General features: G+C 43.1%; 4 protein-coding genes and 1 pseudogene across 13 annotated transcripts in view; 2 read left to right on the top strand and 3 right to left on the bottom strand.

The window, feature by feature from the left end:
• Nucleotides 1-6456: 6456 nt before the first annotated feature.
• ST8SIA5 (ST8 alpha-N-acetyl-neuraminide alpha-2,8-sialyltransferase 5) lies at nucleotides 6457-57774 on the bottom strand. Of its 2 annotated transcripts, XM_040632548.1 has the most exons (8): nucleotides 57644-57774; nucleotides 40986-41093; nucleotides 26261-26353; nucleotides 17591-17677; nucleotides 14028-14172; nucleotides 10332-10444; nucleotides 9435-9527; nucleotides 6457-8321 (listed from the first exon to the last, which is right to left on the bottom strand). In XM_040632548.1, exons 1-8 carry the CDS (start codon nucleotides 57772-57774, stop codon nucleotides 7853-7855), a joined length of 1239 nt encoding a protein of 412 aa, XP_040488482.1. In that variant the 3' UTR covers nucleotides 6457-7852. The 2 variants fall into 2 exon arrangements, with proteins under 2 accessions (XP_040488482.1, XP_008691296.2); XM_008693074.2 differs by lacking the exon at nucleotides 40986-41093.
• A 47989-nt stretch (nucleotides 57775-105763) lies between these two features.
• PIAS2 (protein inhibitor of activated STAT 2) lies at nucleotides 105764-194470 on the bottom strand. 6 transcript variants are annotated; one of them, XM_040632543.1, is made up of 14 exons: nucleotides 194298-194470; nucleotides 167275-167749; nucleotides 155965-156049; nucleotides 148186-148236; nucleotides 147969-148059; nucleotides 142256-142390; nucleotides 139954-140059; nucleotides 138472-138545; nucleotides 131034-131194; nucleotides 129465-129598; nucleotides 127447-127618; nucleotides 120859-120998; nucleotides 115864-115901; nucleotides 105764-113167 (listed from the first exon to the last, which is right to left on the bottom strand). In XM_040632543.1, exons 1-14 carry the CDS (start codon nucleotides 194319-194321, stop codon nucleotides 112985-112987), a joined length of 1869 nt encoding a protein of 622 aa, XP_040488477.1. In that variant the 5' UTR covers nucleotides 194322-194470; the 3' UTR covers nucleotides 105764-112984. The 6 variants fall into 6 exon arrangements, with proteins under 6 accessions (XP_040488477.1, XP_040488478.1, XP_040488480.1 ...); XM_040632544.1 differs by having other exon boundaries at nucleotides 105764-113164; nucleotides 194298-194469; XM_040632546.1 differs by having other exon boundaries at nucleotides 105764-113138; nucleotides 194298-194469.
• Nucleotides 121808-125060, top strand: LOC103663824 (annotated as a pseudogene).
• A 17582-nt stretch (nucleotides 194471-212052) lies between the features above and the next one.
• Nucleotides 212053-276014, top strand: KATNAL2 (katanin catalytic subunit A1 like 2). Its single transcript, XM_008691668.2, has 16 exons — nucleotides 212053-212535; nucleotides 235225-235295; nucleotides 237974-238140; nucleotides 239477-239519; nucleotides 242460-242577; nucleotides 243724-243822; nucleotides 245865-245963; nucleotides 246167-246244; nucleotides 249466-249564; nucleotides 251575-251638; nucleotides 251836-251954; nucleotides 257049-257140; nucleotides 259392-259502; nucleotides 272776-272938; nucleotides 273847-273949; nucleotides 274465-276014. Exons 1-16 carry the CDS (start codon nucleotides 212485-212487, stop codon nucleotides 274602-274604), a joined length of 1617 nt encoding a protein of 538 aa, XP_008689890.1. The 5' UTR covers nucleotides 212053-212484; the 3' UTR covers nucleotides 274605-276014.
• A 5299-nt stretch (nucleotides 276015-281313) lies between these two features.
• Nucleotides 281314-288358, bottom strand: part of HDHD2 (haloacid dehalogenase like hydrolase domain containing 2) — a 34524-nt gene continuing 27479 nt past the window's right edge. For all 4 annotated transcript variants that reach the window (XM_008691677.2, XM_008691680.2, XM_008691686.2 and 1 more), the window contains 3 exons: nucleotides 288344-288358; nucleotides 286054-286117; nucleotides 281314-282159 (listed from right to left, as the gene is read on the bottom strand). The exon at nucleotides 288344-288358 is cut by the window's right edge and continues 202 nt beyond it. In XM_008691677.2, the coding sequence (XP_008689899.1) occupies nucleotides 282056-282159; nucleotides 286054-286117; nucleotides 288344-288358 (183 nt within the window). In that variant the 3' untranslated portion in view covers nucleotides 281314-282055. The remainder of the gene's footprint in view (nucleotides 282160-286053; nucleotides 286118-288343) is intronic.

The following is a 288358-nucleotide window of genomic DNA, read 5'->3' as shown; positions in this document are numbered from 1 at the left end:
GCAGAAAAGCCCCAGAGGCTAGAGCAGGGGCCCCTCCCATGGCTCAGGAAGCTTGGGCACCCAACACCAGAACCCCCGGCCAGTCCCATGTGAGCTGGGGCATGCCACCATCATCTCTCTGGGCCTCAGTCAGGTAGGGACGTCCCTAACTGTCCCAGCCTTCTCATAGGAACCCAGCCAGTCCTGGTGGGAAATCGATGATGAAAGTGTTTGGAAAGTAGAAATGTGGGCAGGATGAGGGTAGGGGAGCCTGCGGGGGGAGAGGGGGGAGTCATATTCTTAAATTCACAGATGAATTCAGGCCCAGGTCACCACAGAGCCTGCCCTGGTCCCAGTGCAACAAAGCCACCTCGAGTGGCAGAGATGCAGAAAGAGAATTCCCTGCCCCCTTCCCCATCCACCACGCTGCAGTTCCCTTCAAGGGGGAGGGGAGGGGGAGGGGTGCATCCCCCCCTTCTCCTCGCCTTTTTTTCTTGGGGGAAGGGGTAGCAAGTGTCAGAGGGAACACGTGAGTCCAAAGGAGTGACGTTGCCCACCTCGTGTATCCCACGTTATCAGATAATGAACTATTGCAACTACCTAAACTTCAAGATACCCGAGGGCTGACCTTTTAAGCACCAAGATCTCTACAATGCTGTTTTAAGTGTTTGGGGATGGACATAATTCCAAAATGCATCAGCGGCTCCTCCGCCCTTCTGAAACACAGTATACTGAACGCGGTTTGTTTCCATGCCTGTGTGGTTGCGGACATCGCAGGGTGAGATCGGAAAATGCTGCGTTGCCCTCTGGTTGTGACAACACGTTTGCCCTTCTGCTAAATGGCTTCAGATCACATGGTGTTTTCTGAAATGTAGAGTTTTGGTCTTTTTAATGCCATTACTGTGAGGCTATTAGCTGCCACTTCTTGCTGGATCCAGCCCCTGTTGTCATTCTCTTCGTTCACTTTGTTATGAGAAACCAGAATCAAGTTCCCTAGAACTGAATTTAAAATTAAAGTGAACGCCATGAGGGATCTGCTGTTAGCAAGATGTTTGGTCTTCAGTACAGAGCTATTTCATCTGTTTCAGGGGCTCAAAATTAATTTTCCTTCATCTGAGTCCCCAGCGACCTGAGGGCTGAGTGAGCTTGCTTGGGTAAGTGGTCCTGGGGAGGGAGGTGTGCTTTGACCATGTTTCTGTAAGCTGGTAACCATATTCTTCCTTAACAAGTCTTCAAGGTGTTCAGGGGGTCTTGTAAACTTTGCGGCTGAATGCGGGATTCTGAGCTGCTGGGCAGATAAAGTTCTCCCGGGGAAAACGCCGTGGGGGGGGGGGTCTGCAGAGGGAAGGGGCAGGGTTCTTGCCTCCCGCTGGAGGGAGGGGAGATGGAGGCAGGCTCCAGATACTAAATAGCTGGTTTCAACGGGAGCCTTTTCCAAGGGAAGGTGGCGAAGGAAGAAGAGTGTGATGCAATGGGGAGGACTCCTAGTCCCTGGGTCACACAGGCCATTTCTGTAGGAAGTCTTCTCCTCACTACCTTCCTGCTTGTTTTCCATGGTTGCTGTGGGGGCGGGGACAGATCACTGCCTCATCTTCCCTGCCCAGGGCCCAGGAACTCTCTGCGCTGGGAGTGCAGTGTGGCGCACGGATCCTACCCACTTTCCAGCACCAGTCATAAAATGACCTTCACCTGGTCACAGGCTGGTGGTCCCCCCTCCAGAGACACCAGCCCCTTAGCTCTGATCACAAATGTATCCTATTCCCAGGCACAAATAAATTCTCAATTCAGGCACACTCTGAGCCTCCTAACCCGGGAGAAGAAATCTGTGTACCTTTGCTTCAAAAATATTTCTCAATGTTTATTCCAATGTTTAAAATGTTCAGAAAAAGAAAAGCTATTTGGTACCTTTAAGAAGCCTCAGGCTTGAATCAGCTTTTCCCACCCCCCAACAGGGGAAAAAGTGCAGGAGAACAGCGTCAAGCTAGTTCGAAGATCCTCTAGACCAAGTGGCCGGGGACCAGCATCACCACCGCTTGGGAGCTTGGCTAAGAAAGGCCCCACACCAGCTCCCCAAATCAGAGACCCCAGGGTGGGGCCCAGGAGCCCCCGAGCTCTCCAGGTGATTCGGACGCTGACGGGGTTCAGGTTGAAGAACCGCGGCTGTATAACAGTGGTTCCCAACCCCGCCGCGTATAGAATCATCAGGAGAGTCTGAAAGGCTAGTACCTTGGTCCTACCTCCGAACAACTGGATCAGAGCCTCTGCGGGCGGGCGGGGCCCAGGCAGGGGTATTTCTCAAAGCTTCTTAGGTGACTCCGGAGCAGCCAGGTGGAGCCCCTCTGCCTTAGGGCCATGAATCTTAACCACTGTGCCCCCCCCGTTGATTCTAATGTGCACACAAGGCTGAGAACCACAATACCAGAGAAAATAAAACTTTTACCCCAAAGCTGAGCAAGTCATTTTGTTGAAGGAAATGAGTTACTTAGTTGCCAAGGGAACCATCCCCCGAATGGAAAGAAAGACAGTCACTGATTTCTGGCTTTTGTGCCAAGAGCTAAATGACTGACTGAAGTGTAGATTTCTCTCTTGCTCTTCCTCTCCCTCATTTTTTGAAATGAAAAAAAAGGGGGGGGGAGGGTGTTCACAGAAGAGTCTAGGCAGGGGAAAATATCTAAAGACTTCAAAATGATGGGCAGAGCTGCTGTGTCTCAGGACACTGTCTGGCCAGGACAGCCGAGCCCAGCCCGCAGAGCAGACCAGGTCCGCTCTGAGCCGCAGCAAAGGTGCCAAGATTATCAGAAGCCGGGGACAGATCAAGAAGCCGGGGACAGACAGACTGGACCAGGACAACTGCTCCAGACAAAAAGGAAAATCAGAATTCTATTACAGAAACACTTAAAACAGTTAATGACATTTGAGAACAGCCTGTACCTACCTAAATGATTCTGTATGAAATAAACCAGCACAAAAGGACAGATGCCGTATGATTCCACTTATACAAAGCACCTAGAATAGCCAAATTCAGAGAGATAGAAAGCAGAGCGGTGGCTGCCAGGGGCTGGGGGAGGGGTAGTAGGAGTCGTCCTCTGGTGGGTATGGAGTTTGTTCTGCGACATGAAAAGTATTCTGGAGATCGGTCGCACAACAACGTGAATGTACTTAACACTACTGAACTGTACACTTAAAAATGGCTAAAATGGTAAATTTTATGTCTTGTGTTTTTTATCACAATCAAAAATAGAAAGACAAAGAAATCTGATTGTGTCAAGGCCAAAAGAGATTTCATAAATGTTTTAGATTCCCAATTATTTTTTGTTGCTAGTGTAATAGTGGGTTATATTTTATATTCATATTTATAGAAAGTGCAGAAGTTGGGTTGTGTGCCAGATTTTTACTTTCACTCTTTTCTCACCCAAGACCCTGGTCTGAATTTCAAGCCAGACCCCTCACCTGGCGGCAACCACTGAACGGCAGGCATCGCGGGGTGCGGTTCTCCAGCAGTTGTGCTGACGTCAAAGGTGAAAGAGAAGGAAGACCCCAGGGTGACCCAGGTTTCTGGGGGGAGAGCAGGAGAGCCATTCACCAAGCAAGGGAAGCTGCACTGGCTGAGTGTCTAGTCTGTGCCGGGCTCCGTGTTAGGCATTGTGCACCCCTATTTCACTTAACCCTCGCCACAGCCGGAGAGGTGTCCCGGCCTCGCTCCTCAGATAAAGAATCAGAGCCTCCAGGGACTTCGGCAGCCCCCTCAAGGCCACCCAGCTAGCACATGGTAAGAGGCAGCCTTGAAGCCAGGTTGTCCTTTCAACTATGCCCGTTAGGACATGATGAGGTTGGAGGTGCAGGGTGGGTAGAGACGGTCAGGAGGCCACGGTGAGCGTGCTGACTGACGCTCGGAGGGAGAACCCGCCTGCGGGTAAGGGGGCTGAGACACACGGAGAGGACGGCCCGGCTGCGTAGAGATGAGATTTCTGCAGGAGCGCTCCTGCTGCGAGAAGCAAGCCCTGAGGAAGCCTCACGGAAGGTGAATCAACAAAAGGGCCTGAGAAGGAACATTCAGAGATAGGAGGACGTCAGGGGAGGGTGGTTGCGTAGGAAATGAAGGAGGGGAGGACTCGAAAGGAAGGCAAAGCCATCCCTGTCACCTGTCACATGAATGTCAGGGATGAGGCCGGAGAAGCAGCCCCTGCTGGGAGGCAAGAACACTGGCATGCCCTGTCCTCTTCCCCTGACAACTGTCCCCGAGCCCAGACTTGCCAACTCCCAGCACAGCTCCCGTGTGGCATGTGGGCTCTCGGTGCAGCTTCTGGACGCGCCCCGGGAGGGCAGGGGCTAAGACGTGATCGTTGGTCCCCGGCACCGAGCACAACGCCCCCGCCTAAAGCGAGTGCTCAATAATTCCTTGTTGAAGGCCCGGCTGAGGCCAGCCCTGCGCCTTCCCTCCACTGGTGGAAGTGCGCCCCCCCCCACTCCGCAGAGTGGGGGGGCCCTGAGGCACTCTGCTCTCTGCAGCACCAGGTGATGAGCGGACGGAGCTGACTCGCGGCACTGCTGAGTCTCCAAGGCTGCGTCTGACCTTGAGCCACCTTCCGTTCTGCTTGGCTAAGCACTGAGTCATTAACTTGTTTTTGCTGCCTTTCAACCCTGGAGCAGTGGGTTTAGCACAAAGGAAGACAGGAGGGTTGTTTTATTTGTGGGGAATCGATTTCCCTTAAATAAGAATTGAACTGGGAGTCTGCGCTGCACCGTGGGATGGTGTCGGGGCTGCGGGGAACACGGTGGGGGCTTCCTGAGTCAATGCCCAGGAAACAGTGAGCCTTTGGAAACAACATTTCTCCCACAAACACCAACTGCTGGAGAACCAGCATGGCCTGGAAGTCAGGAGACTGGGTGAGTCCCAATGGAGGCACCGGGGGGCCATGGGGCCTTGGGCAAGTCACTCAACATGCTGTCACGTACCATGCACTCTTTCGGGGCAGCTCTCATCTGCAAGATGTAGAGATGACCTCAACTCCCTCCAGCGCCAGAATGGCACCCATTCTACCACGGGGCTGTGGGGGTGTGGGGGGTGAGCGCTGCCACGGCACGTGGTGGCAGGGGACACCTCCAAGCAGAGACTGCCTCCTGGACTCACGACAGCCTCCCAGAGCATTTGTCCCTGGAGCAGGGCCCAGTACCGCCCTGCAGTGGCACCTTCTCCAGGATCCCTCTCGTTCCAGCCCCGGTGACACTGGCTGAGAAGCGGCTAAGATGGAGGTCCAGAGCATAGGCTTTGAGGTTCCACAAACCTGGGTCCAGTTTCCTCCGTTGGGTGCCTGACCATGGGCAAGTCACTAAATCACTCTGAGCCTCCTTCTCACCTGCCCCCTGGGAGCCTTCCTACCTAAGGGGGTCTTGGGGTGATCTCAGGAGGTAATTGCAAAGACAGTGCTCCGTGCAGGGCCTGACACAATGAGCGCACACTAGATGTTAGCTATTATAATAGTAATGTGGCTCGGACCCGTACATCAGGAATACCTCCAAAAACAAATTAGAGATTGTAAAGACCCTAGAGATCTTTCCTAAGCCTCTAATTGTAGAGATAAAGAAACAGATCGGTGGGGAGAGAAGAGACTCGCCCTAAGAAAATGGGACCGTGAGTCCTGAATCCTCTACAGGGTGGAGCATTGCCTTCTAACCCCGCCCCACGAGGGCCTTGCGGGGGCAAATGCCAACCTGTGGCGCCCTCAAGTGGTGGGAACCCTGATGTCTGATTGGCCACGGCTCCTGCCCGCCCCACCGCCCTCCCTGGAACAGAAGTGTTACCCAGGGGGCTCTGTCCACAGCAGGCATTCAGTAGAGCCCCAGGCACGATCTGACCCAGGCCACCTCCCCCTTGTAGGCCTGTTTCCTTAAATGGGACAAAATGGTCTTTAGGAGTCTCGCAGTCCTGACATTCCACGGTTTCAAGAACTGGGCTCAATGACCACAAACACGGAGCTGGAAAGCTCAGCTAACTGGAAACTTCCCCGGAAATACCTTCCTTGGGAGGAACGGGCAGAGCCCAAGAAAGCCTAGTCGTCCACTGCCCTTGCACAGTGTTTCCCAGCTTATGGCTCGCTAGGGTCTACGTCGTCTCATTAGCTGCTTCGCTGCTCTACAGACAAGCAGCCCGAGGCTTGCCCAGTCAGGGCCAGGGCTCAGAACGAAGGCAGAAGGTCAGCATCTAGAACAGCGCACTCCGCAGCAGCCCACCAACAGGAAACGCAAGCCCAAACAACGTGGTTTTGCTAAGGAAGGAGCCCTGGACAGGAGCCTGGAGGCCCGGGGCTGAGCCCGCGCTCTCTTGTCTCTCACTGGCTGGGCCTGCTGCTCTGCCTGTAAAAGGAGGTCATCGGATGGCGGGCCCCCCTCCCTGATGAGACCTCGAAGCTTCCCACCCTCCTCAGGGCACCCAGCAGGCTGGGCTGGGTGGTGTCTGTGTACCGTCTACCCTCCATCCCTAGTAGAAAGTGACTCTGCCTTTATTCATCATCCTGTCTTCCCAAGCCCACCCCCAGACCTAAGCAGAATAGGCTTCTGGAAAAAGGGGGGGAGTGGGAGGAAGGGGCCTCAAGTCCCTCCAGAACTAACATTCCACGAGTCCACAAAGCTAGGTTCTAAGGCAAGTCACGGCAGATGTCTTGTGGGTAGGACCACGCTGATGGCGGAAACACCATGGGGGGAGGAAGGGGGATGAACTTCAGAGGTGAAATGCCATGTGAACCTCTTTCGGCCCAGGCCCAGTTAACCTCCCAAAGCACAGGCTCTGTGGTCCGTGTGCGCGAAGGCCGCCAGGCTGTGGGATGTGGGAAGTCCTGCCTTCACAGTGGGGCCCTCAGTGATGCTGGTGTCGGAGGCCATGACGCACTTCCATCTGCAAAGCTCGTCAGTTCCATCTCTGTGCTTTCCAGCCCGGAGCCCACAGTTTCAGTGCGGGAACACAATGTAGCAGGATTCCTCAGGATTCAGGAACAGAACCAGGAAGGGATCTTATAAATAACTCCTGGTTAAAACAGAGCTGAAAATAAGGAGGCAGGAGAGGAAGCAGATTGCGAAGCATGGGTTGAGTCAATACCATTGGCTTGAAAACCTTCGTGCAAATGGCTGGTCCTTCTCATCGGAAGATCACACGCAGGATTGGACCTGGAGGCACTGAGACTCTGTGCGTGCACGAGCTGTGCTCATGAAAGAGCACAGCTCTCAGCTGCCAGTGTCACAGCGAAGAGGCTAAGACACAGGGCTTGCATTAACTCTCATGGTGTCACTTAAGGGACTCAAATCAGTTGGAGTGACCGTGGTTAAGACCCTGGATCTCCCTGAGCCACTCTGTCTTCACAGGAAGTTCTGGCAGCTGGGTTAATCTGTAAGATCCGAGATTCTAGATAGCAATTCCCGGCTTGAGGCCGCAGTATAAAACTCTGGAAGCCAAAATCTGAATTAAATCTTGACCATGCTCACAGGTCTGGTCTCCCCCGTTTCCGTTCTGGAGGGCTTTCCTTCAGCTGCGACAAGGCCACTGCAGTGGGTGCTCTCCCGAATGCTAAAATTGAGTGCAAATGTGCTTTATTCCCTTGCAATCCCCCAAGGCCCCTGATCTTGAGGAGTGGCTCGGCAGCATGCTACCCGCGGGCAGGGTGGGGACACGGGGCCCCGGCCAAGGCCGGGACGCTTAGCACACAGCCGGCTCCCCCCGGGGGCCCCGTCCCTGCCTCCTGGCCCACACCCCCCACGCAGGAAGCTGAACGCCCGAGGTAGTGACAGCCTGACCGCCAGGCCCCCCGCACCGCGCGGCGCAGGCGGGAGAGGGGCAGCGGGGCTCTGCTCTCCAGGGGGCCGCCAGCCCGCGCCGCCGCCCTCAGCAGCAGTTGCAGGTGCCCGTGTGCACGCGCAGGATGCCCCGGCTGTGCAGGTGCAGGAAGTTGAAGATCTCGGAGGGCATGGCGTGGAAGCCGGGGCGGGGCTTGACGTTGTCATAGTAGTGGTGCGTGATGTAGAGGCCCGAGGGGTTCATGGGGAAGGCCCAGAAGCCGAACAGGTGCACCTCCTCGCAGAGCTCGAGCGCCGCCGTGGCCAGGATGAGGCCGGTGCTGATGCGCTTGGCCCGCACCCCCAGGCTGAGCCAGTAGCGCGACACGTTGACTAGGTACTGCGGGTGGAAGTAGTACACGGCCTGCGGCGACTCGAAGTCATCCAGCACGTACTTGACGCGGACGGACACGTCGGTGTTGCGCGCGTTGTAGAAGGCCGGCAGCAGCACCGATGCGTTCTCGTACACCTGCAGCAGCCGGTAGAAGGGCCGCCGCCACTTCTCCAGCTTGTGGAACCTGGGCGGGGCCAGAGCGAGAGGGTCGGCAGCCACTCCCCGGACCTGCGAGCCCACCCGGCACCCCGGGGCCTCTCCGGAGGCCTCAGGGGACTCAGGATGAACGCCCTGCCTTTCTCGGGGACAGCTGTATTTGTGTAAGTGGGACCAAAGGGACAACAGTGTAGGGAGGGAGGTGCTGCACCCCAAGGGACGGGGGCATCCCAGGGTGGACTCGGTGGGGAAGGGGTGAGGAAGTGGAGGCTTTCCCTGGAGTCCTCAGGCCGTTCACCTGTACTTTCTTTCCCAAGACCCCCAATGAAGTCCACCAAAAGAATCTGCCTGCCCTCTGCGCCCCTCCTCGCCCACAGCCCCTCACACACCTTCTTCTTCACATTAAAGGCCCTCCTCCCTCCCCGTGGGCTCATCTCCCTCCTCTCCAGTGCTCCTTCACTTGGCTGACTCTGTGTCTCTGGGCATCTCACCCGATTTACCAACTCCCCAATCTCTGGTCTCTGGCTGTCCTCCCTCTTGCCCTTAGCCTGACCTGGATGGTGTGACTGTGCCCCTCACTGGAGTTTTAACCCAGGAACCCCCTTCCCCAAGGCCTTCCACACAGACAGACCCCAGGAGGGGAACTCAGTGGGGACTGAGATCTTTGAGTGCGGCTTCTCCCCAGAGCCGCCTGGATACACCAGCATCAGAAGCTGCCTGCCCCCATCGCACACTGGGAAGCTTTACGGCCCATCTAGGTGAAGACGGTCTAGACCAGCGCTGTCCAAGGGAAATATCATGTAGGCCACATATGTAATTTTAAATGTTCTAATGATCACAATTTAAATAAGTAGAAAGACATGGGTGAAATTAATTTTTATCATATGCTATCGAATGCTCACAACGTTTTATTTAACTTGATATACCCCAAATACTACTATTTCAACATGTGATCAATATAAACAACTGAGGAGCTGTGGCCCATCGTCTTTTTCATGGTAAGTCTCTGGAATGAGGTGTGTGTCTCACGCTACAGACAGCACGTGTCAATGTGGACGCCACACTCCCCGTGGCTGGTAGCCACCCGCGACACTCACAGCTGCTCTACCGGACAGCACGAGTCCAGAGCAGGCTCACTGACCTCTCTGTGATGATGCTGGGATTCACAGTGACCACATCCGTCTTCACGCCCACATCCATGGTGTACTTCTCCGAGATGGGGGGTAGGTTGCACCTGCGAAAGACACAGGCAGCCTGGCCGCGTGCACTCACTCACCCAGAGCGAGCTGGAGCGCGGGCGGCGTGAGGGGGTGGGGAAGGCAGGGTGGTGCTCCTACAGGCAGAGGGGTGCAGCGGCAGCCAGCGGGGTGGGATCTGGGTAGCCCGCGCACAGAGGGGCAAGTTTAACTCCTTCCCCCTCCCACCCTGAGTGGCACGGTGATTATGGATCCATGACCCGTGAGATCCCACTACAACCTCAACCCCAATCCCTTTGCTCTAAGCTTTTCTTTTCAACCCATCGTCTTGATCCAGGCTAAAGATTGTAAGTGAGGATCACCAAAGAGATGAGAGGGGGCTCTACCTAAGGAAGAAGAAATACAAGGACCAGTCTGCAGCTTAAAGCCAGGGCAAAGCCAACACTGGCGTCAGCCACAAGGCTGCCCGATTCCAAGCACTGCTTCTGGAAGAGCAGAACTCAACCAGGGAGGTGGCCGCCCAGATGGCCTCACCAGCGGATCTGCACAGCCCCTGTGAGTCTTCAGGGTCCTCGGACCTGCCATGCTCTTTAGGGACCTGCCATTCTGCAGACGTGGAGACTGGGGCCCTGACAGGTTCAGCCGCTGACCCCAAGGGACAGGGCTGGCAAAGGGAAGGAACAAGCCAGAGTGTAAAGGTGTGCAGGGGTGGGGAGCATGGACCGATCACCTGAAGGACAGCGTGAGGGCACGGGGCTGGGGCGCCGCCGGAGGGAGGGGCAGGGAGTGGGAGCACCAGGGGGGTAGAAGCCGCAGGTCCTGAGCCGCGGCGGCTCTTTTACCGGAAGACGAAGTCCGCACTGTTGATCTCCCTCCCACAGCGGCTGTTCTTCAGGATGCCTCCGTTGCCCACCACTGCACACTTCTTAAACTGAGACCGGTAGTAGGGCATGTCCTGGGGAGACGGGGGCACAGCTGTTAGAGGCAAGGCCCTCCCTGCCTTCTTCCGCTGCCCTCACCCCTGTACCCCTGGCCACCTCTACAAGCCAGCCTTGCAGGGACTGTGGGGGGAAAGTGGTTATTCCACTTTGCAGATGAGAAGAGAGGTCAGGAGACTTGTTCGCAGTCCCGCTGGCAATTACGAATGAGCTGGAAGAGAAGCCAGGTCTCCACAGACTTTTTCAGCAAGCCCTGGTTTCCAGAAAGAAGAGAGTACAGGTTATGGCCAGTCCTGCTTGCTTTTGCTTTTCTCAGTGTTTGGAAGCTCACCTTCTTTATGACTTCCAAGATGTATATTTTATTGGTTCATGCAGATGTGCTGGGGTATGACAGCAGCAGAGATGGGGACAGGGCCCTAAACCTGGCCTTCACCCCTTTCAGTTCAGGTCAGGGTACACAGGGAGGACACAGGCCTGGGACAAAAAGGTCATATGGACTGGGACAGATGCTGGGACTTGGCAGCAGCAGGGACAAGAGACTAAGGGCTGAGTAAGCAAGGACACCACAGGGGAGCAGTGAGAGCCTGGAACCCCTCAAATCTGTGCAAAGAAAGAGCTCTGAGTGCAGGAGAGCCCGGGTCTCACCCCCACTGACAGTGGCACTCACAGGAGCCCTGGGAATGACCATCTCACAGCACTTTGACCTTTTCGTGTCCTGACTGCTGGGGTTAGCTCAGTCTGGGCACTGCCTGCCCACAAAGTCTCCCTGGGCATGTCCTCCAGGGGACCACAGGCAAGTTGGCAGGAAAAAGCAAACGCTGGCTGGCCTGAGGATTAAGAGTCCTGGTTCTGCCACATCCCTGCTCTAGGTCATAATCCCCTCCTGGGCAACGGGAGGCGGACTGAGCCCAGCAGCCACATGCAGGGCACAGGCAGAAGCACAGACCTGGAGTCAAGGGCAGGGTGACCAACCACCCCAGCGTGCCCAGGACAGGGGAGCTTTGCCTAGGATGCAGGACTTTGCTTGGCTCAAACCAGAAGAGTCTGGGGCCAACCAGATTGGGTGCCCGAGGCAAAAGCCCCAAGGTGAGCCTTGGTTTTGCCCCATCATGAGATGAAGGAACCATGGACAAGTGCTCTGAGTTCTCAGCAACTCTGTTTTTCCATCTGCAGAATTTGGATAGCACCATGTGAGTGTCACGCTTTTCAATGCGATGCCGCAGAGGACAGGTGCTCAGCTTGGCGCTTGCTGACATGTTGGGCCAGATCATTCCTCGTTGTGGGGCGCTGACCCACGCGCTGCAGAACGTTTAGCAGCATCCCTGGCCTCTCCCCACTCGAGGTCGAGGGTGTCTCCCAATCATGACAACCAAATGCCTCCAAACGTTGCCGAAGTTCCCATGGTGAAGAACCACGGGTATAAACAAGAAGCCTACCCAGTGCAGTGCTTGACCCACGGGTATATCTGCAAGGGGACCAAGTTGTTACTACTGTCATGGGGCCCCAGAGCTCCCCCGCCCAGGAGCCTGTGGGGCAGCCCCCCTCCTAGCACACATCGGCGGGCCAGCCCTGGATGACAGTGGCCCTGGCGGCACCCTGGGCTTCTGGTGGGGCCCACTGCCGGGTGGGGCCATGGAAAATCGCGGCGCAGCGGACCCTCAGGAAGGAGGCTAAATCTGCAGGAGAGGCTGCATCTGTCCGTGGGAAGCTGTCCCTCAAGGCCCATTTTCCCTGGAGAGACGGGCCCAAGGACCAGAAGGGGAAACAAGGGTATCTCAGAGCGGTGGGGAAAACTGCACTGTTTGACTTCTATCAGGGAAAGGAAAAAACCGAAAGTTATCTTTGGAGAGATAGAGGCCTTTATGTTCTATGTCAGTGTTTCCCAAACTTCTGTGCATCAGAAACAACCTGGAGTACTTTCTGAAAATAGAAACTCCTGGGCTCTATCCCAGAACCACGGAATCAGAATCTCCAGGGCGGGGGTAGGAGACCGAGAAGCTGTATTTTATACAAACCCAAAGAAAGACTTACCCTGAGGCAATACTTCTATGTCACAGGCTCTGATTCGGGGGGCTGGGGGGGCTCATTACGGCCTGCGGGTCACATCACACCTTCGGCCTGTTTCTGTATGCCCCACAAGCTAAGCGTGGATTTTATCTTTGTAAATGGTTGGGGGGAAAATCAAAAGAAGATGCTGTGACGTGTAAAAATTAGGTGAAGTTCACGTTTCAGTGCCTAATAGGAACTAGAGTGTTGCTGGAGCCCGGCCATTTGCTTACAAAGGTCTGTGGCTGCTTTGTGCGGGTGCCAAAAAGGTGAATAGCTGTGACAGAGACCATATGGCCCTTAAGGCTTAAAATGTTTACTCTCTGGCCCTTTCCAAAGAACATTTGGCAACCGTGCTCGAACTCCCTGGGCCTTGGCAGTCCAAACCCATGGCCCTCCGTGGACCCATATGTCGTAACTGAGCTGTGTGTGACCCACCTGCACGACCCACGTGAGATGCAAACCCACCTGCTGTCCCCAGCCTCCCGTCCCGGGCCTTGCAAGACCCTTGTAAAGGTGGCTTGTATCCATCACCCTCCAGCGTGGTGTCTGTATGACACGTCTCCCGCTCCAGCTCCTCCCCGCCGCCCCCAATGTTACCGGTGCCCTCTGTGCAAGTACCAGAGCGCAGGGAGCCCTGGGCTTTGTTTCACGACCTCTCCCATGGAAGCAGGGCAGCCTGGACCCTCGGATTTCCATCTGGGAAGACCTGAACACACCCCCATTGAGCAGGTCTATACCCTGGACCCACTATGTCCTGTTCTGGACCCAGCACTCTCCAGGAGGTGGTTACGCACACATCCGGTGAAATCTTCCTCCTCTTCAGATGAGAACCATCAGAATGAGCTGAAAATGCAGGTTCCAGGGCCCCTTCTCTGAGAGTCTGATGCCGCGATCAGGCCACAGGTGAGTGCATGTGCCCAGGCTTCAATGACCTGAGCTGTTCACTCAGGGGAATCACTTACCCCGGGGTCCCCCCTGTGACCAGGGAGCCACTGTGCCAGCCCTAAAAAACAGCCTGCGTCCAGACTCCTTTAATGTGGAAGGAGAACAATTAACATCTATCTTGTTTCAGTGAGATTTTCTGTAAGGAGCAGCCACGCCTGTTCCTAGCCCAGACTCCAGGGTTACGGACAGGGAGACTGAGGCCTTGGAAGACATCCTAACCATCCAAGGTCAGCCAACGTGAGGTCAATCTTTCTCACTTTGCTTTCTACTGGTTTGTGATTTCTTGGGCACATGACCTTTGCATGAATGTTTTTGCTCCTGCACCTGTCTCCAGTGGGGGACAAATGCTTAATCCCTCTCCCAGATGGCTTCAGGGTGTCCCCTGCGAGTAACACAATAACCAAACTGTGACAAGCACTCTCACCAAAGTTACTCAGAGAGTAGCCAGTTGGCATCCACCGTGCTCAGTCTACTGCGGCAACCAGAGCCAGGACAGTGGGTGCGGAGGGCACAGCAGAGGGATGTCACACTCCCCGTGCAAGGCCACGTAGGGCCACGTGGGGTCACCCCTGGGCCCCGCCCAGACTGCCCTGCCCAAAGCAGCACCTTTGGAAACATTCGGAAGATCTCCTGGTTGATGTGATAGATGCCGCTGGTGTCCACCTCGTACTTGAGCTTCGTCCCCAGGGGTGTGTTCTTCTGGGTGGTGAAGAGGAAGGAGGGGGCATTGCAGCACCTGGACAGAGTGGACCTGCCAGGCAGGAGACAGAGAGGGAGAGACAGGTGACACGGGGCAGAGCCAAGCCTCTGGAAGAACAGAGGGGTCATGGAACTGAGGCCCCTCCAGATGATCAGGGAGCACCGTGCTCTCCCACCCGCCCCTTCCCACACCCCTTCCCACCCCCACACCTCTGCTCATGCTGTTCCCTTGCCTTCAACACGCCTCCCAATGCCTGGGCCATTCCTCCTCTCCTCACGCTGGCCTTGCTCCCCGTGAGCTCCCAGCTGCCCACCCCATGGACCTCACTGGCCTCCGCAGACCTGGAGCACAGACTGGATACTATCCACTTCATTGCCTACCAACTCCCTCCCCGCCTGAACGGAAGCCCCTTGATGGCAGGGACCCTGCCTCTCCGGATCCTGCTCGGTGTGAGTCACGCGAGCGTCGACAGCCAGCTGCTGGCCAGTCCCGGGACAAGCCATGCCTCATGCGGGCGTTCATCAAGATCCACTAAGCATTCTACGACTCGCTGGAAACGCTATTTCTCCAGCCTTGATGGACATCTGGGGATACAGAGCTCGTCCTTGGGTTCCAGGCCCCGTCAGACTGTAAACAAGGCATTTACCCTGCCTCATGGGGGCAAAAGCCCAAGACCAGACGGTCAACAGAAACGTGCAATTTCAGTCATTGAGGAAGTGCATTAGGAGGGGTGGTCAGAGAGTGGTCTGGTGGGCTGCTGCGGGACCCTTCCTGCGGAAGGAGGAGTCGCGCTGACTTCCAGAATAGGTTCTCAGGAGTTAACTGTTTCTACAAAAAATAAATAAAAAGCCCCATCCCCGTGGCTTTCACTTGTAAAAACCCTCAAACACAAGCTTCTGCAAGCAGGCTTTACAAAAATAAAAAATAAAAATAATAAACCCCTCTAGGCAGAAGGCGGCTGCTGAGGCAGACCCGGGAGCGGACCCGGGAGTCGTCCCTCCGCCTCAGCTGGTGCTCCGCCTGGTCCCTCGCTCTCCGAGGCCTGGCGAGGGGTCAGGCCCCGGGCACCGCCCTCCCCTGCCCTCGGGGCCCAAAGCCATCCACCCTGGCTGCCAGGGGCTGCACCTAACAAAGCAGGCCATCTGCTGCTCTCACATGGGGGCTTTGAGCCCACAAGGCTCCGTTTCCTCCAGAAGCAGCAGTGGGGTGCCGAGTCCACGCCGGCCTCCTCCCCCCAACACTGGCTCCAGGCACGGTCCCATGCAGCACCCAGGTGGCCCCAGGAGGCATGGGACACCATCTCCACGGAGGCAGGATGATGACCACCACCAACATTGGCGGAGGAGCTTTCTGGAAAGTCCCCCTCCCAGGTCTGGGATGGAAACTTGGGGTTGCCACCCTGGTGTCAAGAGGCCTGGGTTCTAGTTTGTGCTCGGCTCCCACCAGCGGTGGGCCCCTGGGCAGGCGTTTTCCCCAGGCTAGACCTCGGCTTTCTTGTCTACAGAATGCAGCCTTGGCTCTTCCACCTCTGACCCTCTGTAATTCCGTGACAGTAGGGTGCCAAAGCTAGGAAGGTTATAAAGTTGTTTTTTAAGACTTTCTCTCTTGCAGGGATTTCACTGGGGAGCTCAGCTGGCTTCTGGTCAGAGAGAGAGGTCTTTCCTGTGGAGTGTTGTTGTTCAGAATATGACTAAGGCCTCCCAGAGTGGGGGCCAGGCCGAGGCCATGGATCAGCACAGGCCCATTTAGCTTTGCTGGTCCAGAAACTCAATCTTGTCAGCCTGCTGGAGAGCACTCCATGGAGGGAGACTGACTCCCATTAACCAAGCTCATGAGTGACTGATATATAAACCAGAATGCCAGTGTGTCTATTTGTAGGCAGTAGGGTGGGGGAAGGCCTCAGTTACAGGACCCCTCTCTTACAACTGGAAAGCTCATGTCCGTCTCCTAGCACACTGCTTCCACCCCGTCCATTTCATAGTGCCAGGCTCTTACAAGCCTGAGTTAAGAATCTCATCACCGTTCAATGAGCAAAGGGAAGCAACCCACTGGCCTTGAAGGTTTTCCCATTTAGAGCCTAGCAGGACCTGATGTCATCTCTCTTTTCCACACCTGAAACTACTCGCCTACCCCCACCCCCAGAACGGTCTCCCCGGGATAGTGCCAGCTGATCCCTGCTGAAGGTCCCCACACTCATCCTTGTTTTTGTCCGGCCGCATCATCTTCCCGTTGCTTCATTGTTTCCTTAGCTATGTGAATCCCACCAAGGAGACTTCTGTGCCGCTCTCAGCTCTCAGCTCGGACAACACCCTTTTGCATCTCACTGCCCTCGTCTAGGCTGGGTGTTCACGAGCCACATGGCCAGGACGCTCAGGTCTCGCCCACCCCTGGGGGTGTCCACCCATGTGGTGCCCACGGTAACACCTCTTGCTAAGCGGCGGATTTGGGGTGGCACCTGCCGCACGGATCCTGGACCTGTTCCCACCTCCCGGCACCGGGCTCAAGTTCATGTTCGACCTTTATGATGGGGGGTAGGGTCTCCGCAGACTCCTGTGGGGCCTTAGCTGGGAATCCGCAGTCTCACAGAGGCCTCTGGTCGTGGCTGCTAGCGCCTGCTCTTCAGGGGTTATCACGTTAAACATCCACATTTCTGAAAATGCGCTGCTTAAAACCACGACTCGGTCTCTGGACAGGGCCCGGGACAAATGACTTAGAAGGAAAAGACAAAATGCTTAGTGTCACTTGCTTTTCGCAGCCTCCCGGGTAGGATGGCTGCATGCTGACGGCGCCTCGGTCCCTGCAAACTACACCCTTACTTGCCCGCATCCGGTTCATGCACATTCCTAGGATCCCACCAACTCCACTCGGTGAGCTCTCTCTGCGCTAAAACAATACTGTGAGCTCGAGGAAGTTCGGCGATGGAGAGAACCCTACAGTTCACATCACTCAAAAGGAACTTCTGACATCTGCCAGCTGCTTAGTTCTCGCAGACAGGAGAAACTTAAGTTACGGCTCTTGCCTGTCTGGGCACTTAGAATCTATCGCTTTGGGTTAGAAAGCAGTTAGAAATGAGTCTGCAGCTGGCCTCACGCATCTGGTGCAGGCTGCCCCACGACGGGGTGGTGACAAGGTGTAGCCAGAGGAGATGCTCAGTGCGCCTTTGCGCTCAAGCCTGCTGGAGACCTGGAGCCCAGCACGGCACTGGGACGGGGCTGTCATGGAGACAATGCCCCTGGCCTGCAGGGCTGCCGTGAGGACGGAGGGCCAGAATGTGGGGGACAGCAGCCAGCAAGGTGCCCACCTCAGCCTGTGCACTGAGTGAGAACCTCCCCATGGCCCAGATCCCAAAGCCCAGCCAAGGGCCAGCTCTGGGGAAGATGAGCCCGGGGCTGGGCCCTGCGGGACGGGGCGGCAGGAAGGAGAACGGCACCAACGGAAGGGCTGGGAAGGGCAGACAAATCACAGATACTTAAACTGGTTGGCTTCCGAGATATTCATCGCCCATCTGCACATCTGCAGGCTCTTCCACCTGTCGAAAAGCTCCGACTGCTTCACCCTGTGGGAGTGAAGGACAGAGAGCACGTGAACACACCAGGTTGGACAGAGTGTTGGCATTCCCAAACCTCCCTTCCTGCTCCCCGGATGCCGGTTCCTGGTGTGGTCCTTTACACGAGCTGTTTTCTTATTCTGGCCATTCTGGATGCTCCAGCATCCGGGGCCTTGCTCACGCCTGGAGACAGCCAACCGCTCTCCTGCAAGCATGCCCTCCACCTGCCGACCAACCAGCCCCGAGCCTGCACGCTCATCAACTTTGTCCACTGAGCCTCCAGCCTTAAGGGAACTCAGGAACACTCCGAATTAGAGGCCAAATCCCCTGTCTGTCTGCCCATGTGCATATCTTGGCAAGAATCGGAAGCTTTCACTGGCTTCCCAAAGAGGTCTTGGATTCCAAAAACAGGGCAAATACTCACTTACCTGTAAGTGAGGTTCATCCTGCAGAGTTGGGCCCCCTGTGTTTATTTGGAAGGGAAACAGCTTGCTCCCAAACGGGGAAGCCTCCCCCCCACAAAGGAACACATACATGACTGGTGGGGGGAGGGGTGACTGCAGAAGTGTGTGGGTTTTGGAGTCAGAAGAGAAGCTGGGCCCCAGACTGAGTTCCGACACCTCCTAACTATGGGACCTCAGACAGGTTTTTTTGGCCTCTTGGAGCTTCATCTATATAATGGGCATAATAATAGATTATCACTCACAGTCCCAGATTTGTTAAGATTATTAAATAAAGTGATACAATAAAGGGCTAGGCATGGGAAGTGCGCATGGAAATTTCCTGAGAGAGGTAAGTTATTTTTATGATTAAACTGCACTGTCTTGATGATGTTTGCTCACAATCCCCTGGACTTTTTCCTTTTGTAAAACCTGTAACCCGTCCCTACTCACTCCTGATCCTTCCCACAAAATAGCAAATACTGTGGGGGCAGGGGGTCAGGCCTGAGTTCACCCCCATAAATCCAGGGCTAAGGCACACGGCTGATGTGTGGGAAATAGGTGCTGAGCATATCAATAAATTAGTGAATGAACCCATAAGTCTGAGTTCAAATAGAGTCTATAATTATTGATTGAACTCCTCTATGTGGCAGGAGCTAGGGATAGAGCAGAAAACAAAACAGCTCACTGCTCCCACGGAGCTTAAATACTAATAAGGAGGCAAAACAGAAAACAGGTATGTATGCATATGACAGCAAAAGCAAAAACAGACAAGCGGGACCACGTCAAACTAAAAAGCTTCTGTATGGCAAAGGACCACAATAGAGAGAAAAGTCAACATACAGAACGGGAGAAAGTATTTGCAGACATAGATCCGATATGGGGTTAATATCCAAAATAGATAAGGAACTCCTCCCACTCAACAGCAGAAGACCAAATAACCGGATTTTAAAATAGGCAGAAGACCTGAACAGACGTTTCTCCAAAGAAGACATCCAGACGGACAACAGGTACATGAAAAGGGGCTCAACATCACTCATCATCAGGGAAAGGCAAATCGAAACCACAACGAGATGTCACCTCCCACCTGTTAGGATGGCTAATGGCAAGGAAACAAGAGATCACAAGCGTTGGCGGGGACGTGGAGAAAAGGGATGCCTGGCTCAGTGCTGGTGGGATTGCACACTGGGGCAGCCAGCATGGAAAACAGTATGGAGGTTCCTCCAAAAATTAAAAATAGAACCACCCTGTGATCCAGCAATTCCACTTCGGGGCATATATCCGAAGGACTTGCCATCAGGATGGGAAAGAACTAGGTGCACTCACTCCCGTGTTCACTGCGGCATTATTCAGTACTAAGCAGGGTATGGAAACAAGCTAAACGTCCCCTGATGAGTGAATGGGTGAAGGAAATGTGCTACGGACATACGTGGAACACTATTCAGCCTTTAACTAGAAGGAAGTCTGTCATAGGTGACAAGCTGGGTGAATCCGGAGGACGTCGTGCTGCGTGAAATAAGGCAGTCACGGAAGGACGTACATGCCATGATTCCACCCACGAGGCATCTAAACCGTCAATCCAGAGGAACGGAGAGTAGCATGGTGGTTGCTCGAGGCTCTGGGAAGGAGAAAGGGTGAGCTGCTTGCTGCTGACGGTCTAAAGTGTCAGGTATGTGAGACGAACAGGTGCTAGAGATCTGCTTACAACATAGCGCGACATTTAATGATACTGAGTTATAGGCTTAAGAATGGGTTCCGAGGGCAGATCTCAGGTCAGGTGTTCTTAGCCCAACTAAGAGAAAGAAAACAGATAACGATGCCACGTCAGGGAGAGGTGAGTGCTGTGAAGTAAAATGAAGCAACGTAAAGGAAGCAAACAGTGACTGTTTCAGAAGGGTTGGTCAGGGAAGACGTCCCTGATGAGAACTTTGCACAAAGAACTGAAATGGTTGGGAGTGAGCCGTGCAAACATCTGGGGAAGGAGTATGCCCGGCAAAGAGGAAAGTGAGTATAAAGGCAGTGGGGCGGGAACTTAGTTGGCACCTTTAAGGAGCTGGAAGGAACCCCCTCCCCTTCCATCCTGATGCCTTCCTCTCGCTTCCCAAAACGGTGGCCCTCACCTCTCAGACTAATGCAACATCACAGGAGAGGCATTACGCAGCAACCCCTGCCTCACCCACTGCTTCCCTTCCTGCTCTCTGCAATCCAGAGGTCCCCAAAGCAGCACCCACATGGCGAGTGCCTCGGACGCCTCCTGGAAACACAGTCCTTGCAGGACTGCAGGCCAGGGTCCCAAGTCCAACTGTTACCAGCACCTGGGTCCCATTCTCTGTGCCTCCAAAACCTCACACTGGACCAAAGCTGGGGCCCTGAACACACAACCTTGAGTCCTGACTCCATCCCCAACTTACAGTGTGACCTTGGACAAGTCATTGAATCTCTCTGAGATTTGGGTGCTTTATCTGTATAATGGATATCATAACCTCTGCCCCGCTCATCTCCAGGGTTATCAGAAAGATCAAATGAGACAATATGCATACAACCATTTTATAAATTGCTTTACAAATGTAGAGATCACCTTTACTTTAAAGATGAGGGGTTGATTTCAGGCTCTTATCTTCTTTCTCCCCAGACACCCCTAACATTCCAGAAGAGGAAAAAAAAGGTATAGACCTACCAGTTGAATAGAATGATGGGGTTGGGGGAGTTCAGTGGAAGAGAGATTTCGACAAGTGTGTGGAAGAAGTAGCGGGGACATAAGGAAGGGTGGCACAGCCCAGAGACAGGGTCCAACCTCACAGGACATTTTTAAAGAGGGTGGAGGGTGGGGATGGGGCATTGTGCTGAAAATGAGCATCCGTTGTAAGTCTGTATCCAGAACCATCAAACCCACCCCCACAGCAGCCAAATAGTCTGTGTCCAGCAGAGGGAGGGGAGGGATTGTCAGTTTCTACCAAAAAAGCAAAAACAAAAACAAATTATCATCCCCAGGGAAAAGATTTCTTCCGATATTCTAGCAGCAAAAGGAGTAGCATCTCCAACAATGACTCTTGAGGAAAGCCTGCTCTCCTACAGAGTTCCTATCTGCTTTTTATTGTTCTAAATTTAAACATGAATAGATAGCCAAGGATCACCTTGTCAACCAGAAGGAAACAGACGAACCGAACCGTCAGTTAAAATATCCAAAGAGAAAAATGCTGGAGGAACAAAATACAACTTTAAAATATTCTACTTAGTGTCTCCAGAGATAGTCTAGAAGACATGACACCCTTAAAGGTAGGAATAGATTGCTCTGAGGACAGAGAAAGAGCTCTGGGGTGGGGAAGAATTTGCTGAAAGAGCTGGAAAATGAAGTCAAGGACTTTTTTCAGAAAGCAAAGCAATGGGCAGAGACAGAAAAGATGACATCAAACAGAGAGCATTACACGAGCATTCCAGAAGGTACGGTGTACAACTCTTAGAAGGACTAGAAAGAGGAAGTAGAGAAGAATGGAGAGAAGGAAATATTTTTAAAAATCCAAAAGAACGTTCAAGACTTTGGACATAAGCCCCGGATGAAGAGGTCCAGACATTTCAGAACCACAGGATCCAGAAACACTCCAGGGAGAAGAAAACAGGTCACCTCTAGTGTCATGCTCCCATAGCCCTGGACTAGAAGGCGATGAGGAAAGTCCTCAACATTCTGGGAGGAAGTGATTTCCTCCTAAAATTCCAACCGCACCAAACCAAAAATCGAGGGAAGAATTAAGTCATTTAGACACAGAACTCAAAACCTGACCTCCTAACATCATTTTTTGGGAAATGACTGGAAGATGGGTAGAAGCAAAATGAAGGAGTAAACAAGAAGCAGCTATGCGTTCTCCGCAAAAGTGAATCCAACCTACGGAGGGAAGGGAAGTTCCCAGGACAAAAGCGTGTGACCCACTAGAGAGCAGCCTGTCCACCCACGGTGGAGCACGAGGATAAAGAGAAACTCTGAGGGGAAGGCCTGGTTGATGGAGACGCAGGCAGAAACCCCAAATAGGGCATAATAGAGACAAAGAGTTCAAGAGGGAAAAGATGAGTAGAAGCTCCAGGAAAAAAAGGAGGGGGAGGATATATAAGACAGGAAGTAGAATCACTATTTTCTGGTCTTTAAATTTTAGAGTCAACCTATAGAGGAAACCTCAAAAAAAGCTCGTTATGGGTATCAACAGAATGTAAATGTTATCAGTCTTGACCTTTTAAAGGTAAACATACGGATGATGGGAACCAAAACATAGGGATGATTTTAATAGCCCCATCTTACAAAGTACAGGCTCAGGAAATACTGCCAGTATTTGGTAGAACCAGAAACAAGTTACTCAGGCAATCCATAGACAGAAGAACTAAAAACAGCAATATCTCCCAACCCAGAAGAGTGCAGAGGGGGTGGGGGTGGTGTAAGGGGGCTGAATCCTCACCCACCGAGGCAGGACGTCCGTGCACGCCACGGTAAGTCGAGAAACAACGGCAGGTGCACGTTACTGAGAGGTGTGGAGGTAATGACCAGAAGAAACAGCCAGAGCCGAAAGGAGCAGGGCTGGGGGGCGAAGGCGTGCGGCAGGGACTGTGCTTATTATTGGCAGCTTCTCTACCCTACTTGATTTTTCCTGCCGTGTGCAAGAGATGGTGACGATAAGGAGGTGATCATGACCATCTTGGTTCTTCTTTCTCCCCCTTTCCTCCGCTGGCCTCCTCTCTTTCCACCCAGCTCTTGTGTACGTGCCCCACCCATTCATTCGTGTGAAGGCCACGTCCTGAGCCCGTGCAGGGTCACACTCGAGGGCTCAGAGATGCCTGGGCACGAAGGGGCCTCCCGGACCAGCCAGCCCTGGCTCCCAGCCTCTGCGCCTGGGTGCAGCGCAGGCCTCCCCGCCCCGTAAGATAGGGAGGGGGCAGCAGGAGAGGCCCCAGGGTGACATCCCAGGCACCACCCCACCTGGCAGTAAATGGCTCAAAAACCAAGAGACTCTAGAATGACTACCTTCAAACAAATAATGTGTACAAGTGTCAGTGAAGATGTGTTTCACAATAAATCCCCATCGAGTAACTGCTCCTGCGTCTGCTGTCGTCAGGGACCGAGGCCGCCTCCGTGTGGGAATGTTCCGGCTGACTGGTTTCTCCCAGTGTTTGGAGCGATTTTGGATCAGAATCATTCCCAGATGAATCACACCCCTCCCTGTCTCCTCAGAATGCCAGCTGACATTCTTATGCCTTGAGGGCCCCACAGCCCAACGGCGCATCCCCCTCCATGCACAGATGGCAACTTAACCCTTCCCCGATGACTCAGAGTCTCCCCTGGGAGCAGCGCTCATGGCCCCCCGGCCAGAGCACAGTGAAGCCCACGGGTGCCCAGGTGATGTGAGGACCATCTGAGTGCGAGGTTGGCCTCCGGGCTCTCTGATGTCAGCCCTGGAGTTCCCACCAGCCTCAGCTTGCAGACCCAGGAAAGGAGACATCAGCCTCACACCCATGCTCTGCAAACAGCATCCGCCTTTCCTCTCCTCTCAGAGCCCCGGGGCCACCAGGGCCCAGATTCCCAGGGTCTGGGGACCACCGCAGGTGAAGGAACAGGGTGGTGCAAGGCCCAGGGGTCACCCGCTGGGATGGCTGCTCAGCTCGGGAGACCAGAGGGGGTGCCCCAAAGCAGAGATGAGAGCTCAAGACTAACACGCAGGGCACCAAACCTACGTCCCTGACCAGGGTCAAAGGTGGGCACCGATCACGGGAAAGCTGAGGTTCCTCACCCCACCCCACACCGTCATGATGCAGGGCCCGGTGGAAGCTGGGATAGGGACTCTTACGGGCTGAATCGCCTCTCCCTCAAAACTCCCATGTTGCAGTCCTAACCCCTGAGATCTCACAATGCAACTCTTTGGAGACAAGGTCTTTAAGGAGGTGGTTAAGTTGAAATGAGGCCATTAGGGTGGGCCCGCATCCAGTATGACTGCTGTCCTTATTAGAAAAGGAAATGAGGACACAGACAGGTACAGAAGGAAGCCCATGTGAAGACAGAGGGAGGACGCGGCCATCTGCAAGCCAAGCAGAGAGGCCTCAGCAGCCACCCCTGCCAGCACCTCGTTCTCAGACTTCTGCCGCCGGAGCTGTGGGATCTAACGTCCTCTAAGGGCCTGAGGTCTTTGAATTCCGGGAAAAGACAAAAGATCTCTGCTCAGGAGCTGATGAATTTGGCTTGTGCCTGAGGTCTGGATGGCCACGTTTCCCACTAAATCCCCGCTCCTCATGGATTACATCACACACACACCACCGGCCACCTGCTTAAAGCCTTCCCATGGGTTCCCGCGGCCTTCAGATAGCACAAGACTCTGAATCCTGGTCCGCACGCAAGGCCTCGCCAGGTCGGGCCCGGTCTGCCCCTCCAGCAACATGGCTCCCGTGTCCCCGCCTCACACTGGCATGCAAGCTGCCCTGACCCTTCAGAGCCGGGACACAGTGGGCTTCCTCTTGGCACAGGGCCTTTGCACAGACTGTTCCCTCAGTCTGGTACCTTCCTGGCCTACTTACTTCCTATCGTCCTTCCAACAAGAGCGCCAGCATCCCTTCCTCAGAGACGCTTTGTCTGACAACCCCCTCTCTGCCCCAGCCCAAGTCCAGTTCCCCGCCATCCCCTTGTCTCCCTAGGGTAATTGGGTATTAATGTCTGCTTCCCTGCTGGGCTGTGAGCTCCATGAGGGCAGGACCATGGTGTGTGCTCGGTCTAGGGTTGCGGGGGGTTGACGGGAGGGTGAGCTGCCTCACACGTTCACCTCTGGAGAGGGTCCAGAGACCTTTGGTTAGTACAGGGACCATAGCGCCCCTAATCCCAGCTGGACGCATCCTGGGAGCTTTCCTATAGCTACTCGATTTATGGATTCTGAATGACGGCCCCAGGAAGCTGCTGCTGTGGCTGGCGGTGGTTCCAGAAGGGGAAGAAAAGGGAGACAGGCACGTGAACGTTTACTGAGCACCTATTACGTGTGCTACTATGGACGTGGACTGCGGGCCTAGCTGCTCTCACATACGTTACTTCTAGTCTCTGTGGTAACCGTTAAAGGCTAGGTAATAGTGCCCTAATTTTTATAGGTAAGGATAGGCTCAGAGAGGTTAAGTAATTTGTATAAAGATGCAGAGCTGGTAAGATCCCAGGTCTGCCAGCCCCCCAGGCCCATGCTCCGTCTATGACCCACACGACATGGGAATCGTCAAACGGCGAAAGGCAGAGTGGCTCCTGCCTGTGGGCCACGGACCGTGATCCCAGGGATCGTGTCAGGGACCCATGAGTCCCCAAGAGCCCCCACACGACCTAAATCTGAATAAACTATAGCCCTTCCACATCCAGATGGAACTGTTTTCAAATACATATGAATTTTCCTTGAAACCAAATATCATGATGAGCATGACATTCCTTTCAGGGGGCTGATGAGTTCGTGGTGGTCCCGTGTGGGAGAGAAGGGTGGCGTAAGCTCACACTCACTGAAATGTGCAGCGTGTGATGGGCTTTTCCTCCCAGAGCTTGTAAAAGAGCCATGGGTGTCGTGATGTTGAGTGACGAGCAGAAAGTACAACTCTTTCATGATTTGTGGGAAAATACAAAATAAAGCATATCCGCGCCCGGGTGCCGGTTTACGCAGACTCTCGGGCGACATGCACAGGACGCCTGGCTTGCCTCGGAGGAGAACCGAGGGGCTGTGAGGGGGGAATTTCCACTATACATCTTTTTGTACCATTTGAATGCTGTATCATTTAAATAATAAAAAAAGTTTAATTTAATGACTATAAAATTTTGAAAAGGCAACAGCACGAGGGCACCGCGGAACCCTCGACTCAGAGTCCTGAATTTCAGGTAAGATGCTCCTGTGGTCTCTTTGGCTTCTGTACAGGAGGCGGCCAGGGACGATATCACGGAGACTGGAAATTGAGACAGGGACTGAATCCCCCGAGTGACCAGAGGTGACCTTGCAAATTTCGCCTTTTTTCATGAAATGCACAATTATCCCTGCTCTCCAAATGCCAGAGGCTGGGAGGAAGAGGATCTCATTCTCAATCTGTGGTGTCCCTGCCCCGCCCTGCCCCCCAGGTCCTGCCCCAACCACATGCACCGTCCCCCACCAGCCACCCCGGCCACACTCACATGGACAGCACCTTCACTTCCAAGATTTCGTGCCTCAGCTCCAGGCATCTTGTGGAGTTATATTCAAATGGGCCCTCGTAAAATTCAAAGTACCTGGGAACCAACAGGGACAGCAGTTACTATGCAAAGAAGCCAGTCAGCCTTTTGGGGGACCTGTGGGGCTCTTGGTGGGAGTGGGTCTCTCCTGGTCAAATAGAGCAGCCCAGCCCCACCCCAGCAGATGACCTGTGGGGTTCTCTGGCGTGATCCCTGGGTGGTTGATTACTCACAGCGCCCCACTACCCCAGGAGTGTAAGCTTTTACAAACCATGAGCTCATCTCAGCAAATCATGACATTCAGAAGCAGGTTTGGTTCCAAATTAATGGCTGCAAAAGAGAAGGGAAGGGGGAGGATGCCCTAGGCACGGGTCTCATTCTTGAGCTTCCGGTGATCAGTCCCTGATGGAGGCAGCACTGGGAGCTGGGGCGGTGAGATCCAGACTTTTGACCAGTCTTGCCCTTCCCTGCCCCTTTCTCCTCCCCTTGGGACACAAGCACAGGTAAGATCTGCGGCTTTTTCTATGCATCAGTAGCTCACTTGACCCTCACGCTCACGTTGTGACGAGGTGAGGCTGACATTTTTTTCTCCCCATTTGGCAGCTGAGAGAGCTGAGGCTAAGGAGATGGAGCTCCAGTCCCACGAGTAGTAGGACAGGACCAGGGTGGGGCTGGGTCCCAGCGCAGGGGAGCCCAAGCCCTTTCCAATGCCGGTTGGCTCCAGGCATGCCAGAGCCCTGTCACGGTCCCTTCTGCAGCTCCACGCAGAATCCAGTTCCAGCCAGTGCTTGCTGAGCCCTTGCCTCGGGCTGAGCACTTGATGTGGATGCACCCACTTTTCATCTTTAAAACTAGCCTATGAGGAGAGTGACCAGCATAAGCCTCTGGAATGAGCTCTGGAGTTCACTCGCTCGCCCAGAGCCACACAGATGGTAGGTGGCAAAGCTGGGACATGAGCCTGCACGTTGACTGGAGGCTGCTCTTGTCACTCACCTATAACGACTGCTGGTGTCCCCCGAAAAGGGCCCTGTGGCCTCCCACAGCTACTGGATGAGGAGAATTTTAAAGCCACCCCTTCTCACACCTGAAGTTCCCACCAGCCCAGAAAAGGAAGAGCACCAGCTTGACGGCGGGTGGGTAGAGGGTTCCTGCAGACACAAAGCACAGTTCACTGCGGAGCTCAGCCATGGAGGCAGGATGGGGCCTGTCTTGTGGCCTCTCTGGAGGTTGCTCAGAAAAGGCTGGGGGAGGGGGTCAGATCCCAGAACAGCTCGACACCAGAGAATCCAGAAGCCCAGAGGGTCGAGCCACTCTAAACGTGGGGTCAGTGGCCCGGCGACAGGTAGCACTGGAGAATCAGAACTGGGAGTAGTTCCCCAGAGCTGCTCCTGGGCCCTGTGGGCCGTGACCGAGGATTAAGGTCATTCCTCGAGCATTTCCCAGAGACCTTCCTGACATGTGGAGGCAGTTGCTTCCCAGGTGTTCTCACACGCCTCATTTCTGTGTCACGGACGTGCTGCTTTACACGCAGAAAGGCATTTTACCCAATAAAGTGGCTTCTTCTTAAAATACCTGTATTTTGGGTATCATATTTAATACTTTAAAATATATATTTAAAAATATTTGTTCTTAATTTTCATATAATTTAATGGTTAAGCGTTAAAGTTATATTTTTAAGTAGTTTTAAGTAATATTTTAAATATTAAAACATTTTATACAACAAATTGGCTCCTGTTGACAAAATGAAATTGACTCTTTGTTCTCATGTCATGAAAGAACTGAGGCGGAGTTCTTAAGAACTAGGCACTGCAGATTCCCAAAAGATCACACTCACCTTTTTCTGTTTCCCTGTGTTTCAGAACTCCTTTGTCTGTCTTTCTCATCTGGAAAACCCAAATGGATCCTTCAATACCCAGCTCAAATGCCCCTACTTCTATAAAGCCTTCTCTGACCCTTACTCCTGGGGTCCCTCTTAGTCTCTTAATTAGAGCAAATAACATTGTATTATAACAGTCTGTTTATGTATCTGTTTCCCCTTCCACGCTGTGTTGTGAATATCTCAAACACAGGGCTCTGTCTTTGTTACCTCTGTACCTTCTGTACGCCAGATGCCAGAAAGCTTAAAACTACATTTTCCAAACTCCCTTGCAGCTATGGGTATGGATGCCGCGTAGGTTCCACCAGTCAGAAGCATTTGCATGAGACTGATTCAGAGCTGTGTTACACGTAGGGAATGACGAGGCTCCAGGCACTGTTTTGCTGGTGCAGAATGTGCCAGAAGAGGCATGGCTCTTGGAAACTGCAGTGGTAGCAGCACCCTCATTATTATATTATATTTATATATAAATATATTATATTTATTATTATTATATATTATTTATTATTATATTTTCTTATATATTATATATTGTATATAAACTGTAGTGGTAGCAGCACCCTCTTAATTATATTTATATATAAATATATTTTTTATTATTATTATTATATATTATACATTATATTCTTTCCCCTAAATAAATCCCTTTTTGCTTTCACTAGCTCAATTGATTCTGTTACTTACAATTAAGAGCATGGGGTCAGCATGAGGCCACCAGAAAAGTCCATGACCTTGGCTGTAACTCACATCATTTTCCAGTCATACAACGGTAAGTGAGGTCTGGTGTCTTATCACAAAGATCATCGTTTGCAGCCACAGCCATTGGCACTAAGTCCTTCGGAATCCACTGGGTCATCTGAAGCCACGATCTCAGGCTGCTACTGAGAAAAGCTCCAGAGTCAAATGGTGCAGGAGTTATTTAGAGAGACTTCCCCCAGGGGTCTCGGGGGGCTGGGAGTCTTGCAGACACATCTTTTGTTATGCCTCTAAACCAGCTGTGTGACTTTGGTCAATCACTTGCCCTCTCTGGGCCTCTTCTTTCTCCTCTTTAAAACAATCTGTTTGAACTAAAGGATAGCCAAGCACTAGGACACGATCCCTCAGTGTCCCCACCCGCGAACCGAGCCAGAATGTGACTGTGGATTGATGATCTACGAAGACGAGGAAGAAACTCGTCAAGACCAGGCAGCACCTCCCTGTCACCAGCCAGCCCCTCCACGGCCTCTGGAAGGCCATCCCCACCTTACCTCTGCCAGGCTCCACTCGGCCTCCCTCTCTCCTGAATCCCCAACCTCGCCCATACAGGGAACTGGCCAGTACAGTGATTCCAAATGGTCTCGTGCCATGTGTTTGGTGGCTATTAGGTGGCCAGGCTTTCAGAACGGGGTCACATGCCTTCCCTGCCCCCCATAAGCCACCCTAGGCCATCACTTTTGTGAGCCTTAGTTTCCTCATCTGTAAAATCCACACACACAAAAAAGTGCAGAACACGTGTGACAGGGTTGAGAGAAGATACTGATGAGAAATTCAGGCAAAGTCCCAGGACAGTACCCAGCACCCAGTAAGTGCCCAAGAAATGTCCGGTCCTTTCTTTCTCCTTTCTCCTGCCATTAAAAGGCAAGAGTTGCCGAGAGTCAGCAACTTGCGTATGGCCCCTCGGCTGGTTGTGGCAGCAGAGAGCTGTCAGGCACAAGTAACCTCAGGAAGTTTCTCTGCCATCTGGACTGGCTGGCATTCTCCTTCGGCTGCTACCAGCAAACCCCTCCCCCACCACCCTGCAGATAGAGCCCATGCTGTGTTCTGCTGAACGCGGGAATGTCCCCGATCGCCCGTCTCTGCTGCAGACTGCATGGATAAACTCTGTGTTTCTGAGGCTTTAACATCTGGGCCTTGCTGACCCTGGGGAGACTGCCCCTCCCAGGGCTAGCCAGTTCCTTGAGACAGTAAGCACCTGTCAGCACACCTTTCGAATGCAAACAAACCAATCCAGAGCTCGAAACCCCCATCCCACCACTTCGCATTGGGGCCCCCTTCCCCCTGCCCTAATTATCCCAGGGTCAGGCGCCAGACAGCTAGGGGCAGCGCCTTATGCCCCAGAGTGACTGAAATTATTCAGACTGACTCCCACGCCTGTGTAGGGGTCTCACTTGTTTCTTCCATAGAAACCACAGTAGAGGGTCTTGCCCACCCCTCCACCCCACCCCCGTGCTCCCCTATGTACGGTGTGGCATGCCTCCTGCCTTTGGGCATCTGTGAGTATAAAACTCTCTTCCTTCCTGGCAGTGACGTCCACGTCTGGGTGTCTCACCGCACACGAGCATAACAAAGCCCCGCCACCCTGAAAACACTCCATGTCGTACCTCAGCCAAGCCATCAAAACCATGCTCTGCCTGGGGCTAAAGCCCGGGCTTCCCATCTGAAAATGGAGCTAAGAGCTCTTGCGGATGTTTCCATCCTACCCGGGCTTTGCTCGGCTGCACTGCTCTGTCTCAGTCTCTAAAGGTAACTAACTTGAGGAAATCAGTTCGTAACAAGCGCTGCCAAGCGTCCCCCTGCATTCTGCTTCTGACGGGACCCCCGAGGACGGCATTCTGGGAAAAGCCGTGGTAACCTTATTTGGCCTGGACACAGATTTTGTGCAGGTGTCAAAAATGAGGCTTCCAGTTTCTTTGTGGAATGACATGGGAAGATGCTCGCATGACAATGCTGAGTGGAAAACGCAAGCTGCAAAACTGTGATCTCCCAGAAGAATGCGACATACATATGTGAATGCATGGGGCAAAGCGAAGAGCCGTAACAAGGCACTAACAGTGGGCTGCTTTGAGTAATGGGACAATGAACGATTTTTAAAATACTTTTCTGTATTTTTATGTTTTCTGTAATGGGGTTATGATTTTTGCGTTATTGGAAATCACCAATAAATGCCCTCTTATTGAAGTCTTAGATCTCCCTCGAAATAGCTCAAGCTTCCCCTTAATCTGCTACAAGATTGAGAAAAGCAGTTTCTCCAACCTTCTCAACTCCATTAGCCTCTCAAGGTGAGTTAGTCACTGTCACTTCTTCCAGTTCTCGAAAGACGATCTCTGCCCAGCTCAGAGGGGAGGGGCCCAGCATCACATTTGGCACCTCGCTGGTATAAATAGTCTCAGCCGGTCAGCCCCGCAGCCCAGCTCATCTCAGATGCCACTTGGCTTCCGGCAGCCACGTCTGATGCTGGCACCAAGCTGTGTCCGTCCTGCCCCTCCTCGGTGCCCTCAGGGACTGTCGGGGGCAGGGCAGCCCCGGCTGCCTGACCAGCAGGTGACAGCCTCCCCTAAGTGAGAAGACTAGGGCAGAGGTGACCACCAAGGTCCTCCTCCTCCCAGACTTGGTCTCCGGCTTTGCAGGCTGAGCAGGCCTCATTTCAGAGAGCCCAGGGGCCCACGTGCATCCCTGCCAGCCTTTCTCCACAAGCCTTCCCCTCGGCGGGCTCTCCTGTTGGCCTGAACCCCCTCCAGAGCTTTGTCGGGGTATGGGGTCTTTCTTGGAGGCCGCTGTACTTTGAGTCCCAGCACCACTGGCAGGTACAAGATAAGGCTCGTGTGTTCAGCTTCCTAGCTAACACTGCCCTTCCTCCCCAGGTGCTGATGGTGTTCAAGAGAACAGGAGCCCATAGAGGTCCCGACGTCCTGAAAGAGCTTCCACCAGCCCAGAGAGCAGGCAAGCAGCCCGAGCTCAGCCATCAGAACCCCTGGGCTCCTCTCAAATGCGGTGCAGAGTCTCAAAGGACCACAGAGTGGTTTATTTATTCCACACTGGGTAGGAACCTGGTGAGGGTATGACACCTCTGTGCAAATTAGGAAAAAGTACCTTTTTCTCCAGGTGAATTAAGCCACATGCCAGTCACATGGTTTATCAAGGGAGAATGAGCTGGATGTCCACCCTGCCTGACCTGTTGGCTGGGTATCTTTGTGCAGTGCCCACCCTGCACAACCGTCTGTGGCAGCCTGATACTGGACTCTTTAACTTTGTCTTGTTTAACCCTCCCAATAGCCCTATGAAGCAGGCATTGTTTCTCCCGTTTTATACCCAAGACTCAGACAGCAAGCGGTAAAGCAACTTGCCCAAAGTCATTCAGCTAGTAAATGAGGGGGCTGGAAAGAGGACCTAGGGCTTTCAAGAGGCCAGAACCATGTTCTTGAGTTGCTGCAGTGCACACACTCTCCCTGATTCTGACAAGCCACAGCTGGGGTTGGGAAGTGGTTCTCAGTGAGCAGCCCCCTCCGCATCAGGGAGTTCAGTGCTATTTCAGAGCCGGAGCACCTGCCATCTCGGGACAGCACACCACCTGTCAGAGCAAATGCAGAGGCCAGAGTCTGCAAACTGCAGCCTGACAATTCGAAGGACTGCAGTGTCTTTCCAAATAGGTACCAAGAGAAGTGAGAAGGGCTTGGCTGTCAGTGACTGAGGTCACAGCTGCCAGGGGGAGACACTGCCCTCCCGGGGGGTGGAGAAACCTGGCTCAGACCCTTGACTAGATGCTGGCTTTCTTTGGGCCACGATTTCCCCCTCCGTCCACAGGAATCTGCAGAGGTATCTGAAGTATTAGAGCCAGAAGCTAAAAAAGCCCATGCTCTGAACACAACCCTGAGAGTCCTGTGATTAATCTGCACCTGGTGGGAACCTCACTGACATGTCATTCCTGGCACGGGGTGGGGGTTGTGGGGCAAAGCCTATTGCCCCTCCTCCCCCCTGCAGCCAGCGGTTCTGCAGGGGCCCCAGATCCAGTGTCTAGACATCCCACGCAAGAGGACATGTGCGGTGGCCTTCCTTTCTGGGCCGGACCAGGGAGCCCGGAAAAACTCCCCTGTGTTAAATCCAGCCCACCTCCAGGTGTCTGAACTAGCTCCGGTCATCTGCGGCTCCTGTCACGCTTCACCAGCCTGCCCCCAGGGACCCATGCCACAAACGGCATCCTCCTGGCCTCCTCGTCCTTCACCTCCCACCCAACTGGTCACTTCTGCTCCCTCGGGGGCCCTTCTCTCCCTCTCAGCACAAGGGGCATGTGTCAGTCCTCTTTCTCCCTGGGGGGTGTCTCCGTCTGGAACACTCTTCCTCACTGTGTCTTGCTAGTTGCCATCTGCGTCAGAGCCTTCCCTACCTTCCCTCTCTGCGCCCCCAGCCCCCAGCACACTCCAGCTCAGCCCTTATTACACTACACTCTGCACAACACCCCCATTGCCAGGCCAGGCCCCTCAATGGATGGCTCTTCTCCTCTTCCACTCACCGAAGATTTGCCGACCCACCACTATATGCCAGGTACTGGTTTAGGCCAGGATGCTGTGATGACCAGGCCAGATAAACCCCCCACTGCATGGACTTCAGCACGGGAGACAAATGAAATACGAATGCAACATAGGGCCAGGAAGGGATGAGCGCTATAAAAGTAAAGCAGGCGAGGGGGCTGGGGGGTACCTGGAAGGGTGGTAGGAGGTCAAGGAAGTCCTCTCTGGACTAAGAGAGGTGGAGCCTTCAGCAGGGGTGCAAGAAGAGCATTCTAGAGAGGGAAGGGCAAGTAAGTACAAACACTCTGAGGCCGGACAAAGCCAACGGGCGGCAGGGACAGGGCTGTGGGCGTGGTGGGCGGTGAGAGGAATTGAGGCCCCGGGGGCGAGCGGCACTGGGTCGAGCTGGGCTTGGGTTCCGCTCGATACAGCAGCACGCTGAAGCAGAGGAACAGCATGGCCTGATGTGAAAGTTCCCTCTGGCCGCTGTAGGGAGGCCGCGCTGTCCAGCCAGAGCAGACAGGCCGACGGGACCGCTGCAGTGTGAGAGGGTGGATTGTGCCAAGTGGCGGCAAAGAGGTGCGAGAAGGAGACAGAGCAGGACACGGGTTAAGGATAGAACCAGCAGGATGTGCTGATGGCAAGACTGCATAGGTGAGATGAGCAGTGTGGGTCTGATTCAAAGATTCTCGAGCCACATGAAGCTTGCTGGGACTCTTGGACATTCAAGAGGAGATCACAGGTAGGCAGTCAGAGTCACACGTCTGCAGCCCAGTGCAGAGGTCAGGGCCAGACGTATATGTTCCAGAGTCAAGGGACAAAGGGCGTAGCGAGACCTCAGGAGAGGGCGGAGGGCAGAGGGCAAGCCTGTGGTCAGCTCTGACAGTCACTCGGATGGTGGCAGGGGAGACGGGCCACCAAAGGAGTCTGAGAAGGAGAGTCGTGGGAACGAGGAAAATCCAGAGAGCCCAAAGCCAGGAGCAGAGAGCATTTCCAGGACGGAGGGTCAGCTCTGTCCAGAGCTAATAGATGCCAAGGAAGAGGAGAGAAGAGAAGGTCCCCCTGACCTAGCAACTAGGCGGTCACCGGCGACCCTGACGAGCAGATTCAGGGGAGAGGGGAGGCACGAGCCCCACTGGCATGGGTTGAGGTGAGAACAGAAGTGGGAGGTGCTGGGGATGGAGACGGCGGAGGTCTGTGTGGTGAGTGCTGGGTGCCGTGGACTGAATCTGTGTGTCCCCCCGAAATTCGCATGCTGAAATCCTAACCCCCAAGAGATGGTATTCGGAGGTGAGGACTTTGGGAGGTAATTAGGTCATGAGGGTACAGCTTTCATGAATGGGACAAGGGTCTTTATAAAAGGGACCGCAGCGAGCTCCCCCGCCCTCTTCCCACCGCATGAGGGCACCACAAGACGAGGACATGTGCACACCAGAGCGGGCTCCCACCAGAACCCAACCGTGCTGGCACCGATCTCCAGCATGCAGCCTCCAGAACTGTCAGAGACAGGCCGTTGCTTATAGCCCCCCGGACCTGTGCTCCTTTGTGGCCGTGCGCGCCCGTACCAGGACAGGGAGCGCGTGAAGACTCGGTTCCGGCTGAGGTGGGAGGAATGGCGTTTCCCCCAGCGTGGGAAGAACGTTAGAAGGAGTTAGAAGGAACACACCCAGTGTTCTCTGAGGCTCTGGAGGCCCCAGTGGAGGGTGAGGGAGGGAAGGTCTACACTCCACGTGAGGAGGCCTGCGTGGGGAGGACAGCCTCTGTGCACCCCATCGCCCCCTTCCCAGCACAATCTTTATGGCTCTCGATGTAGGGGGTACAGGCTATGCATGGCTACACAGAGAGGAAAACTGGGGCAGCCGCGTGTACCTCACCCTCTGGGCGCCCCCTAAACTGCTTATCAGGTGGATGCTGGGTCCTCTGGCCTGACCCCAGCCCCCTTTTTCTTTCCATTCTGGGAGCTGACCTGCGGCGAGGCCCTGGCAGGCACCCTTGGTCACCTGATCTGGAAATGAGGCCTAGAGAGGAAAGTCCTCATACCCAGCCGTGAGTCGGGGCAAAGCTGGGCCTGGCTCTACCTAGAAGGTCCTCTCCGGGGACCCCACTAGTGACCGAGCAAGGCAGGCGCTTGCCAGATGGGAAACGGGGGCACAGAACCATTCAGCTAAGTGGTTATTTGTCCAAGAGATTCAATCAGACTCAACCAAGGGCCGCAAAGCTCGTGGGCCAGGGGGACTCATGGGATAAGACCACTGGACCAGCCTCCACAGACAGCCTCCTGCCTGTTGGCCACCAGAGGCCCCCGTCAGGTACGTGGGAGGAGATGGGGAAGCTGCAGCATCTTTGTTTTGCTTTCCCAGCATGCAGCCCAGAACACTCTGCCAAACCTGATCCTCCAAATTCTGCCCCGTTGGATGGAGCCCGAGATCTCCACCCCTTTTTTTATTTATTTATTTTTATCCTTGCCCACAGACTTAAAAATTGACCACAGAGGCTCATCTCAGCCAGCTCGCACCCATAAGTCAGATGCACAGGGGCCAGCCCTCAACAGTTACCACACCTGCAAGCCCAGCATGGACAATTCTTTCCCCTGCGGTAGCCTTGCCCCCAACGGCTCCTCGCTGAAATGTGGAACATCCAGGAGCAGGTAGAAGGAAGCACTTGTCAGGGACAACAATCAAGAAAGCACTAAGCACGGTGGGGGGTGGGGTAGGAGAATGACACAGAAGATGGAGGGGTGTGGAAATGAGAGACCCTAAAGATGGAGCAGGACACCCAACCCTCCCCAGGCGGACCTGCCCACAGCCCAGGAAGAAGAAGTCCTCTGCCTAGCACGGCCTCTCAGTCCCGAGACTCTGGAACGGAGGATGTGGTGTGTGCCAGCTCCGTCGCCCACCACCCCTAAGCGGTGACTCAGTTTCCTCATCTGGAAAATGAGGGCAATGACAAGACCCATCTCAAACACTGGAGGATGAGGATTGAGTGCAGGAACAGGTGCAGGCGCCCAGCACAGCGCCTGGCACACAGTCATGACACCCTTACAGCACTTGGCCGTGGCCATCGCCTGCCGAGATCCCAGCCGAGTCCTGCCCCTGCACGGAAGCACCTCTGACCTCCATGCTGAGCTCTCAGCACACTCACCGTCTGTGCCACGCAACTTATTACCTAATTATACACCATCTTGAAACAATTAGGGAACAACAGAATACAGCAAAATAAAATGCTGAATTGAATCGCAGCTCTGAACTAGGACCATCCCAAAGCCCACATTGCACAGGCCCTGCTAGACACACACGCAGATTGCAGCCCGGAGTGAAGGGCTCCGGCCCGGGCCCTGGACCCTCGCCCAGCTCACTCTTCTGTGTCCCAGAGTCTCCCGAGTCATCAGTTTGGGGCTGGCCCTTTTCTCCCACAGCTGGTGCTATCTCCCCCCCAAGAAGTCCCCTGCACCCCAGCCTGGAAGCCCAGCAACACGGGCAGAATGCTATCCCAGGAGCGGGCAGCTTGGATGGACAGCAGCCTGGGCCAGCTCTGCCCCAGACATCAGAGACGATTGTCTGCCCACCGCCTCTTGCTGTCCCATCGCAGTCCAGGAGGGCCGAGGCTGTACAGAATCCGGGAGAGGGGCTCATGAGACCGACCAGCCAGGCCGCCTGGGGGCTGTGTCTGGAGCTGGAGGGTCTGCAGGGCCCTGGAGATGCCTGCACGGGTGGCCCAGGCCAGTCCCCGGGGTCTGGGGAATGCCTCAGCGAACACGGGGCAGTTCATGTGCGCTTGCTGGAGAGCTGACCGTGTGTGAAATGACAGAAACAGCCCTCCGTGCAGACACTTCTCACAGAATGTACAGCTGAGGGGGCTGCCCAGGAAGGCTTCAAGGAGGAGGTGGAGTGGGAGGTGATACTGGCAGGATGATAAGAACTTGATGTGGAGCAGGGTCCAGGTGGCAGAAGCTGAGTGAAGCCCTTTGTGCTGTGGCTACAGGCCTGGCTCAGAGTCAGCACCCGGGGGGACTCCTGGAGCACCTGCCCTCAGCCCCTCTGACTCGGACCTATCCCCGGGACATGCTCAGGCCGTGAATACAACACTGCCCAGCCTGCAGGACCATGACCGCCAGGGGCGCTACTGCCTCCCCCTGCCCTCTGGGCCGTCCCTGCGAAGGCAGACAGTGGGGCCCAGACAGAGGGCTGGAGGCACTGAGCTGGCCGAGGAGGACACCGGCTCTCCCCACCTGCTCATCTACCCTTCCAGAACTGCACTGATGCTCTGTGGGCGGCGTCTGGGAGCGCTTCTCAGTCCGTTATTACAGGAGTGTATAGTCTGCCTTCACTGCCTTCCCTCTCCTTCTGAGCCAGCCCCCTCCCCCTCCCATAGGCTTCCTTTCCCCACCCAGCTGCCCAGAAGGCTCGCATGGTCCTACTACCTGCTCTTCTCCAGAGAATGTTCTCTGATCATTCCGAACCACGAAGGAGTTTATGATTCAAAGTGTTTCCCCTCTGGGGATTAATTTCCAAAGACAGTGCCAGAGACGGATTTATTCAAAGGAATACATCTCTAAGGGAGAATTTGGGAACCCTGAAATGTAAGTTTGCTTTTTTTTTTTTTTTAACCAACAGCCTTTACTATGTGCCTGCTTAATTCATTCTTTTATTCCATTAACATGTACCGAGCTCCTTCCACATGCTAGGTGCCAGAGCGGGCGCTGAGGGTTCGAAGGGGAAGGAGCACAGTCACTGCCTCCTGCGGGAGACAGAAACACAAACAGAACCCGACCACGATGAGCACTGTCTTCAAAGCCCTTCCCGCTCGTTCAAGCCGCCCGCTTAAACAGCAGCATTTGCTGCTTCAGAATGATTCCTACCTGCTCCCTAAAACAACTAGTTCCCCCGAGGACTCTCACGGGACACTTTTAGACCCGCACTTGAAATTCATAAAGCTATATACCGACGTATATTTTATAACTCACACACTTTCGAATTCGGCCTGGACTTCCCCTAGCTCGTGTCCAATGGGAAGACCTGACCGCAGCCATTCTGAGCACCCTCTGGCCTGGATTTTCTTTGTGGTCTTATTTGGAGTTTTCCAGACCGATCGCTTGGACCTGTTCCTTCTCCCGTGGCTCCTGTTTAAATATACAATTTATGAGTCATTTGCTTTTTCTGCCTCTCTTTATCCTCTGGTTATATACGGTACCTGACTTCCCTTCCAACCGTGTTAATAATAAATAACACGCTTTACCACACCACGACACACCACGCAACTATAGAGAGCAAAATACGGCACGCACTGAATTAGTCAGCAGGGGAGTAATGCCACAAAGTGTGCCACATATTCCAGACGGGGAGAGCTGTTTACCGGGACGATGTGCTTTCACCCCAAAGAGCAGTCTCCACAGTGGCATGGAACCCGCCCCCACCCCCAGGCCCGGCAAATCTGCTGCCAGGAGCTGACCTACCCGTGATGAAGAGGACAGAAGCTAGTCCTACGCCGGGGTAAAAACCATCTCCAACATACGGTTCGGTTCTGATTACATTGACCATTATTTCCCACACATGGGAACTATACATATTATGGTTTCTCACATATGTAATAGCACTTTGGGGGGCCAACCAGAAATTGCCATCTCACATTGGAATTGTCCCAGAAGAAGCTGGGCTATGTGCTCCTCACATGTATTCCATGACTAAGGGGGCTCTGGGTCAAATGGCAGCTCTCCAGAAGGAAGTCAACTCAACTGGGGAGCAGGCTGAAGAAGGGGCGCCTTAGTTCTAAAACCAAATGGTTAGAAGCCAGCGGTGGCTCCGACCCTGGAGGATCCTGGGTGACAGGCAAGGGGGAGGGCTGTCCAGAGTCACTGGGGAGGGGAGAAAATAAAAGGGAGGGGAGGTGAAGCAGGGAGTAGTGAAGAACGGAGGTGGGAGGGAAGTAGGAACTAGGGAGCAATAAAGGGTAGCAGGAAGAAAGAGGGGAGAAGAGGTCGGGCAGAGAGGCAGAGAAATCAGCAACAAAATCCTCCAGAGAGAGGAGGAGAGGGAAAGGCTGCCGGCAACAGGGAAAGGTGCAAGTAGAGCCCTTGCTGGGGTCTCCCCCTAGAGATGGCTCCCAGGGGCCTGTCCCATCTTGCTCAGTTGACTGGCATCTTCTAACTAAACCTCTCAGCGAGTTCTTCAAAGAGCCCTTCCCAGGAAGGCAGACAGCTGCGGACTTACCTAGACCACCCCCATCTGAGTGGGCGAGTCACGCGGCAGAAAGGCCAACTCTGGAGGTTCAATACCTAGAAGGGACAGCTCTGGGCGCCCCGCTCCCACTGGGTAACATCCCAGGGGCCCAGCGGCTGGCCGGAGCACTACCACACGTACATGGAAAGAACTAGCCAGAAGAAGACCCAGGTCCCTGAGGCTGGCCACACCCTAAGACCTGTCTGTGAACACTGCCCCCGCTCATATTCTTCTGACATTGGAACCACATCTTTACTTTTTCAAAGCCATCAACAGAATCATACATATCAGGGGTGGGGAGAGTCCCTGAAAAAACCCATTACTTCTCCTCTGTGGGGTCAATTTAATGTTTTGGTGTCAAAACTAACAACAGCAAAAAACTCAGGGCTCTTTCCCAGGGAAACAGACCTGAGAGCGCGTACTTAGAAACGCAAAAATTAAGGGACCAAGCAACTTAATTGGCCCCTGGAAACCCTTAGCTGGCAAGTTCCAGGAACACCCAGAGAAAGCACTCTGCCTTGTCTGCAGGACTTCCCCATGACGCCCTCCCTGCCATGAGTGCCCCCCACCAGAGTGTCCTGCATTTCATGCATTCAACGAGTGCCCGGCTCCTGAGTGTACAGAGTGCCCCTCGTTACTGATTTCACACCCAACACGACAGCAGAGCGGGAAGGAAGAACCACGTGATGGTATGAATGTCAAATCTTAGCACCATCTTGATGGGAATGGTCCTTCCTCAGCCAAGGTCAGCCCTGCCTAGCGGCAGAATAGGAACTGCCCATACCGTGGGACGTCCGAGGAGCAGAGCCCGTGCCCGACGCCCACCCGATCTCCGCACCGCTTCCGGCTGACACCCGAAAGCCCTGCAGCTGGGACGGAGCGAAAGCCCCCAAGGGAAAGCTTGAGACCCAGACTCCGCACCCCTTCCGGCTGACACCCGAAAGCCTTGCAGCAGGGACGGAGCGAAAGCCCCCAAGGGAAAGCTTGAGACCCAGACTCCGCACCCCTTCCGGCTGACACCCGAAAGCCCTGCAGCTGGGACGGAGCGAAAGCCCCCAAGGGAAAGCTTGAGACCCAGACTCCGCACCCCTTCCAGCTCCCCCTCCCTGACCGAGAGGGCCCAGTGAGTGCCTGCTTTGCTGGGGTTGTTCCCAGCCCTTACCCCTCGTGTCAGAGGAGACAAGGCGGGATGCCAAAACGCAGTGAGCTTTGAGCTACTGTGCCGAGCCTGCTTCTTCTCCGAGGGTAGCTCTGGGGGTGGGCCACGGGGCAGGGGTATGAGGCCGCCTCAGGATGGGCTCCCCCCTCCCTGGTCATTCGCCGGGGGTCTGTACCTGGAGCTGGAGTCACTGCCGCTCTGCACTGCTGGGTCGTCCGTGACATTAAAGAGCCCCGTCCAATTGGCCAGCTGGTCGCCACTCTGCCAACCAAACTGGAGGCCTCTGGCAAGAAAACGAGGCAGTCGGTACTCAACACTCACATGCTGGCTTAAACCCACCTAACCACAGAGCCTCTTTCAGTTGTTGTGCCGAGTGACATGTCGGTGATGCCCACCCATGAGGATGGCGATACTAAACCACAGCCCGGTACCGTGTTCCCTGCTCACTTACATCCATCGCCTCCTGCCACCTCTACCAGCAGAGCTGAGGCTGCGCACTATAAATGCAGGGAAACTGAGGCTTAGCGAGGTCAAGGTCATAGAGCTCGGCCACCTCCTATGTGGCGCGTTCCTCCACCCCCACCTCCAGAGACTTAAACCAGCACGTTGTCATCCTCAGAGGCCACACTGCAAAGCTTTTAATGAAATCCAGCTCTCCAGAGCATAAGGATACACCTCCTGGTTTAAGATGAGGGACTCAACACCCATGGTCATCTCTGCTCCCTCCCCACCCCTGACCAAAATGATAGCAAAGGAATAAATAAGGATGTGAGCATGGAGACGAGGAGATGGAGGGGGGCCAGCGACAACGCCGTGGAAGATGACAAGCAGATGGGTAATTAATTCCCCTAGACCGGAAAGAGTGGAGCCCCAACTGTCTATGGGGAGCCAATCTATTCCCTGTGCACAGCTCAAGAAGGCTCTGAAATTGGGGGTCCAGGGCCACTGAGGGCAGGAGCTGAAAGAGTGGGGCTGAAAGTGGGAGGACTGGCTCGGGTTTGTATGAGGGGCAGCTGGACACACACCCCCCCCCCCAACACCGGCTCCCCTCCTTAAGCCCCTGCAGTGTGGACATGCAACCTGCCTGCCCCACAGATGGCAGGAGGCTGTGCTCTGGGGAGCTGACCCACAGGAGTTCTGCAGTTTTCCTCGTACACAGAGACACCAATCTGCAACCCACCTACCCCACACCCTGCCTCACAGGGGCCGAAGGTGGATTGGAGGGAACCAGACCAGTTCAAGAAAAACAAAGCACGTAGGGGGTTATGGAGGAACTGGGCTGTGTCACCTGATCACGCTAGCACAGGGGTTCTCCACCTGGCACTGCTGACATTTGGGGCTGGGTCATTCTGTGTGGTCGGGCTGTCCTGTGCCTTGCTGGGTGCTGAGCTGCACCCCTCAGTCTCTACCCTCTAGATGCCAGGAGCACCTCATCCCCCACCCTCCCACTGGGATGACTGAAAATGTCTCCAGAGCTTGCCAAGCATCCCCTGGGGGGGCCAAATCCCCCCAGCTGAGAACCCCTGTCCTAAGACCATGCCCACCTGGCAGAGCTCCAGTGAACCTTCTGGAGACTGGCTTGCCCTGAGATATGAACAGGCAATGAAAGGCCACCAAACAGCATGCGAGAAAAGCTTTAACTTCAAAGTCAGAGAACAAACAGCAAAAAAGGGGGAAAACTCAGGGGAATACAAACAAATGAAAGGAGAAACAAATTTTTAATAAAACCCTTGATAATAAATAGCCTCTAAGCTGAGGAGACGGGACAGTGATGGTTGTCGGAGCTGCTGTCTGGCCAACCTGGATCCGCTACTAATAAGCCAAGGGACCTTAGGCAAATCCTCATGACTCTCTGTTCCCATCTTTCAGGCGAGGAGAGCTGTCTCGGATGTCTCCAGAGTCCTTGACCAAAGTACCACGGAGTTGAGCTGTCTCCCTGATACCCACCCAGCTCCCTCCGTGGGAGGCTAGGTTGCCCCAGTGTTTAAGTGCTGTCCAAGTGGAAACACCGTGCAGACCAAAATACGCCATGTTGCATGCTGGATGCAATCTGGGGACCCCCTCCACCCCTGGAGGCCCCTGTCCACGGAGGGAGACAGCGTGCATCATCTGTCACAGCTCAGGACACCGAGGCACAGTGTGAGAAGTGACCTCTCAGCCAGCTGGTGACAAAGCTCGACCCGGAGCTCAGAGGAGTCGTGACTCCCACTTCAGTCCTCGTGCCACCGATGTCCTGGGTCCCGTCCCAGGAGTCTGCTGCCTGCAGCGCACCCGAGGGTCTTCCGTCCTGGAGGCTGGCTCAGCCACCCTGTCTCTGGCCTCATGCACAACAGCCAAGCTCACCACCACGAGGGGCACCCATGGAGGAAGCCCAGGGTAGTGTGGTTCCCAGAGCCCGTGACTACCCCTTCCCCCCCCCACACTGGCAAAGCAAGCAGCAGGAATGTAAATGCCTGACCTGCTAACCGTGAGTTAACTCCATGTAGAAAAAATAATAAAAGAAGAAAGTCATTCAGAAAACATCAGTACTTAATTTTCGTGGGAGGATTATCTTGAATTATTTATTCCCTCTCCCATTCCAAGAAGGGAGCTGGGCTTTTTATCCTCTTACTTTAGGGCCCTGTGGGTTGTGGGGGCTGAAAGCTTCCCAGCTCCCTGGAGAAACTGTGCGAGGCGGCCAGGAGGGGAGGGCACGGCCTTCTGGTCTAGGAGGGGTGGCTGGAAGAAGACGCCTCAAGTCCAGGAAGCCTGCTTCCTGGCTTTGGGGTTCCCCCACCACATCCCCCTCTAAACAGACGGCGGGGCCTCAGAAAGACCACAGCTCGAGGCACCCCCCAGAGGCTGGACCCAGGGCTCCAGGAGCCTCCAGAGAGCAGTGAGCAGACTGACCAAGGCCAGGGTGGTCCTGGGAGCCCCCAACTGCTTTGTTCCACACAAACCTGGCGTGGGGGTGGGTGGAGGGTGGATGGAAGGCCCCTCAAGGATGACAGACTCAGTTTCCCACCAGGTGGTGGAAAAGGCTCAATTAAAAGAAGAAAAGGAAATGAACTCTTCCTTTCACACCAAGTTCATAAAATAAAAGTTACAACCACTTTTCCATCATTCATCAGCAAGTTGCGTGTGTCGTACCCCACAGCTGACTGAGGATATTTTTCCTTCATCTTCAAGCTATTTTTATTTTATATGTAGATATATTTCAAATATTTATTATATTATTCTATATTTATCGAACAGTCCTGCCAGGCTGGGTGGCTGGGGTACAATAATGAACCAACTTTAAAAAGCTCTGCCCTAATGACACTGAATCGCTACCAGAGAGAGACGGATACGATGACAATAAACTAACAGGCGACACAATGTGTAGTGTGTCAGATGCTGACAAGAGCTGTGAGTGGCGAGGGGGATAAGGAGTTTGGGGTGGTGAGGGGTGCTAGTCTACACTGGGTGGCCGGGCGGCCTCTCCAAGAAGGTGACATGGAGCAGGACAGGAAGTGGGTGATGAGGCAGCAGGTGGCTCCTGAGGAAGAATGTTCCAGGAGAGCACTGGCACCTGTGGGGGGTGTGATGGCTTCTTCTGGGGCTGGCAAGAGGGTCTGTGCCATTGGGGCTGACTGAGCCTGGGCAGGTGACAGGTGACAGGGCATGGGCTCAGAGGAGCTGCGCCATCAAAGCCATCTAAGAGGGAGGTGGGACCATGTCATCTTCTAAGTCAAGAACTCCGCTGGGGCACCGGGGAGTCTGCGAGTGCTAGGCCCTCCCCCACCTCCCACCCCTCTGGGTCTACAAGAAGGAGCTGGTCAGAAAAGGCCTCTCCGAGAAGGTGCCAGGACTTTCCCACCCAGATCCAAGCGGAAGTGCCTGCCAGCTGGGAAGCCTTTTCAGTGGGATTAATGGGCATAATTACCAGGTTTCACATGCTCCTTTACCCGTCCCCACTCCTGACTCACTAGTGACTCACAGTATTTCTCTGTGAAGAGCCGGATGGTAACATTCGCCCCAGAAGAACCTCAGGGGGAAAGGGAAGTGGATTCATCCCCAGGGTTCACCTGTGGGGACTCTCATTTGAGGCAACAGAAAAGCTGCTGGAGGTGGGGGCTTCCTGAGGGAAGGGGGGGCTGTCCTCCCCAGAGGCACTGCCCAGAGGTGGCAGAGGGTTGGTCTCCTTGAGAGCCCCCAGGCCTGGAACCTATGGCCCCTGGGAGCAGATAGAGGCTCCTGGATTCAAAGACCATCCATGGCTCTTCAGAGGCCTCTGGCTAAGGAGCCACTGGGCCAGGGCCCAGGGGTCTCAGTATTGACAGTGCTAGGGCAGGGACGGCGGTTGGGGGTGTACACGGGGACACCCAGCCGTGGGAGGGGTCCACAGAGAGAAACCAGACAAGCTCCAGGTACAATTCTGAGACCACCTTGCCACCCCCAGTCTATGCAGCACAGAGGAGCTGGGCCCCCCAGGGCCCCATCCAAACGTCGCACTCTCTGGGCTGGTGCTCCAGACCTCCCCTTCCAAGAGGGGCTGCTGCAGGAGGAGCACAGGCCGAGGAGGGGCTGGGGGTACACACGCAGCCTTCCAGCTGTCCTCCAGCACTAAGGCCCTCAGTGAGGACCCCCGTCCCCACAGTGAGCAGAGTGGGGACCCCCTGTCTCCTTGCAGGGCAGTGGAGTGATGTGGACGGGGGGTCCCCCCAAACACTCACGCATGCATTCACTCCACTCTCTTTTAAGAGCTCCCACTAATTCTATCTTCTCCGTCTTATGACATGTCCCAGATTCTCCGAGGTCAGCAGCTCACACTCTCCCCCAGACCTGGGGAACCCCGTCCAGCTGAACTTCTCCAATCATTTCATTCCTGCACCCACCTTTGCTCCTGCTCGTTCCTATGATTCCTATGGATTGAACTGTGTTCCTCCGAAATTCCTATGTTGAAGTCCTTACCCCCAGTACCTGTGATATAGGGTCACTGCAGATGTAATTAGTTAAATTAGGATGAGGTCATGCCGAAGTAAGGTGGGCCCCTAATCCAATATGCGTGCATCCTTATAAAAAGGGGGAGTTTGGACAAAGGCATGTACACGGGGAGAATGCCATGTGCAGATGAAGGGAGAGATCAGTGAGCCAAGGAAGGCCAAAGATTACAGGCAAGCCAGCAGAAGTGACGGGACAGGCATGGAACAGAGCCTCCCTCACAGCCCTCACAAGGCACCGACCCTGCTGACACCTTCATCTTAGACGTCCAGGCTCCAGAACTGTGTGACAGCAACCTTCAGCTGAAGCACCCAGCTCCTGGTACTGTTACAGCTGCCCTACCAGACAACACACTGGGTCCCTCTCTAATCCTCCAGGGCAAGACCTTCCTCCTCCTTCGAGACTCCATTCAGATGCTCAGCCAGCCGTGGCCCGCAGTTCCCCAGCTTGGCTCTGCGGCACCGGGGTACCCTCTGTGACTGCAGAGGACGGAGGGGACATGGCAGAGGGCGGGGTTGAGGAAGAGAGAGCCGGGTGGGCGGGATTGAAGCCCCCACTCTGTGTCAAATGAGGACCCTCCTTTCTCCATTTAAGACACAGGCTTCTGCACAGTCCAAGGTCCTAGGAGTGTCTCTATCCCGGAACCCCAGCCCGCTTGGCACTTAGTACGTAGCAGAGTTTGTGAACTTCTCACGAGTGCTTGGTCCTTCTCTCCTAAGAGCTCCTTGAGAGGAAACCCGTTTCATACATCTGGGCAACCAGAGACTACAGCAGAACTATCCAACAGAAATACACCAAGAGCCACAGATGTAATCTAGAATGTTCTGGTAGCCACATTATAAAAAAATAAAAATAAAATACATCAAACACATCATAAAATTCCATAGAACGAGCTACACACAGACACACAAATGAGTGCATGTAAAACTAGTGATCTCAGTAAGCTTGATGGATTAGATCAATGTGAATTTCCTGGTTGTAACATTATACTATAATTTTGCAAGATGTTACCATCCAGGGAAACAGGAGTAGGGAATGCGGATTCTCTCTATATTATTTCTTACATGTGAATCTACAACTCTCAAAATAAAAAGGTTTCTAAGAAGTAAAAAAAAAAAAAAGGTGAAATTAAGTTTAATAATATATTTTATTTAACCTAACACATCTAAAATATTGTCATTTCAACATATAATCAATTTAAAAATTAATGGGATAGGTTCCATCTTTTTTCATATTATATCTTTGAAATCTCGTATGTATTTTATACTTACAGCACATCTTAGTTTAGACTAGTCATGTTCCCAGTGTTCCATAGCCACGCGTGGCGAGTGGCTATTACACTGGACACCAAAGGGCTGGCACAGAAAGGGCATGAGAATTATGCCTGCTGGATGAACAAACAGATGAAGGAATGAAGGAATGAATGAATGAACCAATGAATCAACCTTAACCAAGATGAGGCTGGGACTGGACGTGCAGAATGGCACCTCCACCAGCTGGAGGGCACTGGGCGGGCGTCCACAGGGGTGGGAACTCAGCTCTGCAAGCACTGGTGGTGGGAAGAGGACCCAGAGTAATGAACTTGTGTCAGGACAGCACCCCAGCCTGACACTGTAAGAAAGAGAAAACACTGGGGGAGCTTGAGTCCTGTAAGCTTTCTTCTGGGGGGTTGTAATTTATACCTGGGGAAAGAGCAGTGTTGGTCCCAGAAATACTGATCCTCGGCCCGATGGGCTGAGGAAGAGTGGAGAACTGGCGTACTGGGGGAGGCGGGGAAGGCTTGGGTTCCTTTGCTCAGAGGCTCAACAGGAACAACAGAATCGGGTACAATCTCAGGCTGGAGTGAGCACAAACGCATTTTATTCTCCCAATAACCTTGGCACCCCCGATGCATGGTGCCCCACCCACATCTCCTGGCTTCCCAGCCTCACTCCCGTCTCCCATCTCTGCAGGACCTGTGGGCCCCTCACAGACAGGACTGGCAAAGCCTGGCCCAAGCCTTTGTGCTGAAGGGCCGGCCCCCCTCATCAGAGCTGGGAAAGAGAACAGCCTTCCTGGTCATCCTCTCACACTGCAGAATACGAAACTGAGACCAGAGAGGCCATCCACCTCACAGAACACCAGGGAATAAAAAGAAATTCAAAAGCCTTCTGTGACTTTCATCCCTGAACCTGCAGCCTCAACGCCCCAGGCTGTCCCCCAGAATCATCCCCTGAAATGCACTAGCTCTCCAAAGCCCACATCAGGTCCCGCCAGGCTACTCATCATCAGCCAATTGCTGTCTCCTTTGAAACCTACGAGCCTCGTCACCTATGCCACACAACTGCAAGTCTATTTATACAGTTTTACGTATTTTTCACATTTGTCTCTTTATGTGTGCTCTAAGTTCCTTAAGAACATGTGTCATATCTAATAATTCTTTAGTAACACCCCCTCTCCCCCCAGTACAAAGCTGAGTGCCTGTTTAATTGATGTTTGACAATTATTAGGAAAAGTTTAGGGGTTCTTTTTTTTTTCAAGATATTTATTTATTTGTTTGTTTGTTTAGAGAGCTGGGGGGAGGGGCAGAGGGAGAGGGACAAGCAGACTCATGGAGCCTGAAGTGGGTCTCGATCTCACGACCTTGAGATCATGACCTGAGCCAAAATCAAGTGTCAGATGCTTAATCACCTGAGCCACCCAGGCACCCCTAGAGGTTCCCTTGGTATTCATCCATTGGTTCAGCAATTAATGGCAGGCACCGTGCTGAGTCCTGGGAATTCAGAGATGGATAAAACACATCTCTCTCTCTCTCTCTCTCTCTCTCTTTTTTTTGTATGTGTTCCTTTTTTTTTTTTTTATGATACGTTAGTCACCATACAGTACATCATTAGTTTTTGATGTAGTGTTCCATGATTCATTGTTTGGGTATAACACCCAGTGCTCCATGCAATACGTGCCCTCCTTAATACCCATCACTGGGCTAGCCCATCCTCCCACCCCCCCCCGCTAAAACCCTCAGTTTGTTTCCCGGACTCCATAGTCTCTTGTGGTTCACTTAAGGGTCTTGCAAGCTATGTGACCTTATACAAGTTACCCACCTCTCTGAGTAAGTATTAAATGAGGATGATTGTATCTGTTTAACAGGACTATTGTAAGGATTAAATGAAATAATCCTCATTTAGGATTATCTCCTTAGGTCAGAGCCTGGCTCATGAACCCTTAAGAAATGTTAATAATTAATATCATTACTGATGAATCCTTCACTGTGTGTGGTAGGGTGGGAGCAGGGGTCCCTACACATAGGGTTAAGGGCTAAACTTGAGAAATTCTGGATGAGAGGGTATTAGAGAAGAAGCAAGTGGGTCCAGATAAATCACAGAAGAGATGTTAATCCTCTAAGAGGTACAATTTCCCTGAAAAGTACAAATGTCAAAAAGAAAAGAATGGGACCAGGAGAGGGGTAGGGAGAAGAGTGAGAGGACAGCACTGGGAACATCTGGGGAACATCTGGGGAAGGGACAGGCAGCTGACACAGAGACCAAGTGCAGCCTGGGCACACAGCAGGTCAGGGTCGGGATTGGAGTGAGCAATCAAGGCTCCCAGGGCCCAAAATTGAAGGCGGGTGCAGGGTGGACCCCTGAGAGGGAGGCCTCCTCGAGACCTGTCCCCTGGGTTCCAGGCTTCCCTCACCATAATCCCAGCCCTGCATCAGGCACTCAAGACAAGCTTGCTCTGAGCAGCAATACAAGAAGGTCATCCTGCCGGCCCAGCACACACCCTGGTGCCGGTCAGCTCAACATCCCTTCTCCTCTCTGGAAGGCCATCCGTTTCCACCAGGTCCCTGCAAGTCGCCTGCCCCTTCCAGAACCAGCCCCTGGATTGACCCTCCTACCCCTGTGGTCCCATCTCCTAGGCTGTGTCTGTTTCTCAGGGCGGTCGAACAGAAGGAGGGGTGGTTGCACGAGGAGAGCCTTCGAATGCACACTTCAGATACAGCTCGGAGTCAGGCTGTGCTTTTCCTTGACCCAGTTTCATATCCTCAGGTCTCAGGTCTGCACCAGCCACGTGCAGGCAGCCCAGATCTGCACCCTCCAAGCGCAGGAGAGAGCAAGGCTGGAGGAGAGTCTTCTCCACAAGAGGCAGGACAAAATAGCCCAGCCTCCGCTCCTGTGTGGTCGAAGAAATCATCTTTAACCAGTAAGGAAATGGAATTAGTAACCTACAGTCTTCCCACAAGGAAAACGTTAGGTGTGGATGGCCGTACGGGCGAGTTCTACCAAACTGTCAAAGAATAGTTGAACTCAAACCTGCATAAATCATCCCTCAGAATAAAGAGGGAATATTCCCAACTCCTTTTACAAGACTGGTTTTAAGACCAGAGACAGCATTCTATAAGAAAATGACATGCCAGTATCATTCACTAACATGAGATATAATATCTTAAATAAAAATACTGGCCAACAAAATCTCACATCATAGAAAATAAATAATACACCAAGAACAAACTGGGTTTATCCCCCAAATTAGAAGTTTAACATCTATTAATGTAATTTATCACATCAAAAGATGAAAGGCCAAAACTGCATATCACCCAATAGAGGTAGAAAAAGCATCTGATAAAATGAATGTCCAAACATGGTAAGACAAGTAAACAAAACTTGTTAGCATACTCCACATGGGAGTCTTAATCTCTTAGAGGTTGTCTACAAAAAACCAAAAACAAAAATTTAAGCAGATATACTCAATGGGGACACTTGTACCATAATTCTTCTTAAAATCAGGTTTAACCAGACAATACACAAAAAAATAACTCAAAATGGAGCAAAGACCTCAACATAAGAGCTAAAATTATAAAACTCTTAGAAGAAAACACAGGGGTAAATCTTTGTGACACTGGACAGTGTACGTAGGCAGTGATTTAATAGATAACAACACCTAAAGTACAAGAAACCAACAACAACAACAACAACAAAATACATATGAATTAAAATACATCAAAACTAAAAAGTTTCAAAGGATATCATCAAGAAAGTAAAAAGACAACCACTAGAATAAGAGAAACATTTTGCAAATCATATATCTGATAAGGGACTTATATTTAGAAGCTATAAAGAACCCTCACAACTCAATCATAAAAAGACAAATCCTCCAATTTAAATGGGCAAAGGATGTGAACAGACATTTCTCCAAAGAAAACATACAAATGGCCAGTAAGCACATGAAAGTATGTTCCACATCATTAGTCATCAGAGAAATATAAAATCAAACCCACAATGGAATATCACTTCAAAACCACAAAGATGGCTATGACCAAAAGGACAGATAATAATGAATGTTTTTAAAAATATGGAAAAATTGGAACCCTCATGAACTGCTTGGAGGGAGTATAAAATGGCATAACCACTTTGGAAAAGAGTCTGGCAATTTCTCAAATGGTAAAACATAGAGTTACCATATGACCCAGCAATTCCACTCATAGGTATATACCCAATAAAAATGAAAATGCATGTCCACACAAAAACCTGGACACAAATACTCATCACAGCATTATTCATAATAGCAAAAACAAGAACCCGGTTTCCACCGCTGAAGAACGGACAGACAAAATTTGGTATATTTATAAATGGAATATTATTCATCAACAAAAAGAAACGAAGTATTGGGGCATCTGGGTGGCTCAGTCGGTTAGGTGGCCAACTCTTGATTTTGGCTCAGGTCATGACCTCAGGGTCTTGAGATCAAGCCCCAAGTCACGCTCCACACTTAGCACGGAGTCTGCTAGAGATTCTCTCCCCCTCTGCCCCTCCCCTGGCTCGTGTTCACGTGCTCACTCTTTCTCTCAAATAATCTTAAAAAGAAAGAAAGAAAGAAAGAAAGAAAGAAAGAAAGAAAGAAAGAAAAAGTACCGACACATGCCATAACATGGATGAACCTTGAAAACGTTATGCTTAATGAAAGATGACAGTCATATTGGACCACATATCATATGATTCCATCTGTATGAAATGTCCAGAACAGACAAACCTATGAAGACAGAAGATACACTAGTGTGTGTGTGCACCCCTACAGCTAGGAGAAATGGGAGTACTGGGGGATGATGGTTAAGGACTACAGTTTCTTTTTGGGGTAATGAAAATGTTCTAAAATCAATTGTGGTGATGGATGCACAATGGTATGAATATACCAAAAGTGATTTAACTGTACACTTTAAATGGGCATATTATATTTGGATAAAGCTATTTAAAAAGAAAGTTAAAAAAGAAAAGAAAATCAGGATTAAGGCCAGGATATTCACTATGACATTTTTATTGAACCTTATATCAAAGGTCCTAGCCAGCTCAATAAGACAAGAAAAATAATTAAGGTACAGGGTTGTGATAAAAAAAATAAATGTGTAGAAATCCCAGAAGACTCTACAGATAAATTATTGTCATTATATACATATTATCTGGGTTGCTGGTTATAAAATTAATACACAATAAAATCAAATTTATTTCTATATACCAGCTATAAATGCTATACAAATACTGTATATACTATATATAGATATACTATATACAAATGCTTAGAAAATATAATTTTTAAAAATAAATTTTTACAAAGCAGTAAAAACTATGTAGCTAGAAATAGGCCTACCAATGTTCAAATTCTTTATGAAGAATTTCAAAGCTTCATTGAAAGTCGCAAAAGGAGGACACGTAAAGCCCATGCCTATCTGGTCTTCCTCTGAGATTAAGCTTAAAAGGCAGGTTGAGACCGAATTGTAAAAAAAAAAAATCTACAATGACCTTTCCTTCTAACTAAAAGAGAAACAACAACAACAACAAAACTACTGCCCTTTCCCTGTCCCTCTGTTAAAGTGTAAGTACTTTTAGTCTTCAGCACTCTAGGGACGCAAGTTTATGTGAAGATTTTAGCACAAGCGAAGGAGCAGTGGAGGGGCAGTGGAGGGCTTAAAGGAAGAGGGTACAATTTCCATGCTCCTGATTCTAGAAAATCCTTCTTTTGACCCATCGCCCCCAGAACTGTCCTTGCCCATATAGCCAAATCTGGTAGGTCTTATCCTACCTGATCCCTCTGCAGTGTGTGTCACAGGCGACCGCTCTCTGCCTGGCACCATTACCCCCTTGGTTTCCTTAACACCTGTTCCCCTCTACCTCTCTGCAGCCTCAGCTTCCAGAGCCAGCTCTCCTCTCTGGACCCTTAGATGCAGGCATTCCTCAAGGCTCTCCTTTGTGCCCTGACCTTCACCACCCTTCACTCTGCAATCTCCTAGGTGATTTCATTCAACCTCATCACGGGGACCATTGTTTTTCTAAGGGTTTCAAACCAACAAGTTATAAAATCAACTTGGTAGTTTACGCCTAGAATTTTTAAAACTTTTGTACTGTGGCAAAATACACATAACAGAAATTTACCATTTTAACTATTTTTAAGTCTACAGTTCAGTGGCATTAAGTGTACCTTTTATGCACCCATCACTACTATCCATCTCCAAAACCTTTTCATCTTCCCCAACTGAAACTCTGTACCCATTAAACGCTAACTCCCACCCCACCTCCAGCCTCTGGCAACCACCATTCTATTTTCTGTGTCTATGAATTGACTAATCTAGTTACCTCATATAAGTAGAACCATACAATATCTGTCATTTTGTGCCTGGTTTATTTTAGCAAAACGTCTTCAAGATTCATCCATGTTGAGAAAAAAAAGATTCATCCATATTATGTATCAGATTTCCCTCCCTTTTTAAGGCTGAATTTATTTTTTAAATGAAGTGGAATAGAAAATATTAAAGCACATTTCTTATAATAAGGCCAAATACTGTTTCGCAAAATGGCTGTTTCAGACGGAAGTGCATGCGAGCACGTTCTAGATCCCTGGGTCTAACACAGTTCTTCCTGTGGCTAACAATTACAAAAGTTGGGAAAACACTGATTTTGATGGTGACTAAATGAGCTCCATTACTCGCCTGGCTCTTCTCCAACCACAGTTTGGAGCTCATTTCCAAGGAGCTGCCAGATAGCTCCATGTGGATCTCCTTGCAGCGAGTGTCCTAACAGATCCACCCTCAAATTTGTTACCCTCTTTCCTCCAGACCTGCTTCTTCTCGCACATTTCCTACTTGATTCTCCATAATCAGGCCTTGCCTGCTCACGTTGCCCCCAGGTACACAGCTGTGATATCTGAGTTATGCAGAATTACTTAGCTCTCCCCTGCAGTTTGCTATCCTTATTCAAGCTGCTTTCATCCCACCCCACCCCCGTCTCCTTCCCCATACCTACGGATCATTTTCCTTTCTTTAAGACCCCCTTCAAATGCCTCCATGCACCTTGAAGCCATCCTGATCCACTATGGCTCCCTCCTCATTTTTGGAGTCCGTTGCTCACACCTCCGATTTGGCTTATGTATGTATTACGTGCCTGTCTGTCTTCCTAATAGACTGCAAGCTCCCCGGAGACCCTGGACTGTGTCTGTCTGGCACACCATTGTCCTCAGCACTTAGCGTGGTGTTCAGCATATAGCAAATCTTCATTAAGTATGTGTTCAATCAAGTCAGAGAGGAGGAAGCCAAGAACATCAATGGCAAACTTCGCAACTCTGTCTCATGCTCTTTCTTCTCAATGCACAGAGCGTGCACTTCCTCCACAGAGACACTAGGCCCCCTGAGCCATCTGCACTGCCCACCTTCTCCCCTCCTGAGCACTGCAAGTGTTTGCAAGATGGGCCCCCAGAGTCCCGATCTCGCTCCCGTGGGCACCCCCGGAGGTGGCCACTGCACAGCATAAGCAGAGGCCAGGGGTCCAAGGAAAGAACACATACCGCCTCACATCCCCCACTCCCTTCTGGCAAAGTCCGTCCCTAATTCTCACCGAAACATCCTGTCATCTCTGTGCCCCTGAACTCCTTGCAAGGTGGCAAACAATGGAGGCTTTGCTGAACATATCATCAACCCAGCTCGGCACAGAAGCAAAAAATGGCGGCCTTCAGGAACCCTCCAAGGTCTAACGTGGCTCTGCCTCCTGCGCCAGATTCTCCTCTCTGTGGACCAGGCTGTAGCAAGAGCCTCCCAGCCTCTCCCCATTGCCAACCTCTCCTTACAAAGCCCAAATAACCTTCCTTCCTGGTGGCTTTTATCATATCATTACCCTACTCAAAGCCCACATGCGGCTCCCAATGACTGAATGAACCCAGTTCAACCGTCCTTCCCAATCCACACAGCACCTCACTGAAGCTACTTGCCCAACATTACAACTGCCCCCATTCTCCACATTCTCCCTTATACCAGTCAGATCCATTTCCCCACTGTGTCTTCCAGTTCCCCTGGGCACATGTGGGCCAACAGGTGCACAGACACATGCGCATTCACACACACGCATGCACACACACACATACACACACACACCACTCTCAATCATTTCTTCATTATCCGGTATTTATAGAGCTTCCTATGTGCCAGCACCAGATCTGGTGCTAAGGGCGCAGGTGGGACCAAAACAGAGTGACTGCCTGCCTCCTGGAGCTTTCAGTCCAGAGCAGGGTTTCTCCACTTCGGCCCTACTGATATTTGGGGCTGGGTGACGCTTTCTGTGGGAGGCAGACGACACAGTGCAGGAGCGCTAGCAGCATCCCCAGCCTCTACCCATAAGACACCAGCAGCACTCTCCTCTCTCACTGTGACAACCAGAAATGTTTCCAAATATCGCCTGGGGTTACATTGTTCCCCCTTGAGAACTGCGGGTCTAGAGCAGGAGGGGGAGCTTGTTAGGAACCATGTAGGGTCCTGGTAACAAGCACGTCCTGGATCCATCCCCAGAGAGTCCGATTCTGAGCCCAAGCATCCGCAGATCAGTGGCCCTGCAGGTGATTCTCATGAGGCTGTCCCAAGACCTCTGTCTGGGGAACACTCGAGTGTTTCTAGACAGGACCCAGACCAATAATCGCATCAGGTCAGTTCACTATGATTGTATGTATAGGAAATAAGATAGGTGAATGCACGAGTGGGCAGTCCCGGCACAGGAGAGGGGAAAGGATGTGGTGCCCCATCTCTGCACACACGCATCTTTGCTCACACACTCTTCAGGTCTGGATGTGCACATTCCCCCCCCCCCTGAATCTCACCCTTCCTTCAAGGGCCCACTCAGGTTCTACCTCCTCCAGGCAGTCTCCCCTAACTACTCCAGCCCATTGGTACCTCCTTCCCTAGACAAGTTAACACTGACTACTTAACTATCTCATCTGTAGTCATTTGTTTCCCCCAAGAGATTTCCAGCTTCCTGAACACCAGGACCACACCATCTGCTTCTTCACAGACCCCACAGCATTCTTCCAGGATGAAGTAGAGGCCAGTTTTGCTTGTGTGACTAGATTAACCCACATCCCTGGAGTGAGGCCCGAGAGGTGGCATCTGAGGTTCAGGGAGTCAGGATCTCTGTATGAGGGAGGGTGGGGGGGCAACTGGCATGCCTGCTGAACTCTGGACGGCTTGCACATCTACCCAAGACCAGGGAGGGCCTGCCAGGGCAAGCAGTCAGTAGCTGCGCTGGCGTTCAGCATGAGCACTGATATTTTCCCACTGTTGACAAGACAGCAGGGCAGCGGGGATCCCAGCAGCCCCAGCAGCGTTGAGTAGGTGCCAACAGGGGGCAGGAACCTAGAGTCGGCCTGCTGAGGAGGGAGAAGTGCAGCGGGTGGAGGCCAACAGGGCTGTCGCAGGCCATCTGGGGCCCAGCAGTCCTGGAATGGGGTTATCTTGGAGGGGCAGAAGGAGCCAGAAGGGGAGGCAGACCCAAGCAAGCCAGGAGACTCTGAAAATGTCCTTTAAAGCCACCAGCGCCATGCAAAGCTCATCAGCTGCCTTCCACCAGGGAAGAATGCTGTCTGGGGAGGTCAGGGGCCACGGCAGGCTAAAAACAAATGTCCCCAGTAAGGGGCCTCATACTCCCCAGCTCTGGGAGTGGAAGGGGAAGTAGCCTAACTGCCACAAAGAACAAACCTCCAGGCAAAAGGAGAGATCGGCTAAGATCGGCTATTTCCAGAAGAGGCTCTGATGTGGGAGTATACTAGGGTGAGCGTTATCCCCAAGCTCTGCACCTAGGCAGAGTACCCCGAAGCCTTTCTTCTCGCCAGCAAAAGGAAACGGCCAGCATTTTTGCACACACAGGGACCCGGGCTGCGACACCTCCTACTGCTCTCTTAAAAGAGCTGGCGCGTGGATAGGGTGGGGTGGGAAGAGCGCCCAACGAGGGGACAGTTAACTTCTGCTGCAGCTCTGACCTTCTCTGTAAGGATGAGAAAGAACCATCTGTTTCAGGAGGGATCAGGTTGTGGGTTTCAAACACCCAGTGGTTACTGGTTTATGAAAACTGACGATCCATGTCGCAGTCCCAGCCTACTACCACTCCCCACATAACCTGGCGCTCAGGGCGGGGGTCACTCCGCCCCCGAAGAGCCCCCACAAAAGTTCTGGACTCACAGGGTAATCCTATTCGGTTTTGAGCCCTCCACTCCCAGGAGCATCCCCTCCAACCAAATGGCCATGGCACTGTAGATTTGGGGGACACCGATCTGACCGCTGTGGCCCCTCGGGGTTATGCAGATGGATTTGTCATCAGCGTGGCCGCTCGGAATTCCAACCCGTCCCCCATTTTCACAAGAGAACAAAGTTGTCGGGCCCCTCCGGCCCACTCAGGGCAGGCGCTCCCCTGCCGCTGGGAGGAGAGATGCGCTTCGGAACGCCATGACCCAAACCTAACGCGGCCGTCCTCGCGGCTAAGTGCCGATCCCGGGGTCACTCACCCCCGGGACGCCCGGGCCGACGCTGCGGCCACCAGCAGGGGGCTCGCCCGCGAGCTCCGTGCACCCCCACCTGAGCTCGGACTTTCTTACCTCTTGATGTAGTTTCTGCCGTACAAGATCTGTTGCAGCAAGGTCACCAAGGCAAAGGCGCAGATGAAAATGAAGAGTAAAGTTCGGTTCCCCAACAAATCCCGGTTCGCCGAGGGGTCCGCGTAGCGCATTCTGGGGGCCGCTCGCGCACGGCGGGGCGCGGCGGGCGCCGGACGCCGGTGGACCCCTGCAATCACGCGCGGGTTTTCGGGGCCCCGGCGGGGCGCGCGGTCGATACCAGGCGCCTCTCTGCGCTGTTAGGCGGGCGGGGGACTTGGCGGGGCAAAGTTTCCGCCTGGCGGGCCGGGCGCAGGGGGCATCCGAGCGTGGCCGGCGCCGGGGCGGCGGACAGGGCAGAGCCGGTCGCAGAGAGCTCGGCCGCGGCCCCGGGCCTTTCCTCCGGACGCCTTTACCTCTGGGCGCCCGTGCCCGCCAGCCGCCGATTTCCCTGCGGAGAGGCGACTCCAGGTGCCCCGGGCCCGGGGCGGCCCCTCCCCGCCGAGGTGACGACCAATGGGGAGCGGGGCCCGGGCGCCGTCCGCCTGTGCACCCGAGAGCGCGGCGCACCGCCCCCTCCGGTCGGGCTCCGGATCGCGGTCGCCCAGAGCGGTGCCCTGCCCCGGCGGGCTACGTCCGATTCCCGGGCCCGGAGCAAGGCAGCGCGAAGGTTGGCCTTCAGTTCTGTGGATGGGAGGTGGGGGACCAAACACCCGGACAGGCTGGCGAATGACAGGCGGGCGGTGGAGAGGGGGAGGGGTGGAGCGGAAAACGCCGGGTTTGAATCGTGGAATTAAAAAAGGGGGCAGGAAGGGGAAGGCGCTGCTGCGGAGCTGGAAATGCTGGAAGGGAGCGTTTGCTTGCGGCGCGCAGGGCACTGAGTCACCGCGGTGGCCGCGTCCTCGCGCTCGGGAGATTTCTCCGGAGAAAGCGGAGCAAGGTCAGCGGGCAACCCTTCAAGGACAGCGCGCGCGGCTCTTGCATGCTGATGGCCTGCGGGGCTGCCCGCCCGCTCCGGACACCCAACTCCTGCGGAGAGAAAATTCGGAGGCTCTACACCCCGACCACAGGCCTCCTCCCTCTCCCCAGCTGCAGCCCGCGGCTGTTCGTCAAAGACCTTGTTGTCACCGAGACACTAGGACTTTGTCTCATCCTTGGAGCCGCTCATAAATCTCAGGTCAGGCAGCCGGCCGCCTTAGGGTTCCACGGTCCCCAAAAGCTTTAGCAAGTCAGTAAGTCTGGAAAGGTTTGTGCTTCAGAGGGCACGCCAGGGAAAATAAACACGGAAACGCAATGCCAAAGTCGTGCCTCTTCAGAAATCCAAGCCCCTAAATGCGTTGCCCTTTTCCTAATCCCCCGCCCCGCAAGCCAGGTGCCAGCCCTGTCATCCTGAGACCGCAGTCTCCCGAGGCCTGGAGAGTCACGTGCCCGCGGCGTTCCCCACTGAGCCTTCGCTGGATGATTTCAGGGCGCCGCTTCCAAGGGCCCCACAGCCACTTGGGGAGGTTCTGGAGTCAGGGCAAGGATTCAGCTCCCAACTAGACTGAAACTCCAATCGCAGCAAGAAAAAATGACTTTGATGAGGTAGCGTCCAGACTCCAATGCTCCAGCCTTACCCTTTCCTAGTTTGCTCTTCGAGCTGGAGAGACCAAGGAAGGCAGAGGCAAATCTCATGATTAGGGATTCACCAATAAGCTTGGAACTGGTGTTAATGCACAAGGGGGCAGCGGACCCTGTCCTGTCTGTACAGAGTTTACGTACCAAAATATCTATGAGGTCAATTAAAGAAAGAACACATAAACATTTAGATGGTCCGTTATTATAATAATCCCTATATTTATTTGGTGTTTTAGCATCAAAAAGTGCTTGATCTTGCAAATACTAATTGAATTAGGGCCTGCTAGCCTCTAGCTAATCCACTTTACAATCAAAAGGATCAAAGCTCTAGTTGCCCAAAGTAACTCACCCAACAAGAAGTCTTTGGAATGGGAGATGTGGCATTTTCTCCCACAGAGGTAGGGCTGGCTTCACAGGTGGGGGGACCCGTGCCCTGCCCCCACCCCACTCTTGTTGTCTTTAACTTCTTAATAATTTTTGAACTAGGAGGCCCTGCACTTTGCACTGAGCCACACAGATTACGTGGTGGGTCCTGTACAGCGGTCCAAGTTGATAGAGTCTAATTTTTCACTTAGCTGGCCCTCCCCTGCAGAGTTCATGAGGTACCATCACCATCACTGCCACTTCTTCCTGCTGACTCCCCACCCCATCAAGTACCCTCTCTGATAGTTGTCTTTGAAGGCATAGTGCCTTGGAAAAACAAAACGGATCTATTTTAAAATAAGAAATCTAAATTATTCTAAAAATGCACAGCGTGCTGAGTTTCCATAAGCTGAACACACTCGTGTATCCAGCACACAGATCAAGAAACAAAAACATTACCAGTCCCGCCCCCAAGACCCTTCACCTGCTCCTTTCCAGTTACTTTGTACTCAAGAGTAACCATTATTCTGACTTTTAACACAAAGATCGGTGCTTCCCATTCTTGAATTTTATACAAACAGAATCATACCTTATACATTCTTTCATGTCTGACTTCTTTTGCTCACCATCGGCTGGAAGTTTCCTCCATGTCGTTGTGCATGGTAGGAAGAAAAGACGCCCCCGAGATTCCTCATCCTCTCTGGTACTCGCACTTTCTCCCAGTCATTCAATCGAACACCAATCTAGGTGCTGCTATAAAGGGATTTTGTGATGTAATGAAGGCCCAAGTCAGTTGGCTTGAAGATAAGGAGACTATTCTCAGTGGGCCTGATCACATGAGCCCTTAAAAGGGACTAAGCCCTTCCTGGTGAAAGAGATTTTGAAGCATGAGACAGATGGAGTCAAGGGAAGCTCTTCATTGTTGGCTTTGGTGACAGAGGAGTCCACACGGCAAGGGCTATCGATGGCCTCCGAGAGCTGAGACTGGTTCCTGGCTCACAGGCCATAAAGAAATGGGGGACCTCAGTCCTCTACTCACAAGAAAGACCCTGAATTCCGCCAACAACCTGAATGAACCGGGAAGACGGTCCTGAGCTCCCAGCCTGTGAGGCCCTCCGAGGGGAAGCCAGATTTAAGACCTACACACTGTGAGCTGGTAAGAGTGTGTTGTTTTCAGCCACTAAGTTGGTGCTCATTTGTTTCCCAGGGCCAGAAAACGAACACTTCGCATGCTATGGTTTAGAGAGTTTACGGATACGGTTCTAGTGTGTTCGATCTCATTCCTGTATAGTATGTCCTGGCTGGACTGTAGCACAACCTGCTTATCCAGTCTACTGTTGACGGACTCCGTGAGCCTCCCCGTGTATGTCTTTTGGTGTATATACGCATGCTTCTCTGCGGGGTAGCGGTGTTTAGAGGTGCACCTGCTGGATCACAGAAGTTTCAGCTTTAGTGATTCCTGCCAAACAGTTTTCCAAAAGGCCAGGTTATTCTTTTCATAGGTATTTGATTCAAACTTGCCATGACCTAGTGGGAATTGGTCCCCACCCTAGCTGACACTTCACATTAACCAGCTAATCTCATAACGAAAAACCCACCAAGCTAAGAGCCAGAATAGTCCAGAGAAAGGAATTACTTAACGCTGGGTTCCAGAGAACCTCCTCAGTGGCCAGGTGGCCTGCAGGAATCAGCAGCGAGGGCCAATGCTTGGCCACAGCTGGAACTCCAGGGTAGTCTTCTACGTGCAGTGTGTTTGGGTCCCTTGATATTCTGCAAATGATCAGCAATAGCCCAGCGCACCTCTGCTGACAGGGCTGTCCTAACAGTGTCTTAAATCTGACCATCTTCGCATCCGGTCGGGAGGTACCTTTCACATACACACAGACACAAGCATCGTCAGTGGAGTCAGAGACCAAAGATCTCGAAACGCAGAGGTCTGCAGTCCCTGTTGTTGCTATTAATATATGGATCTAGGTTCCATTTTAAGCCGAATCTATATTCTGATTGTGGAATTGCAGCAAACACTCGGAAGGCCTTGCAAACAAAAGAGTAAACACATGGATAGCTGATCACTATGCCAGATTCAGTGAACACCATTTTTATATCCTAATTGCCAGCAATGGGGACAGCTGCATCATTGTTTAAAACACACACGCACGCACAATTAAGCCAAGAACAAATGTCAACACTTGGCACAATCTGCTAAATTACTGATAACTGATGGGTATTACTCATGCTGTGAGCATTGTCTCCAACAGAAAACGGAAAGACTCCTTTTTTTAAAAAGACCTTAGAGATTTCTACTGGTTTAAGAAAGCCGGGGTTTGTAACATTACGGCACAACTGCAACCTGCCAGATTATGTAAGTGACATTCCACCCATGTGTTCACGGAGTTTGTGATAAGTACATGCTGTTCTTGTGCCTCTTTATATTTGTGTTAACAAGGCAGGCTCCAAGAGACTGATTCCTGGTTTGGGGACACTTTGTCTGTGCCGAGCGTGTCTCGCAGCCACTGAGCAGAAATGCCCAGTGATAACCTCGGGATCTAGAGAGCCAGGGCTCGCCATTGCTTGGTCATCTGCAGACACTGGATTCTACTGGTTTTCAATAAGTTATTATTATTATTGTAGAATAAAACTAGAATTTAAACCCCTGGTTTCGTTCCCTTATAATGTACGAGGTGTGTTAGAAATAACTTATTAAATAATCCTGAACAAGGCTATGAAGTCACATTGTAGCCTTCGCATCTCCAACCTGAGAGACAACTTCCTTTTGTCCTAGCACCACCCCTGGGGATTCTTCAGCTGTCTCTGCCCCCAGTGGATCCAGTTTGTTTCCAAAGGCAGAGACACGCTCCTTGTTATTAATCCACAATGGTTCCTGCGTCGCAGAGAAGGCTCAGTTCCCCCTCAGGGATGTCACACTCTCATGGGGAGCCAGAAACAGCTACACTCTTTATAACGAGGTCACTCAGGACACATTTAGATGACATGGTATCTTCTTTGCTCACCTTCAAGGCCAAGCCCTGGGGTAGAAACCCTGGGATCAGGTTCTGCCCTTTGAGGAGGTGCTCTGACAAATTCGGCAGAGAGAATATTTTGCATTTCCAGTCTAGTGCAGGCTCCTTGACACGTTTAGTTGGTGGTCTGTATAATGCTAAAACTTCAAGAGAATGCCCTGGGCATACAGCTGCTTAGAAATGTCTAATGTTCCTTGGGTACCTGAAAAGACAAAAGGGATGCGTGTCCCACTATGATCTTCCATTTCTAGAACACCAGAGGAGACTCCCATGGTCACAGCAAAGTATGTGTCACTTAACCTCTGTCCTAGGTTCTAAAAGTTCCAGGCTTTCAGTGCCTGTGGTGGGAGTGTCTACTATGTGGCAGATACTGCGTGACGAGCCAGGCAAATGAGAATCTGTAAGTCATAGTCTGTGCCCTTAAAGGAATTTATGTGGCAGTGAAGAAGACAGACAGTACCCTCTAGTAGGAGACGTAAGCCTCTAACCCAAATGGGGGGTGGCAGGATGGGGAGGTGGGGAGGGCGTGGAATGGCAAGGAAGGAGTCTAGACAAGGTGGGATTTTTGACCTGAATTGTGCTGGGGAAGGATGATTAGGCAGGTCAAGGAGTGGGGCAGGGGGCAACGCGGACAAAGCCTGGCAGGAGGAGATGTGGTCCAGTTGGCTGAGGGTGGCTGGAGAGAAGAGGCTGGAGGAGTGGGCAGGAGCCAGAGCACAGGAGTTGGGATTTTATTCATGGAACTACTGCAAGATTTTAAGTAGGAGAATAATATGATCAGATTTGCATTTTGGTTAAATCAATCTCTGGGTTGGTAGAGAGCAGTTGGAGGGAGAAATGCCTGAAAAGGCATGGACAAGACAGCCTCTTCTCTTTTCGCTGACAGCACCAGGCTCCTCCCCACCGCTGCAGCCTCACCCACCCCCACCCCCAGGGGCTGGCAGTCCCCCCCCCCCACCGCCAACTCCTCTCCTTGCTGTGCCAACTAGAGAAGGAATTCTCTGCCCTTCCAGGGGAGCGGGCAGGGAGTAGAGGCACAGGCTTGCTGCCTCATATACGAATGCTGTCGCTGTATGAAGTGCTTCATCAGCCCTCTTATTTGGTGCTCATGGAAACTGGTGAAGCGTGGTTGGGGCCGGTCCACTACACACTGGTACATTCGCAGAGCGTGTTGCCAGGACACCCTTTTTGCCACTTTCTGGGGTTCCCTCTGCTCCACAAGTTCCTGGGGGCAAAAACACTCTCTTCCTCCTCCTTTTGAAAACCCTGCCCTTGGGAAAGACTCTGATAGCTTTCATTTATATCCTTATGTTCCTGATGGGGAGAAACGTAACCCGAAGTATCTTCTGTGCCTGTAATAAAGCTGATGTCCTATTAGAACTGCACTCAGAGCCCTATGAAGAGACCTACGGGTGACCATCACCATAACCACATCCTCAGACATTCCCAGTGCAGTCTACCGGGGAGGGGTTTTCTAGAGGACTACATACCTGGTATTATAAATAGGGATTAGTGGAAATAGGATTTGTTTCTGAAGGAAATTTCTTGTCATCTAACCACATGAGTACTTATGTTGGAAGAACAACAGGATTGATGTATTCTGCCCGATCACCCTAAAAACAGATCATTGTTCATAGGTGTGGTCACCGGTATGACAGCCCTCGCCCAGCTGTGTTGTGGATTTGCCTAGATGGCCACTACTTACAGGCCAAGTGGACAGTGCTGTATATCAGGGGTCAGCAAACTGAAAGGGCTTTGTGGCCCACCCAGTTTTTGCACACAATTCTGCTGTTGTAGTGTGAAAGAATAAACGATACAGAAACACACGAATGTGACCAGAGTTGGTCCACAGGTTACGGTTTGCTGCCCTGCCCGGGGCCACACCATGTGATTTGTGGAGCTCCATGCAAAAGTCCCACCCCACTGAACTAGAGAATCACTGTGGAAGGCATTCCCCCATGTTCAGGCACTACGTCTACAAAGGCCTGATAAATTATAACATGTTAATACCTTATCCACCGCCGACATGTTTGCACAGATTCAATTACCCTTGAAGTACAGCCTGGAGATCATGGGATGACATTTCCATGCAGAAAGTGCTCCCTAACTTGGACCATCTGTTTCATAAACATATGTCCCTGGTCACCGGGGCCTCCTGAGCACAAATATGGGTTGCTTGGTCAGACTCAATCTCACTTCTGGAAACAATACATTCTTGCGTCCTAAAGGCCAGTTAGGATCTTTTGGCTAAAGTAACAAAGACCATAGAGAAATGTATTATCTCACATATCAGAAAAACTGGAGGTGGGGTGGGCTCCACAATTGGCTAATCAATCTTTCTAGAACCCAGGTTCTTCCCATCCTCCGCTCCACTGTCTAAATTACAGGCTTCTTCTTAAAAGTGGCTGTCCTCATGGTTATATGAGAGCTTATTAGTAATTGGGAGGATAGCAGGGGAGAGAGAGAGAGAGAGAGAGATTCCTCCAACCTAGGACCAGTAATAATCACCAGAGGGATGCCATGCACTGAATGAGTTACACTGGGTCCCTGAACCAATCACTGACAAGGGGAGGATATTATCCTAGTTGGTTTCGTCTACTAAAGAACGCTCCGCAGGAGCCAGGGTCAACTCCAGAAACCACATGGCTGCTTACACAGATGGAGATGGAACGGATGTTGGAGAGTCAACCCAACATCGTCAAGAGCAGCAATTTTTTCCACTTACGTTTCCTTTCTTCCTTTTGATGCAGCACTATTGCTGTCATTGATTAGTGTTGATGACAGACAGACGAGAGAGTGAGATAAGGTGTCCCTCCAATGTCCCAGAAATGTTGTTTCAGAACCATGAAGAACATCGCCTGTGGCGATGTCATGGGCGCCTGTCTCCTGCCCATTTCCCCAAACACAGACATGTTCCTGGTTCCCTGACGGTAGCACCTACGACTATACTCACCAAGCTCGTAGCAAAAGAAGGAAGCCAGGCAACAGGTCAGCCAAATTACAAGTGTGGAAACAGATTATGTTTATGTCTGAATGCCTTGGTGTTTGGCTGCAAAGACAGTGACAGGCTGGGGAAAGTAGCTGCCAATGTGGGGGTGGGGAGGTGTTACAGGATGGTGGGAAGGAGCTCAGGAGGGGGAGTCAGAGGAGACATGCTTCAGGTCACAGCTCCAGAAGCTCAAGAGAGACACCTGCCTTCTCTAACCTACTGGTGTCCTCATATGGAAACTGGAAAATATAATATCTATTGCTCAAAGTAGGAGTTTTTGAAGATCAAATATAAAACTAGAAAAGCATTTTGTAAACTATAAAGCTATACAACTCTAAGATAAACAGCATTATTTGCAATGACCCGAGATAGAGAGATTTCACAAATGTTGAGCCTCAACAGATTTGTGAAGGGGGTCAGATGTCCTCAGCGGCCTCCCTCCTCCCCATCAGCACTGACCACTCCAAGTGCCCAGCACTGTCTACTGCCCATAACTCCGCAGCATCCCCGCTGAAGCCCAAACTGGATCTGCCCCCTTCGCTCTCCTCCCACCAGAACTTACCCGTCTCGGCTCTCACTATTCCATCTCCTTAACACATATCTGCAACTCACCTAAGGAAGTATGGAGTGGTGGAGAGCACCGTCCTAAGAGTCAGAATCCAGAATTCTAGGCCCGGCTCTGCCACCAACTAGCCCTCTGAATTCAGGCTACATTAACCTAGTGGCAACCTTGGACTTCGAGCCTATAAAATAAAAGAGAGTTGTCGTTTTTAAAACTTTCTCCAGCATGGAAATGTGGCTTCGAAGCACAACGGTGCTCCGTGCCCTCCACCCTCCCCTCCTGCCCTTCTCAGCCTGAATGGCAGCCCAGAGCTACCATCATAAAAATGCAAGGGCTTTGCTGAAGCGTATTTTGAAAACCGCTGAGCTAAATGATCCCTCAAGGGCCCATTCATCTCTACAACTTTCTAACTCAGTTTCTACTTCTAAGATAAATGACTTCATGCTAATGTGAGACGTAATATTATATGGTTCCCACACCTAGAATCATTTGTATTTAAGTAGGAATTCTCAAAGATGCATACTCTTATGAATTAACAAATATAGAATTTCAGGCACCATGTAGGTGAGAAGGTAGTGGAGAGACTCCCTGGGTCCCCTAAAATCACTCAACCTGGGTTATCCATTCAGCTTTCAGGCAGGGCCTAATTTTGAAGCAATTAATGGCATTTTTCAGGGTGGTGAGTGAACTGTTGGCTTCCCGATTTGGGACCTGACAAAGGATGGGCTCCCATCAGCTCTATGGTTAACCACGAAGCCCAGGGAGGACAAGGAAAGTCATCATGTCTTTCATGGGGCAGGGCGGGGAGGAGGATGAGTTACAATCAGGTTCAGCTCTGGGTACAGAAATCCCCCAAATGACAAGACTTAATAACACATATTTTTTTTCCTGTGACATAATAGACATTCAGAGGTGAGCAATCCAAGGCTCAGAGAGTGGGTCGATTCAAAAAAGTTTTTGGAGATCCAGGCTCCCTCTAGCTCATTACTCTATTATTCCAAGGAAGGAGAACCCATGACCAATGGTGGGTTCCATGTCAGGAGTTAGCCACAAGGCAGGGGTCAACAATTCCCAGAATTTCAGTTCTGGGATCTATGCATTGGCCCAGACACTTGAGAATTTTGCTGGAATATCGTCAGATTCTTCAACATAACTTTTAATGTCACTTGACTAGATGCAGATTAGAGCTGCATAAGTAATAGAGTGTATGAACTTTAAAATACATGTGTACTCAAACTATATGCTACAAAGTTCTTATTTTCTTTTTCACCTTTTTAAGAAGTATAATGTATGTACTGAAAAGTACTCAGATTGGACTTTGTGTGTATGGCCCCACGAATTACCATAAAGAGAAGACACCCATCAAGCCACCACTAAGATAAAAGAAAGGAAACCACCAGCCTCCGGAACCTGTCCTGTGCTCCTCCCAATCCAATGTGCCCTGTCCTCTTCTCTTCTTTTCTTCTCATCCTCTTTCCTATCCTTGCATTCCCTTCTGCTCCCCTCACGTCCCAGGCCTCTCAGAAACCCCAGGGGCAAGGGGGGGTGGTGGTGGTGGGAATATTTTGAGGCTGTTTTGCCTTCTGGCACATAGCACGTGGCCACAGCATGACCCGTGGAGCCAGACTTGCCAAGATCCAGATCTTAGCTCCTCTGCTCACTAGCTTTGTGAATCTGAGCAAGAGACATAATCTCTCTAATACCCAAGCACTGTGCTGTGGGGCAGAGCACCGTCCAGCCGCATGCTGGCCACTCCGTGCATGGTGGCCCACACGTGATGGTCACTGCATTTTCATTGTTATTCCTTTGGGTGGGCCTTTTAAAAGCCCTGTGAAGCACTCAGTATTTCTATTTCACAGATAGGTCCTGAGACGTCCACTGAGGCAAAATGACCTGCCCAACCCTGCATGGTGGGTCAGCAGCCGAGGAAAGGCCGGCCTCTGAGCTCTGAGGCTGCGCCGGTGTGTGACCTGGAGCCCGGAGGGGCTGAGACCAGGCAGGCAATTTGGACCTGCCCACGGGCCCCTGGCCGTCCAGACGCTTGTTTGGCCTGGGGTGCCTGGTTCTTAAACCAATTCACTGTCACCTTCATACTTGTCTCCACCCTGCCAGAATGTTTCCTCAACAGACGCACAAATGCCAACCTTACAACACTTGCTAATAAAACCTTCCTCGGCAGGATTGGGTTCCGGTGGTGTCTAATAATAACTGCAGACACGAAGGAGTAAATAGCCGGCCGTGCAAAGAGTGTGTGGGACCCTCCAGGAACAGACAGAATGTGGAGCGGTCAGGGTCAAGGCAGCGTCTGCGCCCAGGACAGGGGCAGGGCCAGGAGCTGGCAAGCAGGGCAGCTGGAGGGAGGAGGAGGACAGTGAACCAAAGTCAGGCCCCTGGCCTGGCTATGTTGGCAGCGCTGGGGCCGTTCCTGCCATTATCCAACAGCTACTCCTGGATAATGCCCCGGGACAGGTGCTGGGCGACATGTGCATCTGTGTGGTTTGGGGCTCAGAGGAAACCTCCTCACCCCTCCCGAAGGTGTTCAGACATTCATTTAGAAAGGGCCAGATCTTTCCTTCTATGAGAGACAGAAGACTGACAAGCAAGTAACCCTAGGAGGGGAAGCCTAGGGATGTGTCCCAAGTGATGTACGGAGCACAAGAATGAGAGCCAAGCCTTGTGGTTTCTCCTTGTCCACTCTAGAAGCCTGCCCTCGGCTTGCTCACTGTGTCACAGCTCCTTCCCTTCTCCACGGCAGGGGCAGCACTGAGTGCTCACTGTGTGCTAGGCACTCTTCAGCGCGCTTCCTTGCTCTGAAAGCATGTAATCTCCCTTGAATGAAGATTGATGAAGGGGAGGAACTGTTACCAAAGCGGCACAAAAGGTTCGGTAACTGTCCAAGGTGCCGCCGGAGCTAGGAAGAGGTGGGAGTGGGATCTGCACCCAGGCCACCAGGTTCTGGAGCCCACCCTTCCACTTCCGACTGCAGGGTGCACGTTCCCCTAGACTCCTGTGGTCTCTCCCAAGCCGCAGGACCCTAGGGCCCGTGACAGGGTCAGTTTGCTCCTGGGTGGCCAGATCTGAGCCCTTCACATGCTTCTCAGGCTCCCATCACCGATGGCCCACCCTCTCCTCAGCCTGTTCTGTAAACACAGTGTTTGGTACTGAAGCTGGCTGCCTTCCCCTTCCCCTGGCCTCCCACCTCCAGGCTGGGGGGTTGGGATGGCCATCCAGAAGATGCAACCAGGAGCCAGCCTCACAAGCCTCCACCTCCCCGCACCTGCACGGTTCTGTTCCCTCCCCCGGGGAGCCCCCAGAGCTGGTGGAGGAGTAGCCTGGCCAAGCACCTGGGCTCTGGAGTCGGGCTGCCTGGGTTCTAATGGCGACCCAGCCAGTTGCGTTTTGTCCCCCTGGAAAAGTTTCTTGACCTCTCTGAGCCTCAGTTTCTTTATGAAATAGTTTAATAAAAGAAATTACCTTCTGGACTTATGCTGGGGACTGAGATCGAGCACATCCTTACCCACTTAAATGGCAGCCAGCTGCAGGGGAAGCATCCTGGCCATGTTAGCGCGTACTGGGACCGCATCTTGTCAAACACATTCTGAAACCATAAAGTCAGAAATTCTACTTTCTAACCATGACTTCCCAGTTTCCATTCTTAAAGATCTTCGGCCCCCACTAGCCTACTCCGCTGTGTTAGTGCACTAAGGGCTGCAGTCCCCATTCTCTGGTGCATGGGCCACCTCCTGGCTTCCTGTCCTTTCCTGCTTCATTAAATAAAACCCCATGGTCAATCACTTTACTGACATTCTTATAATTACCCACAATTTCCTCATGCTTGGTCTGTTTCTATCAGGATCAGGTTCAGTGGTATATAATAGAAAACCCAAAATAGCTGTCCTTAAAATCGTTAAGAGTCTATTTCTCTCTCACATAAAAGAAATCCAGAGGTAGTTAGCTCAGAGGTGGGATGGCAGCTCTGAGTGACAATTCTCCTCTTCTCTTGCCGTTTGCTTATGTTTTAGCACATTGTCTCGGAGTCCAAAATGGCTGTTGGAGCTCCAGCCATGGTGTCTACATTCCAGAAAGCACAATGGAGGAAGAGAGCCTCTCCATCCAACACGTTCCTCTTACATCCCAACAGCCAGAACCCAGTCACATAGCCTCATCCAGTCACATAGCCTCATCCAGTCACTGCTTACTTCCTGCCCCAAATAAGAGGGAGGAGGAGGGAGGACCGTTGTCCCGCTGTATCCCTCTGGCCCAATCCCCAGCCGGTGATAATTTCACCACCCACTCCCGCTTTGAGGCTGGCCTGCTGCTGGAGAATAACACAGTCATGCTCACAGGTACCTCTGGAGGCGGTGGCTTCCAGCCCCACTGAGCCCCCCACACTCCTGGATGAGGCCTTTCCCCTCTCTTTTGCCTGTCTTCTGGCAGTCATTCCAAGTATCCCGCCACTCTCCTGAAATGCTCCCTCCCTTCTTCCCTCTCCTCTGTCTTTAGATGTCCTTTTCATTGCTCTGAAGCTGCTCCAGCTCTCCTCAGGGGTGACTGCCACCCAGGTAGGAGTGGACCTGCTCTTTCCCTTGAATCCTACAACCAGCAGAAAGGCACTGATGAGAGCTGAGGCCCTAATGCCTAACGGCTTCACCTAGGTGCTCTCCCAGGGTGATTTGTTTTCAACCGCAGCATCGATGCTTCACTCCAAAGGAGGCTCCCAGGGGAAGTCGGAGGCCCCAAGCAGGCTGACTTGGCTTGTTTCAGGGGCCCTGCTCCCCCCAGCAGCCCTTCCATCCTTCCTCACAGTGGCTGACGGGCCTTGGAACAGAGAAAAGTGCCCCCTGAAGAAAGCTCAGCATCCTCTGGCTCCGTGGGCCTCAGCCTCTATGACACCCATGCTGGTCCGGCACGGGGGCACCGGGCACACCATCCACCTCTAAAAAGTGACTTGAGAGGGAGAGTGTCAGTAGTTCCCCATGCTAAGGGAACCGTGTCTATATTCTTATGAAATCGTCCCCCTTGCGTTCCCAGCTGCTTGTAAGGAGCAGTCTGGAGCAGATGTCCCTGGGTTTAGGGACTGGCTGAGGGAGCCACCCCATCCTTCAATAAATGGAGGGGAAGCCACCAACCCGCTCCCTTACAAACCCTTGGTTTCTGCCGCGCTGGGAGGGCCTGGAGTGGGGGTGCCGCTCTGGGGTCTCATGCTGGTTTTCGGGGCTCTGGCAGCAACCACTCTCTTCTGCTGCTCCCGCTGGGGCTAATGAGGGCTGGGGCCAGGAGACTGCTCAGGAGCTAAGGGGTTCCTACTTAGTGTGAAAAGTCTGCCTTACAGGTTGCTATAAAAAGGAGCAAAAATAACAGATGTGCCTCTTCGTCTGTCTTTATGTTCCCTGTTTCATTTATCACACACATCTTGCAATAGCTACTCATTTTCACATTTCCCTCACTTCCTCCCTCCAACGTGAATTACTTAAAATAACAGCCGCCACTCAGGGTCAGCCTCAGCCATGACGAGGGAGGTGCTCGGGGATGAGGACTGTGCCCAGAAGAAGCCTCAGGTGACCCCTGCCCCCATCACCATCCCCCACACTCCCCAGCTTCCCAACAGCACCATGGCCTTTTCTGCCACAGCCAGAGGCAGTGCTGAGTGAGGCCGCCTGGGGACTCACCTCCCACTGCGGAGGCTCCGATGACACTGGAAACTTCCCTGAGGACAAGGTTCACTAGGAGAGCAAGAGAGAGCAGGACACGGTCCATCCAGCATGGAAGGAGCACCTGACCAGAGACAGGACCTGGGTTCTGGTCTAATACATTCTCTCGGCATGCTGTGTGGCCATGGGCAAGTTGCATCCCCTCTCTGGGTCTCAGACTCCTCATCTGTAAAATAAGGGTGTGTGAGGGCCCGTCCTGTGCTGGGTTTCTGCCCAGAGCCTCTCCAGCATTCAGTCCTGGCCCCTAAATCTCTCTTTTCCATCCCCCACCAATTAGGTTTGCCAATGCCTTAGTTAGCTGCCTACCCATGTCGTGCATGGTCTAATGTAGTACACTCTGGACTGTTCTTCCAACCTCCCTGCCAGCCTCCAGAGTCTGTTCTCCACACTGCCACCAGACTTCTCAACGCTGCTCTCACGCACTGTTTAAAACCCATCTGATGCTCTCCACTGCATTCGACTCCTTAGCCAGGCATGCAAGGATTATCACTGTCCCACTCTATTCTCTTTCCATAGCTTCTGACCTCATTCACAAATATTTATTGAGCACCTGCTCTGTGCCAAGCCTGTTCTAGGAGCTCAGATAACAGCAATAAACCTTCAAGAGTCAGTTTAAATGTCATCTCCCTTGAAAAGCTTTCCCGCACTCCACTCCTTCATGCCCACTGGCAGGGTGAGTTCATTGCCTCTCCCTGTGTGTGTGCAAGCTGCTAAACCCACCAGACTGGGAGAGAGCAGAGAACAGCAGCCTCTCCTTCATTGCTATATTGCCAATGGGCATACCTAGGGAAGCTGTGTTTGCTCAGGGTGATGGTCACTTTTATGTATCCACTTGGCTAGGGCCAGTACCCAACATTTGGTCCAACGCTAGTCTACATGCTTCAGTGAAGGCATTTTTAGATGAGATTAACATTTAAATCAGAAGACTCTGAATTAAGCAGATTGCTCTTCATAATGTGGGTGGGCCTCATCCAATCAGGTGAAGGTGCTGGAAGAGAAAAGATCAACCTCCCCTCAAGGGAGCGGAAATTCTACATTTGGACTGCCTTGAGACTAGAGTTGCAACATCAGCTCTTCCCTGGGTCTCCAGCCTGCCAGCCTGCCCTGCAGATTTAGGATTTACCAACTCCCACAATCATGAGAGACAATTTCTTATACATTCTCTCTCTCTCTACACACACACACACACACACACACACACACACACACACCCTATTGGCTCTGTTTCTCTGGAGAGCCCTAATACACAGAGTGAATGATTCCATCCCCTCCCCCCGCTGCCGCCATCTCCACTTATCTGATACCTGTGGCTAAAGAAGGTGTAGGAGGAGGAAGAAAAATGGGTAGCTTTTTCATATGCTTATTAGCCATATTTATATCTTTCCTTATGAAGAACCTGCATAGGTCTTTTGTCCTTTTCATAATGCTGCTGTCTTTTATTATTGATTTGTAGGACGTTTTCAAAATATATTCTGGATACAGGTTCTTTGTCAAATATAAGTGGCTTATAAGCATTTCCTCCTGGAATGTGGTCTGTGTTTTTATTTCTTTTTTTTTTTTAAGATTTTATTTTTATTTATTTGACAGAGATAGAGACAGCCAGCAAGAGAGGGAACACAAGCAGGGGGAGTGGGAGAGGAAGAAGCAGGCTCACAATAGAGGAGCCTGACGTGGGGCTCGATCCCGTAACGCCGGGATCACGCCCTGAGCCGAAGGCAGACGCTCAACCGCTGTGCCACCCAGGCGCCCCTGTGTTTTTATTTCTTAAGTGATTAGTAGAAATTTTTTTTTGATTAGTAGAAATTTTTAATTCTGATGAAGTCAAATCTACCCTTTTTCTGCTATGATTAGGGACTTATGTGTTCCAAGAATGTTTTCTCTAGGAGCTTTATAGATTTACCTTAAATTTATTATTTATTTCAAATTAATCTTTGTATGGTGTGAGGTAGAGGTCAAGGTTCATTTATGTTCCATAAGGACATTCAGTGCTCCGATCCCATTTTTGGAAAAGACATTCCTTTCCCCCATTAAATTCATTTAGCGCTTTTGTTAAAAATCAAGTTATACTCTATGGTTTACGTCTAGATTTGATATTCTATTCCATTGATCTATTTAGTTATCCATATGTCAATACCATATCGTCCTAGCTATTATAATTTCATAGTGCGTCTTGAAATCTGGCAATATAAATTCTCCAACTTCAATCTTTAAGACAGTTTTGCTTATTCTAGGTCCTTTTGCAATTTCGTGTACATTTTAGAATAAGCTTTTCGATTTCTGCAGAAAGTCTAATGGGATTATAATTGGGCTAGCATCTTAACAATATGACATCTGGACCAAATTAAGTCTTCAAATCTATGAACGCAGAATACATCTCCATTTATTCATATCTTATGGAGTTTCTCTCAGCTCCATTCTGTAGTTTTCAGCACACAGGCCTCCCACATCTTTTGTTAAATCTCTTCCTAAGAATTTTATGGTTTTTGATGTTATTGTAAATAGCATTTTAAAAATAAACTATTTTTTAGAACTGTTTTAGATTTGGGGCATCTGGGTGGCTCAGTCAGTTAAGCATTTGACTGTTGATCTCAGCTCAGATCTTGATCTCAGCGTTGTGAGTTCAAGCCCCACACTGGGCTCCACACTGGGCATGGAGCCTACTTAAAAAAAAAAACAAAACAGTTTTTAGATTTAAAGAAACATTGTAAAGGTAGTACAGAGAGTTCCTAAAAATCCCACACTTAGTTTGTCCTATTGTCAACAAATTACATTACTGTGGTGCATTTGTTGCAATTTATGAGTACTGGTATGATGTTATTAACCAGAGTCCAGCATCTATTATTTCCTTAGTTTTTACCTAAACTCCCTTTTCTGTTCCAAGATCCCATCCTGAACACCACATTACATTTAGTCGTCATGTGTCTTTAGGCTCCTGTGGACTGTAACAGTTTCTCAGAGTTTCCTTGTCTGTGATGACAGTTTTGAGGAAGTATTTTGTAGAATGCCCTTCAGTGGGGTTCATCTGAGGTTTCTCTTGTGATTAGACTGAGCTTTGGTTTTTGGCAAGAAGACCACAGAGGTAAAGTGCCATTGTCCTCATATCATGTCAAGAGCACAACTAATCACTGCTGATTTTCACCTTGATCATCCGGCTGAGGCGGTGTTTGTCAGCCTTCTCCACTGCAAAGTTACTTTTCTCCCCTCTCCATCCTATACCCTTTGGAAAGAAGTCATCACTATTTGTAGTCCCACTTAAGGAGTGGAGAGTTATGTGCCACATCTTTTAGGGTAGAGTATAAATTATTTGGAATTCATCTCCATGGGCAATCTATCTGTTCCCCCCCATTGATTCATTCCGCCTCTACAGCTCTGCTAATGTGTACATCATTTGCCATCCATGTCTATTCTTTGGTGAAATTTCTGTTCAAATGTTTGCCCATTTAATAATTGGGTTGTTTGTTTTCTTATTCTTGATTAAATTTTTACACATACATATTTTTTTCCAGATACAGACGTGTCTTTTGCGAGGATTTTCTCCCAGTCGGCAACTCTTCTTTTAAATTTTTCAACAGTGTGCTTTGAAAAAACAGAACTTTATTTTAGTGAAGTTCAGAGTATCTTTGTTCCTAGTGAGTGTCTATGGTGTTGACTAAGAAGTCACTGCCTAACACAAGATCATAAAGATGCTCTCCCTGTTTCCTTCTGTAAGTTTCACAGCTTCAGGAATTACATTTAGGTCTGGGACTCATTTTTTCTTTTCTTTTCTTTTCTTTTTTTCTTTTTTTCCTTTTCTTTCTTTCTTTTCTTTTCTTTCTTTCTTTCCTTCTTTCTTTCTCTCCCCCCCTCTTTCTTTTTGAGAGAGAGAGAGAGTACAAGGTGGCAGGGAGAGAAAGAATCTTCAGACCTAACTTGAGGCTCAATCTCACAACCCTGAGATCATAACATAAGCTGAAATCAAGAGTTGGACACTCAGCCGACTAAGCCACCCAGGCGCCCCTGGGACTCACTTTTTCTTAACCAAGAATTCCTTTGTTTAGAGGCAACTATTGGTAGTTGGCATTGCTATGCAGTTTTTTTTTTTTTTAAAGATTTTATTTATTTATTCGACAGAGAGAGACAGCCAGCGAGAGAGGGAACACAAGCAGGGGGAGTGGGAGAGGAAGAAGCAGGCTCATAGCGGAAGAGCCCGATGTGGGACTCGATCCCGGAACGCCGGGATCACGCCCTGAGCTGAAGGCAGACGATTAACCGCTGTGCCACCCAGGCGCCCCGCTATGCAGTTTTTTTAAGCTGAGGAAGTTCACAGTGTTTGTGTAGACTGCCTTTAAACAAACACACACAACTTTATTTTTCAGAGCAGTTTTAGGTTCACAGCAAAACTGAGCAGAAAGTACAGTGGTCCCATGTACCCCCAGCCCACTCCCTCCTCACATGCACAGCCTCCCCATCCCCTACCAGAGCAGGAAATGTGTCACAATCAATGAACCTGCATGGGCACATCATTATCATGTGGAGTCCACGGTTCATATTACGCTTCACTTGGTGTTGTACATTAGATGGGTTTGGACAAACGTGTAATGACATGTATCTACCCTTACAGTATTTTACAGAGTAGTTTCACTGCCCTAAAATTCCTCTGTGCTCTGCCTATTTATCTCTCCTCCTCCACCCCCACCTGTATCAACCCCTGAGCTTTTTACTGTCTCCATACTTTTGCCTATTCCAGAATGTCATATAGTTGGAAGCACACATTATGTAGCCTTTTCAGATTGTTGGTGGTTGGTTTTTTTTCACTTAGTAACATGCGTCTAAGATTCCTCCATGTCTTTCCATGGCTTGATAGCTCATTTCTTATCAGTGCTGAGTAACCATTCCATTATGTGGATGTGCACGGTTTATCCATTCCCCTAGTGAAGGACATCTTTATTGATTCCAAGTTTGGGCTATCATGACTAAAGCTGCTATAAACATCAATGTGCAGGTCTGTGTGCAGACACAAGCTTTCAACTCCTCTGGGTAAAGACCAAGGAGCATGATTGCTGGATCATATGGTAAGAGGATGTTTAATTTTGTAAGAAGTTGTCAAACTGGCTTCCAATGTGGCCGCACCAGCAGTGAATGAGAGCTCCTGTTGCTCCACATCCTGGCCACCCTTTGGTGTCACCAGTGTTTTGGATTTGGGCCATTCTAATAGGTTGTTTTAATTTGCACTTCCATAATGACCTCTCATTTGAGCATTTTTTCGTATACTTACTTGCCATCTGTATAGCTTCTTTGGTAAGGTGTCTGGCTTTTTGCCTGTTTTTTTTTTTCTTTTGCCCATTTTTAAATGGAGTTGTTTGTTTTCTTGTTAAGTTTTAAGAGGTCTTTGTATATTTAGAATAATGATCCTTTATCAGAAATGTCTTCTGCTTGGGGGCGCCTGGGTGGCTCAGTCATTAAGCGTCTGCCTTCGGCCCAGGGCGTGATCCCGGGGTCCTGGGATCGAGTCCCACATCAGGCTCCTCTGCTAGGAGTCTGCTTCTTCCTCTCCCACTTCCCCTGCTTGTGTTCCTTCTCTCGCTGGCTGCCTCTCTCTCTGTCAAATAAATAAATAAAATCTTAAAAAAAAAAAAAAAGAAATGTCTTCTGCAAATATTTTCTCCTTGTGTCTCGTCTTGTTTTCTTTACAATGTCTTCCACAGAGCAGGAGTTTTTAGTTTTTCAAAATTTTATTTAAATTCTAATTAATTAACATATAGTGTAATATTGATTTCAGGAGTAGAATTCCGTGATTCATCACTTACATATTAACACTCAGTGCTCATCATAACAAGTGTCCTCCTTAGTGCCCACTACCCTCCATCAACCCTCAGTTTGTTCTCTATAGTTAAGAGTCCCTTATGGTTTGCCTCTCTTTTTTCCTTTCTATATGTCCATCTGTTTTGTTTCTTAAATTCTACATATGAGTAAAATCATATAGTATATTTCTTTCTTGGACTTATTTCACTTAGAGTAATACACCCTAGCTCCATCCATGTCATGGCAAATGGCAAAATTTCATTCTTTTTGATGGCTAACATTCCATTGTGTGTGTGTGTGTGTGTGTGTGTGTGTGTGTACCACATCTTCTTTATCCATTAATCAGATGATGGACATTTGGGCTCTTTCCATAGTTTGGCTATTGTTGATAATGCTGCTATAAACACCGGGGTGCGTGTGCCCCTTCGAATCTGTATTTTTGTATCCTTTGGGTAAATATCTAGTAGTGCAATTGCTAGATCATAGGGTAGTTCTATTGTTAACTTTTTTTTGAGGAACCTCCATACTGTTTTTCAGAGTGGCTGCACCAGCTTGCATTCCCACCAACAGTGTAAGAGGGTTCCCCCTTCTCCACATCCTCGCCAACATCTGTTGTTTCCTGTGTTGTTAATTTTAGCCATTCTGACAGGTGTGAGGTGGTATCTCATCGTGGTTTTGATTTGCATTTCCCTGATGATGCGTGATGCTGAGCATCTTTTCATGTGCCTGTTGGCCGTTTGGATGTCTTCTTTGGAAAATGTCTATTCATGTCTTCTGCCCATTTCTTAACTAGATTATTTGTTTTTGGGGGTGTTGAGTTTGATAAGTTCTTTATAGATTTAGGATACTAACCCTTTATCAGATATGTCATTTGCAAATATCTCCTCCCATTCTGTAGGCTTTTAGTTTTGTTGTTTCCTTCGCTGTGCAGAAGCTTTTTATCTTGATGAAGTCCCAATCCATTTTTGCTTTTGTTTCCCTTGCCTCCAGAGATGTGTCTAGTAAGAAGTTGCTATAGCCGAGGTCAAAGTGGTTGCTGCCTGTGTTCTCCTCTAAGATTTTGATGTTTTCCTGTCTCACATTTAGGTCTTTCATCCATTTTGGACTTATTTTTGTGTATGGTGTAAGAAAGTGGTCCAGCTTCATTCTTCTGCATGTGGCTGTCCAGTTTTCCCAACACCCTTTGTTGAAGAGACTTTTTTCCATTGGATATCCTTTCCTGCTTTGTCAAAGATTAGTTGACCATAAAGTTGTGGGTCCATTTCTGGGTTTTCTATTCTGTTCCACTGATCTATCTGTGTTTTTGTGCCAGTACTATACTCGCTTGATGACTACAGCTTTGGAATATAGCTTAAAGTCCAGAATCATGCCTCCAGCTTTGTTTTTCTTTTTCAGGATTGCTTTGGCTATTTGAGGTCTTTCGTGGTTCCATATAAATTTTAGGATTGTTTGTTCTTGCTCTGTGAAAAATGCTCATGGTATTTTGATGGGGATTGCATTAAATGTGTAGACTGCTTTGGGGTAGTACAGACAGTTGAACAATGTTCTTCCAATCCATGATCACAGAACGTTTTTCCATTTCTGTGTCATCTTCAATTTCTTTCACAAGTGTTCTATAGTTTTCAGAGTAGGAGTTTTTAGTTTTAATTAAGTGCAGTTTATCAATTATTTCTTTTGTGGATTTTACCTTCAATGTTGTATGTAAAAAGTCATCATCATACCCAAGATCATGCAGATTTTCACCCATGTTATCATCCAGCAAATCTGTCACTTGCTTCTATTTCTGTGAGGTTGTGTTGCCTGTTTCCCCAAGAAATCATAAAAACCTTGAGGTTTTAAATCTCTGTATTCTCCACAGCACCTTGCACACAGTAGACACTCAACAGAACGATGGCTGAACAGGCTGGTTTACCAATAAGGAAAAAATGAAGGATCCATAATTAGAGGCTACACTATCTTTCTGGCCCCAGCTCTCATGGGCCCACCGTTCTCACTGTACACATGCAGGTAGAAAGATAATGACTAGCAGCCACAACAAAACTGTGAAGTCCCGGGAGCCTTCTGTAGACCCACCCTCCCTTTCCTATGACCTTGACACACAGTGGCCTCCATGGTTTCCTCATCTTTTTGCTTGGTAGCTGTCCAAAAAAGAAAAAAAATTCATATGTGCTTGGAATAGAGCTTTTTTACAATAATGATTGCCAGTTTCTTTTATGTCATGAAAGGATTTTTCTCTTACAAAGGAAATGAGGGGCATTAATAAGTAGACGAAGAAGGATGTTAAGAGAATGTTGCTCTGAAATCATGCCATGCCTAACACTAGTCCTGGGGATATGGGGCAAGGTCTGGGTCTATCCCCTGAGATGTGTGTGTGTGTGTGTGTGTGTGTGTGTGCGCACATGCGCAAGAAAGAGAGACAGAGACATCAGCTAAGAGAATACTATTAATAGTTAAAAGATTGGAGTGTTTACACAGTGAGAAGAGAAAAAAAATTTAATGAGCTGTCAATATAAAAATGATACTAATTACAGTTACTTAGTAGAACTGCTTGCCATTTCTAGCAGATTATCATGCAGCACCATAAGTACATAAGTCAGTGATTTTTAGACCCTTCTTCAAAACATGGGTTTCTGTGGCAATGCTTCCAGGGCCCCACCACCCCCATTCTACCTGAGGCACTCCTCCTCATCTACTTACAAGATTTAATTAGAAAGAAAGTTTCACCGAAGATGAAGAAAAGAGAAGAGGGACCAGAGGCAAGGAGGGAAGGAATCTGTAAATCACTGACATGAAAGATTAAATCTAGGCTAGATAAGCGTGTGACTTGGATCAAACTTTTTTCTCCAGCTCTGAAACAAAAGCAGCACAATAAGAGGGAGATGGTTTGACCAGACACTAAATGCACTACAAAGCCTTGATAATTAAAACAGTATGGCAGTGATTCTTGAGGGGACAGATTACTAAAAGAACAGAATCGAAAGTACAGAAATGGACCAAAACATGCACAGCCATTTGGTAAGAAACGAAGATGGCTTATGAAAGAAAAACTGCTGCTCTGAGTTACGAAATGATCCTTGACAGGGAGACAAATGAGAAATCTCCTGAATTCTTGGAAGAATTACGCTCTGAGTGGGGCCTTTATTTTTTCTCCTTCTACCCATGGTGTCGGGTTTGCCTGCACTAAACTAAAATAGAGCATTTGCCGTAACCGTGTCTTCCTTTCCCAAGTCAGATGATTTGGGGCAGCTGGACAGCAGGCTGAGTTCCTGCTTCATTAAATCTCCGTTCACCCAAAAGTCCTTCCAAGCTGCCCCATTCTGGCCCTCCCGCCTCAGGCTCCACGTCCCTCCCACTGTGGGGACAGCTGTTCTGGGCAGTGAAGCGGAGCATCTTCAGAGGCCAGAGGCCCTTCCCAACCCTCACGCAGGCCAAGGCCCAGATACGCGTTAAAGCAGAAAGCAGCTCTCCTGTGCGGCGACCGCTCTGCCCAGCTCCCAGCCTCTGACTTCTGGTTGGCCTGGAGTGCCCTGGGGTCACCACAGATTTTTAAAACTCCCCAGGTGTTTCAAGTGTTTGGCCAGAGTTGAGAATGACCGCTTTAAATTGTAAGGTTATCTTTCTTTCCATAAAGCGTGGTAAATCATTCTCGGATGATGCGTGATTAAATAAGATGATGTATGTGGAAGCACTTGGAAGCTACGTCACTACCTAACTGGCATCCACTGGTGGCATCAGAACCTTCAGGGTGGGGCCCACGGGCTGAAGGAGAGGAGGCTCGCAGCCTCTTGAATGCTCACATTGTCGCTGCTGTTCAGGGACCCGTTGTGCTGGGTGAGACGTGCGCAGGACCGGCCTTTGGTTACCTACGTTGGTTTCAGGTGGATCGACCTCGGCCGTGTTTTTTTTCTAACAACTCCATTGCGGCCAATGGCAGAGGCTGCCGCCGATCCCCAGTGGGAGCTCAGGTGAGCGGGCTTCGTGAGCCAAGCAGGCGTCCCTGCTGCCCAGCCTGCGTCTGAGGGTTGTCACTGCCTCTTTCCTCCTCCAGGACTGTCCCTCCCCGCAGAGCACAAGTGGACACTGTCTGTGACTAGCCACCCGCCCCACCCCTGTGTCTTACTGCCGGAAACACCACTTAGCTGTTCACACTGCCTTGTGAGGCACCTCTTAAAATTTTCTTTGCAGCCAACTTGGTAATATGTTGTAGTTTTCCACACTCTCTGCTCTCCTCTCTCTCTCAAATAAAATCTATAAAAATGCATACATATATAAGCACTTTAATGCACCCTATGTTCATAGCAGTGTTATTTACAATGGCCAGGGTATGGAAGCAGCCCAAGCGTCCATTGATAGATGAATGGATAAAGAAGACGTGGCATATATACAATGGAATATTACTCAGCCATAAAAAAGAATGAAATCTCGCCATTTACAATGACATGGATGGAGCTAGAGAGTATAACGCCAAGTGAAATAAGTCAGTCAGAGAAAGACAAATACCATTTGATTTCACTCATATGTGGAATTAAAAAACAAAACAAATGAGCAAGGGGAAAAAGAGAGAAAGAGAGACAAGGAAACAGAGTCTTAACTATTGAGAACAAACTGCTGGTTACCAGAGGGGAGGGAGTGGGGGGATGGGTGAAAGAGGTGATGGGGGATTAAGGAGGGCACTTGTGATGAGCACTGGGTGCTGTATGGAAGTGCTGAATCACTATTTGTACACCTGAAACTAATACTACACTGTACGTTCACTGGAATTAAAAACTTTTAAAAATATATAAGACCTTTATTTTTATTCACTAGTTCATATGTCAGTTTTTTGGTTTTGTTGTTATTGTTGAAAGCTTTATCATAATAGTCGACTTTGGTATCCATAATTTGTTTCATTTACCCGTTAAATACAAATAAACCAGTGGTCAATTATACACTGAATTTTCTAAGTTTCAATCTTACTTATAAAATAATTTTGGTTAAAAACTACCACATATGCTAAATGAAGGAGGCGATTAGATTTGAATCTCTTAGAAAACTCACTGTTAGTAATAAAGCAGTTTCCCAATTCGTCACTTCATTCAATTATCCCCAGTCTGCCCTTTGGTCCTCCATGGTCCTGGGTCAGAGCTAAATCTGAAGATTGGGACCCCAGGGCAGGGGCCCTCAAGGAGAAAGCTTCCCAGACCTCCTGCTCTAGACTGAATGTTTGTGTCCCCCCAGAATTCCAATGTTGAAACCTACCCCCCCCATGTGATGGTATTGGGACGTGGGGCCTTCGGGAGGCGATGAGGTCATGAGGCTGAAGCCCTCAAGAATGGGATTAGGGTCCTTATAAGGGGACGAAGAGACCAGAGCTCTCTCTTTGCACCGCAAGCTACAATGAAAAGTCAACGGTCTGCAAGACCGAAGTGTCCCCTCACCAGAACCCAGCCGTGCTGGCGCCCTGATCTCAGACTTCCTGCCTCTAAAACGGTGAGAAATGCACATTGTTGTCTGTAAGCCACCCAGTCATTGCTACTTTGTTCATTCAGCCCAAACTAAGACACTGCCTAAGTTCTCTTAGGCCCGGATGTCAATTTTGAGACTGTATCCATGTTCTTCATTTGTGCAGTTTTACACCTTACTCTCCCTAACAGGCCTGTGCACGCTCGTGAGCAGGGACCAGGGCAGCCCCTTCTCAGGTGCCCCCGTGAAACTCAATACCTTGTTGGGTACAGGCGAGGCTGCCAGTGACTAATTCTCTAACCCAGAGGCGGCTTTATTACGAAGCTGAAGACACATAAGCTCCCAGGACCCCTTTAAAGGCCCTACGAGGGCCCTAGTCGTGTGTTCACCCATCACAGGTATTTGAAAGATTTGCAGATAATGCAACCTATGCAATTATAAATGCATGATACGTTTTTAAATGGGAATTGTGAGAAATAGTGTTTTTCAAACACAAACCTGTAGTGAGCAATATTACAGTGGGTATGTTCGTGAAGCTGAATCTTTTTGCATCCTATCAGCAATAAATTCTGACCAACTACTAGAAAACCGAACTTTCTGTTCTCTCTATAGAAAATCTTACAGGGGCGCCTGGGTGGCACAGCGGTTAAGCGTCTGCCTTCGGCTCAGGGCGTGATCCTGGCGTTATGGGATCGAGCCCCACATCAGGCTCCTCCGCTATGAGCCTGCTTCTTCCTCTCCCACTCCCCCTGCTTGTGTTCCCTCTCTCGCTGGCTGTCTCTATCTCTGTTAAATAAATAAAATCTTAAAAAAAAAAAAAAGAAAGAAAATCTTACAAACTATGAAAAGACGAGCATATGCAATAATGTAGGAACAATGTTTTATAGAGGCATGTCAAGCAGTTAATAAAAAAAGAATTTCTTCTGGACTTTTTATGGTATTTATCAGTGTGCAGTAAAGGGTTAACTCAACAGATTGAGATTGTTCAAACCCTGCACATTCCAAAGAAAGACTGGCCTTTTAAGCGCTCCTAGGAGAGAATTCTAAGCCTTGGAATATCCTGAGAAGAGGTTGTTTTTAAATACCTGAGGCCTTGGGCCACATTCTGTCAGTGTGAACAGATAGTTTAGGCTAATAGTGAGACTGATGGTGAATGCCTGCTTTTGTGTGTCTGAAGCCCAGGGCCATACCCTATCAGTGTGACCTCTAGGGGGCTGGAGACTGAGTAGCTAAGGTCAGCTGCATGGGAGCTGCTTGCCCGTGTGACTGATACGAACCCTGGACACAAGTCTTAAGTGGGCTCACTTGGGTGGTGACACTTCGCAGACGCTGATGTGCATCTTGCATGGGAGAATTCGGTGCTGTCCGTGCAACCCCACTGGGGGAGGACGAATAGGAGCCTGCACCTGGTCTCTCCCGGACCCCACCCTCCGTGCCTTTCCCCTTTGCTGATTTTCATCTGCATCCTCTCACTGTAATAAACCACAAACAGGAGTGTAACTGCTTTTCTGAGTCCTTTTAGCTTATCACGGAGCCCGAGGGGTGGTCCTGCAGACCCCCAACAATCAGCTTTTCGAATTTGCAACTGCTATGATCTTTTTCATTCTCCATGGTTATTTTCCTATCTAATCTTATATTCCTGGTATTGTATTTCCCCAAAGAGGGACCCCAAAATTGCATAATGTTCGAACTCTACAAAATGTGGGTCTACCCTTAAGTCCTCGTTCTCGCCTCTCTTGGGCCTTTTCTCATGCGAACACCTTCACTTGGGGAGGAGTCAGCTGAGCCAAGGCACCTGGAAATTTCCTACTTCCTTTAGTTCTGGGCCAGAACCTTGCCCTCCCTCTGCCATGCCCCTAACACCTCACACACAACTCTGTTTTAGTACACATCCCATCATACCATCATTACTTACATTACAGACGCGTGTGTGTCTGCCTCACTAGGCCGGGCAAGGCCTGGCTCTGTCGTTATTCCCTCTGGAAGGGAGGGGAGACAGAATGAGTCGAGGCATCTGGCAGAGGTAACGTGGTGAGTTAGAATTTGTGTTTATCACCAGATAAATGGGGGTTGGGGGGGCTCAAGATCTATCAGCTGTGAGGGGTCAGGCAAGTTTACCTCTCTCAGCGTCCCACTCTCCTTGATGGAAAATGGGTGACGTGCCATTTGCCTGAAAGGCCATCTTGAACACTGAGTAAGAAGATGCAGATGAAAACGTAGCCAGCAATCTGAGTACGAGGCTGGAACGAGGTGCCCTGAACTCGAATGTCAGTTTCCCCACCTACTGGCTCGGGACTCTGGCTACCTCCTCAATGTCTCCATTGTGTAATGGAGACAACAGTGCCTTCCTCACAGGGTCATTGTGCTGATTAAGCGATCTAACCAGTGCCTGGCTCGTAGTAAGGGGTCAGTAAATGTTGAGCTACTGTTAGACGCTCAAGGAAGGCTAATTCCTTTCTCTTTAGTGGCATGCACAGCAAGGAATAAATCTGTTCATAAACTCCGGCATTTGTGGTTATTTCCTCTAAATAAATATGATCCTGTTTGTGCCTCCATCCCACTCCCACTCACGGAACAGATAGGAAATTCAGCCTCAGACATGTGGAGAGCTTCTCCCACACCCATACCCAGAGGTGCTGGGTCAGAAGAGGTTCCAGGTACCAGTGACTGGCTCCTGTGGGTACTCCAGAGTGCAAGCTCTTTGGACACGCTTGGGAAGAGTTCCTGACATGCCTTTGGTGGTCCCTGGCAGTCCCACCTGACCCTTTGGGCAGCAGCCATGAAGGGGTACTGGGTCACCATCAGAAACCCACTGTCCTCTCTCCCTGGCTTGGAAGGCTGTCTTAAGTCTGGGTGGGAAAACCATCCTGACCACCCCAAGAACCTGCAGCAACAGTCCCTACAAAGGGCTGCAGGCTAGGTAGCTTCCTAACTTAGCACGAACACCCAGAGGCTGGCACCTGCTGCAGTGTGAGGGAAAGATGGAGTAAAGGGAGAAGGAAAAGGAACCGGAGCTTCAGTGTGGACTCCTCCTGCTCCCCCCATTCCTGATGGCAGCAGGCTTTCCACCGCAGCTAGGGCTCTCTCGTGGACACGGGGGTCCCGGGACTCATCAACCTTCCCTACAGCAGGTGACTGGGCCTCGGTGAGCTGCAACTTCCTACAACCCTGCAGGTCCACTCACCTACTCACTCATTCCAGACGCTTATCCTACTTCCAGGCACTACAGTTCTTAGCCCCGGCTGCCCCCTTGGGATCCCCTCTCTACCTGCTGCCCCCCCACCTGGAGCTTTTAAAAAGTGCCCATGCTGGACCCCCATTCCCCAGAAATTGACTTAATCAATCGGTCAGAGGTGGAGGCCCAGTCACAGGTTAATTCTTAAACGCTGCCCAAGACTTCGATGTGCAGCCGGGGTTGGGAACCACAGGGTTGGAGCTGGTGGATGAAAAGGGTGAACTTGCACTGTCCTTCGGCACCCACCTGCCACTACCTCCTCCCGAGTGCTATGTAGGATGGTTACTGCTCCTCCCAGGACAGCAGGGCCTGATGGGAAAGGTCTTGGGTTGGAAGTCAGTTTGGAGTCCTGTCTGACCTTTGGTGAATTGTCTGTAGTTTAGTTTCCCTTTGGAAAATGAGAGAGAGGAAAAAAAAAAAAAAAGATTTTTACCCTGTATGCCTCATGGGATTATGAGATATAGCCCTTTGGGGATAAAAAAGTTATAGAAAAGGGGGCGCCTGGGTGACACAGCAGTTAAGCGTCTGCCTTCGGCTCAGGGCGTGATCCCAGCGTTCTGGGATCGAGTCCCACATCGGGCTCCTCCGCTATGAGCCTGCTTCTTCCTCTCCCACTCCCCCTGCTTGTGTTCCCTCTCTCGCTGGCTGTCTCTATCTCTGTCGAATAAATAAATAAAATCTTTAAAAAAAAAAGTTATAGAAAAGGCTATTTTTTTATATATCTCCAATAAAGTCAGTACCTTAACACAGGAAATATGTTTTAATATCTTTACCTCTCCCCAAAGCTTATAGCAATCTTACCTGTAAGCTGTGAGAATTGCAAAGAAAAGAAACTGGTGGTGGTTTTGCCAGATTAATAGAAGCAACAAAACGTAAGCCTGGTCCTAGTTACAAAATAAGAAAAATGTAATACCTTAGTATATCCAAATATATCCAATTAAAAATATGCTAAAGAGCATTTGGTTGAAAACCAAACTGATTTTAAATTAGGGACTCAAACTGAAATATAGGAGCTCATGCTAGCAAATACTTTCAATGGCTTTGGTTTCATAATTTTATCAGCTTTTGTTGCTTCACTACTGTTACTTATTTTGCTTACATTTGTGGTCCTCTTTAGGAGAAAAAAAACGTGACTATTTGGCCTTAATTAGGGGCCTGGCAAATGAGAACCATTTATTCTAACCTGAGATTAAAATAATCAGGTAATTCTGCTCCCCTCCATAAACTGAAAGGGAGTGATAATAGTTCTTAATGGGTGCTGGGTATTTGCTCTGAGGCTTTCCCTGTATTTCAATCCTCCAAAATGACAAACTCAAAGGTAAAGTACTCGAGTCCTCCTCGTTTCGCACAGGATGAAGTTGGGATAGACAGTACTTCAGTAACTTTGCCAAGATCACACAAGTAGTGAGTGGTGGAGAGGGACACAGAATTTGAACCCAGGCGAGCCTCAGAGCCGACGCTCTTCACCACCACCACTACCTGAGGGTCTGGCCAGACTCTGCTCAGTTCCAAGTGACAGGAAGCAGCTCATGCAGCTCCCATTCTGCAGAGACCTCATCGCAAACCACAAGCCTTTCTTTGTGTTTCTACTGATGTCAAAGGACAGCATCGTTCCACATGCTGGCGAGCACTACTAACAGAGGTATTTTGTGTTAATTATTCAACAAACATTTACTGAGTGCCTTTCAAAGCACTGAGGGTAAAAGAGCAAAGGAGGCAAGGTCCTTGCCTGCAAGAGGTTTACCTTCTGGTGAGAGAACAGGTAAGTAGATAGTTGTCTGTCCTTGGCAGCAGGATAATGGCTCCAGGGGAGGGAAGCACAGGGTGCCAGGAGAGCTCCTGAGAGAGAGTTGGACCCAAAGCTTGGAAGGGCAGGGATTGTTGGGGTTTTCCTGGAGAAGTGACCCTTCACCTTGGCTGCATATTAGAAACACCAGGAAGATTTTAAAAGATTGCCAAGTCCAAACCACAGGCCAGACTAATCCATCAGAATCTCTTGGGAATTTTTAAAAAGCCCCTAAAAGAGCAGCCTCTAAAAGAACAGCATTCCTATCCCCTGGGAACTTGTTAGACATCCCATCCCAGATCTACTAAACCAGCTTTCCAGGGGATTCTAACACAAACTCGAGTTTGAGCAGTGGGTTGAACAGTGGTTCTCAAACTTAAACAGGCATCAGAATTGTCTGGAGGACTCCTTTAAATACATTTTGGTTTGCAGAGCCCCAGAGGCCTCACCCCCAGAGTCTTGGTTCAGTCCCAGTTCTGACCGATTCCCAGAGTGCACACTTAGAGAACCACTGCCCTAGACAAAGGGATGGCCAAACTGGAATCTGAAGGGTAAGCCAGCAAAGTGAAGAGGGTGAAGGGATGGAATGAAAACATGCTGATCACTCCATTGCATTTTTCTATTTTATTTCTACTCTTAGTTTTTTCCTTTTTTTTTTTTTTTTTTTTTGACTTAGGATGCTAGTCTTATTCTAACTTTATATGGATGTTTGTCTCATTTTCAGCTTAGCTTTTTTTTTTTTTAAGATTTTATTTATTTATTGGACAGAGAGACACAGCGAGAGAGGGAACACCAGCAGAGGGACTGGGAGAGGGAGAAGCAGGCTTCCCGCTGAGCAGGGAGCCTGATGCGGGGCTCGATCCCAGGACCCTGGGATCATGACCTGAGCAGAAGGCATACGCTTAATGACTGAGCCACCCAGACACCCTTAGCTTTTCTAATATACATCTTTGAAGCTACAAACCTTCAAGTATTACTCTAGCTGCATCCCAAAAGTTTTGATACACCGTGTTTTGTCATTCAACTCTAAATACTTCCTAATGTCTAATATGATTTCTTCTTGAACTCAGGAGTTATTCACAAGTAGGTTTCTTAATTTCCAGACATAGAATTTTTTTTGCATTGACTTCTCGCTTGATTGCATTGTGGTCAGAGAACATACTTCTGGTATTTCAACCCTTTGAGATTTGAAATTTATGGCCTAGTCTTTGGTCAGTTTTTATGACCTGTCCCACCTGTGCTCCAAAGGAATGTGTATTCTGCAGTTGTTTGAAAGAGCATTCTATAGTTCACTAAACCATGTTTTTCATGTTATTTAATTCTGTGCATTTCTAATTTTTTAATATGCTTGTTCTATTCATTACAAAGACAGTTGTGTTATTATCCCCAGCAACTGGATTCTTTTATTCTCTATGCAGTTCTGACATTTTCTGCAATATATATTTTGGCTATGTTACTAAGTGCATGTAACTTTAAAATTGTTTTATCTTGATAATTTTGTGGCTGTTCTGATATTAATACAGCTACATCAATGTTCTCTGGGTTAGAATTTGCCTAGTGTATATTTTGCTATCTTTTTAAGTATTTCTGCACACTTGTGTTCCAGATTTTTTTTGTAAACAGCATATTCTCTCATATCTGACTGTCTTTGTCACCTAAGTAGAGATTCAGTCCATACTGACTTCATGTAGTTTTTGAGACATAGGCTTTCCATTTATCACACAATTTTGATGTTTCTATTTCTCTCCTTTATTTCTATCATTTGAATTATTAGTAGTAGTAGTAGTAGTAGTACTATTTTACATCCTGCTTATCCCCCTACACGTCTGGAAGCTGCTTGTTTTAGCAGGAGGCACTAACCTGGCCAGCCACCTGTCTGCACCCAGCCAGGTGGACAACATCCAGTGTTGTCAGGCAATGCTTTTTAAACTGCTGGTTGACACAGTTTCATGTGTCAGGAAATCGATGCAGTGGGTCACAATCAGCAATTTTTTTAAAAATAGAAATATCAGAAATACCTACTGAAATGGATATTAGAATAGAAAGTACCTAAGGGAGAGAGCCCAGGAATGAGACCTGTCTCAATAAACACCATGGCCGAGACAAACAATATAGGAAAAATAGTGAGGGGCAGGTGATGAACAGATGAAATGGAAGGAATAGGTCACTTCCTCTTTTTGTAGAATGGCACTCCATTTGATTTTCTGGCACAGGCGGGGTCATTCCAGTATTATTTAAGTTTTATATTAACACATTCCACTCTTGGTATTATAATCCACTGTTGGTAAACACGTCAATACTCTGACAGTTGTTCAATTATGGTGAGTTCGTTTTTTAGAAAGAATACTATCAAGGATGTAGCATTTTTCATATGGAAAACAAGAATTAAAAGTTATCACTCTATTATATTTCCTAACATTCTTAAGAATGTGAATGTTTTAATGACAATGGTCTGAAAGAAATAAAAATAGAGGTGGTATTAGATTTCATTTTTCTGTCACAAACTCTTACTCATTACATTCCAGGAGAGAAATCTGAAACACTAAAAAAAAAAAAAATTTAGTGACTTCCCTTCTGCCCAAGAAGGGACTAGATTTATCCTTATGCCTGCAACAATCAAAATATCCAAAAAATATGTAAAACAATTGCTTCTAAGATATTGGGCATCAGGCAGCAAAGGACAGTGATCCCCAAGAGCGAGGAAACAAATGGGGTGCGCCCTACTGTCTAGAGAGATTCTAAGCTGCAGCACAGAGAACCCAGACAGAGCCCAATGGAGCCCCGGATTAAGGAAATGGAGCCAAGAGCCCAGAGAGACCAAGGTGGTGAGAATTTGCAAGACACACTACCAGAGACAAAGAGCTAAACAGAGAGGCACTCCCTAAGAAATTCACCCCGATGGTTATCAGTAAGTGCATGTAAGGAAATGATCTGAGATTGGTGGAAGAATCACCTGGAAGAATTAGGGGGAACAATGCTTAGCACTCACACAGAGTCAGGATATAGGTACTATTCCTATATAGGAGTGCAAAACTTCATAATTCAAGAGGCGCTGGGTGCAAAAACCAGGAAGATCTTGCCTCAGTAGTGGGGAATAGTTAGCTCTAGAAAGAGCACCGTTCTGGAGGAATCTAACAAATCATAAAAGCAAGACCTGAAAGGATCAAATGTGCCCAAGTAACAAAACTGTATCCCAGAGCAATGCTCAACTACATTCACAGGAATACAAATACATTCAGCACTTGACAAGGTCAAATTTACAATCTCTGGCATATAAACAAAGACTACCGGGCATACAATGAAGCAGGGAAACATGACCGATAATGAGGAGAATTATCAATCAATCAAAACCAAACCAGAACCGACCCAGATGTTAGAGTTTGCTGATAAGGACAGTAAGACAGGTATTGTAACTTTATTCTATATGCTCAAAAATCGAATAGCAACTTGGAAGAGACTAAAACTAGATTCCAAATGAACTTTCAGAGATGAAAAATATACTGAATGAAATTACCAGATGATCAGTCATGCTGTATTTAAATGTTAATGAAGTCATATATGCTTCTTAGCTACCTAAGGACCAATAACGTTTCTCAAAACTTGTCTTTAAAAAAATATGTGTAAGGGGCTCCTGGGTGTGGCTCAGTCGGTTGAGCATCTGACTCTTGATCTCAGCTCAGGTCTTAATCTCAGGGTCATGAGTTCAAGTCCCTCATAGGGCTCCATGCTGGGCATGGAACCTACTTAAAAAAAAATAAAATAAAATAATATGTGTACATACAAAGTGTGTATATTAAGACATAATGTAAAATATATTTCTTACTGTGGTCACAAGTGAAAGTTTAGAATCACTAATGGAGGGCCTTGTAAGTCATGGTAAAAACGGTTGTATTTTACCCTGAGTGAGCCGGGGAAACACTGAAGGGTTGTAAGCTGAGCGGTAACAGGATTTAATTTGTATTTTAAGAAGACAAATTTGTTGCTATGAGAAATAGCTGTAGGAAGGCCAGGAGGAAAGCAACAAGACATGCTTCCTACAATTACAATAGTCCAGGTAAGAAAAAGACATATATGCAGCATGACCGCCCCCTCCACCCCGCCATGCAGCCAGACTGTGTAATTACCCGCTGAGACAGAAGGAAGTTTTCCTCAAGAATTAAAAACCTAGGCTTCTGTCTCCCTCATACACAGCTGTTACGAATGACAGACAACGTATCAGATCTGAAAATATGTAGCTTCTCCAAATCATTGTATAAATCACCGAGAAACCAGTATTGATTCATGTTCACATTTTTTATATCAAAGTTGTCTTTTATCTTTTAAAATGAGTAATACGTGCACATAGTCCAAACTGTTGAATCTGCAGTACAAAGTTATTATGAGGTTCAGATGAAATAACAATGTGGGAGATACAACTCTACATTATGTTTAAGTTAGAATGCTATTACTACCATGTCTTCCCCCATTAAAATAAAATGGCTTTAAGGACCTAATCCTACTGCTAGAGCTTTACTTCTTTAACTGAAGACATGAGTGGGGATGCTCTGAATCAAGCTATCATCGATGGCATGAAAGAAAAGGGCTGACTCAGAGGTTAGGGTGTGGGGGAGAAAAGGCTGTGGGCTCTCACATCCTGGGCAAGAAGAGGTACAACCAGTGAGGAAAAGAGTTTAGAACAGCTGGGAAGCTGGCATGACCAAGGGAAATGCTGCCAAATTTGGCTTAGCCACAGCTCTACTGGGGAGGGAAAGTGGTACTTCCTTTACCCCTCATCTTATTCACTTAAAGTAGTAGACATGCCCAAGAAATAAAGCTATAAATAGAGCATGTTTGGGAGGAAAATTGGCATTAAGTATTATTATTGAAAATAAAACCTGCCGCTTCTGCTTGAGGCCAAGATGGAATAGCCGGAGTCAGAGTTACCCCCTTACCTGAAACAATGAAAAAATGTGTGAAAAAATAGTTCTCCAAGGTACTGGATGTATGGCAATGAAGGAAAGCAATCGGAGAGATGGGGAATCAAGCCAGATGAGCCCTATGTTTCAGGCCACAGGGCAAGCAGTGGGAATGCAGGAGGAAGCCAAGAGTCCCCTTCAAAAGTTGAAGAGTCCAGTCCAGCATGAAAGGAGCTTGGAAGTTGTCACTCCCACCCTAGCAACAGGAAGAAAGCTCAAACTGAAAACCAACAACGCTTCTGGATCCAGCAGAGAACTAGTATCACAGTGTAAACTGCTGCCCCCAAACTGGAGAGATGGGCAGGCAGACACAGAGAGTCACAAGCAACCAGAGGAGAAACCATCACTGGAACCAACAGTGGGCCCCTGATACCCAGCATATCATGTTTGACTTCCAACAAAAAAATTATAAGGCATACTAAAAAACCAAAAACACAGTTTGAAGAGATAGAACAAGCACCAGAACCAGACTCACATATGGCAGAGACAGTGAAATTACCAGATCGGGGTTTAAAACAACTTAAGATTAATAAGGTAAGGACTCCAATGAAAAAAAATAGGACACCATCAAGAACAGATAGATAACACAGAAAGATAAAAACTCTAAGAAAGAATCAAAAATAAAAGTTAGAAATAAAAAATGGTGTCACAAAAATAATGCCTTTGATGGGCTCATCAACAGATTGGACACGGCTGAGTAAAGAATCAGTGAGCTTGAAGAAGTGTTAATAAAAACCTCCAAAATGGAAATGGAAAGGAAAAATAAAAATTAAAAAAAGAGAGAGAACAGGATATCCAAGAACTGTGGGACAGTTGTAAAGGCGTAAGTTACACTTGGTAGGAATACCAGAGGGTAAAGAAAAAGAGAAAGGAACCAAAGAAGTATTTGAAACAATCACAGAGAATTTCCCAAAATTAATGAGACACCAAACCACAGACTCAGGAAGCTCTGAGAACACCAAGGAGGATAAATATTTTAAAAGCCCATACCACACATATCATATTCAAACTGCAGAAAATCAAAGAGACAGAAAATCTCACAAGAAGCCAAAGAAAGAAAACATCTTACCTACAGAGGATCCATGATAAGAATTACATTGGACTTCTCTTCAAAAATCATATAAGCAAAAAGAGAGTGGAGTGAAATATTTAAAGTGGTGGGGAAAGAAGACCTACCAACCTAGAATTATGTCACTAGCCAAATTAACCTTCAAAAGTGAAGGCAAAATAAAGACTCTCTCAGATAAACAAACATAAGGGGAATTTGTTAACCGCAGACTTACCTAGCAAGAAATGTTAAAAGAGATTCTTCTGAAAGAAGGAAAATGACATAGGTCAGGAACTCGGATCTGCTTAGAAGAGGAATACACAAAGGTAAAATAAAATCATTTATTCTTCTTATTTGAACACTTTGTTCAGAATAACAGAAGCAAAATATTCCATGAGTATAGCTATGGATAAGTTCACTGAAGGACAGCAGTATCATAAGAGATGGAGGGAGGAACTGGGAATACTCAGTATAAGACACTTACATTACCCCTGCAGCAGTACAGTGTATTGTACCCTGACAGATGACAGGGATTAGCTGTAAATGTATATTGCAAAGTCAAGGGCAACCACTAAAAAAAAGTTTTTTGAAAAAGGTAGAATTGACATACTGCAAAGAAAAAATGGAATATAAAATGCAGAAAAAGAGGAAAAAAGCCCAAATAACATGGGCAACAAACAAAAAGTAGGAAAAAATATGGAACATATTGACCCACCTATATAAAAAATCACTTTAAATGTCAATGGTCTAAATGCACCAATTAAAAGACAGACTGCCAGAATGAATTAAAAAAACAAGACCAAACTATGTTGTCTACCAGAAACCCACTTTAAACATAAAGACACAGATAATAAAAAGTAATGGAGAAAGATGTACCATGCTAACACTAATCAAGGAAAGCTAGAATAGCTCTATTAATTTCAGGCAAAGCAGACTTCAGAAGGAGGAAAGCTATCAGGGATAAAGACGGGCAATACATGATAATGGGGTTGATTCTTCAAGAAGACAGGGCAGTCCTTAATGTGTCTGCACCTACTAGTAAGTCAAAATATTTGAGGCAGAACCGGATAGAACCTCAAGGAGACATGGATACATCCACCACACAGCTGAAAATTTCAACACCTACCAGTAACGGGCAGACCCAGCAGGCACAAAATCAGGACGTAAGGAACAGCGAGCTCTGTCCACCAGACCTAAGAGGCATCTATAGAACACCTCATCCTGCAACACTCTTCTCAAGCCCACACAGACACTCATCAAGAGTGACCACATTCTGGGCCATACAACACATCCTAGCAAGTTTAAAAGAACAGAAAACATATAGTATGCTCTCAGACCACAACAGAATTAAATCAGAAAGCAGTGAGAGAGGACGCAGAAACCCCCCAAACGCTTGGAGATTAGACAGCATACTTCTAAGTAACGTGTGAGCCAAAAAGGGAAATTTTCAAGGGAAATTTTTAAATACTGTTAACTAAATGAAAATGAAAATACCACTTATCAAAATTTATGGGATATAGCCAATAGCACTGCTTGGAGGAAAATTTATACCACTGAATGTACATATTAGAAAAGAAGAAATATTTAAAATCAATCATCTAAGCTTCCACTTTAGAAAACTAGAAAAAGAGGAACGAATTAAATCCAAAGCGAGTAGAAGAAAAGAAATAATAAAAATTAAAGAAGAATTCAATGCAATTGAAAACAGGAAATCAGAGGAGAAAAACCAATGAACACAGCCCCCCTGCCAATCAGTTAAATTGATAAACCTGAAGCCAAACTAATTAAGAAAAAAGGAGAGAGGATATAAATAACTAATATCATAAATGAAAGAGGGACATTTCTGATACCATGGACGTTAAAAGGATAATAAAGGAGCTCCATGCACAATTCCATGCCCACAAAGGTGATAACCTAAATGAAAGGAGCCAATTCCTGAACTACCAAAATTCACACAAGGAGAAATAACTAACCTGGATGAGCCTGTATCTACTAAAAAAAAAAAAAGAGAGAGATGATAATTATTCAGCTTTCAAAACAGAAACGACCAGGCCCAGAGGGGTTCACTGAATTCTACCAAACATTTAAGTGTGAAATGATACCAATTCTCTATCAAGTCTTCCAAAAAAACAGAAGCAGAGGGAGTACTTCCTAGCTAATTCTATGAGCTAGGATCACCCTAATACCAAAACCAGAAACATTACAAGAAAACTACAGACCAATATCTCTCATGAACACAGCTGCAAAAATACTCAACAAAATATTAGCAAATCAAATCCAACAATGTATAAAAAGAATTGTACACGATGACCAGGTACAATTCATTGAGGTACGCAAGACTGTCTCAACATTCAAAAATCAATTAACATAATCCATCACATCAACAGGCCAAAGAAGAAAAACAATCACATCCATAGATGCAGACAAAGTATTTCACTAAATCCAAGACCCATTCATGATGAAATGCTCAGAAAACTAGGAAGAGAGAACTTCCTCAACTTGATAAAGAACACTGACTAAAAACATACAGTTAACATTGTACTTAGTGATGAGAAACTCAATCTTTCCACTAAGATCAGGAACAGCAAGGCAAGAATATCACCTCTTAGACTCCAATTCAGTATCATACTGGAAGTCCCAGTTAATGCAGTAAGACAGTTAGAGGTGTACAGATTGGGAAGAAGAAATACAACTGTCTTTGTTTGCAGATGACATGATTTTGTAGAAAATCCGAAATAGCGGACAAAAAACCTCCTGGAACTAATAAGTGATTAAGGAAGGTTGCAGGCTATGAGGCTGAAGTCCATTGCTTTCTTATACAGCAACAATGAATAATTGGAATTTGAAATAAAAAAATACAAGACCATTAACACCAAAGGAAAACAAATATTTAGGTATAAATTTAACAAATTATGTATAAAATCTATGTAAGGAAAACTGCAAAACCCTGATGAAAGAAATCAAAGAAGATAAATAAATGGATAGATAGTCCATGTTTATGGGTATGAACACTTTACATTGTTAAGACGTCAGGTTTTTTTCCAACATGATCTATACATACATATAATGACTCATATAAATCCAAGTTATTTGTAGATGTCGACAAACTGATTCTAAAGTTTACATACAGAGGAAGAAGTCCCAGAATAACCAACACAATACTGAAGAACAAAGACAGATACTACCTGACTTCAACACCTAACATAAATCTACAGTACTCAAGATAGTGTGGTATTGGCAAAAGAATAGGCAAATAGATCAATGGAAAAAATAAGGAGCCTACATGTACACTGACACGAATATAGTCAACTGATCTTTGGCAAAGGAGCAAAGGCAATTCAATGGAGGAAGGAGAATCTTTTCAATAGATGGTACTAAAATAGACATCCACAAGAAAAAAAAACATCCAGACAGAAGTTAACTCAAAATGAATCATAGACCTAAATGTGAAATGCAAGGTATAAAACTTGTAGAAGGTAACATAGGAGAAAATCTAGATGACGTTGGGTTGGGCAAGGACTTTTTAGATAACAACATAAAAACCACAATTTGGGGCAGCTGGGTGGCTCAGTCGCGTCTGCCTTCAGCTTAGGGCGTGATCCCAGCGTTCTGGGATCGAGCCCCGCATCGGGCTCCCTGCTCTGCTGGGAGCCTGCTTCTCCCTCTCCCACTCCCCCTGCTTGTGTTCCCTCTCTCGCTGGCTGTCTCTCTCTCTGTGTCAAATAAATAAAATCTAAAAACAGAAGAAAACAAAACAAAAACCACAATCTATGAAAGAAAAAAACGACTACACTGGACTTCAATAAAATTAAAAACTTTTGCTCTGCAAAAGACACTGTAAAGAGAATGAGAAGATAAGCCACAGACTCAGAAAAGATATTTGCAAAACATGTATTTGATAAAAGACTGGTTTCCAAAACAAAGAACTCAAAATTCAATAAGAAAATGAACCCAATTAAAAAATGGGCAAAAGATCTGAACTGACATCTCACCAGAGAAGATGTACAGATGGCAAATAATATATGAAATGATACTTGAGATCACACATCATTAGGGAATTGGGAATTAAAACACTGAGATACGCAATATAGCTATTAAAATGGCTAACATCCAAAACGCTGACAATGCCGAACACTGATGAAGCTGTAGAAAACACGGGAACTCCAATGCACCTCTGGTGGGAATGCAAAATGGTGCAACCACTTTGGAAGACAGTTTGACAGCTGCTTACGAAACTGAACATACTCTTACCATGAAGTAGAGGAACCCTAAACGCATATTAGTAAATGAAAAAAATCAATCTGAAAAGGCTACATACAGAATGATTCAAAACCATATGACATTCTGGGTGCCTGGGTGGCTCAGTTGGTTAAGCAACTGCCTTCAGCTCAGGTCGTGATCCTGGAGTGCTGGGATCGAGTCCTGTATCGGGTTTCCTGCTCAGCAGGGAGTCTGCTTCTCCCTCTGACCCTTCCCCCTCTCACGCTCTCTCTTTCTGTTGCTCTCAAATAAATAAAATCTTTTTTTTTAAAGATTTTATTTTTATTTATTCGACAGAGATAGAGACAGCCAGCGAGAGAGGGAACACAAGCAGGGGGAGTGGGAGAGGAAGAAGCAGGCTCCCAGTGGAGGAGCCTGACGTGGGGCTTGATCCCATAACTCCAGGATCACGCCCTGAGCCGAAGGCAGACGCTTAACCGCTGTGCCGCCCAGGTGCCCCATAAATAAATAAAATCTTAAAAAAAAAAAAACCTATATGACATTCTGAAAAAGGCAAACTATGGAGACAGTTAAAAAGATCAGTGGTTGCCAGGGATGGAGCTGGGGGAGAGAGATAAATAGGGGAAGTACAGAGAATTTCTAGGAGAGTGAAAATACGCTGCATGATACTACAGTAATGAATACATTACCATTATACATTTTTCCAAACCCATCTAATACACAACACCGAGTGAACACTAACGTAAACTATGGACTTTGGGTGATTATGATATCTCAGTACAGGTTCATCAATTGTTAACAAATGTCCCACTTTGGTGGATGATGTTCATAATGGGGGAGGCTATGCATGTGCGAGGACAGGGGTTATATGAGAAATCTATGTACCTTCCTTTTAATTTTCTTATGATGCCAAAGCTGCCCTAAAAAAATAAGGTCTTTTTTAAAAAATGGGCAAAGGATCTGAACAGCCGTTTCTCTACGGAAGATATACAAATAACCAATCATCATGTGAAAAGATCGTCAACATCATTAGAGAAATGTAAATCAAAACGATAACCAGGTAACATATCAAACCCACCAGGAAGGCTGTAATTAAAAATCAAATTATGAACAAAAAACAAAAGTTGGTGAGGGTAAGAAGAAATCAGAGCCCTGATTTCTTTGTCGGGGGGAATTTAAAATGGTGCAGCCACTTTGGAAAACAGTCTGGCAGTTCCTCAAAATGTTAAAATTGGGGGCGCCTGGGTGGCGCAGTCGTTAAGCGTCTGCCTTCGGCTCAGGGCGTGATCCTGGTGTTCTGGGATCGAGCCCCACATCAGGCTCCTCCGCTGGCAGCCTGCTTCTTCCTCACCCACTCCCCCTGCTGTGCTCCCTCTCTGTCTCTCTGTCAAATAAATAAATAAAATCTTTTAAAAAAATGTTAAAATTGGAGTTACCATATGACCCAGCAACTCCTCTCCTAGGTATATACCTAGGAGAAACAAAAACATATGTCCGTATTACTACTTATACACAAATATTCATAGTACCACTATTCATAATTGCCAAAGATGGAAACAACCCAAATGAACTGGTGGACAGATACAGTATGATACATCCATATAACGGAATATTACTCAGCCATAAAAAGGAATGAAGTACTGTAGTATATGTTACAACATGGATGAATTTTTAGAACACTGGGTGCTAAGTGAAAGAAATTAGTCACAAAAGACCACATATTTTATGTCCAGAATAGGCAAATATATAGAAAGAAAGTAGATTAGTGCTTGCCTAGTGCTTGGGGGTGTACTGGGGAAGTGGGGATGGGTGATTGTTAATGGGTATGGAGTTTCTTTTGGGGGGTGAAGATAATGTCCTGAAATTGACTGTAGTCATGGTTACACATCAACTCTGAATATACTAGAAACCAATGAATTGTACGCTTTAAATGGGTAAACTGCATATGAACTGTATTTCAATAAAGCTGCTATATGTTTTTTTTAAAGCTACACAAGACACTAGCAAGAAAAATGCCATCATGCCCTCATCCCTGTTAATATGTCATTACATGAAGCCAGATAATCCCACATCCACTTAGACTCTCATCCCATAAGGCTCTGAATATTTCCCAATCTAACCTCCCCCATTACTTCTCAACCATCCGAACTCTTCCAGTGTGCCCTCTGCTACTTAGGGTCCATCCATTATCAACAAAATCCCCTATATTCTCAATCATTCTCTGAAATTTCCCTTCATTGTCTTGATCTAGCAGAACACTGGCTCTCCCCTGAGGACCCTGCTTACCCTGCAACCCTCTCAAGTGGATATACTTTCTCTCATTCCTCCCACCAGGAGACAGACCAATTACTGCATCCAGATGAGTCTCCCTTTCACCTCCCTGAAAACCTCCAGCTCCTATGATCAGATGATATCACCCCTCCTTGGTGCAGTCATCTACAGACCTGCAGGTCACTCACCACACTACCTGAAGCCAGCCCCTGGGCTCAGTCCCTCTGCCCAGTACTACTCCTGTTGCATTTCTTGGTGACCTCAGTATCTGCATGGATGGCCCTTCCAACCCTGGCCTCTCAGTTCCTCGACATCCTCTAATAATCTTGCCTTTCCTCCCTGACCTCAGCACCCCTTCTACAAACATAATTTAGGCCTCAGGATTAAAAATCACTGCACTCTTGGGGCGCCTGGGTAGCGGTCGTTAAAGCGTCTGCCTTCGGCTCAGGGCGTGATCCTGGCGTACCGGGATCGAGTCCCACATCAGGCTCCTCCGCTATGAGCCTGCTTCTTCCTCTCCCACTCCCCCTGCTGTGTTCCCTCTCTCGCTGGCTGTCCCTCTGTCACATAAATAAATAAAAAAAAAATCACTGCACTCTTGCCCAAGTGGTCAGGAACCACTGCCTTCACTTCCTCTCCCCCGCTGCCTCATGAACCCCTCCAAGTCAGAATCTTGTTCCCACCACTCTACTGAAACTTTGTGAGGGTCCCTGATGCCTTCCACATCACCGAAACCAGTGGCCAGAGCTTCTGCTAGACTTTTTGTCCTTTCTCCCCTGAGAGGTACAGGAATATGATTTAGGAAACAATTAAGTCTGAAACAATTATAATCTCTTGAGATGCCTATTACTGAAGGTTTCATGTTAACAAATCGGCAGCAAATTGAAAGAAAACAAATGTGAGGCTAAAAATATAATTCTCTCTGGGTGAAATAGCTCTTTAATCATAATTTCAGATTTTTTTTGGTAAACAGTATTACTTCTGTATTCAGAAAAGATATACACATACTGCTTTCTCCTGCTCCTCCACCTGTGAAATCCTTCTCTGACGTTGTTCTGCCAGAGCTGCCAGGGAGAAGGGGATGACAAAACCACACCAAGACTATCTATCTATTCTGAGTCTGTAATCAACATGGCGCTCACTGAAATTTAGAGAACTTTGCAAAAAAAAAAAAAAAAGTCATATGAACAGATTAACAGAATCATCTCACACAACCTGAGATTAACCATCATTTTTAACTGTATGTTTCTTAAAAGTAGTTCTAGCAATTTGCAGCTCTTTCCTTAGAGATTTCTATTAGCCAACACTTGCTATATGGCCTTTTGAGAAACAAAACACTCTTGGTATCTTAGTTTTTTGTTTTTGTTTTTTTAAATAATACTTCAGACAATAATCACTCTAGTCAAACACCACAGGAAAAACTCTGGCTACCATGGCTACCCATCAGCAAAGGTTGAGTGGAAAGCCTAGACTTCTTCCTTCACCCAGGGGTGGGTGATCGCTAACGGGTACAGAGTTTCTTTTGGGGGTGAGGATAATGTTCTAAAAAAGTTGTGATGGTTACACAACTCTGTGAATACACCAAAAACCAGTGAATTGTACACTTTGAATGAATGAGCTGTACGTGTGTTACAGGTTGAATTGTGTCCCCCAGAAAAAAAGTTATGTTGGAGTCCTAACACCAAAATGTGGCCTTATTTGGAGACAGAATCTTTAGAAGCAATCAAGTTAAAATGAGGTCATTAGGGCAGGCCCTAATCCAATATAAACAGTGACCTTATTAAAAGAGGAAACTTGGACTCAGAGACAGGCACAGAGGGAAGACAATGTGAAGTGACACAGGGTGAAGATGACTATCTATCTACAAGCCAGAGAGACCGGGAATTGATCTTCCTCAAGGCCCTTACAGGGAACCAACCCTGAGGACACCGGTTTTACTGCAGCCCTTGCAAACGAAGACTATATGTGAATTATAGCTCAACAGAGGTTCTACCAGAAAACAAAAAACAAACCACCAACCACATGCTGTCTATAAGAAAGTTGCCTCAAATATAATGGCATAGGTTTAAAGTAAAACTATCTTGGGGCGCCTGGGTGGCACAGCGGTTAAGGGTCTGCCTTCGGCTCAGGGCGTGATCCCGGCGTTGTGGGATCGAGCCCCACATCAGGCTCCTCCCCTGTGAGCCTGCTTCTTCCTCTCCCACTCCCCCTGCTTGTGTTCCCTCTCTCGCTGGCTGTCTCTATCTCTGTCAAATAAATAAATAAAATCTTTAAAAAAAAATAAAATAAAGTAAAACTATCTTAGACACTTGCAATAGTGTGGTTAACAAAAGAAACAAAGAACTTAGCCCTCGTGGAACTTACATTCTAGCGGAGTAGTTGAGTATAACAAGGAACGTGAGTCAAGTGGCTGGGAAAGGCAGCCAACCAAGCAAAGTTACACCTACATGTACATTTCCAGGGCAGAGAGAAGAAAAGGAGCTCCTGAAGAAGTCAGAAAAAGAATTGTGTTGTCACAAAAACCAAGGAATGGAAGAGACTGTGTCAAATGCAGATGTTGAAGCTGAAAGTCAAGTGCACGGAACGTGACAATTTATGTGTACATTTTGACTTCAGCAAGAATAATTCCAGGAGTGTGATGGCAGCTGAGCTTTCATTGTGTCAACTACTTGCCAGCATCCTCAAGATGTTATTCCTGTCATTCTTCTGTTGCACCTTTACAAAAACCCATCCTTGAATAAGTAGACTTTACCAATGAGCACTGCTGAAAAGTCCCACAGAGAAATGGATGCCATTGGTAAGTCTATAGTGTCTAATTCATTGCTGTTCTAGATCATTCTCTTTCCCATTCTAAGACTATTTCAAACCGTCTCTGTTGTCTTTTTTTTTTCTTTTTAAATTTCTAACTGAAGTATAGTTGACATACAATATTAGTTTCAGGTATAAAATGAGTGATTAACAATTACATACATTATGAAATGCTCATAAGTATAGCCACCATCTGTCACCATACAAAATTGTTGCAGTATGTCTGACTATATTCCCCATGCTATATTTTTCATCCCTAACTTATAACTGGAAGTTTGTACCTCTTAATCCTCTTCACATATTTTGCCCATACCTGCATCCTCTCCCCTCTGGCAACCACAAGTTCGTTCTCTGTATTTATAGATCTGTTTCTGCTTTTTGGTTTTTTAGATTTCATATACAAATGAAATCATATGGCATTTGTATTTATTTCACTTAGCACAATACCTTCTAGGTCCATCCATGTTGTTGCAAATGGCAAGATCTCACCATTGTTATGGCTGCATAGTATTCCATTGTGTGTGTACACATCTTTATCCATTCATCTATTGAACCAATTCAATCTGCCAAAGGTCACTTAGGTTGCTTCCATATCTTGGCTATTGCAAATAATGCTACAACAAACAGAGGGGTGCATATAACTTTTTTGAATTTGTATTTTTTCTTCAGGTGAATACCCGGAAATGGAATTGCTGGATCATATGGTCTCTTTTTAATTTTCTGAGGACCCTCCATACAGTTTACCATAGTGACTACACCAACTTACATTCCCACAGTGCACAAAAATCCCCTTTCTCCACAGCCTAAAACTTGTTATTTCTATCTCTGTTGACTTTGTACCTAAATTCTCATCTCCTTCCCACTTCTTGAACTCGTCATTTCACTTGGTTCTCAAAAACATAAAAGCAAAACCATTAGATGAAAACATTACACTCTCAGCTAACTGACACAACTGTGTCCATATCCATTGCCTCTGATATGGATCCCAAGTTCCCCCTCTTGCTCAGGGACCTAAATGTACCAATGACCTTGGCCAACCCCTACTGCACTACCCACATTCACCTCCCCCTCTCCTACAGACTGCATCTCACTATGTAATTAGCATTGACACATGAGACTCGAGTTTCTCCCATCTTGAAAAAAAAAAATACGCATTTCTACTTCTCCAGCCTCACCCTTCATCTGAGCCAGCTGAGTTGTCTATATTTGCACACTTCGTTTCTGTACTTTGCAGTCCTCATCCCACTGCAGCCTAGATTTACCCTCATCATTCCACTGAACTTGTTCTTGGTGAAATTACTAGATACGGCCAGGCTGAGAAAACTGAAGGCAGATACAGATTATTGTTACTCTTAAATTCCAGGATGCATATTCACTCCTCCCCCACATTTTAATGAGCTTCATCTTACAATCAGTGCGATTGAAAGCAATGGGTCATAGCTTGATTAGCAGGTTTTGTTTATACAAAGCTGTTAAAATCAAGCAGGTACAGATTCAAATATGGTATTTCTGAAATTAGTTCTTTTAATGAATACTTTTTGTATTATAGAAGCTTTTAATTCCACTGACACTCTCTTCTCCTTGGAATGCTCTACTGTTTTGGACTCTGTGAGATCACTCCTGACTTCCATTCTACCTCAGGTGCTCCTTCTCAATCTGTTTGTTGTGTTCCTTTTCTAGCTCTTTTCTCACTCACTGACTTTACAGGCTGAGCTCTTGCCTTTTCATGGTTCAATACCACCCATACGTTGTAGGATAGGCCTGTTGCTCCTCTAATGGCATGTGGGCATGATTTCCAGAAACACTGCGTTAATGGATTCTTGCTCCAGTTCCAAAGTACAGACTCCAATGACGACATGGGTCAAGTTACTTGCCTTGAGAGACTGAGGCTGATACAGGAGAATTCCATCTACAATTGTATTGTGTAACTCAGTGTGGCATACCTGACCCAGATGAGTGGTCTGTATATAGATTACCCACAGAATTTCCCAGGCATGTATGCACATGGGAGGCCAAGTCTGTAAGGGGGTCATTTAGACTTTCAGGTTTAAATACAATACCTACTTATACATTATTATCCTCAGTGTGTACTGCCCTAAAATTCCCCATTCCCAGTGCTTGCCCCTGTAAGATTCCGGAGTCTAGGTCAGTATACTGACTTCCCCCCAAATCCCAAGCATGTGTCACCTCTACCATCTGCCCCAAACATGTATCTCCTCGTTTTCCTCTCTTGGTGAACACCTGCTTCTCAGGTATTAAATTATTTACCCTATCAGCACAAGTCAAATACAAACATTTATCCACCACTTCTTCATTTACAAATTTTTATTGAGCACCTACTATGCACCACACACCTTGTTTGTTAGGCTCTGGGATGCATGTGAAATGAGACCACTCCTGCCCTCACGGAGCTTACAATCTAGTAAGGGAAAGACAATACACGGTGAACCAACACATAAACACAGGTTGTGATAAGTGCCATATTGAAATATAAACAGTGACATGATAAAGGGTAGTTAGGAAATACCTACTTTTTAGATAGAATGACCATGGGCGGCCTGAGGTGGTTAAAAGCTGAATTTGAAGCCTACCTTGCCACTTACAAGCTGCATGACCACAGGCAAGTCACTCTCCCTCTCAGGCTGTTTCCACATTTGTAAAATGGAGACAATCATACCAAACTCAACCAGTGCTGCTCATCAACGGTTAATGATCATGAGAACTTCTCAGTGTCTTCTCACTGCTAAGGCCCTGCATGATTTCTCACACACCTCCTATTCCTTAGCAAATGTGCAGCTATTCTGAGCACTGTCAATTCTCTTGACAACTCATCAACTGCCATGGTCCTACTCACTGGACACCTCCACCGGATCAGCTGCCTCATCTATGTGCTACTCTAACACCCTCTATTTTGCCTTTTACCACTGCACTGTCATCTCCCTATTTCACTCATCTTTATTCTACTGAATTACAACTTTGGTGAAGGTAGGTATTTATCTACCTTGTGTTCTAAATGCCTGATACAATGCCTGGCATGTAACACAGGACCTCATATTTGATGACTAACACTTCTGTAAGCCAAAAGCAGCAGCAGAGAGGTGAAAGACATTCAGAAAAGAGGGAGTGTGATGAAGAAAGGTCCTGAAGACGGCAGGAGACAACAGTCAAAAGTCCATGGGGCTAAACTGGCCTTCGGGCCCACCTCATCCTGAGACTGGATTGAAGAATGAAGATGGGCACATGTGGAGAGAAATTATGCCGACAAACTGAATCTTCTGAGTGCATTAGGAAGCAAGGTCATCTGCGGAGACAGGTGTGGTTTGAAAAGGAGTAACATTTGTAATAATCAACAAGAATGGGCAAAAGAAGCATTTGATGCCAAATCAAAGGACGGATGGGTGACCCCGGAGGAGGGATCTGGGATACTTTTGAGGCTGTAATAATGGAGGAGCAGTCTAAGGTGGACAAGAAGTACAGAGAAAACACAAGGGGTTAAATATTGGTTGGGTGTTTCAGTGCAGGAAAATATCAGAGGTAACCAAAAATCTCACAAGCTAGACTGCTGGATGGATCATCTGCCAAAATGCTGAAGACTGAGAATGACTACAAAGTTAAGAGATGGCAAGAAACACTGAGTCAGGAAGTGAATGAAGCCTTCAGCAAATCCAAGGACGTGGTCAGGTTACTTGGTTAAGAGTAAAAGCAGCTAACAGTAGAACCTCGCACGTGCTGCACATGGGGCAGATTTTCGTCTGAGGCCTGGGGAGAAATTATTTAGAAATTACAAGAGTAAGGGCAGCAACCACCCACCTGTTAAGTTATGTGGAATGTGAACACGGCCACACTGGTGAGAGGTGCAGGGGATGACCAGACTTAAGGTGACAAGGCAGGGAAGAGAAAAATCCACAGAAAAGGTGGAGATGCAGTGAGCATGCTTTAGCAGAGAGTGGATGCGCAACTGGGAGGGACTGGAAGATCTACAGAATGGAAACCAGTGAACGCGAAAACAGACAACGAAGGAAGGTTGCACATCTTCAAAAGACTGCAGAAAAACAAACACGAGCTTCACAGGCCCTTCCCTTTTGAAATCTCATGCTTAACATCAATCCCCTCACTGCCTCTCCTAAACGACTAATGTCCATTTTAACTGCATCCTCTCTCTGTAAACGTATCCATTATCCTGGTTACCCAGGCTGGAGAAATGGACTCAGCCCCTCACTCCTGTTACCTATTCACGCCACTGAATCTGGAGTCTTCCTCTGGAATGGCTCCAGGGTCCACTCCTGCCTTATTCCCGTGGCCATCACCTAAAATCAGTTCTTATAATCTTAGGTCTAGATAGCCTAGCTGATTAATGTCACTTCCGTTTAGTCAGAGGGCTTTTGAGGTAGGTCTGTTTCAGACTCCCAAGTCCACTAAGAAACTTACTTAAATCTGTTCCTTCATCTGTAAAATGAGAACTATACCACTTTCCTTTGTAGGGCAATTGTAAAGAATGAGACATTTTTGTAAAATTCTTAGCACAATGCCTGTTAGTAAGTAAGAATCCTTGATTTTTGAAAAGCTGATTAGGAGCCCTTTGAAGCCTGGGACCAAATCTTTTATTCTACTCTATCCCACACACATTTATAAGACATGTGAATAGTTTGATGAAGGCCAAAGTAAGAGGCATATTCTATTTTATAACACAACTCTCTTCTTCACTTGAAAGAGTTAAGCTTTGAGAACACAGAATGAAGAAGCTTTAAAAGCCATTCTGAAATAAAAAGCAGTCTGGGAAATTATGTGATATGCCAATCAAGAAAATAATACACCCTGAACATTTGAGATAGCAATCTGTTTTTGCGGGTTTTTTTCTGTTTTTTGTTTTTGCCACAGAGCTGCCCTTAGGACGCCAAGTCACTGGAAACACAAAAGACTACAAAGCGAAACAAGCAAAGCTCAGCCCTGCTTTTGTTGGTCAGCCTTACCACTCTTCCAGTTTGGGTGGACTGCCTTTGGCTCAGGAGATCCTACTGGCTGTGGGGAGCTCAGAAAGCCCAAAATGGAGCCTACAGAAAGAGGAAAAAAGAAAGCTGGCTACTAAGGGCTGGCCCTAGGTACAAATGGTTTAAAAAAAAAAAAAAGTCAAAATCTTCTAACTAAAAATAGAAAATATAGACAACGGGCTATTTCACAAGGCTAGTAAAACTATGTGAAAAATTATTTGGATACCCTTAAGCAGGTGTATCTGGAACATGTCAAAGAGATGTAGCTGAAACTGAGACAGCCCAGGAAAATCTTTGCCAAGTACTTCCAAATCAGCCCAGCTCACCAGGCTCAGAAAGGTAGAGGGTCTTAGTGCAGATGCCAGCAGAGAGAGGAAAGGTACATATTTTTGGAAAATATGGTTAAAGAGTTCTTCTCATAGCATACGGTTGGAGTACAAATCAGTAAATTCATGTCTGGATAAGTGAATCAAGAACTACAAAAGTGTTTGTATTCTTGACCCAGAAATTCCATCTCTAGTAATTCATCCTAAGGAAATAATTTATACACAAAGACATTCACTGTAACTTTATGAGATGCAATCTAAAATGTCCAATGGGGAAAGGTGAAACGAATCATGGCACAACCATACAATGGACTATCATGCAATTAATAAAAGTTGACAGTTTTTAATTGACATGTAGACCGAGAAAAAAAACCGAGACACAAATTATATTGAGAATAAATAAAACTATGTAAAAACACGCACAAGGAGCAGAGAGATGGGCAAGAAATATGCAAAAATATCGAAGTGCTTATTATTTTTCTTTATACTTTTCTGTATTGTCTAATTTTTCCACAATGAGCATGTATTACTGACATAAACAGAAAAAACAAAAACATTATTCAATCAGGCAAGCATTAAAGAAGAGTGGGCACTTTTATATAGCTTTATTTGTTTCTGTTACGAATTGGGACCGTGGCTCCTAATAACAAAAAAAGGGGGGCTTACAAACCAGTCATTCATTTGACAGGAGCAGCAGACTCTTAAAAAAGCAGAGGAATTCTTAAATTGTTTTCCACAAGTTTCACCATATTCATGTAGAACTGCCGCAGAAAAAATGGTGAATCAGATTGAATGAGCAATCACTGATCTTACTGACAATAAGCTCCCACAGCACGTGGACCCAGGGCCACAAAACACATCACACCCAAGTTTAAATGGCGCACAGCTCTGCATTTTTCAAAATGAAAAAAAATAGGAAAACAAGTGCTAACTTAAAAAAAGGGGGGGGGGAAGTACATAGTTTAAGTGCTTTTGTACCAATTGGGGGCTAAAGAGAAATAAAAAGCATATCTGAGAATTAAACTAATGCTTTGTAAAAATCAAATTTACTTTAAAAGACAACATGTAACTAATGAATACTTTATTAGCAAAAGAAAAACAAACTTGGTTATAAGTGACTAGTGTCCAGGACTGGCCTGAAGGCAGAAGGCCTGAAAGGTCTAACATCAGAACAGTCTCTGTTGAATACCACTTCACCTAAAATCCAACATTTTAATCTTTCTTCAAACTCTTTAAAGATTCTACCCTAGGGAAACTTGCTTTATGTCAAGAGTTACGGCTCAACTTACTTATACTTAAAACCCTCCACTAATCATACTATTTTCATTCTAGCTTTCCTGAAGCACATTATAAGATAAATGCCACATAACCTAAATTTAACGCTATTATTTCATTTGGCCTTATAATTATCCTATGACAGATGCCAAGTATATTTACCTTCTGGGCAGAAATGGAAATTACAAAATCCTAAAGTGGCTCACCTAAGGGTCAGAAAGCTAGCGAATGTAAGCAGAGTTTAGCTGTGAAGTTCAGCACCAATTATGGCGGGAGTCACCAAATCAAGGAAAGCCCTTAACATTTCTGCGCGGATAAGGATCAAAACCACAGGCTGCCTCTGTTTTTAACTAGTAGCTGCAGTATGCAGTTCCTTTCCTTAAACAAGATACTCCACATAATCACTGGTTGGCTAACATCTACGTAACCGCTAAGACCACCTCCTCTGAAACTGCATTGCACTAGGTTAAGCAGAAATCTGGGCAAGCAAACTAAACTACTAAAAAGTTACAGTCTCAGTAGAAGTATCGGGTGACTGTGCTTTAAAAAAAAAAAAAAAGGGATAATGACTTAATGATCTTGCTGTTGTAAGGCAAAAGCATGAAGAGTACTCACCTTCAAAGATACATACATAAAAGCCCCAATGTTAAGATCACAAACTTAAAAGTGTATTTTTTAAAATGTTAGTCACCTGTATAAATTAAATTTTATGTAATTTCAGTATAAAGCACCAAAAATGAACACTAAAACTGTTCACATAAAATAGTAAAAAGGAAACAAAGCACAACTATAAAAGCACAGAGGTATCGGTTACGAGAACCAAGTAAATAATTTCTATGAATATATTTTCATTTAACCTTATAAAACTTTGTTGATTACACTGGGGAGGGGGAGTCTGAAAATCTAAAGGGTAACAAAATGGTAACAAATATACATCATTTATTTATTAACAAATTATACCACACAAGTCGGAGTTACGTTTTCTATCTGATTACAGAGTTAACAGAGATTGCATCTGTATTTAGAGCAGCAACATAAAATTTGACGAGGAGGAAATTCCCTATGTGGACCAAAGTCCTGTAACATGGACTGGAAATCTAATGACTAAGAAGGTAAAACTGGCAACGATGGTGCAACTACTGCAAGAAGATTCCGGTTTGTTTCCACGTTTTTAATAGTAAGCAGCTCTCCAAAAGGAATAATATATTAATTTAAGGGATGATGTTGCCAAAGGAGGGATGACGTAGAAAATCACATGAAATTAAATCAGTTCAAAAGGAGCACAGCGGCCATAAAAACTTGAGAAGGTGTTTAAAAACAAAAACCACCGAGCAGTGACAAGTCAGCTTCCTGGAGTTACACCAACCCTCAAGTAATGTGAGATGTCCCTGCTCTAGCTGGACTGGTACTCTTCGTCTGGGCGCTTCGGTCTGAGAAATCAGATTAGTCCTTCTTAAAAAGGGTATTTTATTTTTAAAGTAGATACAGTTAGGAAGAGAAAGATAAACATTAGAAAAGTATTAATTCCTTGAGAACTCAAAAATTTAGGGAGCCAAATGAAACAAAGGGAAATATAAAAGGTGGACAGAAATGTTCCTCTAAGGGTAAAACTCGGTCTCCTGAGGGATTTAAAATCAAACACACTCTGAGCGAGTGGTTTTCAAGATGGGCTGCAGGCCCATCCTCCCCAGACCTTCCTTACTTTAAATTCACATATTTCTAACTCTGTATGTCCTTCGTGGTATCAGGAAAGATTTCCTTGTAAAAAAAGGAACAGGAAATCCGATGCAGTCCCCGTGCCTTGCCGTTGTTTTTGTCTACTAATTAAGTTTGAAAATCATCACTGAGACTGTACTGGTGAGAAATGTGACCAGAGTTCTAAATCATATCTGCTTTGTTAGTGTCACTGAAATGTGAAAAATTTCAGCAAAGATTTGTATATTATTCTATAAAATAAATGAGCAAAATAAATTCCCAGGGAGAGATTAAACTTTGTTAATCCCACCTTCCCAAAATCTGTTGTTCTACTGCCTCAAAGCTCTCAATGTTTCTGGTCAGTGTGAACAAAATTCTAATGAACAGTCTAGCCACAGGTTGCTCCAAAAACATTTCATTCAATATTCAATGGCTGCACAGAATTTCTTTTTTAAGAAGGCAAGCCCAATTTTGTAGAAATCTCTAGAATGAGAATGTACAATTACCAAAAATAACACACATTATGTCAGGGCAGAATCTGCATAGTGTTCTTCAGCACAATCACTGATACCAAGCAGCCGAATCCCAGAACCTCCCTCTGCAACTGCTAGCAAACAACATCAAAGTGTAAATGACAACCAGGGAAAAATAAGTAACACAAAGGCCATTTTTCTTTGATGGAATCAGGAAGAAAAGAGGAACTGCAGGAAGAAAAGTGGAGCCAAGCTCTGGACACTTAGCAAGACTTCATTATTCGATGAAACAGGACAAATCTCCGTGGAAAGGACTCATTCAGCAAACATGACTTCTTTCCATGTATTTTTTTCCTTCACATCAGGTTAAACAAAAGTTGCTGTCATTTTAGAATCACTGATTACATCTCTTAGTTAGAAAAAAGTTTACTTGAATATTTACATAATTTTATTGCTGTTTATTACAACAAAAAAAATTTTAACCGATGTGTGTAGAATCCATCCAGTAACATATGAAATTGAAATCCGTCTCTGGAGAAGATACAGTTATGGCTGAATGTATCTGATGCTCAGAGTACAGCATGAGTAGGAAAAATCCTTGCATGTCATTTGGTTCTTGCTGCAGTCATCTGTGTTCGTCTCTCAGAAAGCAAAAGAATCCATTTGACGTTTCAATAAATATCAAAGTAATTGTTACCAAAAAAATAGCTTCCATGGACCAGAGATCCAAGAAAGAACAGTTTTGATGAATGATTCCTAGAACCGAGTGAGTCCTCCTTTAGTCCAATGAGATGATGTCAGGAATGTTACTTCCACTGCTGGTTATGACCCCTGTCTCACTCCTGCTGCTGGATGAACTAACATGAGTACTGCTTTCATGGGGGCTGGTGGTGGTGACAGACGTACTGCTTGCTGTTAGGGGTGAGGTGAGACTATCCAAAAACATAGGAGGACAGTACTGCTTGAAACAAACAATGATGCCGATGAGGAAGAGGCTACATTGATTTTAAATAAAGAGACTAGAAATTGTTAGATATGCACAAGTGATAGCCACATATTTAAATCCCAGTGGGATTAAGAAATTTCTCAAAACTTCACATCTTTGGATGGAAGGTGGCATGAATTTAGTTAGCTAGTTTACTGTTTAATGAGTGCAGTATATTTTTCATTTTCTCAAATCTTGTAGGATTTGTTTGTTGACCAAGTATATAGGTACAAGTACAAAAATGTCAACAATAAACTTATTTAATAGTAAATATTGGCCCCACAATTATGACTCATACTTAACCTCCAAAAGAATTTGCTCACTAAATGTATTTACACTTGGTTTAAATCACATCAAAAAGTCTAGCAAATACTTATTTCCAATGGTATTAAGCAAAAATGCCAATGCAAAATTCAATAATTCTTTCAAAATTTAGTATCAATCAGAACCTTTAGGAATAATGTTAAGACTGATTAACTCAATAGTGCCATCTGAATCCTTCGGACATACTTTCTGAAATGATACCTGTGTAATCAGGAACATAGCATTCATTCTAAAATAGAGACTTCATGGCAGCTATCACGGTATGTTCAGAACAAAGGTGTACCCCACATAATCACAAAATTTTGGAATAAATCTTAAAGGAGATCTGATCTAATCTTCCTTGTGAGACTCGATACCCGCCCTCCAAGAATTCATATTTCAAGTTTCTTTACCATCTTGATCGCTGACTCCCAAATTCAGACCTGAGTTTAATACTCTAATATCGTCCAAGAGAAGTAGAGAAGACAGGAGCTAACAGCTTTATTTTATGTCACCAAAGAATATTTTATGTGAGAAACAGCACCACTGACTTCAGTAAAGTAAGTGAGGTCCAATATATACAAGAGGAGAAGTCCTAAAAGTATGTCTTTAGATTAACTGTATCAAAGAAGATCAGTAAAGATATCCTATCAGTATCATCAATTCAATAAACTTTTCAGCCTATCATTAGACATACTAAGTCACCAAACAGGAAGCTGTTTCAACTACATGATTTTCCAAAAGACCTTAAAATGGCAATGACAGCCCCAGGCTTACACTGCCAGTCAGTGGAAGAGCAACAACTAACATTCAGGCTGCCTTACCAAAAAAAAGTAGTTTAGTGGTTAGGATGGGTTATGGTCTTGGTTCATGAATAAAACGAACGTCATGCACAAAGAGATCAAAGGGATATTGGTTAAGGGCGGGGGGGGGGAGAAGGAATAGTTCTTAAAAAGCTTCTGAGAAGCTCTAAAGAAAGAAGAATCGTAAGGCATTAAACTATTTTAAAATCAAATCAATTCTAATTTTCCACTAATATTGAGGAAACAATCTGGAAAAAAGCCCAGAAACTTACGTTTTATCTCTACTTCCTCTCAGGCCATTTTTGACTGCCTGGTAATAAAAAGGTACTCTCTTATTTATAAGATGAATGCTAGACACCACAGTACTGCTATCAACAGGCCCTGTAAATTATAATACTCAACTTGCAGCCAATTCACCTCCAACTCTGTAGTCTTCATGCGTAATTGGCACATATCAGCACAAAGATAACAGGGCTTAAGGGGGCACTACGGAGGTAAGGAGAACAAATCTAAGGATTCTCAGGAAAACTGAAAGCACCACCTCACCTTTCCACTGGCTTAACAAAGAAGTTAGCCTGACACTAAGTATGCCAAATAGCACTATGAAATCAAAACCCTCTGGGTTCCAACGTCATTTTTTTAAAGGATGATTCTCACAAAAATCAGTAATATTTTAAGCCTGAAGATTCCATTTCCTAGAAAAACATATAGCTACCTTTGCTAAGGATCTACTGATGTAACAAAGTCATCTCAAGGTGAGAAGAAATTCCTCATTCTGTACGTGTTACCCTAGGCCCAAATTTCCAGTGCTGTTTTGGTGATGAGATACAGAACCCTGACATAGGAGGTCGACAAGAGATTTAGCAACCTCTGTGGCCTACGAAGCAGTGGTCTGTGGGTCTTCCTCTGGCCCTCCCTACCCTTGGCAATTCTCTCCAAGTCTCTCTGGGTCCCTTTCCCCCTTCTGCTTCTCCCGTGCCTTTCCCTCCTCTGCTCTGCCTCTGCTCTATGCCTGTCAGTCCAGGCTTACTGCAGGTCTTCATGTTGGGACTCTGGGCTACGCGAGTTTCTTATCGCTGGCAGAAAAAACGGGAATGACTGGTTTATAGCAACTTTAGATTGGGGCATCCCCAAAGTCTGAATCTGACTGCCTCTAAACACAAGGAAGAATCAAGCTCATGATTCAAGCCTGTTGAACCAGCTTCCGCTCTTTTCTACATATAGAACGAGTGTTTCACAAATAATCTCTGTGAAGTTTTAACTTCCGCGCATCACTGCTTCCCCTCATTTTAATCACTCAAGCGCTTGTAAAAAATGCCAACTGAGTATATTAAACTAAATAAAATATAATTAAAAATTCTGGTATCGGTCAAAATATGATAAATTTAGAAACAGCAACTTTATTCCTCTAAATAAAATTGTGAAATACTTATATAGTAATTCCTTTCCATCAAGCTAAGTAACTGAAAGTCGACTGTCCTGATTTTATGCAACTGGTCATTTTTAGTTAGTATGACATAACCAACAATCAAATACAAATTAGTTGCTTAAATTCAGGATACATACCTGGGGATCAACTGGAATAAGGGAAAGAAAATCCAAACCTAAAACAAAAATGCTTTGTTAATAGTTGTCTCATATTTTGGAGACAAGAATTATTTCCCAAAACCATTTTGTCTTTATCATGAGTCATTAAACATTTGGGTAAGTGCTTACCATTCTACCATAGAGAAGTTCAATACCACAATCAGTGATATTTAAAGTGCATAAAATGCCAAAATGAACATATTCCCTCACAAAACAACTGGAAAAACCACCTCCCAGAAACTTAAGGGACCAGTCCAAACATTTCCAGAGAAATAAGACTAGCCGAAGCAAACTTTTCCCCTTCATCACTTAACAGAATGAGAAGCAATAAAAATGATGAGAGAATGATCTGGATTCGGACCATTAAAAAAAACATACTTAGGCTCTTAAGATACTTCACATTTATTTTTTAGAAATACACCACATTGAGCTTCATCTAAAATAGCACTTCTCAAACAGATGTCTGTTTCATGGATCGCTCTCTGTCACCTTGTCCCCACATGAAGAGTCGTACACAGTTCAACGCTCTGCACAAAGCAAGCACTTGGCTAACTGCTGCTCACTAACAAGTCAAATCTTAGTAGGGATTACTGGGTTATAAGCTAATGCAGTTTTCTAAACCAAAGATCTGGGATTCTCCAATTATGCTTTAGAAACAGGAATGTGGAAAAGTTTGCCCAGTAATACAATTTTGAAGTATTAAAATTATAACAATAAATAAAAAAAATTTCGGCTCTGAAAAGTCTAGCAATAAACTTCAAAATCAGTCCCCCTAAACCTCTCTGACTGAATTTTAAAACATTAAAAAAAAAATTACTAGGTATAGGTCAGTGAGACAGGCCAATTTCTGTTTAATTCTCTATGAACTTTTATATGCTGGCATTCAATGTCACCTCAAATATAACAATCATACAGAATAAAAGTCTGATATTAGACTGTTACTCAAAATAGAGAATATTTGTGGAAATGATATTTAAAATATTTAATAACCAGTATGAGTAATTTACACCTCTTTTAAAGTCTATTTATTCCCTTATAATCTGTAAGGATATGATAAAAAGGCTTATCAAGTGATACAAGCTATAGCACCAATCATTTGAAAGAAATCATTCAGTTTCTAAAACATTTTTAAAAACTGCTGATACAGCTTTTCACTCCATATGCCTGTCACTAGCTGTATGACACAAGGGAGTCTGAGCCAACACTGGACAAAGGGGATCACAATTAATTTTTCCAATGACTTCCCCATTATACTCATAATCAGTAGATGACATACCTCAGTCAGCTGAGAGTTTCTCTTCACATTAATGATATTATTCAGTAAATCCTCTGCTTCTGCTGAACAATAATTCAAAATCTGTCTAGCCCTTAAAATACCTTCTGAATGTTATATATTCAACATTTTTATTATTGACTAAGTCACAAAGATAGTTTATTAGCATGTCCTTTAATTGACTTAATTTTATTAATTTGGTTTTGCTTCAAATGGTGCAACATTTTTCTTTTTATAATAGCTTCTGCTTTTTATAGCCTACTTAATTTTATATGTTCAACCACTTTTAATGTTTGTTGAATCACTCGGTCCATTTGAATAACTTAAACCTTTCTTATAAAGCTGAAAAAAGTATTATCTCTTGCAATATTGTGTATGAAAGCCAAATCACTCAAAAATACGCATTTTCTAAATGTTTAACTATCCCCACTTCATAACTGCAATTTAAATAAATATACAGGCCGGATACAATTTTCAAACTGTGCAGCTCCAGCACTGGAGGCTGCCCATCAAGGTGCAAAGATTCTTCGTATTTTCATTATTTCAATTCCCAGCTCTTCAGATGTACTTTAATTCTTTTTGATGATCATTTCACGTGTGCCAGTCAATATACACTGATAAAAGATTTAAGACATTTACTTCATCTGTATCTTTTGACACCTTATCCAAGGATAACGGAATACGGTGACTTATAATATGCCATAATAAAACAACTAGAAATGTTTCTAATATTGGTTGAAACTCTTGGCTGTGTCCCTAGCATTACACAGATGATCTCCACACAAAATCAATGTTTTAAGTCAAATATTTCTCACTGAAACCATTTTTCTCAAACACTAACACTGAAGTTTGATACAGTATTTCGGATGTTATTTCTTCTGACAAGAAACTTTAAACTATCATCAAAGTCTTGCATCTCACATTTTAAGTATACTTATTAAAACTCCTATATGAAATAGATAGAGTTTCATGAATATGGATTAAAATGTTACTGCCCTGTTTTGCAGTTTAGTAAAATGCTGTTTTCTTATTTCACCGTAAGTTTCAACTGCAGCATGTTGTACTGATATATTTTTATGCCCACCTAAATATTTCATGGTTGAAAATGCTCAATTATTTTTAACTAAAAAGCAGGCAGTGTTAAAATTCTGATGGTACATTCTAAATATTGTTTTATTAACACTGATAAAATTGTAGTTTTTAGATTTTAAGTGCTTATGTGAAACTGACTCTACATGTCTTATTAATAACACCACATTTTCCTTGAGCCATGAACTTTAACAAAACATGATTGCTACATGATTAAATATGTAAATGTTTAGCACTTTCCAATTTTAATGATACAACTTTTGAGCACCATTCGCACCTGACAATATGGCACTAGCAATAATAAGGCAGTCATATTTTTTCTTGAAATAATCAAGCTGTTTTCCATTCCATAAATACAAATTATTTGTTTTATTTTGTATTCATTGTTGCACAGTATCAGGAGGTGTTCCAAGCTGCAGTTCATTATTAATATCATTTCTTCTTTGTTCTCCTGCAGATTCAGAAGATTCACGTTTATGATGTTTAAAAGGAATGTTAAGAAATGTATTAAAACTTTGTCATCTCTCCATTCTTGATGTTCTATTTAATATTTTATTATAAATTATTAAATTTATAAATATCAAAACTTTGCACAATAGGACTAATTACATAAAAATTATGCACAAAAACCCCAAAATAATTGCTAACTACAAAAGAGCACATTAACAATAAAACCAAAGTAAAAACTAAACTATTTAGATATAGTAATTGCTACATAATTCATAGATGATGTTAAACTGGTAATTCTTCTAAAATACAATAGATTCTATTCTGATCAATTTATCAACTGGTAAGAAAGCACTTGAACACCTCAATAACCAGTATCCCCATACTGGTTTATACTGGCCAAATATCAGCCCTGCATATTAGTCTTAGTTCCTTAATACCAACTTGAAATGTATTTTACAAAATACACAGTTAACATACCTTATTGTTTCTTAAATCTGCACATTTTATAAATAGTCTCACTTTATGCCCAAATTTTGAATTAACGTAAATTCCCTAAAATAAAAATTCTCCCAGACTTACATAATTTGAAAACAGAGCAAGTGATTCATAAATTGTGGCTATTCCTAGATGGCCAGGGTCGCTTTAGTAAACAAAAAGGTTTTTCAACATTAATTTGTATTTCAAGGTTTTTAGGAACACAAATTCTTCCAGAATGCTTATTTATAACACATACTAAGACGATATGTGGACACTCTGCAACCTCATTTAAAACTAGACAAAGTTAAAGGAAAACACGGCAGTTAGGAATTAAGTATCTCTGAGTTCCGTCTGTCTTATGGACCATGAAACTTCCCCTGCATCTTGGCATCAAGTTTTGTACACAACAAATAATTTTTAATTGGTGCCGACTGGGCTTAACAATGTTTTAAAATACCAATTCCCCAAGTACATATGGAGTAAACACAGTTAAGTTGATTTTTGAAAATTTTTGATAGATACTATTATTGGTCTATTTGTCTTGATTAAATTTTATTCGAATAATCCGAATAAATTTCAAGTGGCAAGATTACACTAGGCCAGATAACACAACTACCGACTGTTTCAACAACACAAATTTTGCCCAACAGAATATATACCATGCTTAAAATAAAGACCTCATTGAGAGGGTAAAAAAAATAAACTGTAGGTCAAAATTAACTTCACAAATCTAGAAAAGAAAATTAAGAACAGGAGGAGGGAACTGTATTCCATCAAAAGGGCCCCTCAGAAAAAAGGGAAGTCATGAATACAAGAGGCACTGGTTTCAGCTTGCTCAAATCTGATTGACAAAAAATGTCTACGAAAACAATGGCTATGGAGGGAAGAAAAGTGGGGGGCACAGGCTGAGGGGGGTTCCAAATTTTATAATATGGCCTTGGTTCTAAGGTAATTCAAGCAGCACTGAACTTTTCAAATGTTAATATACACCTAAGAGATATCCCTAAATATTAAGCAGTGCTCTAAGGAAACAGCTGGTAGATCCTGTTTTTACAGAGGGATAAAAGGCCACAGGGTAGGGGCGCCTGGGTAGCGCAGTCGTTAAAGCGTCTGCCTTCGGCTCAGGGCGTGATCCCGGCGTTCCGGGATCGAGTCCCACATCAGGCTCCTCTGCTGGGAGCCTGTTTCTTCCTCTCTCACTCGCCTGCTGTGTTCCCTCTCTCTCTGGCTGTCTCTCTGTCACATAAATAAATAAAATCTTTAAAAAAAAAAAAAAAAAAAGGCCACAGGGTAAAGCTATGGGTAACGTTAACCCCATTCTACCGCACTATGTTCTGAAGCTGTGACGGACTACCAAGAAGATCATGAGAAAATAATCTTCTGAACCTGTGAAGCTTCTATGATAAAGAAAATATCTCTGAGTACAAATTCCTTAGGAGGGAGAGTAAAGTCCATAAAATTTTCCTACTATCCTACTATATTTCCAATCATCAGGAATCTATAGATTGGTCTGTAGTTAAAATGACAGGAAATGAACGTGATGCATTAAAACAGATACTACCTTTAAATGAAGCCTTCAAATTTCCTTAGTATTTCTGTTTAAATTTTGACGCTACATTTGCTCCACAGATTAAGAGTAAAAATAAATAAAACTTGGTAACAAAGTACAATAACTCTTCACATACCTGGCAAATCTGATGACATGCTTGATATTGGCGTGTGGTGGAATGGTACTGAGTAGTCTGTTAATGAAGGCGGAATAGCAGCAGGATCAACCGAAGTCACACTGGGCACCCTTACAGAAGATGGCTGATACATGAGAACCCTGTTTTAAATAGCACGGGAAATTACAAACAATCTGGCTGTTAGTTCACAGGAGACAAGGGCTGCACCACTGGGCATTCTCAGCTGTAAGTGCACTAAGTTTCAACACAACTACACGGCGGCTACTCACTACACAGTCCTCCACTCTACTCTCCTCTCTCTTAACAGTCTTCATTTTAACATGAATGTACGCTGGCTCGCAGCAGCAGCTGTGACGTAAGAGCAAGTTGGCATTAAAACATCATGTACAGTGCTGGAGCAATACAGAAAACTGTCATCCACAACAGAAATATACTGTACATAGGCTCTTATTAATGTATGTGTAACACAGATGTGGATATTAGTAATTTTATCTATAAAGACATTTAGAAATAAAAGAGGACTCCAAAGATTTGACATAAATCATGGCACCTTTATAAGTGAAGCTACTTACTATAGCTAAACCAGAAGCTCTTTCATTCTAACCCAAACTGTGTTAATTATCAGCAATCTTATCTGAGAATCACCTGAGCAAAGATAGCCAATCCTAAAGCCAGCCAACCTGATGACAATAGGCAGCAGTCAGAAATTAGAATAAGATGATTTCTCAAGATCTAAGACAAAATATCCGAAAATAAAAATGTTAAGTTACTATGATACCATCTACTCTAAAATGGTTTATAGACTATGAAATTAACTAATCATGCTAAGAATAAAAATTAAACACACTTAAAAAATACACTATAATTAGTTTTATTCATATATATATACACACACACACATATACACACACACACCATATATATATATATATTATATATATATAATATATATATATAAAATCAGCTTTATAATTTCAAGAAGCAGTATAATTAATCATCTTTTTTTAAATGTCAGGAATAAAGAGAGATGACTTGGCATTCTATCTATTTAACCTTCATTTTCTCTTAGTTGCCCAAGCTCAACAATTAGAACCTCACAAGAAAAACATCTTGAATGTACACAAGAAACTAAGTAATGTTAGGGACTCTATGGCTGCTGGCGGCCATCTTTTTTGTCCATCATCTTAGCGAGGCTGCAGGGGTAACAGCTGCTCTCCGAGCTTCATGATGTCACCCAAGGACGACAAGAAGAAAACAGATGCAGGAAAGTCAGCCAAGAAAGATAAAGACCCAGTGAACAAATCTGGGGCCAAAACCAAATAGGAACAGTCCAAAGGCAGAGTTTGGAACCTAAGATCAATAATAACCTGGTCTTGTTTGACAAGGGCCCCATATGACAAACTCTGTATGGAAGTTCCCATCTATAAGCTAGTAACCTCAGTTGTTGTCTCTGAGAAACTGAAGATTCACAATTCCCTGGCCAGGGCAGCCCCCTTCAGGAACTCCGTAGTAAAGGACTCCTTAAGCTGTTTTCAAAACACGGCGTTCAAGTGATTTACGCCAGAAATACCAAAAGTGGAGATACCCCTACTGCTAGTAAAGATGCATAAACAGGTCCCAGCAACTGTGCACTTTGTAAAATAAAATTTATTAAATAAAAAAAAGGAGAGGGGACAGGAGAGGCACAGGGACATTAATGTTAGCATCCCAAAGCACTGCCGGTGAACTACTGTAAGCTTAATGAGAGAGGCACAGAATTATGTAGTGGGAAGGGATCATTACAAAAATGAAGAAAGTAAACCCAACAGCAACTGAGCACCATGGTCACCAAGCTAGACTGAGATGACCACTAGGACCTCCAGATGCCCTTTCCTTTGGTTGAAACACTTCCGCTTACTGCTCCGATTATTACATACTAGTGATAAGAACTGCTTACATAGTTGCAGGACACTTTTCATACTCTAAACAACTGACAAAACTATTTCATGATCTCAATTTAAATCTCAAACCACTGAAATAATCACAACCTATTTAGACACTGGAGTCATTCTAAAACTAGTTTGCATGATGACATGAGGATCCTGTGCAGCTCTTACTCTATATTCTTTGTCAAAAATACAGACGTCACTGGAAAATGAAGTCATCTTGAGAGTACATATATAGCTGTTTTGGCAACTAGGTTATTCTCAGCATAGTGAATAAGTAACACAGGTCAGAGTTCAGAAGTCTTAAAAATGGATCTATAGGAAACATAACATGCTTGAGAAAATTAACAGAAGCCTGGTATTTCAAACACATTTTCCAGAGGTAGTTGAAGATGGAAGTCATCATCCAAAGAGCAACCTGCCTGGCTTAGAATCAGAAGGCTTCTTGGCCTCCGATGTTACTTGGAGACCTAAAACCACAAGCAGGAGGTAAGCAATACTAGAACAGACTGACTCTGTGGAGGAGGAAAGAATGAACTGGGGATGAAATCAAATAAGTTATGTTGTATTAAAGCACATCTTTTCTTAGAGGTTTGAAAACAGTGGTCCTCTACAGGGATGAAAGTACAACAGGTAATCACCAAAAGTATTTTCAAATTACACACGATCCTACCTCCCACACAGGAATGTGTATCTGTAATTGGGGGAGGGACAGGGGCTAAGAAGGAGAGGGACTGGTATTCTCATGCTGAGGAGGGGGTTAAAGTGGCTCTGATTATTCTGGCTGTCTCGTAGTACTAATATCTTAATCGTATTATTTTAAATGTGAGAGACAAGCTTTTGAAGATACACACACACATCACACATGTGCACATGCCTGGGCCTACCTTCCTCCTGCTCTGCCTTCTCTTCCTTTGATATCTCACACTGAAAAGTTTCTTTTGTCTTGATCCTGAATTGACCTCTGAACTTGAGTCAGATTTATAGGAGACAACAACAAAACTCACTCTCCTCCCCAGCTCCATTACCTACACCTGTAGCATCAAGTCAGCGTCCCAAGACACAGTCTATCACCATAGTAACATCTGATTATTGCACAGGTTCTGTTCTCATAACATGAAACTTTAAGTAATTACTCCTTGTTTCTCCAATACAAAATTCACATGTGAAATGTCAAAATCCAATGAAGGTATAAATTATTAGGTCAACATCTAAAACCCTAGCAAACATCTAAAAGACTAAATTATTTTGTGTAGATTAATTTCTATTACCTGAACTTTGCAACCATTAATACAAATTCCATTTTTATAGAATCGGTAAATTAGTCGGTTGTGACCATTATCAAATTATGCACTGGTAGCAGATTTGGGTTCTAATCAGAATGTTCACAAGGACTACATTCAGAAAGGTAAATGATTCTAACATCTATGCAAAAAATAGATGTATTTATAAATACAGAATAACAGGGACCATGGAGAAATGTAAATGGCTATTTCTGATGGAATTATGGGTATAAAAATGTTTAACTATAAAGTAATAAAAAAATTTAAAGTTTGTAACATGTTACTGCCTCCTCACAGGACTGGCAAATACACACACAGGCATAGGTATGCATTATCCATGTGTACATATATATTTTAAATTTTTCTAGCTTTATCCATAACATCACAGCACAAAGGTAAACTGCTAGGACACTGCTAGAGAGCAAATATTAGTATTCCAGACCGTGTACTGGATCACTGAATTCATCATACTTGGCCCAGACTTAGATGTCTGAAAATGAGTTAACAGTTCAATAACTTGAATTTTTATCCATAAATCTGAAATCCCGTGTGCTCCCACTTTATCATACAAACATAAAAAAGACTGAATTTTGTTACCAATTCCAAATGAGTCTTAATCCACAGAAATACTTATCTCTATACTTCTCTATGCCTGTCTTTAGAATACCTTATTAGTGACAAAGTAATCATTCCATGGTTCAGGGAATGGGGTGGGGACATAATATTTAAAATTATCTTAAATGTAGAAAAATATCAGAGGTTTTTCTAACAGTCTTAGATTAAGGTGCCAGTCTCTTCTGACAGGTACTATATGACCACCACATTTAAGGACTAGAGTAGGTATTCAAGGAGAGAGGCTAAAAGGATTACCATCAAAATGTTAACAGAAGTTATATCTAGGTGGAATGCATTCTACCTCTTGATTATAAAACAACTGTAAAATTGTTTTTAAGAACAATTTCTAAGGGTGCCTGGGTGGCTCAATCGGTTGAGCGTCTGACTCTTGGTTTCAGCTCAGGTCATGATCTCAGGGTTGTGGGATCAAGCCTCACGTCAGGCTCTGTGCTTAGCAAAGAGTCTGCTTGGGATTCTCTCTCCCTCTCCCTCTGCCCCTTCCACCACTCGCATGCATTCTCTCCCCCTAAAATAAATAAATAAATCTTAGAAAAAAAGAAAAGAACAATTTTTACTAAAACAATACCTCTTAAAAAATAACTGCTCTCTGGAATGTACCTGAAAGCAAGTTGTCCTGTTTTCTCATTCTCTATTCTTTCTCATTCGCTTACTATCATCAACCAAGAAGTCCCACGATAAACTTACGCAGCAGAGGAAAACCATGAAAATTCTAGATGCTGAGCCACAAGACAATATGAAAAGGATGACCAAGAACAAAACCGTAAAAGCATTAAGAGTTGGAAGGGATTACAGAGATGATATAACCATAGCATGAGTCTCCATGACACCCACTAGGACAGGTGGCATCCACTCTACCTCAATACAGAAAATATTAAATTTTAGCACAAAACATCAACTTTCCTAGTGTTCAGCTCCAATGGAAAGTCTTTCCATGTTATCTTCCCTCCACTGGACTTAGATCTCCCAAATGTTATAACATAGAATAAACTTAATCCACTTAATCAATGATTCCCTTTTAAGAACTACAAGATATTCACATATTTACATATTATATATTCTCTTGTCCTGGCTTAACAGCTTCAGTCCTTAGACCCATCCATCCACCATGCTACAGTATGCACTATTTACCACCTTGTTCCCATCCTCTCATAATCAACACTGACTAAAATGATATTAAGTAAAAATCATCTAGCATTGAACAGAATAAAAGTAGTGTGGGTATATATCCTGGACACTATGCTTCTTTCATTAATGCAGCCTAAGAATAAATCAGCTTTGGTGGTAAACCCTTCAAACCACTAAATGGATTCTGATATTTCAAAGAGTTTCTACCAGGAATGGCTATTAATGAACTAAATACCTTTCCAGAATCCATTAAGATGACTATATAGTCATCCTTATGACACGATCCATTTTATCAATGTATTTCCTAACAATAAAGAATTCCTGGATGAACCCTACTTTGTGGTAATGGATACCATTTTAAAATATAATTAAATGATTTTCTAAGACTGAATTCAGAATTTTCACTGGTCTTTCTATTGTGAGCCAGCTTCATTCTGTATGGTTGTTAATATGTAAATCTCATTTGGATATTGGGAATTAAGTTGATTTCATGGAATGAGCTGGGTAGCTACAACTTCTAGACTTCTTAAACCAAAATACAATGAGTATAATTCAATTTATATAAAATGTCTAGAACTGACAAATTCACAGAGATGGTAAGAAGATGAACGGCTGCCTAGATTTGGGGTGTGAATGGGGATTAACTACAAGTGAACATGAGAGAAGTTTACGATGTGTTGGGAATATTCTAGAACTGAATTGTGATGATGACTGGGCAACTCTCTGAATTTACTAAAATCAATGAACTGGGCAACTTAATAGTTAAGATGGGAAAATTTTATGGCATATAAATTATACCCCAATAAAGCCATTAGAAAAAATAAGTGCAATGAGAGGCCCAAAGGACAAGACCGGCACACCCAAGTCTAACACAGTTTGTTCATGGGATGTCAGGAAAACCCTCTGCTACTAACTTGGAGATTTCAAAATTTCTAAGAAGCACCTGTTGCTAGATACTTAGAGCTATCACTTACTACATAAAACAGCTATAGCTTCTACCACAAGAGTCATAAAACATACATGCTAGAACGCATTTACTTGCCCCCAGTTTGCCCTGGAGAGGATGAAAATAGGAAGGCAACCAATTTTTATTGAAAAACTACCGCATGCCTGACACTGAGCCTAAGCTCTCTATCTTATTGAAACCAGACGATCATCTTATGAGGTAGGCATTATTTAACCCCATTTTACAGAGCAGAAAAAGGAGGCTCACACAAGTATTTCAGTCAAGATCCCAGAACGAGTAAGCAACGGTATCAAAACTGGAATCCACACTTGTCAGATTCCCAATGCCACACTCCATTTTTACACCAGGCTTACTCATGTTGGTCTGCGATGCCAAATTTAGGTTCCAGAAAATGACAAAAAAGGATCAAATATGAAATAAATACTTAGACACGAGAAGACTTCAACTCTCACTTCCCAAAGATGGTAATAATTTCTTCATCAAAATTTTCTCTCCTTTAAACAGGTGCTCTCTTGAAAATATTTCAACTTAACAAACGCCAATGAAAATAGCCTTCTAAGGTTATGCAACTCTCAAAAGACATTTACAAACCTGTACCAAGAACAGTTAGTTCCAAGTGTAATAAGCAATAGTGAACTATAAATTAACAAACCCTTTGGTTGGGCTGCTTTGTGTTTCTGACATAAAGATGCATTTCCTTTTGGCAGGAGGGTCTTCCTCTTCATCAGAAGAGCTTTCTATTGTTAGGTCAATAACATCCACTTTCTTCTTGCTTGTCTCATTGGCTACAGTCACTGAACAAGGCTTACTGAGGACACTTGAACCTGATGTAGGGAAGAGAAGTAAAGAAAAAAATCAAAGGTGGGACACAAATAAACTCTAACCATAAGAGTCTTAACTGTGCAGCAAGTCCAGGAGACTATATAGCCAGTAAAGCCACATACTCTGCCCAATGGATAAACACTAACTCCTTAACTCCAGACACCTGTTTGTAAAGTGACTGTTTACCTGGGGAGAAGGAGTAAGCTCTATGCCTTGCCAGAGGGTCAAAGCCTCCTTCGGACAGCATGCTCTTACGTCCCTGGTACTGCCAAAGGATTTGTTCAGATTCTGCGGCTCATGCTGTCTCCCCAGGTAAGCAGTCATTTTATAGACAGCCTAGGGTTAGGGTCCAATCTCCAGCCATAGGCTAAGAGTGCATGGCTTCACAGGCTGTGTATTCTCACAGATGTATGACACTGTTAAGTCAGAATCAGATACTTCCATTCTAGCAAAGCAATGGTACTCATGTCAGAGAACGTATAGGTCCCTCACCATAAGCCAGAACTTGGTAAAAATTTAAATCGTGATGAGCTGAAAAAACTCCAAACTTCTCATTTAAGTTATTCAGACATTTAAAGCTTTTTTTTTTTTTTTTAAGATTTTTTATTATTTATTTGACAGAGATAGAGACAGCGAGAGAGGGAACACAGGCAGGGGGAGTGGGAGAGGAAGAAGCAGGCTCATAGCAGAGGAGACTGATGTGGGGCTCGATCCCAGAACGCTGGGATCACGCCCTGAGCCAAAGGCAGACGCTTAACAACACTGCCACCCAGGCAGCCCCTAAAGCTTTTCTTATCAACAATCTATTAATCACTTATGTCCTCCTTCTGCCACATATACCATATGTTAACTCACCATTTCATAGAAATCATTATGCCCCGTAATCTGTTTAACAAAAAACTAATGCCGGCTAATAATGGAAAAGCAGCAACTAATCAACTAAATCACTATTCTTCTTGAAGATGAGGGAAACCTTGATCATTCTACCTACGGGTTCAGTAACAATCACAGCAGAATGAATTTTTTTTCAAGTAGGTTCCACGTGGGCCCAATATGGGGCTTGAACTTACGATCTTCAGTTCAAGAGTTGCAAGCTCTACCGAATGAGCCAGCCAAGTGCCCCAGGAGAATGATTAATATTGACATCGATCTTTTATTTTTACTCTGAGTACCCATTATTCATTACATTGTTAGACTGTCAAATATAGTCAGCATAAACTTAAATGCAGTGAGTGAATTATGTCAGATAAAAAGAAAACTTTAGGTTCACCTACAGGTTTCAATTACTGTAATTGCCCTTAGTTTCCCCACTCAGTGTGGATGGGTATAGGGAGTTGAAGGCTGAGTATACACCCTAGGTAACCAAGGCAATGGTCAAATTCCTTTCCACAAAGAAACAGAAATAATCTGCTCACTTTTGTAGCAACTAATCGATGAACACCCCATCCTCCACTGACAGATTCTGTGGCCTCTCTAAACACCTCCACTTGCAGTTCCCCCAAAAGATACTCTAAAAACGATCCTGAAAAACTGTCCGTAAAAATGTCATTTATAACTTTTCATTTTGTAACAAACACCATATATTAAAATAATTTTAGATGACTGCTTCATTTACTTTACATATAAAAATATACTATGAAAAAGCTAATTATAAGATGGTATAAACTTTAGCACATTTCTTAAGGAAAGACTAAAAATCATTTGGGGGAAATTACATATGTAACAGATGATCAAAAGGTAAAGTTCGCAAACTGAACTGCGAACGTAGTTCTAGTGGCCAAAGTTAACAATAAAGACAATGCTGCAGGAGTCTCATTGCTTTGCTCTCTGTGGCCATTCTGCACATACTTTCTATTTTTGTACACGGCTGGCTGGACACTTTCATAGCTTCTTTCTTCGGTCTCATTGGACACCAAGTGCCATCCTCTTGGAATTTGATCTCATCCACATCAGAACAGTCATTGAGAATTTCCATAAAAAGCCTATAAACCAATTAAGAAGTACATAAATGTAATCAACAGCTTTGTTCAAAGGGCAACTAACAAAGTAACATGTACACTGACTTGGAGACAAAAGTAATGCTATCTTTTTGGTGTTTCAATATTTCACACTTTACAACAACTATTACATCCCCTTACTCCTAGGTTTTAGATCTTTAATGAGCAACATAAGTGACTTACTGTATCATCTAAGTAGCTAAGTATCATCTAAGAAATCAGTGACTACACAGAAAGACACCTGGAGCCTCCTAACTGGGACTGGCAGTGAAGAACCACCTCCAACACAACATATAAATCAAACATAACCAAATACAAAGGTTATTATACAAAAAATAATTTATAAGCTTATTATCAAGAAAAAAGGATTATGGGGTGGGGGGAAAAGAGCATTAGGGACATAAAAAAAGTCTCAATAAATTTAAATTAACTCTGTGTACAAATTATGTTCTATGCCCATAATGAAATTTGAAATCATCTTCAAAAAAAATTTGTGGAAAATGCCCAAATATTTGGAAACTAAACAACCAATGAGACCAAAAAAAACCAAAACAAAACATAAAAATATAAATTAGAAAGTATTTTGAAGTGAATGAAAATGAAAATATAATAAAAAATATAGCTAAAGCAGTACTTGAAAGAAACAAATGAAATAGAAAAAAGAGAAAAATCAAAGAAAAAAAGTATTTTGAAGTGAATGAAAATGAAAATATAATAAAAAATATAGCTAAAGCAGTACTTGAAAGAAACAAATGAAATAGAAAAAAGAGAAAAATCAAAGAAAACAAAAAGCTGGGACTATAAGATCAATAAAATTGACAAACTTCTAGTCACACTAAGGGTCAAAAATAAATAGATAACCTGAGGAAACCCACATATATTAAAGAAAATGAATCTGTAGTTAAAAATTTTATCTCAGAGAAAATTCCAGTCCCAAACATCTTCACTAGAGAATTCTACCAACTATTTGAGGAGATAAAATACCACTTCGCAACTCATTTGTATGAGGCCAGCATTACTATGGTATTAAAAGCAGACAAAGGGGGCGCCTGGGTGGCTCAGTTGGATGAGCCTCTGACTCTTGGTTTCAGCTCAGGTCATGATCTCATGGGTTGTGGGATTAAGCCCCGTGTCCAGCTCTACGCTCAGCACAGAGTCTGCTTGAGAAAGTCTCTCTCCCTCTCACTTCACGCCACCCCACCCCACACTCATGCTCTCTAAAATAAATAAGTAAATAAAATCTAAAAAAACAAAGACATTACAAGGAAACAACAGACCAATATCCCTTGTGAGTTTAACAAGCTCAACAGTACACAAACCCAAAAATAAATAAAAAGGGTAACATGATGCTAGGCTAAAATTTATATGAGGCTGTACTGAATGTTTACATAAGCTAACACTTATGTTGGGGTATACTTACCCATCTAAAATTAGACTTTCATAGGCAGCTTTTTTGTCACACACAGGACAGATCCAGGTGGGCTTCTTCTCATTCATTTGCAGATAAAGCGCAGCGTCAAAACACTGTAGATGTGTACAAGTCACTGCACGGCATGGGATTGTCAACCTCATTTTCCCTAACTACAGGACAGGAAAGACAACAGGGGAAACCTTTCAGAAAGGAGAAGAATCACTTATAAAAGTCTGAAAAAATCTTACAAGAAGAGCAAAACGAAAAAACATTCAAACCAGAAGTTATTTCCGTCAAGATCACTATTATTTTCTTTGTATTCACTGACTGCCCTATGACTTTTAAAAGCCCATTTCAGGGGCGCCTCGGTAGCACAGTCGGTAAGCGTCTGCCTTCAGCTCAGGGCGTGATCCCAGCGTTCTGGGATCGAGCCCCACATCAGGCTCCTCCGCTGGGAGTCTGCTTCTTCCTCTCCCACTCCCCCTGCTTGTGTTCCCTCTCTCGCTGGCTGTCTCTGTCAAATAAATAAATAAAATCTTAAAAAATAAATAGATAAAATAAAAGCCCATTTCACTTTTTAAAAATAATTAATATGAAAATTCGCAGGTAGGAAAAAATGTCTCTTTCTCACCGGTTCCCCTATTTAGAGGGAATCACTGTCACCCATCTCTTGCATGTACTTTCATTGATACTCTATGCATAACCAATTATGTATTTTAAAAAATTTCCCAGAAATGTGGCATGCAATACACACAATCCTGTACCAACCGTCACATAATATAACTTAGTGACTGTTTCATATATATCAGTACACAAAAGGCTTCCATGACATGAAGGTATCGTAACTGATATGAAGTATATGATACAAAGAATCATTATTTATTTAACTAGCACCCTGCCCTAGCGATGGACATTTAAATTGCTTCCAATCTGTTATACAAATAATGCTGCAATAAATATCTATAGGATAAACTCCTAGAAGTAACATTTTTGGGTCAAAGGGAAAGTGCATTTGTGACTTCTGTCACACTGACAAAATATCTTCCACAGAATACCTGCCGATTTATATATATATATATATATAAACACACACGATTATGAACATGAAGTTCAATCTAGAAAGATGTATTTCATACTATTAGTAATACTACTTCTGACTAGATATCTATATATCTATATATCTATATATATATCTATATAGATATATATATCAATGTGCTTGGTTCCCCTCAACCCTGACAACACAGTGCTATAATTCACTCTGATCTCTGCCAACCTGATAGGTGAAAAATATCCCATTATAGTTGTGAACTACATTTATTTTAAGTTGAGCTTCTTTTTTACTTCTAAGAGCCATCTGTGCTTCTAAGAACCGTCTATTCATAACCTTTTCTCATTTTCCGTTTGGTTATTAGTCTTTAGTTATCTATCTACAGAAGCTCTACATTAAGTCAGCCTCACGTATATGATATGAACTGCAAATATATTTTTCACCTATGAAAATCTTTTACTTGTGTATAATCACTTGTGCTGCTATTCCAATATACTTTTATATAACTATAGTGCTCTGTTCAATTCTTATTCCAATTGGTAGAGGTATACCAACATCAGGACACACACCCAGATTAGATGGAGTCTTTCTGTATAACCTTTCAACAGCCCTCCCTATATCCTTACAGAAAATATCTCAGTTTATAACCAGCTCTGTGTTACTCTGATAGAAAATCTGTTTCTTCCACTAGACTCTAAGCTCCACAAGGACAAGGTCCACATCACACTGTTCACCACTGCAATCCAGGTGTCACAGCACAGTACCTAGAATGCAGCATGCGCTCAGTATTTCTTGACCAGATGACAGAATAAAGAAAAACTAGAAAAATGGCAAAGGGAAAGAAAGGGAAGAAGGAATGACTTCTTCACAGGCACTATAAAGTCTAGAAAACTTCACAGCAAAATTACATTGTTAACTTTGCCAGAGGGGTAGGATTTTTAAAATGCCTCTGTTTGGGGTTTATTTCTCCCCTTTTGGTTTATAATTTCTTTCTCCTAAAATGAACATTTGGTTATTTCGTAATTAAAAAATAATAATTTGGCCAGTCGTCACCATAGCAATAACTATTGTTTGTATAGTTCTATTTACATGGAAGGCACAATGTTGACGACTTTATAGTATAAAGTGACACTTTATATTTAAACCTAACAACTGCACTATATGATTGACCTAGATTATCATCCCCCGACCCCCACTCTGAGAACACTGTGGCACAATGAAGCTAAGTGATAACTACCATTACAAAGTCAGAAAGCAGCAGAGCCAATTTCTGAACCCAGCAGCTCTGGCTCCAGAGTCCATACTCTTATCCCTGTGCTATACTGACTCCATCTGAGCGTTTAACTAGAATTCTAAAAGGCATCTTAGAAGTTAACAGTGATTCGTGCAAGTACATAGCACAACAGAACTCATGATTTAAGAAAGAAGAACAGAACTGAGGCAATTTCTCTTCTTACGATATTTGCTTCTGTATTTTCCTTTCCTTTAATAAAAAATTATTCCCTAAGTCATGTGGAATCTAACTGGGTGCTAAGGATTTTTACATACATTTCACAGAATTCTCCTAACAGCCCTCTGACTGCAGAAAGACTGGTGTCTGTATTTCTGCTTTTGAAATGAAGATGCTGAGATGCCGTGAGGCTACAAACACCACACTCACGGAGACCCAGCTGGTGGAGCTCTAACACAAACACAAATGTTTGTTTCCGTCCATGAGAATCCTCCTAGTTTTACAAGATCACACATGGTGCTAGTTTTTGGTTTCAATTATCTACCTTTTCCTGTTTTGCTAAGAGTTTTTGTTCTATTAGGAATGGATGTTGACCAAACACCTATTCAGCATCCTAATGTAATGATCACAGGGGTTTCCCACTCCCCTTTCAATTATTAATATAAAAATTTTTTACAGGTTTTCTAAAATCAAACCATACTTGCATTCCTAAGAGGTATCCTTTTGTTATCATGTATTATTCTTCTAAAATACTGGCTTCTTTTTACTTAGGAATTTTTCATCATTGCTTTTTATTTGGAAACAACCTAAATAATCACTAAAAAAGGCTGACCAAGTAAATTTACACCACACCCAATCAACAAAATACCTTTAGTGATTACAATAAGATATATCTACAGATATTAATAGTTAAGATATACTGTTAATTAAACCACAAAAAAGTATATGTAGCACAATTTTTTCCAATAAACACACACGATTATGAACATGAAGCTCAATCTAGAAAGATGTATTTCATACTATTAGTAATACTACTTCTGACTAATAAACCATATCAACTTAAAATTTTAATGTTTGTTCTATTTGAATAATTTTATAATAAAGTAGGTACTATCTGTTAATTTCCATAATTTGTTTCTTTTAAATAATGCTCTAACTCGGCCTACTATGGTTTTTTGGGGGGTTGGGGGCAACTAGTTCTCATACTTTTGGCTTCAGAATCCCTTCACACTCTTAAAAATTGAGAATCTCAAGGAGTTTTTATGTATATAGGTTATATTTACCAATATTTATTGTAGTAGAAATTAAAACAGACATTTTTAAAACACAAGAATACACAATTACACCCTACATCAACCCTCGGAGCACTGATATCACCAATAGCCAGGCAACCCTATTAAACACCACTGCCTACTCATGAGAGAATGAGAGCAGAAAAGGGACAAACTGCATCCTAGTATTATTTTAAAAACAGCTTTGACTTTGTGAACCTCTTCCAAGAGTCTCAGGGGCCTCCAATTAACCCTGAGCCACGCTTGGAGAACTTGGTTTTTTTCTTCTTCGGTGTCACTTTCATCTCTCCTGTCACTGCCTTAGAATTTCCACGACATACAAAACTGAAAACATTCACAACTATGGAATTGCTGATTTAATCCTAGTGTCTCACAAGAGTTAATGAGTATTTCCCAAGTTAAAAAAAAGCATTTATTACCAACTGGCCAAATCTGATCAATTTCCTAATACTGATAATGGCATGTTAATAAAAGTTTTGTATGTGTTAAATTCTATTTAGTCAGATGATGGATGATGGATGGATGGATGGATGGATGGATGGAAGGAAGGAAGGAAGGAAGGAAGGAAGGAAGGGTGCCTAACCAATGCAACATCTTTTTTGATTAGTAAAATGTTTAAGTTTTCACTTAAATTCCATTTAACATACAGTGTAATATTAGTTTCAGGTGTATGATATAGTGATTCAACACTTCCACACATTACTTAGTGCTCATCACAAGTGTCCCCCTTAATCCCTGTCACCCATCCCCTCACCCCCTTCCCCTCTGGTGACCAGCAGTTTGTTTTCTATAGTTAAGAGTCTGTTCTTGGTTTGCCTGTCCATTTTTGTCCCCTTGCTCATTCGTTTTGTTTCTTAAATTTCATATATGATTTAAATCATACAGTATTTGTCTTTCTCTGACTGATTTTACTTAGCATAATACTCTCATGCTCTATCCACGTCATTACAAATGGGAAGATTTCATCCTTTTTTATGGCTGAGTAATATTCCCCTGTGTATATGTGTGTGTGTGTGTGTGTGTGTGTGTCTATTCATCAGTCAATGGACACTGGGTTGCTTCCATAATTTGGCTATTGTAGATAATGTTGCTATAAACATCAGAGTGAAATGTTATACAAAGAGTACCTAAACTGATTTTCACTTTACTGTAGCCTAATTAGTATCTACGTAAATTAAGAAAGAATGTATATAGTAAAAATGGCCCCAATCAGTGGTTCCAAACTATGTATGAGTCAGCATCTTAAGAGATAAAAATCAAACCTAGCTCCCTTTTCTAACCCCCAGCCACTCTGCCCACCTCTGCAGGACAGACGTAAAATCACTAGCTGATATCACTAATATAGAACCCCTGTGTAAAACTCAGACACTGTATTCAGAAATATAATAATGCACACGTAGTCAGATCCCTCCTTCAAGAACGACTGTAAAACTGCCTTCCAAAGGTCCCAAGGATAGAGGCTTTGGACTGTGCTCCCCACTACCCAGCCTCATGTCTACTCTGAATCATTTTACAAACATACTGTGAAATAGAACAAACACTTCTTCCACTACCTTAAAGCCATCATTTTCTCTCATTTCTGCCACCTGATCCCAGGGTTCACCTCTTATCCTTCCAAATGCTTCCGACCCACTCTGTGCTTATTTCCTGTCACTGTACCAGATCCAGTGTTACTTCCACAGCCAGCAGGCTGCACTCCTTTCTGCTCTCTTCAACCAATACTGGTATTATCTCTTCCTCAAAAACTCCTTTCACCATCTAACTTCTGTCATCCACCAGTTAAATCTGATCAAAACACCTGTCTGGTGCTCTAATTAACATGTATCATATACTATAGTTAGCTTCAACTTCATGTTAACACTACCACAACCTTACCACAGTAAGTACCACTTACTCTTTTTTTTAGAAAGTGCTGAGAAAATCAGGTATGATTTTTTTCAAAAAGCTCAAAAGACAGTCTGCAAAACAGACTTAGTGAAAAGGAACTGTTCCCTATCCTTATTTGGAAGGAACCCTAACCACTCTGATATACCACTTTCACTATTTTGAAAATCTGAGAATCCATTCTGTTGTTCTCATACAGAATAGCATAGTGTTTGAAGAAAAAAAGGAAAAAAGTTTAAAAAAACAAGTGCCATGAAAACAAGACAGAAAATGGAATCATGCAGCCACTAGAACTCCTCAGGTAAGCTATACAGAAGCACTTTCCTCCTGACAGAATAGTCTGCTACTAAAACATAAAGGTAACATGAGTTCCCTTCCCATATAGTGACTATGCCTAGAATATAGCCCGCAATTAACATTAACAGGGTTAAACTGTAAGAAAACTGTCAATATTCAGCTGTTTTTGAGCAACAAAATGGCAATTTCCTGTGTTTCAATATAATAGCAATTTTAACACGAGAGGGAGGAAAAGGGTAATGTGAAGACACTCAAAAGAATTCATGCCTCAAGGTTTGCACACAGCATGGAGGTAGAAGAGGAGGTCTGGGTCCAAACACAAGCCCTCTAGGGCTTCTGCCACCACTTCAGGGCATTAATGCCCCCCCCCACCCCCACCATGCTGGGACTGCAGACCTTCTCTCTGGGTCTGACAACCACAGGTTCCCATTTCTAAGCAATCCCAATTTCATGCACTTCTATTCCTTTTCAATAAAGCTAAGTTAGTTCAAGTTAATGATAATAAATAAATTCAGAAAGAAAGAGATCTGCAAACATCACTTTCCAGGGTAACAGAGAGATGGACTTATAACTAGGATATTTATATTTTAGCCCAATTTGGTATTATGGGATATTGTTAAGGTAACTGGAATAATGTCAGAAGACGAAAATTTTTATCCTTGTTCTACTACTAACTGTGTGATGTGGGTTAGCCAACCACTTTTAGCCTCAATTTCCTCATTCGCAAAATGGGAACAACTCTTCCACACGGGTTTGCTAGGACAGTTAAATTAAGGAGCACATCACTGGAACTCAACAAATTATTCCTTTCTCTCTCCCTCTCTCTGACACAATTCTCTCTCCATTTAAATACTGTACATTTCTCACAATGGTGGCTGGTCATGAGGTGCCCCCAAAACTACATTCCTGGTTCTGTGACTTTCTCATAAAGTTCCTCGCATTTGGAAAGGGTCCCCTCCACCAGCACTGATTTTAAAGAAGGCTTCATCCATTATTCCTGACCTCTCCCATCTCTTTGGTACTCTTAGCAAGGTTACATGTGGTATATATGTCTTCACTTTCTCATGTGAGTTAGTTTTATCTCTCAAAGTAGGATATTAACTTTCTGACAACTTCTTATCAAGTCCTCAGTATTTTCTCCCAAAATTAGCTCAGGAACAAGCACACAGGAGGATCTGAGAGTTTATTTCCAGCCCATAGTCTCTATGTAAAGAGACATAAAAATTATTATGCAACTTAGAAGTACATTACAAACACATTAAGACATCTCAAGCATTGTAACCATTAAACCAGAACCATCAATTAGCACTTATTAGGTGATAGTAATTTTATTGCTATTTTTTCAATACTATTTATATTCTGACCAAAGGAGCCAACGCTCTATTCTCCCTGTGTGTTTACTATTAGCTGTGGATCATCTATAGCAAAAAGCTGTGACAGATTATTCTGAACCTAAAGCTCTCTTCCCTCTTCCATACAATATCCTTTTAGGTCTCTCCTTGCTTAGTCATTGTTTGAAGAACATTTGCATTCTTTAGAATTATGTTTAATCATTAAAATTTTTGAATGGGAAAGTGAGAAAAGTTCAGAATTCTATCATAATGTATCATTCACTCCCACACTTACTTATATAGGAAAATTAGTAATTTATAAAAAGTGAAACACCCCGGGATGTTTTGTTGCTTTACTTACAGGGCACATCAAGGATACCCGAAGGCTAGTTGTAGCAATTTCACTATCAGGATCTGCAGTAAGTTTTTCTTTAACTTTAAAAAGAAAGAAAAAGAATTTTAAAAACTTTTTAATTAACTGTGATATTCTGAACAGAATTATAGAAATATATACCATCTTTTTTAAAGTTTCCCAAACACTTTGAGTAGGTCAAGAAACTACAAAAAGAACACAAAAAACCCCCAAAATGTTAAGTAATAATGTACTGAAAACACAATCATACTTCCAGTATTAAAGAATTACAAATTTGCAAAGTCTAGATCACATGTTTACTTGAATTTTTAAAATTTCTTTTTAGAAGTGAAATCGCAGGTAAGGAAGAGTTTCAAAACAGCAAGCTGTGTAAGACTGAAGAACAATACAACACTTGGGAAAGGAACTTGGAAGGGAGCTGTACTTGGAGCTTCAGTGCCATCCTCACACTCAGGACTTTTTACTAGGGGGTACTGGCTGCTTCCAACAACTATTAAATTTGTAAACCAAAAAGGTCAAACATTCTTATACTACCTTTGACAACTGAGAACTACAATAGATGTGCTAATGTCTCTGCAATTTGATTTACCAGGTAATGTATACAAGTTGCAGTCTCTACAAACAAGCTCACAAATGTATGCATGCTTCTAAGTGCCTAATACCCAACGCCATTATAGAAAAAACGCAAGGAGAGGGGAGACAGTGGAACTGCAGCAGGGCACGAAAACGGAGGGAAGCGCTTCCTTGGCTTCCAGCTCTAAGGAGGAAGACCCCTACTGTGCTGTTTAAGGAGATGAGAATGGTTTAAGTACAAGAAAAGCAACACCATTTCAACAGCCCTCCTTGGCCCCCCTTTCAATCTGTAGACCCTTTTCTCCTTTCCGCTTCATTCAGTGTGGGAGGTAACTGGGGAAAAAATATTCTCTTTCCCAGAAAAATGTCTTGTTCAATTAAATGAATTTACTGAATTATTTCCAGTTTGACTTAGACTTTTTTCTCTATTATTATACATTGTGAAAGCAAAGTACAAAATAAAACTTCTGAGAAGGCAAATATTGTTGATAGATATCAACACTACTTTTTACAAAAAGAGCTTCTTCATTTCAAATTTTTTAAAATATACATTCTATTACACACTGGAGGTTCTGAAGACTAGCACTCCTATTCTCAAGTCAACGTATGCATCAAAATTACCATCAACCTGACATTTACCCAAGTAAGTTCTCATGAAAAAGCCAAAAATCAGACTAGCTGGGATTTAAAACTGATCCTTGGGAGTGATTTCTGAGAAACGTTTTTCAACTTATAGGGTTCTTAGGGTATTTTTAACTCAAAATTCACTTTAGGTTTTTTAATAATTCTTCCCAAATTATTCCTGTATTGATGTATATTTGAGGGTTGCGTTGGTTTTTTTTTTTTTTTTCTCCCAATAAAGCATCTCATATGCTCAGTCTTACAAACATTACTTACTTAGTGCTCTGGAATGATCAGGGTTTCTAATACCTTTCATTTTTAATCTCTGTAATAACATGGCTGATGTGAGCTGTCGTACAAGATATACAGACATGGAGTAATTCTACAAAGAAAGATAATCTGTATTAAAGATGAGAGATAATAGTCTATTTACATAAAATACTTTTCTAAGAAACTCTGGTTTCTAAAAATAACATTCAAAATAACTTTCACAGGAAGGTCAAGAACGGGGAAGGGAACAAAATCAACTCAGCTATTACAGGGAAGATAAAACTCAATCATATTAAAAGTATTTCTCAATCACTTATCACTTTAAAACATCCATGTGAAAGATAACATATCTTAGATCAGTAGTTTTCAAACTGTGTTTCTAATTTAGCAAAACTGATTATACTAGGGCCATCATGGTATGAATGAGAATGTACCCTCCCATGCCCACTTCTAACTGAAATTGTTCTGTTTCCATGTAATAGGACTGTCGCAATATTTTCACTGAAGAATGGGTTCCACTGCAGAAACAATGTCCAAACACCAGTGGTCTGAATTAACATTTCGAATCCAGAGTTTCAAAGTTCTAATTCTGGCAGAAGAGACCACATCATACATGGCCTTGAGCAAATCTTCAAATGAACCCAATATTGGCTTTCTTCTGAGAAAAACTTTGATAAATTAACTCTTGTTTCCAAATGCACATTTTATTAAGGAAGGGACAACTACTATTGTATTTAAGACACATGAAGAAATGATAAAAATCAAAAAGACAAGGCCAGAAAACAGCATCCAATCCCATACCTCTTAGATCTGGCACAAAGGAACCTTCGTTAGCTACTTATAGAGCTATGAAGAGATGAAATAGAATTTTACCTACTTGCTAAAAATCTATCTTATTATTTCACTACATATATTCATTCAATTGATCCTACAATAAACAAAATACTTTTAACAGTTACCAAGCCAAATATTTTAAATATCATTTTTAATGTCCTGCAACAGTCTTTTTAAGTAACTGAATACTCAATATAATATGCAAATTTTAAGTCAATTAATCATTTTAATTACAAGGAAAGAATATTATTCCCATTACACAGCAAAAAAACCTGCCAGGTCTTCAACGTCTACAATCATTTACTCAAAAATCTTTAAGTTAATAGTTACTTCAAAAAGATACATTCTTCTATTCAAATTCCTCCCATAAGCTTTAAAGTATTAATACCTGTTCATTTAACAATGTCCCTTGCATTTGCAGACAATACCCACTCCCAAGATTTTACTTATCTTTAAGTAGGCCTCAGGAAATTAAGCAACTTTGCTAAAATCACAGTGGCCAATTTGGGACTAAGTCAAGTTTTTCTGACTTATCCAGCGCTTCACTACACTGTACATTCAGTTTGTGCAAATGAAAAATACTAGGAATCAGCGCCCTGTGATAATACAGACAAGTTACGGTAAAAATTCAAAACTGAGAGCTCGAGAAAACAATCATTAGAGAGACAGTAATATTTTTATAGTGCAAATACGAATACAAAGATATTCTTTATGTCCAGCTCTGCAACTGCCTTGGTGTTACAACCAAAAAATTCCTGCTACAAACATATGACTCAATTTCTCTGTCCATAAAATAGGAATATTACCCTGTTTATCCCCATGAAATAGCAAGATGTTCAGAAATTAACTGAAATCTCTTTTGACATTCTATTGTTTCTATATATAAACAAATAGTTCTAAAACAGAAATCCCATGTTGTATTAGTCAGTATCCCATAATTGACATAACACATTTGAGACTAAGAATTAGTAGAAAGCCAGGTTCATCAACCTAAAGGTATTGGGAAAATACTGTAATTCTAAGTAAATATCTTCATATGAGATTCCCCACATTATCTGAAGTAACAGCTGTTCATGTAAAGGCTGGAACAGATTATTTCCAACTACATTTAACCATTTCCTCAAAGCCTGATAAAACTTTGTCCCTCTTCATAAATGTATAACACTACCCAAAGTTTCCAGTTTCTTCAAACACTACTTAAACATATACATAAATATAACTGTGATGAAGCCATTTCCTTAAGAAATACCGTAAATACACTCACTTCTTTTCCAAGAAAACGAAGAGATGACACTCAGGAAATCTTGAGCTTTTTAACTCTAAGAATCTCTACATCTCCACCCCTGAACTGAAAATTCCTGCTTCTTAAAATTACAATCAGAAAACTAACAAGTTAGAGCTAGGAGCTTGAGCTAAGAAAAGACAAATCACCTCCTAGTGAGATCACTTTCATGCTACCCAGAAAAATCTTTACCTTTCCGATTTCTGATGCCCAAGAAATGGAAATCTGGTTTGGCACAGCTGAAGATAACCTAACTAAAGATGTAATATTCAAAGGGCGTCCAGGGCGTTTCTGTTCAATCCCATTTTTAGGTGGTGGTGCATAGCCCTAGAACCATAAGAGAGAAAAATAATTTTAAATTCTCTATCAGGGAATCAAAGATCTTCTGCAAGATAGATACACATTTGCCTAATTTCTGTTACACAGATCTAATTTCCGTTACATAGATCCGATATTTTTATTTTATCCTGAAAATCACACAATCTTCACTCTAAGGTCACCAATCCAAAGAGGAAACTAACCTTTTAAAAAACATTATATTTCACAAGTTCAGAAAAGTACAAACAAAACAAAACAAAACAAAACCAAACCCCAGGTTCCACCATTAAAATGAAAGATACTAACATCTTGCCATACTATGAATCTTTTTCCTTTTTATAAACGATAAAGTTGCACCTCTTTGCACTGATTCATCGTCGAACCTCCTATTCAAAATGCATTCAAATACTGGGGATGGGAAAGAGGGAAAACAAAGTTTGGGGATTAAAAAACAAATTCATGCAAAAATAAATTACTGGGACTACATCAAAATACAAAGCTTCTGCACAGCGAAGGAAACAATCAACAAAACTAAAAGATAACCAACTTACTGAGTGGAAGATATTTGCAAATGACATATCTGATAAAGGCTTAGTATCTAAAATATATAAAGAATATATATAACTCAACACTTAAAAAAAAAAAAGATCCAGTTAAAAACTAGGCAGAAGACATGAACAGACATTTCTCCAAAAAAGACATACACATGGCCAAGAAATAAAAGATGCTCAACATCACTCATCATCAGGGAAATGCAAATCGAAACTATAATAAGATATCACCTCACACCTGTCAGAATGGCAGAATCAAAACCACAAACAAGTGTTGGCAAGGATGTGGAGAAAAAGGAATCCTTGTGCACTGTTGGTGGGAGTGCAAACTGGTGCAGCCGCTGTGGAAGACAGTATGGAGGGTCCTCAAAAATGAACAACAGAACTACCCTACAAACCAGTAATCGCACTAGTAGGTATTTACTCAACACAAAAACGCTAATTCAAAAAGATACATGCACCCCTGTGTTTACTGCAGCATTGTTTACAATAGCCTATTTATAGAAATAGCCCAACTGTCCATAAACAGATGAATGGATGAAGAAGAGGTAGTATGCACATACAATGGAATATTATTCAGCCATTAAAAAAAGAAAGCTTGCCATTTGCAACCACATGCATGGAGCCTGTGAGTATAATGCTAAGTGAAGTCAGAGAAAGACAAATACCAGATGATTTCACTCATATGTGGAATTTAAGACAAAACAAATAAAGGGGGAAAAGAGAGACAAACCAAGAAACAGACTCTAAACTATAGAGAATAAAGTGATGGTCACCAGAGGGGAGGGGTGGAGGGATGGGTGAAACAGATTATGGGGATTAAAGAGTATGCTTCTCATGATGAGCACTGAGCAATGTGTAGAACTGCTAAATCACTATATTGTACACCTGAAACTAATATAACACTGTATGCTAACTGTACTGGAATTAAAATTTAAAAACTTACTAAATTTTTTTAAAAATAATAAAAATATTTTATTATAGTTTATAGGGGAAAAAAGAACAAATCAATGAATTTCAAAGAATTATTAAAGTCTTGTGAATGAAAAAAAAATGCTCTCCACTGCCTTCTCCCCAAGTAGAAAAGAAATTGTCATTTTTAAAACCAGAACATGTTAACAAAGAATAATCAATATTTCAATTGGCATTAAATTAGCGTGATGGCTATAATACTGGTATTTACACTTTATTTTATTTTTTTCTAATCATTAAGTATTTGTTTTAAACAGCAAGTTGATTCACATTACATCCATTTCTCAATTACAAGACTTCTCAGTTTGTAATTTTCAAAAATAAAATAACACATTTTTTAAAGATTTTATTTATTTATTTGTCAGAGAGACAGCACAAACAGGAGGGGGAAGGAGGCAGAGGGAGAAGCACGCAGAGGGAGAAGCAGGCTCCCCACTGAGCAAGGAGCATGAAATGGGACTCGATCCCAGGACCCTGGGATCATGACCTGAGCCGAAGGCAGATGCTTAACCAACTCAGCCACCCAGGTGTCCCTACAATAATAATTTTTAGAAAATTAAAATCTCTTAACTGTGAAAACATCTATGTATTGAAAAGCAGATACCATATTTCACTGAATCTAAAATGCCACTGATATAATTTAACTGTGTACCACTGAGAAGAAAAAAAACACTCAGTTAATGATACAACCTAGCATATCACTACTTATTTCTGCATGCATAGCAAAGAAATATAAGCAAAATGAACTGGCTAACATATTCCTTTTAAATATACAGAAAAATCTTCTGAATCACTTTTCATTCAGTCATCAATGCATATGTTTCATGGTACATCCCCAAATGCCACTAAGAGCTCTGGAGATACAATTATTTCTTAAAACTATATTCTACTCCACTAGCGTCACTCAGATTTCCTTGCAGGTCACTGACATCCTTAAATTAACTGCATGTGTTAATCCTAATACAATCTAGATCTTATCAGAATGTACTGATCAAAGCTTTCCAGACAACATCCAGGATTTGGGAACCTTCCTTAAAATGTTCTTAAATCATTTGTTGCTTAAAAAACCAAAGGAGCATAGCTAACCACTCACGCCACAGGAATAACAGCAAGGCTGTACAAATACAGGCAATGACAATACATCACAGCTGCCACCTGGTCATCAGCAACTGTAAGATACCTCTGGATTCTAGTGATGTTAAAAATATGCACGTTAGAAACAATGAAATACAGTATTGGTGGCATTACACCACAGGCTAAGGAACACATTCTATCACAACTAGGGAACCTCCTTCACTGCCTCGTCGGAGGTAGGATAGTAATTATTCAGTGGAAAGGCACCTAACTTGCAATCTACAACTTGCATCAAGACTTTGAAAATCATTAAAAACAGTCTGGGCAGAGAAGAAGGAAGGCAAAGAGCGTATCTTCAACAATGGCCATTACGCTATGGAAAAAGGAAATTGTGTGTGCACCTGCGTCCGCGTGTGTAGGAAGCTTATGCCCACCTAAGTATTCCTCTAGGATTTGCTGTGCAATAAACTAGGATCATGGGCTAGGATGGCACGTCAAACTTCTTTGTTACCTGTCAAAGTTTCTTACAACTGGAACAAAGTCCCTGAGGATCTCCATGGTGGTGAGGAGCTCAATATATTAATTTCCAAAAGGTCATTGGAGTTTCCTCATCTGAGGCTGCAGTATACTCACATGATTTTCATAAACCTGCTTCATGCTAGTAAAGACTCCATATTTCATTATCCCAATCAGTAGCAACTGTGGATCGAGATGTGGTTTAAGGAGTTTTCTATCACAGTTACATGTAAATTTATGTCAGTTGTTCCACAGAAGGTCACAGAGAGCCAAAAAGCCTCTTTGGGAAAGGCTGGCATTTGATCTCTGGGATGGCCCTATCAGGCCAGGATAGCTCCCCCTCCCCAAGCCCCCACTACTTTCTGTTTTTGAAATCCGTCTTTGCCTTTGTCCTAAGGCTCCATTTCTTCACCTCCTTCACAGAGCCCCTGGAGCCATTGCAGGCCCCTGGCTCCAGAGGAAAAGGCCAGACTCATTACACAGTAACTGATATGTTCACAAACAGCCTAATGTAAGTACTGAAGGGTTAGTTGGTGTTTTTTTTGGGAAAAAACCAGCAGTGATTGAGTAACATTCTATCAGAGAAAGTACTCAACTGCATAATTTCTTCTCTCTCAAAAGGACCGAAAGAGTGATAAATTCAGAAATATCCACTGACAGATCTCATGGCGAAGATATCATCCCAAAGCATAACACTGCTCCATTTGGAGTATTGTGTGGAACTGTAACCACCATATTTTCTGCAGCAATGCCAGAGTTTAGGTAGAACCTCACACATTTCAGATCGCCCCCAACATTGGCACAGTCACGTGATACTGGACAGGTCTTCGAGGCAGGTCTAGATACCAAAAAGATCTTCATGGTTAGATCTTTCAAGGGTGATAAGAGTTAAACAGCAACAAAAGTCAAGGTCAAAGAAATTTTAACACGTCTCAGATAAAGAAAACTGGTATGAACAGCCATGGAAATTGTGCAGACAGGCATTCCACAATCTGTGATTTTCCCAGGATTCCTTCGTCACACATGTGGCCACCCATTGGCATCCTTCAGTTCCAAGGAAAACTGCCTCTTCCCTTGGTTCAGATCTTTGTATGATCTACCCAGATAAAAAAATAGCTCCTAAGAACCTACTGTTGCTCATTGCCAGAAACCTGAGAAGCAAAATGTCCCACCTGGGTCTTGAACGAGCATGGCGCCATGTAAGCATTCCCTCTGACCACATCTACTCTTCCTCTGCAATTTTCCTGTTCATCCCCAAAGGACTATCTCAAATATTTCAGCCCCACAGACATCTTTCAAAAAGAGTCAGGCAGTAACAGTGCAGTATTGCTCAAGGTCTTTAAAATTCATGAAATAGGTACTTCTTCTCAGGTCTCTAAATCCACAAGCTATGAAGAGACAAAACAGGACTCCTGACAATCAAGTCAGATCTTCAACTACAAGGGTTGGCTTTGGTCATGGCCCATCTTCACTTTGGGGGGCTCAATGACAATCATCTGGCTCTGGTAGAGCCCAGAATCCTAGACCATGTTGTCCGGCCTCCTCAGCTATTCATCAGTGTTGCTTATATACTTATTCCAGAGCCAAGCCTTGTGCTCAGCAGGGATGCTAAACAGCTCCCCCACCTCCTTCTCTGTAGTCTCTGTTGTTGAAATGGCAACTTAGCATCCTCGTGAAATCACTGTTCTTGCAGCATGTCCTGGGTTCAATGCACCACCACTTTGTAGTGCTTGACAAACAGGCCATGCTCTCCTACTTTTCTGATTCTGGCTTTGCTGGCCTCCTACACAGCTGAACTAATTTACTGACTTATTCCAAGACTCAGTGGAGACAGATATACAATCCAGTTCAACAACTAACTGTTATTTTAAGATGTGACTAACAGGATTTGAAGAGTCCAGAGTTATCTATCAGAGGGGAAACAGGCTGTATCCATTGTATGAGTGTGCGAGTATGTGTGTGTACGTGTGTGTGTATCCCAAGGGCTGAAGCCCATACACTGCTTCACTGCTTAAACAATGGGCTGTCAATCAAATACCAATGCATCCACCCCCCAGGTGTGCACATCAAGGCCCAAACTTGGAATCCTTGATCTCCATGTCCAGTTGCTCCCAGCAGCCTCTGCCCTTTACCATCTCATCCATGGAGGAGGCCCAGCTGATTCAGACAACTACCACAACACGCTGCCCTATATATGTAAGTCCTGCCCTGTTATTATGCCATTTGATATGATCCTAAGAGTCTTTCACAGCCCCTCTGCTTCCTGGCACAAGATGTTCCAGGCTCACCTTTTCCATCTCCCCCAGACCAGGAATCAGCCATTTCTCCAAGAAGTCATGAATCCCTCTAGTGGAAAACAGTATTTAACCTGGATAGTAAGACTGCTCATTGGTACGGAGTTGTCACTGTTTCCTCCCCTTGTGAGTATTTAGACTAAACTTACATGCAAGTCTGGTAAATAAAAACCAACTTACAGGCAAAGGAAACAGCTTCCCATTTACTTTTATACATAGACTATTGGGATAGTTGTCTTCTTGAGGGCAACTTGTCTCTGCCAGGCAAAGTCTGCATTAAAGAAAAGAAACCAAATTATTCTTAAAGAGCGTACCCAAACATGTTTACATATTTCAAGTTCAGGACTATATGCACATAGTTAGCAAGTACAAAATTAACAGAAAATTTCAAACTCACCTCAGCTGAACCTGGACTGTATAATCTCTCCTACCACCTGGCAAAAAATCCCTGTTGGAAAGAGAAAGAAACTGGGTTGAGAAGGCATGACGAGAATTCACAGCAACATTCTCACCAGAAAAAAAGCATTATTAATATTTTTATTCTTATTCCTAAAGATGAATACTACCCTACCAAGAGCACAAACCTTCATCAAAATGCTACAGTGATGCTAACGCTCATTTACTTAACATTTAGTCATGTCTCCACAGCAATGTTAAGGTATTTTCAATTCACAGAAACTTTTCGTGATGCAGTATTTATTCCAATAGGCAACAGATATGGTTAACATGAAAAGCACCCTCGATTCTAAAAGAGTTTACTAAATTAATTTGTTTGCTCATAATGGTTCTTAACCTTGGCTGAGCATTTTAATCATGTGTTTAAAAATATAAAGATCCATTCACTAGACTATTCATCTGGAATACATACTGAGCATTGGTTTGTACAGCAGGTGGTTCTAATATAGAACCAAAATGACAAGCTCAATGACAATCATTTGGCTCTGGTAGAGCCCAGAATCCTAGACCATGTTGTCCGGCCTCAGCATTTCTGTACCATGGCAACTTTATAATAAGTATCCAATTAAGGACACAGAACCTTTCAGAATTTCTACACGAGAACCTAATAGAGTCCCATATAAAATACTTATGGCACTGAACCTTCCAAAGCCTTGCCACTCCAAATGGGGCCCACAGTGAAGCAGCATAGAGACTGTTTGGGAGCTTGTCAGAAATGCAGAATCTCAGGCCCTACTGCAGACCTACGAAATTAGAACCTGCACTTTAACGAGACCCCCAGGTGACAGGAATGTACGTTACAGTGTAGAAATATTGTCCTTAGCCATTATCATCAATCTTGGACTCTGTCAAAGAGAAGAGTACTGAGAAATCAGTCCTTTTTTAAGAGTACATTTGCCCTCCCCTTGCTCTAACTGGGCCACTCTCCTGTTTCACTATGTTCACTGGAAGGCAGTTACCGCAGTGACCAGCTTGAGTTCTACAGTCCCAAACTTGGACATATGGACTTAACCTGTCTGTGCCTCTGTTTCTACATCTATTAAAGATGGAAAATTATGGAGCTGCTGTGATGACTAAATGTGTTAATAATACATGTACAGTGCCTGGATGTATAATGTGCCCAACAAGTATGAGCAGCCGGCTATTATTAACTCTGCTTTTACTTTCCCTCGACAGTAGCCTCCACTCTTCTCAAATGTCTATTCAAAACATCCCCATACCCTAGACAACACTGACCTCTTGTGTGAGTAACCCGTATCATCCCCCTCAAGTAAATCAAGAACCATTTATTTCATAGTCTGTGTGCTGGCTCAGCAACAAATAAAGACACAACATTTGCTTTCAAAAGGTCTCATGCTAGTAGATAACATATATATACAATTAAAATGTGGCAAATGTGAGAGTACATTAGGAAAAATAGGTGCTACAGAAGAGATACAAGTTTAACTTTGTCTTAAAAGTTCAACCCAATTATCACAGTCCAACCAAACTAGAAAGTAAGGTTTGCACAGCAGCAGGTCTGCCTATTTCTACTTAGACACACTTCCATCATTAACAGTGGATTCACCAGCGCAGATTCTCAGCAAAAGGAAAGGGTGAAGATCAATCAGAGATACCTAACAAAATCTTGTTGGGTTAGAAAACATAATATGAAAAAAGAGCAACAGCAAAAGACATAACTAGAAAGAGAGATGGGAAAATAATATAAAGGGTTTTAAATAGCTTGCCTAAGGATTGATACTTTATGCCAGTAAGGGAAATTAACATAAACTGGGAAATGCAATGTGTTATATATCTTCACAAACATGAGGAGTAATGAGTAAGGATCTTCTAACATTCAGTTTCTGCCAGTCACTGTTCTGGGAACTTTCACATGTTCATCTCATTCATCAGATATAAAGCAGGCATTTACTATATGTCAGGCACTGCGACAGGCTTTGAGAACATAAAAAGAGTAAGATGTTGTCATCAAGTTCGTAAATTCAAGGAGTCAAAAAAATGCATTGAAAGTTTAATAGAAAATAAGTAAGTAGTACAGTGAGACAAAGTGTGTGTTTGGGGAGATCCGGAAAGGCATCACAGAAAAGCTAAGACTAGAACTGGCCCTAAAATATACCTCAGGTTTGCCAAGCAATTGTATCTGCAAAAGATGAGGGCTCGAAGGCTACTTAAATGTAAACATCACTGAGTGGTATTTAGGCATAAAAATGGACGGAATTAATGACTGACTAGATACAGAAGGCAGGATACGGAAGGGGAGCCCCTGGGGTGGGGCCCAGGTTTTGGAACAGGGGAACTGCTACTCACCAGGGTAAGAGGTAAAGCAAGTGATGACGTTCAATGCCCCCAGCCACTGAGTGAGGTGGTGATTATTTTTCCTATGTTACGCTGGGTAAGTAAGATTCAACAGGCTTTAGTAACTTACCCAGGGGCTTACAGACAGGCCTAAGTGGTTGAGCCAGAATTCACACTGCAACTGGTGTGCAATTCACACTCCAAAGACCATGCTAGCTTCCTCAAGTGCAGAGTTGCATTCAAGTTTTAAATCGTGAAAGAGACATAAAAGAAGGATCAGTGGAGTACAGCAAACTGACAGGACGTGGAGGATGAAGTGTGGGATAACACAAAGAGGGCTCTGTCTGGGCAGACCCCATGCCATTAATGAAATGGGTAGTGGGAGGAAATATACCAAGCACAAATCTCCTTGAAGCCAGTCTGTTTTTTCAACTTTGCACCCCTGGTGCCGGGAACACTGCCTGGATCATCATAGGTAGTCAATAAATCTATGCTGTGAGACTAAATGAATCAATGAAAGAATAAAAGATAAACAAGCAAGTTTGGGAGGAACACAAGTTCAATTCTGAATGTGCTGTGTTTGATGTACCTGTGGGTCATCGAAGTAGGAACAGTGAATATGGACTCTGGAGCAAAGTGGAGATTTTGCAGCCACCAATATAAAAATAACAAAGCACATTCATGAATACCATCACAGTAGTGAGAAGAGAATCACAGACTGATTCCTGGGAACGTGTAAGAGAAGTCAGTGTGAGAAGCTGAGACAGCATGATTAGGGGAACAGTAGTTGCAAATGGAAGGGGAGTGCTAAAACCAAGAAGAGAGCTGAACTCACTGATCAATCTTCACAAGATGTAATATAAAAAGAACAAAACAACCCGAACCTGAATGTATTCGAGCCTCATTCAGACCTTACTACCACGACAGGCCAGGGGAGAAGCTGGATGCCCCGCAGTGCTTCTCAAGTTTGTTAAACACCAGAAACACCTGGGGAGCTTTAAAAACTGTGGTCCAGCCTAAGAGAGTCTAACTGAATTGGTATGAACGAAACACGCGTATTTAGATTCCTAAAAGCTCCTCAGGTGATTCTAATATGCAGCAAAGTGTGAAAACCACGCATAGAAGTTAAACGACACCGACAAGAAGTACCTCTGGATCCAAATCCAGCCATGTGTAATATGCTACAAAGTCAATGAACCGCTTTTGTCAAAGAGAGTGGTAAGAAATATTCTAAGAGCAGAAACAGAGCTCTTTAGAGAAGTGATCAATTCCAGAACTGGGGCAGAGAAATTACGAAATGAACCTAGAGCACCCTGTGGTGCCACAAAGTAAAGCAGTACTCAGAAACAGGTGGAGACGTACCAAAGGGCACCGAAGCCAACCTGAAAGATCAGCCAATGGCCAAAGGTAGACCAGTTTGAACAACATAAATTATCATAGTACTGCATTATAAATGCAGAGCACTCAAGAGCCTACACAGATACAAGTAAACGGCTGAATAAGTAAACGGGGGAGAAGGGACAGCTCTTCCTTGTGAAAGAATAACTAATGTGAAAAAGAGTAAGGACAACAGAAAATCACACCGTTGGAACAGAAGAGTGTTTACGACAAAGTAACTGCTGAAGGAAAGATCCATCAGTGAATGCTAAATCAGTGGGCAAAAATTTGAAGAGAAACAGAATATGTGCCTTGTCTCAAAGTATCTCCCCCAAGATACTTATTACTAACAAAGGAAAAAACAGCAACTTAAATGCCAAAATCTAGTAGAGAGTACCTTACCCAAGTGATCAAGGTTAAAACTGCCAAAAATTAAATGTATCATTATTATGTGGCCCAACATGATACACTAAGGAAGAGCATGTAACTTGAGGTATTTTTGCCAAAAATGCATAATTTCATGACAAAATATCAGAAAAACCAAATTGAAAAATATTTTATAAAATACCTGGCCAGGACTCTTCAGAAGTATCAAAAGTTATGAAACTGTCACAGACTGAAAAAGACTAACATGGCACTAACAATTAAAGGTAATTTGGGATCTTGAATTGCATCTAGGAATAGAGGTTCATTAGCATTAAAAAAAAAAAAAACTGGTGACATCTGACTAAAACCCTATAGCATGGTTAACAGTATTATACCAAGGTTAATTTCTTCATTTTGGTAATTGCACTATGGTTATGCAAGATGTTAATATTAAGAGAAGCTGGGTAAAGAGTATATCTATTTTCATAACTTTTCTATCAATCTATAATTACTTCAAAGTAAAGTTTTTAAAAATCTTGGGAGATAAAGAAGTCAAAAGTAATTACACGGGCCATGTATAAACACTGAAACAACTAAGAAAATCTGAATATAGCCTAGTCATTGTTTTATATTAAGGAATTCTAATTTTACTATGATTATATTAAGAATTAGAGATCTATCTTGAGGTATTTCTAGCTGAAATTATATGATGCTTGTGATTTGCTTTAAAATATTTCAGGAAAGGGGTGCCTGGGTGGCTCAGTTAAGGGTCTGTCTGCCTTTAGCTCAGGTCATGATCCTGGGGTCCTGGGATCCAGCCCCATGTCCTTGGCTCCCTGCTCAGAGGGGAGTCTGCTTCTTCCTCTGCTCTTCCCCCCTGCTTATGCGTGCCTGCTCTCTCTCTCTCATAAATAAGTAAAATCTTTAAAAAATATGTCGGGAAAAAGCGGGGGTTACATACAGACTGCCAAAATGTTGATAATTATTGAAGTTAGGTAACAGGTACCAAACTTTCACTTCCACTTATCAGGAAGAAGTTGATTTTGTATTATTTAATTACATGATTCTGAAAAGGTTAGGCTTTGTCTATATGTGTATGTGATTTATCTTGTTTTCTTTGGAAGGAGGATTACAAATAGCTTTTTATTTGTTTTTAATTTTTATACATAAGATACGTAAAATTTATCACGTTAACCATTTTTAAGTGTATAGTTCTGTGGCATCAAGTATACTCACACTGTTGTACCACCACCACCAACATCCAGCTCCAGACATGATCAAAATGTTTAGTTGAGATTTAAATTTTAGTCACTCATTTTTGGACTACTTAATAAATTCACATAGTTCAAACTTCAAAAACATACAAAAAAGGACATAAAGTGAAAAGACTATCCCAACTCTGGCCCTGGCTATCCAATACCCCTGTACAGAGGCAGCTGATATTTGTCCACACATATTTTAGACACTTAAGCAAATTACACACACACATACCTTTTTAGGGCAACTGGTAGTATACTATTCACAATTTGAAGCCTTGTTTTTGGCACTTAAAAATGTATCTTGAAATCTGTATCTTTAAATCTAACATACTCTAAATAATCTCCTTCCCTCAAAGACCCTTCCTTCAAAGACCAACGCAACACTCTTGAAGCTTTCCCAGACCACCAACATTAATAGTAATCTCATCCTCCTATAAATCAGTTATTTGTAGTTACTAAAATTGGATCTCTTCATCTGACACCTTGCAATGCCAAGATCAGTTTATGTATATGAGCTGGTTCACTAACAAGAATGGCCATGTTATATAATGTACCTAATATTATATAATTGTATCTAATACACAGTAAACGATCTCAAGCAAGGGATCATCACTAAGTAACAAAAAAAAATATTGATGATAAGGTTTTGGATATAAAATATAATTTTAATAATATAAATACAATTTAAAAATTTTCAATTTATTCTATTTATTTGTTAATTGGTTTATTACTATCCCCAAGATTGCAAGTACTTCCAAATTTACAAAAACCCACTGCAATGTCTTGCCCCTGGTGAAAATGAACCACATCAAGCTACATTCATTTTACTTCTTCGATAATTTTCTCCTCTGAATTTTCTGTTTTCTGAAACTCCTATTATTTTGGATATTGGATCTTTTACACTAATCCTTGTACTGTCTTTTTTTTTTTTTTAATCCTAGTTTTCAACACTTTTCCCCTGCCTGTGGAAGAGGCAGTCTATCTATGCAATACTCTGTGAGAGATCAAACTTTACAGGGTCAGAACATAACAATTATTTGAGATTTTGACAACAGCACTCTCACCCTCTATATATCCGTAAAGGTGATATGTGAAAGAATCTAAAACTTTGTCCCAGACTCTTCCACTAAAGAGAGCGTCCTCAAGATGTTACTGTGCTTTGAAGAGATGTGAGACCCGTAAGTTTGAATTCACCATCTTAAGAGATTGACCAGGCACATGAAGATATTAAACACTAAAAAGTCCAATCTTAAAGAATTTATGTAATTGTGCTGAGCACAGAATTTCCAAAACTTAACTGCAGAATCCTTATTTTTGTAAATTATTAACATCTCAGAGAAGATGAGCATTCAAATGAATAGCTGAAAGGAGGCAAAAGACCTCTAATTTGCTCAACTCTTCTACTTTTAACTCTACAATCCCAGAAAAATCATTTAACCTCCCAGAGCCTCCATTTTCTTATACTAAATCTTTAAGAATGCAATTTTTAAAAGTCACATACGTATTATTAACACCAAAGATGACTATTTTTTAATTGGAAAAGTATATACTACATATTTCCTTTTCTTTCCTCTTACATCTTAGTTCATTTACTCTTTATAAATGTGTCTATTTTAAGTTTCTCCAATTTTTCTAAATGGCAAAGCTAAGAGTACTTTTCATAATCGTTTTCAGATTTCTACTAATTTTATGGTCTAGGTGACCACATAGCTCAGAACAGTGCCAGTTTATTAATAATTTTTCTGGGATAAGAACATGATGTCTACTTTAACTCTTGAAATGCCTCAGTGGGAATGATAAAGTTTATGGACATCCTATCTTTGTGCTGTTGTCACAAATTCTTTTTTATGTTGCTGTATTTGGAATAAAATTTTCATTTAAAAAAGTTACTGCCAAAATGTAATTCAAAAAAATAAGCTGGGGTTTTAGTCAAAGGTTAAAACTGTTTTCTAATACAGAGTATTTAGTAAATAATTGGCTAACTTTAGTCAATGCTTGCTTAAGGAACAGTCCAAATGTTACGGACTGTGTCTCCCCAAAATTCAGGTTGAAGACCTAACCCCTCAATCTGACATATGTGAAGATGGGAACTTTAAAGAGGTAATTACAGTTCAATAAGGCCATAAGGGTCGGTCCCTCACCCAGTACAAATGGTGTCCTCGAAGAGAAAAACACCAGGGATGCACAGGCACACAGAAGAAAGGACAAGTGACGCGAGAAGGCAGCCTCTACAAGCAAAGGGGAGAGGCCTCAGGAGAAACCAAATCTGTTGACACCTTAATCTTGGACTTCAAGCCTCCTGAATTTTGAGAAAATAAATTCTGTTGTTTAAGCCAGCCAGTCTGCTGTGCTTTTTAACGGCTGCCCGAGCAAACAAATACACCAATATTCACGAAGAAACATATTCCAAACATTCCTCTTACCTGGATATGCATATCTCTCTAACTTGCTGAGGTGTCAGAGCAAAAATAAAAAACTTCTCTTGAAATCGTTGAATACTGCTTTGAACTGGGGAGGGAAAAAAAAGATAACATTCCAATATCCAATATCCAAAAGATAACAGATCCAAGGATATAACCATGTGCAATAACAATGCATTTCTGATCAAGAGTCTGCCAAATTCTGAAATATTTACGGTTAAAATACTCCAATATAAAGAAGTAATAAACTGCAGTCATCTTGGAATCATGAAAGCAAAGTCACTGTAAAATAGGCTCAATTTTAAGCATTTAGTCTTTATTCTAAAACGCCGATTATAACATAGTCAAAATATAACAAAACTGTTCAAAATTACATTTCATCTTGACTATAGCATTATCAAATGAAAGTTTGAGGAAGTCAAAAACTACCCCCCAGAACTCTATACTAGATTTAGGTGATCTTTCGTTTATTTCTTTGTTGTGTTCTGTTTTCAACCCTTTATATTCAGCTACACAGAACATTCATATAAGATAAAATTTTAAACTTAAAACTTCTAAGTTGATCAAATGAAGATACATAATTATTTGTATATAATCTAATTAAAAAAATTACCTAATGAAGTCACCCTTAATTATGTTATTAAAAATTGAAATCTATTTACTTCACAAAGAACTTTATAACACATTTATCTTGATGTATTATTCAATGATGTTCTAGTGCTCATTAAAACAAAATAAAGCAAAAGCTAATATAGAGAACTTTTGCTTCCTAACAAGTACCGCAACAACTGACAAGGCAAAAATGGCTCTTGTGTGTGTTACTGGCCACAGTTTTCCTGATACATGAAAATAAATAAACAAGATGCCAGTTAAATATCCAATGTCAGAGGCCTTCCATCCACAAGTGACACCAAATCAAGAAAAATATTAACCCCTTGAGTAAAACACTTTTCTTTAAGCACAGTTTATTATAGCAATTATGCGCCTAGAAATCATGTCCTAAAGTGGCACATATTTTCCCAGAACATTTAAAAAAAAAAAAGCGGGGGAGAAAGAGGAATGCAGTTTATGATGAAGGCCTAAAAATGGAACAAAATGCTAGGTCACAAATGTGAAGTATGGGGCGAAAAACACAAACACACAGCCACAGCAGTAAGTCCCTCCATTTCTTCAATCCTGTTCACTCCTCGACTCTTTCTTGTACAGATTTCACTTTCTACTCTCTATCCACAGTTAAGGTCACCAATGACCTCTTAACTGTCAAACTAAATAACCTCTGAGATTAGAGGTGAACACACTGCATTTTCAATCAGAGTTAATGGTATAAGCACTCAGTCTACCCAGTCAGAAACCCCAATTGTCTAATATAGGTACAAATGGAGTCCCAGAAGGAGAACAGAAAACAGGGTATTTTTTAAAAAAAAGTTTCAGAAATAGTGAAAGAACACTGATTAACTCATTGGCGGGGGGAAGCCCTTACAGATCAAAGCTCAAGCAAAGTAAATACAAAGAAAGATACTAGTCACATCAAAATCAAACTACTGCAAACCAATGATGACTATAAAATCTTAAGAGCAGTCAGGGAAAAAGAAACATTACATACAAGGGAAAAACAATATGAATAAAGGCAATGTAAGCCAAAAGTCATCTTCAAAGTGGTGAAAGGAAAAAACTGTCACTGGAAAATTCAATACCCTTCAAAAACAGGGTTAAATAAAGACTTTTAGATAAACAAAGACCAAGAGAATTTTTGAAAGCAAATAAGTAATACAAGTAACATACAAGGAAATTGTCAGGATAAAAAGAAATGATACCAAATTCTAAACCAATTTTCAGGAATGAAAACCACTCTGAACAGTAAATAAGTGGTAAAGGTAAAAGGATATGTTGTTTTTTCTTATGATTTCTTTAAAAAGATAACTATTTAAAGCAAAAGTGGGGCAACTGGGTGGCTCAGTCAGTTAAGCGTCTGCCTTCGGCTCAGGTCATGGTGTCAGGGTTCTGGGATCAATCCCCATGCTCGGCTCTCTGTTCAGCAGGGATCCTGCTTCTCCCTCTCCCTCTTGTGCTCTCTCTCACTCTCTTTCTCAGGTAAATAAATAAAATCTTTAAAAATAAATAAAAATAAAGCAAAAGTAATGGCATTGAAAGGAAGGATTTTTAAGACAGGAAGAAGGAAAAGATATGACAATAGCAAAAAGGATAGATAAATGAAATTATCTGCCCAAGAGCTGTGATTCTTGCTTCATTCTGATAAGGTTCATTAACACAGATCTCCCCAGAGACAGATTCATTCCTTGTGCACCAAAAATGTCAGGTATCTACTACTGCAAAGCTGGGCGCAGGACCTTCGGTCAATTCACCCAGCGTAAATACGCGTATCTGAGGCCTTGCCTGGGTGACTGGAGTCAACCCACCCAGAACAGTATCTATATACCATGAAACTTGCATTGAACCTGGAAGACTTCCATAGTCAGCATATGCCAACATTTATGTACGATTTACAGAACTTGCAGCTTAACGTTAGCAGTTTATATCTCAATACATTTTTGCAGAGGCTTTTATTTTTCTGACACAGTTTTGAACTTATTATTTGATGCTAAATTTTCTGTCCAAAATATTAAATACCACATAACTACCCTGTTTCTATGAAAAAAAATGGATGTTTCATCACTGTGTACCAGGAACTTACAGCAACAAAAAAACAGTGCATATGCTAATAAAACCCAATTTGTATTAACACTGATAAATTTTATACAAGACAATTTTATGACAGAACAGCAGACAAAATCACACTAAATGTGCCATGAGGTAAACCTATTAGCTAGACTGTCGTTTTAATACAGATCAGGAGAAGGAATGGCAGGATATAAAGCAGAAAGATGCAGGTTTTGCACTGTATTTTCTTCCCATTAGTGTCTCCAACTTGGGATCAGAAAACCAGTTCTACACAGACCCCATGAACACTTTTACCTTAACAGCAGCAAATGACAAAGGAAAAAGACCATGACTCAGGGACATGAATCAGACATGACTTGATTCAAACCCTTTCCTTTTTTAACAATCCTCCATAAGGTAGATTCTATTTTTCAAAGACAGCTACAACAGTATCTCCCATCATGCCCTTCTTATAACCTTGGCATTGTTTCAGTGAAGCAGTGGGGTCTCTATCACCCTCCCTTTGAACTTGAATGGTTCTTTGTGACTGCTTTAATTGATGGCATAAGCGATGCTATATAACTTGCAAGGCTAGATAATAAAAGCACCATGCACTTTTCCCTTGCTCTCTGAGTCACTCTCTTGAGACCCAGCTCTCATGCTCTAAAGAAGCCCAAATTAGACCACAGGAAAAAGCCTTACACAGGTACTCTAACCAATAGCCAAGCTGAGTCCAAGCCAACAGGTAGCACAGACACCACACACAACTGAAGATGCCTTCAGATGATCTGGGGTAGCCATCAAGTCACCCCCAGCCCCTAAATCTTCTCAGCTAACACCCCAGACATCTTGGGGTGGAGACAAGCTATCCACACACTGTTGGAATTTCAGTTCCTAACAGGAGAAATCCACAAACATAGTAAGATGGTTGTTTTACACCACTGTACTCTGGGATGGTATATTATACAGCAATAAGTAAAACTATGCCACAATTTCATGAAGTAATTTTAGCATTAATCTTAGAAATTCCAAGTTCTATCATTATGTCTGGCTTCATTTATAATTACTAACTGATGAGGCCTGCTGATATGACATAATACTTATGACTATTCTAGGTTTGTGGATATTGGTTCTTTTTACCTTTTTAAGCGTAATTGGACCCGAATATTCCTGTATCCTCATCTTAGCCCTACTGGTTATTACCCAAGTGATAGGAAATTCACATAAGATCTTCAAGTCCTTCTTTACTCCTCAATTAAAATGGGAATAACATTTTGCTCATCTGCTTGTTTTTAAGATTTTATTTATTTGAGAGAGAAAGAGAGCGTGCATGCACTCAAGAGCAGCGGGGGGTGGGAGGGTGGGACATGGAGACTCTGCACTAAGCATGGAGCCTGATGCAAGGCTCAATCTCAGGACCCTGAAATCATGACCTGAGCCTAAATCAACAGTCAGATGCTTAACCGACTGAGCCACCCAGACACCCTTCATCCGTCTTTTAAAGGCTGTTTTGTGGGTGTCATGACCTCAGGATCATGAGATCAGGTCCTTCACCAGGCTCTGCACTCAGAGCGGAGTCTGCTTAAGATTCTCTCTCAGGGTGCCTGCGTGGCTCAGTTGGTTAAGTATCTGCCTTGAGCTCAGGTCATGATCCCGAGGTCCTGGGATTGAGCCCTGCATGGGGCTCCCTGCTCAGTAGGGAGTCTGCTTCTTCCTCTGCCCCCCCCCCCGCTAGTGCTGGCACACGTGTGCTCTCTAATAAATCAAATCCTTAAAAAAAAAAAAAAAAACTCTCCCTCCCTCTCCCCACAGCTCACAAAAAAAATTTTTTTAATTTAAAAATAAAGACTGTTTTGTGGATCGAATGCAATAACATACGTGAAAGCATTCTGAAAACAATATGGCACTATACATATGTGATGTGTTTTCAGTTCCAGAAGCCCTAATCAAAAATGTCTGCTTTTAAAGATACTAAAATTTCAAGGAAAAAAAAAGAACTACAGTCCAACAGATGCATTCTGCCAACTATTTGATAATAATGACTTTTTCTTGGTAAGATATTCAGGTAGAAAATATCTTAACATAACCTAAAAATGTTAACTACCGCTTTTAACTATTGTTAGTAAAATAGGAAACTTCCCAAGCTCCCCCACCACAGAAAGTTATAAGGACACCTTTTGATAAACTGGTTCCTATTTGGTCAAGAATGCTTCCTAGCAATGAGTGCCTAGGTTAACAGGAGCTTATAAAACAGGTCACTCAGGGAAGAGATAAAGCAAGAAGTTTTATAGGCAGTTTTGTGGATGTCACGGCTCAGTCTGGCTAGTCTATCCATAAAACGACTCATAACATGACAACGAATCAGTTTGTTAGACCGCATCGTCTGAGATCTCTACCCCGAGCTGTCTGCTGCCCTGTCACCCGTCGGTTAACCACACCAGTGCCGCCAGTCAGAGTATTCTTACTTTATTCCTCTTCCCAGCACATCTCCGCACCGAAAGTAGGGAAACAACCCTCAAACATGTATAAATAAAATTACACACAAAAATAATATTCTCATACAGTTATAATAGAAGAAATAAATATAAAAAGTTCTGTTCTATATTCGCCAATTAGCCCATTTTTGGTAACTCGTTTCTTAACACACTGGAACAGGCATACAGAATGCTTTCAATAAACACTTAAGTGATTCTATATTCCAAAGAGTTTACAAATAGTTATCACTGAACATTGCTTTACATGAACACTTTTTAAATGATAATCCTATATATACACCCAAATTTTTCTAATTTAATGAAATTCACTCAGAAACCGGAGTCATTTGGAAGAATTTTACCTAGACCGAAACCATCACTATATTAATAATCCTCAGTGATGTTTAATATGAAAAGACTTTTTTCCCTATACAACAGCTGCAAAGATCATGTGGGAAGAGCAGAGTACTAAGGATTCATGCTGCTTATAAAAACAGTGACTTTAATTCAGAACTTTGAAACAGAATAGTTACCAATTTTCTAATCACTAGAAATCATTCATTTCCTTTACCCCAGTCCTCTTCTTCATCCTCCATATCCTCTTAGTCATTAAGTCCTGCTTTCTAAAATTTTCTTATCAACTGCTTCTTCTCCCTTTTCACTACCACCATCCTACTCAGAACTATTATGGTTGGTACAAATAAAACAGCAACAGTGCCTCTCTGCGTCTCCCATCAGAATACAAGTGCGGAGCTGGTCACCCTTAGCATCACTATCATCACCCTTCCTCTGCTCAAAAATGCTCAGTAGCGTCCTATTTCAGAATGAACCCAGTCTAACCTCCCTTACCTATAAACGTCTCCATAACAACGGCCATGCCTCTTCCCTAGCAAACCTACACTTCCAGTATCTCCCCAAGTCTTACACTCTATTCAAAACAGTTTCCTCAATCAGGTCTCACAACTATGTCACTTTCATTTCTACTCCTGTGACTACTCACAGTTCTCCCCTTTCTTGGTATTTCCTCTCCTATAAATGCCATCAATTCAAAGTAGACAAATTCATACTTCAAAGCTCCTTCATGTCTCTCTCACTCCTACTCCAAGAAGTCTTGACTGACTTCCCCATTCTTTAGGCCAATACAACATTTGAGTTTCAGATACACAATTTATAGTTCTTCATCATACAGGTACATACCTCATTGCTACTTGGCTCTCATGTTAACACTACTTCCCCAACTAGATAACAAATTTCCTAATGGCCATCTCATACTTCTGGCTTCTTCACAATTAGACCACACGACCATATCCAAATCAAATCCTCACTATATACTAGTTAACTGGGTTAATAAAAATGATGTGTATAGTGTCTGAATTTATCCAAACTCCTTAGGAGTAAGGTTCTATTTTAATGGCTTTCTATTAATATGCACATCACTTTAAACCTGTTTAACTGTACCCAAAAGCTTAATGAGTATTTCCTAATATTCAGGGATTTAAGAATATGAAAAGATGTTGATCCTCATTAATTTCTCATCTTTTAGATTAAAAATTAAAAGACCAATAATAAATTAAAAGACCAATGCTGATGAGGGTATAGAAAAAATAATACACTCATACACTGCTGGATTATAAATGGGCACAAGGCTTCTGAAGCAACTGCTGAAACAAAAGCTGAATATCAAAATATTAAGTACTCATACTCTTTGACCTAAACTTCACAGAAGCATTATACTTCATAAACACTCACCCAAGTATTCAGAAGCACATATGCAAAAATGCTAATGGCAGCAATGTCTAAAAAACTGCAAGAATAGTGGCTACAATGCTGGATACTAAAATACTTTCAAATTAATAAAAAACTGAAAATCACTGAAAATGCCCATCAATACTAGTTAAGTGATGTTACATATACAAGATAACAGATCTATTTAGCCCATAAATCTATAATATATTTCCAGGAAACACTGTTAAGAAAGATTATCGTGATGCAGAACTCTGGGAGGTGCTACTGGCAGAAGATAAAAGTAGAACAGTGTCCTCTCTCACTAGAAATGTGGCAGAGTGGCTCTGCAGTTGGAAACAGCTTTTTTAATGAACAGGAAGAGAAAGAAGGTGACATGACACATGCAGCAAAACAGTTTGCTATTGATACAACTCTATCTGGGCAATATATGACATTATGAGGGACCTTCCCTTTCTGTTCTATTTCTATGATGTTTGATTTTCAATTACTAGCATAAATTACTTTTCTAATCGGAAAAGCACAATGAAGAAGTTTTAAGGAATTAAAGGCTCAAAATACACTGAAGGTATTTCACAAAATACCAAACAGCTAGATGTATCAACATACAATGCTTATAAAACAGAGTGAACAACAAGAGCTAGTCACAAAAGAATATAGAGAATATACCGTCAAATAAATTTTAAAAACAAATCAATTAAACATTACTTTTTTAAAAATACATATATGGTAAAACAAGCAAAGGAGAGGAACATAAATTCAGAATAGTGATTTAACTCAGAAAAGGCAAGGAGATGGCTTGAAGATACTGGCAATGTTCCTTTTTGAAAAACTAGGCAGCGGGGGAACACCCGGGTGGCTCGGTCGGTTAAGCATCTGAATTGATCTCACCTCAGGTAACGATCTCACGGTCCTGAGTTCAAGCCCTGCACTAGCTCCATGCTACAGCCAACTTAAAAAAAAACAAAAACACAACAACACAAACACAAAAAACAAAACTAGGTAGTGGTTTCACAAGTGCTCATTTCACTGCTGTTTTTTATACCTTAATGTTTTATATATATTCTTTTGTACAGACTAAATATAGACCAATTTCTTAAACAGAAAATTCCCAAAGGGTTTCACCTTCAAAAGTTGTCTTAAAAAAGAAGGAAAAAGACAGCCTGTGAAGGCAAATCAGAATAGCTACTTAAGGGGGAAGAACAGAGATTTCTGTTAGTTTGTTTTTGAATTATGGGGTTACCCATTTGTTATACTAAGACCTTAGCCATAGAGAACCTCATTTAGTATTATATACACTCTTGTTTTCCAGATGCCACAGTCTGCCATTTAAATACTACATTATTTTTATTTTAACCATTTTGAATAGAAATAATTCCAAACTACAAAACTGTATTACAATGTATCTCCATATATAGAATATATACATTATTTGTTGGGTTCTTTTTTTAGCACCAGTACATGTGCCATGCTGTAACAGCGACTCCCTCACTACTAAGGGGTTATTCGTTTCAATATACCAAGAGGTTTGGGAATTACATTTTTTGACCTCTTGTGCCTCTTTTTTTCTACCATGGCTCTTCTAGTCTCTCTCCTGTTGTCAATTAATTCCTACTTAACAATATGTTGATGGCTTAGAAATCATCTGATCAATTGTATATTAAAATCAAGAATACACAGACCGGCTTGCAGATGTCAAGAATACGTGCTTTGAAATACAGATCTGGGCTGTGATCATATAGTGGTTACTACTCTGCGTTGTGAAATATGGATTTGATACCTCTTCTGACTCCTGAGGATTTTTAATTCTCATTCCCCAAATGTGAACAGATTTCTCCATAGCAGGATTCCAAATGAATGGACTTCCCCAGAATATCTATTTTTATGTATATTTTCAATATTATAAAACCAAATTAATAAAAATTAAGGAAACTTCTGGATGTCAATACATTGCCTTAGATACTGTGACACTGAAAGTTTTCAATTAAAGGGCATTACTGGAAATGATTAAACTTTTTTCACTTTCATTTGGATGACTACATGCTGATGCAGATTTTCTAACTTTCTACCTCCAAGTCTAAAAGAGCATTTCTTAGATCACTGTTTTATCAATCTGACATAACAAGATTACATACATTAAGAAAATTCTTTTCTTTTTCTCCTTAGGGAAGGCAAGATACAGAAATGTTTATTGTTTTAAAACAAGAATCTGTTTATAAATTCATAAAAACAATGATAGGCAGGACTCTTGAAAAGCATATGTATGGATAGTTTTTAGCTCAGGGGTAAAAAAAGTTATTTCATAAGCCCTAACGTTATAGGTTATCTCTTAGATTCTAATTTAAACTATGAGCAAAAGGCAGGTTTTTCTTAGCCACTCTTCAACACAAAACACTTCTGGCATTATTTTATCTAAGTGAAATGAGATAGGAAAGCTTTATTTTAGTAAACTTATAAAAAGCCTACTACTCTCCTTTAACCTTATGGAGGCAATGAAAGAGAAACTATGAAATACAGAAAAGCAGAAAACTCCAGTTCTATTTTTGAACTAAGCAGGGAAATCAGGAAAGAAAATCAGAAAGCCTCTCCAGAGTTCAGCCCTTGGTGCACCACTGATGCTAATGCGTAAAGAAGACACATGGCTGCATCTCCTTTCCAGGCACGCAACCAGGTCTCTTTCAGTCCCTTCCACTGTACCTACAACCCCATAGGCCCTCTTACACCCACCTTCTCCAGCCTCACCTTAGCCATACTCCTGACAAGTCCCATGAGGCAGGGGCACCTAAGCATATTACCAGTCTGAATCTTTCTCAAAATACATACAAAAAAAACAAATTTGCAATAACTGCTGCGAAAGAAACATGGGAATGAGCCATGATATGGTCCGCTGGTGTAAACCAAAAACCATCACAAAGGGAAAAATAAAAAAAATTATGGAACCATTTTAACCAGATAAATGAACTTGTTTAAAAAAAAAAAAAAAAAAAAAGATGGGGCGCCTGGGTGGCGCAGTCGTTAAGTGTCTGCCTTCGGCTCAGGGCATGATCCTGGCGTTTGGGATCGAGCCCCACATCAGGCTCCTCTGCTGGGAGCCTGCTTCTTCCTCTCCCACTCCCCCTGCTTGTGTTCCCTCTCTCGCTGGCTGTCTCTCTCTGTCAAATAAATAAATAAAATCTTTAAAAAAAAAAAAAAAAAGAAGATGAAAGTAAAAGCGTAAAAGAAAGGCAACTGGGTAAAAAACATTTAAAAATGTTTGCTCCAGTTATTAATTTTAAAAATAAAAAAATCTAAACAAGATACAAGTTTTCACCTGTCAAAATCACCAGGATTTGTTTTTAATAACACCTAATAAAGGCAGGAAGAAAGGCAATGAAAGACATTCTCTCACTTTGTTTGTGTAATGTAAAGTGGTACAGCTCTTCTGGAAACTAATTTAGTAATGTTATCAAGAGTCTAAAATTAAAATATTCTTACTCTTTGATGTAATAATTCTACTCACAGAACTTTGTACAAATAATAAAACGTGAACACAATCCTTACTTCATAATGAATGTAATGAAGGGATAAAATGCATTACTCTACCTGCCTGGCTAAGTACTGCTAAATAAAAACATTTAAAGCGAGGAGAAAGGGGCTGGGAAAAGCAGGACCACCACCATGGCCTGCCATCAATCAGGCCATACTGACACCATTAACCAGTCCTACCCCTCAAAATTTCCTTCTGCCTCAACCAAGATATGCGGCAGCATAATCCTCTACAAAAGGAAAAAGACACATTGATCTATTTAAGAGAGTTCTCAAATGACTTGAAATACAAACAGTTTTCCCAGGATGAGGAAAAAAAAATCTCCCAAATTAACTATGAAATGCCATTTCCTAAACAATTTATTTCATCAAAAAATCCAAATACCTCTGTAAATAATTTCATTAGGCAATAAGAAATCATACCATTATAGCAAAGAAGCCATCAAGTAGTAAGAATTTGTTAAAGTCCCATGTATCAACTTTTAGTAACGATAAAATGTATTAAACTTTCTGGGGAGTTGATGGATATTAAAAAAGCTAAACACACGTGTCAAACTCCGTGTGCCAAATTAAGTATAAAAGGTTTATTTCTTAGGAGAGCAGTTTTAACACTATGTTAAACAGAAACTAAATCTCTGTAAAAATACCAAAACAGAAATCAGACAGCAAGCAGTATTTGTACCTGTTCCTACACACACAGAATTTGAGTTCTAAGCCACAAAAATGCTGGTATGATGAATCAGCAGTTCTGTACTAGATTTCAGTCATGGGTGCCAATATTTTTTATCTGGCATTTATTTGGCATTAATGTCTCAATTTTATAGTATTAACAGCAAAGCATTAATCACTAGTTGAAGGCCTCTTGCTTTAGTTATTCTCTCATCTGGAAGGAACTAACTTCTCTAACACTTACCTAAACTCGTGGGCTTGATGAGAACATCAAGGACATCATAAAACGGCAAGTTTTTTAACTGCACATCAGGATGGACAGGAGGAATTGGGGGAGATGGCTGCTGCATCTCAAACGTGGGCTTAGTATCCTGAAGCAGCACAGAACCAACAGGAGAGGACGGTGAGTGTGGTGTAACTGAGGTGGAAGGCAGCGCGTGGATTCCAGCCACGGCCAAGTCAGGCTCTACAGGTGATGAGCTACCATCCAAATTGAAAACTGAAGATTTGATTGTGGATAAATCAGAAAGTCCTTCAAGAGTCCGTGGGTATCGACGTCTGTACAATTCTCGGATTTTAATCTGAACCGCAGGGCTGCAGCCGCTCTTCAATAAATGCAACGCCCTCATCAGGAGGTCATGCTTGCGTCCACTTTTATTCCGTCCAGCAAAGCCTAGTAACACTTGTAGTTCAGAAACCCTAAAGCTAGAAACCATATTCTAAAAGGAAAGGAAAAAAAAAAAAAAGGCACATAAGCCAAGAGTCACCCAGCATATAAAAACCCCATCTAAAATATACTGTAAAATCCGATTTCACCAGCATTTTATCACCTGATATACGCTAGTACCCAGCACTTTCACATACCACTTAGAATTGATCCTGTTTATAGAGCCACTGCCCGCCCAAGTTACAGTCAAGTTATGGTATTAATTACAGTTTGCTGTATTCTTAATTTTGATACTCTACGGTCTATCATTTATCTGCTGATGCTCAAGTATAAACCGTATTTGCTTTAGGACTATGAAATTTACAACCAATGAAAATTTCCTTTTCAAAATTAAGCCCCATCAACACACAATGTAATGTTTGTTACAGTACCGTCATAAATTAACCAAACAAAAAATTAGATTTTTGCAAAATTATATGCATAACTTCCAATGCTAAACAGTAAATCTACAAAATCAAGACAAAATAGTGATCCAAAAACCCAATGAAGTTTTCACCCCAACTCAAATTATTAAGGAACAGACAACATAAGAAAGTAAGTTATTTTTAAATAGTAAAGCTAAAAGCTACATACATCTTATTTAGCATACTTCTAAAACAAGTGAAATCCCCAGCTGATGAGAAAATGCCCTTTGAAGAGCAAGAAAAGGATTGGTTGTAAATCTTAAAGGGCAAGATTCTTTCCGTGCCACCTTACTGACTTATTCTTGACAAGGTATATGCAGTTCTTGCTTCACATTTCACCATCTATTTATTCAACAAAATCTAGCAAATACTTTTAACTACTTGCTGCCTCTTAAGTCCACCTACTTGGTGATTTTCAGAACTTGGGAGGTTAAATCACACGAGTCAGATTTACTTGTACTGCATCTAGTCAGAAAGAAGAATAAGACCTGGAACTGACCCTAAGGAAGCTTTGCCCACCGCTCGTCTTCAGTGCTACACACCCCAGAGCTACCTGGGATTCCTTCCCAACCAGGTAGGTCTGCAGGGGCAACACCTACAGCTGGCACTGATTCACAGAAATCCTCTGTTCTGCACTTTTCAGTCTCATTGATAGCCCAGAAGCAATGGTTTAAACTCTAATTGGCTTTTAAATAGTAGTCAGGAATAATACTTGCTAGTTTTCTAAAAAGCGAACAAATTTAAATATATCAAAGTAATCTGGATGTACAGCTGTATCATAATTCTCATATACTGTGTTTCTCTATTTCATATTATAGAAGTCAGAGACCATTAAGTTGTAATCCTAGCAACCATTTTTTATACTAAACTAGCACTGTCCAACAGAAAAGGGAACCACATATTTAATTCTAAATTTTCTAGAAGCTACATTAAAATAAGTTAAAATTTTAATATGCTTTATTTAATCCAATATATCAAAAGTATTATTTCAACATGTAATCAATTTTTGTGATTAAAAATAATCCATCTTTTCTGGGGTGCCTGCATGGCTCAGTCAGTTAAGCGTCTGACTCTTGGGTTTCAGCTCAGGTCGTGATTTTAAGGGCTGTGGGATCAAGCTCCATGTTGGGCTCCTCATTCAGTGAGGAGTCTACTTGAGATTCTCTCTCTCTCTCTCTCTCTCTTTCCCTCTTCCTCTGCCACTCCCCCCACATGCATGCACACTTGCTCTTTCTCTAAAATAAATAAATCATTTTTAAAAATCCAGTGTTTTAAAAGTGTCAATGAGACATTTTTTAATACCAAATCTTCAATATCCAGTGTATTTTACACTTGGAGCCTAACCAACCATATTTCAAGTGCTTCAAGAGCCTCATGTGGCCAGCAGCTACCACACTGGACAGTGCAGCTCTACATCACACTCTGATAGCAACATCCAGCACAACGCATGGTCATTACACTTCAACTCGCTCATTTCCTCCATGTGTTAAAATGAAGATTTTATCTATCTTACCCAGTGCTATGGACAACAAGGATGAAAGACAAGAAAATTCTTGGCCTATGTCCAGTTACAGTTTACTCAAGGTTTCATGTATAAAAAGGACTATGACAGCTTTCTCAAGAGTCTTGCCAAGCAAGAACACAATGCATCTTTCCCAAAGTCCCCAATCGCAAAACTTCAATTAAGTTGGCTTATACTACAGTAGCGTAAGCAACATTAAATCATGAGAACACTAACAAAGGTAGTCATACAGATACAATACATCCGGGATATTTTCTAAAGAAATCTAACTCAGAATTCATTACTTTGCTTCCCTCCTTCTACTTATTTTCACATTATTCTTTGTTTTAAGGAGACTTGTTTTACAGAAATGACAAAAAAGAACACAAAGTCACCCTAAGCTTGGCTCTCAAAATGGAATTTCTGGGAGGTCTCATATCACTTATTTCCAGTGATTTGCCAATGCACTGGCTCTATCAGCTATTGTAAATACACAAACAAAAAGGAAGAAAGAGGTAACAGCTCACAACATGAATGCGGAATCAGGACACTCTGAAGCAAAAAGAAATCCCCCAGTTTGGGGAAGGGTAAAGAAAAGGACAGCAGACAAGGATGGTCTCTGTTATTGCAAAATGCTGCGAAGATGAAGTATCACTGAGAAAGGGCAGCTGTGAGCCCACGATGCCCCGTGGAAAACTTCACAACAGCAATCACCAGTCACGTGTAGGTCAAGTCCTGGCATCCAGACTCAGGATACTGAAAGTCACTTCATCCCTCAGGTCATCCTATTTGTATTCAAAAACACATAATAACAAAATTCTCCTCTATTTAGCATTCACTATTAAGATACTCTCTTCTCGAGGGAGCTTACTAAGTCAAATTCTAGGACTATGTTTTTCTTGGCAAACCTTGCTGGATCCCACTTCCTTTTAAAACGCAAACAGAGGCAGCACCTTAACTCAGTCTAAACCAAATTTCAGCTGTCACCAGGTAAGGTGAGCCTGCTATGAACACTACTAAAAAGGGATTTCAGCTACTGTTCTCCACCAACCTCCAGTGTCTGTATCTTTAATATAATTTTTAGTATAATTATTTCTAAGTGGACTTTATCCAGTCCATCCTGCTGCCTTCCAAAGTCTGCCTTCTAATACTTCAGTGACAACTGCTATATGCTCTACATAAAAGAATTTCTCAATAAATGCCTGCTAACTGATTTTAAGGAAATTCTATGAGCCAGAGAGAAATACATTGGCAGGACTGATTTTTAAAAAGATATATAAACAATCTGGATTTCTAAACAAAAGATAATATAAATTAAGACTAGGACTTTAGGGTGCCTGGGTGGCTCAGTCGGTTTAAGCATCTGCCTTCGGCTCAGGTCATGATCCCAGGGTCCTGGGATCAAGTTCCGCATCGGGCTCCCTGCTCAGCAAGGAGTCTGCTTCTCCCTCTGCCCCTCCCCCTGCTAGCGTTCGCATGTGTGGGTTCTCATTCTCTCAAAAATAAAACATTAAAAAAAAACATTAAAAAAAAAAAGACGAGGACTTTAAATCAACCTTGTTTCTTTACCAAATTTAAGTAACAATATTATTTAAAATATTAAAGCTGGGTCATCATATAATTGGAACATCACATATAGGAGTAAAGGCAAGCTGAAAGTGCTACATTTAGAAAACCTCATTAAGGAAGTAAATATGATAGTTACCTGCAATAACCAATGAGGAAAAAGATTTCCCCAAGACTGCTCTTCAACTCTTAAATATGAGGTGGAAATTGCACAAGCAGTCTGGAATCTGGGGAAGTTCTAATAGGTTGGAAGCTGTGGTAAAGATCAACACAAACTTTGTAGACAGATACTCCATCAGCTAGGATGTATAATATGAGGTAGGGAAAGGAACTGCTGAGGGAAATCGATAGATCACATTATTAACACTGCCTATCCCAACTACAATATTAAAACAATTTACATCTTCATTTATAAGTAGTAATGGATAAAGAAAAGCCACCAAATATATAATCAATACATCAAAGGACTGACCAACCCATAAGAGAAACTATGTGACAAATTAGAAAGATACTCCAATTCCTAACTACTGCCCATTTAAGAGGTCACAGGAGGCCTCAGTTCCTAGCACTGTATTCCTGTGAGTTCACATTTTCCCTATAATTAAATCCCTTTTACGTGAGAGACCATATGTGGATCTCTTCCTTACAACACATTGATTAAATTAACTCTCAGGCTGAAGAAATCAAAATTGAAAAATCGACTATGAGAAACAATAAAGAGAATACTACTTTTCAAAATCTATAAATAAAGCCAAAGCTAGGGAAAACACCTCCCTAAATGCTTCTATTATTACACAATACAAAATTTACAATTTAGTTCAAAAAGCAAAAAAGTAACAAACACAACCCCTCAAAAAGAGTAAAGAATTAAAAGATAAAAAACAAACAAACCATGAATTAGAAAGCGAAACACAGAAAAGTATGTAACATCAGGTCCAAAAAAGGGAAAGAAAAGTTTTGAGAATGAGAAAAAGAACATTAAAGACCACAAACACTAGGCAAATCTCTTTAAACAAAGAGAACAACACATGCAACTATATTCTAACTTAAAGTTATTTCCTAGAAAAACATAAATTACTCAACCTGATCAAGAAGATATATATTATCTCTACCCACTCCACTTCCAAAAACATCTACCCAAACAGCTTAATGAATAAATTCTACTAAGCCTTCAAGGAAAAGATGGAATTGTTTCTTAAACTGTTCAAAACAATAAAAGTCAGGAAGTTAAATACATGTTAGGAGACAAACATGAAAAAATCAAACACAAAATTTTTAAAATATGCATATTACTGTTTTCCAAACTTCAGCAGGAAAGTCAGACTCATTCAACCAAAATTTTAAGTAAAAGCCTGATGAAACTGGGGGCCTAGTATGCCACCTATTCTTATTCCTTCTCATTTCCCAGTATGGACCACAGAAGTCTTTTTGTAATTCATCAATGTTTCCTGTGAGAATAGACACAAAAGCCCTCAATGTACCCGAACATAGTTTAATATGAAAATTAAAATGGCTTAACATAAACCTTGTCCAATACTTAGTTAAGATGATTTCTATGCTTATAGTTGCATACTGAAATACTTACAGATAAAATTATACAATATGTGGGATTTCCTTTAAAATCATTTGGTAAAGACTCCAAACAGTCAAAGCAATCCTGAGAAAGTATAACAAAGCTGGAGGCACTAGACTCCTGTTTTCAAACCATATTACAAAGCCACAGTAATCAAAGAAGTAAGATATTGGCATAAAAAAGTATATACATCAACAGGAGGATCAGAGAACCCAGAAATAAACCCAACCATAAATGGTCAATTAATTCATAACAAAGGAGCCAAGACTATACAATGGAAAGAGAATGGTCTCTTCAAAAAACGATGCTGGGAAAATTGGACAGCCACATGCTAAAATGAAACTGGACAGTTATCTTACACTTTACACAAAAATTAACTCAAAATGGATGAAAGACTTGAACATAAGAACTGAAACCATAAAACTCCTAGAAGAAAACATGGCTGGTAAGCTCCTTGACATAGGCCTTGGCAATGTTATTTTGAATCTGATACCACAAGCAAAAGTAACAAGAAAAATACCAAGTGGGACTGCATCAAACCAAAAAGCTTCCACAAAACAAAGGAAACCATCAACGAAACGAAAAGGCCAAGTGTGCAATGGAAGAAAATATCTGCAAATCATGTATCTAGATAAAGGGATAATATCCAAACTATTTTAAGAACTCATAAAAATCAATAGCAAAAAAAAAAAAGAGTCCAGTTAAAAATCGGGTAGAATTTGCAATGACGCAGATGGTTCTAGATCCAGAGTATTCTGCTAAGTGAAATAAGTCAGTCAGAGAAAGACAAATACCATGATTTCCCTCATATGTGGAATTTAAGACACAAAACAAAACGAGCAAAGGGGGGAAAAAGAGAGAGACAAACCAAGAAAGATTCTTAACTATAAAGAACAAACTGATAGTTACCAAAAGGGAGGTGGGTGGAGGGATGAGTTAAAAAGGTGACAGATTAACAAGTATACTTGTGATGAGCACAGGTGTTGTATGGAAGAGTTAAATCGCTACACTGTACACCTGAAACTAATATTACGCTGTATGTTAACTAACTGGAATTTAAATAAAAACTTCAAAAAATTGGGCAGAAAGTTTGAATAGACACTTTTCAAATAAAGACATAAGTGGCCAACAGAGACATGAAACGATGCTCAATATAACTAATCATCAGGTAAATGCAAATCAAAACCACACTGAGATATCACCTCACACCCGTTAGAGTGGCCACTCTCAAAGACAACAAATGTTGGTGAGGATGGAGAAAAGAGGGAAAACTCTTGTGCGCTGTTGGTGGTAGAGTAAATGGGTTTAGCCACGATGGAAAACAGTATGGAGGTTCCTCAAAAAATTAAAAATAGAACTACTAAAGAATCCACCAATTCTACTTGTGGGTATTCACCTGAAGAAAACGAAAACACTAAAAGGAAATGATATATGCACCCCTTCCAAGTTCACTGTATCATTATTCAAATACAATAGCCAAAACACAGGAACAACATAAGTGTCCATAAATGGAAAAACGAATAAAGAATTCACACACACCTCACAGCTTTATATACATAGCAGCTTCTACAGACATACACAATGGAATATTACTCAACCATATAAAAGAATAAAATCTTGCCATTTATGACAACATGGATGGACCCTGAGAGCATTATGCTAAGAGAAATAATTCAGACAGAAATACCATAGGATCTCACTTATATGTGGAATCTAAAAACAAAACGAAAACAAGAACACCAAGCTCATAGATATAGAGAACAGACTGGTGATTCCAGTGGGGGGATGTGTGTGGGGGGGAAATGGGTGAAGGGGATCAAAAGGTACAAACTTTCAGTTATAAAATAAATATGTTATGGGGATGTAATTCAGCATGATGAGTATAGTTAATAACAGCATATTGTGGGGCACCTGGGTGGCTCAGTCAGTTAAGCGTCCAACTCTTGATTTCAGTTCAGATCTTGATCTCAGGGTCATGAGTTCAAGGCCCGATTAGGCTCCATGCCCAATTAAAAAAAAATAGCATACTGTATATTTCAAAGTTGCTAAGAGAGATCTTAAAAGTTCTCATCACAAGATAAATATTTTTGGTAACTGTAAAGTGATGAATATCTACTAGATTTATTGTGGTAATCGTTTTGCAATGCATACAAATATTGTACAGCTGAAACTAATAAAATGTTATACATCAATAATACCTCAATTGAGAAAATAATAAAAATACTACCTGAAACTTGAAAAAAATCATTGGGGGGAATGAGTGGAGACACAAAAAAAAGATAAGAGTTGATCACTGCTGAAGCTAGGTACAGGGTACAAGGGGAATTCTCTACCTTTGTAAGAATGTTTCCACATAAAAAGTTTGCTTAAATGGGGGAAGCTAGTTGTGGGTTATATAGCAACTCTCTATACTATCTTCCCAACTTTTCCATAAATCTAAAACTATTGCAGATTTAATCAGGCAAAATTTGTTTGAGGCAGGGAAAAACAGTTTATGATCTAAATACCATTTCCCACAAAAGGAACCCAGGCTCCTTGAGGAAATAGCTAATTGCAAGTCTGGGGTAGAAAATGCACAAGATGAGCCTAGGACATTTCATCATACCAGAAAACAAAGAAGTTACCAAAGACTACTGGAATCTTGTCAGAAGGACACAGAAAACAATCCAGTAGCTCGAGGCAAGATAACCCAACCATCAAAGAGAACAATAACTACATTAATTCAACCACATCAAATATATTAAAAGTCATTTGTTCACAGTAACAATACTTAAAAAAACCTCACCGATCTCTGTTATAGGACGCTGAGAAACCAACTCATTATTCTGAAAATTGTTAAAGTAAGGAAAGCAATACAAAAAGATCTATTGGCTCAAAAAAAGCCTTATATTAGATTAATCTGCATAAATGCCAAAAGGGCATTTGAAGAAGTCCTATCCGTTACTGATAAAACCTCTCAATAAACAGGAACAGAATGAAATTCTGTTAACATGAGAAAGGGTAGCTATCAGAAATCAAGAATAAATATCATTCTTAAAGATGAAACCCTAGAAATAAAGACCAATAAAAGATGTTTTCTCATTCAAAATTATTCTAAAGTGTCCAGACAGTACAGATTTTAAAAGAAGCAATATTTATAATTTACAAATGACAGAACTTTCTACACTGAAACTGTTTAAAAATCCACTGAAAAAGAAGACCTAATAATAAGTTAAGAAAATTCACTGAGTTATCTATACATCGAACAGATTTTCAAGCTACTGATCAGGAAAAACAATATTAAAAAAAATGAGTCTAATAACAAAATCTTAAAATGCAAAGGCATAAATTTTAAAATTTTGCAACAGCTACATAAAAACAAGACGTAAAAGAACTCTTGAATAAATTAAGAAACTATCATGTTACTAGACAAAAACAGTAAATACTGAAAAGATGTCAATGCCCCTCAACTGTATAAATATAATAAATTCCAATGAATGACTGAGTTGAAGAGCTTGACAGATTAAAATTTATCATAAAAATAAAATATATAGGGGCGCCTGGGTAGCGCAGTCGTTAAGCGTCTGCCTTCGGCTCAGGGCGTGATCCCGGAGTTCTGGGATCGAGTCCCACATCGGGCTCCTCCGCTGGGAGCCTGCTTCTTCCTCTCCCACTCCTCTGCTGTGTTCCCTCTCTTGCTGGCTGTCTCTCTGTCACATAAATAAATAAAATTTTTTTAAAAAATAAAAATAAAAATAAATAAAATATATAATATGGCAGGTGGTGATGAATACAAAGGACAAAAATAATGGGAGAAAAGGAAACAGGGAATGAAGAGATAAAGGATTTGCAATTTTCAAGAGAGAAGGTTTCCCTCAGAAGGTAAATGAATAAGTAACTGAAGGATTAAGAAGACACCTAAAGAATATCTGAGGAAAAGCATTCCAAGACCTTGGATGCAGCAGGTGCAAAAGCCGTGAGTAAGAAAGCACGTCTAACACAGGGAAGGGAGAGTAAAAAGCCCATCAATGCTGAACCAGAGGAATCTAGAGGAATCTAACATAGCAGAATGATGACCAAAGAAAATGACAAGCCCTGGAGAGGAAACTGATTAGCTTAAACAAATATTTATTGTAAAAAATTATATTATCAGATTTGCAAGGCTAAGAAATAACAGAACAAAACTACGGAACAATGGCATGCATCTAAGTTGGCAGAGTGGGGAGCAGTTTAAAGCATTCTGTAAGAAAGGAAAAGATAGTTTTAGATTTATGTGTATTAAAATTTCAAAAAAAAATTCAAGAAAACTCCAAGAGTATGTGAGTAAACAAAACAAATGTAATTTCACACAAGTAAATGGCAGAAAACATAAGAAAGAGGGCAAGAAAAAATAATTAGCCCAAAAGGTGGCAAGAAAACAGATGGGGAGACAAAGCACAGAAAAAGCAGGATAGCAGAAAATGAAGGAGTAAGGATAAATGCAAATATACCAAAAACCCAACAAATAAAAATGAAATAAACTTGCCAGTTCAAACAGCAAGATTAGCGAATATCACCACAGAAACCACAGACATCATAAAAATACAGGAATACTAAGAACAACTCTATACACACGAATTTGGGAATTTATATGAAAAGGACCAATTCCTTGGAAAATATAAATTATGAAACTCACCCAATATGAAATAGATCATTTGAATACCCCTTCAACTACTCAGGAAATCTAATTCATAATTTTAAAACTCCCCAAAATAGGGGCACCTGGGTGGCTCAGTTAAGCAACTCTTAATTCTGGCTCAGGTCATGATCTCAGGGTTGTGAGATTGAGCCCCACACGAGGCTCCACATTCAGCATGGAGTCTGCTTGAGATCTCTGTCCCTCCCCCTGCTACTCACGCAAATAAATAAATAAATAAAATCTTCAAAAATATTTAATTAAAAAATAAAACTCCCCAAAAGTAAATGATCAGGCCTAAGTGGTTTTACTGGAGAATTCTACCCAAAATTTAAAGAATTAACACCAATCTGTTCAAATTTCTTCCAGAAAACAGAAAATGAGAGAATACTTCCAAATTCATTTTATAAAGCTAACATTACCCTGATGGCAAAACTAAACAAAAACAGTATGAAAAATAAGACTACAAACCATCACAAATATTAATGCTAAAATACTAAACAAAATGTTAGCACACAGAACTTAGTAATATATAAAAAGAATTATATACCATGACTGTGTGAGGTTTATTCCAGGACTAGAAGGCTGGTTCAATGTTTGAAATCAATGTAGTATACCCCCCTTTTTTTGGTAGTATACCCTTATTAATAGCTAAAAACAGAAAACCACATGATTGTAACAGTCAATGCAGAAAAAGCATTTGACAAATTCAACACCCACTCGTGATAAAAATTCTCAGAACAGGAACAGGGAACTTCCTCAACTTGATAGAAATCACCCACTGAAAAATCTATAGCTAACATTACACTTAATGGTAAAAGACTGAATGCATCACCCTAAGACTGGGAACAAGACAAGAATGTCAATTCTCACCCTATTAATCAGAATAGTGCTGTAAGTGCTGGATAAGGGAAAAGATAAGAAAAGGAAATAAAAGGCATACAGGTTGGAAAGAAAAAAAATTTTTTTAAACTGCCTGTATTTGCAGATCCCAAAGAATCTATAAAACAACTCTTACAACCAATAGCTGAGTTCAGCAAGGTTGCAGGAGACACAGCAATACACAAATACCAATCACATCCCTATATACTAACAAAGAACATACGGAAACAAGTTAAAAACACAATACTATTTATAATCATTCCAAAAAAATGAAAATACACATTTAAAAATATAACAAAATATATACAGGACTTGTATACTGAAAACTATAAAATGCTAATAAAAGAAGTCTAAGAAAATTTAAATGAACGGATTGGATCCTCCAATGGCTTTTAAGACTCAATAAAGAAACTACATCAATTTTCCCTAAACTGACACAGATCTATTAATACAATTTCAACCCAAATCCCACCAAGACTTTTTTATATTTAAGATTATTCTAAAATTTATATGGAAAGGCAAAGGAACTAGAAGAGCATTAGAACAATTTGAAAAAAACAGAAATCAGTCTATTCCATTTCACAACTTAGCTCTGTAATCAAGACTGTGTGGTATGTGGTATTAGCAAAGGTAACACAAAGGTCTATGGAACAGAACAGAGAATCTAGAAACAGACCTACACAATATGCCCAAATAGTTTTTGACAAAGGTGCAAAAGTAACTCAATGGAGGAAAGACTGCCTTTCAACAAAAGGTGCTGAAGCAAAGTATACATCCAACTACGTCTTACATTTTATACAAAAATTAACTCCAAATGGATCATGGACTTGAACGTTAGAATAAAACTACAAAACTTTTAGGAAAAAGCACAGAAGAAAATCTTCAGGAACTAGGGCTAGGCAAAGAGTTCTTAGACTTGACATTCAAAGCAAAATCTACAAAAGAAAAAAATAAACACTGGACTTCACCGAAATTAAAAATTTGTGCTCCGCAAGACCCTGTTTAAAAAGATGACAAAACAATCAACAGACTTGGCAACGGTATTTGCAAACCACATATCCAACAAAGGATGAGTATCTAGAATATGTCTAGAACTCTCGAACCCCAACAGAAAAAAAAATCCAGTTTAAGAAAGGGCAAAAGGCATGAAGAGACATTTCATCAATAAGGATATACTGATAAAAAACAAGCACATGGAAATATGTTATCATTAGCCACTAAGGGAGTGCAAATTAAAATCTCACTGAGGTGTAGCTAGATACATACCAGAATGACTAAAATGAAAAACAGTGAGAACACCAAATGCTGGCGAGGATGCAGAGAAACTGGATCACTCCATACATTGCTGGTAGGGATGTAAAATGGTACAGCCACTCTGGAAAACAGTTCGGCAAGTTCTTAAAAAACTATATATACAATAATCATATACCCCAGGAATTGCACTCCTGGGTATTTTTATCCCAGAGAAATGAAAACTTATGGTCACAAAAAAACCTATGCAGAAATCTTAAAGCATTTTTATTCGTAACAGCCCAAAACTCTAAACAACATGGATATCTTTCAACAGGTAAATGGTTAAACAAATCCAAACCATGAAATACTACTCAGCAATAAAAAGGGATGAGCTATCAATACATAAAACAACATGAATGACTCCAGAGAATGATGCTTAGTGAAAAAAACCAAACCCAAAAGTTACATACTGTATGATTCCATTTATGTAACATTCTTGGAAAAGATGAAACCATAGAAATGAAAAACAGATGACTGGGTCTGAGATATTAAGGGGGTGAGAAGAAAGTGAGTGTGGCAATAAAAACTGACAATAAGAGGGATCCTTAAAGTGATGGAAATGATCTATACCTTGATTATGTCAATGTCAATATCCTTGTAGTATTGTTGTGATACTGTTCTATGGTTTTGCAAGATGTTAGCACTGTGAGAAACTTGGTAGAGTACATGAAATGTCTGTACTACTTCTCACAACTGTGAGTAAATTGACAATTTTCTTAATAAAAAGTTTAATTTAAAATTACAAAGACCAAGATTACTAGAGATTAATATTTTTAATCCAATAGCATGATATTCACAAGAGAGAAAACTAAAAGAACACAAAAATGTAGGGGGAGGGAGAATTTTAAAAATCAGGCAAAATTAGTTGACCAAAAGAAAATAGCACAGGTATAATATGAAACAGTAGTGTAAAATACAAAGAACATTCAAAGACATAGAGTCAATACAGAGAGTAAAAGCTCCAATTCAACAGGAAAATACAAGCTTAAACTTTCATGTACTAGCAACAATTTAAACCATATTTTAAAAATTAGTAGAACTATAAGAAAAAAACTGGGGAAAAATATTCTTCTAGAAGATTAACATACTTCTGTTTCTAAAAACATATGGAAGATTTGAACAGAATTAACAGCCTATCTACTAGAACGTAAAACTTTGTGCTTATGAATGGAAAATCCACATTCTGTTCCATGTACAAACAAAAATAAAAACTGACCACAGTCTTATAACAGATTTCAAAAGATCAGTATCATACATATCATGCTTCCAAACTACAACACATTTACAAATCAATAACTAAAGATACTCCCAGAAGTTTGGAAATAAAAGCTTTTAAATAACTCATAAAGAATTCGCAGTGAAAAACAGAAAAATACAAGTGAAAAATAATGAAAACACTGCACATCAAAACTTGTGTGATGCAGAGAAAACAATGGAGACCTATATTAAAACACTGAAAATTAAAAAAGCAAGGCATCCAACTTAAGAAATTAGAGAAAGAATAAAAATAAACGCCCAAAAAGTATAAAGTAAATAAAGAGCAGAAATTAATGAAATGGGGGAGGGATACATTGAAAAGCATTAAAAAAAAAAAAGTTCAAAAATCTGATCTTTTAAAAGTCTTCAAAAATTGACGAACTTTTAGTTTTTACTATTGATAAAGGAAAAAAGGCATTAAAAGAAAAAAGGTAAAAGGGACATAAACTACAGGTACTACAAAATTAGAGATTAACAACTTAATACCATAAATTCAAGAACATGAATGAAATAGACAACTTCCTATAAATGTATAACCTACCAAAACTGGCTTGAAAATTGAAATATGAACAATCCTATAAGCAAAGTAATTGAATCAGTGGTTAAGAAGTATCCCACAAAGAAAACACCAGTAACAATTTTATCAGGGAGTTCTACCGAACACTTAAACAGATAATTCTAATCTTACATAAATTCTTCCAGAAAAAGAAGAGTATATTTTTTATGGGTCAATATTACTAATTATTAGAAGCAAAAATCTTAAATTAACTATCTTCAGTTTGAGTCCAATAATGAAAAAAGAGACAAATCAGGATTGACTTTATGCTTGAAACACACAAATTTCACCCTGTTAACAGATTACAAAAGAAAAACATCTTCTCAAAAAATGCAAAGAAGGCTTTTGATAAAATTCAACATCCATTTATTACTTTTTTAGATTAGCAAACTAGTTATAGAAAGGAACATCCTTAACCTGAAAAGATTATCTACAATAAACCTACAGCAAGCATCATACTTAACTGTGAAACTTTGAAAGCATTCCCTTTAAAATCAGGAACAAGATCAGGATGCCCCCATCACCGCTTCTATTCAACATTGTACTGGAGATCCTAGCCAGCACATTAAGACAAGAAAAAGAAAGAAAAAAAAAAAGCATAAGAATTGGAAAGGAGGAAACAAAGAGGTCATTATTCACAGATAGGTCTGTCTACACAAAAAAATCCAAAAGAATTCTATAGATAATTTATCATAATTAGGAGTAGAGCAAAGTTGTTACACAAAGTCAAAACTGTACTTCTATAAACCAGCAAGGTAGAAAATATAATTATGAAAAGATACCATTTATGATTCGATACAAAAACAAAGTACCTAAAAATAAATCTAACAAAATATTTGCAATAGTTTAGTTGAAGAAAATTATAAAACTTTATGAAAGACATTGTAAAAGACCTAAATAAATGGAGATTACAATGTTCGTGGTTAAGAAAACTTAGCTCTCTCCAAACTGATTTACAGATTCAATGCATTTCCCATCAAAATCCCAACAGATGCATGCTTGTGTGTCTACATAACTTAGAAAAATGATTTTAAAATTATACAAAGGATCAAATGGCCAAGAAGTACCCTAAAGAACTACAAGGCAGGAGGAGCTGGCCTACTACTTGTCACGCGGTGACTGACTAGACTAGACCAACCTTCCCTAAGAAAATTTAAAAACTGAAGGTAATATAAAAAACATCCATTTGAAGACATGAAGCACTATAAAGTCAGAAAGGACCTGAGAGGCCAATGCTGTGGAAAGAAGGGAAGTGTAGAAAATGGAGCCCATCATTTAATGCCTCTTTTCCCCTGGAAATATCTGCCAATGGGAAAAGGGCAATGGATAAGTTGAGAAGTCAAGATCTTTGAATAGATTTATAGGGCTGGGGAAACGAGAAGATTATTTGCAAAGTGTGGGATATGTAATGAACTCCTACAAATCAGTATGAAAAAGGCAGATGGCCCAATATAAAAATGGGCTAAAAAATTGGCAAAGCCATGTCACAAAAGATATCCAAATGGACAATAAGCATATTAAAAGAGACTTAACATCATAACTCATTAGTAGAATGCAAATTAAAACCACTAAACATTCACTAAAACATCTAAAATTAGAAGAGTGGACAAGAAAGAATGTGAAGCAACTGGAACTCTTATTATTTTGCTAGTGGAAGAGAATGAACAAATTACAACTACATACCAGTGAATCTTGCAAACAAAATTGAGGAAAAAAGTCAGACACAAAAAATATATACACCATACAGTTCCATTTATATGAGTTTCAAAAAACAGACAAAACTAATCTAAGAGTAATGTCAAGCCAGTACTATCTTTGAAGAGACAGAGGTTAGTCACTGAGAGGTGGTAACCAAGGGGAGTCTCTAGAGTCCTGGTAATGTTCTATTTTCTTCATCTGCATTTGGTTATATTGAAAAAAATCACCCAGATGTATTCCTATAATCTATGTATTTCCTACATGAGTGCCCTATATCAACAGAAGTTTGTTTTTGTGAAAGTTGTTATAGAGTTGGAGTACTTAAGACAAGGTGATGGTGCTGTTAGTGCAGATTAAAAGATTAGAATCCGGAATGCATAGACAGATCCAATTGTAAAACTATTACAAGTTAGTAAGAAAAAAAGTTTTTTTAAGCCTAGTACCAACACGGACAAGAGACATAAAACAGGTAATAGAAGCTCAGAAGAGTCAAGAAAATGTTATAAGCATAATAAAAGATGCTCGCTTTCACTACCAAAGGGAAAAATTAAAAACAAGTGAAATTTTTACTCACGCAAAAACTTTCAATTTGATAAAAGTGTTATAGCGAGAAAGGTAAATAATGAAAACTTCTACATTGTTGGAGAGAACAAATACCAATACAATCCTCTTTGGAAAATAACCCGGCATCATCCAGTACTGCTGAAGACGTACATATCCTTAAATCCCAGCAATTCTGCTCCTAGAATTTCTACAGTGAAATATACAAATATCTACACTAAATGAAACCAATAAAAATCACAGTGTCAAATCAGTGCAGATTAAGTTCATAGAATTTTTCTTTTTTTGCATTTTCAGAACATTTTGGGTTTCAGAAGTTTGAATAAGGATGTGAGGATCTATAGTAGGAAAAAAATGGAAACTACACAAATTTCCAACAAGAGAATGGATAAACTGGTATTCAAACAGTGGAAAATTAAAAACAATAACAAAAAAAACCCAAATACAGCATCATTCCATTTGTATAAAATTTTTAAATACTTAAAAAGTTACATATATAGATATAAATATAATTTTATATATCTACATACTGTGGATAAAATCAGGAAAGGGCACCCTGCTGACCTAAACGATTTCTTAACTTACATGATGGCTATATACATGTTTATTTACCTATACCTTACCTGTTATAATCTTTTGTACCTATTAAATAACTTAAATATTTTTTAAAAATTAGCGTAGTATACCCAAATACACAAAGCATGATTACAATAAGAGAATTGTCTCAAGAGCTCTTTTTAAAGGAATTAGCATCCTCAGAGAACTCAAGGTACTTTCCCCCATAAACGGAGGACAAATTGCTATTGAAAGAATAAAGCTTCTATAAACTAAAAATATAATCACTGAAATAAATCCCGTAGAGGAGTTCAAAGACAAAATCGAGGAAATCCTCAGAAACAAATACATGTCAATCTAGAAGTCCAACTTTCACCCCTCAAGTCTCAAAGAAAACAGGAGAGAAAGAAATTATCAAAGAAATAAAAGATATTCCCCACACCTGAAAAATTTTAGAACTAAAAAGTTACCCCAACAACGAAAAAAAAAAGACTTACAACTAGACACATTTCACAAAATATCAAAGATAAAAAGATTACCACAAAGATTTTAAACAAGGTGACTACAAAAGGATAACCGTCAGATTTGTAACAGAACTCCATTCGCAACAATGGGTGTTTTAAGTTCCTAGGGCAAAGCTTTCAAAATTTGGTAGGAAAAACTGATTACCAATTTATAATTCTATATCTAAACTTCCAATCAGGAACAAAGGCAAGTCATTTTCAGACACTGAAGAAATCAGACTGTTTATCACCACGTCTATCCTAAAACCACCACTCAAGATATTCCAATAATAACAAAAGAGTAATTTAAAAAAGAAAGACATGGGATTCAAGCAAAAGACCTAATCCAGGAGTACAATGTAATCCCAGGATGACAGCTGTACAGCAGATCTAGAAAGCAAGCTGCCCAAATTAGAAAAGGAAGGTTGAGAGCTCCAGAAAACCTATCTTCAAGAAAAGTTGAATGGTTACAAATAAGAACACATGATAATATCAAATTTAAAAAATAACTTCCATGAGTTCTCCTCACTCAAGCAGGACTTTATAATTCTCCTTTAAGGAGCACAGGTTTAGTAACAGAAGTTCCTCTATAGCTCCAAGTGATCTGGTTTCACAGTGACTAATGTTTCTAACAGGATACATACTATAAAGGGCGGTCCATTACTCAATTTCTAGACTCTTCCTATAGAAGCACAAAAAAGTTTAGAAGTGTTATAAACCATAATATAAATGCTAAAATCTAGACAGTGCAATAGAAAATGAAGGCTGGAAGAAGAAGAAGAGGGGAGGTAGAAGAAACAAAGGGAAATGGATGGGTGCTAAATCCGCTGAGAGACTGGGAACTGAAGACATACTGTCTAAAACTGATAGGTCAAGAAACAGAAGTTTAACTATTACAAAAAGTTAATACCAACTAACAACAGCATTAGGAACAAAAATGTAACTGGTAGAAGACATAGATGGCCAACAGACACATGAAAAGATGCTCAACATCGCTCATGATCAGGAAAATGCAAATCAAAACCACAAGATATCACCTCACACCTCTCAGAATGGCTAAAATCAACAACACAAGAAACAACAGGTGTTGGCAAGTATGTGGCAAAAGCGGCACCCTCTTGCACTGTTAGTGGGAATGCAAACTAGTGCAGCCACTTTGGAAAACAGTATGGAGGTTCTTCAAAAAGTTAAAAATACAACTAATTTACGATTCAGCAATTGCATTAGATTTTTACCCAAAGAATACAAAAATACCAATTCAAAGGAATACATGCACCCCTGTATTTATAGCAGCATTATCTACAATAGCCAAATTACAGAAGCAGCCCAAGTGTCCATCAATAGGTGAAGGATAAAGAAGACATGGTGTGTATGTGTATATATGTATGTATACACACACACACACACACACACACACACACACAGGAATATTACTCAGCCATAAAAAAGAATGAAATTTTGCCATTTGCAATGACAGGATTGGAGCTAGAGAGTATATGCTAAATGAAATAAGTCAGAGAAAGACAAATACCACATGATTTCATTCATATGTGGAATTTAAGAAAAAACAAAACAAAGGGAAAAAAGAAACAGGCAAGTCAAGACAGACTTTTTTTAATGATACATTTTAAAAATTTTTTTTATTTATTTGCCAGAAAGAAAGAGAGAGAGAGAGAGAGCACACTCACAAGCAGGGGGAGTGGCAAGCAGAGGGAGAAGCAGGCTCCCTGTTAAACCAGGAGCCTGATATGGGACTTGATCCCAGGACCCTGGGATCATGACCTGAGCCAAAGGTAGATCCTTAACCAACCGAGCCACCCAGGCGTCCCTAGACTTTTAACTATAGATAACAAACAGATGGTTACCAGAGGAGAGATGGATGGGGGATGGGTGAACTAGGTGATGGGGATTAAGTGATGAACACTGCTTGATGTACAGAAGTGCCGAATCACTATATCGTACGCCTGAAACTAATATTACACTGTATGTTAACTGGAATTTAAATTAAAGCTTAAAAAAATAATAAAAAATATAACTGGTACAAATCAATATGCTAGGAAAGGTGGAAAACATAACAATCTAAACTTCTTAACTACTAGACTCAAGCAACAGACACTGTTCAGAATTGAAAGAAAAATCAAGATACAGAAAGATATGTGGTGTTTTTGAGTTTGGGAATTAGCAGAAAGAAAAAAAAAAACTAAAAACAAAACACCCAAACATGGTTAAAGATAGTTATGTCAGGAGTGGAATCTACTGGGGAAGAAAGGGCTTTTATTTTTCCTTCTGAATTTTCCTGAACTACCTGTACAAGTATTGCTTTCATTTGGGAAAAACAATGAGGAATGGAGATAAGAATAAAAATTATTATTAAAACCATTTTCCAGGGGCACCTGGGTGGCTCAGTCAAACTGCCCACTTGTGATTTTGGCTCAGGTCATGATCTCAGGGTCCTGAGAACAAGCCCCTAATGGGGCTCCACTCTCAGCATGGGGACTGCTTGAGATTCTCTCTCTCCATCTGCCTTTGCCCCTCCTCCCACTCATGCTCTTGTGCGAGTGTGCTCTCTCACATGTGCGTGCCCTCTCTTTCTCTCTCTCAAAATAAATAAGTCTTCAAAAACAAAAACATTTTCCAGGTTGGGGTGCCTGGGTGGCTCAGTCAGTTAAGCATCTGACTCATGATTTTGGCTCAGGTCATGATCTCAGGGTGGTAAGATTGAGCCCTGTGTCAGGCTCTGCACTGAGCATGGAGTGTGGAGTCTGCTTGGGATTCTCTCTCCCCCTTTCCCTCGGCACCCCCACCAACTTGTGCACACATGTGCACACGCTTTCAATAAATAAATAAACTATTTTTTTAAAAAACAACTATTTCCCAGGTTAAAGAAAAAATGAAATAATTTGGCCAAGGTCATACAGTCAATAACCATGCATCCCCAAAGCTAATGTCGAAAAGAAAAGAAAAAGGAAGAAGAGGCAGGAAGGAAAGAAAGAAGAAAGAAAACAACCTTCCGCAACATAATCAAGAACAGCTTTTACTGACCTATATGAATAATCAAATGGAGAGCTCTGAAGTCTATGTTAGATTTATATTGTTCTCTGCAAAGTCACAAAAATTCTTATTTGTTTTAAACCACTTTTCCAAAAAAGTCTAGAAAAAAAGCCACATTACCAGGGATGGGGGTTCAAAGTAAACATTCATAGAGAATAGATCAGACTATGATACCAACTGATTCCATATATTATTTTTATTTCAACTGTGCAACTTCTTAAATTTAGTCCTGAACAAAAAGAGATTAGCTGTAAGGATAACTCAAGGGAGAAAGAATCATCCTTCAATAAACAATGTGGGAAAGTGGATATCCACATGCAAAAGAAGTTTGATCCCCACCTCACGCCATAAACAAAAATTAACTCAAAATGGATCAACAATCTAAATGTAAAAACTAAAACTATAAACCCTTATATGAAAACAGACATAAATTTTTATGTCTTTATAAATCTTTATGACACTGGATTAGGCAATGATTTCTTACCAAAATCACAAGCAAGAAAAGAAAAAAAGTTATAAATGAAACTTTGTCAAAATTAAAAAAACTTTTGTGCTAAAGGACATTATGGAGAAAGTGAAAAGACAGTCTATAAAAAGGAGTAAAATATTTGCAAACCATATATCTAATAAAGAACTTGAACTTAAAAAAAACCCCAAATTTAAAAAATGGGCAAAAGGTTTGAATAGACATTTTTCCAAAGAAAACATACAAATGGCCAATAAGCACATGCAAAGATGCTCAACATCTTTGTTGAGCATTAGTCACCAGGGAATGCAAATCAAAACCACAATGAAATACCACTTTACACCCATGCGGGTGAGGATACGGAGAAATCAGGACTCTTATAACTAGTAGTAGGAACGTAAAATGATAGAGCAGTTTGGGGAAAATTTGGCAGTTCCTCAAACACTTAAACATGGAAGTTACCACATGTACCCGCAATGCCACCCCTAGGTAACTACCCAAAATAACTGAAAACATATGTCCACACACAACTTATACACAGATGAATGTTCATACTAGTCAGAGTGCAAACAACCCAAATATACATAAACTCATGACTAAATAAACAAAATGTGGTATACTCCATACAATGGAGTATTATTCAACCATAAAAAGGAATGAAGCACTGCTACATGCTACAACACAAACCTTGAAAAGGTTATGTTAAATGAAAGAAGCCACACACAAAAGGCCATGTGTATGATTCTATCTCTATGAAATGTCTAAAACAGACAAATTCATAGAGAGATGTCTAAAACAGACAAATTCATAGAGACAGAAAGTAGATTACTGGAAGCTGAGGGCTGGATGAAAGGAGGAGAGGGAGTGACTGCTAATAGGTACTGGGTTTCTTTTGGGGTGATGAAAATGTTCTGGAATTAGATGGTGGGGATGCCTGCACAACTTTGTGAATAGACCAAAACCACTTTAAAAGGCTGAATTTTATGGTATGTAAATTATATCTCAATTAAAAAATTTAAAGTAGCTAAGATCCAATCCAGAAAAACAAAGGAAAAAGCTGAGAAAAGAGAAACATCTGAAGGATGTTATATTTAGAAAAGTGTCAGCTTTATCAGAAAAGATATTCATGGAGGGAGTCCACAGACCTAAGGAGCAAACCAATGCAAAAGTATCTACAAAAGCTAAGAAAACCTTTCTTTACTATTAAGAATTATCAATTTAACTTAAATATTGAGTTTTGAATGTGCTTTCAAAGACATGACCTCAAGTGAAGTTGTGTCCTGAAATTTTAGTTGTGTACCACTCATGACTCTGAATCACATGGTAGATTCAGTTGCATCTACCATATCTATTAGTCTACTTCCTTGCCCAATAGTTGAGGAGTATGACGGATGACGAATTCTAACCTCAAATCCCGCATTAACTTCCTATTCTCCCTCTATATCCTAGCAGCACCTGAAGCTACCAGAATGGCAAGCCTTCTAGGTGTAAAGAACCAAACACTCAAGCCTCCTAGGCAGAAAATTTCTGTTATATGAATTACTTAAGACTCTTAGCATAAAAGATCTTCTGCATTTGGTTTGCCAGTATCTGTTAAGAAAGTTATGATGGGGCGCCTGGGTGGCTCAGTCGTTGGGCATCTGCCGTCAGCTTGGGTCATGATGAGATCGAACCCCGCATTGGGCACCCTGCTCGGTGGGAGGCCTGCTTCTCCCTCTTCCACTCCCCCTGCTTCTGTTCCCTCTCTCACTGTGTCTCTCTCTGCCAAATGAATAAAATCTTTAACAAAAAAAAAAAAAAGTAAGTTATGATGACTCACTCTTTCACTAGCCCAAATACACACTAAGACTGCACACACATTCACTCTCTTTCTCTGACAGACATGGAGATAATAAACTCAAGGCACAAAAGGAAGAGGATGAGGAATACAGGAGAGAAGGAGAAAGGACCTTTATTTTTTTTTAATAATTTTTTATTGTTATGTTAGTCACCATACAGTACATCCTTAGTTTTTGATGTAGTGTTTCATGATTCATTATTTGCATATAACACCCAGTGCTCCATGCAATATGTGCCCTCCTTAATACCCATCACCGGCCTATCCACTGGAGAGAGGACCTTCAAAGAAAAAAAAAATGTTACTGCAATAGATCCCCCCTCCATTTCCACACTTGAATGGTGAGAAGTAAGGAGAGTGGATTAACCTGGTTAAATAATAGCAGGAACCAGGTTAAATAATAGCAGCCAAAAGACTGCACCAGCAGCCAACAATATACAATTATGAACTGGAGGAGAAAGACAAGGGTAAAAAAGCCACTCTGGGGGGCTCCTGGGTAGCATAGTCGATTAAACGTCCCACTCTTGATTTCAGCTCAGGTCATGATCTCAGGGTCGTCAGACTGAGCCCCACGTTGAGCTCTGCACTCATCAGGGAGTCAGCTTGAGATTCTCTCTCCCTCTCCCCCTCCGCCCCCGACAACTCGAACTCAAGCTCACTCTCTAAAACAAAAAAAATCTTTAAAAAAAAAAAAGCCACTCTGGTTGAAGAAGAAATGAGGGACTTCAGAACCCCGACTATTTAGCCTCTGCTCCATCCCTGTGCTTAGCTCTGCTAGGGACTATTTCGTACAGAGAAAGGAGGGTGGCAGTGACAGAGGTCCAAACCATCAGATCTTATGAGCTTGTCCCAGGTAAATTCACAACTAGTTAATTTGCAAACTAGTTAATTCAGAAACTTCTACCAACATAAATGCTATAAACAAGCAACCAGTGAATTGAATAATTTCATCTCTAGTACCTTGAAAGCTCTGAATACATGATGTTTTATTATAAGCACCCTTGACTACTCAGCCCACAATTTCCATTTACAGAGAACTTGCTCCTTCCTTTCCCCCAAACCATCAAGATAATCTCATGACTCAGGTTTGTGCGCTAGGGCTCTAACCTTCTGGCCACAGATGATTAGAACAGAAGTGGACCCTCACCTAAGCTCAGCCAGTGAGATCCTCTCTCTCAGAAGAACTAGAAGAAAGGTGGGCTGATATTCTATTAAAATGAAAGGAGCAAAGTGTAGGGCTGCCATATTCTGCTACGACCGGACAAGACCTCTGGTATTGGCTTACATAGCAGTCTCAAAAACTAAAATCATCTGGCAGCCTCTTAAGGTTCCACAGGAGTTGCCTCATCAAATAACCACCACCCCCACCCCAAGCTTACAAAGCAAAGGCACAGGAGTCACCAAAGCACAGTGAGAATGACCTTTCCCAGAATGCCTGACCTCCAGTACAGGAGATGGCTTCACCAGCCAGAAGTGACCTGCTCTGGTTATACATGCCCCTAGGGAGTAGCCCTGAATGATAATGGATAAAGATAATGGAAATCCTCTCAGCAGCAGTGTGGGCAGCCAAATATGTGACATCCAGGTCGGCTATTTCCTCTACTGCCAAGTTAGCCAACAAACTAATGCTGCCCATTTTTCCCGGTCCTTTAATTTACTTGACGATCTCTCTGACCCTCACAGAATATATTCTGAAGCAGAGACCATTTAGAATGCCCTACATGTTTCTTCCTCTTTTCCTCCTTTCTAATTAGATTTTCAGTCAGCTGTCTTGTTTCCCCTCCAGTATTATATGTCACATAAGAAGGGCACTGGCTATTTACCATTGTTTAGTTCACAGACTGCAGGCTGATGGCTAGCAGCACCACGTGGACCTGAAGGAAACTACACAGAGCAGGATAGCTCAGACTCTGAAAAGCATGGACTCTAAAGCTGGACATCTGAGATTAAAAATCCCAGGTCTCCCAGCTCAAACTGTGTCAGGTTACTCAAGCTGTTTCAATTTCTTCTGACAATTTCTTCTAACAATTCTATTACAATTGTGAGAATCAAACAGGTATGTGAAGTGCTCAGACCAGAGCCAGGCATGTAATAACCACTTATATTATAATGGATATCTATCATCATCATCATCATCATCATCATCATCACTGTTCAAAATGGGGGTAGGGCACAGAGACTGTTCATTTTTAAATGTAGAAGATGCTGCTGAGCAACTAAGGCAAAGACTGGGGTGGATAACTCTTCCAGCATCTACACCCTTCCCCTCGCCTGAAAACTCTTCCCAGTCACCCTCTGTTGGGCACCTTATGTGAACTATGCGGGAGGGACCATCTTCCATCAAGTGCAGGGAGAAGCAAAGACAGCTGATTTCCAGAAAGAGATGATGAAGCTGACCCACAAAACAAATTGTAGAGGGCAAGGTGGGGGAGGGGGAAGAAGAAGGAGGGAGAGAAAAAAGGTGAGGGAGTTAAGGGGGGGAGGGGGAAGGGACAGGCACACCCAAAGAAAAAAAGCATCTTTGGTTTCCAACCACTTTGCAGTTCCTGGTTCCACTCGAACTTCAGCACTGACTGCCGTTTCTGCCCTATACTAGTAAATAAATCCTCCCTTTTTATTAAGCTTTGACCAACATTTATAAAAGTCTAATGCAAGTCTTGGAAAATTTTTCAACAAAAAACCTTAGAAGAGGATAAATTGTACACAGATGTTACTACTCAAAGTTAAGAGGATATTGCAGGTAAAAAACAATTTTAACTTCGAACTTCAGTCTCCTCAACCAATCCCTAAACCTAATGCATTCATTTACATAGATGAGGCTCAGGCCTGGTTGTTTCAAAGCTCCACAGGTGTTAAAAGCTCTACACTCTGAGACATTAAAACTCCTCCACTTCCCAATACGAATACCCTTTACCTACTATCATGGTTCTCTGTATAAACTAATACAGGGCATAAAATGCATTAATGTGCGATTCTTTCCGAAACAACAGAAGGGAAAATGGCAGGTATTATGCAAACTGTAACACACTCTCCCTCTAGATCGCAATCACCAATACGTTCTTTTGCTGATGTCCACCCTACCAGCCAGGTGAACAGCCAACAGTCTTCCCGACTCCATCCCTCGCAGAAAAAAAAACCAATAAACATACAAAACTGAATCTTTTACCAGATTCCTCTTCCTTCTTATTCCAAAAAAGTAACCCTAACATCATATGCCTGTTATGCAAAAGGATTGCCGTTAATTTCAAGTTCACATTCATCTTTTTTTTTAAATCAGGGTTTCTGTCCTTAAGTATTCCATTTCTGTCGCCAGTAATTCAGCAATCCATAAAAAATAAAGCCTGTTCGTTTACCATAGTTTAGTTTCAGTTGAGGACTCTGAAGGTTATCAGCCCAGGGAAAAATATCTTTTCCGTTCTACCCCCAGCACACCCATTTTCAAACCTCTACTATACAAAGATATCAACAGTAAAGTTGTGACCTTGTTCGAAGGCTAGAAAGAAAAATGTTTTCCCTCAAGAGCAAAACGAGTTCACAAACAAGCCTCATGACAACACAGCCTTTGCGGGTGTCTTACCATGGCACTAAGAAAATATCAAGGTTTAAGGTCGATTATTAAACGCAGTGCTCCCAAAAGACCACGCTTCTCTCCAAGAGGAAGCACCGGTAGGAGGAAGGGGCCTTTCTCGTGACAGATCTCACTACACGGTAGCATCAGCCATAAGAAGAGAGAGGATTCCTAAACGCAACTTCACGTTTCAGAGAACAGTCTCCCCACCAAATGAGTAACGTGTAGACTTCTGAATCGCCACACACACGTACGCACATGAAGGTGGAAAAGCAAATTCCGCTTCCCACCTCAGCCCTTACACGAGGAAGTCGGGTCCCCCACGAGCCCCTCCCGACGGCGGCCCCCGCCCCATGCCAGGTGTGCGGACCCCGGCGGGACCCACCGGCCACTGGGCCCGCCGCCCCGCGAGGCCCAAGCGTCCTCCGCCGCCTGGCTCCCCTCCCCCGCCCGCGCCCGCCGGGGCGGGCGCCCGCTCGCGCTCGGGCCGGGGCTCGCGGCACCACCAACCGGTCCCCGCGAAACAAGAAGGTGGCGGCCGGCGACGCTGCGGCTTCCCCGCCTCCCCTCCCCTCCCCCGCGGCCTCCACTCTCCACTCCCGCGCCCCCGCTTACCCTCAACTCCTCGAAATCCGCCATTTTACACCACCCGCGGGCGCCGCCGCCGCTGCCGCCACAGCACCCCCTCCCGCTGCCGCCAACGACGCCGCCGCCACCACGGCCGCCGCCGCCGCCTCCAGCACCATCCTGCACTGGGCGCCGCTGAAGACGCCGCGGCCACCGCCGCCGCTACCGCTGCCGCCGCTGCCGCCGCCGCCGGGCCCGTCACGTGACCGGCGCGGGAGCTCCGCCCCCGGAGCGCGCGGGCCCCGCCCTCCGGCGCCCACCCGGCCCACCCGGCCCACCACCTTCCGCCCACGTCTTCCGCCCAGGCTCCCGGCGCGCTGCCTTCGCCGCGCGTCAGCTCCCGCCCTCTCCCGCGGCCTGCCCGCCTCCCGCACGCCTTCAGGCGCCGGGCCTCTGGCCGCGTCCTCCTCGGCCCAGCGCGGCGCCTCCCTCCCCTGGAAGCGCCGGCACAACTGCAGCGTTACCCGCCGGCCTGGAGGAGGGCCTGGCCCGCGGGAGCGGCGGAGAGGAAGAAGAGGTGGCCGGGACTCCTGACCGCAACATTTCGGGAAAATTCTAACGGTGCTCTTCCACACGGTGGCTGTAGCTGGGGGAAAGCCGCCGCAAATAAAACCATCCCCCAGAGTAGTGGCGGAACAATCTAAATGTGGGTGTTGGGTAAGCTATTGTTCCGATCTAATGGTGCAGGATTGGTGAGACGTCTTTGGATTGGTAATACCCTCCAAGTACTAACCTTCCTTCTGACTTTGAAGGGCGACTGAATGTCATGGACTGCAGAGTTGAGAGGGTTGAGCGGTGGGACTGGGGAGCTGTGAAATAAGAGAGCGAAATCAGAGCGCTCAGAAGAACCCTCGTTTTTAAAAAGTTGAGGGGTCAGGGAAATAAGATAGCTAGGAAAGATGAAATGCCAAGGTTAGAAGAGATGGAAGGAAGCTTGATGGCACCGCTGACGTGCTGATAAAGGATGAGAGAAGATGCTGAGTCAAGCTGCTCAGAAAATTCACTGGACCAAGTCCAGGGTTCAGATTTCCTTGAAGAGGTGGATGGAACCCACCCACGAAAGAACTTCAAAACACTTAATACAATTTGCAAGGCCCTGTTTAATTTGGTTCCTACCTACTGCCTCTTCCCACCATTTGTTTAATGAATAAAAGAATGAATGAACAGTATCTAGAGTGGTTTCTAATGCTGGCTCTCTACCATTAACTTTATGGTCTTAGCTTGGCTTGTTCTTGATCTTAGCTTAAATTCCTTTGGCCTTGGTTTACACCTCAGTGGAGTTTAACATTGTTCAACAGGTATTAAAGGAAGGCCACTGTGAACTAGGAGCTTTGACGGAATAGAAAGATGAATGGAATATAATACAACCTTCCACCAAGAAGCTTACCAACATGAACACAAAGTTAAGAGAAGCATGGCCTCACTGAGACTTGTTTGTAGTTTCATTGCAGGGTTGGTTAGGTTTGACCGCAGAGTTCTAAGTGCTGCCTCAGACAGGCCTAACCCAATCATAACCAATGTCCTTGTCACAGTGATTACATCAGAGCTGAACCTGTAAATCCAACTACTACCACAGGGCATTTCCAGGCTTTGCCAATTAGATCAAGCGTGGACCCATTTATTCAGTGATTAGAGATGAGACTTTCTAGCTTGTGGAGTGCTATAACCATTTCGCTACAATGAGGGGCCAGCCTGAGGACCAACCCACCTTATGGGCAAGAATCACAAAAAATACCAGAATTAACTTTGACACCCTCCCCCCGCACCTCTTGTCAGTTTTCTTAAGCCAATGCCTTTCTGTTATTGCGTCAAATAGTTTTCAGTAGGTTTTCTATTAGTAGCATCTGAAATAGAATGCTACCTTGTCTGCCTAGACCAGATTACTAATTTGGCATCTTTTCTAAACTATACTCTCTAAGACTCATTCAATATTTGTTTAGTGGAAAGCCTGAGTGGTAGAGAGTGGAGGGGATGCCCGTGTCTTTACTGTCACGAACAGTTCAGCTCTGGTCTAAATTTGTATATCCTACTCATGAGAAAGAAATCTCTGCACTTACTTGAATCTAACTTCCTTATAATGTGGCATGAAATGTCCTTGGAGCAGAGCTGGGGAGGAGAGAGCTGTGATAATCTCACCACCACTTTAAACCACATACCAAAGTACCACTTCCATCCACATACAGAACTTCCCCCAGAGGAATTCCATTAAATACAATTTTCTCCTCATTACATTTTTTTTTCTTTAAGATTTTATTTTTAAGTAATCTCTCTACCCAAATTGGGGCTGGAATTTACAACACCAAGATCAAGAGTCACACGCTCCACAGACTGAATCAGCCAGGCATTCTCCTCATTACATTTTCTATGATAAAATGTGTTAACACTTTTTATGGATTGAGATTCCAGGCAATTACCTAACTGGTCCAGCCCCTTAGCCCAGCTCCAATTAAAAAACATCAGTACTGTAATTAAAGTGTCCTAAGATTACACTACGTGAAGTCAAAAGTCTCAGGAGTGGCTTTTCCACTTATTAGTTGTGTAACTTTAGCAAAGTCACAACCTCATTTTCTAATCTATAAAATGAACAATTATTCCTGAACTCAGAGTGTTGAAGGATTAAATGAGATAAAGTATCTAACTTTATGAACTTTAAAAGTGATAGATGATAAATCTTTTATATCTAAACAGCTGATAAACATTAAAAAAAAGTATTAAGAGGCACTCATATACCCTTATGATATATCTTAGTATCTTTAGAAAAGACTCAACCTAGTTGGGCCATGCATGAAATTTTGAATTCAGTTCCAAGCACCTGTCTTATCAATTCTTTTCCTTTCTATCTCTGAACCCAACAATTCTCCCTGATCTCAACATCTCTCTTTTCCACTGATTTCTTCGTCTCTCCCTGTAATCATATTCAAGCCTCCTATACTTCCAAGCCACCTTTCTTCCTTTGCCTATCATACATCTATTTTAATCACATTTCTTCACACCTTTATACTTTTCTGATAGTGTTTGGCCTTAACCTTTACTGAAACTAATATCAAGGAAATTGAACAACAAATTTATCTTATAATTTTATATCCTCAACTTTTTATTCTGAAATTTTTTAACACCAAGAACAGTTGAAAGCATAATACGATGAACACCTGTATATATTCCAACTAGATTTAACAGTTACTGATATTTGAAAAATAATTTTTATTAAGGTATAATTTACATACAATGAAATCCACATGTTTTAAGTAAACTCTTCAGTTAGTTTTGAAAAATGCTTATCAAGATACAGAATATTACCATTACCCCAGAAAGGTCCAAGTTCGTTCTTGCCCCATCCCAGTCAAGGCTCCCACAAGAAGCAACCAATGATCTGATTTGTAATACTATAGAGAGAACTAAAAAATGAAGGAACATTCTCTACTTATTTTTAAGTGCTATAATAACTTAGAATCCAAAACTAGATAAAAATTAGTTTTCCCATCTAACTTATAAATACCTCTTACCTGGTAATGCAAGGATGGTTTCACACAACATATATATTAAGCAACTTGGTAATTTGATCCAACTTACCGTAACCTGAAACAACCAAAAAAATCTGGGTTTAGAAAAACAGAACCAAATGCCTAATATAAGTAATTATCCAGCCAAAATCTTAGAAGGAAGTATTCCAGGCAGTTAAACCAAACATTTGTCCTGAAGGCATTGAACAATCCAAAAGTAAAATCTATAAAATGAGCTATGACTTTTGCAGGATTGCTGAGCAAGAGAGAAATAAATCTAAATCTAGTATCACAGAAGATGGAAAGTCTAATAAATACCCCCTATATTTAATATGAGATCCCATAGGGTAAAGATAAACCAGAAGTAAATCAGTACTTCCACAGATTGTAATCAGGTTTAATGGTAATCAGAAAATCTCAAGCTTTGTATATTGAATAAACAGGTCCTAGAGAGGCGTGCTACAGGCACTGGACAGAAACAATTAAGTCCTCTCCAGATTATGACCCCAAACCTCAAATTACTCTACACAGATAATTTTCCAAATAAAATGACCAGCACATAGTCAAAAATCAGGAAAAGACTGAAATCAAAGCATGCTTACACTAAAAAATAAAAAGTTTGAAAAAAAATAATCTAGCAGAAACTCTATTCCAGAATTGAGAGGTTTAAGAACTCAGTGCATAGGTTAAATAGTATATTACATACAGTTTAAGAGAAAATAACCAGAACGTATGTTAGAAGTCTATTTTTTTTTAAAGATTTATTTATATAAGAGAGAGAGAGAGTTGGGGGAGGTCAGAGGGAGAGAATCCTCAAGCAGACCCTCCCACCAAGTGTGGAGCCCAACATGGGGCTCGATCCCATGACCCATGAGACCACAGCCCGAGCCAAAACCAAAAGTTGGACACTCAACTGACTGAGACACCCAGGTGCCCCAGAAGGCTATTTAGAATGAAGCACAGAGAAAACAAAACAAACAAACAAAAAAGGAAAAATGCATAAGAAAATATTGAAGACATAGTTTGAGGCCTAGGAGATGATGTTGAAAAGGTCTAACAAATGTTTAATTGGAGTCTTCAAAGAACAAGAAAGCCAGAATGAAGCAGAAGTATTATGTGAAGAGATAAGTTCTGAGATTTTCTAGACTGAAGAAAAAAACAAAATCGTTTGCCATCCTGCATGGAAACTTGACTTTCAGTTAACTCTCTAGGTTTGTTCACTGGTAGGGTGATAGAGGGCTATAATTAAAAAAAAAAAAAAAAAAAAGACCTCTGACTAGTAAATTGCCTCTGAATCAGGAGGAACTAACTACAAATGAACTATAAATACCTGATGGGGAGGCCATACTTGGGACTTTCCTGAAGGAGTTGAATCATCAGTAAAATAGAGCAGTTTTCAGTTTGTGCACAACTGATGGCATGATCTTCATGTACCATATAGAACTACAACGAGAAATAGAATAAATCCATAAGTATAGCGAAGCATTTGACCATACCTATCTCAGTAATTGATTAAAAAAAAAAGAAAAAAAATCATTAAAGATACAGATTTTGGGGACGCCTGGGTGGCACAGCAGTTAAGCGTCTGCCTTCGGCTCAGGGCGTGATCCCGGCGTTCTGGGATCGAGCCCCACATCAGGCTCTTCCACTATGAGCCTGCTTCTTCCTCTCCCACTCCCCCTGCTTGTGTTCCCTCTCTCGCTGGCTGTCTCTATCTCTGTTGAATAAATAAATAAAATCTTTAAAAAAAAAAAAGATACAGATTTTGGGGTGCCCAAGTGGCTCATTTAGTTAAGCAACTGCCTTCAGCTCAGGTCATGATCTCAGGGTCCTGGGATCTGGCCCTACATCTGGCTCCCCACTCAGCGGGGAGTCTGCCTGTCCCTTTCCCGCTCCCTTTGTCCCTCCCCCGGCTCATGCTTTCTCTGTCTGTCTCTCTCTCAAATAAATAAATAAAATCTTAAAAAAAAAAAAAAAAGCATGGTCATACTGGGGGCACTTGGGTGGCTCAGTCAGTTAAGTGGCTGACTCTTGATCTCCGCTCAGGTCTTAATCTCAGGGTCATAAGTTCAAGCCCCACCTTAAGCTCCACACTGAGAATGGAGCCTACTTGAAAAAAAAAAAAAAGATAGATAGATAGATAGATAGATAGATAGAAAGAATAGGCATACTGTTGTACAACCATCATCACTATCCATCTCCAGAACTCTTTTTATCTTCCCAAACTGAAACTCTGTACTGATTTAAAAATAACTCCCTATTCTCCTCTACCCCTGGTCCCTGGCAACCACCATTCTGCTTTTCCTGTGGAATTATACAACATTTCTGTTTGTGACTGGCTTATTTCCTTTAGCATAGTGTCTTCAGTGTTCATCCATGTTGTAGCAGATGACGGAATTTTCTTCCTTTTTGAGGCTGAATAATATTCCTTTGTATGTATATACAATATCTTGTTTATCCATTTATCTGTCTATGAACATTTACATGTGTCTTAGTCAGTTTGGGCTACAGAAACAAAATATCGCACACTGGGTAGCTTAAACAACTTTTTTTTTCCTGCAGTTCTGGAGGCTGAGAAGTCCAAGATCAAGGTGCCAGAAGACTTGGTGTCTGATGAGGGCCCTCTTCCTGGTTTGCAGATAGCTTCCTTCTTGCTGTATTCTTACACAGTGGGAAGACAGAGCTCTGGTGTCTTCATATTCTTATAAGGGCATTAATTCCATCACAGGGCCTCCACCCTCTCACCTCAGCTAAACCCAAATATCATCACATTGGGAATTAGAGCTTTAACAGGTGGGTATTGGGGAAGTCAGGGGGACACAGACATTCTGTCCATAGCAGGTTGCTTCCACCTTTTAGCTATTGCGAATAATGCTGCTATGTACATGGGTTTACAGATACTTGAGACCCTACTTTCAATCTTTTTGAGTATGTACTCAGAAGTGGAATGCTGGGGGGCGCCTGGGTGGCGCAGCTGTTAAGCGTCTGCCTTCAGCTCAGGGCGTGATCCCAGCGTTCTGGGATCAAGCCCCACATCAGGCTCCTCTGCTAGGAGCCTGCTTCTTCCTCTCCCACACCCCCTGCTTGTGTTCCCTCTCTCGCTGGCTGTCTCTGTCAAATAAATAAATAAAATCTTGAAAAAAAATTATTTAAAATAAAAAAAAAAAGAAGTGGAATGCTGAAGCATATGGTAATTCTGTTCTTATAGTTTGAGGAACTGCCACACCATTTTCAAAAGTGCCTGCATCATTTGACATTTCCACCAGCAATGCACAAGGGTTCCAAATTCTCCCCATCCACATTAACACTTGTTATTTTCTGTTCTTTCAATAGTTGCCATCTCATAGGGGCAAGCTGGTGTCTTAGAGTTTTGATTTGCATTTCCCTAATGATTATTAATGTCGAGTATCTTTTCATGTGTTTATTGGCCACATGTATATCTTCTTTGAAGAAATTTCTACTCAAATCCTTTACCAATTTTTAAAATCAGGGTTTTTTAGTTGTTGTTGTTGAGTTTCACTAAATTTGTAAGGATTGAAATCATACAGATTATTATCTGTGCACAATTAAGGTAGAAATCAATAAGAGATAACTAGAAAATCACCATAGTTTTGAAAATTAAGAAATACCCTTCTAAATAACCTATGAGTCAAAGAAAAAATCACTATGAAAATTTAAAAACTGCCTGCATGAAAATATGACGTATCGAAATCTGTGAGCTGTACCTAAAACCACAGTTATAGGGAAATATAACCTTAAACTTACATGTTAGAAAAGAAAAAAGGCTGGCTATCAGTTGACCTAAACAACTTTAAATAACAGAACAGAAAAATATCCAAGGAAGGTAAGGAGAAAGACACACTAAACATAATAGAAAAAACTGATAAAGGGGAAAACTAACATATAATTGGTACACAATGCTTGACATTTCCTCAAAAATTACCAGACATGCCAGAAAACAGGATCAAATGACTAAAAACCAAAAAGGAGATTTGTGAGGGGCTGCTACAAGTCTGTTTCTCAGTCGCTTCTCTATCACAGAGAATGACATGATACAGGTTTTTAAAATCATCTCCCAGGTTCTGATGAGATATGGTAAGTCACGATAATAGTATGCACCTTTGTTGTGATGTCATGAGAATGGTACTTTACCTCTGTGGTCTTCCTCTGAAAAACCCATAACCCCAGTTTAATGAAGAGAAAAACATCAGACAAATCTCAATTGAGGGACATTCTACAACTGTCCCTTGTAGGGACACTTGACCAGAATTCATTAAAAATTTCAAGGTCATCAAAAACAAGGTAAGGCAGAGAAACAGTCATAGCCAAGGGGAGCCTAAAGAGATATAACAACTAAATAAGATGTGGCTGAGACCTGCTACAGAAGAAGAACATTAGGTAAGAACTAAGGTGATCTGAGTAAAGTAGGAATTTTAGTTAATGATGTATCAATAACTGTTTGTTAATTACAACATATATACTATATAAACACAAGGTGTTAATAATAAGGGAACCTGAGGTATATGGGAACTCTCTGTACTATAAACACAACTGGAATCTAAATCTTATTTATCAGGGTGCCTGGGTGGCACAGCGGTTAAGCGTCTGCCTTCAGCTCAGGGCGTGATCCCGGTGTTATGGGATCGAGCCCCACATCAGGCTCCTCCGCTATGAGCCTGCTTCTTCCTCTCCCACTCCCCCTGCTTGTGTTCCCTCTCCCGCTGGCTGTCTCTATCTGTCAAATAAATAAATAAAATCTTTAAAAAAATAAAAATAAAAATAAAAAATAAATCTTATTTATCATAAAAATGATAAATCATACTTGATAAATAAAATGTTTATCATTCAAAATTATATTTTCCAATGATAGAAAAGAAATGGCTATAAGACTTTTTAATTTATTTTCATTTTTTATTTTTGGGGGTATTAAATTTTTAAATAACAATTTCAACCTTTATCTTGTTTTATTAATTACATATTTTTTCTCATTATAAGTTAAAATTAACTGTTATTTTTAATTTTTTTAAAGATTTTATTTATTTATTGAGAGAGAGAGAGAAAGAGAGAGAACATGAGCAGGGTGGTGGGGAGGGGTAGAGGGAGAGGGAGAGAGAATCTCAAGCAGACTCTACCCTGAGCACAGAGCCCAACTCGGGCCTCGATCTCTTGACCCTGAGATCATGACCTGAGCCAAAATCAAGAGTGGGCACTTAACCAACTGAGCCACCTAGACTTCCCAAACCCTGTTTTAAATGCTGTTAATTCCCTTTTAATCCCTAGAGTTCATCCCACTTTATTTTTATTTCCTTTTTTAAAATTTTATTAAGTTTTTAATTTTAATTCCAGTATAGTTAACACAGAGTGTTATATTAGTTTTCAGGTGTATGATATAGTGATTCAACAATTCTATACATTACTCAGTGCTCATCACAATAAGTGCACTTTTTAATTCCCATCACCTATTTCACCCATTTCCGCACCCACCTCCCCTCTGGTGACCATCAGTTTGTTCTCCATAGTTGAGTCTGTTTCTTAGTTTGTCTCTGACTTTTTTTCCCTCTGTTTCTTTGTTTCTTAAATTCCACACATGAGTGAAATCGTATGGTAGTTGCCTTTCTCTGACTTATTTCACTTAGCATTATACACTCTAAGTCTACCCATGCTATTGTAAATGGCAAGATTTCATATTTTTATATTCCATTTTGTGTATATATACACATACACACACACACACAATACTCACACCACCTCTTCTTTATCCATTCATCAATCAGTGGACACTTGGGTTGCTTCCCTAATTTGGCTATTGCAAATAATATTGCAATAAACATAGAAGTGCATCTATCCTTTCAAATTAGTGTTTTGTATTCTTTGGGTAAATACCCAGTAGTGTGATTACTGGATCATAGGGTAGTTCTATTTTTAATTTTTGGAGCAAATTCCAAACTGTTTTCCACAGTGGCTGGGCGGCACCAGTTTGCTAACACTTCAACCTTTAAATGATGGTAAAAACATAAAATTTCTTTTCAGCTGTATCGACAAGAATTTGAAGCCATTGTCATTAAAATGCCTTGATCAGGAAGTATAGACATTTCAAACCCTAAATCTGCTATGGAAGTTCTCTCAAACTTTTCATTAATTTTTTTTGGAAGTTTTATATGAGTTTAATATTTTATGTTTTCCGTAACACTTTATTATTCCATTTTTTTCTTATAAGAAAACAGTAATGAGCTTTTTTTGTTTTTAACCAAGGCCCATATAGGTATTCTAAGTCCCTTCTAGTTCATCAACGTGCCACAGAAATTTTATCATTTTCTTTGTGAGCTATGACCTGAAAAAGACTAGGAAGTACTCACCTAGAGAAACTTACACCCGCACGTGCCTAGTAGGAGATATTTACAATGGTAATCATTACATCACTGTTTGTGATAGTGAAACTCTGAAAACAACTTATCTTGTCCATCAAGAGAGTGGGGGTATGCATTGTGCTATATTCCTGAAAAAGAGTGCTATGTGTATAGAAGAAGAAAAAAAAATGAATAAGCCAGAGTTCCATATAATAAATGGGCAAATTCCAAAAACAATGTGAAATAAAAAAATCAAGTTGAAAAAAGTTATATATCCTTTATACAAATTTTTCCAAAATATGAAACAATGGTATATATTTACGGACATATACATATGTGATAGAAGTTCAAAAACATACACGAGAATGATGAATACCAAAAACCAGGACAGTGGGTACCTCTGAGAAGGGAATGGGATCTGTGGGGTGTTCTGGAAGATTCTATATTTATAAAGTTTTTTTTCTTAAAAAAATAAATACCTGGAGCAAATACAGCACAATGTTAAGATATGACAGATTTGGAAGGTGGATATACCAACCTATTTTTCTTTATATTTGTGTGCTTGAAACGTTTCATAATAAGACAAAACACAAAATACATCCTAAATCTGATCGTTTTTTTACAACTTCCCTGCTCCTACCACCATCAGCCTGAATGACTTGGAGCAGCCTCCTGTCTTGTTTCCTTGCTTTCTAGCTTGTTCCACTACAATTATTCTCCACACAACAGCTAGAATGGTATTTATGAATATAAATCTGCTCTCACCATCCCTCAGTGCAAAACCATTCAGTGGGTATATACCACTCTAAAAATAAAAATCAAACTCCTTACCACAGTCCACAGGCCCTTGTTTTATCTCCGACAGTTAGCTCTTAGTCTTCCTCCACTATCATTATTTATCCCCTCAAACTGTTTTATTTTTCTTCTGGAACTTTTCACTACCTCAAATTATATTAATTCATGGTTTAAGGGTAGAGTTATTCCCAGAGTCCCCAGCTTCCACTCAAATATAAACTCCACGAAAGTGGGAATTTTACGCTCTGCTGTATCCCCCTTGCTAAGAACATTGTTTGACTCATTAAGTGTGACGTGTTTTTTTGGAGGAATGAATAAATGATTTCTTTTTCATTCAAAAAGGAGAGGAACGACACTTCAGTGGTTTAAAAAAAGGTATACTCAAACATATGGAGGCTGAAAATTTTAGGGTGCTCTGTCAACAATACCGAAAGCTAAGACTCATTAAGCGCTCATGATGTACCAAGCATTTCCAAGCACAGGGACCACATACTTCTTGGGGAGCATGTCAGCCTCGCTCTCCTTCTCACAGGCCCCGAAAATCTATTTGTAACATGGAAGCCTCCTCCCTAATCACAGCGAATTGGATCTGGATCGAACACTGGGTGAGAAAAGCCCATCTGCGAGCCAGGAGGAAGCAATCAGATTCTTTTTCTTGAAAATTGCGCGGAGAGTCATGCCGGCTGAAGACGTTTGGAGATGAGTCATGTTCATGGCAGGACATTTTTGAATGAAGGGGACAGCTGTTGAGGTCCCTGAAGCTACACTGGTATCTGCCCTTTCTGGACCTTGTTGTTCAATGTTTCCTGGGCTTAAAGACATAGTTACCCCTCTGTCCTTCCCATAACACCCGGTCCCTTCATTTTTAATATGAGTCTCTTTGTTTTGTTGATGATTTGTTCTAAAAGCAGATAAGTAAGCCATCTCTTCATCAAGGAAACTTGACTAAGACAGTCTTTCCCATGCATGGTCTCATTTAATTCTTGTAACATTATGAGAGGGTATTACTATTTCCATTTTACAGATGAAACAAGGCTTGAACAGGTCCAAAAACGTTCCTAAAATCACAGAGCAGTGAAGGTTCCAGTCCTGGCCTGTGTGACTTTGGAGAAGAGCCTGATCTCTTCTCCTGGCGGCAGGAAGGGCAGTAGAAGGACTGTGGTGGAGATGTGGTTAGGAAACCAGAGCCAACATTTTATTGTATTTATTTTTATTTATTTTTTAAAGGTTTTATTTATTTATTTATCAGAGAGAGATAGCAGAAGCAGGGGGAGCGGCAGGCAGAGGGAGAAGCGGGCTCTCCACTGAGCACGGAGCCCGTTGCAGGACTTGATCCCAGGACCCCGAGATCATAACCTGAGCCGAAGGGAGACGCTTAACTGACTGAGCCACCCAGGCGTCCCAGAGCCAACATTATAATACTGTTTAGGGCCATTTAGAAAATGACACTGATAACAGTGATGGGGCAAAACCCAGATTTCATTCTGTTTTGGGGTAAGATCCAGAAAACGTTTTATTCTCACATTTCAACAACCGTTGGCAGAGAGAGATTTATATCGACACAGAATGGCTATATGATTAAAACGTTCTCTCTTCCCATTGACAGAGTTGACAGTTTTTAAAGAATGGCAGGATTTCTTTAGCAACATAAAAAATGGAGTTTTAACAGTATATGTTTGGAGATGACTTATAGTTGACTGTCACAGGGTTTGCAGTGAGGCAGGTATATTTCTTGTCATTCCCCAAAACTCTCCCTCATTCTTGCATGCCTTAAGAAGTCTTACTGAAGGTCGTTTGACACAAGCGCGGTTGTGAATACAGAAATCCAAGGTGCTTACTTGGGAGGGGGGGGGCTCGGGGAGAGAAAGGGATGGGGATTGATGGGTTAAAGTATAATTTGAAGAGAGTAATCAATAAATCAAAGCTTATGATTTAAAAACACTCAGAATTCACTTTACAAAACATCCTCACTGTGGGAGAAAGAGCAAGTGGAATAACTTGTTTCTTCCAGCTGAAGTTGGACTGTGTTTTCAATACTTCAGAAAATAATATGCCTTGAGAAAGAGGGGCTAAGCTCGAGCTGTAGCTCCTAGACGTCAAGTGACACAACTTGGAAGCATCATTAGTGTGTGCGTCAGACACATTTGGTTACCTTGGTAGTTATTTAGACTGTTTAGAACTCAAGCATAAGAAATTTTCATGTGTTTTATAAAAGGAGGGTAAATGTGTTTTTCTTAGAAAAAGGAGAGTATTAATATTTGAGAAGCAACACACTGATACATTAAAAAAAATGGTTCTGAGAGCAGGGAGCCTACCATTTGCTCACCTCACACCTTCACAGTCCCTGGAGTTATTGCTGCAACAAACGAGGAGGCGGCCCCGGGCCATACTCTCTTCCCGTTGAGATGTCTACTGGTGTGCCAAGTAAGGTCCTACTTAAGGCTGAATGCCACAAAAGGAGAGACAAACACTGGTGAGGTGCCTCATGGGAAGCTCAGAGGCAGAGGACAACAGGAACTGCCAGATGTCCAATATCACAGTCCCCTCTGGAGATGCCACGTGGTATAGCCGGACCAGGTGGACATCTGCGGCAGCAACGTCTTTCTGAATTTCTCTGACATGATGAAAAGGGCGCCCATGTGAAAGAGTGTGAAAAAAGAAAAACAAAGGCTCAAGGGGCCAGCTGTGGAAAAGGTCCATGTGGGCCCTGAGAGGAAGAGGGTATGGAAGGGGGCATGGACACTTCTTCCAGAAGTGAAGAAAAATTAATCTGTTGAATGCATGTGGGGTGGGGAAAAGAGGTGAAGGGGATTAAGAGTACACTTATCTTTTTTTTCAATAAACTTTTAAAAATATTTTATTTATTTGGCAGAGAGAGAGCACAAGCAGGGGGAGTGGCAGGGAGAGAACAGAACTTTGCCATTATTATTATTATTATTATTATTATTATTATTTTAGTTTATCTGGGTTGGGGATGGAGGGTGTGCATACTTATGTGTATTTCCTAGGTTCTAATCTAAGGATGAGTTTGCTCCCCAGGGGACATTTGGCATTCAGCAATGCCTGGAGACATTTTTGGTTGTCACAATTTTGGGCAGTGCTACTGGTATCTAGTGGACAGAGGCCAGGGATGCTGCTAACCCTGCTAGTCCCCCACAACAGAGAACTATCTACCCCAAATGTCAATAGTGACAAGTCTGAGAAACACCGCCCTAGCCCAGCAAATCTAGCTAGCGGAGAATTTCAGTGAGAAAAGTTGAGTTCCTTTTTTTTTTTTTTTTCCCTTTTAAGTAAACTCTATGCCCAACCCATGATCTCACAACCCTGAGATCAAGACTCACATGCTCTATTGACTGAGCCAGCCAGGTGACCCCGAGTTTCTTCCTTAAAGGGAAAACCTATGCATTTGTGTTTGCTTTTTGTTTTTAAAGTGGTGGCTTTGGGCCGCCTGGGTGGCTCAGTCCTTAAGCGTCTGCCTTCGGCTCAGGGCGTGATCCTGGCGTTCTGAGCCGAAGGCAGACGCTTAACCACTGAGCCACCCAGGCGCCCCTAGAGATGTATTTCTATAATCATCTGGATTTTCAGGTTGTTTCCATGTCTTGGCTATTGTAAATAACACTGCAATGAACTTGAGGGTACAGATATCTCCTCAAGCTGGTGATTTCATTTTCTTTGGATATATATCCAGAAGTGCAATTAATAGATCAAACAGTAGTTCTGTTTTTAATTTTTTGAGGAGGCTCCATACTGTTTTCCGTAGTGGTTGTACCAATTTATATTGCCGCCAACAGTGCCTGAGGGTTCCTTCTTCTTTGTATCCTTGTATGCATTTTTATCTGTCTCTTTAAGAATAGTCATTCTAACAGGTGTTAGGTCTGTCTCACTGTGTTTTTGATTTGCATTTTCCTGATGATTAGAGACGTTGAGCACTTTTTCATGTACTTGTTGTTCCTTTTTTTTTTTTTTTGTTCAGGTTTTTTGGTTTTTTGTGGGTTTTTTGTTTTGTTTTGCTATTGAGTTGTGTAAGTTCCTTACACAGTTTGGATATTAACCGCTTAACAGAAAAATAGTTTGCAAATTTTTTCTTTCATTCCATAGGTTGTCTTTTCATTTCGTTGATAATTTCCTCTGCTGTGAAGAAGCGTTCTAGTTTGCTGTAAGCCCTATTGGTGATTTTTGTTTTTGTTGCTTGTGCTTTGGTGCATATCCAAAAGAAAAATCATTGCTAAGACTGATGTTAGAGAACTTTTTCCTATTTTTCTTCTAGGAGTTTTGTCATTTCAGGTCTTATGTTTAAGTTTTAAATCCATTTCAAGTTAATTTTTGTAAATGGTGTAAGATAGGGGTCCAATTTCATTCTTGTGCATCTGAATATCTGGTTTTCTCAACGCCATTTATTGAAGAGACTGTCTTTCCCCTGTTGAGTATTCTTGGCTCACTTGTCAAATATAAGTTGATCAAAATGAATTTCTTAATGTGAGTCTTGGTTAGAAAAGTTTGAAAGCCAGTGGTCATGTGAAGGAGATTCCTTAGAAAAAAATACATTAAATTTGGAAATAAAGCAAAACAGTATAGCACGACCTTTCAATGTCCCACTAGAACAATGTTTAGGAGGCCCACCCTCTATCCAATAGGACTTTCTGTGATGATGGAAATGTTCTATATTTTCTAAATATTCAATATATCAACCATAAGCTACATATGACAACTAAAGACTAGAAATGGGGCTAGTGTGACCGAGGGATTGAATTTTTAACTTTATTTAATTTTTATTAATATTGAAATGTAAATGGCCCAAACTAGAGGAATGTCTCTATGCCCCTTAGAAAACATTCCAAAGGCTATTGCCCTGTGGAACATCAGCCAGTTTTGCATCTAACCCAGCAGTCTTACCCTAACTATGTTTTCTTTAAATGCCTGTGAATACCTGGTACCTCAAAATGTTCTTTAAACCACCTTTACCATTTTACTAGCTCCCTCAAGGACTTAAGGGGCATCTTTGACATGTGACCGTTCATATTAAAAAGAATACTGTTTTTAATTTTTTGAAAATCATGTCAACAAAACAATGTAATAAGTGCAGCAGGAAAGGTATGTAATGAAATCAGGAACAATTTACTCTCTGCCTAAACTTTGCCTGGGTAAGTATAGTGATTGGAAAGTTCCACTGAACTGTCCTAGAAGGGTGATTTCTGAGCTGAGTCTTAGGAGGAGGCAGGATAGGCTTTTATTAGGCAAATGAGGTGAGAGGGATCCTCTAAGCAAAAGAAACTGCTCAGAAACTGTTCACAATTCATGTAATCTGGGGTTGGGGGATTGCCTGGGTTGGAGTGGGAATGGCAGGTGAAACTAGTCAGGCAGGGTGATGTCGTGGAAAGGTACACTGGCTTCACTCAGGAGACAGTCTTGCATCCTAACTTTATCTTGTTGGATAACTTAGAATTGGCTAATTTGGCTCTTTGAGCCCATTTCCACAACTGTAAGTTGGGAGTGTTAATGACTTCCCATGGGGTTAGGATTAAATTAAATAACCACATAAATCACACAGTGTGTTGTGTGGTGCTATAGATGTTTAATAAGTTACAGTTATTATTTCTAATGAGAGAGTGGTCTCGACAGCTTCAAATGGTGTTAGGTTTAAATAAGATAAAAGTGTAAAATAATCTATAATTGGCTTTCCTAATTAGGAAGTTATTAAAGACTCTGGTAAGAACAGCTTCAAAGACGGAGGGGCAGAATGTGTTGAGAAATGGATGGGAGGTGACAAAGGGAAGAAGAGGACACCCAGTCCTTTCAAAAAGCTTGAAGTGAATGGGAGAGAGGTGATTCAATTCAGCACTTATAAGATAAGAAATTTTGGGGTTTGTTTTGTTTTGTTTTTAGATTGAGGAAACTTGAATATTTTTGTATCCTAAGGGTAGAGAATGGAAGAAGAAGCCTGAAGATAATGAACAGGGGATGGTTTAGAATAGGATTAACAGCAAACAAGACAGAAGGGAAAGACATTGAAGACACAAAGTAGTTAACACATGAAGAGAATGGAGCAGAGGAAAACATCAAGTCCATGTCTGTCCACTTTTAATGAGCCATAGGTTTGGTGTGGAAGGAGTTGGAGGAGAAGGGAAAGGCTGATGCACGCTTCGCATCCCAGAAAGCCTCTGACAGCCAAAATCCATACCAGATTCTTCCCGTCTAAAAGGACCACTTGGCAGACATTTCAAAGTAAAGCAGAAGTTCCTTCCAAACCTTTACCTAAATATGGCAGCAGAAGGGGGCCTAGAGTTTGAGAAGTTCTTTGTAGATCTTGGATACCAGTCTTTTACCTGTAGTGTCATTTGCAAATATCTTCTCCCATTCCGTGGGCTGCCTCTTAGTTTTTTTGACTGTTTCCTTGGCTGTGCAGAAGATTTTTATCTTGTTGAAGTCCCACAAGTTCATTTTTTCTTTTGTTTCTCTTGCCTTTGGAGATGTGTCATGAAAAAAGTTGCTGTGGCCAATGTCAAAGAGGTTGCTGCCTATGTTCTCCTCTAGGATTTTGATGGATTCCTGTCTCACATCGAGGTCTTTCATCCATTTGGAGTTTATCTTTGTGTATGGTGTGAGAGAGTGGTCAAGTTTCATTCTTTTGCATGTAGCTGTCCAATTTTTCCAGCACCATTTATTGAAGAGACTGTCTTTTTTCCACTGGCTGTTTTTTCCTGCTATGTTAAAGATTAGTTGCCCAAAGAGCCAGGACTGGAGGAGATAATGGTAAGCAAAATAAGTCAAGCAGAGAAAGACAATTATCATATGGTTTCACTCATTTATGGAACATAAGAAGTAGGAAAATTGGTAGGAGAAGAAAGGGGGGGGGGCGTAAACAGAAGGGGGAATGAACCGTGAGAGACTATGGACTCTGGGAAACAAACTGAGGGCTTCAGAGGGGAGAGGGGTGGGGGAATGGGATAGGCTGGTGATGGGTATTAAGGAGGGCACGTATAGCATGGTGCCCTGGGTGTTACACGCAAGTAATGAATCATGGAACTTTACATAAAAAACCAGGGATGTACTGTGTGGTGACTAACATCATATAATAAAAAATATTATTAAAAAAAAAAAAGAAGGCCTAGAAAAGACGGATGTCAAAGAGTAGTCTTGAGAATGTAAGCGTTGGGTCACAAGAGGCTGAACAGCTGCTGAAATCAAGGAGAAATACTATGGTACATAAACTTCTTAATTTGCGTTCTAGAGACAGAAATTAAGTGAACCAAAACAATTTCAAACCCCGCCCCAAGCCCTGTCAATCATCCCCTCTCCATCTCTTGATTGGTCAGTGCCTGCCAATGCTCCGGATTAAACGTGCTTATTTTAATATTGATTGGCATGAAAAAGAATCCATTTGTGCCCAGCGATTGGCTGACCTTTCTAGGCTCCGGCCAATCCTGAAAGGGGCGGGCTGGTTAAGTGTCAGGTTTCCCCGAACGGCTTTCTTTGGAAGTACTGGTCAGGCTGGTACTGGCCGTTTTCACCTCTCCGGCCCTAAAACAGTAACTGATGGAGCTTTCTTACCAGACCCTCAAATTCACGCACCAGGCACGGGAAGCGGTAAGGAAAGAATATACCCCCCCCCCCAAAAAAAGGACTGTCCCAGGAGCTCCTCTCTCCTGTTGCTGCGGGCAGATTTTTAGGCCCCACTGGTCAAGCCCAGAGACTGGGCTTGAGGCTGTGATGGGAAAAGGTGGGTCTGGGACCGAGGGGGGGTTTGGGAGTGCCCACGGATTTGATGAAAAGTACCGTAGTTTGTGACTCAGGAAACGGTGTGATATTTATTTGAACGGCTGTCTTGGTGGGTGAGCAGGTGTGGGGAGTGGTCAAAATGAAGATTGTTGAAAGGCAGGGCAGCTCTGACCTGGGAGTTGGGACCGTGGGTTCTGATCCTGATTCTCCACTTACCAAGGCCAGAGAACTTAGGTATTTAATTCCCTTCTTGGACTTCAGTTCTTGGACTATAATCCTTTTCACACGAAGATTACATGAACTTTGCAGTACATACAGTGGTTTCTGTTGTATCATTTGCTAACTGGCGAACAGTACTTTACACAATAACGCACATGAATTGAGGACATACTCAATGCCAGGCACTTCAGAAATAAAAACAATGCTTTGGGGAGGAGGGAGGATAAATAAAATTAAAGTTAAAACGATGCTGACATCTGGGTCTCCACTCTAGAGATTCTGATTTACTGATTTTGGGTGGATTCCGTGCATCAACATTTTTTTTAAAGCCCAGCAGGTGATTACAGTTGTGTAGCCAAGGTTATGAACCACTGCCCTAGTGTCTCCCACCTTAAAGAAACAAACAAAACAAAAAAACCAATAATACAGAACAAGATATAACTCTCTGGTTGGCCTCACATTCCCCTCTACCTACCAACCTCCCTATTTCTCTCCAGCTTCTGGAAAGGGTTGGTGTTTTTACTGTCTCATGTCTGGATTGTCCTTAAGCCTATTTCAATCTAGCCCGAATTACCTGCATCAGAACCTTTTGCATTGGCTTTTAATAAAGCAGATTTCTGGACCTCACCAAGACTTACTGAATCAGAAACAGTCTGGGATGGGGTCTTGAAAAGTGCATTGTAAACACACATCCAGGTTTGAAAACCACTGCCCTAAATGGTCTCACGTATTTTCATGATTTCCAATGCCATCTACATGCCAACAAACCCCACCCCCCTAAACTGACTCTAGAGTGGATTTCTTTGCTGGGCCCCAAACCCACACGGTGTCCTAGAAGGTAGAATACAGAGAGGACAATGAATCAACTGATTACTTGACAAATCTAGTGGGGTGTCTCAAGTATCTGCAACTTAATTTGTTCACTATCTAACTTTTTGCTTCCCTTCTAAAACCTGACCTGTCCCAGTCTTCCTCCACCTGGGAATGTGAAACCACCATCCACCAATTGCTCAAATCAGACTTCTGGGAGTTATTTTTAGCTCCTTCCTCCTAGACCCTCCCTTGTGTCCTCTACATAAGGAAGACAGCAGCAGATCTTACTGAATCTACTTCTATAATAACTCTTTAATCATCCTTATTTCTTCAGCCGAGATCGTGACCCAAGCCACCATGATCCCTTACCTCTACCACGGCGATAGCCTCGTAACTATTCTTCCTATTGGTTTTTGCCTCCCTCTAGTCCATTCTTCATCCAGTGATCTTCTTAAAATTCTGTCATTCCATGGCTGGGATCCTTTTTTGCCTTTTATCATACTTAGGATAAAACCCCCAAACCTTGATGTGACCTACTGAGCACTGCAATGGTGTAGCCCAACTTGCGCATCCAGTCTCTTCCTCACCACGTTCTGCTTTGCCTCCCACTGACCCAGGCACGTTCTCTTTGATCTGACATGTCTTCGAACTCCACATACTCTGTACCATACAAGTTAGTATTTCATTGTGATTCATTTATTTTTATTTTTATTTTTTTAAGATTTATTCATCCATTTGGGGGGGGGCAGAGAGAGAGAGAATCCTGAAGCAGACTCCCTGCTCAGCAGGGAATCCAACGTGGGGCTCATTCCCAGGACCCTGAGATCATGACCTGAGTTGATATCAAGAGTTGGCTGCTTAATCAACTGAGCCACCCAGGTGCTCAGTTTTGTGATTAATTCATGTTACTGTTTCCTGCATGTGACATAGCTTCTCAAACAGAATTCATGAAACTTGAAGGCAGGTGCGGTTTTATTTTTTGTTTCATTCCCTAGATGGCGCCGAGAGACATATTTCGGTATGCCCATTGATGGCTCGATTTTGCAGGAGGTAGAAGTGCAAGGAGTTGTGCTGATTAGGGGTCTGCAGAAGGAAGAAGGTGGCGTGGGTGCAGTGATTTGGTGAACTGGATATAAAAAGGATTGCATGTCCACAAGGAATTTTGATCACCTACAACATCTACTGTATTAGGATTTCCAGAATACTTCCTTTTTATTTGGATGATTTTTATTGTTTCAAATTATATATACATACATATACAATTGCTCTGAGATCTTCAGTTTCTCCAATTGGAGAAATTTACACCTTCCTATGGGACTCTACACCTTCCTATAGGACTAAGGGCAAAATAAACTTGCTGCCATTGTTGGAGTTAAACAGAGGAAGTCAGCTGTGTGTGAGGTGGGAGATTTCTTCTCACTATTCAGTGCACAGATTGTACTTAATTACTCCTTCCTTAATTACATAATTGCATGCTTAATTACTTTGTCCTTTCCAAAGTTTGTGTGGTTGAGTTTCTTCTCAGAGTAAATGTCCGATCTTCAGCCAGGGTAGGGGAGGGATTGTCACGTGACTGGGGTGGGGTGGGGAATCTCTTATACTCTGTTCAGTCTGCTGCTCATTATTTCTGTCCTTAGAAGTGCCTGGTGACTCCAGAAGTACCCAGTGCACTCAGTTCCTGTAATTGTCTAGGGCTCTGTCATACTAAGGTGCTTCTTGTTGACTACTTTGTCTATAGGTGTTGGTTTTCTTTGATTTTGGTTGTCTTTTGCTTTTGTCTTTGTTCTCTTAAGCCAGCTGGCATTTATCCAATTGTTCTCCATCTGTCAATTTTATTGTCATATCTGTCTGTTGTCACTTCCTCTTCTAGGGTCTTTTTCCTCCCCCCCCCCCACTCATTTCTGCTCTAATCTTTATTATTTCCCTCCTTCTCCCGGCTTTTTTTGGAATTTGTTTGTTCTTCTGTTTCTAGCTCCTTTAGGTGTAAGGATAGGTGGTTTATTTGAGATTTTGAAACTTCTCTTCTTTCTTGAGGTAGGCCTGTGTTGCTATAAATGTCACTCACATTTAATGCAATCCCTATCAAAACACCACCAACATTTTCCACAGAATTAGAACAATCCTAAAATTTGTATGGAACCATTAAGTACCCTGAATAGCCAAAGCAATCCTGAAAAAGAAAAGCAAAGCTGGAGGCATCATGATTCTGGACTTCAAGCTATATTACAAAGCTGTAGTCATCAAGATAGTATGGAACTGGCATAAAAACAGACACATAGATTAATGGAACAGAACAGAGAACCCAGAAATGGACCCACAACTATATGGTCAACTAATCTTTGACAAAGCAGGAAAGAATATCCAATGGAAAAAAGACAGTTTCTTCAACAAATGGTGTTGGGAAAATTGGACAGCCACATGCAGAAGAATGAAACTGGACCATTTTCCTACACAATACACAAAAAATAAACTCACTATGGATGAAAGACCTAAAGTGAGCAGGAATCCATCAAAATCCTAGAGGAGAACACAGCCAGCAACCTCTGAGATCTTGGCCACAGCAACTTCTTGCTAGATACGTCTCCAACAGCAAGGGAAACAAAAGTAAAAATGAACTATTGGGACTTCATCAAGATAAAAAGCTTTTGCACAGCAAAGGAAACAGTCGACAAAAACTGAAAGACAACCTACAGAATGGGAGAAGATTTTTCAAATGTCTTATCAGATAAAGGGCTAGTATCCAAGATCTATAAACTTATCAAACTCAACACCCAAAAAACAAATAATCCAGTCAAGAAATGGGCAGAAAACATGAACAGACATTTCTCTAAAGAAGACATACAAATGGCCAACAGACACATGAAAAAATGCTTAACATTACTCTGCGCAGGGAAATACAAATCAAAACCAAAATGAGATACCATCTCACTCCAGTCAGAATGGCTAAAATTACAACTCAGGAAACGACAAATGTTGCCAAGGTTGTGGGGAAAGGGGGACCCTTCTACACTGTTGGTAGGAACGCAAGCTGGTGCAGCCACTCTGGAAAACAGTATGGAGGTTCCTCAAAAAGTTGAAAATAGAGCTACCCTACGACCCAGCAATTGCACTACTAGGTATTTATCCAAAGGATACAAACATAGTGATTCAAAGGGGCACCTGCACCCCAGTGTTTATAGCAGCAATGTCCACAATAGCCAAACTATGGAAAGAGCCCAGATGTCTATCAACAGATGAATGGATAAAGAAGATGTGAGATACACACACACACACACACACACACTGGAATATTTACTCAGCCATCAAAAGAATAAAATCTTGCCATTTACAACGAAGTGGATGGAACTAGAGGGTATTATGCCATGTGGAATAAGTCAGTCAGAGAAAGACAAATACCATATGATTTCACTCATGTGGAATTTAAGAAACAAAGCAGATGAACAGAGGGGAAGGGAAAAAAATAAAAAGATAAAAACAGAGAGGGACACAAACCATAAGAGACTCTTAACTATGGGAAACAAACTGAGGGTTGCTGGAGGGGAGGAAGGTAGGGGGATGGAGTAACTGGGTGATGGGCATTAAGGAGGGCACTTAACGTAATGAGCATGGGTGTTATAGGCAAGTGATGAATCACCAAATTCTACCTCTGAAACTAATAATACACTGTATGTTAACAAAATTGAATTTAAATAAAACATTTTAAAAAGAAGAAATTAAATAATTAAATAAAGGAGAGGGAAACCTTGAACAAAAACAATAAAAAAAAAAACCCAAAATGTAGTGTTTAATTAAAATAAGACTTTTTTCCAATCTGTAGACCTCTGCGACTTTCTTCTTTTCAACTTGAATTTAAGATCCTCTAAAATGTGCTAAGGGCAAGGAAGCTCTGGGGAGCAATTCTTTCAGTGTTTTTAATTTGACCACACAATTCAAAACAAATAAACAGTAATTGGTATCAACGCACAAGAATGCTTTTTGGAAAGCCATAATTGTTCCACACATTCATATGTACACACAGAATAATCCTGGAACAAAGTTAATTTTATGTCTCGTATGTCATTATATATATTTTTCAAAAGTTGTGACTTTGCCTTTGTGAGACTTTTATATTAAAAAATATCAGCTATAAGTGTTAGCTAATTAATGAGGTGGTTGACTAGGTTTTTAAATGAGTGTTGTTAAATGCCTTAGCTTTTATTAATTGCATGGGCCCCTAAAAAAAAGTAATTGAAAATTTAATTACATCAATGTTTTTCTTCAAAGAACTGAGGCTTATTAAACTTTAAATGTTCAAACATTTAAGCATCTATTGAAATACCAATAGCTATAAACAATGTGCAGTTCTAAATACTAATTAAACAAACTCTAAATCACCGTAAAGCGAAGCTGAATTTTAAGTAACTTTCATGTTTTAAGTGCTCTTCTCTGCTCTTACATAAGGAAGATTAACCACTTAACTACTGACCACTGCAGCAGCCTTGCGGGCGTCTTCTAAAATGCTGTGGCTGCTGTGGAACCACATTCTTCCTGGATGTGGACCAAGCAAGGGAGACCGATCCAACAACCTGGAGCAGTTTGCTAATGTCACACGGCTACTCTTGGAGACTTGTTTTTGTGTTTTATTTCTTTTTTAACCACTAAGAGAGAATATGAGAGTGTACAGATGTGAATTTGCATATTCGATGGTTTGGCTTTAAAATACCTTCTTTTGGAAAAACAACATTTATTAGGTTTTATTTTTAATGTAAAAAGTATATGTATCACCACCCAGATAAATCTTTTTTTTTTAAGAGTTTATTTATTTGAGAGAGAGAGCATGTGTGTGCCTGTATGAGGAGGGGGAAGGGCAGAGGGAGAGGAAGAGAATCTCAAGCAGACTTCCCACTGAGGGGGAGTCTGAGGCAGGGCTTGATTCCAAGACCCCAAGATCACAATCCCAGCAAAAACCAAGAGTTGGGCGCTCAACCAACTGAGCTACTCAGGCGCCCCATCACCCAGATAAATCTTGTATGCGTTAAAAAAAATTGATATAGCCTCTGCTTTCCACTGTGTTCGAGTAACAGGTGCCAGACCAACCTTCCTCCTGTACGCAGCTAGAAACCTGGCCTAAGTATGTAAATAATCTATTTTCAGCCAGTGGACAGTGTGCTCATGAGAGAAGCGCTTCTGCTTGGAAGCAGTAACTAGGAGCATCTAAGCAGAGAAGAGATGAGACTGAGAGTACAGTGTGAGAAGACTCAGATGGTTAATGGAGGGAGGAAAGGGGAACAGAGAGGAGAAGGCTGTGCAAACAAATTGCTCCATATTTCTGAGTTTTGGGCTGAATACTAAGCTGTGCATCTACAGAGTAAAAAACGTGCAAAGCTGGGGAAAAGCCAATTGCCAGGCAACGATAAGCTGAACAACTAGTGGTGTTCATATAACCTCCTTGTAACATCGAGAGCCATTTTAATGCCAAGCAGCGTGAGTGGAGAAATGTCGTGGAAGATCAGAGCACTTAGCAGAGGTTCCAGGAGGGCTGTGCATCAGGAGCGAGCTCAACAAGCCCTAGCGTCAGCCTACTTTAGATCTCTTTCCTAACAAAGCTTAAAAGCAAGTCTTGGTAGGATCAGACTTACCCGCAAATAACCAAACTATCTGCCAAAATAAAAGTCAGCGCACTTAAAAGAAGACAAGAAAATCCAGACATTCACAAAAACTGATTTATAATAAAAAAAACTACTAGCGGTCATAAGAAACAGGAAAATCTAACAAAACCAGGACAAAACTCAGTCAACAGAAATAGCGGAGAAGACGGAATTGGCAGACAAGGACTTTAAAAATAGCTATGATAATTATGTTTAAGGATTTAAGGAAAACAGAATTCTAAAGAGGAAAAAACCAGAAGGTACAAAAATATAAAATAAAGCACAACTCACAGAGTTGAAGAAGACAGTATTTTAATTTGAAAGACTCACTGGAAACTATCTAAACTGCAGCACATGGAAAAAGTTTGAAGAAAAAATGGACAAAGCCTCAGGGACATGAAGGACAGTATCAAGGAGTCAAACATATGTGGAATTCACATCCCAGAGCAGAGACAAAGAGGAGAAAAACCTACGAAGAAATCATGGCTAAAAATCTCCCACAGATCCAAGAAACTCAAAAACTTCCAAGCAGGATACGCACTTGTTGGCTGTGACAAAGCAAGTTGCTATGTTATGAGCTGCCCTCTGAAGACACCCATGGGGCAAGGAACCAAAGGAAGCTTCCAGCCAACAGCCAACCAGAAACTAAGGCCCACAGTCCTCCAGCTCCTAAGGAACTGAATTCTGCAACAACCGTAGGGGCAGAAGGAACACATTTGGGTGACAGAAATGTTCTAAGTCTGGATGGGAGTGTTGATTAGATACGTGCGCACATCATGGGACCGTGCACTTAAAATGGCCGCATTGTACTATATGTAAACGATACCTTAATAAAGGTGATTTCAAAAGTGTTATAAAAATTCACACAGTATTTAACAGAAAGATATACAATGAGAAGTAAATGCTTTCTTCCCTACTCTCCACCCCTTGTCCATTTCTGCTTTCTCACCCTGTAAGAAACTATTATCTTTCGTTTCTTATATCCCTATTTAGAAATATATTCACATGTCATAAGTGCATATATATTTATATATTTTTTCTTTTCACAGGAGAGATCATTTTCTTCATTCTGTATTTCCCCCTTACTTTATTACATATCTTGTAAGTCTTTTCACAAATATTTATGGAGAGCCTGAGTCAGATACATTAAGTTCTCGGGATGTGGGAGTGAGAAAAAAGACACTGCCTCTACCTTCACGGTGATTATGTTTTAGTAGGGAAGGCAGCTAACAGGTAAACAGGAGCCCCAAAAGAGGAATTGCTGAAACATAGAAAAGCCATAAGTCCAACTTTAGTAGGCAATGCCAACGATTTCCCACAGTGGTTATATCAGTTTATACACAATGCATGAGAATTCCCATCGTTCCACATCCTAAGCAGGATTCAGTATTATCAATTGTTTATCCTTTATGTTTCCTTGATTGCAGATGAGGTCAAGTACTTTTTTGTTAGTTTATAAGCCATCTGGATATCTCATTTTGCAAAGCACCTATTTCTCTTGTCCATTTTTCTATTGGGTGAATTTGTCTTTTTAATTGATTTTTGGTGGGAACTCACTACATATTTGTATATTAATTCTTTTAAGTGCTGATATTTACAGCGTACTAATATGTTTTCTTTTATGAACACAAATTCATATTTTAATAAAGGTCACTTTATTCATGTTTTCTTCTACAGTTAGTGGGTTTTTGGTATCCTCAGAAAATCTTTCCCTATTCCAAAATCATGAAGATATTCTCTTATATTATCTTCTAAAAATCTTACTGTGCTCACACTTAGACCTGTGACTCCTGTGGACTGATTTGTGCGTGCATGCACACATACACATGTCTGTGTGTAAGGGATGAGGTAGGACATATAGTTTTTCCAAAAGCATTTACTGAAAAGATGTCCTTTCCCACACTATTCTTTGTCCATGTATATGCAGAATTGTTTCTGGGCCCTCAAGTCTGTTCCACTGGTCTAGATGTCTACTTCCTAGGCTAATCCCACACTGTCTTAATAACTGTAGTTGTGCAATCTCGGCATCTATTAAAGCAAAGACTTTACTGGTTCTTTCTTGTCAAATGGTTACTATTACAACACATATCGATGCATTAGAATCAACTTGTCAAACTACACAAAGGTTGCTGGATTTTAATTGGGATGGAATTGAATCTGAAAATAAACTTAAAGAGTATTGACAAAAAATAATGAATCTTCTGATGAATGCCTATCCTTTTTATTCCAACTTTAATTTTTTTCAATAGCAATTTTGAGTTTTCTGCATAGAGATTTTGCCCATCTTTTGTTAGATATACTTTTAGCTCCTTGATATTATTGTAAATGGCTTTTACGTCACTGTAAATGATTTCTTGAGTTTTTCTTTACTTCATCTTATGTTTATTATTGATATGTAGAAATACAATGAATTTTTGTGTATTTATTTTATTTGAGTAACATTGCTAAATTCATTTATTAATTCTAGGAATTATTTGTGGATTCTTTTGACTTCTTTATGCAATCGTATCTGTTAAGAAAGACAGAGTTAATTCTTTCTTTTCAATTCTTATGCCATTTGTTTAACATTCTTGCCTAATCTTACTGTTAAGACCCCTAATATAATGTTGAATAGAAGTGGGGATAAGAGGCATTATTGTGCTGTGCTGAGGGAGAGGTACTAGCAGGAACATCTTTTTTTTTTTTTTTTTAATGTGGGCTCCACACTTGGTGGAGCCCAATATGGGGCTTGTACTCACAACCTTGAGATTGAGACCTGAGCTGAGATCAGCTGGACGCTTAACCAACTGAGCTGCCCAGGTGCCCCTCAATCCAGGAACATCTTAACCCAGTTTGAGGGACTGTGATTTTTCTGGGCCACATAGAGAATGAGAGACTGAGCTTGGGCAGCTTAACTTCTCCCTCTGTCCTTATTCCTGGGACTGAGCCCTCCAGGTTTTACCAGGGTCCCCTATTATGCTGGGTTCTGGATTCCGACTTTTGCACCTATGGCACCTTGAGGCTGTCAAACGTACTACTCAGCATCTTAGCTTCTTAGAGGCAGGCAAATGAACTTGGGAAAAAGTGGCTTCAAATGCCTCGGTCATGTCTGTGCATTAATGAATACACCGTGCCCCCACCCCCACACAGGTATATCTGTAGGGTGGAATCCTATAAGGGAAGTTGCTATATTAAAGAGTTTTTATGTGTGTATATTTGACATATGTGAATCTGTACAATAAAGTTCTTGTGGAAATAAATGAAAACCATCTAAGTGAGAGCACAAGCCCTTTCTTGAGAACTTGCTGGAGCAAGGGAGTCAGGTACCATCACTTGCATTTGGCAGAGAATCAAAGGCAGGCAAGGGAGTGGGAAAGCTTGATAGTGAGAAAAAAGGAAGTCTTCAGGCATTTTCTGACTGGAGGTTGTTGACTTGGGACAGCTGGAGGCAGGCTAACTAGAAGCAGGGTACCTTATGGGACTGGCTTGGAGACCATATTTGGCTTTCTCTGCTTGGTCCTCATTTGGAAGCTGGGAACAAAAACTGGGAGGCTGGCGGTTGTTGACCAAATCCTGACCCCCTCTGGGCCCGTTACTACAGAGGCTGTGATTTCGATTCCTGGACTCCTTGCTATAGAGTTTGTGGTTTGGTTTTCTGGGATGGTTGCTGCCGAGGTTGCGGTCTGGCTTCTTGAGCTTATGTGGGTCTGACCACTATCCACTGATATATTCAGTCTCTCATCCTAAAACTGATATGGCTGTACCGAAGAATATATACTTTCAACATTTTGCCTGGTAACTTCAGTAAAAGTTGTATCAATTTGTACGTCTACTAGTAATGTGTAATATTTTGCTCCAACACAGCAGGCTGTTCTTTTGAACTTTATTCATCTAATAGGTAAAAATTTGTATCACATTATGTCTTTCATTTGCATTTTTATAAGATTGAGTATCTTTTCATATATTTAAGACTCATTTGTGTTTCCTTTGCAGTGGACTATCTTTTCCTATGTTTTGCCCATTTTTATAGTAAATTGTTGGTCCTTTTTTCCCTTTGATTTGTGGGTACTTATTATACATAAAGGAATTTGGCCTTTTGAACATTGATAAAATTGTAAATATCTTTCCCGGATTGTTGTCCTTTGACCTTGTTTTTGATTACTAAAATTTTTATGTAGCTAAATTTATCAGTCTTTTTCATTAATGGTTTCTGTGGTTTGTGTCCATGGTCTTATTTACTCTGAGATTAAAACAACAACAACAACAACAACAAACATGCCAAGTAGTTTTACTTCTTTATTTAAGTACAATCTGGGGATACTATTTATTAATTAAAACGATGTCTTATTGTTTACTGAGAGGCGACTTGATAAAAGTACAGTCGATCTTAAAATCCTCAGTGAAACCGAGGCTTCGCATCTTCAGCATTCTGAAGTATTCTCCAGGCAGGGAGGCCGTGGCACAGAGGCTCACAGGTGCAATATCTGAAAAGTCCAGGAGTCAGAGTTTCCCCAAAGCAAAAGATTCTGGTCTCCTTCAGAAGTCCCATCCCCTAATCCCCAATGCCCGCGTTTTCCTACCCTCAAATTCCATGTCCGGGGAGAGTCCTCAGTTTACCGTTGGGAGAATCTCTTCTTGAAATCTTTCATTGTCTTGGCCATCATCGGGGCAGTTTTCTTGGCGGGTTTCCTGCTGCTGGCCACCACGCCCCCTGGGCACCGCTGGAGCTCAGGCGGTCAGAGCCCGGCTTCTCCAAGAAGAGGTTCAGACTGGCACTGCGGCAGGGAGCATGGCTGCTTCCTGGGGGGATGGTGCTGGCTTGATCCATGGATCCTTCTATTTCAAACTTCTCCTGGCTCCTTCGACCATCAGAAGGTGATAAGGCCACATGGTTGAGAGAGTCAGCTTTGCCCGTCAGCCTTTGGGCTTATTGGCAGGTGCAGATCCGATATTCATTGTCAGTACTTGGCAGCGGCCGCTCTCGGGCATCCCAAAGCCGCACGTGCGTCTCCCACCACGCCCTATGCTCTTCTGGACTTTCTTAAAGTTTTGGTGACAATAAAGTTTCCATAATGTATGTTTCTTCAACTAGTACATGATTGTATTTATTCGATATAGCTGATCGGCATAGAATCTCCAAAATGCATGGGCTCGAGAACAGAATGCGTGACTCCTCCCACTTCCAAGATTGATGGTGTTTTTAAGTACCCGGATGCGCTGTTGACACAGGGTCGTCATTTTGCGGAGATAGGCGCACTTGCAACCAGAAAACATGTGCATCTTCGAATTCATTCTGCGCCAAGGAAATCCAGCTGCTTCCTCTTCCTGGGGTGAAGGCAGTGCTTCTTGCTTTGGTTGGAAGGAGGACATCAACGCCGAGGCAGAAGTGCTCAGTAACTGGCCTGTACCGTGGGCAATGGGAGGTCTGGCGACACTGGTAATGCATCAGTGGGGACCTCTTTCAGCTTGGCTGAACCGGCTCCCGGCGGCGGCAGCTTATCCGACTCGCTTTTGTTCACCTTAGGCAACCTCTGGCCTGAGTCCAAGTTTCTTTTCTTTTCTTTTCTTTTTAAGATTTTATTTATTTGACAGAGAGGAAAAGAGGGAACACAAGCAGGGGGAGTGGGAGAGGGAGAAGCAGGCTTTCCGCTGAGCCGGGAGCCCGAAGCAGGGCTTGATCCCAGGACCCTGGGATCATGACCTGAGCTGGAGGCAGACGCTTAACGACTGAGCCACTCAGGCACCCCTGAGTCCAAGTTTTCATTAGCGCTTTTAGATTCATTTTTTAGTCCTTCTTCTCCAAGCGCAGTTGCTGAAGTTTTCACGGTCTTCCTTTGTCCTTTTTCTTCTGGGGCCAGTCGTAGTTACGTATGCCTCCAGAGGGTGGTTCCAGTTCATCATGCAGATCGGCCTCCTCAGTGTCACGGAAGGAGCCCACTGGCTTTCTGTCCAAATAAGGAGTGTTTACTTGCCCTTCCTGAGTCCTCGAGTTGTTAGAACTTTCTCTGTCACCTTGGGCAACAGGCGTCCTGCCCACGTTCCTATGTCTAAGCTGTCTAGACTTTGCTTGCTTTTGTCTGATTTGGTTTTCTGGGAGCCTTGCGCTTTCGCTTTTTAAGGCCTCTGAAACAAACACCCACGGAGGTGAAAACTTAGGGATGTAGTGGCCCTCTTTCCTTCTTTCTTGACACCCTCACTGAAGGCGTATCGTCGTTGTGTTGTCTCAGGACAGAGGCCTTGGGCTTTCCTCTCTGGAGAAGACCTGGTGTGATTTCTGGCTGATCAAAGCATTGGACTTTTCACGTCCTTTGGTACCCACCAGGAGTTTGTCCCTTTGGGAAGATAGGTGCCCCTTGCTTTGACACACAGCTCCTTTCCCTTGGGGCCACCCTGGTGTCCTTCTTGCCTGAGCCCCGGTCTGTGCTGGGAGGCAGCAGAGTGGCCTTCTCCAGGCCTCTGGCATGCAACATGGGCCAGCGCGGGGCGTCTGTGCCTGTCCCAAGACAACTCTTGGAGAGTAACCGGAAGATTCCTGCTTTGAGGACTAAACTGGAGCAACTCTGTGACTCTTCCCTGTCTCCGTTCACGACTGTGGGACACTGGGTGGAGCCTCTTGAGCTCCGGGGCTTTTCTGTGGTTTTTTTCTGGGCAGTCCGATTGGCTGCTGTAGCCTTTGCAGGGTTGTGGGGAGTCTTCCTCCATTCTGACCTTCTGAAGAGTGGTTCCAGGGCACTTTGGGGAATCCTCTTCTCCAAGTAGGGCTCAGTGTCTGATCCACGGGAGTCAACTTCTTTCCCTGGGCCACAGCCCAGCAGGGCTCTGGATGTGCTGGTGTTTGTGACTGTCCTGCTGCCCAGGTCTCCACGAGCATGGCTAGAGTTGGGCCAGGCAGACAGTCTCTTCAAATCTTCTCACAGCTTCTTCGGGTGGAGGCTGGTGGGCAGGCACACCCGCAGCTCCCACACAACTGGGTGCCCCAACCTCGCTGCCATCACCCGAGCGACCTTGCTGCCATCACCTGAGCTGGGGTCGTGTCCACCTCTGGCCCTGTGATGGCCTGGCCTGGACCAGTGCACCCAGGGGGAGCGGGGTCTGCAGTCCAGGTGCGCCCGACACCCCGACTTCTCCTCCTTGGGGTGCGGAGCCACTGCAGCATGCAGCCCAGGATGGAAGGAAGCCCCCTCGCCAGATCCTGGCCTTGTAAGTATCCCAGCCACCCTCCCTTGGGTGCTGTGACCAGCACACTGCCCCAATGAAATGAACTCCTGTGGGTGGTCCCTGGGCCGCCCGCCCTGCTCTGGTACTGAGAATTAGCAAGAACCAATCAGAAGTGACCACCCTAGTGCCCTGCGCCTGCTGTTGACTATCTTAATTTTAACCTTAACGTAACCCAACAAAACGAGTTATATTTCCCCCATTTTATGGATGAGGAAACTGAGGCTTAGGGAGATCAAATTAAGTTGCATGTGGTCACATAACAGAAAGAGGTGAAGTTGGATTCCGAATCTAAGTAGCTTAGGTCTACGGTGAGCACACACGTCTGAACAGGTGGAGGAATCGAGGCCTAGAGACAGGACGGATTAGTCTAAAGTCCAACAGTTTATCCCCGTGAGGACGGTAATAGTCCCTACATTTGGCTTGCCCCCAAAGCAGTGTATGACACAGGCATCAAATAAATTCTTGAATGAATGAATGCCATTCGCTCTCACCACCGGAACATCCACAGTAGGGCCTGAGTCAAATCAGCCTAAGCGCCCTCTCCAACCCAATTATCCTTGAAAGCACTTACCCTTCTCTTAGAAGGACTACATTTTATTATTACTATTATTACCACTAAAAATAATCACTTAATAGACTTCACTTAAAATGGCAGCATTGATTACAGCTCCTTTCATTAGATCAGACCTGATTAGATCCTAGTCAGATCTCCAGGAATGCATCTGGCCAGACCTCTCGCTCCAATCAGGAAAGTTCCATGGTTTTCCTTCCTTTATTTTTTTATATTTAAATTTTTTAATCTGTTGAACAATTCTATAGGCATACATTGTGAGGTGTTATCAACGTTTCCTTCAATTCTTTCCAGTTGTCTCAACATTGTTTACATAGTTTGTTTATATAGTAGCCTATATTTCCCCCCATTATTCTAGGCTTTAAAGATATCTCAAGTGTTAGAATTTATTAGATTTAAGAATTCCTGACAGTTATTGTTTTTGATATTATCAGTGTATCAATTGGCAGTTCTAATATCACATGATTGCTTCCATAATCACAAATCAAATTTAAAGAAATGATAGATAACAAAGAGAATAAATAAAATAAAACACCACGTTCCCACAACCCAGATACACTAAGGTGTTAACCAAAGGTGAGTGTATGGATAAACACCCTTCCAGATACTTTTCCGTGTGTGTATATACAGACACATGCACGCACACGTGTTTTATCAAAACGAATTCATATTAAATACTGTTCTTTAACCAACTAGTTCTCTAACCTGGATCATACCTTGTATCTCGTTGTTGTACCCCTCACCTCACCTCTCACTGAATCAGCACAGCTTCCCCCACCCCCTACCTTCTCTATTGTCATTCTGGTTTTTATTTTTAACGACACCGACTTGTTCAAGAAACCACGAGAATTGTTCTCCAGAACATCTCCCCTTCTAGATTTGTCGGCTTGCTTCCTTGAGGTCTCACCTGCTGCTCTCTCTCTGGTGAATGAGAAGTTGGTTCTAAAGCCTTGATGGATTTCAGTTAAATCCTTTTATTTACCTCATAGGCGATACATCAGGGGACCGACAGTGCCTGTGACAGCAGTGTGACCTTTCATGCCGCTCTGTGGTAAATAGAAAGAAGCCTGTGTCAGCATGAGCTTTTGAAAAAAACACAAATATCGTAGTTCCATAACCTAGTTCGGTGTTGAATAACAGTGGTGTGGGGTATGGAACGTCTCCTGTTTCAGCAGACTTTCTACTTCCCTGAAATCTCAAATTCCATAACCAGTTCATACTCAGGATGAACAACAGATGCCTCCTCTCGTGGAACACTGTCCCTGAGCATAGTTGGCCAGTTCTGACTTTATAGTTTACAAGAAATGCCTTTCCTGGATCTGTAGACACTTTTTTGGTAGTTCTGGTGCTTTGTCAAGTTGTGGAACATTTGAAACTTAGGAAGTTTCCTCGTAGAAACAGGAGGTAATCAGGAAACAAACGAAAAACAAATTAGAACCTATGGGTATATATTCAAGCTTTTAAGTGAATATTAGATGCAGGGACTGTAAAATAGAACTATAATAAAAACATCTGAAAGAAGAAATGTGTCCTTTTTAACTGTTTGTTTTTGAGATGGAAAGCTTAATGCAAAATTTGGATCTTATTACAGAAATTGAAACAAGCTCATGCAAATTAATCTCCATTGCACCCGTAAAAAAGAAATTAAAAGCACTAATGTTGCATGTGGTGTATATACAGTAACATTTCCTAAATATCTTCTGGGTCTAAAACTAGGGATGATATTCAATGCTTCCTTTTCCTCAGGCTACAGTATCATAGGATTCAATTTTGAATCTGATAATGGAGGCATTTTTGTTGCACAATTGCCCACAAAGGAAATGAAGGAAGAAGAAAACAGCCAGATCATTGAAGCAGAGACAATGAGATACCACAGTTAGATGCTCACTCCTGGACCTCCTTTCTTTGGTAGACAGAAATTAATTGAGCATCTAATTGTGTCCATTTCAGGGGCACACCATCTTTTACAGTTTAAATTGACCATTTGTTGTTGGCCCATTCTTAGTTTTTCAATTCAGAAGATGACTTTCTATGCTAATCTGAATGGCATGAGTATAAAGATGTTACAGATCTGGTAAACTTTACACTCTTAACAAATCCATGAGACCACATTCTGTGTTTCAATAATAGCACATCTTAAATATTTAGCATTAGATATTTGAATAGTATTTTCTTATATCTTTTTTCTGTTCTTACTAAATTCTGAATTCCCATCAAACTCGTTTCAAAGAAAAAGCTGAAGTATTATGTTAAGGCCTGGAGTCCCGAAATACAAGCTGTTTTGCCCAGTGCTTAGTAAGAAAGCCCTTTTTGAGGCAGCGTCATTACCAAACAGAATTCTAAGTCACTGAACAGAAGGGTGCCCCTCAATCCCCATTATCTGCCATACACATCAGGACTATTTGCCAAACTTTGTGATCCCAGCCGAAAACCCCTAGAAATACTCTTGACTGGAGCTGGGACAGCTACCATTTTCCAGGAATGTAATCAAAGCCCTGGACCAGCCTCTCTGATAGGTTATTTATATTCTTTGAAGAATATGGTCAACATCGCCCAGATCAGCCTGGGATCCAGAGGTGCCTCCGTCCTAAGAATGAGAGCTTCGCCTTCCTGTTCATCCCGCTCTACCGTGAGTTCACCAGCTCAGGGGTTCACTGTTTAGGGAGCACTCTGAGGATTCTAACATGAATCTGAGGGAGATCATTCTGACAGATCCCCCAGCTCAAGTTCTGTTGGGGTGGCTGAGACCCAAGGTGCTAGCTATGGATGGCGGACCACAAAACTCCTAGGTTTCTCTGTGTCTGTGCATGTGAAGTGAGGTGAGGTGGGGGTCTGGGGTGGTGGGGGTGGGAAGTGTGGAGTGGAGGAGGTGCCTGCAGGTGACTTTGTACGGATCTTTCCCTCCCAGTGAGTGAGAACACTGCCCTGCTCCCCTTACCTCCCAAGGCTGGGGCAGGGGACCCGGATGGCAGAGGTGGTAGATGAAATTCCTTGGCCTAGAAATTTTCTGATCTGTGAACAGTTGAACCCAAGCTGAGGTTTTGTTTGCTTCTTACTTGCCAACATTAAATTTAAACAATCAAAAGTATATGGATTGACCCTTCAATTGCTATGCCCCCAGCCCCTTCCTCTACCCAGAGGTGATTACATATCTGGGTTTTTATTCCTTACTTTTTCTATGAGTGAAAGATTGTGGCTGTGTATTTCTGTGACTTTTCACTTTACAATAGGTCTTAGAATTAGGTGGATCTACATATGGTGGAATAGAAAGATTCTTAAGACATATTATTAAGTGGGGTGAGAAAGCAAGATGTCCAACAGTATAAACAAAATTATTCCATTTTGGTAAATTTTTAAAAAGTGGTACATACGTACTTTGATATATTCGTAATTCCTTTCTGAACCGTTGCACAAGAATTTAAAAATAGTGGATAACATGAAGAGAGAATCTTTGCTTTTTAAACCGTTTGTACTATTTGAAGTTTTCCTTTGTTAAATTTAATTCAAGCTTGTATTTTAAACTTTCTTTCCCCGAGTAACATAATATTCGGGGCAGGCAGTGAGTGGGTGGAGAGAAGACGCGATGTCTCCAGAATCTTTCCTCACCAGTGTATATAGACCAACCTCATTCTTCTGGCTGGTGCATAGCATTCCACAGTGAGCTCGTGCCATGACTTATTTAACCACTAATGGACACTTATAGCCAATTCCAATTTTTTTTGGCGAATACAAATAATGCTGTATTAAACATCCTTAAACAGTAATCATTGTGCATACATGGACTATTTCTATAATCTACTATAATTGATCTCCTATAGTATACATTGCTGGGAGTGGAACTGCTGGGTCAACGAGTACGTGCATATTTCATTTTGATAGATCTTGCCAATTTGCTCTATAAAAAGGTTGTACTAGTTTACATTTCCACCAGTTATGTCGGAGTGCATGTTCTTTCACACCTTGCCCAGCCTGGGTATTATCTGGATAACATTTTTAAGATTTCTGCATTTAAAGAAATTGGAGATTCTTACTGAAAGCAGCTTATTTTTGTCCAATGAACTGAAGAAATATTAATAACACTTAAGGTGGTTTCTTCAACTTTTATGTGCATGACCAATGATGACAAAACCAAAAAGAAAAAGTCTACAGCAAAGGGAAATGAAAACCTTCTGGATGGTTTTGCGTTTTCCTTTCTGCCCGGTACGTCCTACCTGGGCTCGCGCTGACGGGGCTCGCTCGCTAGCTGAGTCACTGGAGCGGGTAAAGGCGCTCCCGCGGCAGCCCCGCCCACGATGGGACCAGGCTCTGCTGTCAGCCTGGTGAGCAGGCTCTCACGGGGGTGTGGGCGATAAGCAGCTCTTTCTCCCCACCACTTCCATTTGAATCACTCCAAAATGTTGCATGAAACGATTTCCATTTTTCAGTCGGACCATTTGTTTTATATATCAGGGTAAAAAAGTTACTCAAATTATTTACATTCATTTTAGCCTTCTTTTCTCTACCTCTCTCCATTTGTTTTTGGCATTTTAAAACAGCCTTCTTTGAGATATAATTAATATACCATGCAACTCACCGGAAGTATATTTACAGAGAGATACAACTATCAGCATGGTAACTTCAGAACATTTTCACTACCCCAAGAAGAAACTGTACCCCTTAACTGTTACCCATCCCCATTCCTCCATCCTCCTCTGCCCTCCCATCCCCTTTTCTTTTCTTCTTTTTTCTTTATTTTTTAGTGAGCTCTATGCCCAATGTGAGGCTCGAACTTACGACCCTGAGATCAAGAGTTGCACGCTCCACCCACTGAACCAGCCGATTACCCCCACCCCTATCCCCCTTTAAAAACATCTCTGCCGGGATGCCTGGGTGGCTCAGTCAGTTAAGCGTCTGCTTTCGGCTCAGGTCATGATCCCAGGGTCCTGGGGTTGAGTCCTGCATTGGGCTCCTTGCTCAGTGGGGAGCCTGCTTCTCCCTCTGCCTGCCACTCCCCCTGCTTATGCTCTCTCTCTCTCTCTGACATCTAAAATAAAAAATCTGTAAAAAAAACCCAAAAAAGAAACTTCTCTCCCAAGATCTTTTCCTGTTCCCCTAATAAGTTTTCTGGCGCTACCCAGACCTTCATCTTCAGGAAATTCAGAGCTATCAGCGAAACTGAGTGTAGTGTGAGCAGTCCTGAGGAGCACAGGCAAAACCCTCCTTAGCTAATGTTTCTCAGCATCCTACTCATAAGAGAACACGTGCATCTATCTGTGCCTGTTTAGGAAGAAGCACGTGCTTCCAGTGCGAAGGATGGAGAGACTGTGAAATACACGAACAAAGCAACTAACAGCTGCTGAGCACCCACCGATCACTGACCCTGCCACGGGCACAGCACGCCACAGTTTGCAAAACACTGTCCGGTTGGAAATGGCACTAGTCAGTGTCCAGCGAAGTCCCTCTGAGTAGACAGGGCTCTCATGGCTCTTGTAAGAGACACCATTCATGCATTACCATGTGAGGTCCGCTAAGAAAGATTGTCTGGTAACCACAATTGTTTGATTTTAGCAAATGTGGCACACGGATTTTGGCAAGTTAAAATAGCTTCTCTCTAGTCTGTGGTTAATGTGCAGGGGTGGGAGTGGAGATTGATGAGGAGGGGGTGAATGCAGGAGAGGAAGTGATGGGGAGAAGAGCACTGGGTTCTGATCTCAATTCTACAGGCTTTTGAGCAAATCCTTTAATTTATCTGGATCTTGGGTTCCTGAGACTCAATGATCTCCCAGTAATTTTTAGACTCTTAAAATTCTGAATCAAAACCCCAAGCGTGAACTTGAGAATTTGTATATTTAGAAACATAGCCTATCAATTTTATCACTGCTTATTTAACAGGTGGTTATATTTTTTATTTTGCAAGCTTGATTTGGACTGAATTTTGTGATGACTGTCATCTTTATTATGTGAATAATAATTTGGAACTAACCTGGATTTCATGAAGTGCTTCCCCTCCTAATGCACTAGATGGCACTAGAGGCAAGGCAAAGCAAATTCAAAAAAAAAAAAAAAAGGGGGGGGAGGGAGGGTAGGTTTCGACTACCAAAGTCGGTTACTAATACGGTAAATTCGAAAGGTTTCAGTCTCTTTCAAGAGTCATGTCAACATCCTCAGAAAGATGAGCAAACACCGCCGGAGTTGAACATCTTAATATCAGGATAATGTCATTTTGTGTGGCAGCTTTCACACTATGACCGTGACCAACCGTAAGACATCTTAGATTGGGACCCGACACATATACACACAGGCTAAAGCAACAGAAGTTCCCCAGAGCAATCCTGAGACTTCTTCCCTGTCTCGCATTCTGAGACAATGCTATTGCATTGAAGGGAAGCCTTGGGGGGGTGGGGGGTGTAAATGACACATTATCTGATGTATTTGATGGTGCAGAAAGTGATACATCCCCTTTAGAGATGTGTTGGTGTTTGAAAATTAGCAATAGGTATGCAGAAAAGTAACCAAGCTAAAAAAAAATGAGGCAATTATCCATCCCAAGAAAAATAATGTACAGAAGTGGAAAAGTACTTTCTGACTCAGCAGTGAACATTGTTTTCATGGTTACAATAATAGAATCACCGAACACTGATATCCGTGTAAGGGGAGGGGAGGGTGAGAAGTTGGATGACAGCTTAGTTCTCATCTACCTTAACTGGATGTGACTAGTTAATGCCTAATATTCAAGTATCATGGAACACTGATATATTTAGAAACATGGAGGTAAATAGAAGAAACAGCTCAAGTAATTGAGGTTGTTGCCTCTAGGGAGTGAGTGGGGGGTGGGGTAGTGGAGTGGGGCAGAGACTATTGTTTTTCTTTAAAAAGGAAAACATTTGGACACATATTACAACATGGATGGACCTTGATGACATTATTCTAAGTGTCTAAGCTAGACACCAAAGGGCAAATACTGTATGAGTCCATTTCCATGAGGTACCTAGTATAGGCCAATTCATAGAAACGGGAAGTAAAATGGCAATGGCCAGGGCTTAAGGGGGTGGGGGGAGGGCATTACTGTTTAATGAATACAGAGTTTCCGTTGGGAGGGATAAAAAGGCTCTGAAGATGGATGGTGGTGATGGCTGCACAACAGTATAAGCGTGCTTAATGCCACCAAACACGTATAAATGGCTGAAATGGTACTGTATGTCACGTATGTTCAGCACAACAAAACAATGTAAGGAGAAAAATAATTTATAGTACTCTTTGAATTTTAAATAGCTGTATGCACATTTTAATTTCATTACATTAATTTTTAGAAAGCTTTGGATGAATGTCTGAAAAGTTTTTGTGTGTGCCATGAGCGTGAGTGTTTGCGTACAGATTTTATGATCTGGGCCACTCAGGGGCCTCTTTTGCTTTTATCCAGTTCTTATCTGTATTGTCCTTAGATAAAGATGTTAGGTAAGCTGGTCTCAAGTAAGGGACGTATTACTGAAAGTAGGTATTTTATGAATACGTTTCAGGGGAGTTTGAGATACCAGATAAGTAAACGTAGCACACGAACACTGAATAAATGCACAGATGCATCCAGTTTGAATAGGGACATTATTACGCGGGAATTTCCCTTCTCTGGCCTCTGCTCCTCTGAGGGGATCTTCTCAATGTTTGGCTGTGTAGTCACCTGCTGAATGGCTTGCTGGAACTCGTGGCCACGTTTGTGCCGGGACTGGGTGGGGCTCTGAGTGAAGCCAAGATGTCCTAGCAGGTCAGTACCCGCGATGTCAGAGCTGATTTCTAGCTCATGAGTCTCTCTTTACCATCACTTTCCTTAACCTGGCCCAAACAGGAGTGCATATATTTGCTTCTTTGCAGTTAAGAGCAATAAAATGCCAGTTAGCTTGGCCGTAAGAGGTTGACTAGTGAAGCGCAATTCTAATTTAAATCATCATACCTTCAGTTTACAATTGAGAAGGCAGCTCTAAGAAGAAGACAGTGGAAAATAACTTTATATATCCTTAGAGACGTCAAGCTGCCTTCCAGCCTTTGAGTCATGCTTCTTGGTTTTGACAGGTTACATTTACCTTCAAGGGTTTATTGCTATAAAAAGAGTGTTCTATCTCATTGTCATCCCATCTAAATTTTCCTTTTTGTTCACAGTGCGAGATGAGGACAGAAGCACGACGAAAAAATCTTCTTATTTTGATTTTGCACTACTTAACACAAGAAGGGTATGTTACATTACAAATATTTACAGAGATGATTCCTCTCTTTCTCTGACCCCCTCTCTTCCAGATATACCCTTATCAAAATAGTTCATAGAATTTATTTTTTAGAGCAGTTTTCTATTTATAGAAAAACTGAGCAGGAAGTATAGAGAGTTCCCATCTACTGGGAATCCCCCCACCCCAGCCAGTCTCCCCTATTATTAACATCTTAGGTTGGCGTGGTACATTTGTCACAACTGGTGAACCAATCTTGATATGTTATTGTTAGCTGACACTCATAGTTTCCATCAGGGTTTACTCTTGGGTTGTATAATTCCATGAGCTTTGACAAATGCATAATGTCACGTATCCAGCATTGTAGTATCATATCCAATAGCTTCGCCCTAAAAATCCCTTGTGCTCTGCCTATCCCTGCCCCCACATTCAGCAACCCAGACACATACTTTTATTGCCTTATTTACATAGATATTATTCCCATTACGCATTTGAAAACTTTAACAAAGCTACCCAGTTCCTGAGATACCGCCCCCCCTTCAGGTTTCAGGCCTATCAAATGAGATGCCCGGGGTCCCACTGCTGGGTATCTACACAGAGATAACGCTCTTATTCTTCAATTCTCCTTCCCTCAAAATAAAGGTATCGCATTTACCTGATGACCTGTGCTTGACTCTCTTTTCTGAGCAATGCCATTCGATAACTGACATGGGAGGAAATTGGGAAGCATTTGCGTTTGGCCACCTACCTGATTTAGAAATGTGTAAGCCCTTACAATGAAGGCCGCTGGTGTTCTGGGTTTTGTGAAGAACAGAGCTCATCCACTGTTTACTTTCAAGTTTCCTTTCTTTCCAAGTTTCAGCCAGGAAGAATATACTTGGGTTTCAGGCTTAGGTCTTGAACTTTCAAGTTAAAGCAGCAGTTCTCAACTGGGGTGATTTTGCTGCTTGGGGGACATTTGGCAATGTTGGGAGACGTTTTTGACTGCCACGATGGCACCTAGTGGCGAGAGGGCAGGGGTGCTGCTAAACATCCTTCAACACACGGGACAGCAACCCACAACAGTTGTCCAGCCCCCGATATCAACCGTGCCAAGACACTGTATCAGGAAGACCTGCGAAAACAAAAAGACAAAGCAAAGTCAGCATAGTTTATCCCCTCTCCTACAGGGCTTACTGTGTATTTACAGGGCATGCATTTCCCCTTTCTGCCACAAGATGGCCCCTTGCATCTCGAATTAATGAAAATTCTACTAGAGTTGATCATTTTCTTGAAACCCGCTGGTTAAGATACTTATGAGTGGATTGTCAAGATGAAAAGTAAACTGTCAGGAAAGTAGACCTACCTTTAACAAAATATTAAGAAGTTATCTTCGCAAAGAGGATAGATTGTAGTGCAGTGGAATAAACAATCAGAAAAGGCTTTGTAGAGAAGGTGATGTGAGCTGGTCTTGAAAAATGTATAGAATACGGATAGACAGACATGATGGACAAGGATATTCTAGGCAGGTGCAGAGAGGAAGGAAGGAAGGAAGGAAGGAAGGAAGGAAGGAAGGAAGGAAGGAAGAGTGAGCATGAGCTAAGTGGAATGATTAGGCAAACAGAAAGACCAGATGTTGACTGTCAATGGACATTTGCAATTTCTTTAAAATTAGCAAGGTCACTGGAAATAATCATGGCAACCTCATTTAAGAAAGTTCAAGCTTCCAACTGACCTGAATCTGGGGCAGGGAAGAGAGCATAATAAAGTTTTCTCCTACTTTGCCAGATTGGAATCAAATAGCAAGATCTCTACCTTGCGGCAGGAATTCTTAATCTGAGATCCTTGGATGAAATTGTATGCTAATTTGTGCATATTTGCACACTTTTCAGGAGAGAGTCATTGGTTTCAATAAGAAGTCAAGAGCTAAAATTAAGACCTGGAAAGTCTTTCCACTTTCAGAGGATTGTGAGACAAAGCATGTTTTTACTGCTAAAACCACTTAAGTTGGACAGCCTTACAACTGAACAGATTAAAAACGGCAGTGACGTACCCCTGGTGAAGACGGCGCTTACATTCACAGTCAGCTTCTAGTGTAATGTGTGACTGAAGAAAAAATCACCAGAAATAATACATCCAAGCCGATGATGTCTTCTTATACTTAATTTCCCTCAATGATACTGATCAACATATTTTTGGAATTTCCTTCAGAACTCATGACCTACCCTTTTCAATTGCTACAAAATCGTGGCAAATCTTGCGTCTTGGAGTTGAATTTGGGTTTATCAAGTGCCCGATATTATCTAAAATGAGTGCTGGTGAATAAAGAGGTAATTGAGTTGGGCACAGACCCACTTTAGGCTAAAAATGAGTAAAAGTAAAGCACAAGACATTTTCTTAGCTGATTTACATATTTGACTTTTAAGCACTTCCAAAAATATTTTGAACAATGATGACACCATTAGAGTAAGTATGTAGCTTCCTGAGGCAACTGCTCTGAAAAACACTACGTGCATATCCTTACTGTATGTGGGGCTCCTTACTCTATAGGCAAACCTCATGTATTCTAACTGTTGTCCAATGTACTACTTAATATAAGCTTACTATTTGTATCGAACATCTTTGGACTTGTTATGCCTGTTTGCCTTTATTCATTTTACCCAGTAAAATGCTTTTTGTTTTGTTTTTCTCTTCTGTGAAATGGCCAGATATATCGATGCAGCCAAAGCTTTGGAGCAAGAAACTAAACTGGGGTTACGACGCTTTGAAGTTTGTGACAACGTTGACCTTGAAACTATTCTGATGGAATATGAGAGCTATTACTTTGTAAAATTTCAGAAATACCCCAAAATTGTCAAAAAGGCATCAGACACAGGTACATGGCTATTTTCTAGAAATAAGGTTTTCTCTTCATCTTTAAGACCAGTGTTTCTTCCTCATTGTGTTCCCAGATAGATGCTACTGCCACCCTGCACTGAAAGAATAGACCAGAAAGACTGTATCCTCTATTAGATCCTGTACAGATAATGTAAACATGATCGTCTGGGCAGTAATGTCCCTATAGCCATGTTGGCATTTGTTCGAGGAATGTATGTTTTAGGACAAGGAAAGCAAAACCTCAGTGTATCACAGGTACTTTTTAGAAGACCAATACTACTTTCATTTCTTTAGAGATGGCAAGAGCTGTTGGAAGAGGATAAATGACAGAAGACTTGTTGTTGTTGTTGTTAGGAAGACCTATTATCTATCTCGAAAATAACATGAAAATGAGTATTGGTGAAGCTAATAGCTCATGTATAGATAATGAAATGCTTTTGAAAGCCATCAATCCAGATAATGATCAATATAATGCAAAGACCCAGTATAGGTTAGCAGTCAAGGAGGCTGGCTGGAGGAAAGATCTACAGTGAGGGCCCCATGTTTTGTAGTAACATCGACTTAGAAGTCTGTAAGTGGGGGAAGTAATTATAAACCAAGGGAGATCATTGTCCTGTTTATAAGGCACTTGTTAAGCCACAGACTTTAACATTTCATGTGGGGACCAGGAAACCAAGAGGAATGTCAATTAAAAATAGCCGGGGGTGAATCTCCTAGCTGGAAGGGATATTTTATCTGAGCTCCTTTCCAGTGCAGCGTTCAGAGCTCCATGTCCTTGGCTGGTTGTTGGATCTGGGTTTTGGCAGAGAAAGCACTGATGCCTAGCCACTGGGCAACCTGACCTATCACTCATGTGATCTAATTTCTAGATTGCTGGTTCTGATCTAACTTAGAACCATAGTCTCCTGGGATATTGGACACAATGTGTTTATTTTAAGGTAAACTGGCAGAGTATGACTGATAAGTGTCCATGCAATCACCCTGGTGTCCCTACAGACCACAGCAAAATGGTGTCAAGTACATGAAAACTTGAAATGGTTACTGTCACCTGGCCCACAGTGAAGTCACCACCAGGTTCACGGTTTCTAACACGTTTCATATCTGAGGGTTTTGGGGTCCGCCTCTGTGTGGAAATGCTTGGGAAACGTGAGCTTCTTTGTCTTTTCTGGTAGTTTCACTTCTTTCTACATGAGAATAGCTTAGAGCTCCTGCATTCCACAAGGCTGTAGCACAAATTTTAAGAACAATGTGAAAGGACAAACATACCTGACAAATCACTTTCTCTTAAAAAATTAAATTCTTTCCTTTTCCTCCCAATATTTGTTTCACCACAGCTGAAAATAATTTACCACAGAGAAGTGGAGGGAAGACCAGAAGGTAAAATGAATGGTAATTCATCTTGACCAACTCAACTGTAGGAGTTTGTGGGATCGCTTTCCAGAAGATTCTCCAGCTCAGCTCCATGTCTGTCTACCAGCAATTGCAGACTACGATCATGTGACCTTGGTGGGCCCAGCCATGGGTTCTCCTCACCTTACGATGTCCAGGATATGGGTCACTGTCTGTTGGTTCTCCTGGTTTTATCACAAATAACTGCATTTACTGGTGCTCTTTCAAGGCTCTGTGCTGTGAAAAGATCCGGGGTTCAATTCCTGACTCTGCTACTCACCAGCTTGGAGCAATTTTCTGACACAAAGTGAGGTCCCCACACGTAGGGAACACCCACACATGCTTCATGATAATACTCTCAACAATGCTCTGCCTGAGGCCACCTTGGCTTCGTGCTATTCTTTAGGGACAGTTTTATTGTTTTGACCAAAGTGTTATCCTTTTACTTATAGTTTCCATAAAGCTAGTCAGACTCTGACAATGAACGATAACTACTTTAGAACAGAAACGGTGAGCAGCACTTTAAAAGGCCAGCTTTGGTATGCGTTTGGATTCTGATTATTTTTCAGCCACACGCTTCTGCCTGGAACGTCCCCAGCATTCCCTACCTGGCAGAACGTTCCATGAGTGGTGTCTTCCGAGCACTTTGCTTCTCTTTAGGGATGGAGCTTGACAGCTTGGGTGTCTTCAGCTCCTCTCTGAGTAAATGCTTGTACCTGGCAAGCACAGAGGTCAGACAGCAAATGGCTGGAGTCAAGAAGGATAATTAGGAAAGTAATGAACGCTGTGGGTTTATAATTCTGTCATTGAAGGTATCTATTGAAAGAGGTTGTATCATGAGATTGGCTATTAACAAATGAAAGTACCTTTTCCTCATTTGCACATCTCACACCAGAGAGCAAGTTCCCAGTTTACAGATCTGCAGATGACCCAATGGAGGAATGGTTACTTAATGTGATGGATGGCAGAACTAGGATGCGAAAAAATCTTGACAATTTGGATGATGGGCCCAAAATAATAAGATGAAATTTACCAAAATAAGGTATAAGCTCTAACCAAAGATTAAAAACAAATAGCTCCCTCATTACAAAATCAGAGACCCGGAAATTTGAGTTAACAACAGATGCACTGTGACTCAACAATGCGATATGATTGCCAACGTGGTCTCAGGCCTCAATGATAGAAAAACAGTGTCCACAAAATAGGAGTTGACTCTATTCTGGTTAGAAGACAGTGGACACTGGAAAAGTGACCAGGATGAGGATGAATCTGGTAACCTTAAAGATGATTGGAGCAGCTGGTGATGTTTAGCTCGAAGAATGGAAGACGCGGAGGAGGTGGCCCTAGAACGACACAGTATCAGTTTCACTCTCTAAAGAGGGCTGAGCCTTCTTCGTAGTATTCCACAGGGCACACCTGGGAGTGGCAACTAAAGTTACAGCGGGGTGAATTTGGTTCCATATTAGGAAGAATTCTACAATCGTTAGAGCTGACGGGAAATGAATTGCACTGCTTTGCACATGAAGCACTTGTCTTTGATCGTGTTAAAGCAACTCTGTGAATCACTTGCCTCTAAAGGGAAATCAAAGTGGGGAGACAGACTCCAAGGCCCCTGCCTGCCCCACAGTGACGTTGGGCAAATTTAACTATATATATATATGACCTCACTTCACTTAAATCAATGCTGTTCCTAAGGGTTTGCACTTGTAAAATGTTTGGTATTCGTTTCATAGATATTTCATTTTTGTGCCAGCAAAAGGCCCAAGGGACAGGCATTTTTATTCCTTATTTACAGATGAAAAACAAGTGCTGTCTACCTCTTAGGACACTCACCCCAGTGGGCCAACAGTGGGGTCACCGTGTATGGATACTGGCGGTATTATTGGTGTGGGTGGTCTTGCTGGCCAAACACCTATCTGTTTATATTAGACACAAACAACTTTTTCTTTCCCACAAAGAAATGGAGAAATAGCTGCTCTCTGAGACCCCTTAGAATATGGGAGAAATGTTTCCAGTGAAACTCCTGCAAACACATTTCATGTGTAAGGACAAATGAACTGAGAAAACCAAACAGCTTCTGATGTGGGAGTTCATGTTGTGCCCCCCCAAACAGTCCTGCCTCTCTCTGATGTCATCTCCTATCTAACAATATTGCAACACTGAATTTTAGATCTCATGGTGAGGACCTCATGTACAAATTTATTTTACTTTTGCATTGATGTATATGACATATATAACATGTATGCAGTCAAACACATTTGTACACAGATACCACCATCCCTGCACCCCACCCCCAGGAGGCTCCCTTCCCAGACAATACTCCCCATCCCCACCAGGCGTAGCCACTATCTCACTTCCAGCCCCATCAATTTGTTTTGCTTTAAATGAACAATGTTTGGTGAATATTTGTTTTGCAAATATGAAGATCTTATGTGATGAGGTAAGGTTTGCTTCCCTTCCACAAGTCCCCTCTAGGTATACCCAGCACACCAGATCAAAACCGCTGGCAAATCCCTAGGCTTTCTCCTTCCTCCCCACAACCTAACCCCTGGTCTGCATACTGTTCTTTAAGGAAGGTAGGAAGAAAAGTTGTAAAAATGCTTGTGAAGTCATGAGTTCTTGAGAATACAGACCTATGTGCAGAAGGGCTGGAGCCAGGTGGCATGAGGGAAAATGAAGAGGAGGGCAGGGGCCTCCGGGAGGAGGCGGACCCTCTAGCCTGGTCTTGGAGGAACCCAAGGGGTAGACTGGAGCAAGTCAGAGCCAGGATGGACGGGGTGGGAGGGCAGTGAAGATGGAAGGACCCAATTGTGGTACAGGTGCCTATCTTTCTAGAACTCTTTTTTAAAATGTGGTACACAAGTTGTTTAGTTAACTCAAATTAAGTGGTTAGAATAATTTCCTCCAAGGTCTTTGTTCCTCCCCTAGGGTGATGAGCGACAGTTGTCAAAATCTTCCCAAGATCAGTCAGCAGAGGCCACGGTCCAGAACCACAGTGGGGAAATCAGGGGATGCCAAATCCCTCCATAAGGAGCATCCTAAACAGGTCTGGACAGCTTTGCTTGGCACTGGTAAAATTGCAGGTGGCTGAGAAATAGCTCCAAGAAAAGTCTCATTTATTTATTTAAGGACCTATGTTTTTAAAATGCTATGTGATTTTGTTAAATTGTAGATTTTCTTCTTGATTAAAACCACAGGCAAATCTCTAGCCTTCCTAATGTTTTTAAAATTTGAGTGGGAGGTCTCCTTCCTCCCCCTAGCCTTTCCCCTGGTCAGAGTGCTGTGTGACAGGCTTTGAGGTGTGAGCCCTGGGCCCAGTCAGAGCAGGGGTCCTAGTTGCTACAATGCTAAATCATCCCATTTGAGGTAACCATAGGTGGCAAGTCTTCCTGTCCCAAAGCACATCCCCGGGCTCCTAAGATTAGGCCAGGAATAGTCTCAGGAATGGCTGGGTTTCTCCACAGCACACAAGGTCAGTCCCCACTCCAGACCTTCACACTGGACAATCTTGGGGACAAGGTGGGCAGCAAGAGGAGAGAGCCCAGCAGGTGGGTGAAATCAATGGCTCTTGACTCAGGGGATCCATCCCTAGAACCTCCTGGGTTAGGACAAACATACCAGGTTTCAGTGGAAAGAAAACCAGTTGATATTGTGAAAAGGAATGGGAAGAATAGATGTCAGAGATGCCCAGTGGGATAGAAAGGAATAATCATGAAACTCGATTGTCAGAAGGAATCTCTCACTCTCAGAGAGGTTGGTTGTACACCTCTGGCCGTGTAGTCTGACTCAGGTAGAAGGGAGGTGGAGGTGGGGCAGGAGAGTTCCACAGGTGGCTGGTTGACTATTGACTCTGCTCCACCTCCAAACTCAGCCACTCCCGGCATCGAACACCTCTGGCCACAGGAGAAAAGACAAGCCAGTGAGTGGGTTTGAATTGAGGCACCATGGTTTCCTCCACTGGAAAAGCTGCTTGAAGCCCACGGCTTCCAGTGACAGCTCCTTCCACATGGCACAGGCAGGCAGTGAATTCATCTTGTTGGGACAGCACAGAAGTGGCCGAATTACACACAGGGTTCCCATTCACTGAACTGATACCCAGTGTGTGATTTTGGACGATAGAATAGGCCGTTTCCACGGGCATTTGTAACTTGTGTTCCATGGCTGCCTTCTCCCTGTCTTCCTCTTTCTTCAGGAGGCTGTCATTAATTCTCACATAGAGAGTGCTGACTTTGGCTTGAGTATATCAGGAATCAACAAAGGCAGTGGAGAAGAAAATGTCCGCCCACAAAAAGTAAGTGAAATTCATGAACCTAGCACCAAAAGGCGAACTCCCTTTTCTTTCTAAAAATGAAAATAAAAAATGCTATTGTTGTCAAATAGAAAAGCTAATGCAGAATGGTCAGAGACTGGCTGTGAGATGAGCTGCGAAGAGCACTGGATGAGGATTAGAGCCCTGGGGTTCTGGTCTGAATCTCCTTTCTGGATGAATGGTCTTGAAGGAACTGCCCCATCTCTAAGAAGCTTAGTCTCCCTATTTGTAAACTCAGGGGTTTGGAAGAGATGGCTTCTAACGTCATTGTCAGCTTAAAAATCCTGTGACTGAAATGGTAAATGTCGGTGTTCTGCATTATTGAAGGAGTCATGGCGGCATCCTCATCCTTCTCCTCCCCGTCTGGTAGTTGACTAGTGGTGACACCTTTCCTCCCTGGGGGTGTAGCTCTAGGCTTAAATGTCATTTCATGTGAACCATGAAACCTCAGTGGAAATAGGGTGGATCTTGTTCCTAATAGATATCTCTACCCCTTTCATAATGAACCTCGTGTCTTGATTTATAAATAAGAGCTGCTCAAATAGAAGAGACTCAGATTGGGAGGATGTAGGCAAAAAGCAGGTTAACCATGTCCTTTGGAGATGCGAAGAAGCAGGATCGACATCAACAGGTTTCTCTTGATTGTAACTTCTGGGGTTGTATTTCTTGTAAGAGCCATCTTTCTTTCTTTGGGCAAGTTCTCAGACTATAGGACTTCAGATTTACCTTCGGCCAGCTCTTCTTGGGTAGACTCTGGCTGTGTGTGCTTGGAGGGGAAGCTGGGAGCATCTCCCTGGAAATCAAGGGAACTCTCATTGGACTGAACTGGCTCCTTGAAGGGCCTCAATTATATGGGTGATTGCTGGAGATGATGCATTCGGATTAGTGCCTCCCATGGAGAAATACTTCCTGGTTCACCTCTGCTACTTTCATTGTGTTTTCAGCCACTTTCGCCTAGGAATTTTGTGACACTAGGTTCTCCCGTGAACATCTCACATTGATATGAATAGTTGTTTCTGATCAGGTCACAAGGAAGGGACTGTTTAACCCAGCACTTAACCTTGGAAGGAGTCTAGTTATAAATTCTCTTTCCAGCAGACGTGTCTTCCGGGTAAAACACAGATGGTTTTCTCCCCAGCATTACAGATGTTCAAAAACTGAATGAGGGTATGTGGCCAGAGGCCCATCTCCAAAATGGGTCTATCATTGATTGCAATGTTAGGGCCCCTAGCTTTAGGGTTCCTGAGCTCCCCTACAAATTTAGTAGGTATGTTGTTCTTAAACGCACTAGTCAGACTGCCTAGGTTCAAAACCCTGCTCAGACTTTCCCAGCTGTGTGACCTTGGGCAAGTTGTTCAATCTTGCCAAGCCTCATTTCTCTTATCTGGAAAATGGAAATAATCAGTGCCTGCTTTAAATATCATGAGTGGAGAGCGTTAGCATAGTGCCCGGCATATAACATGCCTCAGTAAGCACTGGCTACTGCTGCTGTTACCGTTTTTTGCATGCAACCTTGCCTTTTCCTTCTCCCTGTGGGGAAGACAAGGGGGCACTGGGAGGAGTACGGGAGACAGATATCTGGGTTTGAATCCTGGCCTTAAGCCACTTGTTAGCTGGCACTCTACTGAGTGAAGAATGTACGTGATGGTAAGTGGGAGCTATCGTTACTCTTACGCCAATGCGTTCTTCCTGTGTGGGGGATGTTTCAAAGGACCAGACAATGTAGGGGCAACAGACCTGTAAGGAAGCAGGGGGCGTGGTGTCAGGAACTTAAAATTGCTTGTGAATTTTCATGCAAACCAACTTCATTCTGAGGAGTTTATTTGCAACTTAATTTTTTTTCTAGAGTGCCCAACTTGAGGGTCACCTCGTTCACAGTTAGCGCAGGTTCTTCTGAAAGCCTCACCTGAAGTTTGCCCTACATACCAAGGTACATAGATGTGCCTTGATTTACTGAAGCTGAGCTATTAGGGGTAGTCTTCCCTCATGTTTTAATGGTGTAAATAACAATGACTCCCTTTCAGGGCCAAATCATTGACTTCCGAGGGCTGCTCACAGATGCCATCAAAGGAGCAACCAGCGAACTTGGCTTGAACAGCTTTGACTGTAACCCAGACCCCTCAGTAAGTGGCTAAGATATGACATTGCAAACTACCAACACCCAGATGAACTTCCGAAATATAATTTTGAGTCCAGAGAAACCTTGAGATCAAATCGAAGGTCACAGCAACCTGCCACCAGTTATGTCACCGAGATCCGCCCATTTTGCTTTCTAAATTATGAGTGATATTACATGTAACGTAAAGCTTTCTGTTCCCATCGTCAGGAACGATTGTTGAAACCTCTGAGTGCATTTATTGGCATGAATAGTGAGATGCGAGAACTGGCAGCCGTGGTGAGCCGGGTAAGATCTGATATTCAATTCACAAATTTACGGAGGCGGATTGGGGCTTCTGGAGCATTGTGGGCTGCTTCTTTTATTAATAACAATAAATATGATCATTTATTTATAAAGTGCCCCCACTTGCAAAGGCACTCATATTGTTTAGAGGCACAATAATGCATGATAAATAAATTATAGAATCATAAAATTACAATACAAAAAGCCCACCATCTCACTACAGAGGCCAAGAAAACCAAAAGGGAAAAAGACTTAGAAGGGAAGGGACAGGTGAAAGGTTTTAGAGCAGAGCCAAGAGTTAAGGAAAGAAAGCCTCTTAGAGAAGGAAAGAGCATGCCTGTGTCTTGTTTAAATGGTCAAAGTCTAGAAACAGATATGTTGGGAGTCTGACAATTTCATAATTGGAAATTTCCATGCAAAACAAAATTAGTAGGAAAGAGCTTGTCATCTGGACTACTGATTTTTAAGCTTACCCTCCAGAATTCACTTATTTTATTTTCTTCTTTTTTTTAAATTTAAATTCAATTAGCCAACATACAGTTGGCTCTCATTACTTTTAGATGTAGAGTTCAGTAATTCATCAGTTGCATATAACACCCAGGGCTCATCACGTCATGTGCCTTCCTTACTGCCTGTTACCCAGTTACCCCAACCCCTCCCACCTCCCTACCCTCCAGAATTTAAAAGCAGTGAAGTGTCATGGTTAACGACACTGGCTCTGTATTCAGTTGAGCTGGATTTGATTTCTACATCCTTCTCTTTCTAGCCATATGACTTTGAGCAAGTTTCTTGGGAACAGAAAATGTTCCTGAGTTACAGGGTACTTATCTGATATCCAGCAATCTCATATTTAAGGAAAGACTGAAACCTAGGCAGACTCAGAGATATGTTTAATATGCTCCCAACAATGCACAGCTATTCTGAAGTAATTAAGGGTTCCCGAGCTCTGGCTGTTCAGTTTAGCAGCTGTTACTGCACCTATTAGCTATCAAGCATGCGCTGGGGGCTGGAAACACAAAGATGAACGAATCAGACACAGTCCTTGCCTTTAAGAGTCTCTCATCCCATGGGTAAGGTGCACTTGGAGAACATAAAGGAGGGGTATTTTGTGCCAAAGTGTAGGGAAAGCATTAGGGAAGAAGATACACAAGAAATAGGCACATGAAAATGCACAAGAGGGAGGGAGGAGGGTTCTAGGCCAAACAACATACCTGTGAAATTGTACAACTTTGAGCTGAATGAGCCACAAGGAGTGGTGGGGAATAATAGGGCTGCAGAGAGAGGCCAGAGTTCCTGAGTAAAGGAACACTAACCCAGGATTGGAAGTGGCCTACAGGACATGGGGAATCTTTGAAAGGTGTCCATCGGGAGAATGGGATACTCAAATGTGCTTTTAGTCTGTCCTAATGACAGGGTGGTGGATGGATATCAAAGAAATGGAGATGAGGAGACCAGCTTTCAAGTTATTTCCAGTGAGAGACGATGAGGTCTGTGCCAGGCTGTGGTAATTAGGATGCAAAGGAGAGCAGAGAAAAACAATCTTTATGCCCATAAAAATTAATAGTCTTGTTACTGTTTCTGCAAGAAGACAACATGACTAGAGATGACGGAGTTGTAGAGTAGAAGTGGCCTGAAATGATTCCACTGGGCATCTTTTCTACAGTACCATGGGAAGTAGTTCATCCAGTCTCTGCTTGACTGCTTACAGTGATGGGGAGATCACCATCTCATGACTGATAACTTTGTTGCTATAAGGAGGAACTTCCTATTGGAAAATTAAACACTGCTATGTGGAATTCAATATCAGCTCTAGAAGAGGGCAAGGAATACTGCTCTGATCTGTGGATGCTTTGAATTCCAAGGTAGACGAATCCCCCACTCTGTGCCAAGCCTTTCCTAAGAAAGTGTGGTAATAAGAATGTGAGAGGGCGGTGGGCTAGCCTGTAGATCCACAATCTAAAGATAGGGGGCATTCTCCCAAGATTTTGGAAGACAGTCCTTTCTCTGTCGCTGTATCAATGGATCATGTCTATTATGCACCACCAAAATCACTTGTATGAATATTTTCTCTAATGAAAGTGGTCAGCCATGGTGGAGGGATGTGGGAGAATGGGGGACAGGGATGGGGACATAACATCTCACCAGCACTGAAAAAACATATTTGTATATTTTGAACCATGTGTATGTATTATTTAAAAATTAAATAAATATAGGGGTGCCTGGGTGGCTTAATTAGTTAAGTGTCGACTCTTGGTTTCAGCTCAGGTCATGATCTCAGGGTCATGAGGCTGAGCCCTGCGGTGGGCTCTGCGCTCAGCACAGAGTCTGCCTGATGATTCTCTCTCTGCCCCTCCCCCCATCCAGGTGCCCACACTCTCTCTCTCAAATAAATAGATCTTTAAAAAAAATAAGTGAATATAAAAATAGTTTCCAGATTGTTCTGTAGTCACTCAGAATGACTTTTAAAAGGAAGCTTTTTCTGATCTAACACTAGATACTCAGTATGCCTGGAACAGCTCCTGCTGAGAAAGGCCCTATGTGGCTGTTCTGAGGCGTCCTGTGGAATTGAAGTTTGGAAACTGTAAATTAGTTATCGGTAAAAGCTACCTTAATTGATTGCCCCAGATGGTTGCTACAGGGCTCCACTAGGAGAGGGCCAACCGCACCTCTGCTTGCTTGCTGCCTTCCTTCAATTTTGCAGAAGCAATTGCTCCTGATGGAAAGTAGGGAGACATCACTAGGGAAAAAGAGAAATTGGTTTCAGAGGAGCATTATCTCTTTTAGGCCACAAATTAAGAAAGCGTTTGCAAGATCAAGGAGCAAGCGAGGCCAGGCACTGGCTAGGAACTCTGTTTTGCAGTAAAAGCCAATGTAATTTGAAGGCATATTCTGTAGCTTCTTTGATTACAGTCATAAATCAGCCTGGTTTGCTATTGACTGAAGACAGGTATAGTCCATTGTTAGGAGATTTTGTTTCCTCTTAAAAGTACCATATTATCTCATCAATCTCTTCTTCAGGGAAAATCACTGAATATGTTCATGGCATCCATTTGGTGAACTAGCCCATAATTACAATGTGTATATATACATACATCTAATATGAAGAGTTGTTATCACCAGCACTTTATGTCCTATTGTAAGTCAAGTATTCTGCTGCTCCTGTGTTTATTACAGCTGTGGAGGAAAATATTAGTTTTAACAAAATGATCAAATGTGCATTGCAGGACATTTATCTCCATAATCCAAACATAAAGTGGAATGACATTATTGGACTCGATGCAGCCAAGCAGTTAGTCAAAGAAGCTGTTGTGTACCCTATCAGGGTAAGGATGGGAAGCCTCTCGGGGGTTCTTTCTGTTCATTATCCATTGGACAAACTGTATGTCATGTACCCATCAGGAAGAGAGGACAGGATGTTCTTCTGTCACCAAGTTGATTTTTGCCTGTGTCCCACAATAATTGGTTAAACACCGGAGTCCCAAGGCCCAGCCATTGTAGGCATTTTGAAATCATGTTACATTTCGGTTCAAGGCAGGGGTCTGTTCAAGTGTCGTTTAAGACCCAAGACTCTAATATATATGATTTGTCGGTTATCATAGATTGGTTCAAATTAGTCTGCCTCCCGAAAAATATACTTATTATAGTAGAAATGCCTCCTGTAGGAGAGGGCCTCTCACTTTGTTTCTATAGACCTTACCACTCCCCCCCAAAACCCCCATCATCTGGGGTTTTGCTTTTGACTCTTTGTAAAGACTAGACAGCCCCTTCCAGGGCACTGGCCAGTAAAGCCATTGTGTTATGTTCACTGATTTTCCCCGACGAGTCTTTGTGCAGAGTGGTTCATGAAACAGGAAGGAAAATAGAAAAACAAGACATTCCACGTTGGGTTTACAACTGTGGTGATGAGAAGGTCTGTGTACCGCATAGCTTTGGCTGTATAACAGACCACCCCAAAACTTCACGCCTTGAAACAACATTTATTTGTGCAAAGTTGTGGCAGTAGGCAGTCTGGGCTGGGCTCAGCTGGGCTGGCTCATCTCTTTTCCACCTGATTCTGGCTGGAATAGACAGGACAACAGAGACTTGTCCACGTGCCTTTCATCCTCCAGCAGGCAGGCCCAGTCTCGTTCCTGTGGCGGCACAGACTTCCCAGACAGAAGCAAGAAAGGGCAGGTCCCAATCCAACAGCATTTCTCACGTCTCTTCTTATAGTCCTTATATTTTCAAGTCTCTTCTTATATTTGCTAATGTCTCATTGGCCAAAGTCACAAGGCCAAGTTCAGATTCAAGCAACGGAGAAAGATGCTCTGCCTTTCGGTGGAAGGAGCTGCAGTTCATTTGTGGCCATTTTCTGTAATCTCCCGCAGTCAAGATAACACATTTATCGCGTTGAATAATCTATTTATTCTTACCACTGAGCCCACACAGCCCCTGATTTTTGGCTGCTTCTAGTCTAATGAGACAAAAATCAATAAATTTGGATGGTCTTTCTCCCTCTTTCTTCCTGTGTTCAGACATGGGGGTAAGAAATCTACTGGCGTTCAGAATTAGTAGAAATTTATTCTCCCTTTCCTCTGAGTGGCTGTACGGTACAAGTCTCCTGGGACAGGATAGAACCTCTCACTGAAACTCCGGATATGTTATCTCCATGGTGCTACAAGGTTCAAATGTGATGGCGTCGAGATTTTGGTGTTAGCATCAGCAAGAAACTACTAGCTGGTTATAATTTTACTGTTGTTCTTCCTTCTCCCTTGTTCTCTATCACTCTACCTACCCTCCAGACTGTCCGAATTTGATCTAATGGGAGAGAATCCCTGAAGTCCGTGCATGTCCTGTGTGGAGTCAGTGTCTCATAATGCATTCAGCATTGAATGTTCCCAGCTTCTAAATCAGGCTTTGCCATAGCTTTATTTGCATACACCTTTGTTTGTTGGTTTTAGTGTTTACCTTAAAAGGCATTCCTGATTCACAACATTCAAAAGATTGCCAAATACCCTGTACGTAGAACGCCGGGGGGAAATGATGTTATGTATGTAGGAAATAACTACGGTGATGGAGAGGGAAAGTACCTACATATGACTTTCTTTTCTTGAGAAAAGAAAAAAATTGCTCTTTTAAAAAGCCACAAAAATTCAGCCAGGAATTGCTATTAAGTGTGAAAGCAAAACTGGGGTCAATAAGATGTAGACGGAAGCAGCCAGCCTTCAGAAAAGGAAGACCTGACTCTCTGAGCTGTGCTGGGTTTCACTCCAGCCTCCTTCTTTTGTTTGTGCTAAGGGTGTGCAGGCTGACATACCGATGCCAAACCTCATCTTCGTTCCTTGTTTCCATAGTACCCACAGCTGTTTACAGGAATCCTTTCCCCCTGGAAAGGACTACTGCTGTATGGCCCTCCAGGTAAAGGAATCTTTCTGTTTTGGTCTTGATACTCAGTGTATATGCAGAGGATGAATTGCCCTACTGTCCTCATTCAGGCCGGGGGGGCTAAGGACCGTGGGTAACACCTCCTTTTTCACTTGTGAGACTGACTTCTCTCTGTGAGCAGAGGAATGGAGTTCAGGGGTCACTCATGTTTTATCCCCATGTGTCTCTAGGCACAGGAAAGACTTTACTGGCCAAAGCTGTGGCCACGGAGTGCAAAACCACCTTCTTTAACATTTCTGCATCTACCATCGTCAGCAAATGGAGAGGGGATTCAGAAAAACTTGTTCGGGTAGGAATTCTTGATTTTGCTTTGTTTTGTTTAGAATAAGCTCCAGCAAATACAGTGGTGCAGAATGATGTTAGACCTTGTTTGTTTTTAAGTGACTTATGTGTTAGAATTTATCCTGGACTCTGATTACCAAAAGCCCAGGAGATGGATTGACTATTATATGTGGATTTTAATCCTATCCCCATTAGCAAAACATGATCTCCTTTCGTTTGGGAATGTGACCAATAGTCCTTTTTTGATTCTTGTAGTTTAGGAATGGAAACTGGGACAAAGGTTGTTTATGATATTTTTTCTTCATTCAAGAAGCATTTATTATTAATTTATTATATTTTATTATATTTATTACTTATTTATTATATTTATTATCTATTTATTATATTTATTATTACAGTACATTCAGTTACCATCTATTGAGAGGCTACTACCATATGCTAGTCCCTACACCAGATACTCTCAGAAAGAATCAAGAAATTGAAAACAATTATTTTTTCAGATGCTCTGAGCAATTTTCCTCCAAAGTGCTCCATAGCCTTACAATTTGTTCCTCTCCTTAGGAGAAAATGTAAAAAATATTTTATATAAAATATAATATAAAATTTTATGTTAAAAATTTTACTATACTGTCTGGTCACCTTAAGAGAATATCTGTTTATGATTTACACCTCAATGTAAGGTGGGCCCTTCTCAGAAATCCTGTTAAACTGTTGAATTCTATAGAATGACTGGTAAGTAATCAATACTAAGTCAATGTAAATACTATATATTTTCTGAAAAGAAATTACTCGAAAATATTATGCTTAAGTTACATTCCCTTGGAATGTCTCATTTTCAAAATATTATGGCTTACTTGGAAGTCATAATAGAATATTTTTATAGGATTGATTTACCTAAAATGACCTATTACTTATTACTTTGATACTTTTCTCAAGTTATTTCAAATGTGTAAGTTTTTATAAATTCTTATCACTCTTTCAAGATTGTAATTCGTGGAAACCCACGTTGACATCTGTTTCTTTGTTCTTTGAGTCTACCCTAGTGCCAGGTCTAAAGGTGGGGTTGGAACTTAACCTGTTCCTAAGTTTGTGGGTTCTGTGTGATTCTGGTTAGTTTGATTTCAATTAGCTAAAATCTAAACTATAAAATCATCATTAGCTTGAAGACTCTTTTTTTTTTTTTAAAGATTTTATTTATTTATTTGACAGAGATAGAGACAGCCAGCGAGAGAGGGAACACAAGCAGGGGGAGTGGGAGAGGAAGAAGCAGGCTTCCGGCAGAGGAGCCTGATGTGGGGCTCGATCCCAGAACGCCGGGATCACGCCCTGAGCCGAAGGCAGACGCTTAACGACTGAGCCACCCAGGCACCCCATGAAGACTCTTTTTTTTTAACATTCCATTTCTATGTGCTGAGGAACAATAAAACTTTTATGAGATGCCCCCAGAATCAGTTTAGATTCTCTCCTGTCATGAAAAGTGGTGTTTACAACTGTGAGCACAAAACACTGCAAGATGCTCAAAGAAAGATTACATTATATTCCCTGGACAGGACTTCCCTAAACAGAAGAGTAAATTCAAATATTTTATGAATATTCTTTTTTCTTAAAGATTTTATTAATTTGTTTCAGAGACAGAGACAGAGAGAGAGAGCATAAGCATGAGCAGTGGGAGGGGCAGAGGGAGAAGCCGACTCCCTGAGGAGCTGGGAGCTGGAAGCAGGGCTTGATCCCGGGACCCCAGGATCATGACGTGAGCCGAAGGCAGATGCTCAACCGACTGAGCCACCCAGGCGCCCCTTTTATGAATATTCTTAACGAAGATTGAAACTACTAAAAGAATTGTCTTGTTTAATGTTGGATAGCCAGAAAAGTCATTTAACAAGGACTCTCCATTCTGTGTGAACATTTTATATAACGAAAGTTTTCCTTTGCTTCAGTATTATTTTGTTAGAATTCTAAGGGCGAGGAAATGATTCCTCCCCCAATTTCTCCCCTTCCTTTACCATATATTTTAAAAAAATAACTAGTGTTGGGGTGCCTGGGTGGCTCAGTCAGTTAAGCGGGTGACTCTTGATTTCAGCTCAGGTCATGATCTCAGGTTCCTGGGATCTAGCCCATGTCAGGTTCCACACCCAGCAGGGAGTCTGCTTGAGGATTCTCTCTCTCCCTCTCCCTTTTCCTCTGCCCCTCCCCCACCCACATTCCCTCTCTTTTCCTCTCTAAAATAAATAAATCTTTAAAAAATATATAACTAGTATTCTTGAAAAAAAAAAAGGTACAAAAGGGAATATTGACCCTTGAGCCCTCTCCCTAGAAGCAACTACTACAGTTTGCGAGTGCAGCCTTTCAGAGCATTTATCTATATCTATATTAATACCAACAACTTCATCTATGTCTCCCTTCCTTATTAAATACAAGTAGGAACATATTCCACATACCCTTCTATACTTTTTTTTTTTCCACACTCAACAATATAACTTGGCTATTGTTCCACACTATTATAGAAGAACAGTTCTTTTATAAGTCTGCTTGGCATTTCATTGCCTGAGTATACCAAAACGTATTTAACAGTCTTTTCTTAATGGACATTTAGGTTGTTTCTAGTCTCTTGCTATCGTGAACAAAGCTACAGTAAACAATCTTACTATATACATGTCCTTGCATATGTAGTAATGTAGGACAATTTCTTTGAAGTAGAGTTGCTAGGTCAGAGAGAATGAAAAATCACTGATCACCAAATTGCCTGACAATAGCATTGCACCAGCTTACGCACCCATCAGTGATATGCGTGTTTGTTTCCCCCACCCTGGCCAACACTGTGTAGTACCAAAATTTAAAAATCTTTGCCAATCTGGGGGGACGCCTGGGTAGCGCAGTTGTTAGGCGTCTGCCTTCAGCTCAGGGCGTGATCCCAGTGTTCCGGGATCGAGTCCCACATCGGGCTCCTCCGCTGGGAGCCTGCTTCTTCCTCTCCCACTCCCCCTGCTTATGTTCCCTCTCTCGCTGGCTATCTCTGTCAAATAAATAAATAAAAAATCTTAAAAAAAAATCTTTGCCAATCTGATAGTGAGATTAATATTTCAGTGCTCAAATATGCATTTAATTCAAATGAACATCTTTTTATAGGTTTAGAAGATATTTGTATTTCTTATTTTCTGCGAAATGCATTTTTGGCTTTGGATATTTAAAAAAATAATTCAAGAGGAAAACAGATAACCTCTGCTAACCTTGAAGGATCTCATCTTCTATCCTTTCAGAACTTATTTTCTGAGCTCTTGGAAAGATCCTCACCTGGAAAGTCTTGGTCATGCTGTCAAGATCTTTACTATGAAGCTTTCAGATAAAGAGAGCCCTTCAGGACCTTCCTCTAAATCAGAGACACTTTCCTACCATTTGTTTCTCTTTCTATTCCAATTAGAGTTATTTATAGGGAACCCTTGGGTTGTGTTCCTCCCTCCCCTCCTAATGTTCTTGCCTCCTAGGAATTGATGCTATTGAATAGTTGAGTGGTCTCTTTAGCAAATGCACACACCTGTTGGTGCTTACATCTTTCAACACCCTCCCCCTTGCCCCCCAATCATATGATTTAACTTCCTCCAGGTACTTTTGAAAATTTTAGACTAATGCTTCCAGAGCACTTACCCGGAATTCTATATATTCTCTGGCACTGGAAAGAGCAGTGGCATGGTCAATATGGAGACATAGGCTCCAGATGTGGTTCTCCTTCCAACTGGATGTTTGGTCTTGTAGAGCCTCTTGGTCTCTCTGCACGTTAGCGAGCACCTTAAAAACATAAATGGTTCTATTAAAGAGTTCTGATATTCCACTTTTCATTGGGTAGATTGCTGCTGTTGTAATCATCCTTATTATCAGTTATTTTGGGGTTTTTTTGGTGTGTGATTAGGAAAACAAGTTACTGGCTTCTAATGAGAGGATCTCTATTGTGTCTAAAAGGCATTTGTGATGCGTGTCCCAGCACTGACACTGTTCTCTCAGTTCATTAGGCTGAGCCAATTGTCTCGGCCAATATGAAATAGGATTCTGTGAAAGGAAAATACTTGCGGACGAGCACGGATGCCCCATACATGCACGCAGTGGTGAAGGTGAGGAATTTCCTGCTCAGTGACAGGGAGACCTGTAAGGGATAACCTGCCACTACTCATGAAAACCACAATCTGGCCTTTTCTGGGCTCTTCTCCTCTTATTTGTTCTGTGATGCTTTGCTAGTGCTAAGTGACATGGAGAATAAATCCCCTATGCCTATTAAAGAACCTCTATTCTTTTCTAAATCTCTACTGCTTTCTCCGATCAACCAGTGAAGAATTGTATATGGTGCTCAAGAGATCACTTTCAAGGTTAAAAAAAAAAAAAGGTTTAGTTTTTTATACTCTTTTCATCACCACCACATCTCCCTTTAGAGCTCTTTATTTTGTTTTTATATGTCTGTTCTTTTGCTGGCTGCATTCCTGTTCTTGTTCAGTCTATAATATTTTATTTTGGAATGGAACATTTTAGTCAATTGGGAATTGCCTTCAAGTACCTGAGCCTACCAAACAACAGTGTTTGAAGTGGTATGGGGACCCCATGGAGTAACTGGGGGAGCAGAAAGGGGCAAAATTCTTCAGTCTTGTTACCTATGACTGGAACTGTATCATCTCGCTACAGTTCTTCCTTCTGAGAATAACCCTCATTGTCCCTAAAGGTTAAGGGAAAATCATCAAATGACTTTACACATTCTAAGGCTTTTGCCGTCCATATGGAACATGTGATTGTCAGGGAGTCTCAGGGGCTAACTGACTGACTAGGAGCTCAGGAACTGCATTATATCTTAAGCTCTCCCATTTATGATTAGTAACCTTGAGCTAACCACTAACTCTCTCTGCTCTAATTTTATCAAGTGATAAATGGAAATAATTGGACCATCCATGGGGTTCTGCTAAGGGGAAATAATTGCAATGATTATAAAGTTATAGTGAAAGAAGAGAGTGCAGCATAAATGCTTAATATTACAGCCATCCTAAGCTTTTAATCTCTGGGAGTATCAGTGAACTTGAACTTAAGTATATGAATTTGAATACATGGTTGCTTTTCTCCCACCCAGGTGTTATTTGAACTTGCCCGCTATCACGCCCCCTCCACCATCTTCCTGGACGAGCTGGAGTCAGTGATGAGTCAGAGAGGCACGGCTCCTGGGTAACAGACAGGGGTTTTTTTTGGTCATCACTTCTCCCCTCTTGTAAGTGTGTTTGATGGTCGGAAGCCCATCGACATTTACCAGCAGAATGAGCCTATTAATAAGCCCACAAATTTTCTGCAGACACGTGGAAAGGTCTTTAAATTAGATCCTGTTAACTGAACAGCTGATTTAAGTAGTTTTTATAACCGGAGGAAATGTCATCCTCCCTTCCCCCTTTCCCCACAGAGTGGTTTTCAGGCCCGAAGATCACCCAGCCCCATGATCCCAGGCTGCCATAACGGTCTTGCTGGCTCAAAATAGCTGCCTGTGACCACGTCCTCTGGAGCCAGAGGGGCTGCCTGTGGGGAACGGGGCTGCAAAGGCCAAGTCCCAAGAGGCAGCCCTTGACAAGGGGTGTGAGCCCAGGGAAGCCACCACTTCTCTGTGACATCAGGTTGTGGCTCAGCCTGTCGGATTTTAAATATGTCACATATGTTATCTCTAAAGATTAAGTGTCCACTTAATGTCCCCAGCAGAAAAGAACACATCTCAGACTGCAGTGAGCCTTCTGTGTGTGTGTGTGTGTGTGTGTGTGTGTGTGTGTGTGTGCGCTTTAAAAAAGTCTTTCTGTCTCCGCCAGAAGTATTCTTCTTTGAAACTTTTTACTAAACCTGGTTTCGAAAAACAGGTCTCTGGGAAATTGCAACCCGGCTGCATTTATTAATGGCCTCTAATGGTCCATTATCAAGGCAGAACTAATAGTAATAAAAGGCAAATATTTAGCTTCTTGGACGTAAAACTACAATATAATTTATGAAATTTTACTTATTGAAAATCATTTTCCTAACGGCAAAGCAACCATTAAGATGCACCCAAGAGGCCCAGCATTGATGGCATTGATTTAAATGGGACAACTGCCATGGCTTAATGGGTGCTAGTCAGCCCCAGGCTGGGACACCCTGTCTCTCTATCCAGGACCTGATGGGAGCAGACCGGTGCACAGGCACCCGGCTGGGCACCCACCAGACAGAGCACCCTAGTGGTCATTCCCTCTGCAAAGACCCAGCCCACGTGGCCTGCCTTACCGTAGTGACCTGTGCACTTGTTCTTCTTTCGCTTTGTCGATCTCCATTCCCAGGGTTCCCCACAGCTCTGAACGTGCTAATTTAGGAACTTCATCAACTATCCTTGTGTGCTCCAGGTTTTGCACTGAATGTCAGCTTCTTTGTCTGGAACTTGGACCCTAACACTAGAGTCTTCAAAGGCTCAGGGACTAAGAGCAGGTGCTCTGAAGACTTCTTGGGTCATATGATGTTAAAAGAATACTTAAGAGTAAATGCTAAATAAATATATAAATAATATATAAATATATAAACAAATATATACATATATAAATATATGAATAAATAAATATATAACTCTACTGTAAGAGACTGTCCTCTCTCTTAGGAAAAGGTAGTTCGAGAGTGAGTGGCACAGTTCTTTAAAACACACACAGCTAATCTATGCGGCCACCATGCACTCGCAGAGATGAGAGGCTGAACGTCGTGTTGTCTAAGAAATGCACTTTTTTTGTCCTTTTACCTCAATCTGTACAAGTGAAGAGGAACGAGAGGCTGCTGAATGTAGTCAGTATTTAGAGCCAGTTCAGATTGTTAGGTCCGGTAGTGAGCTCCTTCTTTTTGGGAGGGTCTTTGGCATGGTGGAGGTGGGGCTCAGAGGGTGAATTTGCACAGAAGACAGCCCCAATCTGCTGTGTGAGGAAAGCATACTTTCCATGTCGTCTTATTAGGAGAGATGGAAACAGATTCATTGTAGTAGCTCATCTCTCTTTAATGGATTATATCCACAAATTATACTAAAAGAAATACTGTATATAAAAGTACTTTGATGCCTGCTACAGAAATGAAAGGATCCTTCTCAATTACACCATTTGTTCCAAGGGCAAATAGTACTGCAGGTAGAACCGCTGGGCTGCATTAAGTCCATCAGGGCTACTGTCTACCTTTCAGCTGTTCTCTAGTTCACTGCCAGCCTTTGGTTTCCTTTCCAATATCATCATTATATTCATTTACTTCCTTCCTATCACCCTTTACGTGAAAATTGTACCAAACTGCTTGTTTCCTCCAACTCTAGTACGAGTGGCTCCTTAGAATGAGGCAGGTCACCTGTTCTACCGGCACCGAATCATTGATGAGAGTGCCACTCTTGTCCTGGAAGCAAGGGCTCCATGTCTGGGGAGAATCTCACCTGTGTGTCTCTCTGTAGGGGAGAGCATGAAGGAAGCCTTCGGATGAAGACAGAGTTGCTGGTGCAGATGGATGGGCTGGCTCGCTCAGAAGATCTCGTGTTTGTCCTGGCAGCCTCTAACCTGCCATGGTAAGAGAGCTTAGTACATTATATTTTTTTAAAAAGATTTATTTGTTTGAGAGAGAGTGCATGTGTGCGTGGAGCAGGGAGAGATGGGAACCGAGAATCTCAAGCAGACTCTCCGCTGAGCACAGAGCCCTATGTGGGGCTCAGTCCCACAACCCGGAGATCATGACCTGAGCTGAAATAGCATCTTGCTTAACCAACTGAGCTACCCAGGCGCCCCTTGAACACATTTTCATGAGCCACTGAGTACGTTTGAAGACATTATGTTGGGCATTTTCGGCAAAGGCTCATTGTTTGGATCTAGCCCTGGGGGATTAATCTGAAGTCTTTCCTGGTCAAGTCCTCAGTCCTCGCTATCTGTTCCATGAAAGAACCTGCCTTAATAGAAGGAACATAGACCAGGCCTACCACTAACAATACTTAAAATGGACATTTTGGAGCACCTGGGTGGCTCAGCCGGTTAAGTGTCTGACTTCAGCTCACGTCATGATCTCAGGGTCCTGGGATCAAGCCTCATGTTGAGCCCCCGTCAGGCTCCACGCTCAGAGGGGAGTCTGTTTCTCCCTCTCCCTCTGTCCCTCCCCCTGCTGTGTTCTCTCTCCCCCACCCCCTCAAATAAATAAAGGCTTTAAAAAAAAATAAAATGGACCTTTGAGTTTCAAATCAAATTATTTACTATATTTAAGCAGGGCTTTGGCAGAGAATTATAAAATGCTGAAGTCTTCAGGTGGGATTCAAGGAATATTCCAGAAATAATACGTTTATACTTTAACAGTATTAAAATCAAACTTTTTTCTTAAATTAGGAGGAAAATCTTTAATGTTGCATAGTAAATAGGAAGCTAAATAATCTCTAATTGCAAATATAATCTACTCTCAGAGTCTTTTATTCAAACTGTATCCCAGAGTGGTTTAAGAACAATTCTAGAAGTGGAATTGGGAAATAAGAGAGGCTGACTAAGGAAAAACAATATCTAGTTGGAAAGTATATTTAAAAAATAATTATAATCCCTTTACACTTCCAAGAATATTTTCACATACATTATTTCTTTCGAGCCGCAAGTAAGACAGGAGACAGATGAGGAAATGCTGTTCTTGCCATTCACAGACAAGGTCAAGGAAGGTCAATCCACCCAAAGTCAATAGCAAATCTACAATAGAGTTGGGACTAGTAACACAATCTCTCCACCCTCACCCCTACCCCATCCATTTCTGTTTCCACAAAGATGAGGAGAGAAACTCTTCTATTGTTTCTCTTGCTGGTCACCTAAGCTCCAAAAGAAGTCACTGAAAAGAGATGATGTGCACGTGTAATCTGTTATTTGAAATATATTTCTAATTTCAACCTGGTTCCACCTTCCCTCAAATTTATAAGACTTCACTAATGTGTACGGTGATCAGCATTTTATGCGTTCATGATAGATCTATTTATGTACAAATATAAAAGTGAAGTCCAAGCAGAAAACTGTCGTTTAATTGTGATTGTGAAATCCCTCAGAGAAAGAATCTCCACTGCTTCATCCGTTTGAAATGGGGTTGATCACAAGCACTTTACTCCTGTCCCAAGTGACGCGGGAGTCAGCTGGAAAGGTCTGTGCACGGCTGTGGGAATGTCTGTGCCCCCCAGGGGGACTGACACATTTTCTACAGGAACAGAGAAGCTTCTACTCCCAGTGAATACCTAGGACTTTGTGGAGGAAGTTACTGTGCCGCCACAATTTCCCTGAGGTGATCAGTTTTTAGTAAACCTCAAATGAAATGATCAGAGAAGAAAAAAAAGGCAATCAATCAAATATTAAAGCTTAGAAAGTTTTTCCAAAAGAATTGCCCCTCATCAGGGCAGCAAATACGCACATGCTTTTGAGCTTTGCCTGCATCATCACAATGTCCCTGGGAATGATATGTTCTTTCTGAGCCATCCTTGAGCAATGCTGGACTCTAAAAAAACTTATTATGAAAAATTCCAAACAGACAGTAAAGAAGAGGAAAAAGCACCCACCATTTCCCAATTTCAGTAACTAACATCTTGCCCGATTGATTTTTAAATTTATTAATTTGAGAGAGAGAGCACAGAGGGAGAGGGAGAAGCAGACTCCCCACTGAGCAGGGAACCCGACACGGGGTTTGATCCCAGGATCCTGAAATCATGACCTGAGCCGAAGGCAGGAGCTTAGCGGATTGAGTCATCCAGGTGCCCCTTGCCCGACTGATTTAATCTCTTCCTGCCCCCTGCTTCGTTTTGCTGCACTACCTTAAAGTATATCCCAGTTGTCACATCCTATTGTCAAGTCACTTCTCACAAACATACCTCGGTATACATCTTTTAAAAAAGGGACATTTTCTTCCATTACTGTACGATGCCATTACCACCCCCAACAAAATTAACAGTAATTCCTCCGTATCATCTAATACCCAGTTTATATTCAGATTTCCCAGATTGTTCCAAGATGTCTTTTTACAGTTAATTTACTGAGCTGCTATCCAAATAAGGTTTGCATTTTGTTACTGGTTTTTCCCTTAAGTCTCCTTTAATCTAGAACAGACCTCCTCCCCTTTTTTTCCCACTTGCCATTGACTTGTCAGGGAGACTGTCCTGTAATAAGTCTAAATAGTCTGGATTGCACTCATTGTATCCCTTGATGGGAAAAATAATATTTAGAGATTGCAATCTCACAGTTAGGGGTGCTCCTTGCTAACTGAGTTACCATCGCTTCTTGGCCTATTGATCAGGCAGAACTAGGGAAATACATAGTTTTAAAAAGAAGCAAATAATGACTTCACACTAGTATTTCCCCTTCAAATTTAAAACTACAAGAGCTTTAGTTAAATTATTGGATTTTACAGTTGTACATTTTCTCTAATTGTGAAAATCTTAGTTACCATTAATATAATTAACATTTACTTAATCCTAATATGTAGGTATATTCTGTATTATGTAACAGAGTTTCTCAGTAATAAGACAACTCCTCTCATGACAGCAACATTTTTGACGAGGAAGATGGTACACACCTGGCCTGAGATGGAAGTGCTAATTCAGGATTTCTTAACCTCAGCACTGCTGACATTTTGGGCCAGATAACGCTTTGTGGGGACTGTCCTGTGCACTGCGTGGTGCTGAGCAGCGTCCCTGGCCTTTCCTCACTGGATACCAAGAGCATAACCCCCATCGTAACAACCAAAACTTGCTTTCAGACATTGCCCAGTGTTCCCTGGGGGGTAAAATCATCCCCAGTTGAGACTCACTGAACAGAAGTGACAGACATTATATAGAGACAAACTACACATGCCCCACAGATGAACTCTCAAGGTTTTGTTTTTTTTTTTTAACTCCAAGAAATAACTGAGTTTGGTTAACTTACACAAAAGGTGGCATATTATATAAATTGTTCTGTATCTTGATTTTTAACTTAACAAAATATTCTGAGCAGAAAGTTCTTACTTACTCCCTTTGTAGCTGTGTATGTTGCATTTTGTGCATATAATAATCTATCCCAATCACCTGATGATGGGCATTTGGGTTATTCCTACTCTTACTATTGTGAATAATGGTGCACATATATCACTTTGTGTATTTGCCAGTGTATCTTTGGGAGAGGTTCCTGGAAATGGAATGGCTGGGTCAAAGGGTTAATGTGCATGAAATTATAGTAGAGATTGCCAAATTTCCCTCTATAGAGGTTGTACATTTTGTATTCCCACTAGTGTCCTGCTTTCATTACTTAACATTATAGTGAGAACATTTCCAAAGTCATTAAATAATCCTTGAAAATTGGATTTTGTAATGGCTGTCCAAAATTCCCAAATGTGAATATACCACAATTTAGTTAATCATTCCTTTCCTGTTGAACATATATGATGCTCCCAACTTTTCTCTATTATAAATAACACTGAAATGAACTTCCTTGAATAAAAATCTGTGACCAAAATTTGGTTTTTTGCTTTAGGACAAATTTCCGGAAGTAGGATTACTGTGTAAAAGGACGTGGATGGTTTGTAAGCCCCTTGCTACATACTGCCCAAGTCCGTGTATGAGGAAATACCGCATTCTTCTCAAGGCTATTGGAACAGACCTTTATCTTGGCTTCAGGGCCTTACATGAGGGAGCAAAATTATCTGATTACAGCAGACTGTCCTTCTGCCGGAAATAACTAAATCATACCAAACTATATAAAAACCCAATCTTAAAATCTCCAAAGAGATTCTTCATGGTTGGTTAGTGTTAGTTCTCACTTACAGCATCTTTCAGGGCACAAGGCTCTCATTTACTACTTGTTAACTTACCATTTTCCCTGGGCAGGGCAGTCCATTCTTTCTTAGAGGGTTGGTCATTTCTCCCTTCTCAGCAGTGAGATGGTGTGCAGCCTCTCCTCCAAGGAGCACCTGTCCTCAGCTACAGCATCCCAGAGAGGACCAGAAGGAAGCAAGAAATAACAGTGTGGCTGCGTCATTTGATGTGTAAATAAGCAATGAGGAGAATAACAAATGTTGCATTTGTAATATTATCATTAAAATAACAGCCATGTAAGAAATGTTTAGTGAGCACGATTATGGCTAATTTGACCCACTTCCATTGTTAAGTGTGCACAAACTCAGGCCTAAGAGTCTAGAGGGAAAGAAAATACTGACCAGGGCCATTAAGGCAAATGCCATCTTTAGATGTTTTACAAATACGGTGGGAAAATTTTATGTGTGAAGCATGATGAAACTCATCTCTTATTTACTACTGCAGAAGGGCTAGAAAGTTCACTATCCTTAAAAATCAAACACTGAGTATGACCAAACTTTGGATTAAAAACAAACAAACCCCAATCCTAATGTTCAGAAGAAAGAATAAGATCCAGGAGATTATTGCACTGGGAACGTGCAAGAATTTACCTATGTAAAGTGACTTCTTCCTATAGGAGCTGTCTCCTCTCTGGTGTGATATTTCTATAAAAGTGTGTGCATGGGACTGAAGAGAGCACACATAACCCCTGTTCTTCCTACAATCTCTCCATGCATTTCGCAGGCTCCAGGGGAAAGCCTCACGCCTTGGCTATCATCACCCTCTGGATCAACGTTTCTCTGAGAGTGGTCTGCCATAGGTCAATAAGCATTATACAAAGGATAGAACCTAGTGATCTAATAAATTCAAGAGATACTGAATTAAAGACAGTTCAACTGGTTTCCCTCCATGACAGGACTTCTCAGTGCCTTTAGGATGTTATTGTGCGTTGTGACTCTCCAAAAGAAGCTATGAGAAAGTGATGAGAAAGCGGTATTTTCCATACTTATTTGACCCCAGAATCCTTTCCTCAAGGAGCATTTCACAAGACCAACGTTCCATTTGAGAATGCTTTGGGAAACAGTGGTTTGCGTGAACTCACTCTGATCTGATGACTGCATCTTTTTCACTGCAATTGCATTCAGTCATGCTTGCAGGCTTTTTATTGTTCACTGTATTTTTGTGCCTACCAGTGGTCAAACTGTTTTGCTTGAAATTGCTTCTGCCCATACATAACATCACTATCCCATGCAACAATATCAAGTCCATGATCTTCCACGTGAGGTTGTCGGGTGATTCTAACACAACCAGGAAAGAAAGGTGTGGTGCAGGACTGGGTAGGTGCAGTGGGGAGGGCACAGGACTGGCTAAGCGGGAGGTTGCTAGTGGTAACCTTGCCCTTGTCCTGTTCACATCTTACTCTGTTTGCTTTGTTCCACCAGACAGAACCTCTTTCAACCTCTTTTCAACCTACCGTGGCATTTCTTTTTTCTTCTTAATGGTGCAGGTTGACATGTGAACTATAATTTTAAAACCAAATTTTACAAATTATGAAATCAGTATATCTGTTTTATGGGAAATTTGAGAGCTAGAAAAAAGTACTCATAATTTTACTACTGTGACACAGGGATTAGCCTCTTTGTATATACCTTCTGGAGAAAATGGTGTAGTTATCATCATTTGTTGCCTGTGTAGCTTTCCACGGTAATTTTTTTTCCCCAAAGAAGAAATAGTTTTACTGTTTTGACTATGTAGAAAAGTAATACACACATACTCATTAAAAATATAGTATATACTTCGGTACTGCTTGAAAGTGAATGGTCCCCTGTAAATGCACCCTGGTAAATAGAAATCTTCCCAGATTCTTGTGTGTGCAGTGTATACACACACACACACACATGATATAAACTGTGATCAACCTATGGATACAAATTATTTTCTTGTATGGCCTGCATTTTTTGTTCTTTCACTTCATATATTATGGACAAGTTTGAAAATCTACCCAACTCCATATAGAATCCCACTTATGGGTAGGCCATAATTTATTTGATTTTTTTCTTTTTCTTGAGGGTTTTAAGATGGCATCAGCCTGCTGGATCATGCTCCTCCCACCACGACTCAGCTCCCAGCTCAGCCCCGCAGATACTTATAGGTGGGAAGCAGATATTTTCTTCAGTGTTTGGCTGGAGTAGAGCAGGGATTATCAAAAGGTTTTCATAGTCCTTTGTATAAAGAGAATGGGCTTTTGCCTGTGCATGTTAGCAGTTTTGGGGCCTAGGTGTCTCCAGTGCCCCACTGGGGATATATGAGAGGCAAAAGGAAAACCCAGAGAAGCCACTGCCACATCATCCCTCAAGTCCCAAGGGGCCCAGTCTGTCCTCCTCCTCCTTTCACCCTTCAGTGTTTCCCGGCATTTGTAGGATGCATTATGTCTAGGGATTTTTGATTCTAAGAGGATGGGCTATTCCAGCTCGGCCAGAAGTAAAGGTCTCTTCTCTTCGATCCCCTTTTATCTTTTATACATCTTAAACACAATCATTTTGTGCTCCAGACCAGTGGAGTCTAATTCTGTTAAGTTTCTCCTGCTCTCATTACATGGTGGTTTGTTACAGGTCTTGTAATTTTAGATGGTGAGCTTACATTTAATGAAGGGGACTCTGTCTGTGAGTCTTGCATGTGTGCTTCCAGAGAAAATTTATATTTGTGTCAAGCTTTAGACCACTTTAAGCTAATTCTCAGCTTAAGGTTTCTCTGATCATGCCAATGAGGGTAGGTCTGTATTCTGAATCACAAAGGAAGACCCTAAAGTGCAAGACAGACAGATTTCCTGTTCCTTCCTTGGCAGTGGGCATATTTTCCTGACCCACCCTTTCATAGAGTATGTGCCCTCTGGTTGTTTTATGTAATGGGCTTTGATTCCACCTCCCATCTTGAATGTGCCCAAGGCCTTCTATGCCATCCCACATGTAAACTTGCAGATCCAAATCTTTTGTACCTAAGAGGCAAACACCCCAAGTCAGCCACAGCTTCAACTTCAAATGCTCAGTGTTGATTTTCAGCTTCCTCTTCATTTTTAGTCCTCAAGAATTTTGGCCCTGCTTCCTTGTGGGCTCATTTATTGTGTATTCAAAAAGCGTTTCCTATAATTCATCGTTTTTAAAGGGGCTTTATAACAAGAGATTTCTGGATATCTAGAGTTCTTCACTTTGCTGCAAACAATCTTCCCATTTTTTACAAATCAATTATTGATAATATATTTGCTGGCAGGAATAATGGGAATATATCTTCGTTGTTGGTATTATAGTAATTAGAAATAATTTTTACTCTTTATTATAAAGAAATGATGCTCTTAACCCAAATATCAGTAGGGCATAAACTGAACTGATTGATCCAGACTTTCCTACTGGATCCTCTTGTCTGGGGCTTGTAAATTCACTCCTCAGAATGAGGAGTCTCCGGAGAGGAGAGGCTGGAGACTCCATACGAAGACTACATCTTTCTTTCTTTCTTTTCCTTTCTCTCCTTCCCTCCCTCCCTTCCTTCCTTCCAAGATTTTACTTATTTATTTGGGAGAAAGAGGGAGAGCATGCATGAGCAAGGGGAGGGGCAGAGGGAGAGGGAGCAGCAAGACCCCCTGCTGATCAGGGAGCCCAATGTGGGGCTTGATGTGAGGCTGGATCCCAGGACCCTGAAATCATGACCTGAGCCGAAGGCAGACACTTAACCGACTGAGCCACCCAGGCGCCTCGAGACTACATCTTTCAATTCATCTTCAAAAGCATTGCCCAGCCAAGTGAGTTTGATGAATCATCCCCTAAAATCATTGTTTCTATTATTTTCACTAAAGATGAAAACAGAAAGTTTTATTCCCATTGCCCGAGATGATGCTGATTTTCTCTATTAATTAGAACTAATGACTATACAATGCTAATTTTCAACAAAGCAGATAAACCTTCATAAATGAATGCTGGGCTTTAAGGAAGCAGACCGTTTTACATGAAGCCAATAGCCCTGCACCAAAAGTTCATTCATTCATCCAAGTAGTCTTTATTGAGCACTTATTCTGAGTATTCTGCGTGATGGCTGGATGGGGAACTCAAGAAATATGGTCCATGATCCTTGGCCTCTGGAAGCTGGCTATCTAATGGACGATGAATGAGATATAAACACAGATAACTTGAGATGGGGATACAGCCAGTACTATGTGAATGGTACAAACAAGTAAAATACAATGGTACAGGGAGGAGGCCATTTCTGAGAACAGAAATTTAAAAGAAAATAAAGTCTTCATGGACTACAGCACACTTGAACTGGACTTGTGAAATGACCTGGCTCTTGGTAGACAAAGGAAGCGAAAATTGCTGAGTAGAAGCTCAACAAGGATGGCAGAATGGGGACTCCGAGAACAGCAAACAGACCAGTTTGGCCCACATGGGAAATGCAGATAAAAGTCAGCTTGTGTGGGGTTCACTGTGGGAGACGAAGTAACCTTTAATGCTTTATTCACTGGCTCCCCGTTATTCACTGGCTCTACTGCAGAATAGTGAGTTCCTTACTCTGCTCTTCAAGGGCGGCCATGATCACTCCCTTCATGTGGGTTATAGACGTACTACGAAGGCTGCTTACAAAATGGAAGGTTCCTTTCCTCCTGCCACGCTGAGAGAGTTTGAACTTAATAATGTTTTAACTGTTGAATGAAACAGAATTACGTTCTGTTTCCAAATTCTGTAAAATTTGGAATTATCTGTGTCCCAGGAACCACACGGTTTAACAGGAGAGACAGGCAAAGGGCTGAGGAGAGGCCCTGAATTCAGGTTTGGCGCAGAACCCCGGGTGCTCGGGTGCAAGGTCTCAGGGCCAGGAGGCTGTCTGGGAGGCCAGTGAGCACAGGCCCAGCAGCCCGGGCCTGAGGCCTTGTGAGGCTCTGCCAGGTCTCATGTCACTCTTGCTGGTTCCTTGTGTTTTTCGAGGTGATGAAGGTACCCGAGAAGCAAAATAAAGGAGACATGAGAACGGAACAACTAGTCAACAATCAAAGTGTAAGAGCTAAAGGGAGTGTTTTCTGGTTGCCACACATTCAATTTTTTCATATAACTGTATTGGCATAAAGAGTAATTCCTGGGTACATTCCATTTGTCCTTTGTTTCCTCCCTTGCATGATTATATTATTATTGATGTCATTAAAAGTGCATCCATCAGACCTGGCTGTCAGAGAGTTGCACTTATTTTGTGCCCACAAGCAGTTTTGAGGTAAATCTCTTGCTTTAGGGCATTAGTTGATCAATATAGACATCTATAGTGAGGTATTGTTTCCCACCTCCTGCATGACTCCATTTTCCTAAGGCATTCTGAGGATCTGGTCTTCTTTTCAATAAGAAGTCACTTCAGAAGGGATGGGGAGACCCGGGAGAAGGTACCCCTACAAAAGAACGTTCCTTCTGCAGTCCCCTGTCCTTGCAGGAGGTGCAGCTGGTCCAAGGCAAGGCCTTGAAAGAAATACAGCAACAGCTTGTGGCCCCCAGCTCTGCAATTTCCTTCAGGGTAGTCTCTGTTTCCTTCCTGGGTTTTAGTCCGATCTCAAGTCCCATTTTTATCTTTGATGTTTACAGGACAAACACTCCTGCAGTCCAAGGTCAAAACCTCCCTAGTATTGCCTCTAGTTATTCATAAGGAGGGAGTGTGTCTCATTAATTTCTGTATTTTGAAGACTTAGCAGTAACAACACACTTGGCAAGTGGTCAGTATTGCTGACCTGAACTGAATTCCTAAATTGTGAATTTAATGGTTTCTCCTCTATTGAATTATCCCTCCCTCACCTCCTTTCCTTTCCCACCATCTCCTCCCATTCAGCCACAACTCTCTACTGTCTGAATCCACTCTGGATTCATTCAGACATACCAGGTATTCTATCGATTTCATCTTCTTGGAGCCATGTCTGCCAGAACCTTCTTGCCAACACCAAACTGACCTGATGATCCTCTGTACCCAGTAGAGAAGGAGACTGTGGGAGCTCACCTCATCATCCTGGAGATGTCCTTTTCCTCCTGTTTCTTGAATCCCATGGAGCCCTTTGGTTTGGTTTAGGCTCTCCCTTTGGTCTTTCAGTACTTTCCTGATAAAGGGTGCATGGGAGATAAAGACTTGTAGGCTTTGCATGTTGAACATATCTTTACTCTGTCCTCTTAGTTGTTTGATCAAGATATAGACTTCTACATTGGAAATCACTTTTCCACAGAAGTTTGAAGGCATTACTCTATTTTCCTTTAATGTCTTGCATTGCTGATGAGAAGTCTTATTACTGATCCTTTGTCTGTAATCTGTTTTTTCTCTCTGGAAGCTTTTACGATCCTCTTTGTTCTTGGGGTCCTGAAATTTCACCATGGTAGGAGTCGGCAGTCTACTTGCACTTACCGTGCTGGCATCAGACCAGTATCCGAGGCACAGGCTCTGGGCTCTCACTGTTCAGGTTCAAATCTACTGCCACCATTCTCTAGCTTTCTGACCTCAAGCAAGCTACTCAACCTCTGTGCCTCAGTTGCCTCCCCTTAAAATGGATAAAAAATAGTACCTACCTTGTAGGGTTGTTGTGAGAATTAAGTGAGTTAATATCTGTAAAATGCTAAAGCCAGTGCCTGCCGCTTAGAACTACTAGTTAAGCAACAGTTTTTATTAATATTTCAAATACAAAAAAAAAAAATTTCCTAGAGTTTTGCAACATTTCCTTGACCCTGTGCCTTAACTAGAAATGTTGGCCTTGAGAGGGGGGAATGGCTGCATAGAGGGGCAAGGCTGAGTCTCTGACATGAAATGAAATTTCAACAGTGCGAGACCGATAAAGTACAAAGCAAATGCAAAAAAGCAATAGGTGGTTGTTATTGCTGGCGAAGCACCCTCACACTATGGAGTCTCAGCTCAGGACTGGAGGAACAACAGGTAAAGACAAGACAGAATCTTTAAAGAAATCTAGTCACCCCAAGTTAGGATTCACATATGCTCTCCGAAAGGATGTTTTCAATTTTCAATGTAAAAGGGAATATCAGGACAGAGATTCAGAATGAGGAAGAACAGGAAGATGCGCTGGAAATTGTGTCTTTATGAATGAGAAATATCTGGTGATGATGCTTTCCTTGTTACTCTTTATTAATGGTTAGGCCAGACCAACACACAAGCATTGCCTCATTTCTATACTAGGAAATCAAAGAGATGTTTCCCTCCATTCTAGGAACCTGAAATTTTAACATAAAAACAGTTCACAAACTCACACTAAAAACGATCTATTAATAGGGATGGTAATACAGGGTAATCAAAGAGCCCCCTTAATGAGGGAAAGCTCTATTTTACCGAATAGTGCCAAATAATACATTTGGAATGAAAAAAAAATTTAATCACTATTTTGTACCACTCTTATGAAATAACCAATTCAAAGATCATTAACAGATGCTAAAACCACTAGCTGAAAGGGGATGGGAAAAGGAGTATTTACACAGTGCCAAAGTATTGCACACAGGGGCGCCTGGGTGGCACAGTGGTTAAGCGCCTGCCTTCGGCTCAGAGCATGATCCCGGCGTTATGGGATCGAGCCCCACATCAGGCTCCTCCGCTATGAGCCTGCTTCTTCCTCTCCCACTCCCCCTGCTTGTGTTCCCTTTCTCGCTGGCTGTCTCTATCTCTGTCAAATAAATAAATAAAATCTTTTAAAAAAAAAACTTCAAAGTATTGCACACAGAATACTTACTACTTGCAAAGAGATGTTTACTTTACAATGGAGTGGTCTGTGGTCATCAGATGATCCCAGTAATTAAACACCACATCACTAATAGTGGGACACACCAACATGTGGATCCCAATGTAATGAATATGAAAACATAAAATCATCTATGAAATATACTTGCCAAAAATCACTACCCTGATTCTAATTAAGCTTTTAGATCTATGTTCCATCTTGGAGGACAGGGCACAGAGGAACCAGTTACATGATACCATGAGGAAAACATCAGGGGAGTCCAGAATGTGTCTTATTTTGGTCAAGGCAAAGTCTAAAGAAAGGGCAAGGAGACTGGTCTAGATTATAAGAGATTTAAGAGATATAACCATATGTAATGCATGATTCTTGATTGGATTTGGGTTGGAAAAGGTATTTTGGGGATGACTGGAGAGATTTGAATATGGAATGAGCATCAGACATTTTATGCAATCAGTGTTAATTCTGCTGAGTGTCATAATAGTATTGAAGCTATGTAAGAAAATGTCCTTATTGGGGGAAATGTATGCTAAAGTATTTAGGGGTGAGATTTCATGATGTAATTTACTTTGAAATAGTTTGGCTGGATAAATAGATATGAAGCAGATATGATGAAATATTAACTGCTGTTGAATCAAGATGGAAGGTTTATGGATATCCATTGTTTTATTCCACTTTTCTGTTTGGAAATTTTATATTAAGAACTTAGAGAATTGGCTCACAGATGCGAAACTGCATAAACCCGACCTGACAGTGTTTTAGGAGGGGCAGGCTTGTGGGTCTCAAAGGGCCACACTTGCGTTGGGCACCCTGGAAGGAACTTTTGCTCTTTTGAGTTCAGCAGAGCAATGGCGTGAGACAGTCATTCACTCTAGAATGTATGAGAATTTGGGAAGAATTAATGTACTTCCCAGCGTGCCCAAGTTATTGTCAGGAATAATAACTCACTGGCAGCTTTAGACTGAATAATTCATGGTACGTCTGCAATGGGAATGCTCACGTGTGGCTGTTGTTAGTTGGATTTTCCCCCCAAATTAAGTCACCTAAAATGATCTCCTTTACATGAGGTATTTTGGGGATGTATTTTCTTTTTTTAACCAAGTCTTTCTCCCAAACAACATGAGGTGATTTTCCTGTTCGCTCAGGTATAGATGTAACAGGTAAAATGCAGAATGGCTTCCTACAACGGTAAACTGTTCTTAAAATATAGTTACTGCTTAAGAAGTGAGTTGATCACTCTAACCAGTTCCTCCATTTCCTACGTGATCTCAGGGAGCTGGACTGTGCCATGTTACGCCGCCTGGAGAAAAGGATTCTGGTGGATCTCCCCAGCCGGGAGGCCAGGCAAGCCATGATCCACCACTGGCTGCCCCCCGTGAGCAAGAGCAGGGCTCTGGAGCTGCGCACGGAGCTGGAGTACCGCGTGCTGAGCCAGGTAAGCTGCCTGGAGGGAGCACCTGCAGGCCAAGCAGCCACCACACGAATCTTCTGGGTCGGGTCCTCTCATGAGCTGTTTTGGGGCATATTCCTTGAGTCACTTAGAAAAGACCTGAGCTGCCCAGCAATGCGCGTCTTCATTCAAGCAGAGAGAAACAATGCCATGTAGTGGAAATAGTAGAGGGTTTCGACTCAGAACCTACGGTCAAATCCTGGTCCTGCCCCTTATTAGCTGTGTGGCCTCAGGGAAACCACTGACTCTCTAAGTCTGTTTCTACATCTGCAAAACGGGTAACCGATATACCACAAAGGATTACCGGGATGATTCAAATCTTCTACAAATGGAAATGGGGGTACATATCTGCTACCCTCATGGTCACTGGTGTCACTGCCTCCTCTGAGTGGACACTTGAACATATTCTCTGTTCACCTGAATGATGAACAGCTGAACGATGTTCTCTGAGGTTCCTCAAAGGCAGGTATGATCTTATTCACAAGAACACAAGTGCCTTCCAAATTTGATCATCCCTGAATTTGGGCACAGGGACCCCATTAGGCTACCATGGGTGGTCTGGTCCTTCACCAGCATCTTCCAGCATGATGGCATTAGGGAGTTGTTTACTGCCCAGCTTCTCAGGTTATCCAAACACGTAAGCAGCCTCTCTACCCCCAAACATGATAGATCTGGGAATCTTTGTGTGGTGTTCGTGGGGGACAGATACAGATTCTAAACAGGGCTCTTTTTTCAATTTATTTAAATTCAATTAGCCAACATATAGTACACATCATTAGTTTTGGATGTAGTGTTCAATGACTCATTAGTTGCGTACTGGGTCTTGCCTATAAGAACGTAATCATCACCAGCACTGTGATTACTGACCAACGGCTGGTCTGTGGCTGTTTCAGGAGACTGAGGGCTACTCGGGCTCAGACATTAAGCTCGTCTGCAGGGAAGCAGCCATGCGGCCTATGAGGAAGATCTTCAGTGCACTTGAAAATCACCAGTCAGGTATGGTTGGGATCACAGCGAAGGTGCTCTGGGAGAGAAATTTGTTTAAAAATCCAACTTTCACCAGCAGATGGAGCCTTGCTCCTGTGCTCAGTGGCTCTTTGCACTTGCAAACACATTCTTTGGTCAAACTGTCCTCCACGTACTCAACTCATCTCTTCTGTGGTGTTCTGTTTTGGATCAACTTTGCCGCAGATGATAAACTCCTTAGGGCTCAGGCTTTTATTTCTCTGGCACAGTATGATGTTGGGCTGGATCCATTTGCGGCACTATATAACTCTTAAACACTACCTTGATAACGATACATTTAAGTCATATTTTTTATCTGGGCTTCAGGGGCTAAGTTGCACATTAAAGAATTTCTCCTCCAGCTCTCTTTAGTCTTGCCTTTTGCTGCATTAACCATTAAGAATGCTGCATTATGCATTGTCTTGAAAAAAAGTCTATTAGCATTTCAAGAGCACGAATCACCATAAGGTCAATTACTGCGCTGTTACTGTTGTGTTTTTATCTAGAGAACAGCAATTTACCTGGAATCCAGCTGGATACAGTGACCACTGCCGACTTCTTAGATGTGTTAGCTCACACCAAGCCTTCAGCAAAGAATCTGACTCAGAGATACTCGGCCTGGCAAAGTGAGTTCGAGTCTGTATGAAATCACATCTACCCTGACCTGGCCACAGAGACCACCACAGAGGCCTTCCAATTTATTAGTGTAAGCGGGAGAAGAGCATAATGATTGGGAGAGAAAAGAGAAAATTATCCTTGAAGACTGAGTTCGTTTGAACAACTGTACTATTTTGGAAAAAAGAGATATTCTTGTTAATTTTTCCTGATTGATGCCAGCAAAACACTGAAGATGTTAATTACAGGTGTATATGCTATCAGTCACGCAATGGAAACTTTTCTCACAATTCGACTCCATACAATTTGATGAACAGATTCTTACAGTGTTCCTTGTTTGTGAATTGGTATTTTCATTTCGAAGAAAAAGACCTAGTTTGGGAAGCTGTGTTAGAATGCACAGTGGCTCCAAGTTGGGGGGCCCATTAGAAGTTAAGTGTGACAGACCATCCAACCAGCTCATGGGCTTGCGGGTGGTTAGGAATGGGCGTGGGGAAGGACATGCAGTGCTTCTTCTGATAACATCCTGAGTGTCATCAGCTCTCCCTAACTCTGACCCCAACCAGTTCTATCAGCAGCAAAGCCCTAGCAGACTAGCTCCCCCGCAGAGGTTGCTGCTACGCCTCAGGGGAGCATCTGGAGTCTTGGGCTAGCAGCAGGGCTGCCGCCACCACCACCAGCTTCATCTGAGCCTTTGGAGTTCTGGCCCCTAGTATCATCTTTGGACTCTCCACATCCCCTGTGCTCTGCCCTCTTCCCACCGCCACAGGTCCTCCGCGGATCCAAAGCTTAGGATGGGGAACCTGAGATTCCAGAACAGTCGTCCTGGGTCTTCCCTGCCCTTAGGCTCCCCCACATCTCCTTATGCGGTGGTCAACAGCTGGAAGCATCTCCCTCAGAAATTCACGATCTGAGCCATCTACTTTCAACCCCTGAAAAATGCCGCTAAGTGATGCCACCACCCCTCTTCCCGGCTAGAACTTACCTGTGGTTGTCCCCTCCTTCTTCCCTTCCTCACCTCATTTTCTTCATCCCTGCAAGGCACACTCCTCCTCTGAAGAAAAGCTTGCAGGAAAAGGGACATTTTGGATAGCTAAATATTCCAAAGGATTTTACCCTAATTTTAAACAAAAACAAAGCGTTTTGGGGGGTACTGGTTATTTTGAGCAGAATACCCTCAAATGCCTTTTTAAAATGCCATTTCATGCGCAATGCAGTCAAACTGAAAATACACCTATATAAGGAGTTAAAAATAAACAAAGACATTTCATCTTAGTATACGCTAAACTTAAGCTTCTTCACGATCATGAAGGTCTTACACTATCCAGCACTAGCGTTAGCCTAGATGTCGAAGTCTCCAAACTAAATGGCCTCAGACTGCTGTACTGTTCAATTTCCAGCATCTGCTTCCTGTGTTTTGGGGTCATTTTCTTTTTTTCTTTTTTTAAGATTTTATTTATTTGTCAGAGAGAGAGAGAGAGCACAAGCAGGGGGAGCGGCAGGCAGAGGGAGAAGCAGGCTCCCCGCTGAGCAAGGAGCCCAATGTGGGACTTGATCCCAAGACCGCAGGATCATGACCTGAGCCGAAGGCAGACACTTAACTGACTGAGCCACCCAGGTGTCCCGGGGTCATCTTCTTTGTCAGGCTGTCAGTGGACATATCTTGCAGCTGTTAGTCCATTAGCTTGTGGCCACTACCATCCTTTCTGATTTCATAAAATCTCATTTGGATGGAACCTCAATTGTTGTTGCTAATTTGTTGTGGTTGCAAAGTAGATACATTTGTGTGTGTGTACTTAAAAGTGAACAGGTAAAAAGGGGCAAAGTAGAAAGCCCCTGTGGATAGCATGCTTTGTGCCAATGTTCGGCCCTGTTTAGCTCACTGCTCTTTCCTTACTCCAGTCAGGGTAAGCGTGGTTTTGCCACCCCTCATAATAAATACACACAGCCTCCCACACAGCTATGTACCTGACACACCTCCACATCCTTCCTCCATTCCTCCTAAGAATCTCCAAGTTCATCTTTGTAATACTTCCGTCTTATTCAATCGCATATTCAATCCTCCTCTTTCCCTTGGAAAGTTTGTCTCCAAATAATTAGGCAAGTATGTTTGTAGGTCACGCTGTATTTCAGTGACTTCTTTATCCATTTTCTCCTCTATCTAATGACTTCTTGCTTTGCATGAAATGAAATGTAGCTCTTTCATCCTTCTGCCGTGTCCCTACCAAATACACAGGTCTTTCCCCATCATCAAACAGTTATGATTTTAGGTTTACTTAATAATTGGTATTTCTATGAGAACACATACTGTTCATGCAGAGCCACTAGTGAATCAAAATTACATTTCCTTTATATGTTGGTTTTGTCTTTCCAGGAATTAAGTGCCTTGTTTTATCATTTGCTTAATTTTTGAAGTATCTCTTCTGATTTTTTGCAACATATTCTCTGATCTATTAGATACTGATCAGTATTAGTTTCCAAAAGGCCAATAGCAGGTAAACTGTTATTCCATTCCCATACCCTCTGGTCCTGGTGTTTTAAGGGGAAAGGAACCAGGAACTCTTCTAGAATAAGTGGAGATAGACCGAGTCGCCGTTTGCAGCCCTGTAGCTCACCCAGGCTCACCACCATGCCCACTCTCCCCAAGGTCTTCACTTTCATGGTTCCTGGGGCTCCAACCATTTTGTTTACCGGCTTCAAACTAATTCTTTGCTTCTCAACCCTACCTCACACCTCACCTCCTCTCTACCTAGTGTCTCTAAGCCTTTAACCTTTGAGGTTCTACAGGATAAGTTTTGGTTGTCTTTCTTCGCACAGATTTTTGTTATCAACAACCTATCCACTTCTATCCTTTAAATCACTGTGCCCTCTCGGCCACTGGTATCTCCTCTTGTGGGCTCTCCTTTTGAGTTTTACCTTCTTTATTCCTTGATTTTTGTGGGGCTCTGAGAGAGACCGACTAAGACATAAGATTAGTTTATGTTTAATCTCTATTTAAAAAGTAGATCTGAAGTGTATCTAAGTTCACAGGGAGATAGGAATCTGGCCTAATGTGGGAGGAACATTTAACTTCACCCAACATGCGGTATTTTCTCCTAAAGCAGAAGTCACAATGCCTGTTGGAACTTGGAACACAGTAACTGACATGTGGGTAAAGTAAGCTGGCTGTAAGAAAGAAGAGGTGGGGGCTGTGACGGAGGGTGAGACTACCTGAACGACACAACCGCGGTGCAGCTCCCACCGAACCTAGAGATTTGAACCCAACACTGCCAGATCTTCCAGTCTTCCTAGGAAAACCAGTAGTAACTGATCTGCATTCGAGACCTCCTGATACCCGGATGTTGGCCACTAAGGTTAAGTCTCTGTGTTAGAATTCAAAGCCTGTCCCCACAGTTCATTCAGGTCACCATCAGACGCCTTCTCAGTTGGACTCTACGTATCTAAAATAACTCCCTCCCTTGCTTTCTTGATCCTCACGTAGCCATACAGCTATTGTATTAAGTAGCTGTGTGTACGTTTTATCGTCTGTTTACCCTACCCGAATGTTAGCCCCATGGTTGTGGTATTTTTGTCACTGCCATCGAATGAATGCAACATTCTTTAAAACGAGCACTGGAGCTGCTTCACAGGCTAGAAGCTGTTATTACTGTTCCAAAGCACTTAGTTCACTGCACACGACCTCTTCTCTCAGAGGACTTACGCACCTTGAACTTGTCAGAGCCCTTTGGGCTGTCCAGTGTATCTTCACATGCTTCAATGTCCCAACTAGAAGAGATGCATCTTGGAACTGGAGCTACACTCTCTCTTCCTTCGTACTTTACCCACAGTTGGCACTTAATAATTTGGTTTTCTCAGGCACATTAGCCAGTGAAACAAACAGGAGTTGAGATGTGTATGACATGAAGGTAAGCACTGAAGAGTAAGGTGTTCAAAACTGTTGGATTTTAACAGATACGTAATTTAAATGATAAATGATTTCTGGTGCTCTGGTGTCTTGTTCTGGTTGTCCCTTAAAGACAGCAGCATGCTTCGGGGTCGTAGGCCTTGACGGCTGGCGTGATAAAGTCAGCAAAGGTCCTATGCGTTTATGCCGAAGAAAAGTTTTTGTGACTGTGTCAAAGGAACGTGGTAACGCAAACATGGCTTTCCACAAGCAACTGCTAATACGGAAAAGGGATTCTGCTGTTTGAGGCAGAGTGTTTTAGTGAAACAGATCAGTGCAGTTTTAAAAATTCTTTACTGTAGGTGCCCAAGGATTTCAGTTTCATCCTACATGAACCACCACGGATCTCAAACCAAAGATCTCACAACCCGTGCAGGTGTGTTTTTGACTTCCTGGTCCAACACGGTACAGTAACTTTTGAATGTGGGGTTAAGAGTGAGGTGATGATACTATCCTTCCAAAGAGTTTCTGACATCTGTGGCTATAGGAGTTCGACGGCCCCAATCAGCTCCGACAGATGCAGAATGGTGGGTAGTAAGAGCTACAGCAAAACTAGCCAATTCTGGAGCGAGGAGACTGAAGTGGTAGGACGGCCATCTGTCTCTGCCACTGGACTGGCCCTCTGCCTTCTTCCACACCCAGCACACACCTGGCTTACGGCAGATGCTCAGTAATTCGCTCCTAATAGTGGGCCTTTCCAGTCCCAAAATGGTACTTGGTCCCTTTTATGGACTTAGGAGAGGATTATAGTAAAACTGATGCAAACACTGTCCTTGAGGTCATACCACTGGAAAGCCCTTTAAATGGGATGGCTGGATAAATGAAGTTTTTTCGGTACTTCAGTTATTAAATCTCCTCTGTGAGGCCCAAGGCAGACCAACCGGCTATGCTGGGAATGTTTATAGTAACCTGGATCTAAAATCAGATTTTTATTTATCCTCATGAACCTCACTGTGGACAAGTTGGTTAACAAGCCCTATATAATACTTGTTAAATAAATAAAACATGAAACAAAGATTTCAATGGCCCAAGACGGCCCAACTAGAACGGAGGAAAGAAGCCATTTCTCTAGGCCAGGGATCTTATGTTCACATGGTCTTACCCATTCCTGTCACTCTGTTTGATTCCTGACCCATCGGTGATGTCTACCTCTTTGCTTTAGCTCCAACCTGTCTCTAAAGCATCAGATCCATTATTTCTGAGTGTCTAATGGGGCCTCCCCTATGGGCAACGGGTCTAAAATGAAACGTAATTTTCTCCTCCCTGATCATAGCTATACGTTCCGACATTAAATTCCTATAGTATTCACAGCTAGTTTGCAGTGGTTCAGTAACCATCTGAGTATCCAACCACCTGTGTTGCAGGAGATATAAAAAAGAACGAGCCACAGTCCTGTTTGGGGAGGAGAAGGGACGTGTGAGAATCGAAGTACAATCTAACAAGTGCGAGGAGGGCACGAGGAGGAACGCCTCATTCCACCTGCAGTCAGGCGGACATCACAGAGGAGGGCCACGGGAGTATTAGTAACATCTTGTGCATTCTCCCTAGCTCCTCCACTAGTAAGGGTCCTCAGGGCAAAATCCCCTTCTTATACACTGGATTGTTTCCTAGCATGGCACTTGGCACGTAGCAACCAGCAAACACTCAGTGGTGCTTGAGCCAAGGCATCACTGACCCAGGCGGCCAGGTAACAGGCCCCAGTTGAACAGAGCACATTCATCAGGCACCAGGCTGCAAGCGCCACCCGCACGCAGAGCTGCTCCGTGCGCCTCTGCGTGTGGGAGTTTCAATGGAGTAGAATGTCTCCTTTTTTTAATCCTCAGGAAGACTTCTCTCACTGAACTGACTATTGAGATGAATTCTATCAAGATGTATCAGATTATTCAGTGTGGGCAGTGCTGCTATGTCTGCCTCATCATTAGTGCCAAAAACACACAGCACTCAGCATTTGTCCGATTCTATTCTCAATACTTAATATGCTGGTCACGCATTTAACCCTCACGACAAGCCTACATGGTGGGTGCTGGCACGGTTTCCATTTTACAGACAAGGAAAAGGGGGCGTGAGAGCCTAGGTGACTTGCCCAAGGGCCCAGAGCTAGTTAAGTGCTGGCGAGGCCCCCAAACCTATGCTCCTGGCCATTCCACTCGTGCTTCTGATCGGCGGCCGCCCTCCTATCACAGCTGTCCTTTGCACTCTAGGCTGTGTAAGTACTAAGTCAGGGCATCTGCAAAAACAAGAACAGAGTGATCACCAAACCACCAAAAGGAGAGGGAGCTGCCATTTATTTAGCTTTGCTCCCTGCCACCCAAGACCAAGCTGATCTCTAAACAAGCATCAAAGCCCAAAGCTCATTAACATCAGCGTGGGCCTCAGTAAAGTGAACACCACAATGATGTCCAATTACACGCTAATAACTCAATGCCCAAGAGCCCTGTAAAACAACAGCGAAGGCCCAGGATGATCACAGTATGCAAATGCACTAGGAAAATCATTACCTCCTCAGGCCCCTTCATTTTGGTGGGTTTAGCATGAGAAGAATAATCCATGCTACAAGACGAGATTTCATTTTACAGCTGTAGTAACCAAGTACATAAAAGCTTGAATCTGTCCCAATAGCTTCTAAAAGATTTCTCCCATAGTGTCAGAGGCAAAAATAATGAAATCTTGCAAATGTACAGTTAATAGGACCCCGGTGGACACTAACTTCAAAAATGCATGGTCTGTAAGACATTAAAGGCTTGATTTTAGTTTCTGCACTGTTCCTGTTAATAACAATGTCTAATTAAAACATCTGTAAAATACTGATAGTTTTAATTTTACATAAAATTTCCAAAACAACTGTTACACAGTATAATAGGTATCTGCAATGAATAGGTTATTAATGGAAATATTATTTTAAATTAAAATCAGGTTCTAAATTTAAATTAGTCATCTCTGGCTAATGAAGAGAAAAAGAAGTCACCCGTGCTGGGAATAATACGGTAGATAATCTAGTTTTCAACATCCGTTAAGGCAAATTCACTTGATCACTTGGGCCAAAGGACAATTCATTTTGCTGCTTCTGACTTGTACTCCACTTGGCACTTCTGATGGATTTCACAGTTGAACTCAATATTAAAACTGCAGCCGAAATGCTCCTTTTCAACACATTATTTTATAATTTAAAAAATGCCATTCAGTTTTATTCACAACTGGAACACTCCCCCCTCCCAACGGACCAGTGAGGAGGCAGAAGAGAACGCGACTCCCCGCCGGAGGTTCTCCCTCCCAGCCCTGCCGAACCTGATGAATATTTTAAAGGAATGGCATAAAATCTCAGCTTTCCCTTTCTCTGGGTCTCATCTTCTTTTACAAAATAAAACAAAAGGGATAAGCAAGGCATAGTGGCTGGCTGCAATTCGATACCTTTCTTTCTAATTCATGCACAATAGAGGAGTGCTGGTCCGGGTCTATCTACGCTGGCGTGGAGACGGGGAGGGAGTCACTCCAGACAACGAAAAGCTGCATCTCAGGTTGCTTCTGAGTCACATAAAGGATCACAGGAGATGCTGCAGAATGTGGTCCACAGCATGAGGGAAGCTCTCGCAAGTTAAGTAAGGAGGCGGATTAATTTTTTCTTCATCTGCTGCTCGGTATTTCCCTGGAATGAAAGTAGAGCCAGTGAACAAAGGCTACTGCTAAAATGCCACCTTCATCACGTCCATGAGCACTGGGGCCACCACCGAACCACCCTGGCGAGTACTGGAGAATCGGGGGCTCCCCAGCTCCCACAGCATCTCTTAGTGCAGCTTTAGGATGCAATGAGACAATCCCAAGCAATATCACATCCAGCATCTTCCCAGGACTCTGGTCCTTCACAACGGACGGTCGCAGCCCCGGGCACCTGGCCGCTACGGTTTCCTTCAGATCTCCACAGGCGGGGAAATCATTTTCTTCCCCACCAGCCCTAAAGATAGGAACGGTGACTGAATCATGGCTTTTCAGTGGAAGCCAGGACACCACAGCACGGAGGCTTCTCAGCTCCCGAGGGTGAACGTGCTGCTGCCAAGCAGGGACCCTGTGACCGCCTGGGAGTGGGGACGGAGAGTGACGCAGGCACACAGGCCTGGGCCAGGCAGGACGGTCCGCCCAGCAGGTGCACCGCCTCAGTCTCCCCGGGCTCTGGAACGTGGGACACACAACTGAACACCCCTGCGCAGGAGGACCCCTTCCACCCAGTGGTCACAGGCAGCTCTTACAAATGTAAATCCGATGATGCACGGTCCCTATTTAAACACCCTCAATGGGTCCCACTGCCCTTCAGAAAGAACCCAAATCCCTACCGCTGCCCTTTGTCATCTGGCCAGCAACGCTCCAACCTCAGCTTGTGCTACTTTCACAAGACTGCAGTCCTAGACTGGATGGCTCTTTGAGGACCTTCACACCTGCCGTCCCCTCTGCTGGCAACAGTCTTCTCACCCCCATCACCTCCTGCGCGCTGCGGGTCAAACTTCACATTCCCATCCCAGTTACATCTCCTCCCTGTTATCCTCTCTCTTAGCACCCTATTCTTTGCCTCCACAATATTTATAACGCATTGCAATTATATGTTTATCTGTTTAATGTCTGTCTCACGCCTAAGACTGCGAGTTCTCTGAGAGTAGGGACCGTGTCTGTTATTTTCCCCAATGTATTCATTCCCAGCACTGAACATAATGACTAACACGTGGTGAGCGTTCCACAATTTTTTTCTTTAAGAGTGAAAAGAAGGAAGGGAGGGAGGAAGGAAGGAGGGCGGGAGGGAGGAAGGAAGGAAGGAGGGTGGGAGGGAGGACGGAAGGATGGAGTGAGGGAGGAAGGAAGGGCAGAACACTGCTTCATCTGAGGCCTTGGGGAACAAGGCCAAGCGCCCTTTAGCCACTTGGGCTACCTCTGCACTTCCCCCTTCTCTTTGCTCTCTCACCCCTTTTTCTGTGATCTCTGCCATCTATCCCTCTGCATTCTCCAGCACTCTCTGTCTAAATCCAGCTCCCCTAACAACAGACCCACCGTTTCCTAGAGTTCCTGCCATTCTCTAGTAACTACCTCTTTACAAGGCATTGCCCAGCGAGCGCAAAGCTTGAAAAGCCCCTGTTCCACACCTCCGCACTGTGGTGAAGATGTTTCCTGCCTTGTCTTACTAACTGTGAATTCCTACAGGAACAGAGCCAGCACCAAATGTACGAAGGTAATGAGTATCTGTCTCACTCGCCTTTAGCATCCTCAAGGCGCCTGTCCGCAGTATGGGCCACAAAGAAAACTCTGCTGCTATTTTTTTCTCAAGCTTAAATTCCATTTAGTACAAACTCTTGCCACATTTCTACTTGGTCTCATACAGAAATTACTAACTACTGCTCTACCATACCACCTACTTCCCAGATCCAGGGGCCTAAGGGCGCGTATGTGAAAGTCAAGTTTCCTAGCCGTGGAGATAAGGGCTTGCAGAATGCTCTTGCTGTCTGGCCCTGCAAGCGGCGGCTTCTACAAAGTCCACACTGACACAGTGGCTTACAGAGGTGCGACAGTTCCGGCACCTCAAACTGTGGCTGGCCCACAGCAGGTGCTCGCTAACGTGGGCTGAATGAAGGAAGCAGGCCACCGCCACCGTCACCCATGCCTGCCTCACTCACTGTGGCAGTCTGTGCTCTCCTGGATGAATAAATTCCTGGGAGAAGACAGGAAGCCATTTTGATATTAAATAAAGACGGACCCCATCTTTTCTAGGTGACTATTCTACATGCTAAACGAATAAATTCTGGGTAGGACTAGTCACAAATCTTTAAAAACAAATCGTTGGGCAAACGTATACTGAGCAACTATCATGTGCTACTCACTGAGAAACAAAATTGCTCAAGACCACCCACAAGAAGTACTTAGTACGGGACAGGTGAACACCTTCGTGATCATTTTCAACAGTGGGAAGCCTAGCACTGGTACAAATGCATGCAGTTCAAATGCATCCACACAGCCAGCCGTCCTGTGTGCTTTTAGAACAGTGGGCTTACTTGGGATTGTCTCTGACCAGAGATGAACAGTACAAATGGGCCTGTTTCCCTGCACTGGACTCCGCTACTTTATTGGTTACATATTTTCAGTTTGGTTGTGTTATGCTGCTGGCTTCTCTAACACTAACCAGATGGCTCTGTGACAGGCTGACCACAACCAGCTGCCAGGGAGAAAAGAAGGGAGAACCCACAGAGGCCAGCCAAGGGGGAGGGGAGCAAGGCCCACAAGACATTGGATAGGGCGGTTTGGATACTTGGAGTAAATCCTTAATTATGTGAACTAAGGAGAGAAAGTGTTCACAGGACTGATACACAAGAGGAGAAATAGTTATACGGAGATTTCCTCAGTGACCAGAAAATAAAATAGTGAATGGCAGGAATTTGAAAATTTAAGATACAGGGAGGGATCATAAGTGTGACGACTTTTCTTGACTTTTTCTTGATACCGCCTCTCTTTTGCTTACATCAAAGGGCAGTAATGTTCCCAGGAGGGTGCTAATCATTTTGACTGAGAAATGTGAACACACTGTTCGTTCTGTAAAGACTGGAGTCAGTGTCTGCAAGGCTCCAATGATTCCCTCTAGGACCCCGGCACAGTCTGCACTCTGTTCACACAAGGCCTTGCCAAATACTTCTTATTCAATGGTAGCTGTAGCTACGCTTTCTTGTTTCTACTTTTAAATTTAAAATAGCTTTTATGCAACCACATTTTCTTGAATAAATGTTAGTCAGGAGTAAATGTACTTTTTCTAAAAAACTTCCATATTGCAGCTCTTCTGAAACTTTGTTTAAATCTTCCTTTTCAGGAACAGCCTCTTAAATGGTTTCGCTAGCATTATATGAACCCAGGCACATGCCCGTGCATAGTTAGTCACTGCAGACTGAGGCCAGGACCCAAGACACTAATGGGTCCTCTGTAGTCATAATACTGTATTAGCTGAGTCCTCCCCAGTAAGTTCCCGCTCTTCCTTAAATTTACTTTGAGGGGCCACAAAGACTATACCTAATTTTGGTATAGGAAATAATTCCTAACATAGTGAAAGATAAAAGTTCTTTGTGTGATTTTTAAAAAATGGAAACGTTAACGGAAAGTATCAGATCACTTAGCCCACCAGTTTCTAAGGAGACCAACTTTATCATCTCATAGCTGGCACCAAAAAAGGAGATACTTTTATAGAGCAATCCAAAATCAGTCGCCTTTGGTCCATTCCAATGTGGTGATTTGTGGATCAAGAAAAACATATAAATACTAATTGTCAACCAGCATGGTTATCTCTGATAAGTTTCAAAATAACCTCTGAACTCTCTCTGATCTTTCCAGTTTTATGCAGCATGGGCCCTCCCACAATATCTTTTTTCCCTGAGATCCTGAGCCCATTTTATTTTTGCTTTGTGACAGAAAGAGAATTAAAGCGCCCAGTGGGGTTTGTCATTTCTCCAAAGACTGTTCTTTAAGCAACTGTGTATTTTACAATTCTGATTTAGAGAAGGCTTATGCAGAAGATACATACCAGTTTTTACTAAGATACCCAGCATGCCGACATTCTGAGCTCCGCCAACATCATCCCTGCAATCCTAGAAAAGCAGAAAGAAAGCATTGAGTTCACTGTCTTCAGTTAGCTTGTCAACAAAACCCTACCAACTGACTGACTGAATAGGACGGGGTGGCCAAGTGCGATAGCATTCTTTTTTCTTAAAATACAAGAGGGGAAAAGGGGGTAAGTCCACGTGGGACCAACTGGGGAAGCATGCCACTTGGAAAGGGAAGTGTCGAAGAAGTGGAAGGTGTACAGCAGAGTAGTAATTCTAGCGATCAAACACAAAAAGCACATCCACAGCTCGTGTTTTCCACATGTACATGTCTCCTCTTAAAACAGGTCATGGGAAAAGCGTTCTATTCATCCGGCAGCTCTGAAGGTGAACAACCCAAATGCAGACCATGAATGGACTACGTTCGGAAGACAGCTCTGCTGCTGCCCACGTAACACGCTATCCTTACTTTCCAGCCAGTTGTCCCTCAAAGGTGGAATCAAGCCAAATCAGAATACTGAGATTCTCTGAGATTCGCTTCACCCTTGGAGATAACAGATCAGTTAGAAAAGGTAGCTCCTCTTTCCAATTCTTACCCAAGATAGAGAGGAATATGCTTGGTTGACTGTGATGATAAACAGCAGGTAATAAAAATCCAAGGACTGGAAGAAATATCAAGAAAATCAATCCATGGGGCCCCTGGGTGGCTCGGCTGGTTAAGCGTCCCACTCTTGATTTCGGCTCAGGTCACGATCTCAGGGCTGTGAGATCGAGCTCTGCGTGGCGCTATGCGCTGGGTGTGGAGCCCGCTTAGGATTCTCTCTCTCCCTTTCCTTCTGCCCCTCCCCATCCCCCCAAAAAGAAAGAAAATCAATCCTGCCATCTTATGTCTTTGTAGGACTTTATGGACAGGACTCATTCAGACCATGCCTGAAGGAAAGTCTTTTCCTCAACAATCATTAATATTGTTCAACAACAGACCTTGGAAGTGAGTTCTAGAGTATCAAAATCTTCATTCAAGGTCTACCTTAAAACCTTCCACTGCATCTAAACTTGCCTTAGTGAAGCAGAGAGATGGGGGAGAGGGAGAGAAGAAAGAAGAGAGGTGGGAAAAAGTGGACAAGGGAAGGGAGGGAAAACCCACCACCTCTGGGGTAACAACCCTCGACGCAGCTGAAAACTGCCATCACGTGCCCTTCTCGTCTCCCACCCTGTCCTCATACGGGTAACTCCTGGGATAAAGAATACTGACGTCCCCACATCTTCAAACATGCATTTGCCTAGGAAAGCCAGCTAAAGGTTTGCCAAGTGGAAAAGATGTGACTAAAAAGATGGCTTCTCAAAGCAGCGTCAAGTTTAGTGATTATCCTGTTCAGGTTCAGGTGAGTGAGGAAGGAAGTGGATGGGGAAAAAGGAGCGCTGGGCTGTACCCACACCATCACAAGTGAGGCAAGCAAGGGAGCCACAGTTTGTTTCAGAGGAAGTCCGGAGCCTTGAGTTCTGCTTCTAGCTGGGCCACTCCCACTGTGGGAATTCAGGCATGGAGCTTTACCTCCTGGGCTCCAGCATCCCAGTCAATCAAATGACGAGGTTTGGAACAGATAACCTCCGTGGTCCCTTCCAGCCTAACATGCTTACTTAAAATTGAAATATAATCCTTGACGCCTCCTTTGGCACAAGGCAGGGTGCTTTCTAGCTCTTTCCCCCTCACGGCACCTGTAGAAAATGACGTTTTCCCAGGACGCTGGGGAAAACTGGCAAGGTGCTCCCAGCCAGAGGTCACTGGCTAGAGCTTCTAATCGTCCACGTCCAGCCCTACCACTCAGAGGGCCGAGGCAATCAATATCTGTAGCTATTTGTGGCACGGTGACTGGGAAGTTCTTCATAAAGCATATACTAGGAAAAAAATAATTGTAGAATTTTGTAGGTATACATTGTTCTCTGCATACGTAATATTAAAAAAAAAAACCCTTAAATTTCTATAGAGGTTTTCTTCAAAAAGACATATAAAGCATTTAATTGACTTGCGTTTAATGGTCTTTTGATTGTACACATATCTCACCACACTATGAACAATGTCAGAAGTCATCAAAATTTCAATTCTTTAAAGAGTATCACTAACCATCTACTGGCAAGCCTGCTGATAGGTACCCACTTACTACCATCTGATACCCACAGTGAGAGTCTGCTTGTTTCAAAGCAGTGCCTCGAAGTTGGCTCTTGCCCGCATGACAGGTAAGCTCCGGGCATTTCCTGGGCTTTTCTACTCACATCTCCTATCATGAC

The sequence above is a fragment of the Ursus maritimus genome, unplaced genomic scaffold, assembly GCF_017311325.1.
Source record: "Ursus maritimus isolate PB19 unplaced genomic scaffold, ASM1731132v1 scaffold_18, whole genome shotgun sequence".
NCBI lineage: Eukaryota > Metazoa > Chordata > Mammalia > Carnivora > Ursidae > Ursus > Ursus maritimus.
The sequence above is the reverse complement of the archived record's forward strand: the minus strand, read 5'-3'. Positions and strand labels throughout refer to the sequence as shown.

Excerpts from the sequence above, each read along its gene's own strand:
- ST8SIA5 (XM_040632548.1), bottom strand. The coding sequence starts at position 57,774 with ATGCGCTACGCGGACCCCTCGGCGAACCGGGATTTGTTGGGGAACCGA. Across the intron at positions 41,094-57,643 it reads GGCAGAAACTACATCAAGAG|AGGCCTCCAGTTTGGTTGGC; the intron begins GTAAGAAAGTCC and ends TTTTCTTGCCAG. Across the intron at positions 26,354-40,985 it reads GGCAGTGACTCCAGCTCCAG|GTACTTTGAATTTTACGAGG; the intron begins GTACAGACCCCC and ends GTTGGTTCCCAG.
- PIAS2 (XM_040632543.1), bottom strand. The coding sequence starts at position 194,321 with ATGGCGGATTTCGAGGAGTTGAGG. Across the intron at positions 131,195-138,471 it reads GGGTATCCTTGATGTGCCCT|TTAGGGAAAATGAGGTTGAC; the intron begins GTAAGTAAAGCA and ends CCTGTCCTGTAG. Across the intron at positions 120,999-127,446 it reads CAAAGCAGCCCAACCAAAGG|GGTTCTCATGTATCAGCCAT; the intron begins GTTTGTTAATTT and ends TATTTAAAACAG.
- KATNAL2 (XM_008691668.2), top strand. The coding sequence starts at position 212,485 with ATGGAGCTTTCTTACCAGACCCTCAAATTCACGCACCAGGCACGGGAA. Across the intron at positions 246,245-249,465 it reads TGGCAGCCGTGGTGAGCCGG|GACATTTATCTCCATAATCC; the intron begins GTAAGATCTGAT and ends TGTGCATTGCAG. Across the intron at positions 273,950-274,464 it reads ACTTGAAAATCACCAGTCAG|AGAACAGCAATTTACCTGGA; the intron begins GTATGGTTGGGA and ends GTTTTTATCTAG.